Below are 225,905 nucleotides of genomic sequence, written 5' to 3' on the forward strand. Positions count from 1 at the left end.
TGACAGTGGTTAGCTTCGGATTTATTGCATTTATTTTATTAATTTTGTAGCCTTATAGTTCAGAGACTGGATGGTGTGTATTGATGAAGTAAAGAACTGGAAGGATAACTTAACAGTAATAAAATGTCATCTGTGTAGAGCATTAATTTAGCTCCCATCACCCCTTCATCGACCTCCATCGTGAAGTATGCAGACAACACGGCAGTGGTCGGGCTCATCTCAGGGGGGAGATGAATCTGCGTACAGGGATGACGTCAAAAAACTGTCATCATGGTGCAGCATCAACAACCTGGTCCTCAACACAACAAAGACTAAAGAAATAATAGTGGACTTCAAGAGAAACAGATCTGACCCTCAGCCCATACACATTAACGGGGACTGTGTGGAGAGGGTCTCGGACTTCATGTTCCTGGGCCTGCACCTGAATGATGACCTAACGTGGAAAACCAACACCACAGCGCTGATTAAAAAGGCACAGCAGCGACTCCACTTCCTGAGGGTCCTGAAGAGCAGCGCCCTAGCCAAGGAGCTGCTGGTGTCCTTGTACAGGTGCTCCATTGAAAGTGTACTAGCGTACTGCATCTCAGTGTGGTTCTCCAGCTGCACTGCTCAGGAGAAGACAGCTCTCCAGAGGGTCATCAACACAGCACAGAAAATCACAGGCTGTTCTCCTCTCCTTAGAGGAGCTGTTCACAGGGAGGCCCTGGGCATCCTGAAGGACTCATCGTACCCAGCACATCACCTGTTCCAACTGCTGCCCTCAGGAGGACGGTTCAGGACAATAAGAACCAAAACTAACAGACTGAAAAACAGCACATATCCCAGAGCAGTTTCAAAATTAAATAAGAAACTGCTCGACCACTAAATGGAACTGCAAAAAATTTTGTTGTACATTGTACAATGACGATAAAAAAAATAAAATGATTCTGACTGAATATATGAATCTTATCATGACTGCCAGTAATCTTGCAAAGCAGATGGATACGCCTGTTTCCAAGTTTCTCTCTGGCGAATCCATCTTGTAAAGCTCCTTTCTGAACTGTTTGGGCCCGGTTAGAAAGTGACAGGACCAATCAGTGTCGAGGGGTGGTACTTTCAGGCGCAGCAGAGTCCTGAAGCTCCTGAAGCTCGCAGCAACAGGTTGGTGCAACTGTACGGGAAGACACTAGCATGGATGCTGCTAAAGCACAAGTTTAACAAAACTTGACGACATTTCTTCGTTAAAAGAAGAACAAAGAACAGCAATGAGTTGTTTTCTTTTCATAAATGACAAAAGGCGTGTACCGACATGTCTACAGTTGCCATAGTTCATGGCATTATGTAGTTTATTACTGGTTTTCCAGATGCCAGTGGCTCCAGGAAATTTGCAAACCAGAATGGGGAGAGGGGCCAACCCTGGCAGGTGCCACAGGAGATGTTATCAAAGAAGGGGACATTATACCATTTGTAATGTCTGCAGCCCTGGGATTTTTATATATAGTACCAATCCATGATTTAAAAACCGATGACAGAGCAGTACTGAGGAACCCCCATTCCACCCCGTCAAAGGAGATGGCAGTGCTCGGTATATTGTTTGAGGAAATCAATCACATCAAGTGTAACAGTCTATTTAAATTATCAGCGGAGGACCTTCCTTTTATAAATCCCACTTGGTCGGCAGTAATAATTGATGGTAAGACTTTTTCCAATCACATAGCTAAAATTTTGTTAGTATTTTACAGTCAACATTGATTAGGCTAGTTGGCCTATAATTAGGGGGTCAATTAGTAGTTCTAATTTTTACTGTTTTGCTCAACATATGATGTAGTTTAGCTTGATCTGAACTTGAGATAATCACACAGGTGAGTAAAGGAGTGGAAATATTTCCTCTATGGTGTACCTCTGAGTTGCACCTTATATGCCCTCTCCCTCTTGGACAGCAGAGGAAAACGGTCTGTTTTACTCAGGCCAAGTCTCTACTTATGTATATTAAATCCAGATCAGTTGGTCTCTCCTGTTTATATAACCCTCACTACTTTAAGGAAACCACAGCTTTCTTGATAGATTATTCTTTAATTAAAGGCAGTTCCTGTTTAAAAACACTGTGGTCAGTTCTGATAAAGACATCACTTCATAATCAGCCTCTCATACTCTCTTGGTTCCTGTATGTCACAGTGAGGCAGGCTAACTAAAATAGCATATCCGCTCTGCTGTTAAATGTACACTGAAGAGCTTCCTGTGGAGGAGGAAGCAGACTGATGATCCTGCTGCTGAAGAACAAAGTCTACACGCTACTTCTTTCCCTCCTACTGCTGCTCACTGACTGTGGTTTCAGTTCAGGATCCAAAACCAGTAGGTGGATCTGAAAGCCATCCAGGAACCTTTATCTTACCCGCCTCTTTATTCCCTCAGTCCTCCAGTGTCTGAGAACAGAGCAGCAGAAGAGTTACTCACTCATACGCCATTCAGAAAACAGACTGACTAAAAGTAAATATCAAACAATTAAACTATACAATAAGATACACAAATTACTGACTTCACCACTTTAAAGAGAGCTACTAAATCCTGGTTCATTCAGCAAAAAAGTTGCACTCATATCTACATTTCTGTAACAGCGCTGGTGCTGAGTGTGATTTTGTTGTTTTATATTATTCCCAGTTCACCTTTTCTTTATTTTAACTTTTAGATTTAACCTTTGCATATTAACAATCACCACACTCACTGTGGAGTGCTTTACCAGCAGAGATCAAACTTGATCCAGACTGGGATCATTTTAAACTGAAGCCGTTTCTAAAGAGGACTCAGTCTTACAGTCATGGATGATTATGCACTTCCTTTCTAACTTTATGCCATTGTATGGTTATGTATTTTATGTGTCTATGTTTTGTCTGTGTAATATTGTGCTTGTTTCGTGTGAATTTGTTGTCGTTTTAATGTTGCGGCTGTTTGTGAGTATTTTTTACATATTTTATGTATTTTAAAAGCCCAGCTAAGGACGGGCGTTGCAAATTAGCTGAAGCTGTAGTGTGTGGCGATGGTTTACTCACTTCATACGTGTCCCTGTACAAATTAACATTAAATAAATAAATAAACTATAAACACTATGATGCTTGCATGGGATGTTGTCCCCATTTGGACTATGCTGCATCTCTCCCAACAAACAATATCTGAGTATATCTGATATCTAAAAGCCAGCAGATTAATAGGAAAAAAGCATTTAAAATACAACAAGAAGACATTACAATGAAACAACGAACAGAATTAAAATTTGAGTTCATTTAAAATTGCAAGAATCTGAAATCTGTCCATAATCTGTTATAGATGTGTCAGTCTGACTTTAAGAAATTAGATTTTAATAGGATATTATTCAGACAAGCACAGGGTGACCATATGTCCTGATTTACCCTGGACAATCTTGCTGTCAGGCTTTGTGTCCCCTGTCCTGACAAAAAATCAATAAAGCGCCAAAATGTCCCATTTTTCAGCAACGCTTGCTCTGATTTTAGCCAACGGAATACCAAAACATTACAACATGCACCATGCCTGCAACACTTTCTCTGTATTTGTCTGTATCAGTCAGTTTCGTTGCCAAGACAGATGCTATTTGACCAATAAAAACATGACTAATGTAGTCCACGTTAAAGCTCACCCCTGATTTGTCAGTGCCTGTGTCAATCAGTCTCACAGAACTGACTGGAGCTGCTGCAAGACATCAGATAGACTAGCTGTCATGAGCTCCAGGAGAGTAAAACATTCTTTGGTAATGAATATGCTACATTTTGTACACATTTCAAGTGTATATTTTTAATATATTCCAACATACGTCATATTAACTAGCAGACACAAACAATGGATACAAGCTGGAAAAAGCACTGTTACAGCGATTTTTGTGTTAGTGTTTTAGTCTACAATGACCAGTGTAATTTTAGATCCATCTTGATTTTTTAATCCAACAACACTAATGATTATAGTATTTATTCTTATTATCATGTATGATAGTAATACTAATAATTTAGTAATAGTAATGGTAATATTTTTTTAAAGGCTGATCGGCCTGAGGAATGTGTCACAGGGTCTCCAAACTCTCCAACACAACCTTTTTTATTGCATACTGGGGTCAAAATTACATTTTCAGATGTTTTTAGTTTTAGTTTCAGTTTTAGTTGATCTTAGATGATGCTATCTCCTGAGACAATTTCTGTTGTGTCAAAAAGTCTGCAAAAAAAAAAATTGTATACCGTGAGCTCATGCATGGGTGTTTGCCATTAATTTGGTTGATTTTCAGTCCCCAAAGGAGAGGAAAGGTGATTTAAGTGACTTGAACATTGTTTATGGTGTTGTTTTGCTGTTTTCAACGCCAGATTCTGACCATCTTCACCAGTTCCACATGCCTAAATGCAGTGGTTGCAGCCACGTGATTGGCTGATTAGATATTTGGGTTTATGAACAGTTGAACAGGTATAGATAATGAGGTTGTCTGTGAGTAAGTCTGTGCATACAGGGAGAGAGAAAAGGGATACACATTCTAGGGTTCAGGGGCCCATGGAGGTTATGAAAAATGTTCTATCTTTTGATATAATACTCACCACTGCCTGTTAAAATAAGAAAAATACACATTTATTCAGGGCTGCCCCTGGCCAAAGTGAGGCCCTAAGCAGACTTTAATATGAGGGCCCCGCTATGGGCTATGCATCAGTGTTAATTTTGATAGCACTTTTTAATTTAGTTTTAGTTATAGTCTTTTGCCAAAAATATCTTTCAGTTTTAGTCATAATTTAGCCATCTAAAGTGTTTTAGTTTTAGTTGATGAAACTTCCCAACATTTTAGTCGACGAAATTTACAGTAAATTTAGTCGACTGATTGGATCTCTCCCCAGCTTACCCCGCCACCACGCAGCAAAAGCAGTTGTGATTGGATCTCCCCCGTATCTCATCCCACATTTCCACACAGCCAAAGTATCTGTGATTGGATATATGCCCAACTTGCCCCTACGTTCTACATGATGAAATTAGGTCTGATTGGATAAAGTCTCTGTCAAACATTTTGGTCTCGTTTTTATTTGTTGACTAAAATGTCAATTAATTTAGTTTTAGTTTTTGTCCATGTGCACTTGTTTTTTTTTAGTTACTGTCTCGTTTTCGTCAGGGGAAAAAAGGCTGTGAACGAAAACTATAATGAACATAATTAGTCAACAAAATTAACACTGCCATGCGTAGTCTGTGTATAGGCAGGGGTTGGCCTACATGTATTTGTGGGTGCTAATATGTTGCTTGTTTCAAAATGTAAACCCCTATTTTCTTTGAATAATATCAGTTTTTTCACATTTTGACCTTAAATGTTAGACTGTGTTACTGCAATTCAGTACCTGAAGAAACACTGGGAGCGCAAAAAAGAAAGGAGACAAAACAGAGACAGTTTAAACATTATTAACGGCCTGTTAACAAACTCCAAATGCTGTTCAGAGCCAAGCCAAGGAGGCAAATGTTGTCTAGAGGCATCTGCTAGTGCTACTGATCCAGCACACATGGGTTTATATCATTAAATCACACTTGAGGAGGGCATTTTAGGGGTATTTTAGGGGCCTGGCCATTTCTGTTGATGGAAGTGAATGTTTTTCTTCATGTTTCACACTGTGATACAGCCAAATAAGTGTTGATTTGCCCCGCAACTAAAGGGCAGCAAAGATTTTTTTCAGTGCAGAGTTCATTTGTATTATTTCAAATTCATGCAGAGTGAAGCTTAGTCTGAGGTTGACAGTCCTACTCAAGGACTACACAAAAATCCATTAAGGGGACTGCATAAAAGATCAAATAAAAAGTTTTTTATGCATTGAAAGACAAGTCCTCCACATTCAGGAGCTCACTACTCACTGTGTCTCATGAAAATCACCCCAGATACCTTCTGAAGGAGGATGAGTAATCCCCAAATAAAAGATTGCATTCAAAGATTTCTGAACACTGCGTTTGGAAAACAAACCTCTCTGTCTTTAATTATTCAGTTTGGAGGTTGTATTTTCTTTCCCTTTGTGCAGACAGCAGATGGTACAAGCATGAGCCAGCATGAACATGACATTGAGATCCCAGCAGTGTATTCAAATGAGATGAGAGAAGACTGAAACGTCACACATTACACCACAGCATGCTATGTGTGATGGAAACTTCTGCAGACTTCATTTGACAGGTGTCCGTTTGTTTTACTATCAGCTCCTCACCTGTCAGTTTCTCTCTCTCTTCCAGGTTTTGCAGCTAAAACACCAAAACCCAGAGTCATTTTTGGCACAATTTGACTTTTTTTTCTACATTCTGATGCATCAGTCAGTAAAACAGCTGGATCCAGAAGCAAAATATGCATCCATGCCAGCTCTAAAATTAATGTAGCTGTGAGCCTCCTGCTGCAGCTCCTCTCCTCTTCTGCTGCACTGAGCAAACATGCTGTGTGCAGAGGGTCTGGATTGTTATTTCTTTCATATAAAGCACAGACAATCGTTGCAAATGTGAATGAAAAAAATGCAGTATCCCTCTATATGATTTAAAATACTGCTTCCCTGCAGGAATTTTTATCTGCGTCAAGGTATTAATATCTTTGCCCTCTTAGATTGAGATTATTAGCAGGAGAAAGAAGAGAACAGGCACATATAGCACGTCTCTTTCTTGCGTTTTTAAGGTTATAAATGTAACCGAATCAAAGCAATAAGAAGCTTTTAAGTTTAAAGTCCTTATATCATTGCAATAATGCAGTGTCATCGGTACTTACATGATATTCTTTGCATTACCTCATGCAGAAGAGATACCACAGGATTTACTGTATGCAAATGTGAGCACACATGGCTCCACTCACTGCACTGCACTGCCCTGTGCTTATTTTAGACATTGCATAATAATGTTTCATAACCAAAATGCTGAAAGCAGACAGGATGCTCATTTGTGTGATAAAAATCACTTTTAATTTGGATTTCAAATATATGAAATTAGATATTGGTTATTTCATGCATGCAGCTTTTTTGCCTTATGTCGTTTTTTCACTTTAGTTATCTTTAAGTATCTACTCTGTTATTTATGTCATTTTCAGGCCTGAAATTGTACTGTTCATAGTTTCCATGGAAGTAGGGATGGGCATTGGAAGAAAGAGGAGGAAAATATTTGTGTTCATAAGATTCAAAATAAGGCCCAAATGTCAATTTTCAATTTGCAATGTTAAAAAGTCAAGTTGCAATGAAAGTAAAAATATGAATTTGTGTATGTTCTTCATCAGTTGTGACATGGAAAACATAATAGTACAAGAAATATATGGCCACACTATTGTGACTGACACCTTGTAGCTGGTTGTAGTATTGGCAGAAAGGACTGATCTCACTGGTCAAGCAAAAAAAAAAAGAAAATATGTAATTAGACCAGTTCATTTGAAAATCTGCCCCCAAAGCTGGGCCCATGCACAAATGGTGGCACAGGGTTAAAAATGCCAGCTTAAGTGAATAATTCTTGTGTTTGCAATGTAAAAACACAAAAATGTCTTATTTTTCATGCACTACATGCACATTGGATTTTCTTGAAGGGGGTTGTCACGCGTAGTGAGAAAAAAGTCATGAGCAGAACAAATCAAGATTTTAGTTTGATCCCTTAAATGTGCATAACTTTATTAACCCCATTAAAAATGGAGAATGTCCCCATGGGATGCCAATAGATTTTCTGTAGATCTCATCCAGCTCTATGTGACAACCAGATTTAAAAACAATAATAATTAATACATTTTATTTGTGGGCACCTTTCTGACACTCAAGGTCACCTTACAGACAACAATCGGCAAAACAGTAAAATAATAATATAAAAATTGCAAAAGAGTCTAAAAGCAACAACTAGACATGATATAAAAAAGAAACATTAAAGACATGGTTCAGGTGGGGTAGGCAAGGCTGACAAGGTGAGTTTTGAGCCGGGTTTTGAATATGGAGAGGGTCTTGGTGGAGCGGAGGTCAGGAGGGAGTGAGTTCCAGAGGTGGGGGGCAGAGCGACTGAAAGCTCTAGCCCCCATGGAGGACAGGCGGGCAGGGGGAGTTGACAGGAGGTTGGCAGATGAAGAACGCAGTGATCCGGAGGGTGTGTACGGTTGAAGGAGGTCGGAGAGGTATGGGGCTGCCAGGTTATGGAGGGCTTTGAATGTGAGGAGGAGGATCTTGTAGTTAATGCGGAAAGGGACCGGTAGCCAGTGGAGCTGTCTGAGGATGGGGGTGATGTGGTCAGCAGAGGGGGTTCTGGTGAGGATACGGGCAGCTGAGTTCTGGACCAGTTGGAGTTTATGGATGGATTTTTGAGGAAGGCCGAACAGAGAGGAATTGCGGTAGTCTAACCAAGATGTAACAAGGGCATGGATAAGGGTAGCTGTGCTCTGAGGAGTGAGTGAAGGGTGGAGACGGTTAATATACGGTTGATAGACGGTTAACTGTTTTAAGTCAGAAGTTCGTACTTATTTTTGTCCCTGCAGCTCATGTGGTGGAGTGAGAGAGTGATATATGAAGGTTAGTAAGGCAGAAAAATGGTCATTGAATGTTCAAATAAGTGATCTAGTACAGAGGTTTTCAAACTTTTTTCCCCAAAGCACACCTAAAATCAGACAAAATTTCAAGGCACACCACATCCATATCTACATAAAACTGCCATTAAAAATATGTTACAGTAGAATGAACCTCTAGTGCTAGTTCAGGCAGGCCATGAAATCCAGCTGATCTCACGCAAGTCCTCATCAGCTGACTTCTTTTCAGTGTCCTACAAAAAGTTTGATCAGAAGCATTAGATATCCTCACCCTGTAGCGGACTGTTCCTTTTCCACCTTGTTATTTTTATGTCATGTCTTACCTCAGGAGACCCCCCCCACCCCACCCCCACCCCGTCCGTCCAACAGTGAAAGTGTCCTGCTGAACGGTGTAAGTGTGAACAACCAGATCTGGAGGATATCAGGGTCTGCCTGGAATTCTCCACATTTTAAGGAGTGCACGTGCTTGTATCTGCATACTCTGCAGTTTAGGGATCAGGACAGTACTAATATCTCTGCATGAAAACATAAACCGTTTCCTCATCTCCTAGACTATTAAGGTCAAAAATGTTCACTTACTTTCTTCATCCTCAGTGACTTGGAGCTGCATGAGAGACAGAGTTAAAAGATAGAAATAACACAAAAATTGGTTAGTGAGGCAGTATGTTTTTAAATAAGAGCTGTAACATATTTAAAGTTGTATACCAACCTTTTTTCTTGAGGTTATTTTTTGTTTTACCTGTATTTGACACAACCGTTGAAGAGAATCAGGAACATACCAGGATGGGGAGTTGAACCAGCAACCAGTGCATTTAGGACTGTTTCCTTATGTGGCTGACTTGCCTCTATTAATATGGCGGCTACACACGGAGAAAACAATGAAGAAGAAGACGTTCAGGTCAAGTGATTTCCGGTATTAGAGGACAAGTTATGGCGGTGATTTTCTGACTTCCGGTGTGAAGTGTAGGTCCTCGGCTGCATCCAGGTACTCTTGCAAGGATGAGCTACAAGGAAAGGATGAACAGCGACACGAGCAACTGGATATACAGGAGCTGCAGCAAGCTCAGCAGGAGCTACAGGAGGAGAAGAAGCAGAGGAGGCAGAGGGAGGAGCTTCAGGAGCTGCAGCAGGAGCACCAAGTTGAAAGGCATCATCTGGAGGAGACAGTACATCTGAAAGTTAAGATTTGCACGTCCATAAAATAGACTGAAACAAGAGCCTTACAGATATAATAAACTATTTCTGAAAAAGTTTCTACATTCAAATATCTGCAACAATTGCACCAGATGTTTTAAATTCATCACTGATTTTATGAGGCATTAACACTCCCTTATCAGTTTCCATATTAGCAGCTCTGTACATAAAAGCAGAGTTTGGATCCAAAATGTGCCAAAACACGAGTGACTTTAATAAATCTAGTTCAGTAAATAAAAGCTTAACAAGTGTGAGCTTCTTGATAGGAAAAACAATCTCTTGTTAAGCTACTAAATGTGATGTTAATGGGTTTCAATGGAGCATTTCTGGTCACAAAAACCCTGAGTGTATACAAAAAGTGTATAGAGCTTGTTATTAACCTGTTACAGGTTCTGGTATTAACATTTCTTCATGAGGAAGTTCTTCTTGAAGGTTCTTTAAACACTGTAAGAGCCATGAAACTTGGCACAAAAACTTCCCAGTGAAAAACTTAAATGATTGATATTGATTTTGTAGTTGGGCCCAGCTTATTGGCTCTCGCCCTACAAGATTTTGAAAAATTAAGCCCCCTTAGCAGATTGAACCTAAGAATTTGAAAATATGTGGGCATGTGTGTCATGTCAGGGTCTACAAAGCCTGTTGGACCCATAGTGTAAAATAAAAGGGAAGACCACCATTTTGATTTTTGTTGTAAAAAAGAAAACATCAAATATTTTTGGACAGTAGAGGTCCTATTTGAACAAACTCTGCCTCTGGAATTCAACCAAACAGCTTCATTTTAGGTGTATAATAGGGAAACATGTCATAGGTGAAAAGTTCTTTGTTGTTTCTTAAAGGGTGGCCATGGCAGCTCTTCTAGATACAAACTGGAACCCCTTGCCCTGTCATTAAAAGGTTGATCTGCTGAAAAAACAACTTGGTTTCAAGGTTGACCAAATTGCCCTCAGAGTTTCCTGGCATCATCTCATGCTGACAAACTCAAGGGTCTGCAACTGCAGCAGTTACCATTGTGGCACATTAGTCGCCATGAAACAGGAAGTTTTTTTTTTTTTGAAACGCTTATAACATTTAAAGATCTTTGCAGACATGATTTTTAGGAATAAGGGTTGTCAGAGAGAGGCAGAGCAGCTTAGTGGCACCACCTACAATAAATGGTGACAAATCTCACCTAAAAATGTTCAATTTGGCAAGCAGGCTCAAATTAGTCATTTTGAAGTTCCCTCTAGTATTTTCTCTTCCAGAGCCTGGTGTTCATATTTACTAGGATTTGGTGGTATCCACTTTTTAATACTGTTAACCCTTCCCACAGTTTTCCTGTGTAATATGCCAGATGTGTATTCCTACTGTATTATTTTATTTAGAAAACACGTCAAAAACATTAATTGGTTTAGCTGAGAATAAAACTCAAACTGCCTTCTTGTCATGCTTCTCAAACAGAAAACCCAGATGATTTTCTGCAATATTTAAGGGGGTTCTTATTCTTATCAAACCTTATGAGGGAGTTCACTTGAACCAAATATAAGTAATCTTTAAGTAGAAGTAAAATTACCGTTCCATAAACCTACTGAGGTAGAAGTAAAAATTAAATTTTAAGGTCATTTTAAGTACAGTGTAGTTACAAGGGCTAACCGATTTGGGAAAATAATCTTATTGCATTTTTATCCAGTATTGCATTTGGGATTTGGCATGTGGTTATTTTTCTAAGTTTCTCATCTTGTGTATTTTTTCAACAATCAGGAGCAATAAATGATTCTATATTGTTACCAACACAATACTAGATTAAACATAAACTCTTCTTCCCTTTAGGCCACATTAGGATTACATAACATGATGCATGAATTACACAACTTCATTTATCTCCTCTGATCACAGAAGTTAATTTAATGATGTTAAATTCAAAGTCATCATCGTGAAAACTAGGGCTGAACAAGTTAGAAAAAATAAACTCTCACTGCAATTACTTTGACTCTTACAGATAGGCTACAATGTGAATTGTATTGTAGGAAATATCATTTCATGTTATTCTTATTTTCAATTAATAAAACATTTCCAAAAAAATAAAAGTTAAAAAAGTAAAATAAAATTTTACAGTAATTCTAAAGAAAATTGATGCTACAATGTTTGATGTGTAGAGAGTAACATCTCTGCTGCAAAATAATGTATGAAACTGTTTTTGACACACATTTCATGTCAAATAAATATTGAAACTTCTGTGATTTGAAAATTGCAGGAGGACATATTGCAATCTGATCTGGAATACAGTGTATTGCACCGTCTTAGTATCTTCTGAAGAGTTATAGAGTAAAATATGAGCTTTCGTATCGGCAATAACAACATGAGAATAAGACTCTCCAACCAGGTTTATTTATTATTATTTAAGTCTGATTAATAAAGTAAAATACAAAAGCTGTTGTTTTTCCCTTTTAATAAATTAATAATAAATTGACTCTGACTAAAACTTACGCAAAGGTAAAATAAGTACCCAAATAAAACTACGCAATCACGGTAAGTAAATGGAAGTTACTTTCATCCTCTACTAAAATGTAATGAACTCATAAAAGTCTAAGGCCAAACTCAGTAAATGTTTGGTCAACAATAACAATACCTTACCTAACCTTACCTAATGCCTTACCTTGCCTAACAATACCTTATCCGTAAGGTTAAGTGTGTGTTTTTAATGTTTCAACGAAAATTTCGCCACGTGGGACAACACAATGCGTCTGACATCGATGAGAAAAAAGTGTAAACTATCCCTTTTCGCTTTTTTTTTCTTTCCATTCGTTTCCTCTTTTAACGTGCATTCTGATTGGCTCCCCCCGATGCTTGTAGCCAATCAGCTTCCGCCTGCTATGGAGGAAGGAATAAATGCAAGATGGCTCCTCATATAAAAACAGTCTTCAGGGTTCCCCTCAACGTGCAACAAAATAACTCTTTACACCGAATCAGATTAAAATATTTATCCACGAAGAGTTCTGAAGGGTAACTCGGGCTTCAGACTGATATGCGTACGGTACTCGGCGATATTCCGTGGGAGAAGATACCGAAGAGACAAGAGGGAGAACTTTGAAGCCATGAATCGGTGGTAACGTCTCTCTCCTCGGTAGACGGAGCTGGGTTGGACACAAGCAGAGCACTGGGCCTCGGCTAACGAGCTAACGGTAGCTGCTAACAAGCTAACAACTTCACCTGCTGATATCTGGAAACGTTGAACAGCAGGGAGGGAGAGTTTTACATCACTGGCTGCCCGTTGAATGTGGAAAGTGAAGGGCTGCTCATTATTCGACCATGGCTGTATCAAGGTAAGACTGACTGATGGTTCTGCCTGTTCGGCTTGTCTTTTCAATTAGCCTGTAATCTGCTAATACCCGCTTTTGGTTTGGCAAAGAATGGCATGGCGATGGCCCACTACTGTTAGCCAGCAGGCTAACACAGTGTACCGTTTGGCGTAACTTTTACCAATTTGTTGTAAAATTGTTATGATACTAGACTTTCGAACTTCAGCATGATACTAGTCATACTGAAACCACATTACTACCTGTTTCGATGCCACGGCAACTATAAATAGAAAATCTGGACATACAGTGTTTGAAAATCATTTGGTTGCAATTATTTAAAAAAAAAAAAAAAAACAAGCACACTCCTTCACACTGTGTGGCACTGCGCACTGTCTATACGTTGGTAACGTTTTAATACCGAAACCTTACCAACATGTTGGTGAAATTAAGACGGTGTACAGCATTTACTTAATTTTTAAGTATTTCCTCGTCTGCTATGCATTTGCTTTTAAAACGGCGTAGTTTTGTGAAGGCTTCCCTGCTTTGATCAAATAAGGGAGATAACATCATTGTTGAATACGTGGTTTCACAAAGTATCAAACGTTTTGACAACCTTAGTGAACCCAGATTTAAAGTTTACTGAAGAAAGGGGCTGTTCCTGTATGATAGAAAACACAATCAAGATGAAGATTATACCACTTTAAACTGAAATTTCAAATGATTAAATTCAATCTCCATGTTTCCTTGAGGGGCAGTGGCAGCTGTGTTACAGTCTTTGCAAGTTATTTTGCACTGATTAGGTGTAACTCTTTAAAACCAGAATGGTAGTACATGATTGTGGGCATTTTAACTTTATCATAAACCACAGCTTAACTATTCCTTCCTGGCCGCTGTCACCTTCTTTAACTTGCTTAACAGGGATGCACCATGTTACTGGCATGGTACAACATGTACGACTGTACCATCAAGTATAGGGGGCTGCCATGGGTGCCACACTCAAGAAGACCCATCATGAGCCCTAAACATTTTGAATGAAGTCTCAGATGTAAAACAACTACTGGGTGTTACTTCCCCTCTCCTCTCTCAGCTCTGCTTAACTCAGCGTCTCTTTGTTGGAGACACTTGGTGTTCATATCAGTATTGACAAGGGATGCATGATAGAGAATATTTGCTGATATCCAATATGCACATATTTACAAATTGTACACTGATATTAAATGTATTTCAAGCTTAAATATCAGTCCTTAAAACACACAATTTAAAGTTTGAGGATGAACAAATTAACACATTTCATTCCTTTAAAACACATTGTAAAGAATGATGATAAAGTGAAAGACTGAAGCTTCACAAACTTGCATGTTGCACAGCCAATATTAACAGCTGATAAAGGCAGATCTTTTACAACCAAAATATTGGTTGTAAGTATGGGCAGACATTTTCATATCCGCTGAAACTGATTTCACTTTTTAAACTAACATCTAATACAGATATGCTGATATTATCGTGTGTCCTTAGTATTGGTTAAAATGTGTTTGGAAACATCAAATATGTGCAAAAAATCCAATATCATGCATCCTTAGTTTAAAACTGATAGTTGTTTGGAGTTGTAGGCTCTATCTGCTCCTCACTTAAAATGACATGAGAGCTGTTTTGGTAGGAGAGACGGAGTTCCTCTGTGTTGCATGGGAAGAGAGCATGTGCTCCATTCACCACACATTACATAACCTGTGGACAAAATAATAGGGATGAAAATCACCTGTTTCATCATGATACAATAAAGATATTTTGGACCACAATTCACATAGTTACAGAAAAAAGCTGTTTCTGCAATTCAATTATGGACAGGTTTATTTATTTATTATTTTATTTATTTGCACACATGAAATGTACAGTTTTTGTGACATTGATGTATGTTTCACAGGGAAAGAGCAAAGTGAAAATAAAATATGCCAGTGAGGCAGGAAACCTAAGGGGCTTATAATTAAACCTCAGAGGTCTCTGTATTCAATTAAACAATCTCTTAAAAAAGGATTAAAACCTGCATTTTACCACAGTAATATATTTAATGTTGTAAGTGTTGTTTTTGATTACTTAAAATTGAGAACCCTTAATTACCTTTTAATTAGAATGCAATATGGACATTTGTATTTATGAAATTTAATTGCCTGAAGTATCAATGTAGATCAGTGTTTTGACTTACTGTCTATCCGATTGGATTATTACTCAACCAATCACTGTATCAATGCACCTTTACAAAACAAGAACAACATAGTATGCACTGGTGTGCTGTCTTGGCCCCATCTCTCACAAAAGATTTGTCAATCTCTTGGGACTACCTGGTTAAATAAAAATAAGTTGTACTGTTATTGTATTTTGATAATCTTGTGTTTGCAATCTGATAGATCAGCCATCACTAGTAGGACATGGAAATGGCTTATTTTCAAAGTAGTTACGAGTTAATATACTTAATAATGTTTCACACTCTGTTATGAAATAAATGCATGTTAAATTTTAGAGAGAAGGGTCTGCACACTTCTGAAGAAACCAGGGACTGCCTGTGCAACTGATTTTGCATGCACAATAGGGTCAGTTGCCCCATACAATCCTTAAATACAATTGTTCCCCTCTGTCAGTCCCCCACTGGCCTGTACTTGCATTGCTCTAGACTTAAGCAGGCCAATTATGGATATGCAATAACTTCATACTGTGATGCACAAACATTGTGACAGTAACTTTGCTCATTTATTTAGGTTATGTATGGCCCTCTAATACGCAATTGTTTAAAATGATTGTTGAAACAGCCGATTATACATTATGTCCATGTGTTGTGCATGTGCATGAGCAACTGAACTGAACCGACTTTACTAAGCACACCTCTTTTATCTGTGCTAGGGCTATGGAAGTGTACTGTGCTTGAGTAGGACAGAGCACTCACACTAGTCAAACTAACTGGACTTTGGGGGTCAAACATGACTGACATGGTATGGATTGCCCTAAGTTCTAGAAATTGCCTTTTATGCCTGTAAAATTTTATACTTTGGACATTTTACATTTATATTTTTATTTCACCTCTTTTGCTATAAGCACTTCAGAACGAAGCATGGTGGATACATGTATAAATGAATCTCTTTTTCATCAATTAACAATAATGAAAAATTGATAAGCGCATGAAGTCAGTTAGTCTCAAAAGCATTTTTTTACTAGGTTACAAATGTTGACTTCAGCTTCACTTGACAGGTTTTTACTGTTTTAAATGGCTCTGTTGGTTTAATACTTTAATTATGTGACGAAACTTCCAGTTAACCCTCATGTCATAAATGCTACCTCAAGGAGATGGGAAGTATTGATGTGGGCTCATAATTGATAGGGAAATCTGTGCAGAGCACCATATTCTTTGTTAGAATATGAATATTTAGGGCCATTATATCAACTGTGATAATTTGATCACACAACTTAGGACAATGACATAGAAACTTATTGATGTTTTTCCCTACCCCTTATTTCAACTGAAAACACTGTGAGCACAGCAACAAAAATATTTGATGCAATGGGCATTTTTGCACTCAGGACGCTGTACATAAAACACAGACACAGGTCCTTAAACCCACAGTATGTAAATTTTGCCCCTGGGGACTCTCAATCGAAACAACAATAAAGGGTAAGAATTAGAGATGCATTGCAAGTGTAGCCCTCTCCCACTGGTTACTTCTGGTTTTGATTTGAGGAAGCTGTTCAGTTAAAAAAAGACTATTTACTTAACCAGTGGTTTTCATAGTGTGAGGTAGACCTCACTAACAGAGGACTAAAGGTAAGGTGTGTAAGCATAAATCTGAAAAAGGAGATTTGCTAACCTAATGTCTGACATGAATGCAGTTTTAAATTTTCTCTGAACTGGTTCTGATGACACTCCATTGTCGCAGTGTGTAATTTGCAAAGATGTGCTGGCCAATAACTGCATGAGGATGTCTTGACTCGGCTGTCATATTGAGACTAGGCACACAAGTTTGGTGACTAAGCCACAGGATTGTTTTTTTTTTCTTTGAGAGGAAACTAAAGGGTTGGTGGTTACAGAAAAAAGTAACTGAAATATTTGGCATTGTTATTACCAGGCAACCTGCATGAGTGTGGTTTTAAGCATTGGCAGTTATCAAAATCAGACAAAGCCTATGCAGAATATAGAGGGGCTCACTCTCCCACACTTGGATAACACCTGTACTTCACAGTAAGCAGATACTTGTATCCTCAAAAATCTAGTAATTTTCTAAAAAATCAGTAGCCTATATAATCCTGTAATGTATCAAACCTGAGTGACAAACCCAGATGCAAGATGTAAATACATAAGCTTGTCAGAATGAAACTTGCAGCCTTTTCTTGATGCAGTGTATGAAAAATAACATTTTGCAAGCACTGTTTATGTGTTTAAGTGTTCAGAAGTGATAGTTCCTCATATTGTGAGTGGTCCTCTCTGTTGCTTGTACAGTAGTCTCCTCTTTAGTTGAGCTTAAGTATTAGTGGTACCCAGGCTCAAGCCTTTGCTGTCTCTAATCCAGTCACCACTTGTATTAATAGCTTGCTAATGACATCAGTGAAAGACCAAGATCATTAGACACCTAGCCTTTGTGCAAACCTAAACAATTCATAATGCATAATGACTTTATATGTTTGAATGCATCTGCAGATGAGATTTTTATTGTAGGTTTTATTCTGAGATGGCATTTCTAAACCTAAGGATTTTGCCTTATCTGATTTATCATCAGATTTCAAGGCTTATAAGCGCTTTATATCCTGTAAAACTCCAACGTTTAAAAAGAGGAACCAGTGTGTTTGTTCTGTGCTGTGCATTGCCTGTAATGTCTCTGTTGACCTTTTGTGTGGCCTGTTTGTAGACTTGATCGTCTGTTCATCCTACTTGACACCGGAACGACACCAGTAACTAGGAAAGCAGCAGCCCAGCAGCTTGGAGAAGTAGTCAAACTCCACCCACATGAACTGACTAACCTCCTATCAAAGGTATGTGTTATGGTGCTCAGTGTAGGACAATGTCCCTCTGAGAATTCATTGGTTAACCCTGCTGATAATTTTGATAATGTATTATGGTTTAGCTCTTGCTGGAAGATCAGTTGTTTGACATTCATTTTTCCTTCCCTTTATAGAACAGGCTGTCTTTACACTGTGCATTTGTATAATGAGTCATTTTTTCTGTCAATTTCAAGGTCCTGACCTACCTAAGGAGTCCCAACTGGGACACCCGTATAGCAGCAGGCCAAGCTGTAGAGGCCATAGTGAAAAATGTTCCAGAGTGGGACCCGGCCCCCAGGCCTAAAGAAGGTTAGCTTGTGAAGTCTTGTTAGGTTGTCTGTCATATTTAACTTAATGTTCAGCTGAGGCAGATTTTCCTGTTCAACCTTTTAATTCAGTTTAATGATCTCATTTGCCCATTTTAATTTCAGCATCATTGTTAATGAAAGGTTCACAGCTCCAGTATTTGAGTTTACTTTTGTTCTTGTCTTCCATGTTATAATTTTAACCTTAGTAAAGATCTTGGGTCAATTCTCAGTCGTGTATCAGTACTAGTGATGTTCCTGGGTGTATAATTTCCCATCCAATTAAATACAAAATATAAATGTGTTTAGCCGACAAGAGGTTTAGAGGTTAATGTCCATATTCCTGTGCTGAATGTTGTCACTCAGTGCTTTGATTATATTTAAGTATAAACTAACTCATCCTCTGGACAATTGTATCCCCATTTTCTAGATCAAATATAATGCTATCAATGCTAAAGCCGTTAGCGGTTGTTTATAGGGATTAAAGAGCATTGTGGCAGCAAGGCAGTAGTTATTAAGGATGACTACGGTGGCTATGAGCAGTAGGCGGCTGCATTACAGTTAAAACGACCTTGGTACAGACAACAAAGGGATCTGATTTTAACTGTTTATCTGGCTATTTGTGTGCATCCCCTCTCACAACCTGATTTCGTATTGCTTCTACAATGCACAAATGCAGTGATGCACCTTTAAAAAGCATAAATCCAGAGATTTAAATTAAAAATGAATTGGACTCTGGCACTACTAAGTATACTGATGAATCAAATCATGAGCTGTATTTCTCTCAAGCAGTCTAATTCAGTTTGGTTCAATATGGTACGCAGTGATTTAAGTTTCCACTGTCAAAGTTGGGAAATACTCGAGAATAAATGATCTTTTTTGGCACCCTTCTGTTGGGATACCAAACAAACTTATCCAACCTTAAAGGGTAGAGCTAGACCCTAGAATCTTCACTTTCTGATTTTCTCCCTTATTTTGTCAAAAACTTGCTTTTAAAAGAAACTGATATACTTCTTTGCAAAGAAACCTAGTGGGGTACTAAGAGTTTGATTTGTCATTATTATGGGCAAGGCTGGACTGACATTGGCTGCTGAAATGCAAACAAAATCAGGATTTTTTTGTGCAAAACTGTGCCATACTTAACCAAACTGGAAATGCCCCAGTAGTTAGATGGTAGATTAAATCAAAACTCAGGTTGAACTTTGGCTTTTAGCTTTATCAAGGGCTGGTTTATTTTTTGTCACAGCATAAATTCTGTCAAAAAATCTGATTATGAATCAGCCCAGTATGGCGGGATCAGCTGTGCTGTTGCACAGTATGATTCATACAGAGAGAGTGCAGTTCTACAGCTTATCTACCAACATCTGTAAAGAAGACTTTTATGTGGACTGTTTTGACAGAGTGGAAAATGTCATCATGCTCTTGATTAAAAGCATCGGTGTAGACACGATCCAATTGATTTAAGTGGTTAAAGAGACAGATGTGGATTTACAAGCCTGTTTTTTTCTTCCCTGTAGAGTCTTGTGAAGATTTATCTCCAGAGGATTCCTCCTGTGATCGTCTGACTTTCTACCACTTCGACATCTCCCGGCTCCTCAAACATGGAGCATCTCTGCTGGGATCTGCCGGGGTTGAATTTGAGCTACAGGATGACAAAACTGGTTTGTAGTTATTCTTTTAGTACTTTCTGTTACACACCCATTCATAGGAGATCAAACTGATGTGTCATTACGTTGTGGGAGTGCTGTGCATAGAGTGTAACTGAAAGGGGAAATGGAAATGAATTCGGCCAGTATTAATAAGGGGGATGGTCCCTATCGGACACTCCTCCCTGGACAGTTTGTGTTTTGATCTTCACAGTCTTTTAGTTGATTTGGTGTCTGTTTTAACTTCAAGCAACAGATTCTGTCATAAGTTGATTGCCAAATAACTTTGTACTCAGAATTACTCCTTGACCTCAAAGTCACTGATATGTTGTGAAAGTGGTTTCTTACTGGGGAAAAAAACAGGGCCATTAAGCAATCTAGAGGCAGCAACATTATCTAAAAGCCATGCATTAAGGGGATTTTTAGATTCTGGTTAGATGCAACTTCCTCAAAAAGCTGCTATATCAAAGTAAGCATCTCAACCTGTGATCCTCAACTCTCTTTGACAGACTTAAAATATTTCCAAATTGCATCTTGCTGTGAAAGCCACGTATATATAGTTCTGAATTATAAAAAAATTATGAATTTATTTTGTCTTGTATATTAGTGAGTGAAGCTGAGCTAAATAAGCAGCAGTTGATCTTGCAGATTTTGAAGCTTTGAAACAATGTAGGAAACGCCATTTGTTTATTCACCTTATCCTGCTTATTGTATGTTTTAACTAAAACTACTGTCAACGGTCAATATAAAGGAGCAGCGCCACTATGGATACATAACGGAAATAAATAATTGAATAATTCATACCAGCCCCAGAGTGCGTCGGCCCACTGGGAAATGCCCGGTGGGCCAGCTTGCAGAGTTGTCTGAGTGTCTCTGTCACATAGAACGCACATGCATTAATCTTGCGACAAAAAAAATTAGGGGATTTAAAAGTTATATTAACATATTAACTTTGACAGCCCTAATAAATACTGAAGTGTTTTAAAATGTATCTATCAGATCTAAAACACCTGATTATTCTTATTTTGGTTCATGTAGATGTGGTACAGACCTTTTAATATTTGCATGCACAGGTTTTCAATTAGATCAAAGAAAGCTGTTATGTCATTCGGTCGAACAAAGAAGCGTAACTATGCGCTTTATTTAGTCTATTTTTTGTAATAACTTCAGAACAATTCTGGGCCAACTTCACAAATTCAATTTGCCTGGTAATGAGGCACCCATCTACTGCTCATTTATCTTAAACTAAGGAGCCTTTTCAGTAGAAACTTCACTCCATACAATGTATTTTCTAATATTAAATCACTACTTTAAAAACGTCTATTTAATAATGAGGGAGAAAAGTGTCACTATCGGCCTGATCAGCTTAGTGAGCACACAGTGACATACTGCAGTGGGGGTCACATAAATGAAGGTACAAGGAGCAAAAATTTCAGTCTGCTAATGAAGTGATTGAACAACACCGCAGTTTGCAGTCTGTTAACAGACGTGTTTAAAGCTTTTAAAAAGTTCAAGCACGACTTGTGTGCTTAGGTCTGCATGTCTGCTCTTCGATCTGATTTCTTTTTCAATAATAAACAATAAACCTTTCATAAAGGCCATGCCAATTACATTTTCAGTGTAACTTGTGTTTTCTATTAAATGTTGAAATCTTCTTCTCCAGTAATAATAACCATAAACATCCAGTTTGATTGATAGAACAATGTTTTCTACACAGCACAGATTATAATGTCCTCTCATAAAGACATTTCCCTCATCAACAGCTGAACTGTTTTCCAGCATCCCCGGTCTAAAGTGCCACATCAACAGTTGTGTGGTGGTTGCTTCTGTCACTAACACCACGTAACCAACGTGGTTAGTTCACTATAAATTTGAGTACAATTTGAATAGGGAAAGCTGCTCTTTATGATGGCCATTTGAATTTTAACTTCCTTCATAACTATGTGTCCCTTCCTTACATTTTTACACCAGTTATGTGTTATTAGTTACCTCTCTAAATTTAGAATGATCTCTTGTAGTTTTTAAAAGTTACATATGAACTCTTTCTGTTTTTTATGTGTGGCATCAGCTCTTTTTGTCATCCAAATGACTCTGTTGTTCACGTACACATGTTCAGCTGCAGATATAATTTTCTCCTGATTTTCTGTTCTCCATTTTTAGCTGAAATGGACCCAAAGGAACGCCTGGCCCGTCAGAGAAAACTTCTGCAGAAGAAGTTGGGTCTAGATATGGGTGCTGCTATTGGCATGGACACAGAGGATCTGTTCAACGACGAAGACCTTGACTACACCTGCCAATCCAGTGGACTGAGAGCACATGGAAGCAAAGCTACAGCTGGATCCAGCGCCAGAAACCATGTGGTGGGTAATTTTTTAGCCTCTGAACCTTGACTCAACACACCGTTGAGCTTGAATTAATCTGGTCTAAAGTGACCCTAAAATAAATAATAGAAAAGGGTATTCAGAGGTCTGTGTGACGGGATGAGATTTACTGTGTTTACTGCATCCTAAAGTGGTTGAGTGTTGTTCTGTAATGAGATTCAGCAGCTTAAATTAAAGGATTAACTTACCTGACTAAATTGAATTAATTAAAACAACTGTGGGGTGTTTTTAACCACATATGACACTGTCTTAATCTAACATTGACACTTATTTATGACCTGAAGATGCTAATCATGAATAAAGAAACTGTGTCTACAGCTCTGGAAAAAAATCTTGTTTGAAGGTTCTATAAGTTAAAGGAATGTTGCTGAGTAAAAATTAAAACAAATCTTTATTTTATTTAACAATGCCAAAATAAATTTTCCAATTTAGGTCTTAATTGACCCCAGTGTTTGGTACAAAATGAGACTGTACATGGATGGTAGGGGTGGCAGAGGGCCCCTTCAGTTTTTATGCTAATTTTTTGAGCTTGCTCTTTTGACAGAGTCATAACAGTACATTGAATAAAGACTCTTAGATAAAATCACTCTTTGAATAGCTTCACTTGATATTCCATAATCATAGCAGGTGAGCCGCGTATATGAAGGCTTAGTGATGATGAGGTAGCATATTGAAACAATTACCCTAGAGTTCAGTAGGAAAGGATATTGGCACCAAGCAATGGCAGGAAAAGACTGTGAAATTCATAAGTTGAATTTTTAACATTAAATGTCACTCCTCAAGTAGTGCTTTTATGTATAAATGGACACATCTCTTGTGCATTGATGGTGATTATATACAGTTCCTTTGTTTTTTAAGAACGAAAGAAGAAAAAGTGATCAGAAAATATACTGGGGTGGTCATGAATGTACCGGAGTGGCTTACTTGAGTAAGTCTGATCGTTGATATTCATCCATTTTCTCCCACTTATCTGGGGTCGGGTCCTGGTAACAGCAACATTTTCCTGGCCCCAAAGCCAAACAGGAAATGTAACCTATCCTAGAGATTAGAAGACCTTGAAAAAGGAGGTGTCTAGGAGGCATCCTGGTCAGATGTTCAAAAACAAGTAATGCAGAAAAAACTATCCATTAACATCAGAATGCTAACTTTGTTAGCTCAGGAAGATTTCAGAAAGATCGTCTGTATGGCGGTTAGGATTGGGTGGTATCCATTTTTTTATACAGTTAAACCTTCCCCACATTTTACTGGGGTACACAGCATAATCTTCAGGTGTTTAAAACCCACATTATGCAAGCATGTTAAGTCACAATTCTACTTAGCTTTGAAATTCTCATTCATAACTTTTATCATTTGGTATCTAAGAATGTGAGGTAATGTTCTGTGTGCTTTGAAAAAGATAAAGATCTGCCTTGATTATCATTCAGTTCCATGTTTCACAGCCTGGTGAGCTCCATCCTGGTGTGAGTTCTCTTTACATGAAACTTCTAAAAAATTGCAGACTTCTTTAGGGCCTAAAATAACCAACAAGCACTGATTAACCTCATCTGCTTTTCACATAATAAGTGGTTGAGATAAGTTTAAATGTTTTTAAAAGCTGTTGATGGTTTAATTATGCTTGACTTTACTGGTTCAGCAGCACCCGCAGTTATTATTCTACAATGAATGAGTTGTACCTGCACTGAAATTCAGCAGATAGTGGAATAAAATGGATTACACGCATGCAGAGAAGCTGATTTACAATCTTCAGAGTGGTTTCATAAATTTGTCCAGAGCTGTTTATAGTTAAAGTTATTCTTAATGCTTGGAACCTCAGTCATCGGGTCAGATTACAGCCTAGTGATTAACTGCCTTTCGATGGGGGGAAATCCTTTTTTTTTTTTTTTTTTTTTACATTTCCAGAGAAACATTTAGAGGTGGGCACTGGACTATTGTAGGGAAGCGGGAAGGGAATTTCTATGGAAAATTCTTGCACACTGGATCATCAGCCACTGATGTACCACTTTATCCACAGAGGCAGAATAGGGTGGTTGCTCATAGCTGCTTGAGGCTTTTTTTTTTCTTTCCTTTTTCTCTTTGCTTCCGTGTCATTAAGGAACTTTCTTCTTAAAGCTGGATGGAGAAAGCACCTTTTGTACAGAGGCTGCAGTCCTTGCCCCACTGGTTGCATATTTTACTCCAGATCTCATTAGGTGCATCTCATTCATCAATCTCTCCTCACATTTCTGTCGTTGCCTCTCCTGTCAAAACGGAGGATAAAGCAAAAAAACTGAACTTAAAAAGCCATTTCCAGAGCTCTTAAATAAACACTGGATTTAACTTAAACCCATATCTTTATTCTCCTGACCAAGAAATCATTTCACACATGCACAGCCAACATTTTCTAGATAATTTCACTCTTTAATATATACGGGAACTTGCCTTTTACACATACAGCATGAGATCAACTGTGTCAGACTTGATTTTACTACTCAAAACCTCTGTTTGGCTTTGGTGGGATCACCCAAGGTAAACGTTCCAGACTGTAACCTACCACAGTCACTCATACTCCACTTTACACAAACATTTTACGAAGATGATATCAGGAAAAAGTCCAGGAGGTAAAGAGCTGTTTGTGTTCACACTTCCTCCCATTGTGGATATACTGGGAGTGCAGTTCATTTTTTTTAAGGGGCTGTAGTAAATGTTTGGCTGTTGCCAGGCTCTAAATGTACATCTTGTGACACATTAAGAGTTTGCTGGCCTTTTCGGCATGTTAGGCAATCTTAACAAAGAGCATTTGCTGTCATGTGTATTCATGGTACTCTGAGCTTCTGCAGGACTGTGATATTCTACTTTTCTTAGTGCTCATCACATTGTTTCACCAGTAATTTTATATTAAGAAATATAAAGCATTAAATAGTATATGAATCTTGGATGAAATTTTTTTTTTTTTTTTTTTTAAGAATAATGTTTTTTTTCCCCCCCCAAATACGAGTGAAAAAACAAGCTTAAAAAAATGCTTATACCTTTTCAGTGCCACAGCTACAATAATGGGAGTCAGTTACACCAAATATTTGATATTTTTTGTGTTTGCAAACTGCCCAAAGCGTCATTAAATGTAGACCATATGCAGTAGTGATGCACAGTATTATTGGCATGATACTGGTATTTGCAGATATTAGCTAAAAAAGTTGATTATCAGTATCAGCAGCAGATGTGAAAATTAGGGGTGCACCGATCGATCGGCCAAAATTGGTATTGGTGCCGATTTCCTTAATTTTAGGAGATAGGCGATCGGCCGATCCTTGTAAATAAGATCGGTGGATAAGATCGGTTTCATATGCCTCTACCTACTAAAATGTGAAAAATGAAACACTAAAGGAACTGATATCATTTAGTAGTTTGGACAGCAATGCTTTAAACTTTTCATTTATATTTGAGAGAACTACCTCATGTGCAGTTAAAACAACAAGTTTGTATTGTTTAATGTTATTCAATAAAATAAGGTTGAAACATTGAAGGTGTATGCTGTCAGTTACAAAAAAATCGGTATCGGCCAAAATCAGAATCGGCAGGTCTGGCTTTTTAAAGATAGGTGATCGGTGATGGGCCAGAAAATTGCAATCGGTGCACCCCTAGTGAAAATTTCTACTGATACATAGGCAGTTGGTATTTTCCTGTAATGGCTGTAAATATTGACCATATGTAAACATTTGTGGAGTTGTGGGTAGAACCAGCAGACCTGTGTCAGTTTAAGTCTTTTTCAGCCTCATTCTTTAAGATTGTATAAATGGGGAAAAAAGAGATAAATAAGTTTTGATACAGATTATCCTATCAGTGAGTATTTTTGATACAGATTAAAATATAATTCTGTTTTGCGGTATAATTTGTATACTGTTGTGACACATATCTTATTTGTATTTTGTAAAATATGTTAGAATAATGTTTGAAACTTACTACATGGAATGATATTGATATGGAATCATAATAATGAGCTGTTGTAATTCATTAAAAAGGGTTAGGATGAAATAATTGGTACTTCCGTCTGCTCCTTTTTCTTTTAAATAAGTATTTCTCAAGTTTTATTGTTTTTCTTCTCTCTCTTGTTCAACACTGTTTATTCTGTATGTGTCTTCTGAAGGTTTTTAATCATCTTACTTGTTTTTTTTTCTTTTTCTACTTGGTCGATATAAACTAAACTAAATATTGAGAGCAAAGCTACACTTTAAAGTGTGGTTCCAAGGACTGAAATTTGTTTCCTTGATCATCCTTAAACTTTAAAGTCTGTTTTAAGGACTGAAGTTTTAGGTCTGAAGTGCATTTGCGTATCAGTATCAGTATTGGTTAAAATTAATTTTAATATCAGAATAGCTGATATCAGCAATATCCAATATCGGGTATCCCTAGTATGCAGGTGTTTGCTTGTAATTTTTTACAAGTTCATTCTACTCCTCTGCAGCTGACCTACAAGATGCATTTTTTTTACCTTTGGATGTAGACATTGAAATTACAGAGATTGGGCTTTGGTTTAGCTTCGTTGAAAGAGCAGCTGCTCATATACAGAAGCTATAGTCCTCGAATAACGAGCCTCAAGTTTGAGACCACAAGGATTTGTTTCTGTTGCAAGTTTCACTGAGGTTCATGAAAAACTGAGCAAAGCAATTGATCCACCAAGTTTATAGAAGTGGCACGAGCGAGCGACGTTCGGTTAGTTACCTAGCAGCTTTTAGTGTCCTCGTGAAACAGGCTGATAATGAGACTCAAACTGAGCTGTCGTCTGTCACATATCACAGTGTTGCAAAAATCCATTTTGTACACAGGTTTAGTATGCCAGTGTTGATACTGGTTTACTGCCAACTACTACTTTGGTGCTGATCACTGATGACACTGTTGGCTCCTTTCCAACATCTCTAAATAAAGCTGTACTTTACACATGTTACGGCCGTTCCTGTGGACTGCCTTACCTTACAGCTATATACAGCCTTGCAGTTTGATTAAAGAAAATGTGATTCAGGTGGTTGGTTTCCTCTTGAGCTTGAGTTGTCAGACTAATTCTTACCATGTTCGGTCTTATACACCTTTTGTGTATTTTAACAGAAAGAAAAGCTTGTCCTGACAGAATTCTGTTTCTTGTATTCATCCTGACTCAGTTGTTGTCCATTTGTCCTGTCAGTCTTTATATGTGACTCATTCTGCTCCCTATCTAGCCTTTTGTTAAACAAACCTATTTTTTCTGTTGCCAGTTTTGGTCTTAAATTATGCTTAATGTTTCAGGCCTGTGTGCTTTTTATTTAGTATTGTGCAGCATTAATTTTTCCACTTAAAATAAGGCAATGTATATCATTATTGTCAGCATTGTAAAGCACCAGAATAAATACCTTTTTGTGCTTCTCTCTGATTAGTTTTCAGGATTCAAAACATGTCACATTTAATCATCTCAACGTGTACATCACTAGTAGTCACAGTTGAATTTGCTTTCTGAAATATAGAATAATTTTCTGCCAGAAATGCCATCAGCAAACAAAGCCCACATTTTAAAACCATGAATATTACTCATGGATGAACAGGCAGCAGATTTTAGTAAGGCTGAAAAAACCACCCAGCTTTGGAGAAGGTTAGATTTATTTGAAGCTGAACGCACCACTCACAGATTCATACGATTTCAGGGCAGTGAGTGTGTTTATGAAATGAGTCACTGAATAATCTGCTCTACACTGAATTGTTAGAAGCCCCAAGGCAGCCCAGGGGGGCGGTTCGGCATGCCACAGCCAGTTATATGACCCAGTCTGACCTCTGACATTATGTTACATAAAGTTCACAAAGCTCTGCACTGCTCTACTTAACTACTTAATTTTGACCTCATCCTTTAGCATGCTCTTGAACTTGACTCTTGACCTGTAACATTTCAGCGAAACATTTGTTATATGAATAGTTCAATCTTTCCAGTGCTACTGGCAGATTTAGCTTGTGTAATTCCAGCTCAGTCAATTCAATTTTAAATTCATCATTGTCCTAGCTATATGTATTTGTATGTACCCAGGCTGTTAGTTAGCTATGATTTTCTCAAAGCATAGATGTATGCTAGGTTTAACCATCACACATTGCACAAAATCAATTAGGGATGCAACTAACTGTTATTTTTTTGTGCAGACTAGTGACCAACTATTAAAGCGGATTGTCAACTATTCAGATGACTTTTTCCCCACGTTTACTTAATAGCTGTTGAGTAATATGCAATGAAGAATCTGAATTCAAGCAATATTTTTGCATTGGCTTTACAGATAACCAGTGACAAATGTATGTTGACTGATTTTCTTTAACACTAACTCTGTCAACATGAGAAACTGTATAGAGCAACACAGTAGCAGCAGGAAACAAGAATGATGCGGTACACTCCCTTTGCCAGTACCACTCAGGCCTTGAGCTGGTAGTTGTGTGGCATCAAGACAGATAGTGTTGTGGGCAGGACATTAGGTGAGAAAAGCCAGGGGGACGCACCTTTCAGTGGAGCAGCAAACCTTTCAGTTTATTAATTGTGTAGGTGAGCTGTAAAATAAAATGCAGATACCGATATCTGCTAAATGCCAAATATTGGCATCAATAATCGGCCAGGCTCTACAAATCATGAGTTTATACGTTTTGGGACACTGCTGTGTGTCTGTACCTCACAATATTCACCACAACTTAAAAGCTCAGCTACTGTGTCAGAACTTCCTGGTAAAACTTTCTATTTCAAAAAACAGATAATCCTAAAAGAGCTTAACATATGCAAAGAAACTACATTAGGTTGACTTGATGACCACAATCGTAAAGCACCAAACTGGAAAACCATTTTAAAAGTTTTTTCTCTCTGGAAGAGACCCTGAAAAAGACTGACTTAAATACCAGGGACTTTTAATACAGATTTTACAGTACAGCTATGAGCATCAGGGACACAGATCAAGTTTATATTTATTTAATATTTTGATGTTATGCAGTGTTCAAAATCTGTTTATCAACCAAGTTCTAATGATGCAGTATAGCCTACCTTAACTTGGATAAGGAAAATTGTCACGTTTCATCTGATTACATAAGTAGTGTAGCTGAAATAATAAATGACAATCTATCCACCTTTTTTCCAGCCTATTCAAGCTGCTGAGTTGATCGACTCTGAGTTCAGACAAGGCATGAGCAGTCGACAGAAGAACAAGGCGAAGAGGATGGCCAAGCTGGTAGCAAAACAAAGATCCAGAGATGTGGACTCAAATGAAAAGAGGTCAGTTTGTACAGTCTTTGTGCCCAGAACATGACTCGTGTGACTTTGATAGTCTTTAGACATAGAAGAACCGGCATCAGCATACTTTCTGTTTCTTAGACTCTGGCCCATTCATTCAACAGATCTGGACCTTTTTCAGTTGTACGTAAATTCTGTTGATTTAAATTAAAACTTTTGTCTTTGTTTTCCCTCTACTTTCAAGCAATGACAGTTTTGAGGGGGAGCCAGAAGAGAAAAGAAGAAAAACCACAAATGTAGTTATTGACCAACCAGCAACAGAGAATAAAGTCTTAATAGATAACATCCCAGATAACTCCAGTCTTTCAGAGGAGGTAAGTCATCAAAAATGTTCAATAACTCATTTGTGGCAAGCCCTGTACAGTTCAGTCTCTATCTTTATGGTGTAAATAATGTGTTGTTGTTATTCTCAGACAAATGAGTGGCCTCTTGAGAGCTTCTGTGAAGAGCTCTGCAATGACCTCTTCAACCCTTCATGGGAGGTAAGAACATAGCTAAGACCATATGAACTTTAGCTAATAATGCAGAATTAACTCTGTAGGAGCTAAACACTTGGAGAAAATATATTTGAATATCCAATAAAGGGTTGTACTTTGTTTACAGGTTCGTCATGGTGCAGGTACAGGTCTTAGAGAAATTCTGAAGTCTCATGGTGCAGGGGGCGGGAAACTGGTTGGAAGCACTTCAGAACAGGTACTTCTCATAAGGCTTTATTTGCTTGATTTTTTTTCCAGTTTCGGTAAGGCACAGACACAACATAAATGGTTCCATGTCTTGGTTTAGATGCTTCGGCAGCATCAGGAGTGGATAGAGGATCTTGTCATACGGCTGCTTTGTGTCTTCGCTTTGGACCGCTTTGGAGATTTTGTGTCTGATGAGGTGAGTTTTAAAATGAGACTAGCAGTGTAGAAATGGGACTTGTAACTGTCTTCAGATGTCTAAAATATTTTGAATCTTAAGTTTGCAGTGATATTTTTTCTAAATAGATATGATTTCTGCCATTTAGGGATGTTCCGATACCATTTTTTCCTTCCCAATACGATTCCGATACCAAGGTGTTGGGCATCAGCCAATACCGAGTAACGATCAGATAACAGTGTGAACTTTTTGGACTGATTGTGCAGAGTAGCAAATCATTAGACCTGTATTTGACTCAGAACATGACTCAACAAATAGAATCATAATGTACAGCATCTCTGTGACTCTAAAGTTGTTTTTTTCTGCTGATTGAGTTTTACCCCTAAATATTAAAATGACAATAATACAGGGGGCTACATCACAGGTGCTATCTATCTCCCTCTCAATTCAAAACCATCAATAGCATTTAACAGTAGCAGCTTAAGGTCTGTTGGGTTCAACATGACACTAAAACCTAGAGGTGACTGCCAACTTAATTTCTTTGGGAGACTTAAAATTGATGAAACAGCAAAACCATGCATGGACATATCTCAAAGGCCGGTAGTCACCATCTGATATGAGCGTCATGTTTAGCTTCATCTGGCACAGGTTTATTTGTAGTTTTGGTGCAAAGCTATCCTTGCCAAGCAGATGGATTGGCCAGAGTCTGTCTGTCATCAGGCAAATCCATCTTGCAAAGCTCCAACTTATGTCTGTGCCAGGTCTGAAAACTGACCTGACCAATCAGAGTCATTGGAGGAGAATGAGGTGGTAGCTATGGGTGGGGTTTAGTTGTACTGGAATCTCATAGTTACAGCTGCCGCAGTAGCAATTAGCTTGGATGTTTTTACATGTTTTGAACCTCACACCTCTGGTGAGATTCAAAGCAAGCTGAGCCATTATTAAAATGTGATATGAAGACACTGCCGACCATTGATAGTCAAATAGTTTTGCTAATAGGAGTATGTGAGTAGGATGTCCAACATGGGAATCAAATACCTCTCATTGTTGGCTTTGTACTGCCATATACCTTCCCAAACTGTCCTGTATTATTAAGCTAAAATTTTCCCACCGCTTGCAACAGTCTCCACTAGAACAAAACTTTACTGGACACACTATTGCCTCACAGTCCTATTGGACATCATGGCAGTTATTCATAGCGGTACCATGACCCTGCCTACACTGAGGAGGTACTATTAAAGTATAAACTGTAATGGAAAAGGAAATGCCCAGCACCAAAACTCGGTTGAGTCAAGATTTGCCCGTAACATCTAAAATATGGCCATATCATAGGGATCAGGTACAACTGTTGGGGCCCGCATTTCTGTATTTTGTGTCTGCATTTTTTAAGTGCTGAACATCAGGCTGAGGTGTAAACTTAAGGTAGAAGTTTAAATGAAGTTTAGTCATGGCGAGAACCATCTTTTCATGTAATGTAGAAAAATCATGCTTCCTACAGCATAAAAACATGACAGAAAGGAATGTTGCGCATGTTAGATTCAAGGGCATGTGAATGCATTTGATGGCATTGAATATCTATGTGGGCTTGTTTTTCCTTGTTGTGGTTCCAGTATACCTGTTAGCTATTCCACAGGTGTTTTTATAAACCACAGAAAAGAGATAAATGCCATTTTCCCCCACTTAGAGTTCACATGCTGACTCAGTGGCTTACCGTCAGTGCAGATAAACTGCCAAGTGATACCAGTTAAGAGGCTTAATGTATGCTGACTCTTCATTTTTACTGATACTGTGTCTCTTTATCCAGGTGGTGGCTCCTGTCAGAGAGACGTGTGCACAAACCCTCGGTGTGGCCCTCCGTCACATGAATGAAACTGGTGTTTCAATGACAGTAGACGTCTTGCTTAAGCTGCTTAAAGAAGACCAATGGGAGGTCCGTCATGGTGGCCTGCTGGGGATCAAGTATGCCCTCGCTGTCAGACAGGTACCACCTGTTCTATTTGTGTTTAAGATAAGCTGTCAAATAAGTAATGCAAGATCTCATATGTTCAGTCTGAGAGCCATATGGTGAGGAATAGAACAAGTGAGAGGAGAGGCGAGAGAGATGCATGAAAGCATATGTGAGGAGGTGTGATGGTAAATACTGTAAATCTGTATGGATCATCATCCATCTGTTCCTCTGTCTTAGGACCTGATCTCTGTCTTGCTGCCTCGGGTGCTCCCAGCAATCACTGTGGGTCTACAAGACCTCGATGATGATGTCAGGGCTGTGGCAGCCTCTGCCCTCATCCCTGTGGTAGAAGGTTTAGTACAGCTGCTACCTAACAAGGTCAGAGAGGGAACAGAGGTACCCTTTTAACAGAATATTTTCATCAAAATTCAGGTTATATTAAAGAGATTCTGTTGTTGTTATTCAGGTGCCCTTCATTGTAAACACACTGTGGGATGCTCTTTTGGACCTGGACGACCTCACAGCTTCCACTAACAGCATCATGACACTGCTGTCATCTCTGCTCACCTACCCACAAGTCCGACAGTGCAGGTGAGTCTTAGTCAAGGTCACACAATAAATAGATGCCACTGCTTACAATACACAGTGTGTACAAAACAGAAGGCAAAGCGAAAGATAAACAGATGAGGATGAAATCATTACCCCTTTTTAAAGTATTTTTCAAGTGCTGTTAAACAGAGCAAGGAATTTTTAACATGCCTTTTCCATACATCCTAGTTTTAATTTGGATGTTTATATTATTTTACTTTGCACACTTTATTTTACTTTTTTTTTTTTTTTACCTAAAAGCTGGCAGGGTCAAAATGCAGCCTTTACAACAAACCTTTCTGTTGAGCCATAGCACAAACCACCGTCATGCAATGATGTGCTTCATCTTCGTGATGCTCAAAACTTGTAAACTCAACTTATAACTGAGGGTTATCTTCCAATTAACACACAGTATAAATACTTCAGTATTGGTTTGAGCTGTTAGTTGACAAAGCATCACGACAAAAACAAAAGAAATCAGCTTTGACAAAAATTGGTGATGCTCACAAAGCAGGGATTAACAAAGTTATCACAGTGTTTCCAAGTGTGAAGAACTGAAGTGAGAAGTATCATTTAGAAATTGAAAGAGCCACACAGTACAGAACAAGCCTGGCTGAGGTAGGAAACTGTTTACTTGACTTCTACCTCCGTTTGCTTTCAATGCACGATTATAGAGAAAAGATGGTAACAAGAGGTTCTATCAGCCTGGTCCCCATTACATATCCCAGCACACTTTGTGCAAAAAAGTGTCTGCTTTCAATACACGATGAATGGGAACACAATGTTTATGCATCAGGTTGCATGCAGTCACTAACAGCAGCAGACACTCATACAGTCACGACAGCAAATGTCCCAGAATTCAGTTCTCATTTGTTGGTTGTGCTGGTATGTAGGATTCAGCCAACTTTCCTGGAAGAAAAAAAGGTTTTAAACATAGACCTAATGTATCAGTCCTTACAGATCCACAATAGGACAAGTGAGTGAAGCTGTAGAGAAAGTTAGTTAAGCTATAGGTCATTGGCAAAGAAGACATTACTGGTTGGCTCACTGGAAATGAACAAGCTACACTAGCAGGCAGCAAATATTACCATATGATTATAATGATATAGTTTATCACTTGTCGAACAGGATCTCAGACTTCTAGGAGGCGCTCTCAGACAACTGGTGTGGTTTGCTTTGTTGTTAAACGTGGAAGTTATTGCATGCTGAAAGTCACCACATGGATGACTGAAATGTCACGTTCAGCTTGCAACTACAACCTGTCAAACAAAGCAGCCACACCCTGGTTTTTCATGACTTGACATGAGAGTATTCCCCAAGGAAATGCAGTATGTGCTTCTTTGCTCAGGCTGTATTTTTTAAGCTAAGAGTATAATAGCTGTTTTTATGTGGTATACTACATGTGATTTTATTATCAGGATTCATGTCCTTAAACATAAGGTGTGCTTAAAGTGACTCAGCTCATCTGTTATCATTTAGCTGAAGGTCCCTCCTCCTGTATTTGGAGTTTCCGTGCTGAGTGTCAGCTCTGTGCCAAGAGGCTGGCTGAACTTCATTTGAACCTGATTTACATGAAGAAAAAACACTGAAGCAGACAATGTAAAACCACTTCTTAGTTATCAGGTTGAACACACTTTTGCATAATATCATGGCTGACTTTTTAAGTCTGGGCTTAGTTCTATGCCTTTCTAATGAGACTATCCTTAACACAGTTTTGTCTCTTTTTTAAAGGTGACCTTCCAGGGCCATTGTTGACTCTGTTTTCATATCAGCATATTTCATTGTCCTCTCCAGCATGCAGCAGTCGTTAACAGTCCTGGTTCCTCGGGTTTGGCCGTTTTTGAGACACACAATATCATCAGTGAGAAAGGCAGCATTGGAGACACTTTTCACACTGCTGTCTAAAGCTGAGCAGGTAAATTTGGCCAGGAACAGCTTCATACTGATGCACTTTATGGCATCTTTGTATGCACAGGATTAAAAAGGGTAGAAGAAGGAAATTGCCAGTAATACTACTACAATATATTTTATTGTTTCTAGCTTGAAAGTTTAAACATTTTTTTTTGTTTTTTGTTCTTCAGAGTTGTGCCATGTGGATCAACCCCATCCTGCAGGACATGCTCCGTCACATATTCCAGTCCTGCATACTGGAGAGCAACGAGGAAATCCTTGAACTTGTCCAAAAGGTTTGTTGCATTACCCACTTACACCATAGGTCGACTGACTAAAGACAACCCTGATTTATTGGAAACAGATTATTTTTGTTGGACTGACATCAGAAGAATTTCGTCTGCCTGTTTTCAGGTGTGGATGGAGCTGCTGTCTCAGGCTCCTCAGCAGTATGTGGTAGCAGCAAGCTGTCCGTGGATGGGTGCATGGCTCTGTCTCATGATGCAGGCCTCACATATTCCCATCGACCTGAACATGCTGCTGGAAGTGAAGGCTCGCTCCAAGGTAGGTCACTTTTATTCAACCCACACAAAACCTTTCATATGTGGTTTAAGTCTGTGTGGTGATTATGACCTCGAATACAAAGTGATACTTCAATTAAACCAAAATAACTGCTCTTAGGTTTAAAATGTTCATAATGTTAATCATTGAAGAATCAGGAAATTAATCTAAAGGGTTTTTTCAAATGTATAAACACACGTACATTTTATTAACCATGCAATGCAGCTGATATGACCTAGAATATCAAGATGACTAAATTAAATCTGTCCTTAAAAGTAGTAAATGGCTTTTGAAAGACCACAGAGATTTTATATTGCAAAGTTCATGCAAATAGTGGCGTCTGTAGGACACCAGTCCTTGCATGTACAAGCGCGGCCGAGGTTGTTAGGCAGTAAACAAGCAGACAGTGCGAAGGCCACCAGAGAATCTCACAAGCCTGTTTGAGTGTTTTGTTTGCTTGAGTCAGCGAAGCATTTAGTTTGGAGGAGGAAATAAAAATACAAGTGAGGATTAACATTCATCCCAACAAGCCACTGGAAATATTTCTCTGTATGAAATATTGCTGATCGTTGAAAGAGAAGTAGGAAAGAGAACAGTTTTATTTTGAGAATTGATATGATGCAGACAGAGAGTAAATCAAATATACTTTTTGTTGGCCAGCTCATGATGAATCATGAGCTGCCAAAAGTCCCATTTAACACCCCAAGTTTTTTTCTGTTAAAGCAAGTTATGGCCTTTTAAGCAGATCCTGTGATTACCTGTTCCTTGTCTTATTTTTTAAACTCCTAGAAACGTAATTTGAGTGAAATTAGCAGCTCATATTGAATTGGCATAAATGACAGCAGAACAGAGCAGACACCTATAAAAACTGGCACCCATAGTGCAGTCAAAAGTTCTGAATGAGTACAGCTTGCAAGCCAAACTAAGTACTGCTTGACAGATGAAAAATAAGCAACGCCCACACGGGTTAAAATAATGTCCAATCATTAGTGAACTTGTAGAAACAGTTTAAAAGCAATTATAAAACTGTTAAACAAGTCATGAATAATGTTTGGACACTGGTACTGCTGTTGCTTATAGGATATCTCATTTGGATTTTTAATGTTTTAAACTTAAGGCTCATGTAAGCTTAGATGTAGCATGCAAAGAAATAGCAGTACATATATTATAAAGGGGCCAGAGATCTGATCTGCTGTTGTCATGTTGTCTTCACCTAATACCATAACAGTCAAACATTTTTCACAATACTGGTTGAAATAAAGCTAAAACATGCTTTACCAAAAATGATTCCATATCTCATGTATCCCAGGATCTTTCCAGCTTTTGACAAATAGATAAATATTTTACAGTACATGTACATATAAGATCAGTGGTTCTCAACTGGTTGGACATCAGGACCTCCTTGTAAGAAACTGTGGCCCAATTTAAAAGAAAAAAAAAAAAGAGGTAACTTCTCAATTGAATTAAATATAAAGTTTTGCAGTTTGGACCTTGGAACACAACATGATTTACCAAAGAGACAGAACAAAATAAATATGTTAAGCTCATAGTTAAAGAAAGGTATGCATGCATACATTTTGTGGCATGCATGCATTTTTCCAGGCACTCATTCCCGGCTCACTGGAAAGAGCACTTTTTGGTTCCAACCCACTTCTGGAAAACCACTGTATTAGATGATACGCTTGCTGATACCCCATACATACAATACATTTTTACACATTCACTCTTGAAGACTTCAGAAAGATTTCTGCCCCTGACATTTGACAACATTGTTCGTACATTCCCCTCACAACAGTAGACATTCCCTGTTGGACAGGAGGGTGTCTGATATGACCATCACCCATGCTTACTCACCTGTGGAGAATTTTCTAGAGAAATCCTAGCCGCATTCTCACCACTTAGAAAATTTGCAAGGGAACTGGCAGGAAAAACTCCTGGTGAAAAGGGTGTCTATTGTGTTCACATGCAGCTCTCCCACCAAAAATTAAGAAGATTTTCAGGAGATTCATGTTCATGTTTAAGCGCTATATGTTTAACTTATTTTTGTGGATAATTATTTAAATGTAACTCTTCACATTGTCTTGTTGTGACAGGATAAAGCTGGGTCAAAGGCTCGTCAAGGGACCAACCAGGTGAAGGAAACGGTTCAGGAGTATATAGCAGGTGCAGAGACGGTGACAGATGACCCGGTGACACGAGACTACGTAGTGATGCGTGCTCGTCTCATGGCTGCTAGGTAAGTTCTTACTCTTGAGTTGGAAATCTAAAAGCTTTCAGTCTTGATCTTTGACTGGACCTGTGATTTTCTGTTCAGTAAATATAGAGAAGCAGAATTGCCAGACAAGCGACGAGATAACAGCTTTAACAGTTTCTGCTGCTCTCTATCTATGATGCAGATTGCTTGGAGCTCTGTGTAGGTGTATCTGTGACCCTCAGCTCAACGCTGCATCTCAGGAGATCCGACCAGCTGAGTCTTTGGGCCAGCTGTTGCTATTTCACCTCAACTCCAAGTCCGCCCTGCAGCGCATAGCTGTGTCCCTGGTGCTTTGTGAGTGGGCTGCACTGCAGAAGGTGAATAGCTCTGGAGTACAGTTTGTTCTTTATTGAATCATTTCAGATTTATCTCCTTTTGGGTGTTTTTTTTTTTTTAACATAAAATAACAAATGTGTTTCTTTGTCAGGATTGTCAGCTGGTGTCATCCATGGTGCAGCCTCGTCTTCTGGCCGTTCTGTCAGAGCAGTTGTACTACGATGAAATCGCCATCCCCTTCACACGGATGCAGAATGAATGCAAGCAGCTCATTGCCCTGCTGGCTGACTCTAATATAGACATCCAGCACCGCATTAATTGTAGTGTTTTCACTATAGATCAAGCTAATGAGCTGGTAGGTTCACAACCTCACACATACTAGTCCATGTTAAAACTCTTAGGCCGGCCACACACTACAGGATTTTAAGCCCAATTTTCGGCACACTGTCCTTAAGTTTAACTTGAACAGAGGTCTAACATAGGAATTTGTAGTCTTTCTTTCCATCTTTGTCCTAAACTGACAGCTTTTTTGCCTTTTTCATTTGTTTCTTAGGTAACCACCATCTTCACAGATTCGACGGGAACCCTGAACGACAAATCCAAACAGTGGCAGGCCCTGGACAGTAAACGCCAGCAGGCTCAGGCCACAGTTCTGGAGACGAGCACAGAATGGCAGCAGCTACACCTGCGTGTCCACATGTTCACAGCCTGTGCAGTCATTAACCTTCAGGTTCTTCCCGACAAACTCAACCCGCTGGTCAGGCCTCTGATGGAGTCCATCAAGCGGGAGGAGAACACCCTGATTCAGGGATATGCTGCTTCTTTTATAGCCAAGCTGCTGCAGCAGTGCGCTGGACGCTCGCCATGCCCCAACCCTAAGATCATCAAAAACCTCTGTGCCTCGGCCTGCGTCGACTCTGCAGCCACACCCTCATCTGCCTGCCCCGTCCCCCCAACACAGGAAAATTCCAAAGGTAAGAACTGTTGAAAACTGCCCAATTTCCTCATTTTCACTAAAATTGGCCTCTACTAACATGCATACTTAACTTCCAAATCTGATTCAGCTGAAAGAATTCTTAAGTTGAGTATTGCCCTAGAGAAATGGTTTAAAAAAGTCTGTTCATACCTTTTATAAATTCTCATTTCTGCAATTCCTTCTGTTGTCACAAAAGCAATAAAGCAACCCTACCTTTATTGCCACCAGTCTGTCATTGGCTCATCCTGAAACCACCCAAAAATAGTATCTAGTTATTGAGAAGTGAAAAGTAATATTTCCACCTGGTCTGCTTTTCTGCACCAAACTCTAAAACAATATCTTCAGCACTTTACATGTATTTACCACAAAATGTGTTTCTTGTTTTGAATATGTGATTGATAAATACACTACAGCAACCTTTCATGGCTTTAATAGATCTACTTTTTTAAAGGTAGTGTTGTAATGTGTGACAGAACTATTAAAGATGATCCACATTATGACACAATTGACAGATAATGGCCAAAAAAATTTAATCATCAGTATCAGCTCAAATTAAAATTTACACTGATCACTTCTCACTGAAATAAGAAGTGATCAATAACATACAGCTCAATTTTCTAACACCATGCAGGGCTACGTGTGTGTCAAAAACACACTACATTAATCTGATGTAGTTTTGTTTTGATTTTCATATTTTTGTACTATTTATTATTAGAAATATTATTAGAAAAGATAGCATAGTCTCAGCCTTTCCAATATCAGGCTGCCCTAATTTTAACACAGGAAACTGTTTGACAGGTCAGGCCCTTTTAGTTTTTATTTTATGTCCTAATTCTTCGTGTCATTAGGCTGCGGTTTGGAGAAAGATGGCATGCATCATATGGTCAACAAAACCAGAGGAATCATCACCCTGTACCGTCACCAAAAGGCTGCTTTCGCCATCACCAGTAAGAGAGGGCCAGCCCCTAAAGCCCCAAAGACCCCCACCACAGAGCTTCCCCCTGGCAGCACCATCAGCACAGACAATGACGAGGTAAAGAAAGCTACTAAAGTACATTTTGCTCATATTAGTCTCATGCCAGATCTTGAGTTGATCCTTTTGTATTATTTGTTCCATTTTAGAGCAAGAGGCCGTTTCTTATTCAGAGACGAGGGGCAGAATACTCCCTGACAACTGTAGCTCGACATTTTGGTGGAGACCTCACCAAGTCTCTGCCATACCTGTGGGAGAACACAGTGGGACCCCTGAGAACTGTGGTGACTGAAGGTTATACTATAGGTATGTTGATTTTTTAATCCAACACCATCTCAAATGTTTTGGGAAGGTCTCTATGTACAGATTCCTCTTAAGATTTGGCTGCTTCAGGCCCATGCAGTTTTTATTTTTATTTTTAATGGATCAGAGTGTCGCAAAAATGTAAGCAAGCACTTAAGTTACTAGCTAGTGCTTGCATCATCAGCAAGGTGCTGTAATTTATGATAACACATTTATTGGATGCCAATTTTGAGCAGGTAAACATTCTCAAAAAAATGTACTGACTAACAATAAAAAGAAGCTAAGGATTGCTATTGAATCTACGGAGATGGCACACTTTAGGTTGGGAATTACTCTTTGAAGTCCTGTGCTTAGGTTTTTTTGCAGTCATCTTGGTTTTGTAAGCAAGCTGAACTTATTAGTAATCGAGATATTCTTTAAAATGCTTAACAGAGATTTGTTAATAACAATCACCTCCCCAGCCTTAAGCATTAAGTACTTAGTTGTTAAATTGTTACTCTAATGGGATCATACTTACAACAAAAAAAAAAAAATGCTTTGTTGTTGAAGATTTGTACAGAGCCCCTTAAGGGACATAGGAGAAAAAAAATTTAAGGGAGAAAAAAAAAATGTTAAGGGACATGGGAAAAAAAGGGAGATATGTTTTTTTTTTAAACAGTTTGCGAAATCTCGCAAAAGTAGATTGAAATCATACCATAATATGTACGGTGATTGAGGGTTTTTGTAAATGTGATGATCCTCTGCTGGGTTATTATGGCAGAAAGGCCGAATCTGTGAATATCTTTATAACTTTACTGAAGTTCGAAATTGGCCTAAAATTTAAAGAAATTCAATCCATGCTTAGTCTCAGGCATGTTTTTCGTCTCAAAGAAAGGCATACGAAGGCATTTTGGGTGAAAGGGGACTCTCATCGTAACACTCGGATCTGGTGGACCTGGTCGAATTCATCAGCAACCAGTTGTAATCCTCCGGACAGCTGCACAGGTATAGATGAGCGTGTGCCAAATGTTGTGTAGGCATTAAGCCATTTGACCTTTCTTAAAAAGCCAACAATGCCCCCATTGATATATATTCCATATGGCTTCAGTTTATTGTATGAATCCAAGTGCCAGACAAAGTGAGCACGTAGTATTATTACACGTAGTATTAGCTATCTGCATTTAGCACATACCCATCTGTACTGTGCAGCTGTCCAGAGGATTGCAACTGGTTACTGATGAATTCGACCAGGTATGCCAGATCCTAGTAAGTTTTACGATGAAAGAGTCCCCTTTCACCCAAAATGCCTTCAAATGCCTTTCTCTGAGACGAAAAGCTTGCCTGTGACTAACAAGGATTGAATTTCTTTAAATTTTAGGCCAATTTTGAAGTAAAACTCAATGAATCTCCCCCACAGATGCTAGCCCTTCGTTGTTTTGGTTGGTTTGACCCGGAAGTAGTTACTGTTACGTAATTTAAATCTACTTTTGCAAGATCTCGCAAACTGTTGAAAAAAAAAAATCGCGCTTTCTCCCTTAATTTTATTTTCTCCTATGTCCCTTAAACTGTTTACTGAGCACTGGAGTCAGATTCAGCGTTATGTATGTGATCAATGCCATTTTACAGCCAGTGGTGTCCCTGCAGCTTGAAATTTATGAATAGTTCAAAGTCTGTCTCTTTCTGCTTTCTGTTTTCAGGCCTGATTGCTAATTCAACCTCTTCTAAGCAATGTAGACTTTGGTATTATCCAGTAAACCCCTTTCTGGAACTCAAACCAATACTTTGTCTCTGGTGTGTTGTAGATCGGCAGATTCAGCTGGAGAGGGGAGACGCTGCAGCTCAGGAACTGGTCAACTCTCTGCAAGTGCTGGAAGTGATGGCTGGAGCCATGGCTGCTGAACTCAAACCTGTGGTGAGACTGTTGCTTCAAGTCTGATCATCATCATTTACAGTGTCTTTACACTGATTCAGATTCAACTTTAGAAACACTACTGGTAGAGATAATCTGGAGTTTTCAGACAGTCATTCTTATCAGTAGTGGGATTCCATACACCAGTTTTTATGCCTATGTTCATTTTGTGTGTAAAAATGCCTGTCTGAAAAAACTGCCAATTCAAAAAAACCAAAGTCATAAAATATTACAAAAAAGTTTCGGTACTTGGTGGAGTTGGAACAGTGGACATTAAAAAGGGAGTGTAACTTTTCGCATTGGAAACAACTTTTATTAATTAGTACTACTTGTAGCATTACAGTAGCATAGTGAAACTTGCATAAATTTGTATTTTCTTTGCTAAATTTCTAAAAAAACAAAAATAGTGGTTATGTGAATTTTGGGTCAGCGCCCTGTTTCTTATATTTTGAGACATTTGGCAGAAATAAGTTAACTGGAAACTGACTTTAACACAGATTTACATCTGCAAGGTTTCCCATTTAAACAGTCATTATGTCATCTACCTTTCATTTATGCCAAATCATCTTTTTTTTTTTTTTGCTAAAATCAACACTCTATGAGATAATTATGTAAGAGAGTGAAGTAAATTGGCAGACTGTCCAGCTAACATGTAGAACTACTTTACATGACATTAGAACATTTTTAAAGGTTTAGTTCTTAATTTTTTTTTTTAATTTAGTCCTAAAAAAAGTACATCTCCAAGACTAATGAACACAATTTTTGACCTCAGAGAAAAGAAATCATCACGTCTTTAGAATGTTATAATTTCGTCACTAACCTCTTAGAAAATTAATTGTATTATACTGTTTTTTTCTCTAGTTGCTGGAGCATCTGCCCCACCTGTTCACCTGCCTACAGCACCCATATACAGCAGTGCGTCACATGACTGCTCGCTGTGTGGGTGTGCTCAGTAAGATCGCAATGCTGGAGACCATGAACAGTTTCCTGGAGTGTGTTCTTCCCTGGTTAGCAGCAATTGGTGACTGCACCAAACAGGAGGGAGCCATCGAGGCTCTAGCCTGTATCCTTGCTCAGCCAATTGACTTTAGTTATGATTTCACCATAAATATTTGTTATTTTTAACCAACAAAAGAGTTTGGCCATCAAAATAGCTGTTAATTTAGATGTACTACTCACACCAAAACAGCACGTCAAAAAAAAGTTTAACATTCAGTCCACTCTTATGTCCTATGTCACCATTCATACAATTGTCCACAATAGCTTTGGAAACTTGATGAAAACACATGCCAAAAAACGTCCTGCCATTCATCCTAATTAGCATAGGCCTTGTAGTTGCTGTTGTCTTATTTCTGCAGTTTTGTCCTTGACTAACTCCTCTCCAGGTGTTATGGAGCAGCTGGATGTGGACATTGTGCCCTACATTGTTCTGCTAGTTGTGCCAGTCCTGGGCCGAATGAGTGACCCCAGTGACAGCATCCGTTTCATGGCCACACAGTGCTTTGCTACACTCATCCGCCTGCTGCCTCTGGAGGTAGGAGCACACAAACAGAGCGGGACAATGCAGTTTTTTTATGCAACATAGAGCAAAGATGGAAGCTTCAGAATAACTGAGACAATTCTGAGTTTACTACCTGAAGAGGCAACGCAAATGGATCTCACAGATCCATGAATAAAATCTATTGTGGAGGAGGCTAAGAGGGGATATAAACTGTTGATAAAAATAAGGTGTATTTCAAGAAATCCCAGGTCTCAAATGTTGAAGGTTTTTAGAATTTAAAGTGTGTTTAAAGGGCTAAAGCTTCAGATCTGAGCCTCATTTATATATCAGTATCACATTAAATGAATTTGTAATATCTGCATATCAGATATCTGCAAAACTCCAATATCGTGCATCCCGTCATAGGAGTTTAACCTCTACTTCCAGACTCTAAAATGACAGTGCTGAGACATGCAGCTGTTTAACTGTTGTGCTCTGCATGTATTCTACTTTGCACAGGACTGTCGCTAGCTAACAAAACGGCAATCTTTTTATTCTTTGCCAGTTACTTTCTTGCTTTAATGTTTGCAAAACATTTCTATCTTATACTTCAAGTGTTTTGCTTCTAAATGTTTTTCTCTCTTTCCAACAGGCAGGTATACCTGACCCTCCAGCCATGTCTGCTGACCTGATCCGCCAGAAAGCCAGAGAACGTCACTTCCTTGAACAACTACTAGATGGGAGAAAACTGGAGAACTACAAAATCCCTGTTCCCATCAAGGCTGAACTCAGGAAGTACCAACAGGTAATTTTCAGGGTCCTGTTTTGCCTTTAAACTTCATTAAGCTAGGCACTGGCACCCCGTGTACAGAGACTTTCCCCAAAGCAGGTCTTGTCCACTGTTTTGTCTTAAAACAGGCATAAAAAAAGCCTGAAAATGAATTTTAAAGGAAAGGAAGAAAAACTCCCTTATGCTCATTCATGCTATATATTTATTACTTAAATATATAGAGAGTTTTCTATACTTTGGATTCATTTTGTCCTATGACTTCATCGTCTCTGGAAGCTTAAGAAGATATGAAACAAATGTTTGGATACCACTAGGAATCATGGGGCAGTGAAGCCATTGGTTAAAGACAGATCAGCAAAACACATCAAAGACAAGTACTTTGGAAAATGGTGAACTTTTTTGAGTAGATATAGTGCAAGTTTTCTTGGAACAGTCAGGAAGCAGTCAAACAGGAATTAAATATCAGTTGGACAGTGGCTTAAGGAGAGAAAGTCAGTGTAAGGTCATGCCCTCTAAGATTATTTTTGCCTTTATTGTGATAAGACAGCCGAAGAGAGACAGGAAATATGGGGAGGGAGTGGAAGGGCATGTACCAAACATGCCAGGATCAGGATTTGATCACCCTGCAGCCAGTGTGATGAGGACTGTAGCCTCGGTGCTAAACTGGTGCCCATGGATGACTTTGTTTTTTACCAGCGACCCCAGCATAATGGGCATACAGTGTAAGAGGACAGAGACTGTTCTAGTATTTAAAAGTTACAGCTTTATTTTTAGGGGAGCATAAATTTGCCCTTAAGCTGCAAAAGATGTTCAGCCTGAATATTTCACATTTAAACAACATGTCAAGGTTTTATGGCCAACATGGCTCTTCAACCTTGAGTCTAGCCACCTTGAGTTTCCTTTAAATTCTGCTGGGACGATTTAATACTCAGAGCAATGAAACTGATGAGTTGAGAGTGTGTCTGCTGTAACCTCCATCCCTGTGTCTAATGTAGCAGTGCAGAACTTTAGTAAAATGCTGTCCTGTGTCACCACAATCATCAAAAATTCAACTTTATCGGACAGTAGAAAGCTGATTTTATCTGTCAATGAGCAAGCTTTAGTGTTGCTATCTGCAGTGGTCTAAGTTTGTGCTTTCCTGCAGGATGGAGTTAACTGGCTGTCCTTCCTGAACAAATACAAGCTGCATGGGATCCTGTGTGATGACATGGGCCTCGGCAAGACACTGCAGTCCATCTGCATCCTGGCAGGAGATCACTACCTCAGGTGTGCAGTCCAAATAACACTCTGAGTGGTGTTGTTTTGTCATTGAGTTCTCCACTAAGGTCACTTCAGACTCAAAATATGTGGAAAACTGTAAATGTTTAATGTCTACAGGTTACACATTAAAGCGAAACAGAGCTGTTACACCATTCTGAGCAGAAATGTGATTTTATGGGTTTTACTTCAGTTATTTTTGCAAACAAAAACAATTGAAACTCTAATCTAGACAATGATAAGTATTGGATCGGGACTCTGTATTGGTAGATATTCAACACTGAAAAATCAGATCGGCATCGGAGGCCAAAATTGCTTATTGGGACAGCCGTAGTATTTGTTTATGATTTAACCAAATAATACACAAAGCAAGGTTGGGAAGTTTCCACATCAAAACTGTATTTAAATTTGAGTTATTTATTCTTTACAAAAACTCCTTCATGATTGAGCTCCTGTGTGAAATTGTTTATTTATCAGGGCTCCTCATTAGCTGTACTTTACATAAGAGCATGAATTTTAAATACACATCAACTGTCATGATTATTTCTGTCAAACTTAATTATGTCAGTTTGAGCGGACTTGACTCAGCTGTTTGTTTTATTTCTGTTCAGGGCTCAGGAATACGCCAAGACTAAGGCGGCAGACTGCAGCCCCATGCCCTCTCTGGTGGTTTGTCCTCCCACACTGACCGGACACTGGGTGGACGAAGTGGGCAAGTTCTGCTCTAAAGAGTACCTCAATCCTCTGCACTACACCGGACCTCCTACAGAACGAATGCGGTAAACATTTCTGACTTTCTAGTTGGGTAAAAATCCTGTCCAGTGAATGGCTTCACACTTTCTAAGCAAAGAAAGCATTGTTTAATTATTGTTTGGATCAATAATAATACAATAAAAGCATGCTAAATGTGGTTGTTATCATTAAAATGCTCATTTACTAATCTTACTGAACATAAACATGCATACTTTGCAGGTTACAACATCAAGTGAAGAAACACAATCTTATAGTCGCCTCCTACGATGTTGTTCGAAATGACATCGACTTTTTTAGGTGAGTATCACTCCTGTGTCTCCTGTGACTGAGTTTTGGTGGAAAGTGTTTAGTGTTCTACATGAACTTCTTTTTGTCTGTGCTGCAGAAATATCAAATTTAACTACTGTATCCTTGACGAGGGTCATGTTATAAAAAACGGGAAAACTAAACTCTCCAAAGCTATCAAACAGTTGGCTGCCAACTTCCGAGTCATCTTGTCCGGAACGCCCATTCAGGTAAGGTGCCGTTCTGGCCAACAGATAAGTTTGTGGAATGAAAAAGATGCATCCTTATTTCTTTGGTTAGTAGTGTAAGTAGTCGATATTTTTTAATCGATATTTTTCACTGTGTGATCCCAGAACAATGTCCTTGAGCTGTGGTCGTTGTTTGACTTCCTCATGCCGGGCTTCCTGGGAACAGAACGCCAGTTTGCTGCTCGCTATGGTAAACCCATCCTGGCCAGTCGGGACGCTAAAAGTTCGTCAAGGGAACAGGAAGCAGGTACATCAGCTCTCTGCCTCTGACAATATGTCAGTGAAGTTAACTTGTCGTTCAGAAATAAAATTGATTTTAAAGACAAAAACAAAAGCTTTTATGTCATCCACAGCGATTATTATAACAGTCTTTTGACCTGCCTGAGCCAAAAAGAAATATTCACCGCCTGAACTTGGTTCAAAACTCAGTGGCCAGGCTTTTATCTAAAAATAAGAGATCTGAGCATGTCACTTCAGTTTTATCCTCTTTACACTTGTTTCCAGTATGTTTTGAAATTGATTTTGAGATTTTACTGATAACATTTAAAGCCCTTAATGGCCTGGCTCCCACCTATATTTAACCCCTTATGAAGTAGCAATTACTGAGATCTGAGATCCTGGGGCAGGAGTCACTTTGCTGTCACAGGGGCCTGGCTGAACACTAAAACTATTTCCTATTACCTTTCTCTTTGAAAACAGGAAAACAGTTCATCTTAATTATCTCCTTTAACATAGGACATAGTGGGACATTTATGAAGAGAGAAGAGAATGTGGCTCCCAATTCCTTGTGTCAGCTTCATTTAAAGTGATGCACCTCCCAGCTTTTGCATGAAAATAAGAAATAAACATGATTGAAGTAGATTTGAACGTCATCTTCACTGTATTAAACATTTTCATTCATGTTACTAAATTTAACTTATAATTCATGATTCAACCAATGTGGCCAAAAATTACATTAAATCTTAAAAAAAGTGAAAACTAGGCCTAAAAGAACGATTTTTCTTTTCATTATGGCATTTTTGATCATCAAAGAAAAGTGGATAGAGGGGGGCTTAGAGGTAATATTTTGGACTTTGCAAATGGACCCTTGGCCATTTTAGTTTCTAACTGATCTCAGACTCTTCTAATATCCTGTTTTTACAAAGGTCAAACTTTAGTTGAACTGCTTTCTCCATCCAGGTGTCCTCGCAATGGAGGCCCTTCATCGACAGGTGCTGCCCTTCCTCCTGAGGAGGATGAAGGAGGATGTCCTTCAGGACCTTCCTCCCAAAATAATCCAGGACTATTACTGCAACCTGAGTCCTCTGCAGGTATTCACAGATGTTTCCTGAGCTAAAATTAGCTACTTTCTTTGTTCTACTTTCTCCCTCTGAATTTTCTTTTCTTTTCTCTGATTGTCCTCTTCTTTAATTACTTCTTTTTCCGTCATCCCTTTTTTGATCGTTTTTACCCTTTTTTTCTCTCCTTCTTTTTCTTTCACTACTCTTGCATCCTCTTTAATCTTGTAGGAAAACACTGTGTCCTAAGTGCATGCACACACCTGATATTGCTTATAGAATGCTGCATCTGTTAATTATTTACTTCTCTACCCTGAAAATTTCTGTTTGCATTTAAAACAAAGGTGCAAGACAACATGCTGGTTAAATTAAAAAGAAATAGAAATGTGGTGTGTTGTATTGACAGAACTTTAACAGCAATGAGCTGTTTAGTTTTGCCTTAATGTCAACACAAGCCTGAGTATAAAATTCAAGCATGGATATATCACAGATGCACCACTAGCTTCGGCTTGTAAAACAACTTCAGTTGATTGAGAAAAGTGAGAGAAAATCAGGATAATGCTGATTTAGTACACTCCAGCACCTTTTCAATCTCTATTGCTCCTTGTTCCGCATCAATGTCAACATGAGTGACAGAAAGGGAAAAATGGGTAAAAAAGGAACATTACATCATACTGCATCATCACAAGGACACTCTGGTTGAATTAAGCTGATTTTGTTGCAGCACTTGCTCACATTGCATGCTGATTTGGACTCACTGTAGTAGTTTTTATCAGCCAGCTTTAGGCTTTGAAGTTTGCTGGTTAAAGTAGCATTTTTCTATCACAACTCCAAATCAGATCCATGGTTCTCAAATGGTGGGTTGGGACCCAAAAGTGGGTCGTAAAGCTGTATCTCTGGGTTGTCTGGAAAAACGGTCAGAAAGTCTGCTTTTAGTTTGAAGGGCATATCTCCATTCATTTGTTCCAGCACATCATTTGTCCCATCTCACTTCCAAACAGCCCCATTTTTCATTAAAACCATCTGGTTATGATAAAAAATTAAGAGGACTGGGTTGCAATTTGTCAGTAAGGAAGTGTGGTGGGCCCTGACGCTAGACCAGTTGAGAACCGCTGAATAAGGTGATCAATATTAAAATGACAAAGTACGTTATTTGACTGTCTGCAGGTTCAGTTATATGAAGACTTTGCAAAGTCTCGAGCCAAGGCCAGTGTGGAGGACAGCATCTCTACAGCCTCAGCAGAGGAGGAGGAGAAGCCAAAACTGAAGGCCACAGGACATGTCTTCCAGGTATGGGCTTCTTTTTTCCTAAAGTGTCAATCTGCTCTCTAAATACAGTCAAGGATGCTCGATAGAGCTTTAGTCAATATTGTTGTTTTTTTATGCCTTTTGTGATGCAGATGCTCTAAATTCCACCATAATTTCTCCATTCTTTCAGGCACTGCAGTACTTGAGGAAACTGTGCAACCACCCGAGCCTGGTCCTGACCCCGCAGCATCCAGAGTACAAACGTATCACAGAGCAGCTGGCAGGTCAGAACTCGAGCCTTCGGGACATTCAGCATGCACCCAAACTCTCTGCTCTCAAACAGGTAATGTACTTTAGATCAGCTTTACTGTTTTACTGCTTAATTTGAAAATCATTTTGACAAGGTGTTTCCTGTTCTCCAGCTGCTGTTGGACTGTGGGCTGGGTGGTGGTGGAGGATCAGAGGGGGGCACAGAGGCTGTGGTGGCCCAGCATCGTGTGCTCATCTTCTGTCAGTTGAAGAGTATGCTGGATATTGTCGAGCATGACTTATTGAAGCCTAAGCTGCCCTCCGTGACCTACCTGAGGCTGGATGGAAGCGTGCAGGCCGGCCTGCGTCACTCCATTGTTTCCAGGTTAGAGCAGTAAATCATTTAGTCACTTTCGATCCTCAGATTGTGAACTAAAGTTTTCATTTCTAAGTGATAAGAGAGACTTTGTAACTTAAATTCACTTTTTTCCCCCCTCTGATGCTTAGGTTTAACAATGACCCGTCCATTGATGTGCTGCTGTTGACCACTCATGTTGGCGGTCTAGGTCTAAACCTGACTGGTGCAGACACTGTGGTGTTTGTTGAACACGACTGGAACCCCATGAGAGACCTGCAGGCCATGGACCGAGCCCACAGGATAGGACAGGTACTGTGATATAGAAACCATTAAAGGTGTTGAGAATTTGTTTCAAATACTTTGAAAAAAAAAAAAAAATACAAGTGATAAGGGTTTCATTGATCGCTCTTTGATTTGGATGTTTCTGTCTAACTCGCCTATTAGAGCATGTCTTAAGGAGGAAAAAATACAATCTCTTAACTATGTAGCTTAACGTTAGCCTGCAGCTACTTTTGATCACATTATGGACGCCACCAAAGTCAGAGATATCAGCTGAAACAAAAAGTTCAAGCTTGGACTTCTTTCCAAAAATCTTCCCTTTTAAGCTGTTTAGCTGGCTTTTGCCTAGGCCTGGGCGACATGGCCTAAATATCATATCACAGTATTTTTCTTACCTTTGACAGTAACCATATTGCGGTATTACAAAATTAAAAGACATAATGCTTTCCAATTCAAATTCAGTGGTTACAAACCCCCTTCTCTGCTTAAAACAAGCCTTTGGTTGAATACTCAGTGATGTCTAAGCATAGGACACAGAAAAAACACAAAAATTTAAGCCATTCTATGTTGACTTCTTTCTAACTGCGCTCCAAGTTTCACATTTCATCTCTATACTGCTGAGGTGTGTGAAGCTGCTAATGACTTGAGAACATTTCTTGATGAGGGCGTTCACAATTAAAGCGTTTTAGAAAAATATCATCTGCAGACTATTTGTGATGAGCTTGACCGCTAGTTTACAGCTGCTTCTCTGACCTCATGTAACGTCGCAGCTGAATCTTTGCTAACCGAGGACTTGGAAAAGAAGATCATAAGTTAAAAACACACCTTAAATGGTTGTTTAAGCTGTGTTAAGATGAACTGCTGCAGCACTGGGCTTAAGACAAACTAAAACCAGCCTAAGTCAGCACACATCTTGTGTTAAACCCCAGGCAGGCTGACAGAGACGGCACACTGACTCCGTTGCAGTACAGCGATCAAACTTGGAAAGGAAAGAACACATGTCACTGTTGTCACTGCTTTTGTCATTGTAGTTACAACGGTTAATTCCCTGACTACATGTAATGGTAGAGCAAAGCGTGCTAATGACTGGACTCAGCGTGAGCTGTCTGTCACAAATCACTCTGCTCCACCAGCTGTAGGAGCGGATATGCCTCACACGCTCATCATAGCACAATGTAGGCATTTAAACCAGTGATGTCAAGTGTTGCAAAAATCCATTCCGCGGTTGAAATGTTACCGGTGATGGTATTGATACCGATTTACCACCCACCATTACTTTTGCCTGATTCATGCCTCTGTGGCAAATCTATGCCGATCAGGTCTGCAAACAAGTGAACCCTACGTTGAGGCCTACATAAGTAGCAGACATGCACCTCCTTAAGAAAAAGGAACAATGCATCGAAACAATGCAGGCTGCCATGTCTGGGATTGGTTCACTGCTTAGAACAGCATAGTACAATATAATACAGTCATACAACCATGATATTAAACATCTTGACCGCTTGTATACAATATGACAAATGAAACATGGTGAATCTCAGCCCAACTTCAACAATCAATCATATGCCTCAAATTGGGTCAGAAATGGCCTGAAATCACAAAAGTCTCCATAGCTTTATGAACATGATTGCAAATATAGTTTTCTTAACTTCAGTTCTTCAAATCAACCTAGGGCACTCACTCTTTTGAACAGCATGAATTGTGTCCACTAGGGGTGCACAATATTATGGGTATGATATTAATCTAAGCAGATATTGGTGTAAGAATTAATGAATTATCATACTGAAGTTTTCTTCTTTGTTCGTTCTCATTTCTAAAACGTTTAAGTGTGATTTAAGACTTGAAGAGTAAGGTCTGAACTATATTTAACATCTGTATCAATATGAGTAGCAGTTATAATGAATTTACTAATATCAGCAATGATCTAATATCTTGCACTGCTGGTTTACAGTAACATTGTAATTCGAATGTAAGATATATGATGACTTACAGTGATCCTGTTGCCTACAGTGGGATGTTTGTCAGTGTTTCCCCTTATGAATTATTAAATACAGCCTTGGATTGTGTGACACCACTGTTTTTGTCTGAAACCAGTGAAGCAAAAACAACCAAGTGAAATTAACTTGGCATGGAGGCCCTGTCTCCTTCTCGTCTGGTATGCTCTGTAAACTTTGTCTTTGTGTCTGTACAGAAACGGGTGGTGAACGTGTACAGGCTGATCACTCGAGGAACGTTAGAGGAGAAGATCATGGGTCTGCAGAAGTTCAAGATGAGTATTGCCAACACAGTCATCAGCCAGGATAACTCCAGCCTGCAGAGCATGGGCACAGACCAGCTTCTCAACCTGTTCTCCCTGGATAAGGTGAGACCCCCAGGAAGTTCTCCCATAGATACAGAGCTGAGGGTGGGGCTGAAGGGTATCACAGACCACCCAGAAAGGCAAATACACGTTTACATTTTACAGCTGGTGATTCTATTACCCCACAAGTTCAGTTTGATCTCATTTTCTCTGGTTTACAGAGTAAAATAATATGCACAGAGCTGAACACATTGAAACTGTGAGAACATAAGTAAAATGCATCATTAAAGGGGTCTCCATACTTAGTAGTAAGATGAGCCAGTTGATTTCACACCCAAAATGCTGTCAAAATCGTTTTTCCATGTTTCACACACAGCCTCCATTATTCTCTATTAGAAAAGATATTTAAAAACCACCTCCTTAACACACTCCAAGTTGCTGAGTTGTCAGTGAGTAACACCTGAATTACTGATTATTTTTATTTACAGACATTGCCCATCAATTCACACAGGCTTTAAAACAGACATCCTACACAACTATTTTATATATCCTTTATTTAAGCAGAGAAACAACTGAGACCAAGGTTTCTCTCCCAGGGGTGTTCTGCAACAAAACAATACAATGCAGGATTAGAAAAACATGTACATCATGGTTAAATTAGTTACAAATACATTCATAAACACATACACTTAATTGTAAACTCATGCCCTGGTTAATAAAAAAAATAATTTAAAGCAGCTGCAATCACCAGCTCTTTAAAATGCTGTATGATAACAAAGAGGGCAATCTAGCTGTCAGTTGAAAATTATTCCACATATTATTCGGTGCAGATTTCACCTGGGTCCCCCCTTTGAATAGAGGTAAAATGTGCTGCTTTCCAAATATCAGGTTCAATCCCAGTTCTGCCCTATGCTGTTTGAAAGCTTGGCGTTTTTAAAGTGATCCAGCTCTGAGATCTGATTGTCAAGGTTGAGATGTTTATAGATAGGAGAGAAGTCAAGTAAGGAGGGAGTTTACCAATGAATGCTCTGTAAAAAAACAGAATACTGTGCTGCTTTATACACTGCCTTAACAAGACCAGTAATATATGGCGTCCAATGGCTTCAAAACAGAAGCAGCTGCATGTGTATAGAGGATGTCTTCACAGTCTAAAACTGGCAGTGTTGTTGTCTGGACAATCTTTTTTCTGTTTCTCACTGACCGGCAGGATTTATCCCTGTACAGAAAACCAAGTTGCGGTTTTGGTTTCCTAATTAAATTTGAGCTATGAGACCTAAAAGACTCTTGATCTAGCCATACCCAAATACTTGAATTGATGAACACATCAATTTTTTAACGTAATGTGTACAAGATGACATCAAGATGGTCAATGGTCCGCCTTGAGAAAATCATATAACTGGTCTTAGCGGGGTTTAGCATTAGTTTAAGATCAATTAGCGCTTGTTGGAATACATTAAAATCAGACTGTAACTGGGTCAAAGCTTGACTGTGTGCAGGTGCTGAGGAATACAGTATTGTATCATCTGCATAAAGATGAACCTTACAGTACTTTCTTTTTTTCTCCAATGTTATTAATGCATAATGTAAATAGAAGCGGACCAAAAGATGTATCCCTGGGGGGACTCCTTTGCTTATCACTTTGAAGGTAGATCTTACACTGTCTGCAACAATTGCTTGAATCCTATTTATTAAATAATTTTGAAACCAGATACATACAGTCTTAACACCAACTTTAGAAAGCTCGCATAACAGAATTGCTCAACTGTGTCAAAGGCTTTTGACAGATCAATAAACATGGCAACACATTTCTGACCATTATTAATTGGGGTGATATTGTCGTTAATGACATGAGTTGTTGCTGAAACTGTACCGTCATCGGAACCCTGACTGATGGGGAGAGAGAATATTATTTGAAGCTAGGTAGGTACGCAGTTGATGGTTAACCAGTGATTCTAACATTTTTGCAAGACAGCAAAGTTAGGAGATGGATCGGTAGTTGTTGATTTCACCTGGGTCACCCCCTTTGAAGAAAGGTAAAACATGTGCTGCTTTCTAAATATCAAGTATAATCCCAGTCAGAAGAGCCAGATTAAAAACATGAGTGATGGGTTTGACAATTAATGGGGCAGTCAGCCTATTAGAAACCATCAGATGTTTTTGAGAAAACACTTAAATGCTGATTTGAATAAGCCTTAAAATGCTAAAAAAAAAAATTAAGAGGGCACATTTCAGTGAGGTGCAAGTTAAAAAAGAATAAATCTGCCGTGTGATTGAGAGGATGTGAAGATATTTACAGGCTGAAGTCTTCAGAGTTTCACTTACCCCTGCTATTCATCACAAACTGAGATGTGATCACAACCAAAATGGGATCAGTTTTTAACTTTACAGATTTTGCTGCCTCACAGTGTTTTCACAGAGATTAATCAGAATCTGAAATATCCTGCTGTCTGCAGTTTTTTTGACCATATTTTGCAAGCCTGCAAAAAGAAACGCAAGTGATTCCAGCAGCGTAATTCAAACTACAAATAGTACATACTCACAAAGCCTGGGGCTACAGATGAAGAATTACAAACTTGCTGAAAGTAAAAAAAAAATTAAAGAAAGACATTGGGTTTATTAATAGTTCAAGTAAAAAGAGTGTAAAAAAACATCAAAATTAAATTATGCAGAACAGGCACAAATGTGCATCAAAATTCCCCAGATGTAAGATAAAAGTGCTTTATACTCAAAATACAATAGGCAGGAAAATGAGAGGCACCAAGTGTATAAACCCAGGTAGCTCTCGCTTTTCAGTCCAGCACACCTGACACATATACACTTAAAATGGTCCCATGTGTGCATGCATGGTGTGCTGCTCTACCTGCTTAACATGCATTATATTTCGCTGATTTTCCTGCGGTATCTTTGTGTTTCAGGGTGAGAAGACGGAGCAGACACCGTCAACCTCAGGGAAGGCTTCCATGAAGTCTGTGCTGGACGGACTGGGAGAGTTATGGGACCAGCAGCAGTACGACACAGAGTACAACCTTGATACCTTCATGCACTCCCTAAAGTAACACTGCAAGACCTCTCCCAACCCCACCCACACAGCCTTCATCTGCTGACCGAGCTGGACCTGGTCAGAGCCGAAGGAGACCTAAACTGCTGCTGACAATTGTCTGAGTCCACCCTCACCTAACACAGGATAGAGGAGTTGTGCATTAAGTCCCAAGGCAATAAGTCAAACACAGCCAAAATAAATCTCAACCTTTATTTTAATTCTTTCAAGTTGAACGGTACGCTGCTACAACATGTCTTAACATTATTTAGGAATCCCATAATTCCTTAAGTTGTCAGAATTGCCCTTTAGAGGAGGTACAGCGTTGTACCGTCTGTACTGTCCAACATCTCCAGTGTTACTTTACATCATCTGCATTTGTTACCAGTGAGGATGCATCATAGTTATTGTTCCAGCACCAGGAGCTGATTCTACAGCCTGCTGCTTTTTCTCCCATGATGCATTGCCCAAGTATACAGTGTTAACTGATTTAGACACCGTTACCCTTATGTCTCCCTCGTCTCATGGTCTTAAAGTACTGCGGCCCTGCCGAGCCCGTCAGTGGCTCTCTGACTGACTCAGACATGTTTCTGTGCTACAAAAGGGAAACGGGGTGAGAGTGGCGAGCTCACTGGAGGATCCACAGGACGTCTTCACAGGCTTTAATGGCTGACTGGTGAGCAGATTGTCCTCCAGATGGCGCTGTAGTTTCCACTCTCCCCAGGAGAGTCTGTTCACATGACCTGTTTGTGTGAGAAATTAATGAGTGCGTCCAGCTCTTCCACATGTGGTGTCAGAATGAGCACTTGAAGCAGCGTTACAAAGACTGAACATGGGGCCAAGGTGAAACTGGTACCTGAAAGACACCACAAGTATTTTAAAGAGACAAAAATAGACTTGTACATATTTCTGTAACTGCTGCTTTTTGTTTATGATTGTGGAGTTGTAATAAATTCTACAGACCTTTGAACTACGTCTGTTTTTATTTCACCGTGTGAGGACAAAGATGGCCACTAGATGGTGTGGTAGAATATTAGGAAAATGATACAGGAAAAAATACTTCCACTGACCCATGAATTATGCACGTGCAAAGACAATTTATATTGTTTGACATTAACTTTAAGCAAATGCTAATTGATCAAAGAAGAACAGAGGCAGATACTGCCACAAATGTGGTTGTGAAAAACTGGTCAATTTATCCTGAAACTAAAACTTCTAGGCCAATAAAATCTTAAAGGAATAAAATAGTGTTCTAATATGTAATGTTCTACTTGGATATAAAATTTTTATTTTATTTTATTTTGGCTCAAAGTCCCAGACTTTGGGACAAAATAAGATGGTACAGTTACGGACGGAAGTATTGGCACCCCTGGAATTTTTCCAGAAAATACACCATTTCTCCCAGAAATTGTTGCAACTACAAATGTTTTTGGTATACATGTGTTTATTGCCTTTATGTGCATTGGAACAACACAAAAAAACCAGAAGAAAAAAGACAAAATTGACATAATTTTACACAAAACTCAAAAAATGGGCCAGACAAAATTATTGGCACCCTCAACTTAATATTTGGTTGCACAGCCTTGGAAAAAAAATAACTGAAACCAATCTCTTCCCATGACCATCAACAAGCTTCTTACACCTCTCAACTGGAATTTTGGACCACTCTTCTTTTGCAAACTGCTCCAGGTCTCTCAGATTTGAAGGGTGCTTCTTGCAACAGCAGCTTTGAGATCTCTTCATAGGTGTTCAGTGGGATTTAGATCTGGACTCATTGCTGGCCACTTTAGAACTCTACAGCGCTTTGTCTCCAACCATTTCTTGGTGCTCTTTGATGTATGTTTGGGGTCATTGTCCTGCTGGAACACCCATGACCTCTGACACAGACCCAGCAGCCCAAAATTTTTTGATAGTCTCCAGATTTCATAATTCCTTGCACACAGTCAAGGCACCCAGTGCCAGAGGCAGCAAAATAACCCCAAAACATTCTGAAGCTCCACCATGTTTGACTGTAGGTACTGTGTTCTTTTCTTTGTAGGCCTCATTCTGTTTTCTGTAAACAGTAGAATGACGTGCTTTTCCAAAAAGCTCTACCTTAGTCTCGTCTGTCCACAAAATTTTCTCCCAGAAGAACTGAGGCTTACTCAGGTACATTTTTGCAAACTCCAGTCTGGCTTTTTTATGTCTCTTTGTCAGCAGTGGGGTTCTCCTCAGTCTCCTGCCATAGCGCTTCATCTCATTCAGATGATGATGTATGGTCCGAGCTGACACTTTTGCACCCTGAGACTGCAGGACAGCCTGAATTTGTGTGAAAGTTGACTGAGGATGTTTATCCACCATTCCAACTATCCTGTGTTGCATTCTTTTGGCAATTTTTTCTCTTCCATCCACGTCCAAGGAGATTAGCCACAGTTCCATAGGTTATAACCTTCTTGATTATATTACGCACAGTGGAAAATGACTTTCAAGATCTCTGGAGATGGTCTTGTAACCTTGAGATTATTCATATTTTTCAACAATTATGCTTCTTAAGTCCTCAGACACTTCTCGGCTCTTCTTTCTCTTCTCCATGCTTGGTGTGACACACACAGGCACACAACACAAAGGTTGAGTCAACTTTTATACATTCTAACTGGCTTTGGGTGTGATTTTTATATTGCCGGCACCTGTTACTGCCACAGGTGAGTTTAAATGAGCATCACATGCTTGAAATAAAATGATTTACCCACAGTTTTAAAAGGGTACCAATAATTTTGTCCGGCCCATTTTTTGGGTTTTGTGTAAAATTATGTAAATTTTGTCTTTTTTCTTCTGATTTTTTGTGTTGTTCCAATGCACATAAAGGCAATAAGCGTGTGTACCAAAACATTTGTAATTGCAACAATTTCTGGGGGAAATGGTGTATTTTCTGAAAAATTCCAGGGGTGCCAATACTTCCGTCCATGACTGTATATGTGAGCTTTTTGATATGGTCTAGTGATGGAGAGGATACCATATCAAAGACCACAAAGTTTCAGTGTCATACAACATTTTATAAGATTCATTAGCACAGGGAAAGGAAAAAATAAAGTGGTATGATGAACTGTAGCAGCTCTGAGTATAAGCAGCATTGAACTCCATGTGTTCAAATCACATGTATACTGAAAAGGACATTCAAACCAAGTCATCAGTCTTGAACCTTGCTGGAACAGGATCAGTGTTCAAGTCAGAAAATAAAATCACAAGTTTACAGTTTGAAAACACTGGCATATTTGAGGAAAAAGCACTCAACCTGTGATCTTTTTCATCTATTTAGAGATCACAGCACAGCAAGACCTACAGTGTTTACCTACCCAGAGAAGAGGTGAATGTACAGTTTGATATCCAGTCTAGGACATTAAACAGGTAGGAATTTCTAGAAAGTTTTAAAATATTTTTGTTTGCAAGACATTTTATGGTTCAGCCAGGCAAAACCAGACCCTTTGTGTGTTCTCTGAGTGGTCCTCTTACATACCAGTCAGATAGCCCCTTTTTATAGCAACTATTGCCGAGCAAACGTTTCTCAGGCCAAAGCTGTGTCCAAGTTTTTCAGTACTTTTCATAACCATAAAATTGTGACCTCAGTTTCTTTACTTCAACCTGGTTAATGTGTGCATGTGGTGTCTAGAGACACTGGAAATCAGAGGTCAACCGATTACCACTCTGGCTGATTATTGGGACCAGTATTTGGCATTTGGCTGATTATCTTTATCAGCATTATATTTTACTGATAATCAATAAAATTAATCAACCAAAAAGTGCTCTACTTTTGCTCCACTGCATGGTGTGTCTTCCACTCTGGCTTTATTTTTATTCTCCACAGTCTCAACAAATATCCTGCATACAACACAATCTGATTGGCTGGACATCACATGAGTATGAGCCAATCAACAATTAAGCCTGGGGGCCACTGACACAGTGAGTGTACGGCATCACTTCCTGTTTGCCTGTTGCTACTGTGCTACTCTATGCTATTTCTCTTGCTGATAAAGCTAGGGCTAAATTACTTTTTTTTTCATGCAATTTTACTTTTGCCACATTAAGTACATTTTGTAGATTATACATATTGGTTACCATTATTGGTTATCGGTCTCATGAGCTACTAATAACTGGGATCTGTATTGGCTGTGAAAAAATCTTTACCGGTGGACCCCTACTCAGAATATCCACAATGTGACCTAGGAGCAGGTTTCATCCTGTTTTCTAAACCTAAGATTAATTAGGAAAACCACCTTCTTTGGATTTGACTTTGGACAACAGTCACAAAAATACTGGCAACTGCTTAAAGGTAAGAAACAATATATCTAATACTAATCACATGATGTAATGTAAAGACGCTATGGCATAACTTTAAAGCACACCTACTAACAGTTTTTGATGTTGCTATTGTGTAATGTTAGCTAGTAAGTACCCAGATCAGAATGCATAACATGTCTTATTCTCAAAACAGGCACTATGTTGATGTTCAGTGGAAGGACAGTAGTTAGTAGACATCGGCTGCATCAGGTATCTATGTTTTAGGCAATTTTACAAGTCTATAGAGATTTTGAGTTGACCTCATAAATCATACTGTAACTTTACTGGCTCAGCTTAGTAACCAAAGTGTGCAGAGCTCGCCAAAGGGTCAGTTATTGTGTCAATTAAAAAAAATCTGTAAGTGAGGCAATACTTCCTGTTCTGAGTCCTTGAAGACGGCAGAAAAGGCAGGAGTAGTTTAAAGGCAGAGGAAGGAGGTTGTCATTGACATTAGCTGTACATTGATCTGGTGATTTTTTTCTTTTTAAAGACAGAAAAATTCAAAACAGAGCCTTCACTTTAAAATTGTCTGCCATTTAATTAAAATGGCTGTTTCAGCATGTCTCATGTCTGTACACTTAACATGAATTTAAACCTTAAAGCTTGTTAGTTTAGCATAACGCTGTAGGAAGTAACTGCCCTGACCAAATGACTAGCATAGCTAGCATAAAGACTACAACAACTAGCCTGGCTTGGCTGAAAAAGAGCATACCAAAAAGTCGATGTGGCTTCTAGAAAGCTAAGTGCTAACTAATTAAACTACAATATTCCGTGTGAAAAATGTTGTGCAAATGTTCAAACAATATTTTTTAGACAGGATAAATTTCTTGCAAGGCTTTTCTAATGGTAACCAAGCTTTAGCTTAATACAAAATATAGCATAAAGGCAAGAAAGTGGTGTTTAATCCAGTTACTACCAAGAATTTCAAAGACAGAGCTCGTTAAAAGTGTCTTGAACTTCAAGCAGCACTGCCAGTGACCATTTTTCTTGGCAATCATAAAAACAAAAGGCAGAGTTAAATCAGTTAACTTCTGTCTCGTTTAATAAATCTTCTCTCTACACAAACCAAACTTTTCTATACCAAATTTGCCAAAAAAAATCAATAGTAATAATAATTCGTCTCTTGTTGTTAACGGTAGGTTAGATAGTTGTCTGGCAGTTTATCTCTGCATGTACGCTTTATACAGTGGTGTCAATATTGTCTAAAAATAACACAAAAAATCGATGTATCATTCATTCAATTAATATTTGATTAATACTGAATAAAAATAAATGCAAGTTTTTCTTGTATTCGTTTCTGAAAGACATCAAATATACAAGAAACAGTTTGTTTTTTATGATTTTTAAAAATCTATGTAAGGATCATAAGCTTTGCTAAATCAAACTGGACCACTTTGTGGAAACAGACCACGCGTGAGTGACTCATCTAGGGTTTAAATGGAGGCTTTTTAAAGGTCACATATTATGCAAAATACACCTTTTCAGGTTTTTCTAGCAAAAATATGTGCCCCTGGCCTGTCCACAATCCCCCCAAGAATCAGAAGAATTCATTCCCTCCCCCACTCTCTCCACCTTTCAGAAGATGTGTGCTGAAACAAGCCGTTCTCAGATTTTCCCCTCATGATGTCAAGTGGGGAGTTAGCCCCGCCCCCAGATTCAGTTGGCCCTTTCTACTTGGAAGAAAGTTCCGCCCCCAGGATCAGGAGAGCCACATCAATTAAGTCACATTCATTTCCTGAGAGGGGCGGAGTCAGAAAGCTCATTAAGATTTAAAGCCACAGACACAGAAACAGCTCGTTCTGAGCAGGCGTGTTTTGGGGACCTCTGAGATCAATATAAATTTGTCTTAAAGGGGTATAGTATATGACCTTCAAATTCCTACCTGCTGCCATTTCTCTCTGACTTTAAATTTTTGCCTGAACATTTCACTACTTTCGGCACACAAAAGTATCTTAAGAACTAAGAATGTTTATATTTTCACAAGTTGAACACCTGGCACAGTCTTGAACAGTTCAAAACGGCCTTTTTGGTAACGTTGTTCTGTAGAGATTTCATCTTTTTCCTTAAGGGGTGTTCTCTTGTATGCTTCATCTGCAAAGAACCTATTGTGTTTTCAAACTGCATTTCGTTTGCTGTGTTCATGAGAAGAGACCATATGAACGCCTTTCTTTGTTGCTCAGATTTTTCTGAAATCTTGAAGTTTAGACCTTTTCAACCGCATTGAAAATGAGTTCCATTTAAAGAAAACACTAGTTAGCAATCTCCTTTAGTATAACGCTGACTCCATACAGGTTCAAGGACTCAATGCTGCAGCGCTCCAACCGTGTTCCCCATGTTTCACAATTACATCACAACAGCATGTATGCTCCATTCTGCAATTTTTTATTTTATTGCCCATTCATTTGTTTACATTGCGAATCACTTAAACATCACCAACCACCAATCTGCTGTGTGTGAGTATTTTTTTCCACACTAATGTAAGCAACATCAGCGAGTTAACACATAAAGCTTAGCAGTTCAAGAATCGAGACACTTTAGTAACAATATAACAAACTTTTTTTCAGCTTCAAAAAAATGAAAAAGTGAACAAACCAAAAAAATAAAACTTTAAAGGATTAGCATCATAAAATTAATTTATTCCAAGTAAAAATACAAAATAATATTAATGACATTGACCAGATATGAAAGTTTCCCCAGAAACAACTATCAATGGTTGAGAAATAAGTCGGTAAAGAAAAACACAAAATAAAAATGAAAATATGTAAATATGTTTAAATTCTTTTCTTTTTTAGCAAAACTTTCTAAAAATAATGAAAATTTTTCTCAGTACAAAGGCTACATTACTACTGGAAGGTACTAGCAGGTAGGTAAATACACAGTAGAAAATGATTTTAGTGAATCACAATGCTTGCAATGAAAATAATTCTGCAATAAAGATTTATGCCTCTTTTTCTTGTTTTCTTCTTTTCTACAAACAGTACAAACAGTATTGCACATTACAACAAAGAATCAAGGTTCTCAGCCTTAAAAAATGGGACTAATTCAAGTCTTGCGTGAATAGAAGGCCACCAGTCAATTGATGCACCTTGGGGGCTTCTGATCAAGTTACAGGTGAAAACATTTGTTGTGTGTATTTTTGTGTTAAAAACAACATTCTCGCCTCTCCGACTCCTGCGGTTCTGTGACGCTCACAAGTCTCCGCTTAGCTACGGGGGTCATGTTTTTCAAAACAAAAGGGAGCACAAACTTTAAGGAAACATTAAAAAAACTTCTCTTAAAAAAATAATGAACAGAAGATCTCTTTCACACTTATCTGGTCAGCGTAGTAAATGATTGATTATAAATATAGAAAAAACGTGGGAAACGTTCTGATTCTTCCATGAGCACCTGATATTTTGTTTAATTTTTTTTAAGAGCTCTTCTCATTTGTATGGACCAAGAGGCAATCTTCATGGCTGACGGATGAAGCCAAAGTGGAAGTGCAAAAACTGCAGTTCCTCAAGTGTCCACTAGAGGCTGAGTGCAGAAGCACCAAAAGTCACATGTACACCCATGTTAAAATGCTGAGTATTACAGCAGAAATGAACATGTTTACAGCCTGGTTTAAAAAAACATTCTGGTTGGAATAGCTCATGTCTTTATGGGCACACACTGTGTTGGTGTGAGTTCTTTCATAACTCATGTGTTTTTGGTTTTAAAAAGGGTACGAGTTATGCATAAGTAGCGGCATGGCTGATATGGACGTAAGCCAGCATGTTGTAGCCATGTGTCTGGAAGCTTCACCCTTTGTTTCCACTTTAGTATGGTTACAGAAGCAAGGCAACAGGAAATCCATTCTGATATCTAATGTGCCTTTGAAACTCCAACAACCCTTAAAATTTCAGTACTGCTATGTCAAAAAATTGAATTTGTGCAGTGCATACCCGAGGCCATGCTTACACACCACATTAATCCCCCCACTCTGCCCTAAAGGTGTTGGCTTTGTTAATTTTTTGATAGATTATTTTCCCACGCCCTGCATAATATGCAGGGACATCTAGTGCACTACCAGGGTTGTGTCAGTTCTCTTTCCTGTGCTGCCTTAAACCTCCCTTCGGCCTTAATTTTTTGCCCAAACATTTCTAAAAGTTCTGCACAGTACTGTACATCTTTAAATTGAATATTTCACTTAAAGCTACTGCAAGACAACTTCTTGCTTTATTTTTTAGCATTATTAGCCCTGTACTTATCTTGATAATTCTCTGAGCACATATTACAAGCCATTGAATGGCGGAAAACTGCAATTATCCACCACCCATGGCTACAGGTAGTTTCTATTAGATTTCCATCCATCTGTAAGAAACTGCACTTCCTAGGAAGTATCATCTGCATATTGATTAAAGCAGTCCACTTTCTGCTTTCCTGATTGGGTGAAAACAAGCCTTAAGACTGAATGGCAGTGGATTAGAAAACAGCAGCAGCAGTAGTACTGTGTTGCATTTCATGCTTCAAACAATTAAAAAGCCACAATTAATAAACTGTTTTTTAACTTAACTTAAAAGTGAACGAAAAGCTCTGTGGCCCTCGGCTCAAACAAATGAAGAGTAAAGTGGCCAAATGTGGGACAAGTGTTGTGCTCCTACTGATTTTAAGACAGTGATCCTCTGTGATAGCAGGAGCTGTGGTCTGCCTGGATGTTGCCAGAGTCATCTGTAATTCACTAATTATTAACGGAAGTTAGGCTCCAACTCATCGAATGTAGCTGAAATACACACATGATGTCAGTTCATGACATCTTAACTTTATTTTACAATGCTACAATGCCAGTCAGTATTTAGAACCTTGGTTCTCAACTGGTGGGCTGGAACCCAATAGTGGGTCGCAAAGCCATTTTCAGTGGGCCTAGAAAAATATGTCACAGAAAGTCTATGATATGCTTTTATTTTGAAGGAAATGTCTTCTTCATCGTTTAGTTCTGGTACATCTTTTGTGCCATCTCAAGTCCAATTTTAATTTAAAATTTGGATTATGATTGGAAACTTTAAGAACGCTGGGTCATGATTTGTCATTGAGTAGGTGATGGCTGGTCCTGAAGCTAAACCAGTTGAGGACCACTGATTTAGAAGTCATCATTTTCATGTTTTACCCATTGATCATTGGTTTTGGGCACCTATTAGCCTCTAAACTGTCCACTTTTTGTATTTCAAGCCTTTAAATCCCTAAAGACACTTCTTTCCCATTTCTTGCCATTCATTTTGATGGAATGTTTTCACCCAGATATGGTGGAATCAGCCTCATTTCAGGCAAAGTACCCGGATGGATTGCTCCAATCAATACAGATATCAGTTACATACTTCAGTGGAAACAAGGGGTAAGGCCGGCCTCAGCTACGCCTCCCGGTCAGTTTCAAGACTCACTGAGAGCTTGAAACAGTCTGAATTTCAGCATGGCAGCCGCTACGGAGTGGCTTCAAACGCCCCCATCAGTCACCAGATGGCTGGCGTCACTGATGCTTCATCCAATATTTTCAACACTATGATTTCAACCAATTTGACCAGTGGGACCCTCACCCATTCTCAATGGTGATAAAGTAGACTCTCACTAACTACGTCATTATATTAGTTATAAAGCTCCTTCAGTTGTCTTTTTTAAAAAATAAATTCTTAAAATAAAAGCAATAAAGCATGATAAAAATAAAAAAAAACAAAAAATCATCCATCTGTTAAATCATTTCTCTTAAAGAATTAAATTAATATATAGTTTTTCATCTGAATAAACTTACTTAGAAAATATCAGTTTCTCTCCTAGTATATTTCAAAATTGAGGTATTGCAAAAGATCTTGTCAGTCAGAAAGCACGCTTTATCTTTTTTTTTTTTTCTTTTTTTGTCTTTTAACAAAAAGAACCGCTGACCGTCGAAAACTGTTCAGATACAAAGAGTAGTGCATAACAATATCGATCATAGAGGAGGAACAAACATAGAAAACCTGTCCGGGTGGGGGAAAGAAATGTCACAAAAACACCCAGAATTCACTTTCAGAGATATACGTATTATTACTCATGGTTAGCCTCTTTTTTTTTCTATTCATAAAAAAGCATCTTTTGCTTTGATTTCTTGGACAACAGAAACACCAATCCTCAAGCACAAAACAGTTTGCGACTAAAATAAGAGAGAGGAGGTGCCGGCATTTGACGCTCACACCTTACAGACAAAAAAAAGGGAACAGGACACACGTGAACTTGCAATGTTGCAGGATCCCGCTCAGATTGTCCACATAACTGCTAAAACCAGTGTAACTCGCCACTCAAATCAAGAGACGCCCCATCTTCAGCATCCAATTCCTTCCCTCTCCCAAGAATCCTGTTGAACTGTCGAACCCTTTGATAAAAACTGAAAGGTAAAGATGTCCACCTTTTGAGCAGGTCCTTAATTTCAAGCTTTGCAGGAAAAAAACATCTGGATAAATATGGTAACCCCAGCTTGCACTTCAGCATGTTCTGGTGTTGTTAGTCAAACCCCAAACCCACCCACCATCCCACCCCTCTCCAGCCATTTAGTGAGAACGTATGCAGAGCTCAACCTCAAGGCTCCCGTAGCTTCACTATAGCCGTGTCTGAAACCACATCCATTCACACTATCCAGTACAAAGTAGTTACAAGTTAAGAACAACTAATGTCCTGATGGCTGGTACAAAATAAAAGCTCTTCTGCCACAAATAAAGTGAGCCCATTTTTTTAAAGAAACATGTTCATGTTTATCACTAAATTAACCCAGCCACAGCTGAATTCTTTTAACTACAGTAAAATATAGGGATGTACGACATTGGATTTTTGCAGATATGCGGATACATACAGGTTCACTCTAGCCGATACCGATATTGAAATGTGTTTCTCAGACCTAAAAATTCTTTCCTTTGAACACTTCAAGGTTTGAGGATGAACAAAGAAACAAAGCTTAGTCCTTAAACAAACCTTAAAGTTTAAAGATGAGGATAAATAAAGAACAAGACCTCAGCTGACACAAGTCTGTAGGTCCACCTTAAACTCCACTAAATCATGAGTATAAATTTGCAGTCGATATATATGCAAAAAAACATCGGATGTAAATAGCAGCAGAAATTTTGATACCTGCTGATACTGATATTTGCCTTTTTAAGCTAATGTATCGATATCAGGCACACAATATTGTGCATCCCTAGTGAAATTCCAAATATAAGTTGCCCTGAAACTGTTTATAAATCAAAATATAAATAAGTAAAGTGAAAGCAAGTCAAACAATTCCAGGACATAGCCTGCTGTTAACACTCCCGCGAGAAGGTGGGGCCCTGAAGCTAGAGAACTTAAGACCACCGGACTCGGTCATAAACTTGAACAAGCAGACACAAGGTCTACATTGTTTCCATCATAAATCACTCTCTTATGTTAGTTTTATTTACCTGCAAAAACACCCACATTTGATGAATGGTGGGTGCTAATTTCCAACCCTGTCTGAGACTATCTAATACTGCAAGGGTTCCCAAGCTTTTCAGCTTGTGACCCCCCCCAAATAACAGTGCCAGAGACCAGGGACCCCCACTGTCCTTGGAGGTGGTTAAAGATTACAATGTTGCACAAGTATCATGTAGAAATTTACGTTTTAAGGGTATTTTGTACAAATCTCAATTAAATGCTATGGTTTTATTATAAATGTAACTATTTTTAAGGATATTTTTTACAATAGTTGGTTAAAAATACCACTTTAAATCATTTTTAATTTCTGCGTACTTTGGCAAGCAACCCCTCTTTAGTGCCTCACAACCCCCCCAGGAGTCTCCCACTTTGGGAGCCACTGCAGTGGTGGAGCTAACCAGCCCAACAAGGGTAAATCTTTAAGTGACTATACTCTGATACATTTCATGTTTACCGTTCAAATAACTATGCAGCTGTATTGATGCTGAATGTGCTTATTTTATTTACATACTTACAGTTATGCTAGCTTGTTGCTAATTAGCCAGCAGAGCTTGGACTGGAAATATATCAACAATAAAGTGATTTAACACAGAAATGATGGGTTTTAATACAGGCTGGGGCAGCTTACTAACCATTAGCTTAGTGTGCTGTATGCTTGAGCATGTAGTTAGAGTAGTATGTGGTTTCAGACACAGCTTTTGTTTTATTTTACCCCTCCCAAACCCCCTACCCACAATCCTCCACACCTCTACTCCCCCCCTCCTCTTCTCCTCCTGTTGTGTGGAGGTTTTTCTGTTAAAGGTCGAACATGTGAGCTCTTTGGTTGCATCCTGGGACGTAAACGTGCGCTTCTGTCAACGAATAAACAAACCGAAAAGACCTCAGTTGTCAGTTTAAGCTCACATTGTTTTGTCTTCTGTGTGTGCGTTAGAAAGACAGCCGTCCTTTTTGTGTGTTTGTTGTGTGTTTTCATGTGTGTCCAGAGGCTTGTGTGTATTCTGGTGCAAGTTTGTGTTTACAAGAGAACATATACACGTGTGCATACACTAGTTATGAAGTTTCACAGGACTTCTATGTCGGACATTAACGACAGTTAAAGCGAATCACAGTTCTAGGCATACACACCTAACTACATACGGTATAAAAAATTGCACAATTATATCAACAATCACTGCAAAAAAGTACTTCACCTATCAGAGACAGTTTGAATGGTAATCCTACATTTAGTTTGTGATTATTTATTTTCTCCCCTGTCATCTGCGGCGAGGTCCGCCGTGATTCCTCTGACCAGTCGTCTCCGTTTCCGTCCAGTTTCGTGCGAGTCGAACGTTCGTGTGTTGTGCAAACTTGGGCAGAATCGAATAGTAGACATGATACTGAAAAAGTCTTTGCATGCAGCAACCTGATTGAAATAAACATGCAGTTAGGGACAACCCACCCCTACCCCCCACATAGGTAGCCATCATTGTCTGGGGGCGCCCCCTCCCCCGTGGATAGCTAGTTGATGCCAGGTGCTTCTCTGGGTCTGTTATTGATTATTCTACACCCAGAAAGTACGGATGGTATCTGGTTATACCATGGATTTAGCAGCAAAGCTATTGCAGCATTACATTTACATAACACTAGAAAATAATGTTATTATAAAAATAAAGACCTAGAAATTGAAAGCAAACTAATCCATGTATGAGGTATTAATATTTTCAGAGTGAATTGAGAGTGAATATAGCCATGTTGTTATTTGTACTCACACTATGGATAGTTGTTGCTACATCATATGCCTCCCGTTTATCTTTTCAGTTTATTTTAATTACCTTTGGTAGGATAGGGCCAATAGAACTACAGCTTTTCAAAAGAAGTGCATGCTCCTTTACATAAAATTTAAATTATCTATATAGGAATAGATAGGTAGAAAACAAAAAATATATACTTTTTTAAATATTTAAATGGTCCCACCTCTGTCTCAGTAAGGGTGGGTGGAGGATGGGGGTCAGGGGGGTCCAACAGGACGTACCACAGCACCCAGTCCACAGCAGACAGGTGTCTAACAGACCATCCTGTGTTTGTGTTTAGTGAGATTTGTGCCAAAGTGCAAATTTAGCGCTGATAGACATTTGTGTCCCCACAGTGCTTCATCAGAGGGGACACGCTGAGTTCAGAATGGGGGGGTGAGGACCGTCCTGTGTGATTGACCGCATCTTTTTCATGAGGTGTTTGAGGGGAGGTGGGCAAGGTGGGGGTATGTGGGCTGTTGCAGCGCTGACCCGGCCTGTAAGGTAGGAGGGGTGCAGGAGGTTGTTTTTTTGGGGGGAGGGGGTCGGGTGTGGGTTCACCGGGGCAGAGCTGGACTAGTGACCCCCCCTCAGCTCCAGCGGAAGGACACGTGTCTCGGGCGGTCGCCCCCCTCCTTCACCAGCGGCTTGTGAAACTCTCGGCCAGCCCTCGAGTGGATGCTGGCCCAGCAGTACTCGCAGTAATACTGCAGGCAGGTGACGTTGGCACAGAAGAAGGGGGCAAACTTCCCCCCACAGCGAGCCCCCTGACACTCATCGCACATCTGGTCGTCCAGGACATACGGCTTCACCTCAACCTGGAAAAAAAAAAAAAGACAGAACATGAAAGACCTACAGTATTTACTTTATTCTCAGCAACAGATATTCAGGAGGCGGCCAGATTTTTTCCAACTGGGGTGGGCCCGCTGGGGTGCAGACTTATTTATTTTTTGGTTTGGTTTGGTTTTGGTCTTTATCTGAGGGACAGGACTGAGGTTATGTTGTGTTCACACCAGTGAAATTATTTCCTCATGTTAATTACATATAAAGCCAATATAAAGATACGAGAAGCCACTTGTGCAAACGCCGCATATGTGCAGCCTGAATCGTGCCAATTGAGCATACGTCACCAGAGGAACTCTAAAGGACCAGCCTGTGGGGGGGTGGGGTTTCATTCAGTCAGAAAATGGATTGCCTGGTAATTGTGCTAACATTTGTCTCCCACTTGATTTCAGTCAAAGCTGAAAAATAGTGCTGGAAGCACTGGTCACCCACACGGAGCTCCTGGAGAACGTGGTAGAATTCTCCAAGCCGTGTGCACCTCTGAAGTATCCACTGAACCCAGACACACCAGCATCTCTGTCCGGTTTGGATTTACAGCAGGAGACACAAAGCAGCAATCCTCTCAATGTTGTGAAGTCAACCATGTTTGTAGACAACCAACTGAAATGCCAGATGTGGGAGAGGGAAGCCCCTCCCTCTTTCGTCTCTTTGGTACTCCCTATATTTTAACATGTTCAGTTACACGGGAATATTCATGACTGGTGTGAACACAACACTATATATACACTAAATCTCACTTCATTACTTTATATCATTTAAAATTCTATTTGTCTTTTTTTGAAGCATCCTACAACTCAGAGGATGTCAGAGCCTCTGTACAGGGATCACACAGACATATCTGCATGGTTGTCACTGTTCCTAGTAATGCAGTTCCAATAAGATACAAAACATCTGCAATTACCTCCTGCTTTATTACCTCTCTATTAATGTTCAATCCTGTTCAACCAACATAAACTGTATGAAAATGTATAAAATCAGCAATGGTGATCCAGGTGTGTTTCCTTCTCCCAGCCTTTTTCATGCAGGCTAATCTCTGTGCAACCTTCTGCAGTCTAACAGGGTCCAGAGTCAGGCAGGTATCCTGTGAAATGACTTTGACCACTAAACAGGGAGACATGAAATGAGAGCTCAGTCGCCATGGAGATGCAGGGGGCGGATGCTAGTCTTGTTACAACGTGGCCACAAAATGAAAGGTTATTGAATCCCTCAGCTGGAGGAGGACTGTCCCGTTTGTTAACTCTGTAACAACTGCAGAACAAAATCCACAAGATGCTGCTGTGCTGAGAAATATGAAGTCAGTGACATGACGATGACCAGGATAATGAGCTTTTGAGGGAAAAAGGAAAAAAACATAAAGCTTTATGGCAAGAACTGACATCTTTCTTTATTTAAAATTTATGTATGTGCTTGACTGACTTTCTGCAAAACTTACAGTTCTTAAAAAGCATTAATTTTTCAAAATATTAAAGATGAAAATAACCCATAAAATGACTAAGCTCATATCAAATAAAGAAGAAGAATTTTGAAAGGAATGCCATATTCCTCTGGCTTGTTTTGCACACAGTTTCTAGTCATAATAGACACTCTAACCCTCCCTTGTAGATAGATGATGAAGAGACGGATGGACTGCCACGCCCTGCAGAGGCCCGGCTTCCTGGCTGACACCCAGTCTCTCTCGGTCACGATCTGCCCTGCTGCAATTGGCCGGCGTGTCTAAAATAAGCAGGCTGCAGCAGAGCCAAAATGGATACACACGTATAGGGAAGTACTATAATTAAACCGACCCTGTGTGTCTGCAGCTTCAAACATCTGTCGGGACTCCGGCAGCCAAGGGCCGGAGTGATTGCACAGCCAGGCCTGTTCTTCCGTTATTGTAGGCTGCACTATAATGAGAGCTGTGATGGATGTGAGAGAGCTCAGGCAGAGTTCAGCTCTGCAGCGTGCCAGAGGAATGACTGTGAAAACCTCAGCTGTGGTGGGGACACAGAGGGAGGAAGATTGTGAATGAAGTGTGTGTGAACCCGCTCACCCTTTTGTCGATATCATTGTGCTGCAGCTGGACGAAGCGGGCGCTAATGGCGGCGATGTAGCTCTGCTGGTTGGAGAAGGCTACCCGGCCGGCTCCCTTTGGGTATTTGAGCTCTGGGTCAGTGTCGATGCCAGCGTAGCAAACACCTCCGTACAGCCGATCCATGATCATCGCCAGCTCCACTGCAGAGAGGGACAGATGATGAGTGCTAAAACCGTGAGAGGGCGATAAAATAATCTTCCTTAAAATTCAAGTCTAAGGAGCGCAGATGGCCTGGAATTTGCGTCCTGCACCATGTTTAGAGGCCACCCAGGTTTGGATCTGACCTGTGGCTCCTTTAATGCATGTCATGCAGGGAATTTTTATGCACCTTTGACATTTTTGGGTGTCTGCAAGTAGATGAAGTAAACTGGTTTGTCATTTGCAGCCATTCATCTCACACTAGAGAGCACACAATACAGCTGTTGACATTTATGACTGACCCATCAGATAAATCACAGGCCCTGTAGTCTGCATCATTTCAATGTGTAGTTAGGATTTTAGGAGGTGCGCTTCAGGCAACATGCACAGGCTTCTGGCCCTACTGTGTCCGCATAGATTCTACAAAGAGGTGTTTTCAGGATTAACTCCTCTCAAACATGAGTTCAGGTGGTGACAAGACTGCAAAAAGACTATTTCTAACAGGGAAATCCTTGCTCGAGGCCAGTTTTATACCGGGGCACTCAGCGTGGCAAAGCTTGGAAACCCCTGGCCTTTGTTACACAGAGGAGATATAAAAGACAGCAGTCAGTAAGTCTGCTGCTTTTTATGTGTATACGAGAAAGATAGCCTTGGACCATGTTCCTACTCTTTTAGGTCATTTCACCATCTCTATTTAGATTTCATTTGTTTTTTTATAATGCAGTTTAATCAGCAGAAGAATTTCCTCACCATGATGTAAGTTTTGAAGTCATAAGGGAAAAAAAGCTGAGTTAAGTGTGATGCAGCTCAGCTTGCAGCCCCTGAAGCAGGCATGGGCAGCTGACTACCTGGAGGCAACATACGACCCTCTCCCCTCTCAGTGCAGCCCCAAGTCAATTTTTAATATCACTCCATTGTAAACATGAAGAAAGCATGAGCAAATCTGCCATAAAGCATTTCAATGCAAGCTGCTACAACAGCACCATAGCTCTACAAATGCATGTAAACCTGATAGCACCCTATCCCAGTGTCCAAGTTGTACCTCTGCCGGTAAAGCAACCTGGCTCTCAATATTATGTTTAAATGCCTCTCAGTCATAATGGTTCCTTGCAATGCCAGTCTTTCCAGAATGTCTTTGTAGCTCATTCCCAGCCTAAAATGAAATTAAAGGTAGAATATCTAACATTTTACACTTAAATATAATAAAAATCAAACATATGCTATGTAAATGTTTTTCTGAGTACAGTATCAACACACTGAATTAAAACTTCGGTACCCTGTAGTTTTGTTTATATGGGATGTTTATAACTCTGTCCGGACCAGATTGGGTCGGTAACCTTCTCCTCTAGCACACGCCCCTCTCCTCCTAGAAGTGTCCCCAGGGGTAATAATTCGCAGTGCTGTTGCAGGGAAATGTTTCACCCAAACAGCTGAGAGGAGTGTGAATGGCAGACTCCAGTCCCAAGTGTCCGACCGAAGGCCTGCCACTGACTACCCCTCCACCTAAAAAGCCTCGACATTTGTCGAGGAAACCCTCCGACAAAGCAAAAGGAAAAACTAGAGTTAATATCGGACTTGCTTTTCCTCAGTGGCGAGCCCTAGGCGACACTAAAAAGCTCTCACATGACTCAGAACTGGCTTTGCTTCTCCTGGATGCGTAGGTACATCTTTCATTCATTGTGTGCATTGTCTCAACATTTGTCCAGAGTTGATTTATTGACACAGCACTATTCTTATGGTTGGACATTAAAGCTGAGTGTGATAGCGCGGCTGTAATAAATGCTGGGTAAAAATGAATGGAAGCTAGGCGTGCTAATGTTAGCCTGCTGCTAATAAATGGAGGCTGCAGACGGAGGTAGCTCGACTCAAATCAGGTAGTGTCTCAAAATATGTTTATCTCAATCACCCAAGTCTTGTTTGAAGCTAATGTTTTCATGTTTAATTGATGCTATAACATAACCGGCCAGGATAAGAAGAGCTTGTGAAATGGTTTACTGCAGCTGAAAAAGATACCAGCAGTAAAGGTCGCCTTGAACGTTACATATAAACTTGTACATGATCGGTGTTTAGGATCAACAGAAGCTAAAGTGGCTAAAGGGGGAGGCTTCAAAATGGCGGAGGTGTGTCAAAAACTCTTTGTTTACATTTTCAAGGCTGTGCTCTCCTACGACACCTAGTGGAATAAACATCGAATAGTCTACCTTTAATCATACTATTCCTGTCTATCATGTAGCTTTAGCCCCCTCTACTGCCTCTACCTTAGCGTTTAAAGAAGGTGTGCTCAATTTGCTTACCCAGCTGTCCAGGAATGATATTAATATTATTAATTAGTATTTCATGCGCACATTGCACCTACTTCGTGGCCACAAATAAGTATTACTTGTGCACGTATTTTGTGGCCACAATTTAGTATTTCGTGGCCATGAATTGGTAAAATTTAGTATTTTGGGGCCATGAATTAATATTTCATGTGTATGTTATAGTTATGTTATGTGTATGTTATTATCATGTCTGGGGCTCTGTATGATTCAGTATGTTTTCTTCTTCGCAAGAAATTAGTAGATGTATCTGGCTGTAATTGATTAAGAAAAATCCTTTCTATGAATCATTAGTGAATGCATTTCTGCAGAACTATAACTGAGATATCTATATCCAGTCAATACTTAATTTAAATCAAAAAGCATTTCCCAAAAAGCACAATTGATCTTCTTATTCTTTATGTCAAATTCTACTGCTGGGTTTATAGTACTCTACAAGTTTAGCCCTCTGACAATGACAGAAAAAGTAAAGAAGCACTGGTTTTTAACCTGACACTGCTTTTATTCTGTATTTCATTGGCTTTTACAACTTTGATGGTTTGTTTCAAAGAGGGTGGGGCCTTCACAGATATTTTTGCTATTAAAATGGAATAGTTATTTTAATAATTTCACTTTTTATATAGCTAATGGCTGTTTTATGGTTGCTTTTATTGTATCAATTGTTTAACTTTTTAGTTGTTGTTGTTTCAAAGGGCATGTTATGTACTGATTTGCTCTCCAGTTGGTACACTAGTCCAGAGTAAGTTTGATTCCACTGTATTTATGTTGCATGTACAGTACATTCAGAAAGTATTCAGAACCCCTTCACTTTTATCAGTTTTCTCATGTTGCAGCCCATTGCTACAGTCATTTGGATGATTTTTCATTCTCTTTAATCTCCACTCAGCACTCCATTATGACAAATTGGAAACAGAATTTAAGAAATGTTTGCAAATGTATAGCAAATAAGAATCTGAAATATCACATTGACATAAGTATTCAGACCCTGTGCAAAAACACTTGAAATTTAGCTAAGTTGCCTCCCATCTCTCTGGATCTTTGCTGAGATGTTTCTACACCTTGTTTGGAGTCCACCTGTGCTAAATTAAACTGATTGGACATGATTTGGAAAGGCAAACACCTCTCTATAGAAGGCCTCACAGCTGACAATGCACAAGAGAGCAAAAACCAAGCCATGAAGTCAAAGGAACTTTGTGCAGAGTTCACAGACAGGATTGTTGCAAGGTTCCAGTCTGGGGAAGGCTACAAAAAGAATTCTGCTACACTGAAGGTTCTCAAGAGCGCAGTGGCCTCTATAATCCTCACATGGAAGAAATTTGGCACAACCAGGTCTCTTCCGAGAGCTGGCCCCCTTGCCAAACCAAGTCATCGGGGAAAAAGGGCCTTAGTAAGAGAGGTGACCAAGAACCTGATGGTCACTGAGATCCTATGTGGAGATGGGGCAAAGTTCCAGATGGACAACCATCACTGCAGCCCTCCACTGATCTGGGCTTTATGGCAGAGTAGCTAGAAGGAAGCCTCTCATCAGTGCAAAATGCATGAAAGCCCATTTGGAGATTTTTGCAAAAGAACACCTCAGAGACTCTTAGACTGTGAGAAACAACATTCTCTGGTCTGATGAAACTAAGATTGAACTGTTTGCCCTCAAAAAAAACCCACATAAAAGCCAAGTGCACTTTCATGTGCTTTGTACTGATGAGAGGCTTCTGTCTAGCTTCTCTGCCAAAAGCCTGGATCAGTAGAGGGCTGCAGAGATGGTTATCCTTCTGGAGCTTTGTCCCATCTCCACACAGGATCTCTTGGTCACCTCTCTTACTAAGGCCCTTCTCCCCTGATTGCTCAGTTTGGCTGGACGACCATCTCTTTGAAGAGTCCTGGTTGTGCCAAACTTTGAGAGTTACAGGGGGGCAATGTGCTCCTGGGAACCTTCAGTGTAGCAGAATTCTTTTTGTAGCCTTCCCCAGACTGGAACCTTGCAACAATCCTGTCTGTGAACTCTGCACAAAGTTCCTTTGACTTCATGGCTTGGTTTTTGCTCTCTTGTGCATTGTCAGCTGTGAGGCCTTCTATAGAGAGGTGTTTGCCTTTCCAAATCATGTCTAATCAGTTTAATTTAACACAGGTGGACTCCAAACAAGGTGTAGAAACATCTCAGCAAAGATCCAGAGAAATGGGAGGCAACTTAGCTAAATTTCAAGTGTATTTGCAAAGGGTCTGAATACTTATGCCAAGTTTTTTATATACAATAAATCTACAAAAAACAAAACAAAACAGTTTTTGCTTTGTCATTGTGGGACACTGATTGTATGAAGGATAAATGAATGTAAAAGATGCAGCATCAGCCTGCAACATAACACATTTTAAAAAAGCGAAGGGGGTCTGAATCCTTTGCATATGATTTGGATGCGAGTGAGATAAACTTGAACTGATGAGCTGTTTGAGTTTTTAATCAGCCATTGTAAGGACAACCTTTGATATAGATAGATCACTAAACTAAGCTGTGATTAATTTGACAAATATTGAACAGCACAGAACTAGAGGGGTAAAATGTAAATCAATATTGCTCAGCCCTGGGCACATCAAATGTTTTAATGAGTTCAATATTTCCTGAGATGAAAATCCTTCTGCCTCTCTTTAAAAAGCGTACAGGTTTAACCTGGACTTTGGTGATTGACTCTGTTATTACCTGATAAAAAGCCTCCCCTCCTCTCTTTCATCTGAGCAGCAGTCTCAAACTGCCGGTATAATTAGTCGGTGTCACATTGCAGACGAGCAGGCGATGTTTACCCCAGAACAGAAGGACTGAGCCTTCCATTACAGCATGAATTCTTAACATGACGACCGCTTGGCCGGCGTCCTGGAAACCTGAGCACAGGATTGCTTTCTCACAGGGAGAACTTTCATTATAGCCTCCGGCCACAGCGCTTCATGCCAGCCAGCACTATGAAGCCAATTTAGAGGCTTTAGGGGGGATCACAAGTAAGTTATTCCACTATATTAGTTATTTACCTGCACGCAGGGGCCGTGGCACACCTCCCACAAAGATGGTCTTGCGGGGGTCCAGAGGCTGAGAGCCGTCCATGACAAAGTCACTGTCGCTCAGGTTCCAGGGACGGATCTGGACCTGAGGAAGAGAAGAAAAGTGGTGTCATGTATAGGGAAACATGTGGTGTACTTTATGTACATTTTCAACCCACTAGAAGCTATAGGACATTTAATGGTAACCAATTTGCTGATATTTTCCAGTCCATTTTGACAAATCGCTGACGCCAATGTACAAAAATCCTTTGCCATGGAGTATAAGAGACTCCAGACCTCTTCACTAACAGAATTACAAGATTGTTTATGCTTACACCTGTTCCAGTGGACCAATGGCAGAAGCTTTCAGTGTCAGGAATAGGATTTCTGACCATTTCTGGTGTTTTTGTTCTAAGTTCTTGTTTAAAGATAAACTTTGATAGTGTTCTCACACATGCACAAAAGTTTTCAGGAGAGCTGCACATGTGAATTTGAACAGCCTAATTTTTACCACATTACACATGTGGACAAAGCCACTGGTACCCTTCAGTTACAGAAAGAAAAACCCACAGTGGTCACTGAAATAACTTGTAACTGCCATAAGTAATAACTAATAAAAAATTACTGAAAATTAACTAATGAAAATCAGACATTGCATTTGAATTGTGGTTCAACAGAATCGATTAAAAAAACAAACTAATGAAACTGGCCAGGACAAAAATGATGGTACCCTTAACTTATTATGCTGTTTCATTATCTTTTGCTGCAATCATCGCAATCAAGCCATTTCTGTAACTCCAATGAGACTTCTGCACCTGTCCGCAGGTATTTTGGCCCACTCCTCGTGAGCAAACTGCCCCAGCTGTCTCAGGTTTGAAGGATGTCTTCCCCAGACTGCATGTTTCAGCTCCTTCCACAGATGTTCAATAGGATTTAGATCAGGGCTCAGAGAAGGCCACTTCAGAGTAGTTCAATGTTTTGTTCTTAGCCAGTCTTGGCTGTTTTTAGCTGTGTGTTTTGGGTCATTATCCTGTTGCTTTCTGACAATGGGCAGCACATTTTGCTCCCGAATGGCTTGATAGTCTTGAGATTTCATTGTCCCCTGCACAGATTCAAGACACCCCGTGCCAGATGCAGCAAAACATCTTCAGAACATAACCTAGCCTCCTCCATGTTTTACAGTAGCTACAGTGTTCTTTTCTTTGTACGCTTCATTTTTGCATCAGTGAACATAGAGACAAAAAGCTCCAGTTTTGTCTCATCTATCCAAAGGACACTCTCTTAGAAGTTTTGTGGCTTGTAAATATGCATTTTTGGCAAATTCCAGTCTCACTTTGTTTTGATTTGCTTTCAACAGTGGAGTCTTCCTTGGTCATCTTCCATTAAGTCCACTTTGACTCAAGCAGTGATGGATGGTACGTTTTGACACTGATGAACCTTGACCTTGGAGTTCACCTCTGATCTGTTTGGAAGTTGTTCTGTGCTCTTCTGGTCATCATTCTTTTATCTGTCTCTATTGTCCTCTTAAGGCCATGTCCATGGAGGTTAGCTACAGTCCTGTGGACCTTAAACTTCTGAATAATATGTGCAGCTGTAGTCACAGGAACATCAAGCTGCTTGGAAATGGTTTTACATCCTTTACCTTTAACATGCTTGTCTATTCTTTACTTTCTAATCTCCTGGGACAACTGTATCCTTAGCTTTCTGTGCTCCATGCTCAGCGTGGTACACACGATGATACCAAACAGCACAGTGACACTTTTCACCCTTTAAATAGGCAGACTGACTGATTATAAGTTTGAAGACACCTGTGATGACAATTACAGGTCACACCTTAGTTTAACATGTCCCTATGGTCAAATTATGTTACATCTCTTTTAGGGGTAACATCAATTTTGTCTAGGCCAATTAATACTTTGTACATTTTATTTATCATTAATTTTATCAGTCACACGTTATTTCAGTGACCAATGTGGGTTTTTCTTTCTTTGATGGAAGAGTACCAACAATTTTGTCTACATGCTATTAGCCTCATAGAACAATTTCTATGTGAGGCTGGGGTGATCTGTTGTGAGAATGCAGCAGGCAATATTCAGGAAACTTCACCACTAGTGACCGGCAGGATGGGGATTTTTATATCCTGTGACCATGCAACTAGTTTTCATTCACATAATGAGAATACCTCCTGAACTTTTCTGACTGCCAGAAAGGTCTAAACTGTCCCATTATTTTATTGATACTGTGAATATGTGCAGTTATATGTAGCATTGATAAAAAGGCAAACACTGTCATTATGGTGTCACTGTGACTTGAGCATCCTTTTTCATGCAAGGGGGCATGTGTAAAAAAGTAGTGTATTGAGATTTAGGGACAGGCTGCCCTGAAATTAGCATGTGTAAAAGGGCTCTGGAGGGAGCTGCTGTTTACCGGTTTGTCTTTGATGGTGGGACTGGACACACACAGGTAGAGTTTTCCATCCTCCTCGATACAAGCGTCGATCAAGGCCTGGACAGATGTTTCCTCCTGGAACAGCAGGAAGGCATAACCTGCAACCAAAAGCAGAGAGAGATTTATGAAAAAAAGATGAAAAATTTCATCTGTGAGGTTCATTAGTCAGACTGCTTCCACATCTATTTAGGTCACAGTCCCATGACAGAGCTTCACACTTTTCCTCTGTAATTATTCAGTTTCAGACAGCTGTTTGTGACCTTGTGGCCTCTTCTCCTGTCCTCATTTGACTTCTCAGTCTCCATAAGACGCTCTGCACTCAGCACCTCTCTGCCTGAGCTGCTTCAGATTAAATGGCTAAGCAAAGTGCTGCACTCGGAAAGGAACCATGCAAAATTGATCAGGCCGACACACTGCAGATCCTCCCTGAGAAGCAGTTCAGGTGGAGAGAGTTTGTTGATGTCTTGTCAAGGCAGGAAGAAAGACTTATTCAGACAGTTACTCTGTACTATTGAATTATTTAGCACCAAGAGCAAAGACCTTATCCAAGGTCGGAGCTGTTAAGTCGTTACGGGAGCGACAGAACGCCAAACAAGGAGGGTGCAACCATCACACCGTGCTACTGAGAGGACAAAGAAACAAAAGCCCTGGGCAAAAAGCAACTTTTCAACAGCCAAATAATGAAAATGCAATGCATAGCACCCAAAGAGAAACATGAATATATTTGCTGCCAGAATGCATATGCTCATGCATGCTGCTCCCTGAATGGGCTGTAAGTTATTAGTACAGCAATTAATCTTCTATTATTTATTTTTTTGAATGTAATTTTATCAGTAAAACATAATTGGGATAAAAACTCTGTCCTTGTTGGGTGTCTTGGACAAGACAAGTAGTGGCAGAGTTATCAGAGTTTTTGAAAAACGATCAGCAGGCATACATTCAAACATAAGAAACATCACTACATTAAAAGACAAAAAATTACATAAATGAACACATTATTGTGAAAATCGCTCCCAATTGAAAATTTCAAGCAGAACATCAGTCTTCATGCCACCGTTAAAATGCCACATATCCATGGTGAAGCAGCATTGTGATTTTGCTGTTTTCATTCAACTGGATCAGTTAAGGTGGAGGGAATTGTGACCAGCTCCTAATATCAGTCAGTTTTGGCCCCAAACCTTACAATTTCTTCAAGAAAGCTGGGGATACCCAGAAATTCCACCTTTTAGTGTGAAAATGACCTAAAGCATACATCCAAGTCCAAACCAGAGCCCAGAGCTTAATGTAGTGATCTCTAGAACGCTGTGCACAGGAAGTCTATGTGCTATCGGAAAGACTTTGAATGCTTTTGCCATAAAGAATGGTCAAATTTTGTCAAGTTGAGATAGATTACGCTGATAGACACCTAACCAGAGACTGAGTGTTGTAATGATATCAAAGATGCTTCACTTTAGTATTAGTTCAATTAAGTGTAATTTATTTCACTTTAAACAATATTTTTGCTCAAGGTAACCTGACATGCCAGACTGCCATTAGATAGGATAGATTTCACATTTATCTGGGAAACCTCTCATATAAAGTGCTTGGGAAAAGCAGGAATTCTCAGAGGGTGATTGGACGAACATTCTGTCACATTCAATATGGGCCAATTGGGCGAGATGAAGGTGGTAGATGTGTGCAGCTCTAGAGCTAACCAGAACTATACAGACTAGCCCTGCAGTAGTGTCTGAATGCTGAAGCCTATCTGGAGAAGTGCAAAAACGTCCTCTCTGCTAAGAGAAGCTTTTAGTGTGGCTCTTTGCTCTTGTTTCAATAGAGAAATGTAGTCGAGGTCTGATTAAACTGCTGCTTTTCTACAGCTACATCCAAGCCAGTCACCACCCTAGCGGGAGCCATCATGCACTCCTGCTTAAAGCACAACTCAACCCCATCTGCAAGGATTGCAAACTAAGGCAGGTCAGAGGAACAGCAAAAACATCTTTTCCATCATGAAAGTGCACTCAAAGTGCTGTTCTTTGCTCTGGTATCAATAAAGATTTATCTGCCCAGTGTAGTTCCGCTACACTATAGCTATATCCAAGCTAACTGCTACACTGACAGCAGTCATTGTTATCGGCTTCAAGTACAGCCAAACCCCACCCAAAGCTACTCCATTATTCTCCTCAAACGCTGATAGCCTGAACTGTTTCCAGTTAGGAACAATCATTTAGAGGGGAGCTTTGCAGGATGGATCCGCCTGATGACAGACACGGAGTCTGGCCAGTTCATCTGCTATGCACGGTCACACTCAAGGAGCATTTGGTTTTGTTTTTGTTGCTCAGAAAAACAGAGATAAAAACACAGATGGCAACAATATGTGTTAGCTAAATAATACAAAACAAGACCTATAACAAACACTTATATAAAGTAGACCAACAAACACAAAATCTAAGGAGCATTTAGTAATCTGATTGAAAAGGGAGTGAATGATTTTGAATGGCATTTTATATATATATATATATATATATATATATATATATATATATATATATATATATATACATACAGGGAAAACATAACAAAGTCCTGATGGTAACAGAGAAACTCAGACTTAGAAAGGCTCTGCTGGTTACAAAATAATTAAAATCTCTCTGTTTCTCAACAATAATCTTAAAAACTGATTTCAACAATACTGTTCTGTTTATTTCTGTCCTTCACTGAGAGGCTGTGTGCATATTCATGCAACCAGTTTGTTTTACTTTCTATCAGTTCCTCTTAAAAGATTTAGTTTGTTTTACAATTGAACTGTTAATGTAATACATTACATTAAAGGTGGATAAAGTAAATATCTAGGCCTCATTTTTTTATACCCCCAAAACTGTTTTTGTTTTGTAGCTGGTGTTCTGACTTTTAAGAGGCAAATCTTTCTGCTTTGATGTAACTTAAAATCTTTTCAAATCCATCCAGAGCAGCTCATGAGGTTTCGGCCTTTATATAATTTGTTCCAAGTAAGGAGAGCAGGAAGCTCCTCCTTCTCCCAGTTCACGTCTGACCTTTGGAAAGGCAATGAGTAAAGATCTTGTGACTGAAGATGATGAGTACAATTCTGTTTGATGAAGGTCAGAAGGTATGAAGGAAGTAGACCTAAAAGCAGAGACCAGACAGCAGACAGTTGTCGTTCTGTACGGCAGTTGTGGGGTTTCTGATCTCGTTGGCCCTGAAAATCAATTGTTTTATATCATGTAACATGTTATAATGAATGACAATCAAGGCTTCCTGACGGAAAGTCTACAAGCAGGTCAAAATGGCGACACATGCTTTCAAGTTAAATTCTATTCATGTCTGATTCCTACGTTCAAGTCAGTGAAGTTGGCCAATGAGCGCACAGTGTGCCCTGCATGTGCAAAATTTACAAGCATAAACAACCAAATGATGACGCCAAATAAGAATTAAGTTAATGCTTCAAGATGGAACTTCTGCCTTTATCATGCCTTAATCAGGTGACTATGGCTCAGTAGGTAGTGGGTCATCCTGCATTTAGAAGGGCATGTGACTGCTCCTGCAGTCAATTATAACTACAATAATAGCTTGGACATTTTGAGGTAGGGTGTTCCAGAGGTTGGGGGCTGTAGTCCTCAAGGCTCTGTTTCCATAGGAACCAAGTTTGGTGGTGGGAACAGTGTCTGAGGACAGGAGGCTCCAGGTCAGTGTGTATGGGTCAAGAAGGTCAGAGAGGTACTGAGGGCCAAGGGCATGGAGGCATTGACATCCAGGTTTAAATTTCTTGCAGACAGTTGACCATAGAGTAGGGGGAAGGCTAAGCGGATGGTGTGGTGTGTAGATAGAGCTGTGTGTAGGGATGGAAGCTGAGACCATGTTTGCGGGAGATGTGTCCAAGAGGGAGCATATAAACCATGAAAAGAAGAGGTCCAAGGACACAGCCTTGAGGCATACCTTGGTTTACAGGGGTTGGGTGAGAGCAGGACTTGCCAATGCTGACAAAATGTTTTCTGTCAGAGAAGTAGGACTGAAACCAGGAGAGGGCTGCCCCAGTAATGCCTGGGTGGATGGATAAGGAGGATAGTGTGGGAGATTGTGTCAAAGGCTGCAGAGAGGTCCAGGAGAATGAGTAGCAAATGTCAATGTGACCTTGGGAAAGACATTTGACCCCAGTTTGCTCCCACTGCCTCATCAATGGTGTGTAAATGGGTATGGATGTGTATGAATGGGATTAAGTAATACTGATGGCCAGTTCTCCATCCTCTGCCATCAGGGTGTGAATGGGTAGGTGTGACATGAGGTTTAAAAGCACTTTGAGAGTTAGATGACTAGAAAGGCGCTATACAAGCTCAAGTCCATTTACTAAGTGCAAGTCTACATGTAAACAAAGATAGCCATCACACATGTGCATACAGCATAATGTGATAAGTAGGCTCTTTAAACCACAGTCCAAACAACCCGTCTCTTTCAGGGTTAAAAAAAAAGCCATGGTTTGATTCTGAAACAAAAACTAGTTTCATCTTTACACCTGCTGCTGAATGTGAGGAGTGAAAGAGAGAGATGCAACTATCAAAATACCAGTATATCAGTAGTTTCTGTTAGCAGAGGCCCAGCACCACCTGTGCACCCATGAGTCAGGGGAATATGAGCTGCCATCTGAGTGGGCTGGGTAGATATGCACAAGTGCACACAATCACCCTCACATCCAGAGACTCACTTCTTTAAAAGTACACCCAGTCCCCAACTCTCTATCAGCTGGTTTCTAGAGTCTGCTGCAGAAGGCATGTCTCAAGTGTCTTTCTTTTATTGCACACACTCACTGATGCAAACAAATGCTTGCGTATAAAAAGGCGAAGAAGGGGAATGTGCAACTGTCATGTTTCACTTGAACATTCCTGAGCAGAGCTGCTGCAGATGAGGTGAGCTGAGAGGAGGAATAAAGCCTGACTCGGCAGTCGGCTGTGGTATGTGGGTAGGTCCGAGCCAGAGTGTGTGTTTAGGGCTGGGAGAGAGGAGGGAGGGAGGAGGGCGTGAGCTGGAATAAAACAAAAGATTGAAAAGGTGGCGAGCAGAGAAGGTGAGATGGAAAAAAGCATTCAAGTGTGCCGTCATGAGGTCTGAAACCACTGCTGCTGCAGCGTGTGATGATGTTTGTGTGACAGTGAGTGTTTGGCTGCACTTAAATGACTGTATGTGTCTAAGAGAGATGTCCGCTGTCACAGTGATGTGCTTCTGTCCTGCCCCTTGCGGTGATGGCCGCTGTGTCTCACAGATGTCTGTCTCTATCAGCAGACAGTTCTACAGGTTAATGAGAGGTGGAAACTGCTTCAGTGGAACGGACAGATGACTCCGACATTTAAGATCATCATAAACATTAGAAATAGATTTATAAGTACAAAGGCCACTTTATTAGGTACATTTTGCTAGCCTGCAACAATACTCAAGAAAAATATGCTTTTAAAGTACACTACATGGACTAAAGTATTCGGCCACCTGGCCGATCTTCCTCCTGGAAAACAGGTAGTTGACTAACATTTTTGGTTGCAGTTCAGTTTGATAAAATTAACACTGCCCTACACCACTACACCACCACCAGCAGCCTGAAGTGCTAACACAAGGCAGGATACATTCATGCTCTTGCGATGTTTACACCAAATTCTGGCTCTACCATCTTCGACCAACAGGATTCAGTTACATTGTTTCTGTTTTCTTAGTAATATCTCGTTTTAAAAGGAGATGGAGGTGTTTAAAAAATAATGTCCTGATTCTACTGAGGAAAGTGGGAGTCAACTTTTGCAATCTAGCAGCAATCGACACTCTGAAAGTTAGGTTTCTATAAGTGCTGACTGTGGCACTAAATCTTCACACAACTTTTCTAAACCAAGACTTGAATAAATAAAAAGGGACATTAACAGAATGAAAATTATTCAGGCCTGTACCCTTGAAGAACGGAAGGTTCTTTTTTTCCTTAAGTGAACCTTTTTTGCAGTTTCTCCTCTCATTTTAAAACTTATTCTGAGCTCTAAATTGGAGTGCTGCATTGGGAGAAGAATAAAAATCTTGTTGGTGCGAGTGGTTGTTCCGTTTGGTCCCAGATAGCTAGTACTTATTAAGATGGAATTATTCATGAAATAAAAGAAAAGATTAGACTTGGTTTTAACAACACAATGACATAGCTGGTTAGGCCAAAGATGGATGAATTATTTTCCATGTTGCAACAAACTGATATAAAAATGGGCTCAAATCTGGCATGAGACAAAACACATGCTTTATCATCCCGATAAAAGCAAGCTGTCCTTCAATAAAGCACTTCTACCTGTACATGTTAAACAGCACGTTACAAGGATATGTGTCCTACTTTGCTGTTAGACATTCACTCATTAAATGTTCTTGCACATGTGCATAAATATTTCGAGTATGGTTTACAAAAGGGTTGTGTGGCTTTGAACCTTCTAAAATGGTGCAAACGAGTCAAAAAGATACAATCTCATTGACAAACCATACTCATTAAAAGGTTAAATGCACTCCTAACTATGCTGCAGAGCAGGTAGCATCTCATGGACTCGACATTTATCATGCAAAAGTACAAAAAGTGGCTCCAAGACAAATGTAGGAAAATGTAGGTTTGCAAGTTGGAGAGTGTGCAGGGGTTTATTTGAAGGCTTGCAAGGACACAGTACTCTCTTATGCCCCTTTCTCATGAAATAAATGTGTGAAATATTAAATCAAACAACAAATTGTTAAGATATTGGATACGATGTGTAGGCAGCAAAGATGGGGGGAAGGGATAAAAACATTACTTTGTGTCTCTTTGGATCACTATCAGAGTTTTCTTTCTCTAATACAACAGTAGAAGATTGTTTTTGTCTTCTTTTATGCAAAGCAACCTCTGATTCTTGCACTAATTAACAGTTTGTTGCCATTCTTATTTTAAGCACTTTAGAAATAAAGTATTCGACTCGTATTCTCAGTAGGGAAATGATGTTTCCTCCAATGACAAGCTGTGACTAAATGTTCATAATGGAAAAACTAAAGTACAATCAGCTGCTTTAATTGAAGCTAATCTCTGTCTCTGTAACACAGAGCTGACGCTCTCTGCAGCTGCCTCCACTTTAAGAGGATTTTGTGCATCGTCATCTTCCTCCACACGCCTCATCATCACCCGACATAAGTCCCCCATCTCTCTCTATTCTGCTATGTTACATAAAGAGGGTTTGTCACTGGGTGAAATCATGTGGTTTAGCACTGACATGCCCCCTCCAAGGAAAAAACAACTGCAGTCTGGCACATAAAAAAACAGCATGAAAAGGCAGAGTTAGCCAGCAGCTCGTACAGTCTGAGGCCGGGAACAACGTGTTCCATGACCCAGGGCAGGAGAGACGGAGAGAGGAAGGGAGGGAGAGAGGGATGGAAAGAGAGAGGGGAAAAAAGTGAGAAAAGGTGGGAAAGCAGCATGAATGAGTGCCATACACAGAGTTATAGAGAGGATATACGATATGTTGAGGCAGACATAAAGCTGCAGTTGTTTGAACTCTGACAGAAAGTTAAAAACCATGCAAAAAGTCAGACAGAGTTAACAGATAGTGATGAATTTTTGACCCATGTATGACACAGATGAACCCATCTATGGCCCACATTTAGCCTGAAATCTTTACACTGAACCAGGATGACTAAACTCATGTTGAACCTTGATCTTGATGTGTGTCTTTCACATGCATGAGTCAGTATATTGACATGCAATTCGAAAAAAATCAAATTATTTTCTGTCTGACTTAGACTGGACTTTTTACAATACGTTGATGAAAATTAAAATGTACTAAATAAATCTTTGAAGTCGAGGTAACACTCTTTGAAAATGCAGCTGGAAACTGATTTACTCTTGCATGTATGAACCTCAATCAAACCTTTATTAAACAAAAAGGTTCTGCATTTATTCTGCCATTTCCACAACAGACTTTGAACTTGGAATCTATGAGAATAATATGCAGGATAGCTGCCTGCCTTCGATTTCATCAACTACTTAGAAATGTACCCTGCATGTTAAGATATGTTGGCTTTATCAAATTGTTGTCTTCTATATGTTCACTAGATTTCAAAATGTTAAAGAACATTTTCAATAAACTTAGCAGAAAAAAGTTAGGAAAATTGCATTTGGTAGATTTGTTTTTTGTAACAATGATTTTTGGCAATAAATCTAATACCTTTTATTTCCTGTTATTTCCTTTTAAGTGGTGCCACATCTGTAAGGAGCATGCGCTGTGGGATGAGCAGCAGAGTTGAGTATGTGGAGTATGTGGGCTGTACCCATGCAAAATCTTCTCTGACATAGCCAAGCAGCTTATTTTGCTGTAGCTATTGACTGTTGTTTTTAGCTTCTGGTTACCCCAAGTGCCAAAAATCTTCATTTTTGCTGTAGACTGAAAACATTTTGGTTTGACACAAAAAGATGACATGGGACAAGAGATCAACATTTCAGCTTTCATTTCCAGGTGTTTACATCTGGATTGGACAACTAAGGAGATAGCTTTATTTGTAACGGAACACCAAATTTCTAGGTGAGCAAAAGTATTGGAACAGAGAGACTTTAAATAGATTAAAGTGAGAAAGACTTGACATTTAGTTAGGTGATGCTTTTCCAGGCTTTCACTGCAGCCTCTTTCAGTTGTTGTTTGTTTTGGGGGGTTTCTCCCTTCAGTCTCCTCTTTAGCAGGTTAAGTGCTCTACAGGGTTTAAGCCTGGAGACTGACTTGACCAGTCTAAAACCTTCCACTTCTTGCCCCTGATGAACTCCTTTGTTATTTTGGTAGAGTTTTTTGGGTCTTTATCTTGCTGCATGATGAAGGATCTCCCACTCAGTTTGATTGCATCTTTCCTTAAATTGGCAAACAAAATGTTTCTGTAGACTTCTGACTTCATTTCTGCTACCATCATGTGTTACATCATTAATGTAGATTAATAATCCCCTCTGAGAAGAAGACATGCAAGCCCAAGCCATGGCATTACCTCCACTGTGTTTCACAGATGAGCTTGTATGTTTGGGATCATGAGCAGATCCTTTCTTTCTCCAAACTTTAGCTTTTCCATCACTTTGGTAAAGGTTCATCTTTGTCTCATCGGTCCAAAAAACTTTGTTCAGAAGGTTGGAGGGTGGTCTCTGTACTTTTTGGCAAGTTCCAGCCTGGCCTTCCTGTTCTTCTTGCTAAAGAGTGGTTTGTATCTTCTGGTGTAGCCTCTGTACTTTAGTTCATGAAGTTTTCTGTGAACAGTAGATGGTGATACCTTCACTCCTGTCCTCTAGAGGTTGTTGCTGATGTCACTAACAGTTGTTTTAGGGCCTCTCTTCACAGCTCTCACAATGTTTCTGTCATCAGCTGATGCTGTTTTCCTTGGTCTACCCATTCAAAATCTGTTACTTAATACACTAGTGGTTTCTTCCTTCTTTAGCACATTCCAAATGGTTGTAGTGGCTATAACCAATGTTTGTGCAATGGCTCTGATGGATTTCCCATCTTCTCTCAGCTTCACAATTGCTTGTTTTTGACTCATAGACAGCTCTCTGGTTGGTTACACCACTAACTATAAATGCAGTCTCCAAAGGCAAAACTCAAATCTGAAACTTAGCGCGAAAATACAGTGCTATTTACTGTTTGAATAATCAATGTCATTGGACTCACCTGGGCAGCACAACACACCTGTCAGTCATATGTTCCAATACTTTTGCTCACATGAAAAATGGGTGGGTTTAAAAAAGAGTGCTATCTTCAAAGTGAGTCATTGGATCCAGATGTAAATACCTGGAAATAAAAACTGAAATGTTAAACTCTTGTCTCATATTCATTTTCTGACGTCAAATCAGAATGTTTTTAGTCTACAGCAAAAATAAAGGACTTGGGCCCGCCGTCCCAATACTTTTGGAGGGGACTGTATGTCTGCTCGAAGAATCAACATGACGCATTTGACTGATCAGGATAGGGCCTGTGAGATAGGGAAACTTCAAGCTGGTATTCTGCAATACCAAGTTGCTGAATTATCTAAACTGAGCCCTAGTACCATCTCCAAACTGAAAGCCAAGTTCCATATAACATAGGATGGCAGAGACTGGCCATGAAGTGGCCGTCCAAGAAGACAATACCCGAAGAAGACTGTATCCTCACCTTGTAAGCAGTTAGGAACTGTAGGGTCACCTTTAAGGATTTGCACTCAAGGGTTACAGGATGATGTAACTGGCAGCTCTCTGCCCAGAGTATCCAGAACCAGTCATGAACCATCAGGCGCATTTGGGCTTGTGTCAGAAAGATGTGCACTGAAAAAAGCAAGCAGGTGTGGAGATGACGCGGAGAACCTTATGCTGATTGCTGCACAGATGGAGTAACATCTTTTGGTGGAGGCAGTGTGATGGAGTGGGGCGTCATTTCCCTAACTGGAAAAACAAGGCTTGTCATCATAAGAGGCAATCCCAATGCAGAGATGCAGATGAGACTTCTTCAACCTGTGGCAATCCCATATCTACACAGTCTGGGACTGAACTCTATCCTCCAAGATGAAAACACACGCCACTGAGGCTCCTGTTTATTAAATAAAAATATTGTTAAATTGCCAATATGTCTTGTTTCTTCAAACTTCAATCATCCAATCCACCAAACATCAAACAAGAGTCAATGGCAGAATAAGCTCTTTGGCATTGGCAGAGAAGATTTGGCAAATTTTTTATGGGTGAAACCAACATACTAAGCTCTGCTGCCCATCCCATGAATGCACGTTTCTTACAAATGTGGCTCTGTTTAAAGGGTAATAAGTATTTCCTCTATAATCTTTAATTACTGGTATACATTCATTTTTTTGTACAAAAATACAAACATCATTTGTTATTGTTTCTGTTAAACTTTAAAGCATCTACAGCATTTCTAAATGCAAACTGAAAATTTAGTGAAATATACCTGAACAGCTTATACATATTCAGTTCATTACTGGAAAAAAGTAGCTCATATTGCTTTTATTCTTTGTTCAGCTAATTAAATGAAGCATTTATATTCCATTTTAGCGTAACTATCTAAATCTTGGGGGGCAGAAGGCTTGTTGATTGAGCTACGCCCCATACGCACAGGCATCCTGGTTTTGGGTCTGGCCTGTACCTCCTTTTTTGCAGGTCTTTCCCTGCTGTCTCATCCCTGTTTCTGACTATTCACTATCGTCATCTGTCTAAAGAGGCATAGAAAAGCCCCCAAAAAGATCTTGAAAAATGGGAACTTTAATAGATATGTTATAAGTATTGCTTTACCTCTGCCCTTTGGCAGTGAGAATAACTTCAAACCCTCTTGATGGTCAGAGTCCCTGGTATAAAGTGTGTACGAAATTTAAAGAGGTGCAAAAATTTCCTAGTTTTCACAGTTTGGTATTCAACCTATTAGCTGCTGGTTCAATGGGTCAGCTGAAAAGGGGCATATCGCCATCTACTGTAGCGGAGGTTAAACTTGATTTCAGCATGCAAATGCACTGACTCTGGTTGGGGGTTGATTTACTCGTGCACAACTTAATCAGACCCAAACGTGCCAAGGCATTCTGAGCATGCTCCAGATTTTCTGTGCCCAGCTTTGACATGGAAATCTAACAGTAGAAATGTGCAGAGGTAGGCAAGGAAGAAATCAAGATGAATAAACCCTATGGTGAGTGCTAGAGCCATTTTGGACTGTGCTGTATCTGATGCAAGCAGAAACTTTTCATCACTGACATATCACAGTTGTGTCTTTGGATCTGATCCTGTCCACTCTGTCACTAATTCGTACACAAACATGTTTCCACTGCTGTATCAGAGTCCCACATCGCTCTCCTGTTCTCTCCATGACCTCATCAGCTCAAAGTTGTGTTCACTTCGCTGAAATCCAACCCGAGACAAGCCGATACACTCAGCTAGCACAGTTGGAGAGAGTGTGTGCGTTTCTCTCTGGCTTTAATAGTGACATTTAAATCCAGGCTTATCTTTTCAGACATGTGTCCACAGATTTATTCCACGCAGACGAGGGCACGGAGAGAAAATGACCGAGAAATGAAGTGGCCAAACACTGTCATAGAAACACGAGAGATGGAGGAAGGAAAGGAAACGATGCTCGCTCCAAATGTCTGAAGAAAATTTTATGTGAAAGCATGTATGAAGCAGACGCTCTGTGTTTAATATGTGTCCCACGAGAAGAAGGAGAGGGAGAACTAAATCTACAGAACGCTGTAACTCTGTCACATAACATAAACACACAGACAGCTCACTGTGGCTTATCCTGGGAGGGGAGAGAAAACAGAGAAAAGGAGAGGGACAAATAAAAGATGAAACTAAGAGTAGGGCCTAAAAAAGACAATGAAAACAAAAAAGATGATGTTGACCAAAAAGGCAAGTTAAGGTTGAGGACAAAAGAGATTAAGCGCCCTTTCACACAATGACCAAGCAAATTAGAATGCTGTATATCCAACACTGCTAGTGACAACTGCTTTAACAGAGTAATAGCAATAAATGGCTAAATGCTTCATAATTCCTCATGTTTTATTACAGAGGCAGGACTAATCACATGATGAAAACAGTCTAATCTTAACCCGAGCTTCTAAATCTTTTACTGTAAATACATGACAACTTTTGCACACTTAACCTGATGTGATAGCATTCTAAACTCTAATCATATAATCGTAAAAGAAAATTCGAGTCTCTCTGTGTTCATGTCTTTAACTTTACATGTAGTTTTAAGTTTTATTTCTCTACTTCTGGGTTGTGACAAGCTGCTACTGAGAACACCACTTCTCCTGTGAGTGAGCGTGGACACTCACAATAAAAGCACTAGAGAACAACTTTGACTTTATTGTGAAGAACTTGGTATTAGTAGTGTGTTTAGCATTGACTTTCTGTAACTTAGTTTTAGCAGAGGTACCAGTGAGTGTATGGAGCAACCGCGTTGATACCAAGGATGCCACACTCTCTTGCTTAGTGATCAGTTTAAACACATCTATGAACAGTCATTTAATATGCTATTATACAAATCACTGCAGCGCTGGACTTGACAAACTGAGTTGATCCATTGCAGCACACAGCTTGTTTTAAAGCTCTCTCCAGAACACACATCTTACTTTATTACTCTACTTTACCTCAACACAACAGACACAAGCTGTTGATGATTGGCTTGTTACCTGGCTGCTCTTTAATGTTGGGGGAAACGTGCTGATAAGTGAACTCAGACTGAGCTGTTGTCTGTCACATATCACTCTGCTATGCTAACTATTAGTTGCCTATACTTCATATGCTCCATCAAAACACAGAACATGCATTTACAGTAATATAGTGATGACAGTGCTGCAAAAATCTATTCTGTGGCAGAATTTTACCAGTGGCAATACTGATACTGATTTACTGCCCACCATGGCAACCAGAGGAAGGACAAGAGCAACAGGTAAAACATTACACTAGGAAAAGAAACATTCAGAAGACAAAGAAGTTGTAAAAACTGATGATAAAAAGAAAGAAGAAGCCAAATACAAAAGAGATAACATGAAAATGTTGAATTAAGAAGAGGAAGTGAATGCTACTTTATTCTTTACTAATGTATACCACTATCAAACAGATGATGAGGAAGAGGACGAAGAACAGAAATGAAGATGAGAAGTGGAAAGGAGAAGAGGAGGGAGATGCTCTGCAGGACGGATGCAGGGGGACACAAACATCTGCTCTCCTAAAACTAACACAGGCCTCGAGGCTTTGGAGCATTTTGGAGAGAAGTCAGTGATCGGGCAGAGGACGAGGAAATCAGGCAGAACTAATGATCCCAATTAGAAGAAGTCACTCACTGGATGTAATCCCAACACAGGAGGAGGGAGAGAGGACAGAAAATGAGGTCTGATGATAATCACACTGCGACTCCTGCAGAGCCTGCTATTCACAGTAAAGACTGTTTGCATGTAAGTTTTGGTACACTGTGTTTTATTAGAGCGGATAATGACTGGCTGCCACGTGAAGAAAATTTTTACTTTTAACCTTTTAAAGCCTTCAAACATGTCTGACATGCTGTTGCTGCAGTGTGACGTGAGCATTAACATTTGTACGATTTATAGCTCCCAGCAGTCAAACTGCAGCGTCATCTCCTCCTCCTCCTCCTCCTCCTCCTCCTCCTTTCCACAATCACGGGCAGAAATAGCTCACAACATTTCAGGCTTTTTGCCCACAGTGGTGTCTGATGCTCGGAGAGTGTCTGTGCAGCTGTGACCAAAGTTTGTCTGTCACCATTTTATGAGTGAGGAGTGAGACTATCATGAAGGCTGTGTTAGAGATGTATGGAGTTTTTGTTCAGGACAACCCTAGTCTCATTTTAAGGCAGCACAAACAAACTTTACTCTGTTATTTTGTGTGCCCAGCTGGGAAAGAATATTCAGTTCAAATTAAACCTTTATTTATTCTCAAAAGAACACTGAGGTTCCCTTAATTTCCAATGTTGTCAAGGTTGCAAGCACATTAGAACAAGCAGGGAAAAACTACAGTCAAATATAATCAGTTAAAACCCGTAGAAAACAGTCAAAACAATAACAATTGGAAACAAAGTGACTAGAAACCAAGGTCCTAAACTCTGCAGGAGAGGGTAGGACTTCAATGTTTAGAGTTCGTTGGAGGGTGTTTCATGAGCTTGGGGCATCAAAGGAAAATGAAGTTTTACCCAGCTCAGTGCAAGCTCGAGGACCTTTAAGAACTAACCAATCAATATTCATTCACACTTAAGAAATCAAATTGGATGATATTGTGACTTCCTCTTGGTTAAAAATCCACACTAAAAGTCTTTCCCTGTCCTTACACTGGCTATTCACGAGGCAGTTTTATATCTGAACTGATATATGTAGCCGGGTAAACTAGAGACCGTTTAAAATACTGTTTCAATAACCTAAATGTTAGATTCTAATCATTATCACTCTAAGAGCTGCTGCTCCTCATTGAGGTAGCACTGTCCCTTTAAGAGCCAAGCAGGGCTAGACCCGCGAGAGCACGGAGTTCTCATGAGACTTTAGATGCACGCAGGAGACGTAAACAGAATGACCGTGAAAAGTTGGACTTCTGAGGTGTGTATATTGTCCATGTAGAAGAGAAATATAGCTGTAAACATTAATGTAATCCAAAGATATGCGTCATTATCGGTAGATGAAGTATTGCTAACGTTTGCACAGCAAGGCTGATGAGTGATGATTCTGTTATCCTGACGATTTTTGTAGATTGAGAAAGTGTGTGTGTCATGGCTGCCGCACTAAGGGAAAAGACTGAGCAGCAGGGCAGCGTGAGTGGTCAGTTCTAACTTTTTTTGGTAGAAGTCAAAGAAAACTGAGTTATATACTAACTTTGCCACAATATGTGCATTTTTGCGTACTTTTGCCTGATTTAGAGGGGAGATATGTCGAGTTGTTCCAGAGGTGTGTGTCTTTGAGTGCAGACTACACATTGCGGTGAAAGCGAGTTCTTTTTTCTGTTAAATGTATTTTCTCCTCATGTAAAATTGTTCGTACTGTTAAAGGAGTATTTGCACAATTTTGTTCATTAATGCACTGTGAAGTTACATTAAAATAATGCACTTTTGTGAGGTTACTGAGAAAACTGTGAGTTTGGTGGCTCAGGAAATGTATTAATGCAAATTATATTTTTGCTTTCTTTGTCTAGAAGTGAGCCACTACTGTTGTCTATTTACAGTTACTGTCTATTAATTACTGTTCACAGTTACTGTCTATTTAGCGTTGTCTATTCATTAGTGTTGTCTATCAACTACTGTTGTCAGTCAAGATTCAGATTAAAAGCTTTAAGAATTTATTTTGAAAGAGAAATGCAAGATAACTGTGCCATACAGTGACTACTGTGAAATCCTACAGTTCTCAATTCAAAAATTTAACGCTGTTCTTATGTAAGTACAGTCGGGAATAAAGACCCACATAAAAATGTATTTAGTGTGTTCCTGTCTCTTATTGACCCGGTCACATATAAAAAAATGAAAGAGCCCAGACATTTTAATCCACCAAAAGACCACATGATGATCCGGCCAGACTAAAAGACCACACATCTTCTTTTAGTAGAAAGGACTTGAGATTCCACAGGCATGAGATTTCAGAGAAATGCACATTATCAAACATGACTTCATGACTTTTACATGAGCTGTAAAAGTATGCTGCATCGGGCTACTTCATCAACCAGATTACCTATAACTTTTAGTTCCAGGGACTTCTCTTGAAGCAATTAAATAGTTCTTGGGGCCCATTTTTTTGTCTGCATTTCCAGTGGGGCTTAAATTCCTGGGAAGGTTATGCATATCAGGCATCCTGACACGGCCAGGTCTAAGGAAGTCATGGTAAATCCCTACCATGACTCTGACCTGTATGAACCTTCACTTAAAATGGTTTAGAAGTCGAGGATCTACTGTTCAATAGATCGAATGGAGTTGTCGGATTCATAGCAGAAGCTGTATTTATAGTGTTAATGATAGTTAGATTTTTGAGATTTACACTTTTTTGTTTCTACTTGAATGTATTGTGAATTCAAGTTTGGCTTGGTTGGTGTAGCAGGCGCCCATGTACAAGGACTAAAGTCCTTATTGCACTAGTTGTAGGACTGATTCCTGATCCCAGCCCTGGTACTTGTCTTCCCTCACTCTCTCTTCCCAGGTTTCCTGTCTCTCTTCAGCCGTCCAATCAAGAAAAGGAAAATAATCTCATAAAGGATGTATTGTAATGAACAGTCTGAGTAAGGACTGACACAGTCTCTATGATCTATTATGTCTTACCTTATTAAATGTCTTGTGTAAATTTACTGTCTTCAAGGTTATCTAAAACTAGAACCAAACACAGCTGGACTTAACTAATGTTGATGGAGATGTTTCATCACTCTGAAAAGCTTTAGCTCTAAAAACTGGTTAGAGCCAAAAATAAATGTTTGTCAGCTATTAAAATGCAAATGAGCTGGGTGAAAATGAGATGTGAAACCATTCAGCAATACAGCCTCCGCCCCCATACTTGAGCTTTTGGAAAGTACTGCCCCCCAAGCAGGGACTCTTCAGTGCCGCTTCTACCACAGAACTCAATTTAGAACCTGATTCCTACAGACTTCCTCAAAAGGCCTCTAGTTCCCGGGGAAAGTTCCTGCAGTCAAAAAGCCACTTTGGACTGTTTTAGGTTTTCCATCAGAGGCAGTCCAAAATGTAAATGTCAAATATGTTTGACAAAGATCTCTCAGGCATCGGTGCCCAACCTGGGGTCTGAGATCCCCTTAGGGGGTGCCAAAGATCTCAGGGGGCTTTGTCTGCTCTGAGATTGTCCAAGTTACATTTGACCATAATAACTAAAATTGTGGTAAACACTAAATAGTTGACACCTTTGGTGAGAAAATGTGGAAGGACCTGTTTTTATGTGGGTTTTTTTAATAAAAAAAAAAAAATTATGTTAATTTTAGACACCAATGCATCCCTTTTTTGTATGGGTGCTTGGGAGGTCTTGGCTTTTCTCAGATACAAGTGAGAGGCCGGGGAGAGAGGGCTCCAAGTAAAAAAGCTGCTCTAGGGTTTAAAGAGAATGGTCCAAAAAAGAGAAAATACCCAGTTGAGGCTTTTCAGCTATGACTTTTGGCTGCGCTGATCCAAACCAAGCCGTGCTGATTTACTTTTCCACCAACAGTTTGGCTGTGCTGAGCCGTGCTTAGAATGGTTCTGCTGTGGAGCAGGGCCCAAGCGAGCTAGCCCAACCTCCAAGTGTGCTGTGGTTACCTTAAAGCAGTTTGCTGGTTGCAACTTGCATCCTACTCTTTAACAGTGGTGGTCTAATGTCAGCATTCACAGTGCAGCTAAAACATGTCAAACCAAGTAGAGCCAAGTCACTCGATGTAATGGAAAAGCCCAAAGTGAGTGTCAGTTCTCTGGGCCAAAATGTCTTGTTGAAGGTAGACAAGAATAACCAGACTGGTTTGAGCTGATAGAAGAGCAACAATAACCTAGATAACCAAACGATAAAACCAAAGTATGCAGAGGATCATCTTACAAAGCACATGACGTTAAACCTTGAAACAGATGGGCTACAGCAGCAGCAGGCCACACATGGTGCCACTCCTGTCAGCTAAGAACAGGAAACTGAGGCTACAATTCAAACAGGCTCACTAAAACATAATGCCTGGTCTGATGAGTCTGGATTTCTGCTGTGACATTCAAATGGTAGGGTTAGAATTTGGTGGAAACAACATGAAGACATGGATCCATCATTGTATCAGTGGTTCAGGCTAGTTGTGGTGATTCAAGGGTGTAGGGGATATTATCCTGGTACATACTGGGCCCCTTAGTGTAAGTTGAACATCATTTGAACACCACAGCCAAAAAAACTGAATACTGTTTCTGACTAGCTAGGTGTTCCTAATAAAGTGGCCAATGCATGTAAACACAAACCGTTTTTATGGCTTTGGCTTAAACAATATAAAAGCTACCAGTAACCTTGAGATTTTCAGAAAGACTTAATCACCTTTCTGTCTATTCAGATGCTCAGTTTGCCCTCTAGCATATCATTTTTTCCATGTCTGTATGCCTGTATGTATTGGTTGCTGCCATGTGATTGGCTGATTAGATGTTTGCCTTAATGGGAACTTGAGCAGGTGTCCCTAATGAAGAGGCAAATAAGAGTGGTATGTCAACATAATCTTTAAAGGCAAAAGGTTTCCAGGTGGATCATCCATGATCAGATTCTTCAGAGAAATATGAAACAGAAAATGTAGGTAAAATGATTTAAGCTGTAAACACATAGGAGCACAGAGAACAGTTAGGTAATCCCTGTTCCTACTTCCACTCCAAGAACAAAATAAGTTTGTTCCCTCTGAGCCACAAAATGAGTCACCGCTGAATTAAAAACACTTTAAGAACTGTACGGACAAATTTTAATATGAAGCAGGGCGGAAAGTGACGACTAACTTCCATTCAGTCAGGTTTGGACGGGCGTTTAACGCGACGAGAGGACGGTGACCTTCTGATGCTAATCCAACATCTGTAACTCACACAGTCACAGATGTGCACTTGCTCTCAACCCTGAAGCCATTAGAGCTCCGTGAGCGGGCATCTGCCCAAAGCTTGCATGTCAGTTAATATGGAGAGTGTGTCATAAACAGAATATTTTAGAGCAGAGGACAGGAGGATGAATTTTACGTAGATCTCTCCTCCTTCATGTCTCCTCCCCTTACATGGCCGCCATAAGCTCATTCATTCCCCTAAAAGGACGCTGCATTTTTCCTCCCGGTGCTGGATATTAGAGCCGAGCCTGTTCAAAATAATCCGTCCGAAAAAATGAGAGTGGGGGAGAAACTGGCAGAGATTTTCACAGGTCCTCCAGACGCAGCGTATTACCATCTGCCTGTGGAATGATAGTTATTTCCAGAGCGTCTTTAATAGCTCTCCTAATATGACACACAGCAGCTCCCAGTCCAGAGCAGCGAGGTGGAGGCTCTCTGATCACCTGCCTGAAGGAGACAAACATTCACACTCCTCAGAACCTCACAGGAACAAACAGCTCTGGGGTCATAACTCCTGCTGGGCAGTTATGGAGTCGTATATCCCGAGTGTGTCTTTCTGAGAGATGACCACAGGGGGCAGCGCAGATAAACAGACTCCATCATGCTCGCCCTGCGTGAGCCATGAGTTCTAGGTAACCTGATTCTTTAGCCAGCTCTGAAATAACAATGCCCCTGAGGTGTTTTTTATTGGTGCATGATGGGAAAGTGAAGATGATGCTCTGAGAAAGTGTTGTTACCTTTAGGGGGGAAGTAGGACTTGCTCTCAGCTTTGTGGGGCCAGTCGACCACCAGGTGTCCATAACGTCGGAAACTGTTGGTGATCTCATCTAAAAACAAGAAAAAGACACACACACGTCACTTAATGACTTTAAAAGTACCAATGCACAAACTGTGAAAATCAGGACAGATATGGATGGTTAAATAACTATTTTGCAGTATTTTATTGTCACTTCAGTGTCTGTTTCTCAAATGAAGCATGGAATTTGATACATTTCATTTGTTTCTAATTGTCCAGCCTCTTCACATGTCTTGCACACTGCTTGTCTCAGATAGGCTGTAAAATTCTAACCTTGCCACCAGTTTCCTTTTCCTTTTCTTTCTTTGTTGTTTAGCCATCCAGCTGTCAGTTTAGGCCAATATTGTGACTGTAATATCCCAGAAGCGCTTGGAGAGATTCCCTTTTAAACTTTACATGAATGTCCACTCTGACTCAACATAAACTGTTTTGGAGGTCAGGCCAAAGGTCAAGAATATTTGGCCTTATATGGTTGTTTTCACTGACTGGTCTGGATCACTTTGGTATGACACCATACACGTTTATTTGCATTTCCATTATCAAAATTTGGAAAGGGTCCCAAATAACTGACCTACACCTTCTGATTATTTTGGCACCCTTCCATCGGTGTGTTAAGCTTACCTATCCATCCCAAAAGGGGAGGAGCCACAAACACAACAGAGGGTTTGCACTGACGTCACTTTCAGCATATGACACGACTGCTCAGCTGGGCTACAAAACACAGCTGTCTGCTCTATGAGGAGAGGGTGAAAACAGAAGAAGACCAGACTGATATCTTCTTAAATTAGGAATATCTGGACTTGACAGAGATCAATGCTGTTTCCTGGACTGTGGACATTGATATGTGGCCAAAAATTGGTTTTCCTGGCATTTATTTGGACCTGATTTCATGTATACAAAGCAGAGCCTGAAGGCACATATTAGCCTGGTTCATCAGTGATGGATGTGAAACTGAATCAGTGATGAAGTTTTGTTATCATGAAGCTTTAGATTGTGTTTCTACATAATGTAGAGATTCATCTACTTCTTTTTACTTTAAGTAATTTGTAAAAAGATTACTATGTGTTGTTAAATCTGCTTGCAAAACTCCAAGCTGTAGCCTATTTACATCCTACTTTAGTCCATTGTTAATGTGAAAAATTATCATGGCATCAGATGTGTTCACTCCATGAAACATTCACTGAAATAACGTCAGTATTTAACCAAAAAGAAATCATGTTAATTAACAAAGGCTATTTTATTTAATCTGGGATAAATATTGATGGATTTGAAAGCTTTTATAGTCCTTCCCTATAATACCAGCCATGTTAATCAGAGATTGTGGAACTATTACAGCTATAAAACATAATCCATTGTCATTAAGTGCCTTGTCCCCTTTGATACAATTCAATCGTAAGTTTGATCAGCTGAAATTTAAGGTCTTCATTTTCCTTCAAGGTAAGAGGAAGGAGTATAGAGTTGAGTTCAGATTATATTCATCCTTAACCAAATGCTTGTGCTTTATCTTTTGTCTTTGTCAACGTATGGTTTCATGTATGACTATCCATCAGCTGAGGGTCTGTACTGACCGGGGTGAACATCCTTAAGATGTAGTTATTAAAATGATGGCACTTTACAGCTGAAAGTAAGCTGTTTCCTGTTTACTCCCAGATTTCTGTCACCACTTCATCCTGTCTGCCACTCATGGTGCTTTCAGGCAGACATGGTTCTGGTTCTGGCAAGTGGCTCTGGCTCCGTTCTGGAGTCTCAGAACCTTGGTGCTTTCTGGTGTACCACAACCAAACATTCTGTATCCTCATCAGACCACTTTTTCTCCATTTTCCACTCATCTTCATAACCTAGAATATTGCATGCCCCCTGATGATGTCATGGTTTGCAAGGAAAAATCAACTATTTTTCGGTTCCGCTGGCCGGTTAAAAATTAGGTTCTGAAACCAAAACCGGCACGAGGCCTTGCTGGTCTGAAAAGCCAATCAGTGGCGAGAACAGTGGAGATTTGCCACCCTGTGACATCACATGCATAGCCCCTACAGTCCACCCACCAAGTGAGGGTACGGGTGTCTGTAGAAACGCAAACTATTTGAAGTTTACTGTACCGAGCCATACCAAACCATATTCAATCAAACTGAACCACCTGGTGGAAACACGGCTATCTTGATCCCTTGCCAGTGAACATTATACTTCAAAAATGCTCCAAGGGGCATTCTTCTGTCTTTGCACCAATGTCCACTCTGGTCACATACAGTTGGCCTCATGTTCAACCCTTACTTGTGAACACTACTTGTTTTGAAGGTTTTTCTTCAAACTGCAAAAACGTCCACTCTGACACAAAAATGTTCTGATTAGGTCTGAAAGGCAAAAGGTCAAGGGCATTTTGCCTCATGTTTATAGTAGACTTTGAACATAATATCTCAAAACACCTTAAAGAATTTCCTCCAAACTTTGCACCAATGTTCACTTCAACTCAAGGATTAAAAGGTTAGATTTTGAATGTCAAAGATTAAGGTCATTTGGCCTCATGTTAATTCCCTGCTTTGTGCAAGGATACCTGACAAATTCTTTGAGGGATATTTTTCAGACTTTGCAAAAAATGTCATCTCTGACTCAGAGATGACCTGATTAGATTTTGGAGGCTGTCGGTCAAAGTTCATTTCATTTATCATCATGATCTTTCCTTTCTTGTGAAAGTGATATCTCAATAATGCATTGATGGATTTTAATTTTAATAAGAATTCCCTTCAGGTTTAGACGCATTTAAGTCATTTTTAACCATAAAATTTTTGTCTAGTCTTAGATGAGGAAAACTCAAAAACTCTACTTTAACTGATAAAAAATATACTAATGAAAATACTGACACACTAAACATCCAACTGTCCAATTTTTTTAGTCATTGATTAGCACATTAAATTAACACTGAATGGACTTTGTGATGCTGCTGTTGTTTCTTCCTGTCTAGAGCTTGTCTAGTGCTTGTGTTGTACTTACTCTCAGATGTACGTTGCTTTAACTAAAGCGTAGGTTGCAGGCATTAAATCTATGCAGCAACGTCAGTCTATTTAACAGATACACTGACATTGCGGCATACACATTATTTGTCTTTAGGTCCATTTGTCAGCCAGGCTGATATCCTTAATTTGAAGAACAATGCGTGGTTGGTCCTGTAACATGCATTAGCAAGGATTTATGCAGAGTCACAGTCTGGGCTCTGACAGGCACTGCTTCTATTTTCTGCCATGTTTCTGCTGCAGTTTGTAGACCCTGCATTAAACAGGAACACATCCAAAGTGCACTGAGAAGAGTGGAGCAGTGGAAACTCATTTATTTTCAGCAGGGGCACATGTGATTCAGCTCAGCAGTACATCCGAGACTGGGGTGATCTGTAAAAGTCATGTTTTTCATTAGCATGATGTACACTTGGACATTTTATTTACCCTTGATTTTCCTTTATATTTTTTGTTTGACATATTTCTTATAAAATGGAAGCAGTGCAACATTTGGTCCGTATCTGATAAAATGGACACACAGAAAGAGTAAAGACAGAGAGCCCGATATCTGTTTCAAGCGTCGAGCATTAAAGGAGCCTTTAAAAAGTTGGGTGTGTACTGACTCATGTTCAAATCTTGAGTTACTGTCTTGCTGGAAAATAAATCTTCTCTCAAGCCACACTTCTCTTGCAAGCTGAATAAGAATGTACTTTTGAATAGGATTTTCCTAGATTCATTTTGCCCTCTACCTTCACAAGCCTTCCAGGGCGGCTTCCGAGAAGCACCCCAACAGCTTGATGCTGCCACCATCACGCTTCACAGTGGGGATGGTGTGTTTGTGGTGTTTATTGCTTTGTCTGATGGCCAAAAAGCACCAAAGAACTTTTTTCCACTTGACCATGAAGTCTCCCTCATGCCTTTCGGTGAATTTTAGCTGAGAATTAATCTGAGCTTTCTTCAGCAGTGGCTTTGCCACTCTCCCTCTGACTGGTGAAGCTTGTAACTCCTTCAGAGTAGTCATAGGTGTCTTCGTGGCCTTCCTCACTAATCTTCTTGCATGCTCACTCAGTCTGTGAGGACAGTCTAATCTAGGCAGATTTACACATGTGCAATATTCCTTCAATTCCTTGATAATGGATTTAACTGAACTCTGGGGGATTTTCAGTGCCTTGGAATGTTTTTTGTATCTATCCCCTGACTTATACTTTTTAATAACCTTTTCTCTGAGTTGCTCTCTGGAGTGTTCTTTTGTCCTTGTGGTGTAATGGTAGCCAGGGATACTGATTAACCAGCGACCAGACCTTTCAGACACAGGTGTATTTATACTACAATCACTTGAAACACGTTCACTGCAATCAGATGATCCCCATTTCACTGATTGTGAGACTACTAGAAGTAGTTGGCTGGCCCTCTGTTGAATTAGGTCAGTCACTTTAAAGGGAATGAATAATTATGCAGTATTATTCAACATTACGTATTTTTAATTGACGTCACTTTGACTTTAAAGACATGTTTTGTTTGTTTGTTTTGTCAAAAAAAGCCAAATTATACTGATCATGATTGACTTATGAAATCAATAACATCCAAGGGGATGAATAATTTTTATAGGCATTGTTTATAGAGATGATAGACAACGAAAGGCAGTCAGCATTTTTAATTCTAAAGCTAAAAACTGAAAAATAACCCCGTTAGTCAAGCCTAGTTCAGCACAAAGACTGTTAACATGCATCAGTCTAAGTTTTAGTCCCAATCAAAGACAAAAAGGTCACACTGGAAGATTCTAGTTGTTGGTTATCTACATAAAAAATGCCAACTTTGAGTGAACTTCTCTTTTCCCAATGTTACCTTCATCTATGTCAGGGGGGAGGCCTCCCACAAACACTTTCCTGGAGTAGCGCTCCATCCTCTCTCCGTTCTGGCAGCGGGTCGGCGAGTTCAGGCCCGGAGTCAGGGAGGGGTCACCGTGGCCGTCGTCGAGGAAACCATCTTCAAATGGAAACAGACAGGAACGACCTGTGAGGAGAGGAAGAGAATATGAGGAGGGACAGACAAGAGGAGGGGAGGACGGGGAAAAGTAAACAAAGAGGAAAGAAAAAAAAATGAATCATCTGGAAACACCGACAGTAGTAGAATTAGTTTGCATACTGAAATCACTGCCCTGACCTTAAAGACGACATGATACATGACCTTTTCCCCCGAACACATAACCATGTTTAGTAAAAACAACAGACACAGGAACTACAATTGAATGCATTGCAACTACAATAGTTACTTAAATACTTGAAGGGAAAAAAGAACAACAATGTGGCAAGAAGTAGGTGGATTCCCATGAACAAAAAGGATTTCCAGAGCACAAATTTCTAAGTTTAATCTTGATCATAAGCATCTAGATGTTGAAATTTTAATACTTCGCTATCCAGGATCAGCTGATCCTTCTTACGTTTGTGTTGGATTTTCTAAGCAACATTTGAATGGATCATAGTGATCCAGATATGATGTAAATCTCTCAAAATGATCAAATACCAGATTACTATAGCTCATAAAGGCCAGGGACAACCTTTCACAATTGAGTTTATTTCCTACGTCAAGAACAAGAATTAAAGTAGTGGGCACAATTAAACTTCTGCTTTACATTATAAAGAAAAGTTAGTCAGACTTCATTTGTACCTAGATTTGTATCATGTCACAATACCAAATATCTCGTGGTAGTACAAATTTAAAATGGATTGTACCTTTAAAATGCATGTTTAAGGAATACAACTTCCTTCTCCCCATAAAATAAGCTTGTAGTACTATACTCAATTCACATTTGTGCATGAAATGAGAGAAAAATGCTTCAGTAAGTCTCATTTCTCAATAAGTCTCATTTCTCAATAAGTCTCATTTCTCGTTTCATTCTCAATATGTTGTTACAGCATCTGTGGGTTTAGGTTTCGTCTCTCTCCTGCTGTGTTGTATCAAGCTGCTACTGAAAACCTTTCCTGATACAGCTCCCTCACAATAAAAACACTCAAACAACATAACAAGTGGGGACTTTTATTTTGAAAAAAAAAAACAAAACAAAACACGTTTCTCACTGAATTAATTAAGCCTTAACAGAGACAATTACTGGCATGTGTGCGGAGTGTTTACAGCCTGCTTCACTGAGTAAGCAGTCGTAATGGAGTCAGTCAGCGAGTGTGGGGGTCCACCTCGCTCTGCTCTGTAAGTGTCAGATTGAAACTTGCCAAAGACTGTGACTCAATCTGAGTGTTTGTCTAACAAAAAGCACTACACTACTATTACTTGCCTACCATTGTGGCTGAAAGGCTGAGCCACTACTGTGCACTGCCATCAAACAATTGTGTTAAAACCAGTGATGACAGTAGTGCAAAAATCAATTTCAAGGCTTAAGTAATACTTATGACGGTACTGATACTGGTTTACCACCCAACGCTAATACTAGTGATAATCAGATTTACTGGATGACTGGTTCAATACCACAGCAACAAAAAATAATTCCTAGACCCAACGCTGGGTAATTTCTTGTTTCAAAAATTGAATGTAAACCCAGGTGACTTGGCTTGGTGTAAGGTGGTCATAAGACTCGATTTTAGCAGTTTTAAGGCGATCTTTCTTCAGTGTTATGATGATATCAAACATGTTTCATATTGGCATAAGTCTTCAGTCTAGTCGTATGCAAACTGTCTTTCTCAGTGATGTGACAGTCGCCCACGGCCAGTGGGAGCAGTTGTTATGCGTGAGCACATTAAATCACTGCATTCTTCGAAACATGAACGTGAGCGTAGATCAATCTAGAGCTGCTGAACTCAAGGGACTTAAAATTTTTTCTACTCAGAGCTACTGTCACATCTCTGCAGCAGTGTTAATTTTGTTGACTAATTATTTTCGTTATAGTTTTCGTTAATAGCATTTTTCCCCCTGACGAAAACGAGACAGTAACTAATAAAAACAAGTGCACATACACAAAAACAAAAACTAAATTAACTGGCTTTTTATTCGACAAATAAAATGAGATGAAAAAGTTTGACAGAGACTTTTTCCAATCAGACCTAATTTCGTCATGTAGAACGTAGGGGCAAGTTAGGCATATATCCAATCACAGATACTTTGGCTGTGTGGAAATGTGGGATGAGATACGAGGGAGATCCAATCACAACTGCCTTAGCTGCATGGTGGCGGGATAAGTTGGGGAGAGATCCAATCAGTTGACTAAATTTATTGTAAATTTCGTCGACTAAAATGTTGGGAAGTTTCGTCAACTAAAACTAGACTAAAACTAAAACAATTTAGATGACTAAATTATGACTAAAACTAAAAGATATTTTTGGCAACAGACTATAACTAAAACTAAATTAAAAAGTGCTATCAAAATTAACACTGCTCTGCACCTATGTGTTTATGTGCCCTGTCTGTCAGTTCATTCCAGGCTGACATGACAGGTACGGTGAACTGCCACTGGGATTTTCAAAGTCAACGCTCAATCAGTTTGTTTCCGTGGTAAGACGACTCTCGTTTTCACATGGTACTTTTATTCTTAAGTGTTTTCGGGATAGTCCCTCGGTTGTTGCAGTGATTGAAAAACGTGATAATAAGAGATATTAACTTAAATGCAATCTCTATCTACATCTTGTTCTCTGCTCAAAAATTGTTGTTGTGAATTTCCACCAGATGCTGGGAAATAATCTCAAAAGGAATCGTATTCTAGTCTTGTATTTAGTGACCACCAGTCTTTGCAAAATCTCAGCAAAAAACTCAATAGCTTGTCGACGAATTGTCTTTAAATGTGAAAGGGACTCAGGTGTCAGTCTTTTTAGGGCCTTTTAAGAGTTTTGCAAAGTCCTATGGTGTAAGGCTGGCATTAGTCACACAAATACAATACCAGGGTATCCATCTAATAAAGACAATACTCTCTCTTTCATCCCCCATCCTATTTTGGTTACAATTATGTCTAAAGAACTTTCTTTTTATTAAAGCTTCAGTACTTTTGAACATAAATGGTTGTAAAAAACAAAGATTGTATCAATTTGGTCTGTGGTATTGACACGTTTTGAAGTACTGAACATTTTTTCAACCTGACAACCAACCTCAATAATCCCACTGAAATAAAAAAGGTCAGAAAACCATGGAACCTTCATGTTTAGCGCTGATGAACTGAGTTAGAGAATAAGAAGAAGCCTAAATTTTAGACTATTAAGAGATTTAACTATCAAAACAAATCAAGTGCTAGGAATAATAAACTGTGTTCGTATATTCTACACGTTACAAATGTTGTTAAAAAGGTTCGAAGAGTTTTAATACACTTTGGTAAAGCCTAAAATCATCCTTCTGCTAAATAATCTAGATTTTTAATAATCAAGATGTAATAAAGCCTTAGACTCCCTTTGGTCCTCTGAGCAATTTTTCAATAATTGATAATATTTGATATCACCCACATACTTTTAGCCTCAGTCTGTAGATCAAATTAAAGTAATGATATAGCTTTATCTTCTTGATGAGCTCCTACTCTTAATCAGTCATTAACCTTCCTTATCTGCTATAAACATGCTACAACGATAGGCATCATGCCTGTAGACCTCTAAGCTAAATATGAGCAGAAGGGTTTCAATGGTGCTGCAATGTCTCAGTAAAAATTTTGTGTCATGTCACTTTTTTGTAATATCTGACTGTAATACACTTTTTCTATTTAGTACAATCACTTGTCTTTCACTGTACGTTCTTAAATTTGACTTGATACGTAATATACTATAGAATTCAAATTATAAGTTGCACCAGGACATAACACTCTGTCTGTTTCGGAGATGTACCAGAGGGACAAAGGTTTAAACTGTCATCCTGCATGGTGAATTTGATTGCATTCATCAAAGTCCACAATATGCAGTTTCTGTAGCTCTTGTAGTACCATCTGTTTTTCTACCTCTGACAGTTTGCACCCCTAGTAGGTATAATACGGTAATGGAGTTCTAAGCCTGCAGTGAGGTGCAGACTCACAGCCTGTCAGTTGCTCTGCCCACTTCTGCAGGCCACTTTAATTGAAGGTTCATCCCAATTAAATTATCACTCCACAAGGTTTATTTCTGTAACAGTTCACTCCTGTTATCTTAAATGCAGGAATCTTGACCAAATTAGGAAAAAAAAAACCCTTGCTGGCCTAATCAGTACTGTATTCTTGCACACTGTGAGCCGTGAAGCAGCAGTTTGCAATACATGATGAATGGAGGTGAACTTTCAACAGTGTCAGGTCAATGTGTAATGTGTTGTTGTTGGCAGCCCCACTTTCAGTCATGGCAGCGCATGCCTCAGCGCTTTATACTGGTACACCAGCATGTAGGACACAGTCAACCTCTGAGATAATAGGCATTAAAATGCACCAAATTTTACGTCACACAAAGAAGAAATAATTGTCCTTCTGGTCTCATTTCATGTGTTTTCATGTCCGCCCTTTATCAGCATCTCTCACTAAAAGCAGTTTGATTCAGACATTTGTTGTCCTTTGCCAGCTCCATCATGCTAAAACCACAACAAACAGCCCATACTAATGCTGCAGTGGCCTTAAAAATGTCACAGCAACTCTCCCTCTCACTGCAGAAAGAGAGAATTAGTCAACAAAGCACATCAAATCAGAGCTGAGCCGTCTTTGCCATTCAGATGATGAGTCACTTCTGAGTCAGCATTCACTCTCATCAGACCCCAGAGATTCATTTTGAAAGGACTCCAACCAATCAGAGCTCTGCAAAGCTTCAGATGAATTACAGAATGATGCAAACAGACCATTGGATCTTTTTTCCCTCTCTAATTTTCAGCCCTGATAGAGCCCAATGGTACCAATGTTTGGAGAATGATAAGATTTCAGATCGTTAAACTTGTCTGATTATCTGTCGGAAGGCTGATACAGGAAATGTTGAGCTGTAATGAAATACGGATTTTGTGCTCATTTTGCTCTGGTATCTGCTATGCCAAACAAATAACTTCCCAGCAATATTTTTGTGTTAAATCATAGCCATTAACTCAACCAAAAAAATATTTGGTCTTTTGTGGTGTTTCAACCAAGCAGTCTGGCTTGGCACAGTTTGGTATGATGAACCCTCATGTTGCTTGCATTTCCACAGGCAATGTCCATCCAGTCTCACTCTGAGTTATGGGATTTATAAGTTGTTAGAGCTGGTAGTTGGTAATTTGGGTTTCAAACATGCTTTATTTGTTACAATTTTTGCTTTTTTGTCTGTTAAACAAAAAAAAAAAAAAAAAAGGAAAGTGGCTCTCACACAAAAGCCGGCTCCTGTTATTCATATAAACAAAAAGTAAGGAAATATGTGTTTGGTACATTATTTCTTTGTTGTGACAATGCTTCTTGGCAATAAATTTTATACAGCTGGAAAGCCTGTTTATTACCCTTTTAAATGCCACATTTGTAAGGATCATGCATTTGTGGGATGAGCAGCAGAGCTGAGTATGTGGATTGCGCCCATGAAAAATGTGCCAGATCTTCTCTGCCAATGCCAAACAGCTGACTCTGCCAACGACTCTTGTTTGGTGTTTGGTGGATTGGATGATTGAAGTTTAAAGAAACAAGACATATTAACAATTTAACAATTTATTCATTTAACAAACAGCAGCCTCAGTTGTGTGTGGAAGAACCATACACAGCCACAACAGCCTGGCTCCTCCTCCTCATGCTGGTCACCAGCCTGGTCACACACTGCTGTGGGATGGCATCCCATTCTTCAACCAGCATTTGTCAGCCAACGTGGTTGTGTTGGTCACTCTGGCACGAACAGCACACCCAAGCTGATCCCACAAGTGTTTAATGGGGTTAAAGGTCAGGACTGCTGGCAGGCCATTCCATCCTCTCCACTCCCAAATTCTGGAGGTAGTCTCTGATAAACCCCGCTCTGTGGGGGCGAGTGTTGTCATCTTGGAGGATAGAGTTCTTGCTGACAGGGTGAAAGAACAGTATTCTTGGGGTGTTGTCTTCTTGGGACGTTCCCCGTTATATGGAATTTGGCCTTCAGTTCAGAGATGGTACTAGGGTTCACTTCAAACAATGCTGCAACTTGGTTTTGCGGAACACCAGCTTGAAGTTGCCCAACCGACAGGTCCTATACAGATCAGTCAAACATGGCATGCCGATTCTTGAAGCAGACATCTACTGACCACTGTAGCAGGGCCCATGCTCACAGGTGCTGCCAATCAGGGACCTGATTGGCAGCACCAGGGGGTACCAGAAGCTCAAAACAAGAGTCAATAGCAACAGCAGAATCAGCTGTTTGGCATTGGCAGAGAAGATTTGGCACATTTTTCATGGGCGCAACCCACATACTCAGCTCTGCTGCTCATCCCACAAATGCATGATCCCTACAAATATGGCATCATTTAAAAGGGTAATAAACAGACTTTCCAGCGGTATAAGATTTATTACCAAGAAGCATTGTTACAACAAAGAAATAATGTACTAAACACAAATTTCCTTACATTTTGTTTTAAGTTAAGAGCTGGCTCTTAGAACTGTCTCGTTAACCAACAACAAATCAAAACAGCTTGTAATTAAAAAAAAAAAAAAACATCATCAGACTGCATACAGGCTAGCTCTATACTTCAGACAGCTTTGGTGCCTGACAGAGGGCTGCCAAAACAGTACAATAGTACAGCTATGGGTTGCATCAGCTGTGCGTTAGTTCAAACGTAGCCTAGCTTGAACGTAAGTTTTTACATATGATGTAGTTTACTCTCTCCTAACATTTAAGGTGTTGCACCAACTTTGATAGTTTCAATGTAGGCATAAGCTCTAACTTAAATCTTGCACCTGCCTCCTACTAAGTGTAAAATCCTCCATAGAACATGGCTGTCATAGTGAGAGTGCTAAGAGATGGGATAACCCACCAGAGGATGACGAGGAGTGATTTTACAGGCAATTTGGTGTAAGCACTGCATGTCTATGATCAATAACTGTTGTTTTCCATGATCATTTCACCATCTACGGTTAAACTATCTTTTGTTATTAGTGATTTCACCACTCGATGTCAGTGTTGTTATTTCATACTGGCTCTAGGTTTAGGCTGTAGGCTTCAAAATACTCACATGTGCAAAATGCCTTGTCATATTTTTCATCCACACTGGACGATGTGTGAGGATTAAATGCAGTTAGCATATGTTATTTTTTAGCCGTTAGCATCCGTGGCAAACACTGGTTTAGAAAATGCTTTTCAATGATTGGTTAAAGTCAGAGAAAACATCATATCTGCGACAGTATTTTGGGAAGTTTGGACGTAAATCTCCACTAGTCAAGATCAACCTTACATCTCTGTGATGCGACTGAACAATAACACAACTCAGAACTTAACTAGTTTCAACGCCGGTTTAGTGTGGACTTTACGCCATAACTTAAGGCAGAACTTACACATAGCTGGTACAGATCAGTTTCGAGACTGTTCCCAAACGGCAAAAACAGAATTTAAGACATTTTTGCAAGTTTAATAAAATGATTCAGACCCTTCGCAGATCACTCGAAATTAGCCTCAGGTTCCTCTTAACCTCCAGATCGGTGGAGGGTTAATGTGATGGTTGTCCTTCTGGAACTTTGTCCCATCTCCACACAGGATCTCTGGAGCTCAGTCAGAGTGACCACCAGGTTCTTGGTCACCTCTCTTACCAAGGCCACTCTCCCCTGATTGCTCACTTTGGCCCGATGACTGGCAGAGTCCTGGTCATGCCAAACCTTTTCCATTTAGAATTATAGAGGCCATTGTGCTCTTAGGAACCTTCAATGCAGACTGAGCATGCTCTACAACAAAGACATTTTGTTGACCACTTTAATAATTCACCTCAAGCATTCTTTTCTGAATCATATATTCTATAAATCAGTTTTCATATTTGTAAAAATCCATAAAACATGCACTGGCATAAACATGGGATAGACAGATACAAGCAGAGCATCAACAAGCAGAATTTTAGCAGGCTCTTATCCCTCATTAGGGCAGTGTTGTATTATAATGACCCATCATAATTATAGGTAAACACTGACTCAGAACAGACAGAAGAGAAAATGGGCAGACATTTTTTTTCCTCTTGTCATCATCAAGCAAAACAAGATTCACAGAGACGGATTTTTGAGACCTTTTGCCACCAAACTGATTAAACGACAACATGGAAAACAAGGTGTCAAAATTAATATGATTTCATTCAATCACAGCACAGATGAAGAGCAGAGTGTGACACCACAAGACGACCCCGCATTAGCCTCAGAGACACAGCCGACATGACAAACAACTCCCCCCCATAGAAAATGCCACACGTTACCTCTTCTGCGGCCATAGCTCCGGGCTGCTTGTGAACACGAGGGAGGGGGGAAGAAGGGAGATACACAAGGAGAGACGGGGGGGTCGGGGAAGGAACAGGGGGAGGAAAGAGACAGAGACATGGGTTTGTGGAAATACACCAAAACCAGGAAAATCTCTAAGGCAACAGTGGAACTACAGATGGCCACACCTGAGGCTCGGAAACAGGAGAAGTATGTGTGTGAATGTGTGTGTGTTTGTGTGTGTGTGGGGGGGTTATTAAAGCTTGGCAGCGGCCCACTGTAAACCTGCTGCACCTGCCCTGGTAACACATGCATGCAGATGCTGCCAGGGTAGCAGAGGGAGGGAGGGGGGGCTGACAGGTGAAGTTTATACACGGAAATGTGACCAGATTTAGCAACGTAATGTGACGCCCCATAGCCGGAGATCTCGGCTTAATGAACCCTCTCTGGCTCGTGTTCGTGCTAATCTGCCGTGAATATTCACAAATGAGGCCATAAAGCAGAGTGCATGCCAGACTGAAGGCAGAGCAGGTTAGTCATTATCATGGCCTCGGTGAAATATTAAAAGTCGGTCACGTATGGCAGGCCAGGTGTGAGTGGAAACTTCCCACAGGATAAGGACCAGGTACGGAGGTGTTTGTCAGCCTCGGAGCTCAGAGGGGAGAGGAGAGCGTGCAGAATGGAGGAGAGGAGCAGGACGTGATGTCAAGGCTGAATTAATCTGAAACAATGACGAGGTAAAAGGAAACAGTTTAATCAGCTGGTCATGCATTGCTTCAAACACCCTTTAAATGAAAGGCTTGTCTGTGTAAAATATAAACAGAATAATTTCCCTGTGATCATTTTTTCATTTGGATGAAAGCTTTAACAAAACTAGCTGTGCTTGAAGCAACACCACCAAGAAAATAGTTACTGCAAGGTTAGGATTATGCATTATTAAATGCATGTATTGTTGGGAGTTTTCCTATAAAAGTACTACGTAGATTTTTTTAATTGGTGAGGAAATCAACTCCACAGACATGCTTTGACCTGGAAGTTGGCATGGTGTCATCTCTCTTAAAATATCCTCCAAGGTTAGAGGAATCCGGTACCACAGGTAAAGATTCTGGATGAAATGTGCAGATCTGAATGCTACAGGGCAATAATGAACACTTTTCTGAGCAGATAAGGCAGAGATGGTTTGGCATCTTTGGCTAGACATTTAGTCAGTGCTACCTGAATAAATACCTAAATCAGAGTTGTGATTTGGTTCAGTATCAGATGTGTTGGTATCGGTTTCATAACAGTGTTAGAATTTGGTACCCATCCCTAAATGCATGTAAATTGAAATCTGCTCCACCACAACATTGGACAAAAGATTTTAACTACCAGGACTTGCTACAAAGTTTTGGAGCACTTTTCAGCGCTGATCTGAGCAGATGGGGAAGAAAATTGTCCTGCAGCAGCTGAACTAGATATTATGATTGCATGTTACAGCCAGAGTTTTATTTTTTAAGCCAAGAGTTGAAGGTACCACATTTTGGTTTAATTTGATTCGCAACACTGATGTGCTGTCAGCATGTGTCCCCCCCTGCAAGGACAGATGACTGTTTTTGCACCAATGATTAGATAAAACAATGTTATACCACCAAGCCTGTGGGACTGGATAGCAGTATCAGTGAGCTAACACATCTTTGATTCTCAGGTTTGGAAAATACAGAACCATGTTTTTATAAACTAGGGTTTTGATCTCCAGCCCATCTGAGAAAGATTTTGGAAATTGTCTAAGCTTTCACACTCAATGCATGCAAGTTTAACAGCAAAACATAAGAAAAAAACCCAAATGCACATTAAGATTGAGCTGGAGTGTTTCTAGTTTTTAGACAAATCTCAGATGAAGCAGAATATATCTTAGGACAGTGTAACGAGCGGCAGCAGGGATTATACACCACTAAACATATCCTCCTGCTCCTCTGAAAGCATCAGACACAAAGCAAGCAGTCAAAAACCAATATGGGCCTTTGCATTGTGAGAGCCTCATTGTGCGACTCGCCCTTCTGGCTTCTCTCAGGGAATATATTGTGTCTGAAGCCTCTTCTCCTTTTGCTATCTTTTCATTAAAAAGATTGGGCTCCCCAATCCCCCTGTAAAAAAAAAAACCCTGGGCAGCCTCTCTGCAGCTTTACCCTCGCCGTCTGGCTTTGGCAGACAAAAAAAAGGCACCTAGCAACCTGGTGAAATGAAGACAACTAAGCGCTGGGAAACCGGCGGAGGGAGAGGGAAAGGTTAGGGTTAAAAGTAAGTACCAACTTTAAATTGTGTGGTGTCTGGGAAAGAGGAAAAATGTCTGAAATGAAACCAGTGATTCCTCTGGGCCTGATGAGTTTGATGTCTCCCTCTTTGCTCTGCTTCAAAGCTTCAGACACTTCTACTAAGCTGTCAAAGGAACAAGAGCAATAAATCTGGATTGAAGACCTATGCTCACTACTCGCCACACTTTCCTCTTCACATCAAGTGCTGTAACGCCATCCGGAGAAAGTGTAGCCCTCTCAGCATGAAGCCTCAAAGCTAATGGGACGAAATGAAGTAGAAACACGGAGTAAAACTCTTTAAAGTTGAAACCAAAGCTTCCCCTGTCTGCACACATCATAGACTACAGCGCGGAGAGAGAGCCACTTCTGACAGACTCAGAAGATCCGGGCAGATCTGTGCTTGCCTGAGCGTAATCCCATGACACAACAGTTTAACATCAATCCAGGACACGTTCTCCGAGGAAACAGCTGATGAAAGGAACAAAATGAGAAAGGAGCACCGGCATTGTCAAGATGTGATGGTAGACAGAACTATACCGAGAAAGTCTTTCTGCTTTTACCGGTTTCTATACCCTGCAGGCCAACTGAACACGTCCAGAGAGAAAAACAGAGCTCTCTCTACTTCCTTTTTGATCACAAGTCGAACCAGATGGGCTTGATAGTTTTGCTGAGGTTTGTACAAAATGATGGGAAACAATATAACTCTTTAAAGAACTACAAAGAAACTGCCAAAGGTAGACAAGCAATGCCCTCACAAAGAAAAGTCAATCTAAAATACTTGAAAAACTGCAGATCTGATTCACTAAGAGCATGACACATTGTCTTGAAGCTCAGTTCATAAAGCATCCGCCTCCTTCAAAAACATTTCAATCCACATAGAGCAGGTAGTCCCAAACAGGAATGAGAACGCTCAAGGCTCCAGTCAACGTCAAAATACAACACAATGCATAAACTCCTGTTCTCATCTCTCTCCCACTATTACATCCCAGCCAGTGGCACAAGTCATAGGTCATCAGTCAGCCAGAGGGTCACAGAGGTAACAACACTATGGACAAGAGAAGCTGGTTTCTGAGGTGGAAAATCCCAGTATTTTCACACCACATATCCTAGACTTACACTAGAGGATTTTGATAAAACTTTTAAAGACTAACATCTGACATCCTCTCACATCTAAAGACAATTTGTCAGAAAGCTGCTGAGATTTTAGTTACAGACTCTGCTTTTGCAAAGACTGGGGATCTTACAGGGTCATTAATTGCAAGAATTTGATTCTTTCTGAGATTATTTCCCATCATGCACCTGGTTGATATTTACATTTTTTGGTGCAGAGAACAATAGAGCAGAAACAGAAGCAGCTTTTGGCCACAGCAAGTAACTGCAACAACCGAAGAACTGTCCTGAAAACATTTCAGAATAAAATAACCAAATGAAAATCATGGTAGTCTCACAACAGAAAGAAAACGATTGGGCTTTTACTTTGAAAACCCAGTGGAGGTTTACCTGTCATGCCAGCCTGTAATGGATTGATAGACAGGATTCACACACAGGGGTGCAGAGAGAGCTCTTAGCGCTGTCAACATTCTGCATCTCATCCTGCAGACATCCAGCAGCTTCAGATTGAACTATTCTCAGATTTATGTTTTGAAAAATGATCTTATTTAATGTGCTGAGGCACAACACTGCCCACCACTGGTTGTGATGATGGTCACATCATTGAAAACACAATTTGCTAGGGCCAGACTAACGATTACGAGAATATCAAACACGTTTGATTTTGTCTTAATGCCAAGACTGAAAAAGGGTGCCTTAAAACTGCATGGCTCGACTTTTCTGAACACTTCGCACCAAATGACCAAGATCACTGGGGTGCACAGCACTTTAAGCAAGACTCCCAGTCCCATGAATTTATTCCAACTCTGAAAATTTTGTCTGTTACTTTGAAATCTCTAGATAAGTCACCTGGTGTAAGGACAGCATAAGTTTCAACTAGGGATGTTCCTAGGAAAATATTTTCCCATCTGATTAAATACAAGAGAATACATTCTGTAAACCAAACTCACATTGCAACGATAAAAATGTCAAAGTTGTGTCAATTCTTTGCAGGTTTGCATCCACATTGGTTTTATCTTGTAGTGTAAGATGACAGAAGCAATTTTTCATCACAACAGATGGAGTTTTTCAAATCTGAATGCTGGTTGCAGTATTCAGGTGCAAGAGGCCCCTCCAAAGGTGATGCCCCCTGTTTTCATTTTCCATTTTTTAATTCACCTATCTTACAAAAAAGACAAAAAATATTGTGGATGATCAAACTAATTTTTATCGACTTTGCATCTTAAATGCAGTTTGTAAAAAAGCCACTTTAACAGCTTTAGTCACATGACTGGAGCAGAGGCCTAGAGGGCAAAAAGAGCATAGAAAAGAGCAACTACCATTGACCATTATGTGGAGCCCCAGCACCCGACTATTGCTCCAAAATGATTGGAGGTTGACGTCCCCCGGACTGAGATATTCATTTAGACTGCAAGTTTGGTCAATTTAGAGCCCGACATACTATTCAGGACTCTATCTAAATTACTAAAACCAAAAGTCCTCAGCAGAACTTCAGTTTGGTGGTTTTCATGTGGCACACAGCCATGGGTGTGAGTCTGGGCAATTTGATGTATTTATTATGCATTTTGGACAATCATTCTATCATCTGGGCAATGAAATGAATGGAGCGAACTTCTGCTAGTGCCAGTGATTCTGAATCAGATACTTTTTGTATTAAGGAAAATTTGATTATAAAGGGCCAGTTTTTCCCCTAAATGACACAAACTGCACATGCACACAATACACATGATATAACTATGTGTTATGTGAAATAGATTGTGTCTTTCTGACTCGTTTTCACAGATTTAGCTGACACAAAAGCCCTCTGGCCCTCTGTGGTATCCCTGTCGCAGCATGTGTTGAAGTCCTGATTTCACTCTTGTCACCGTTGGTCATCTGCCGGCTGGGGGACACTTTGAGGGGGGTGTCTGCTGGTCTTACATGTTGGGGTATTTTTGGAAGTGCTATTCTCAGGTCAACTGTGCTTCCCCCAGTACTGAGAAGTCTGTCTGAGGTGTATGATGTCAGGGAATCCAGACCTTTGCAAAGGGTAGGCAGGTGTTCCCGGTGCATACCAACACTGGACATTTTGGTTGGTGGCGTTTGTTTTTCACAGGAACAAAGCAACCCAATACTTAGAATGAAGGATTCCTGGAGTTCAGGGACTGCTCCAGGAGATTATTGCAGCCATCAGCTGTGAACAGGTTCTAAAGGCTGCACTGTAATCTTAACGAGAAAAGTGCCCAATCAAAGTGCATCGTCTGACAGTTCTTGGTTTTGTCACTGAAAGGCTCAGATTGTTTCATTTTGTATCTGACAGCGTTACAAAAAGTGTGTTCCTATTATGTTGCAACCTGATGCTACAATCATTTAAACTTATTTTTCTGTCATTACTCTACACTCAGTACCCCATCATGACAAAATGAAAACAGATTTTTAGAAATTTTGCAACTTTAGGGAAAATAAAAAAACTGAAATGTCACACTGACATGAGTATTTGCAACAACACTTAAATCCAGCTCAAGTTCCTCCCATTTCTCTGAATCTTTGCTGAGATGTTCCTTCTTTTTGACTGGAGTCCACCTGTGGTAAATTACATCAATTGGACATGATTTGGGAAGGCACACACCTCTCTGCTGACAATGCACATCAGAGCAAAAACCAAGCCATGAGGTCAAAGGAACTGTCTGCAGAGCTAAAAAAGGATTGTTGCAAAGCACGGATCTGAGGAAAGCTACCAAAAGAATTCTGTTGCACTCTAAGTTCCCAAGAGCAGTGCAAAACCAAGCAGCAACCCTGGTACTGAAAAATATAGCTAGTGCGGAAGTGCAAAAAATTGCAATACAGCGAATGTCCACTCAAGACTGGCTGCAGGAACACTGGAAGTCCTGCCTGAACATCTGTTAAAAAGCCAGTTTTTACACCAGAAATAAACTGGTTTACAGCCTGGTTCAAAAAAACAAAACAAACGAGTCTCATTAACTAATGTCTTCACGTCCTCTCACTGTACGGGGGATGATTTTTTTGTACCACAATCGGCTTTGTGGGCATGCCGTTAGGTTGATCCAAAGTTCAGTTCAGACTGCGGACCGGCTTCAAAAGCAGTTTGCGTCCACCTTTTGTAAGCAGATGGCTGACGTCACACAGAGTTTGTCCAATTCTTTCTTCAGTCTATGTGCAAAACACATGAAAGCCTGCTTGGCTGCAGAGAGGCTTCAATTCAGCCACTCTTCCAAAAGCCCAGATCAGTGGAGGGTAGAGCTGGGCAATATGGCCTAAAATTGATATCCCGATATATTTTTGCTATATCCCAACACACGATATATATCACGATATTTTGAAATATCCTCTAAGTGGCTGTATAAAGTTTAATTCAGCCCCAAATGACACAAGTTTAGTGATTAAAATAGACTGTTCTATTGGTTTTTTAATAAAGTTATATGCAGAAAGGGTAAAAATCAATATAAAGTCAAATAAACGCACTGTTTATTTTGAAAAGGACTTCATTCAATCTTTTACTAATAAATCAAACACACATAATCATGAAATACTCCATCTTTTACAGTGTATGGAAAGTCCTGAAATGTTTTCTGTGTCATGTTTACTATTGCTGATTATAAAATGAGTATTTTGTCATTAAGGGTGAAGCAAACCTACACAAAACTCACCAATCCTGCATGCTGCCGACAGCCAAAACCCTGCAGTCTAGTCCACCATTCAGGCCAAAACCCTGCAGTCTAGTCCACCATTCAGGCTCACAGCTGTGATTACATTAGTCAGTTATCTGTGCTGATGAACGTTGGACCAGTTTCTGACCAGCGGACATGTGAGTGTCTTTAGACCTTATTCATTCTCTCCTGTGTGATCATCGGGGACAAAAACTTGTTTGGACGCAGGAACTTTTTAACTCCTCGTTGTCTGTGTTTTGAACTGTTAGATTGATATAAGGCTCCATAGTTGTGGAGAAGTGGATCACATTTGTCTGCTGAATGACCGTCTTCTCTCTGACATGTACGACTCTGGTAGGGAGTTTTCAGCAAAATGTTCACACCCTTTTTACAACACTAGGGTCATGTCTTTTGTGAAGTTTTGTTACTGCCGCCGTTATCTGAGTCATCTTACAGCATATTTTAATGATTACCTTGTTTAGTTTGACCTCTTCCTTTTTAAAGCTGAACTACTGCAAGATGACAGACCCAGCGCTGTTCCTTTGTTGTCCATCTCTGACTGCGGCTAACTCTCTGCTAACTAGCCACGCTGCTCCGCTTACCTGCTTCTCTCTCCTATGCTTTCTCCTCCACTGATAAAAAACCGTGCATGTCCGGAGGAGTTTTCTGGATGGGCGGGGGAGAGACAGAGCTCTTTGCTGTGAGAGATGCGTTCCAGGTCAATGGGAGGAGCAAAACTCCAGCGAGAAATGCACACTGAAGGCTCAAAACTTCCACATAATTTATACTCGATGTCGGCAATATACTCATTCTACACATCGTGCGTAGCAAAAGCTGCAATACATCGAGTATACTCAATATATCGCCCAGCCCTAGAGGAGGGATGCAGTGATGGTTGCGAGGCCTTCTATAGAGAGGTGTGTGTCTTTCCAAATCATGTCCAACTGATGTAATTCACCACAAGTGGACTCCAATCAAGGTGTATAAACATCTCAGAAATGATCAAGAGAAATGGAAGGAACCAGAGCTAAATGTACAGTGTTGTTGCAAAGGGTCTGAATACTTACGACAGTGTGATTTTTATTTCTAACAAATCTGCCAACATTTCTAAAATCTGTTTCATTTTGTCATGATGAGATAGTGAGGGCAGATAAATGAGAATGTATCTATGTATTTATTTTTACTGTAGCATCAGGCTGCAACATAATAAAATTGGGAAAAAAATTATTGGGTCCTAATACTTTGTAAATGCACTGTATAGTTTGTGGGTATTTTGCTGGGATTATCATTGAAACTGCTGACTGTTTTATCTCTAGTTGCAGCCAATTCAGTCTGTTTCTTCGGCAACTGGCTGATGCAATCTGCTGGAGCAAAAATACTTCTTTGTAAGTTTGGGTGATTTAGAAACAAAAATGTGCCAAAGTATGGTTTTACAGATTTGTGGATTTTCTTGCAGGCTGAACGGCGGTGCAGGGGTTAGTGCTGTTGCCTCACAGCAAGAAGGTTCCTGGTTTGCTTCCTGGCCAGGCTCTTTCTGTGCATGTGTAGGTTCTCTCAAGGCACTCCGGCTTCCTCCCACCACCAAAGACATGCTCGATAGGTTAACTGGTGACTTCATTGGCCGTAGGTGTGAGTGCGAGTGTGTATGGTTGTTTGTCTCTATAGGTCAGCCCTGCGATTGACTGGCGACCAGTCCAGTGTGTACCCAGCCTCTCGCCCAATGACAGCTAGGATAGGCTCCTGCCCCCCCCCCCCAACAGAAGGATAAGCGGTATAGAAAATGGATGGATGGAATATTATTGTAGTTTTACAGTAAAGGAGACAAAATAGTAACAGTAGCAACATTTTTATCTTTAAAACAGAGAGAGGTCAAATAAATTCACAATAAAATGTAACTTACTGTTTAATGGCATTATGTGGTCTGCTCCAGGATGGTGGAAGTTGAGGCCCATACGTCCTGTTGAAGAAGCAAAAGAAGAATATTTCAACACATGGAAAACAAGATAAAAAATCCAGCATTGTGTTGACAGATTTTTTTCTCAATCTTCTATCCTACAGTGGAAAATGTGACAGCAATGATGCAACATTTTCTATGAAATGACTAAAAACAGAGAAGACGACCATCGAGAACAGATGTGAAGAAGAGGTGGCATTCCTTTGTTGCCCTATATCTCATACAAACACACAAAGGCAGCTCTAAGAATTCATCACAGTGTGAGTTGTGTTATAGTGATGATGTGTGCAGACTACACAGGCCCATCTGTCAGTGTTTTCATGAACACAAGGCCGATGTGGGGCAGCTAAATGAAGTCTTCCTGATTTTCTGACTCCGTCATCCTATTCGTCCTCACCAAAACAAGACACTGAGGCAGAAATAGCTCACCTGCTTTAGCACAAAATATTGCTGTCTCACTGTCAACATCATTTGAAGCCACAGAGGCACACCCTTTATCCCTAACCACTTTAAATTAGGGCCCTGTGTCAAAATCCGCCTACACCAGCTTTTTACTCAACCTACAGCGAACACAGAGACTAACTAGAGTCAATTCAGAAAAGCAGAAGGTAAAGCAACATTTAACCTGGCATACACATTAGTATTTGGAAAATAACCTCTGAATTCAAAGAAACATATCTTTTGTAAGTAATGCTGAGTGTCACCTCAACTACTACATCAGAGATCATGCTTCTCTGCATGTTTCCTGACATGTAACACAGACGTTGAGTTGCTGAACGTCTCTGTGCTGTAAGCTGCTCTGGAGCAAACAATGTGACATGTCAGAAGTTTCATATGTGACCACAGAGGACAGAGAGCAAAGACAGCCAGGGGGCCTCTCTCTTCCTGCCTCACAAACAGAAGTCGAGTTAGCAGTTAGACCAGTGCTGCCAGATTAAGTGGAAGATATAAGCAACCAGGTCTTTGGGAAAAACATACACAAAAAGCAACAAATAAACAAAAAAACAATCAAAATGTTAGCAAAATCAGTAAAACCCATATTCCATAGGAGAAAGAAAAAGAAAAAAAATCTAGATATACAAAACAAACCCCAGAATGCATTGTTCTACACTGAGAGTTTATGAGAGTCAACTATTTTCATCTAAAACTGAGATTTGTTTATGCAGAATATACATATCCGTAAATAATCGATAAAAATGCCAAGAAATTACAAAAGTAAATCAACTTGACCTTTGCAACTCACTTTACCGGACTGCCAAAAACAGGTAAATATAGAAATTTAGATAAAAAGAGTTGCACATTTCCTGCTGGTTGTTTTCATTACAAAGAGATCCAAATGAGAAATACAATTAACATACAGTTGTGTTTAAATAATAAAACTTTACAAAGCTATATGATGCAAAATAATACAGTTTGGTAAGCCTTGCCATTCAGTGTGATACACTATGATATGCTCTGATTAGATCCAGTAGGAATCACCAGGATAAGACATGAAAAAATATGTCAAGATATAAATTACTACAAAGCATTATGATACAATTAGATGGGATAGGATACAATACATACAGTATGATACAATAAGAAACATTAGATCCAATACAAAACAGTGGATACGATACAATATGATCCATTAGATGAAATGCAATAGATGCAGTGCAAGATGATGCCATACAATAAGATTTGATACAATGCGATGCCATACGATATGATACAATATGATACAATATGACAAAATATGAAAAGATATAAAATGCTATAACATAATACGATACATGCAAAAATAGGATAGGATTGGATACAAAACAATGCAATACGATGTCATACAATGCAATATGATACGATATGATACATGATACAATACAACACAACGTGATGGGATACCACAAAAGATGATACGATCCAGCTGGATCCAATCTAAAGCTGAATAATACGATATGACAAAATATTACAAGATACAAAGTGCTTTAATAAAATATGGGACAGCAAAAATAGGATGCAATATATATGATACTATCCAAAATGATCAAATATGACAAATTTCAAAGTGCTATAATACAATATCATACAATGGGATGGTATAGGATAGGACAGGATACTAAACTCAACTACAACTCCAGGCTAGCTTCAAAGCTAACAACAGCTGCCAGTAACTGCCTGATCAACAGGAGACTACTGACTGCTACCTTTTGAGGAGAGTTTACATATTTCCTGACGGAGATTATCTGGAGAACGGGGCACCTTGAGACTGAGACGAGGGGGACGTGGAGCAGCATGACACCTACAGCCAGGGGGAGGTGGCAGAGACGGCGGAAGCGGGGCAAACAAGCCGGGCTGCAGGCTTGGCTAAGAGCAGCCCCACCAAACCAGACGTACCGAGCATCTGTCTGTCTGTCTGTCTGTCTGTCTGTCTATCTATCTATCTATCTATCTATCTATCTATCTATCTATCACAATAAGATATGATACAATACAACCAGATGCGATGTGATACAACGTGGAGTAATGCAACTAGATGCCATATACGATACAACACGACGATACAGTGTGATTCCAAATATGATACAAAACAATAGGATACGGTAAGGTATGACACAATGTGATGCGATTCAATACCATGGGATACAATATGACAGGATATTAAATGATCTGATCTGATCCAAAACTATATGGTAGGACATAATACGACACAATGACATTCCTTACGATACAACACATCACGACACGTACGCTACATTGCAATGCCACACCAAACAATTTTTTGCTTGTGCTGCAAGATAAGACGTAATTTTGATATAGTGATGATTTACAATCAGGAGTCAGTGCATGGTGTTGCATGTTGAAGTTGACTGGATACTTTGCTGTTAGCTGTTTATGTGGATTGATGCAGTTTGGAAGCGGCCAGCACCAAAAATAGACCTGCAGCATATCTCCGACAAAGCAAAGCAAAGTGGCACTTCTGGGGCATGCCATAGCCGGACTGGAGGGCAGGCAGTGGAACTCCTCCGATTGACTAGAGAGAGAGCTATTTGGTCTGCAGTGCATTTCGCCAAGGCATCGTGGTGCAGCCGTTGTACGTAGAAACTGGAGGTAAGATACAAACTGCTTACATACAATATGATAGGATAGGATTGGAAACGATACTGCAGGATAGGATACGACAAAATACAGCATGGGATGATATGACACAATGTGATGCCATACAATGTGATACAATATATACGACATGATATGATAGAATACGCCACAATGCAATTGGAAATGATACGATTGGATACAACATGATATGATATGATGCAGTGCAATGCAATGCAATGAGATACAACACAATATGAAATAATACATTACGATGCAATATGGTACGATATGATAAAATACAGTGCCATAGGATATGGTGATATGGCATATGATATATGATATGATATGATACAATATGACACTAAATGGAATGCAAATGGAAATTGACCATGGTATGATTAAATATGATTTGAAAGGAGTTGGCCTATGCAAGCTTAAAGAAATCAAAATGAGTTTGAGATTTTCAACAGTTAAGTGTTAAGCATGTATCTAAAGTAGTGTAGTGGAAGACATGAGACAAACTCTCATGTATACAATACAATACCATACAGTGATACCACAAAGTACAGTACAGTAAGATACCATTCATTACAGTACCATACAATATAATACTATACCATATGCAATGCAGTATGATATGATGGGATACAATACTGTCCAACAATGACACAACCAAAGAGGATTAGGTGCAGTACGATATAACAGTCTACCATAGAGAAAATTGTCTTGGACCCTTGGTCCACACTTGGTCAACACTGAGTGAAAAAAAAGAAGAAACCAAAATGTCAACATTCAAGAACACAGGCAACACTTTCAAAATTAACACAAACTTAAAAATGCCAATATTTGGAAGTAATTTGACAAAAACAAGCCTTCAGTAATGGGGGTGGGCGGGGAGGAGGTGGTCCCTGCCTGCAGCTGAACAGATGTGGATTTCCACAGTTTTCCCATTCAGTCAGAATCCTCCGGGGGCAAATAAGTGTGAGAATCCTGTACATTCACACACATTTGTTTGAACATGTAGACATGGCTGAGTGACACATTATCTTTACTCTTTTAAACATTTTGTTGACAGAGACTCCTGAAAAGGAGGAACATCCTGAGTCATGTCATGAAACAAGGGGTTTATAACTCTGCTGTAGTCTCAGCAGTCGTCGTCCTGATCCTACGCTTGGTTTTGTCTGAGTTCATTAGCTCTGTGAGGCAGCAGAACAGACTTGTGTGTATCTATCGGTAAACGTGTGGGTGGTCTATTTGTAGTCCTTAAATCAAATAACAGGGTTTAAGGCCAAATGTTTGACTGACTAGGTGTTCTTGACAGAGAGTTCCTAATTCAGAGCAAAAGTAAAGCAAATTTACACCATAAATGTTGATCATCTGTATTTATTTTTGTATTCCACTTTTTATGCTCTTCTGGAAACACAAGGACATGAAACACTGGCCGTTTTCAATCAAGCCAGCCCCTAGAAATCTTCCTGAGATGCTTGTTCACATGTCCCTCACGTGGGGTAAGTTTTCACTGTCAAATAGGAGGGGGTGGACTCATGATGCAAAAAACAATGCCTCAGAAATGGGGGACTAAGCAACAGCCTGGTGCTATGATGACAGTTTATGCCTTTCAAAGAACAGATAGGAGGCAGTCATGTGATCTTGATGATGCAAGGAGGTCGGATTGGAGGTATGAAGTGAAGAGAACCAGTAAAGATTTATTGGCAATAGAGGAAAGCTGACATATTAAAGCTCTAGGTGAACCTGCACACTGCTGTTATCAGAAAATTTCTACATAGATCAAGTGTGATCTCTACACTTTATGAAAAGAGATTTTTTTCCATGTACATGGAGGTAAATAACTGGTCCTGTTTTGGTTTGGCCATTCTTGATAAAATGTAAGGATATCAGAAGAATCTCAAAGGTAAAAATGCTTTGCTACATAGAATCACATTTATCCCCATCGCTGCTTTGACTTGTAGTGTAATCAAGCTCTGCAGGGAGTTCATGCTGCTTCATCACATCTGTTTATCTCCATATCAGAACATTCTGGCGTGCCTGTATTTTTGATTGCACATATTGGGGAAATCTCAACATTGCTTAAAGGATAAATAAAGGTTTTAACTCTTAAAGTTAGTTCTCTGCCTTTGTTTTGGTGAAAAGGACCATAAAAGAGCATGGTGCACACAATTCAGTCCTTAAGCTTGTTTAAAAGAGCTGCTAATTGTTTAGATAAGGGCAAAAGTTGCCATGAACACTGTAGTCCATGCTTGCCTTCACAGTTACTCGAGTCATCCTGGGTAAATGAGGGGGACAGTTGCCCTCCAAAAGACTTTAAATAGATCTGAACCTGTGCCATCTGCTTCCCCCAGGAGTCGAGTGGCAGGACCTGAGGGGCCCCTGAGTTTCTGTCACTGCTCTGCTGGTGGCATTTCCTCACCGAGAGTCCACATGAGCTATTCTAAACCCCCCCATGATGAGGCACAGCAGCTCAGACACTTAGGGAATACAGACTGCTACCTTAGACACAGATCCAACCATACCTCTTACTCACGCAGATGACAATCATCAGAGGGAGCAGTAATCCAGATTGACCCAACCCCTTAAGGAGAGAGGCAGGGACTGATAATCAGACATAGAAAGGGTCTATTTAGGTCCAGTATCTTCATAGTGAGGAAGAATAGGTTACCTCACTCAGTTTTATCATGCTATTTTCTCTGACACTGATGATCAACCAGCGTGGGATTATAACATACAAAGATTTTAAATCTCGACACTATACTAGAAACAAATGATATCAATACCAGCTCTGATACCACAGCAATACTAATAGAAGTCCTAGTCACTAAAATAATATAGATAGTCAGTTTGAAATGTGTCATCCAAAAGTACCCTGATATCAGAAAGTCTTAAAACAATGTTCACTATTTTTATTTTTTTTTCAGAAAAGATTGATTTTATGTGAAAGAATTTAAGCTGCTACAAAAACAGACTGATGACGTCTCACTTGAGTAGAAGTTCAGAGTCAAATATCAGCCTTTGAGCTTGTGCAGATGCACTGTCATGACCCGACTTTAAAAGCTGGTCTCAGTTTCAGTTCATGAACTTTAGAGTATTTCTGGTCCTGGTCTTTGCTGAAAACTGTACAAAAAATGTAACTTTATTCATTAAATGTGGTGAATTTGGATCATAGATTCAAATAAATTACCTTGTTTTGCTCTCCATCAACCGCTAAGGTTTTTTGTCTCAACTCTCCTGTCTGGTGGAGCATCCACTTGAAAAGATAATAGACTTTTTTTAGGTTGTTATCTTTTTAAGTCAAACATAATTTTTAATATCTTATATCTTATATCTGATCTTCAGATCAGAAGGACATTTAATGCAGAATGAGAGGCATGGTGTATGTCCGTTTTTACTCCAATTGGATCTGAGATCTCAGAGGATTTACTCTGGTCCGGGCAAGAGTACCCAGGATGCAAGGACCCTAGTCATAGCTTTCAGTCATGTGACCAACACAGAGAACTGGAGGGCAAAAGGAGCCTAAGACAGTCAAAGCTACTGATGACTGCAAAACTGGGCATTTTAATCCTCCATTTCCTCAAAATATGTTTACATCACTAATGTATGTTGTTAATCTAAACTGTAAGATTTTGTCTTGTTTTATATATCCACTGCATGGATTCATTTTACATTCATCTAGCAAACCTCCCATACAAAGGGTTTGGGAAGGGCAGGGCTTTTCAAAAAATTCCTGGACACCGATTTGGCGAATGTTTTGTCTGTCACATTTGTTACATTTATTAAGCTTTCATTATCAGAGCAACAAGACAAAATGATGTAGTAGACGTGCAGCTCCAGTAATAGCCTGAGCGCGGCAGAAGACCACTGTCAAGCTTTCTAATTTGGGGCCTGAAGGTGGATAAAACTCATGGGATGGTCGGGAGAAGTGTAAAAACATATGTTTTGTTGTAAACAGCTTTCAGTGTGGCTCTTTGCTCTTGTTTTAATAAAGAAATATGGCCCAGTTCTGACAAACTGCCGCTGTGACTACATCCAGACTAACCATGCCACCAGTAGCCATAGAGTGGTGGAGGAATGGGTCCTAAAACGCAGAAATGAGCTAGCATTTTAGCACTTCCAGTTCCCTCGTCTGAAAGTTCATGTTTTTTTTTTTAACTGAGTTGTATTTTAAATGTCTGAAATAAGGTCTGTGGTGAACACAAGCTCAAGATGGTTTAACTTTTTATTCAACAACATAAAATTCCTCTGAGAAGTGCCCCACCTTTGAATTATATATCTTCTCACGTTTTAATAAAGGCGGTCGCTAAAGGACAGCTAACAAGGACTAGAGTGTTTGTCTAGACCATATACGTCATCCCCCCCAATCGTCGCAACTAAAACTAGTACTCACTGCTTGCTTGTATCCACGGATGTTAAATTCTGTTGACCGTGTTATAGTACAATATAGCATGACATTAGCTACTTAGTTTTGTCAGTTAGATTTGCAAACCAAATATGATGCTTATATTATTAATCTATGAGAATTGTCTTTATGGACAAAACGTGTAAGTTTCATAAAGTTTTATTGGACACAGATCTTATTTTCAGCAAGGATTCATTGAAAAATGCCACAAGCTCACCACCAAGGCAACCCAGGCTCAGGCTCTATTAACTGTTGCTATACTAAAGCTACATCTGAGCTTATCACTACACCTGCAGCCTCTACCTCTATCTGCTTCCAGTATAACTAAACCCCGCCCACAGCTACCGCCTCATTCTCCTCAATTGGTGCTGATTGGTTAGGTCCGTTTTCAGATGTAGCACAAATGTTTCAGACTGGAGCTTTGCAAGTTGGATTTGCTTGATGACAGACATGGATTGTGGCAATTCCATCTGCTTTGCAAGGCGGGATGAAAGTCTACAAAAGTATTCACAATCTAATGTAATTATGATGTGTTTGGGGTCAATAATGTTGCTGTTTGCTGGTGTTTAGTTCCATGAGTTTATGAAGTCACTTAGAGGTTACGAATAGAAATAAATATTCTTTTTTTGATCCGAAAGAATTGTATTTCAGAGGCCTGAATATGCCTGGAAATGTAGAAAAGTTGGCATCAGCAGGCCCGGTGAAAAAACGTCATAATTTGGTGGTATCATGGAGGATGTTTTGTTAAATGCCTCAGTAGCGCGCCCCATGAAATTTTCTAAATGTGGTCCCCAAATAGGTTACTTTCAGCTACATGTGGCATGAGAAAAAAAAGAGTCTCCTGGCCCCATGCCTGGTAAGTTACTGGTACCAATAAACAACAATGTTGTCATCACTTCACTGCTGAGAGAACTTTGACCGACATGAATTAACTGGGCACTATGCTTCAAGGTCCTGACTGGGTAAACACAGCAGATCACCAATGATTTTGTCCATGTTTTAGCACTTATTTAAACCCCCAGTAACACCTTGGGTAGAAAGCCCCAGCGTGAGTTATAAGAGGAGGGGGTGCGTGCCAACAGTGAGGTGTGGAAGTGTTAGCACTGATGAAAAAACACACCTCAAGCAGCAGGGAGCCTCAAAGCTCTGCACTTCTTCATGCTGACTACTGCCAAAGAAACCTTCAATTACCAACACTAGACTGGCAAAAAAGAATGAAAACAAGATAAGAATACCCGCTGAGGCCAAGTGTTTGGCATACCGCCAATACATGACTGGAAATCTAGCAGGATGGATGCTTCTTCAGGAAAACCTGATGAGTTATTGAGCCTCTCTGCCAGTCTTCATACCAGCTCAGGTGAACTCTGTGACCCCTGACAACAGAGTGAAAAGTTCCCTCAGATTTTTCTCTGTAACATTTCTTAAATAAAGTGAATTCTGCACACCATAAACAAAGATCGTTTCAGCATATTTCTGTAAGTTAATCCCTGTTAGTGCCAGCCGCCCACTGTTGCTTATTATTTCATAATCATAAAACTATTAAATGCCTTTCATATTATAATACAGGATTTCCACAATCCAGTTAAGCTTGATGCACAGCTTGGCAGTGATATTAATGCTCTGCTCTCAATAATATTCCATGGCTTCTAAGACCTGAAAAAGCCAGGATTTTAATAAGACAAAAACAAGCCCAGACTTGTTTTGTTGCCTGGACTGGATTAGCTCAGTCATGCTTACACGAGTCATGAATTTTCCACCATAACAAAACCCTCTGACAGTGCTGTTTATTGGAAGCAAGGTGCTAAAAGTCAACCTTTAACACATCGTCTTATCTCTGTACACTCATTACTTGCTGTTTAAAGTGCAGGGCTTCCCTCTGAGATCAGCTCAAGAGGTTTGAACTACTAAAGTTAAGAGGTCGACTCCAGCTTGTCGGCCAAACTTCAGCACAAGTGAAGCGTTTGAAACACTGACCTCTCACCTCAGGTTAAGCTCGGTGAGCGCTCTCTTGAACCTGAACAAAGAGAAAGGTTCACAAGTTCAAGTTCGCTTCTCCAAACAACCCGATCGTTCAAGGCAGAGACACAGAGCTAAAACTTTAACTCATAAACATTTGGGCTTGTCCCTGGTACACCCCTTGCCCCCAACCACAGAGGCCTACATTCTCAGTATTCACATGTAGAGGTAGGAGTGCTCTGATTCTTGTTGGAGTGGTGGGGAAAGGCAGGGTGCTGTTCATGGTACAATAAAGTGTGTGAATGTCAGTAGTTTCTCTACTTATGTGATTTGAAAATGACTAAAAATATAATTTATTTTAATTTTATGTTGTTTTAATGTCTTGTTGCCATTTTTATTTTTAACACAACATTGGAAAGTCCAGCAGAGTAGTTGCTAGTGATATTCCCAGGCATATAATTTCCCAACCAGTCAAATATAACTGTGTTTAACCTACTAAATCAACTTCACACTGCAAAAAAATATAAAAACGTCACACTGGAACAACACAAAATTGGATTGGAGGATGTGGCTAACCTTAGCAGTGGTAGCACCGCAGGCCCTAGATCATCTTTAGCTAACATCCAGATTCCTGACCTGAATGTTGTCACTCAGTGCTCCTAGCATATGTGAGTACAACCAATAGACTGGGAAAAGAACTGGACAAAGCCTGTGTGATATTCGTCGTTTGATTACTACAGGCAGACTCAAACAGCTTTTGAAGTCAATCCATGGCTGCTTCCATACTGATATCACTGTCTTAACTGAACTGTGGATCAACCTAACTGCAGACAAGAGCCTGCCCACTGAGCAGGACTTCCTGTCAGCTAAGCTATCACTAAAGCTATCCCTCTGGTTGACAGATAGATAGTGTCTGCCTGTCAATGAGATGTGCCAATCAGTGTGCAGTGAGTTTTAAAAAATATATACAGTGCTGTGCAGAAGTTTAAGGCATGTTTGGGTTGAAATTTGAGGCTGAAGTAAGGCGTGTAATGGCGAGTACGCCCACCTGAGGGCTCCATCGGGCGGGAAGGAGGATTGACATAACCCAGGTCAAGCTCTGGATGTCTTTGTATATTAACAAGGCATGGGAAAATAATCTGCTGAAACCAAAACGGAGTTATGGGCAGATGTGGCGCTTAAACACAGCCTAGGGTACTGTTAGGGCGGGTAGGAGGGTTGCCACAACCCCCTGGTTGTCGTGTGCTTGCAAAGCACCTGAAATCTCTTGGTGGTTGCTGGGTGTATTTCCAGGGTTGCAAAGGCCCGGTCAAAAGAAATGTTGTTAAGCTAGACCTCGTCTGCTGAGCGACACACGTATATGTCAAATGTGTCAACACTGACTCTGGCCGCCCTCCCTCCTCTCTTCAGCTCAGGGTTGTGGAACATCAGAACCCATGAAGAACCGTTAGCGCTCTACATGCCTAAAACTTCACAGTACTGTATATAATCCAAACGTTTGTGGTACAAAAAAATGTCCTCCCCGTACAGTATGAGGACATGAAGACAGTAGCTAATGAGACACATTTCGTTTTATGAACCAGGCTGTAAACCAGTTTATTTCTAGTGTAAAAAACAGCTTTTTAGATAACATAACCAATGGCTTAACACTACATAGGCTATTGTTTCTTGCTTTTTATTATTTTTATTTATTTTATTTTTAAAATATTTCATTTATTTATTTTCTTTCATCAATTTTTATTATCATTACTATTTTTAATTTTGAATTAATTAATTTTTTTTAATGTACTTATTATTATATGAGATAAGACATGAGATAAGAGAGTTGGGGATGGAGGGTAACAAAAGATGAGAGCATCAGGGAGAGGAGGAGGAGGGGTGTGTGCCGGGGGTGTGTGTGCTGTGTTTTGTTCTGTGTTGTACTTTAACTGTATGTTCACACAAAGTACTATTCATCAAGTAATCAATCAAGAAAATTCTAATAAAATATATTTTAAAAAATGACTTTTTAACATGTGTTGTGTATGTGGCTTCCAGTGTTTCTGCAGCCAGCCTCAAGTGGCAGTAAAACTTAGAAATAGAATTTAGCCATATACCTTTACTGTGTAACATGTTGAAGATTTAACCCAACACTTACCCAGTGCAAGGATAGAGATAGTTCTGTGTTGGCTACCGCAGCGGTTTAAAGAGAAGTAATATCACCGAGCACCTTGCCCTCTCACACTATAACTCACCTGACCTGTACTTCACTTGTAACTCTTGTTTTCCTGCTGATAAAAGCTCCTGTATGTTGTGTGTGTTAGCTCTTATCCACTGACCGATGCTCCTGTCAACAAGCACAAAGACAAACAGCTCAGTGTTTACTGCCCTCGACTACTAGCTTCATTTAGAGCTGACACCTTCTGTTATACCAACCGTAGCTCATGCATAAACACAAAACTGTCCCATGAAAGTTAAGCCGGCAAGCACTTTAAAGAACAATGCCAGCTGGTGTTTCTTTATTTTGATGGTCAGTCCAAAGAAATATCAAAAGAGAACAGTTTCAGTAAACTGATAAAAGTCAACAAATCTCTATCAACAATATCTTAATCATCCGACAACAAGTCGACTCTGAACAAATGGTGCATCAATTCCACTGATGGGGCTTTTAGTCAAAATAGTAACAAATTTGACGTCAAGAGGAATTATAGTGTTGAGCCTGAATGCACTCATATTTATGGTGAACATTTATTTGGATGGATCGGGTCTAAAGTAACGCTTGCATTCACTCTGACATAAACAGCATAGCAAAATCATCATTATTGATTCAGCTCCCAAAGTGTTAAACTTAATACTTAATGAAATTTTGACAGGTTCTTAGTTAAATTTACATGTTGGAAAGTGTTAATATTTCAGCTCTCAAGTACAGTGTTATTTTTACACTTAATAGAGTGGTTTTAATACAATACTAAGTTTTTTTCTTTCACTATAGGTGTAAATTTGTAAGTATTTTATATTTTACTACAGTGCAATGCACTCTGTATTAATAAGGTCTGCCACCTCACTCTAAACACCTGTGGCAAGGTCAGATGTCTTATGGTAAGAGTGGAGACAGATGGGCAAAGTATGCACTGACTTGAAAGTCAGCACACCCCCCTCTATCATATACCATCCCTTGCCACAAGCAGGGCCTGACCAGCTTAGTGGATAACTTCACTCATGGTGCAGAAGCGCTGAACATCAAAAACACAACAATCCACCAGTAACATGAGCAAAATAATCCCAGCAGTGATCACTGTACAACATCTAAACACTTAGAAAAAATCTCAAAAATCCAAACACTCTGCCCAAGGGCATGGTGGGAAAACTGATTCACCACTTCTAGTTTCACCAGGACATGCACTGGATGATTTTAAGGTGATGTTAAACAACCTGTAGACAAAATACTTTGGAACTAGATGATCTGTCCAAAAGTTTTATAATTGAAGATGATTTTCCTGATTTTCCATGATCTTCCTGTTTAAAATTACCATTGTGTCTCCTCATGCCTTATTGTGCTGTCTCATATATTTAATTTATACTGTAAGGCATAGCAGCTGCAGAACTTCTCTTGGTGAGTTGGCAAAGGTAATATTGTGTCCAGCACACTGCTGGTGCCATCATAAGGAAGCGCCAACCTTAATATGAACATCATGCAAGTTGGACACCAGCTGTCGGTCTTCAAGAGGTGAAAAAAAAAAAACCCTCCATACTGACGCTAATAAAAAGGGAGGAATTTATTATAAAGTAAATATATACAGCTGGGGTGAAAGCAGTATAATCTCATCCAGTTTGTATGTATCAAGCAGCACAATACAAGGAAAGCTTGGGTGGAAGGTTTCTGGGTTGCAGCTGGACTGGTACGTGAATTTGTTCATGTATGTAAGGGTTTTATGTTTTTGATGAAGTTGAAACTTGATTATTGTTTCTGTCCTTGCTGTTGTACAACTGAAAAATCACAGAGAAACAGAGTAGAGAGAAAACCTATGCCACTGTTTCAAGTATTGTGAGCGTATATGTGTGTATTCATGAAGTCATCATCAAAAACAGCACGAGCTGATTTATGAATGACAAACAAAACTCTGGGTTCATGAGTATCGATACAAATGTACAATACGACGATACGATATGGTACAATACAAAGGGATGTGATAAGATACGATATGATACAATATAACAAGACACATACAGTACAACACAGTGCAATATGATAGGATATGATACAATGTGATATGATATGACACAGTACAATATGATGAAATACCATACCATGCAGTATCTTGCCAAATGATGCAACGCAATAGGATACCATACTTGGGGATGTAAAGGTACATGTATTCTTACAGGTTCAGTACAGGCCTCTTGGAACGGTACAGACGTGTACCAAACGGATACATGTTGAACGAAGCTCATACACAGATGGAAAACCAGAGAACAACTCACTGTCACACTGTCCTGGCAACCACACAACCACAGCAAACCACAGCAGCAGCCTGAATATTCCCAGATAAAAGTGTCCTGTTTAGGAATACTTTGTTTCCCAGTAAAATACAACAGTGGACAAAAACAACAACAGTAGCCCTGACATTATTCAGCAGGTGTGTTGCTGACAGCACGTCGTCCAACAGATCAATCAAAGCATTTGAAAATGCACCACTCAAACAAGAACGTCACTGTAAAGAGGAGGAACAACAAAAAGTCTCCCCAGCCGGGCTATGAATTTCCCATGATTTAAGATCTTTTTATCAGAACAATGCTGCTCTGGTTTTGTGAATCAAATTAGTTCTGAGTGGGGTACCTTCAACCGTCAGCCTCGGTGGAGAAGGAGAGGGGACTCCATCATGTCTGCAGCCAAGATGGGCTGTGAAAAGTTCTCCCAAACTTTGTAGTAGGTCCCATTGGTTAAAAAAGTAATCCAGTGCTGAAGTCAGTGTTGAAGCAAGATAGACACTGATTAGCATACTTAACAAGCTAACTTACAGTTGTATGATGATGTGTTCAAGTTGGCTGGGAAATTTTTGGTGTTTAAAGAATGGGTATAAATATGTCCATTTATCAATTAACATAACCTAGTAATTAAAAAATGTATTTATTCATTAATATCTAAATTAATCGAAGATCTTTTGAAAAGAGGTTGCAGCAATATTAATAATTTAAATTTAATTTAGCCAGCATATCTATTTTAATACAATTTAATAAAAAAAAAAAAAAATCTGTTAGATATTCGCTTTTTTTACTGAAAACGTACCGAACCGCAACTTCAAGACTGAGGTACATACCGAAACGAAATTTTTCCGTATCATTACACCCCTACATACCATATCATGTCTTACCATATGATACAAAATGATATATGGTCAGTGCAATACAATACAATACATTACAATACACGATCACACAATACAATCAGTGAGATGCAACATGACACAATAATTTGATATGACATAATATGATAAAATATAATGAGATATGATCAGTACTTTTATGAGACAACATGATATGTTTATGATGCAATTTGAGATAATTTGATACAATATGATCAGCACAATATAATTCTATACAATCAGTACGGCATGATACAACATGATGTGGTCTGATATGAGATTATATGATACAACACAATCAATACAATGATATGGAACGATGAGGTACAACACAATCAGTACAATGCAATACCATCAGCATCAAATGATACAATTAGTGCAATAAGATCAATACGATACAATCAATTCTAATATGATTCGATATGACAGGATAGGATATGATACACTTCATTGTCCCCTTTGGGAATTTCACCCTGGACTCAAAGTCTTGCAACAACAACAATCCACATGTAAACACAAATCCACAAGGACATGGATTTGCACAGAAACATGGATGAGGAACACAGGGCGTATTGCACAATATTTGCCTATAAATAATATTAAATCATAATGAGGAAAGATGAATATGATCAGATGAAATATAAAAAGGTAATCTTGACTGTGCTGCATCATTCGCTGTGGTGGTGGTGACTGAAATGTGGTATGTATGGATGTTAATTGATTGTCTGAAACTTAGTTAACTGTACTGCTGCCAATCTTGGCCAATTAATAAAACAGAGATAAATTATAAAATATGTTTGTAATCAGCTCTTAATGGAGAAACACTTTGCCCTAACTTTGTATAAAGCACGAGCATCTTTCACACATCAAGTCCTGACATCTTGGAGGAGTTTTTAGGTCAGGTAAGGACATTCATGTCCAGATATTTTTAGAAAATTACACATGTTCCTTACAGCTGGAAACTAAACACAATCAGCTAAAATGCTGCAGTTACAGGGGCTGGTTTTTAAGAGTTGTTCTTAGTGAGCCGGTCAGACGCTACAACAATTGTACCCCCATGCTGATGAAAAAGCCATGCTTTCTCCCTTAGAATGCGCACATTTATACTGCAGGATTGTGGCCTGAATTTAATGGTCATGCTTAACGCTGTATTTTTAAATAAAGCTTGAGATAAATTTCATTGATTTTGTTCATTCAGGGAAAAAAAATATTCAATTTGGATTCAGAAGGGCAAAGTCAGTCATGTATTAAACCTGAAGACCAGCAAATAGACAAGCTGGCTTTGAATTATAGCCAAAAGCTTTTGTCTTTCATACTTTGCATCATTATCACAGTTTTGAACAATGTTATTGCACATTGCATTATCTCGTATTGTCAGACCTCATATGCAAACAAAGGGAGTGGTGTCAGTATGGTGGTTTTAAATATAGTCACACAATAACAAGCTACACAAACGTTTCCAAAAATGTGAAAATATTCTTTTAACAAAGAGTTTAAAATGTAGCATAAATACAGACTGACTCCAAATTTCAGCTGTCCTCTCTGATTAAATCTGCAGCAGAGTACCCAGTAGAGTACACATGGACAATGGAAATCAGGACAAAAGCCTGAGTGTGATCACGTGAGTCAAAGCCGAGCAGACACTGTGGGCGGGTTTGGTTCACGCTCAGCTTCCACGAGGACTTCAGGGACTTATTTACACTCTGGATGATCTCAAATGGATTATGACAACATGAACAGTGTGTCTGTGTGCTGTGGGAGTGGTGCATACTGCAGACAGTTTCAAGTCTGTTAAGTCGTCTCTTTAGAGTCGGTCATGACAGCCTGAGAGAGTGTGAGGTGAGGCTGCTTTGCATGAAACGTCACTGTTGATTTACATGTCACGAACGTCTGGATGTGTACGTCCTGAGTGTGTCAGCCTCAAACTGGCAGTGTTTTTCCAGGCCAAAGGGGAGAATATCTGATGTGTTTGTTCTTCTTTTTTTTGGTGAGGTTCCTGGCTCTCCTCTCGTGAGCTCAGCTGACCCATTTCAGAAAGAACATGCAGACATGAGAGAGCCTGATTACTCCAACAGGAGTTAAAACTTTCAAAAAGATCTTAAAAAACAATAAATCGAACACTTCGGCGCAGACTTTTGTGTATGGTGGCCCTGAGGGTCAACTACGAGACATACAGACTTAGGCCGGCCACACACCAGACGATTTTTTAATCTGAAACTATTTAAAATCATGAGAGACCGCAGACTTCAGGACAATTTCCAAAGATTTTTCGTCTTTAATCCTCTGAGCGCACACACCAGACGATTCAGCCAGACTGTCAGATCACTGGAGACCACACACCTGCCGAACTGCCTACGACCTTGCGTGATCACGTGACTTCAGAAAAAAAAAAAAAAAACACGGATGTCTGTCGATGCCGTCTCGCCGTCTCTCTACAACAGGCTGTCCTGGCATGCGTTACAGATGCAGCAAAAATCATAAAACAAGGGAAAGACTCAGGACAAAATCCTGGCTGGAATTATGGTACAGTTGTGTTTATGGTTGTGAGCTGTGAAAATATGATTCATCTGGTGACACTACCCGATGTGCTCGCTCTCATTGGTTATTGTGGGTACTCTGTCAGCGGCACTACGACCTAGAATCATAATTTTCAAACATGTTTGATATTTACAATTCAGGGTTTGGGAGGCTATGACGCGATTTGGAGCAGTAAATTAACCGTGTTGACACCACACACATGCAGACTACTCAGACAAATAATCGTTTGCGACAAGGCTCCAGTCGGTATACGCTCCCACGATCCTCAGAGGAGGCAAGTCTTGCCCCAAATCGGGCTTAAAATCCTGTAGTGTGTGGCCGGCCTTAGAAGCAGAAAAAAACATTTCACTTTACTTTTACAATATTTAATGAAATACACAAAATTTCTATTAATCACAAAAAATTGAAGAAAATACAAAAATTGTTCTGAAAATGCAAAAAAAAAAACCATTTAACAAAATGCAAAAATCAATAAAAAGTAAAAAAAAAAATAATTTTGAAACACACACACATTGTGTTATTCAAAGTTTTGGTGTTACATGACAGGGTTTTTTGTGGTTTCAGTAAGAGTTTCTTTGTTTTGCATTTCAATAAATAATTTAGTATTTTACAAAATGTCTTAGGATCTCACAATACTACGGCATTGCATTCAATCTTGTTCCCCCATTATTAAACATCATCATTCTCCTGGTTGAAATGTTGATTTTTAAAGCATAGTCAAAATATATCAAGGAATCTATCCCTTGTTGAAATATAATGTACAATGCCATTACTTTTGGTAAGAATAATTTCATTCAGGAACACTCTCATTTATTTATGTTTATTTCAATCAATAAAACTAAACAATTCATATCCAACATAAAAACTTTCACTTTACAGTTTACTATTCTATTGCAGAATAGATATATAGTTTTACTCGGTGGAGAAGGCTGTGTACAAAAGATGCTGTCTGGGTTAGTCAAGCAGCATGCTTTGACCTTCCAGGGAGTGCATGGATAGAAACTACCGTAACGATGGATACATTGATGACTATGAGTTCTAAATACAATAAAATTAGTTCAAAACCAATTAACACATAGTAGCGTGAATCTCAATATGAGGGTGCAACAAGCTTTATGCTATATAGGAGGAGGCTGGGGTGGAGGAGGTTGAGCTTTGTAAGCAGCAGCGTGGTGCGTCAGCATTAAGCAAGCAGGGATTAGTGAAAGGTGCGTCATGTTCAAATGGACCCCTGTGTTGAGAGAAAAAGCTACAATTGGCTGTGGGAGCTGGGAGGCGATGATTGGGTTCAGTTGGCCGTCAGCTGATCCTGGCTGGGCGTATGACTACCGTGTCCTACATGAACTAATGTTAAGCTTCATTGCTACAACCACAAATAAAGCAGCACCAGATGATATTAAATGGAAAGATTCTGTTTCTATGAGGAAGTGAGATCAAATACAACCCTCCATATACTCATTTGTTTCAATATTTTAAAAAGCAGGCAGTCGGGGACAACATGGCCTAGTGGTTAGGTCGCCTCCATGTATGCAGGTGTTCAGGCTCAAGTCCAGCCTGTGGCTCCTTTCCTGCATGTCTTTCCTCCATTCTCCCATCCCTGTTTCTGAGTCTGTCCACTGTCCTCCTCTAACAATACAGGCATAAAAGGCCAAAAATATATCATTGAAAAGAAGTAGGCTGTTGCTGTATTAAATTTTTAGTGTACTTAATGTCAGAATTGCTGCAGAAAAACATGTTTAGTCTCCCATTGTACTCATATTTTGAAATTCTACTATTTAATAATACTACAAAGGGTAACTGACTGCCTGTTTGGATACAGACCTGCGTTTATTTTGAAAAAAGTATTGAACATTTTTTGGGTAGATGCACGATAATGACATCAACTTAACCACAAAACAGGAACGAGTAAAAAGGAAATAAGGAAACAAAAAGAGGTGTATTTTTGATAAAACAAGGTGCCGATGACTTTTGACCTGTCCACTGAGCTGTCTGTGAGTTTTTAGAGTGAAATTAAGGAACAGTGGTGATCTCATTTTACTTCACTTTGGCTGCAGGGAGACGATGCAATTAATCATGACTAAAAATGTGTAAATGCACTTTTAATGATGTTCACTTAATTAACTGTGTTAATGCATTAATGCTGACAGCCCTTAAAAATGGATTTTACCTTCCAATATCCACGCCAGAGTAATGGGTGGATACTGGATCTACTCAGGTGATTTGATTTTTTTTTTTAATTTTCTTGTCTTGATTCAAATTTTGTTTCGTGTTGTTGATAAATTTTTTGTTTGCTGTTTATGATCTCATGACATTTATGATACAACGTTCTGAATGTTTTGCCTGCACTTTGTAAAAAATGTTTTTGAGTTTCATTCATTTTTTTTTTTTGTTTCACGAAATACATATTTTTTTGTGAAATATTTGTTGCATTAAATAGCAAGTTTTTGAATTCAGTTAAATGGTTTTGCAATTGACCTTGAAGGCCACTGTACTTGTGGTTTCACATACAAAAACTGATTGCCTTAAATTTCCAGCCATTTGTATAGACTTTCCAGCTAACCCCTTGTAAAAGATTCTCAAGAAGTTTGGGTAAACTGAAGAGTAAAAGGAGGTAATATTAATGAAAATGTAAGCGAGACAATGTCTTTGGTATCCTGCAATCACTGCCTGGGCTTTGGTTTATCGCCTAATTATGATGGTCATACTCTTTTCTGCCCACAAGTATGTTCATCAATTCTTTTTGCCTGTCCAATTTTTGAAATGTTTCTTGCATTAGGTGACAAAATGTTTTCTGCACTTATAGGAGGAGGCTGGGGTTGAGGGAAGATCTAGAAAAGGCAGCTCTGAAAGATATCAAAGGTAGGTTGAAGTAAAATTTTCTCCAAATATATGGCACTCGTGTGAGAAAGGGCTGTGTTCTGCTGGTTGAATGACAACATCTCTGTCCTTCAAAGCGAGTTAAACTATATCACACTTGCACAAAAACTGCTGAAATCTTTCTGGGTAATATTTAGGAAATTCACTACAAACTGCTGGGAGGAGGCGAAGGTGTACAGTACATACGTTTGAGGCTTGTGGGGCATAAAAGATTTATCAAAGACCCTGATGTGAGACAACCTTGGGCTGGGGGGAGGGGACAGAGTCCAGCTCAACCCATGTCAACACACATATGTCACTTGTCAGCCAAGGTCAAGCTAAACTGCATCTCTTTTGTCTGCTCCTTTTCTCCCCGAGTTATATGGGGCTTGGTACAAGCTTACTACCCATCCAGATGGTACCCTATGTGTATTTGCCACATCCACCCCTTACTCCACCCTAAAGGTGTAGATGTTATTTTTTCAAATGATTATTTTCCCATGCCCCTGGTAGTAGTCCAAGGACATCCAGAGCACAACTGGAGTTGTGTCAATCCTTCTCAAACACGCCTAAAAGTTCTGCACAGTACTATATAGATCATGTGACCTGCATGCAACTGTAGAGTGTAGTGACTAATCAGTGTGATAGCTATGCATAGAAAACAAAATTCTGCATTATGTTTTCTTTCTGCCAGTCCATGACAGTCAGGCCCTTTACTGATACTGCAAAATTTATTTAAAGGATCAAAAATGGTCATATCTTCAGTCTCTGCTGCTTTGTTCACCACCTCTATGATTAAATTTTAAATCATGTACTGCCTTAGGAGAGCCCTGTCTCCTTTTCTTTTAAGTTTTATGCGTAAACAAGCGACTGAGGAGGATTAAAAGGGTGGACTGCCTGAAAGTTTCCAGAAATATTCCAGAGTGCATGTGTGAATACTGCTAAGACTGGCTTATACAGACGATCCTCTGTGTCAGAGTACATAGTGATTCCAATTTGTACCACTTAAAACATTTTTTCTGCTTCTTTAAAAACTTCACACATTCAGACAAGGCATCATAAAACAGCTATTCCAGTTACAATGAGAAGTATGTCAGACATGTCTGTGATGGCTGGATGTGGGCGGGACACGCTCAGCTGGGAATGTAAAACTGGGCCGACTGTGTTAATTAGTTTTGACTGGTGGTCCGTAGATGGTGCTTTGTTTCTGTCTTTCATCAAAGTCACTTAATACGCAGCTCGTCTCTCAGATGCTCAAATAAAACAAACATGTTTGTTCTCATTATTATCATGTCTTATTAAAGTAGGCAGCACATAAACTGACCTAGATCTGTTCAAATCAGCAGCCAACAACGAAGAAAGGTAAGAGGGAAGTTTGCTTGACACCAACATGTCAGCCAGATCTCTGATTAGACAAATTCTGATTTGTGCTGTGGTTCAAAATATAATTCTATCAAAACATCTTCATTTTAAAAAGACCTCAAACATCTTAAGTGCCAACATCTGCAGATACTTTGTAACAAAACTCTTCTTGCAGGAGCAGCCTTTACAACACAGTTCAATATGGCCTCCCCTTAGAAGTCAATGTTGAGTTAGCAGTAGGGAAGACCGTGTAGTTGAGTAGCAGTCATTCATTCATTTCTGATGCATTCATTAGACAGAGAAAAACAAACGGAAGTAATGTCCTTAGCTGGAAACTTTAAAAACTGACTATGAAAGTGCCCATTCAGTCTTCAGTCTTCCAGTGTTATTTCATTCTTTATAAAGATACAAGCTGTGTCCCAATTCAGGGGCTGCATCCTTCAAAGGGCACGACTGAAGTCCAATTATACCTAAACAGCTTGTGAGGGCTGTTCCTTACACAAGTCTACTTCAAAAGCAGCCAACCAGGGGGAGAGAAAAGTAAGGACTTCTCTAAGGGCCCTAAAATATATCAATTCTTTAATATTACATTATTTACTTGTCGCCATAAAAGATGTCTTTCTTCATTCTTCACCTATTTAAAAAAATGGCCCTTCCTTGTAATAAGTTCCACTCAGGTAGGGCTGGGAAAAATGGACTAAAAATTAGGGGTGCACCGATTGATCAGCCAGCGCCAATTTCCTTAATTTTGGGGGACTGGCAATTAGCCGATGTTTACATGTGAAACCGATGTTCTCCATCAACCTTTTCTACCTCTACCTACTAAAATGTGAAAAAGGAAAGACTAAAAGAACTGATGTAATTTAGTAGTTTGGACAGAAATGCTCTAAACTTTTCATTTATATTTGAGAGAACTACCTCATGTGCAGCTAAAACAACAAGTCTGTATTGTTTCACTGGTATTGTTCAATGTTTTTCAATAAAATAAGAGTGGAACATTGAAGGTATATGCTGTCAGTTAAAAAAAAAAAAAAAAAAAATCGGTAGGTCAGGCTTTTTAAAGATCGGTGATCAGTGATCGGCCAGAAAATTGCAATCAGTGCACTACTAATAAAAATCATATCTTCATATTTTGTAACTGAATGGCAATACACAATATAAATCTGGATAGGTTTTTTTGTACAGAAATGTCAAATAGTTGCCAAATTAGGGGTAGACTGATTATCGTCCTGGTTGATAACTGATGCTGATGATTGGCACTTGGCCAATCATCAGCATCAGCCCTTTATTTGACCAATAACTGCTAAAATTATCTACCAAAAAGTGTGCTACTTTGGTTCTACTGCAAGGTGTGTCTTCCCCTATGGATTTATTTTCACTTTTCACAGTCTCATCAAATTTACTGTAAACAACACAATCTGATTGGCTAGATGTCACAAGAATACCAGCCAATTAACACTTAATCCTGAGTGCCACTGACACAGAAGAGTAGGGCAGCACTTGTTTTCCTCTTTCTACAGTGTTGCTCTGCAATGCAATTTTCCATGCAGGTAGACCTTTAGTTTTTTTATTTTTATGTCTTAATTCTACCACATTAAGTACACTTAACACATTGAAACAAATGCATATCAGTTTCAAATATTGGTAATCGGTCACATGAACTACTTATAATCTGTATCCGTATCGGCCCTGAAAAAACAATCTCAGTCAACCTCACGCCACAATACCAGAATCATAAACTTAAATATGATTTTGCTTTAAAAAAAATGTTGAAACCTGTTCGATATCAAAGCAACAAAAAAGATATCCTAGCCACTCAATACTGGGAAAATTTAATTTTCATTTATCTACAATCGCAGATAAACTCTTCCACACTGTCTAAATTGTACAAAAAAGCCCTAAAGCCAGGGTGCAGATGGCCTAGACATAAAGCTGCGCCCCATGTACGCAGACGACCCACGTTCAAGTCTGGCTTTTGGCTCTTTACCCACATAACATTCCCCTCCCTCTCTCTCCTCTCAATGGCTCTACCTACTATTATATCACTTTAATAGAGGCAAAAAGCCCAAAAAAATCTTAAAATAAAGACAAAAAAGTCCTTTGCTCTTTTAATATCTCTAACCTCTCCCTTAAAGGGGACATATTATGCAAAAATCACTTTTTCAGGCTTTTCTAACACAAATATGTGCCCCTGGCCTGTCCACAATCCCCCAAGAATCAGAAGTCATTCTCAGATTTTCCCCTCATGATGTCACGTGGAGAGTTAGCACCGCCCTCAGGTTCTGTTGACCACTAAGCCACAACCATTTCCTGAGTGGGGTGTACTAAGGGGCGGAGTCAAGGGTAGAGTCAGACAGCTCAGTAACACTTAAAGCCACAGACACAGAACCAACTCATTCTGAGCAGGGCTGAAACAGAGGGGGTTTTAGACGTACAAAAATCCAGTACTGGAGGGTTTTTTCAGCAACAGACTTCACAGGCATGTTTTGGTGACCTCTGAGACCAATGTGGACATGTCTTAAAAGGGTAAAATATATCCCCTTGCTCTTTTATCTGTAGTGTTTGTCCTTGTTATTATATTTATTACTGAATTAACATTCACCACAGTTTTTCATCAGTTTTTTAAAATATTATCTTTTGCAGGAGCATAACTTTGTTATGGGTGTGGATTCCTTGGCACTTATCATCAACATGGGGTTTGAGCTTGACTATCTAGGGGGGTTCACTTTTCAACAAATAGACCTGCTGTTTCTAACACATAAAAACCACTAAATTAAACATTTTTATGCCTTTGCCTCATGCTCATTGACAGCTGGGCATGAGGCATTAGTCATCTGTCCACCCAGGACATTGTACAATATATCAAGAATGCTTTGAAAGATTTTCTTCAAACTGCACAAATGTCTACTCTGACTTGAAGGTCAAAGATCAACTTCTCTGTGACCTCAAATCTTGTGAGCACAATATCTCATGAATGCATCGTAAGAATTTTTCAAATTTGGACGGTTCTTCATATACAATAAAGAAATAAGATGTCTACCACCCTGCTCCTCTTTCTCGACCCACGACTGTACTTTCACTCTCCAGTAATACCATGCAGGGGCACGTAACCCCAAGGTTGCAGTTCTAGTTATGATAGAAACCCATTTTTTCCCTTTTCACCACAGTAGTGAGATTGGAGGCTGCAAGGTGAGCTACTTGCTTCAACATGCAAGCTGACTAAAATCCATTACCTGGTGATATTTAACAGCTAATAATGATAGAGTACCACTTAGAATATTATAACTTATACAACTTAAATTGTTTAAACATCAAGTTGATGCTTTTAAAACAGTCAAAAGTCAACAAATACCAAGTAGAACTTTTGTTATGCAGGCCGGATTCAGAGTTTGGTGTGAGGCTGAAATAAAAAAGGAAACTGTCTGATTTAACAGTGAAATTCTGTTTGGGTACTGCTTTTAAATTCAATACTGAGTCAATATTGTCAAGAGAATCTATATGTAAGGTATCCGAGGGACATCGTGTTCCCTGTTGGGTTTGTTATGTGAAATGTTGGAGCTGAAGAAACAGTTTAGATCCAAGTCCTGAGATGTAAAAGCACCCAGAGCCATGTGCTTTTTCAATATATCATTACAGTAAAGACAGCCTGTTTCAGACAGCAAGAAAGTGAACAAGCAGAGTGGGGCTGCTCTGGTTTGCATGGTCGCTTACTGCAGCCGCAAACTGTCTACAGGAGGATGAGGGGGTAAACAGGAGGAAAGAAGCCAGAGCACACTTTCTGTGTTTCTCTCTGCTGCAGTACTTTAAAAAACAATCAGCACTAAGGCCCTGCAGGAATTCACCACACCTTCCCAGTGAAGCTACATCAGGCCAGCCAATGCCGTAGCACGGCTCTCCCAGCACACTTCTGTGAAAACAGACTCCACGCATGAGAAAGCAACATGCTCTACTCATTACAGACCCCTCCCACTCATCTTTCCATTGTAAAGATGGGAGGACAGGAGGGGAGAATATAAAACCTACACCCAACATGACAGGGCCCCAAGGGGGAGACCAGATCCAAAGTTTTTACAACACACACGTGACCCGAGCTACAAAAATATTAGCTTAGAAAGCCTGACATACATTGGATGGCCTTAAAAGGGTGTGAAGAGATGTCTTCACATTGTTTTCATGGTTTCATAAACGCTGTATTCTCTCCGGGGGATAAAACAATGTCATGTTCATTTATTTTACAGTAAATCATCATTTCACATGGCTACGAGCCACTGTTAGGCTATGCTGAGTCCTGGCATGTAAAAGCCCACCAGGTAACAGTACAAAATAGATCATGCCGCACAGGGAGACAGACCTAAAGAAACACAGTTCATTAGTTTACATTCTGCTCTGTGTAATACAGTTTACTAAGATGAAGTAAAGATCTCAATCATTTATTTTATGCAGTATTTTTCAATTGCATTAGTAAAGATAATGCATTAGATTCATTTTAAAAATCTATATTTCTTAAAGTTGCAGGGGGCTACAAGCAGAGCTGCAGCTAAATTTATCTCAGTTTGTTTCTAGGAACGAACTTATATTTAGGCCAGGATTCCTAGAGTGTTAGTGGTTTAGGTTTTTTAATGGGAGCTAAATTACTCACAGATGTTTCCTCTTCTTTAAACCTACAGAAGCAGTATTTAAAACCAGTACAAACACTTACTAAAGCAGTGTTTTTCCTGCATTCTACAGCAGATCCAGGCTAAGTCGTGGCGGCTGCTGGCCGACCTGCTACTCATATCCCTCTTTAAAGACTCATTCAAATGTCTGTTTCCAGCATAGGCAGTTTGACCATTATTTACATTATATATACTGTCCCAACATTTTTGGAAATAGAGATTAAAAAAAAATAGGCTTATGTTCTTCCATATTTGGGAAATAACAGCATATCCCCGTCACTGTCACTTCCAAGATGTTCAATATCATTAATTCTTGTTATATTTTTAAAAAGATGTAATGGCAGCTCAATCAATCACCATGATCTTAGCATGGGATAAAATTATCCTTATCTCCTCTAGGTGACTGGCTGTTAAATCTGTCCTTGCAATTTAAAATCAAATTACTTTTATCATATCATCCTGTGGAGACAGTTCCTCATTGAGGCAAAGTCTAAGTGGTTTTATTCTGCTTTTGTGGAGCAGAAACATAAAAATATCCACTCAACATTAATGCTTGAGACATAATCAGAGAATAAATAAACATCATGAGGCACTAACACGTGATCCACAGTCCAACCAGAGGAATGAAAAGGCAAAGATTTAAAAGAGAAAATGCAATTTGCAAGTAAAAAATGAACATTTGCACACTGCTGCACATCCGGCCAAGCACACACACACAAACAACAGTCATGTGAGATTTTGCAGGTAAGGCTCATTATGTTCATAAATCATTTGAATCGAATTAAAGACAATGATGATCCACACCAGATTGGTTCAGAGATTGCTGAACAGAAAAAAAAAATATGTAAACATTGATGATGAATGCCCATGAAGCAAAATAAAGAAATAAATTAATACTGTAAGCATGGACGTATGAATATTCCTAACCTGCAAAATGATTCCTCCATATAATATCAGCGATAGTCATTGGTGGGCCACCGGCTGGGTGTGGTTTACCTTTGTCGTGGTCAGTCCTTATCATATCCATTAAGGAATTCTCCAAAGAGTGCAAGCTAAACGCATCGAAGGGCCGATTCCGGTCCTGAAAACACAGCAGAAACAGGAGAAAGAAGAGGGTTAGGGCCATAAAATAAACACTCATCATTTCATAGATATGCTTCTCTATCAGAGGAGGGGGGCATATTTGTATGAAGGACATGATCTCCAACCTAAGAACGTCACACGCTGTTAAAATTCTGCTTGGCTGCTCGCCTTGCTCAAGGGCAGATCACTCACAAACACTTTCATGCACCAACAGCTCCCATTTATGCAAGAGAAGCAAGAAAAGCTGTGGTGCAATCTAAACTAATCGAGATTAATATAAATCAGCCAGATCAAAGCAGACCTCCAGTAAGCAGCCCAAGGAAGTCATTGTTTCAATAATCCTGTTGAAATATTAAAAAATACAGAAGAGGAACAGTTTGAGCCTGAATTATTTTGCAAGATTTTGGTCTTTTTTACCATTTCATGTTTTCAGTCATGAAATTATGCTGTGAAAATCCGTGCATTACACTATATTTGAATTTTAACCATTATTTGTAAAGGTTTCATTTGCATTATCAGAGGCTGTCACTTGATGCTCTGTGAATAGACGTTTCTGGCCAAAATTATGTTGCCTTTAATTTTTCCATCCAGCCTGCATGAACAGTGTTTTTTCAAAGTGGGGACCCTGACACCAAGAGGGTCGCCGAGTGAAGAGGAGGGAAATTAAAGGAAAAATTAAACCAGCTACCGTAATAACTATAGGTATGCATCAATGCATCAGTTTATTATCCATCAACAGATAAAAGTTCTGCTGACAGACACAGGCCATCAGCAAATAATGGGGCATTAACAGATGTCAGTGTTTATCGGTGTGTCAAATCAATTCAATGCTGGCATAGTTCACCTAACTGCTAAATCAAATAAGAAGGAGAAAGACCTGTGAGATCGGTTGTTCGCAATCACACAATCTGGAAAGTGGATGAACAGCCATTAGGAATGAAAGGTAGCAGAGAAAAGTTAGCACCTTAAAGCTCTTAATAGAGCAACGATCATCAGAAAATTTTTACATTCACTGCATATGAACCCTACACTTAATAAAAAAGTGATATTAACCACATTTCAATAGATTTACCTTGCATGGAGGCAAACAATATCACTAATACTCAGTCTTGCAGACCTTGTCTAGTCTGCTGAAGGGAAACGAGAGTCTTGGCTTTAGCTAAGCGGCTCAAAGAATCCTCTTTTTGTCACAAACATGCTTTTAATTGAAACGGGGATGTACCGTTTACAGAACAAATCTTGTGGGGCAAGCTTCCGAGTAATGATACACCGTTAATGAACAAGCCTGTTCTACAAAACGGCTCTTTAATGTTAGCCGCAGTAGCTGTTTGAGTGCCAGTTTCCTTTCCTCCATCCTTTGTCGTTATTTAATCCACATTTTAAAGGCCAGGCTGCCAACCAGCTCTACTGAGCTGAGCCGAATGATCTGGATCTCTAAAAAGAGCCAGATTTCCTGTCACAATGATCAGGGCAGGAGGTCAGACTGGACCACTTTGTGGAAAGTTTTTAAACTAAATAAATAATATTTTTGCCTGTATATTTACTTTCCTTTGGGACACAAAAGTAGTTAAAAAAATGAAAATACTTAAATTTTCACACTTTAAACACTTGGCATAGTCGTAAAAAGCTCAAAACATGGATTTTTCTCTATGCAGAAATCACTGCACATGTGTGACGTCATCTATAAAGGGCCTATAGGCATCTTAGTAATACACAAGTTTTACTTTTTAAATTGTTCGTGTTAACCCCCTCCATTTAACTGTCACTGCACCCAAAAATGCTGATATGCACTTCTACTACATACTCAAAAATACAGTAGACATGTCCTGCATATAGTATTACAAGCTAATAGTTAGTATGCTGTCCTGCCAAACTTAAAAGCCTTTCATCTTCATATTGTATAACTTCATCATTGAGGGATAGCAAGAACATTGCCCCACAAGTAAGCTAGAATGATGTCATGTCGGTTGCATGTTCGTTCATCAATTGTCAGTTGAAATGTTCTTCAAATTTTGCACAAACATCCACTATGAGCCAAGGATGAGCTGATTAGATTTTTGAAGGTCAAAGGTCAAGGCCATTGGACATCGTATTTATTTCTTGCATCACACCACCACAGAAACAACCCAAGTCCTTCTTCATAACCTATCACTGTACGATTATTGTAAACCTCATACAGAGACATAACTATCACTCTGTAGTTCTAGTTTTCAGTCCAGAATTTTGAGGTCGAGTTGCTCTGGATCTTGATGTTACAAGTGAAAAACAGAAAAAAAGCAGGTATGTGTGTGTCAGCCCTGCAGCCTGACGTTGAACATAGCTGAAATTGAAAAGAAGATAAGAATCTGAGTCAGAGACTCTGTGAATCTTTTTCATATCAAAAAGCTGCAGTGAAGTCTGCCTCAGGATCTGTCTGGATTTATTATTTAGTACAAAATATTCTGAAATGTCAGGTAAGCGGGCGAAGAGATAACAGAGGGGCAAACTCAATCTATGAGAGCAACTGTTACCCCCCGGGGCTTTCAGCTTATTCATCAAGTCTCCTCCTCCTTTTTCTCATGACCTCACAGAGGCTCTGAACAACTGTCAATCTATAGAAAATAAATCGCAATAATTATATACAGTCTGTGCTTGTTTAAACAAGATGCTCAAGAGTGTCACAGTTCAGCTTTTCAAATGTGAACAACAGCTAATGTTCAGTCTGAAATAACTAAATATATTCTTGACCAAACTGAAACAGATCTACAGAATATTTTAAAAGTGTATTCATTACTAAAAATAACAGTTAAAGCCCTGAATCCAAGAGAGGTAACCCTTTATTAGTAGATGATTTCAAATCTGCCATGTTTTTCACAAGTGTAAATCTGAGTTATTCTGGAAGGCCTGGTGGTCCATAAAACCTAAGGAGACTTACAATGATCCACATGTTAATTGTTGGCAATATTTTATGGTGAAACATCCTTATACTTTAAGTATTTTTGTGTAACGCCATGTAAAACTGCTTAATTGTGGCAGAGAGGATAACCACAATGAATTAAATTACGCTGAGATCCCAATTATTGAACACGATTATTCACTGATTTTTCAACGTCTGCAATAAATACATTTTTTAGTCATTCAGGACAAACTGAAAAATGAGAAATACATGAAAATAAACCAGGAACTATATAATTATTGATATAGAAATGATGATTATTAATAATCTGAAACATTAACTATGTTTTAAAGTATCTGGGGTTGCAGTGATTACTATCATTGCAAAATTACAAAAAGAAACACAGAAACATTTACTAAACCTGACAAAACCCATGAACAAAACAGGAACACAGCTCAATATACATTTAATCACAGTTACCTTGTTCGGATTATCATCGTCATCTGAAATTGTAATTGAAATTTAAAAAAATCAACCAAGTGCCCATCATGCTACCTTAAAAAAGTAACAAAAAGAGTTGAATATCAATGTGTTTGGATCAGCTGAACACCCATAACGTTCCATCATTAAAGTCAAAAGTTAAACAAAAAGCCTGAAATTATCAGGTTCATATTTTAGGTGATATGTGAAGTGTTTTTTTTTAATATTCCTCTTTGATAATTTATAACACAATGAAAAGAAAAATATTAGACTATTAAACTGTAATAAAATAATTTGGATTGGGTCTTGGAAAAATCAAGCAATTCCACGAAATATCCTACAATAAGATATTATTTTGGTATATTTTGTATAGCCCTAAGCTTGGATGTAGCGTATAGCAGCAGTTTATCAGAACTGGACCACATTTCTTTATAAAATAAAGAGCAAAGAACAGCACTGAAGGCGTTTCATGAACGAAAAGGTGTTTTTGCTCTTCTGCTAATCTGCTTCGGCATGACTTTGTAATCATTGCGGGTGGGGTTGAGTTGTACTGTAAGCTGGTATACAATGGCTGCCACAAGGTGAGCAACTAGCTTGGATGTAGTTGTAGAAAAGTGGCAGTTTAACCAGACCACAACCACATTTCTTTATTAAAACAAGAGCAAAAGCCACACAGAGTTCTTCTTAACAGAGATGTTTTTGTCTCCAGTGCATTAGTTTTAGCCATCCATAAGCCCTGCCATTCAAACACTTCAGCAGGGCTAGCCTGTGAAGCTCAGGTTAGCACTGGAGCTGTGCATGTCTATTGGCCAATCATGAATATGACAGACAGAAAGTTTGTCTAGTCACTTTCCAAGTATTTTCTGAAAAATGTCTTTCCCAAACGCTTTGTATGGGAGGTTTCCCAGATGAATGTGAGATATATCCCTGTGGTGGATATATGAAACAGTCTATCTGGGGTGTCAGGTTACAACTGCCCAGACTAAAGATTACTAAAGATGAAGTAACTTGTGTTATAAAAGCAGCTTGATACAATCAAGACATTTCTTATCAAATCCATCTGACTGAAACTCTGTTCCACCTGATCCTACTGCTTTAAGATTTTTATCCTGCAGCAGGTACACCGGGTGCCTCCATGAAGACAACAGCCAAGGCTGAAGGCAGTATGTTTTTAGGTTGTTTATAACTAGATATGTCTGTGCACTGAATACACTGAATGGACAAAAGTATTTGGATGCTTGACCAATACACCAACACTGACTGTAATGACATTAAATTTAAAAACATGCACTTTAATATGAATCTATAACAGCCTCCACTTTTCTTGGAAGGCTTTCCACAAGATTTTGGAGTGTTTTTGTGGGAATTTGTGCCCATTCATTCTGTAGAGCATTTATGAGGTCAGGCACTGATGTTGGATAAGAAGGTCTGACTCACAATTTCTGTTCCCAAAGGTGCTGAATGGGGCTGAGGTCAGGGATCTGTGCTGGCCAGCCACGTTGTTTGACACTGAACTCATCAAACCATGTCTTTATAGTGCTTGCTTTGTGCAATGAGGCACAGTCATGTTGGAATAGAAAAGGGTCTTCTTCAAACTGTTGCCAGAAAGTTGGAAGCATTGCATTGTCCAAAAGGTCTTGGCATGCTGAAGCACTATGCTACAATGTGATCAGACAGGTATATAGCTTACATTTACCTGAGCATATGGCACAAACAACCTGGGTCTGTCTACTTAAGGGAATGACACTGATCAACACTCATGTGTTGAAAAAAGTTACCATTGAGACCCACTTTGAAAATACCAAACTACCCCTTTAATGTACATTTGTCAGTTGTGTATTTATTTATTTTTTTAACAAGTAAAACATATATTCATAAATTCAGCATCTCCTCTTTAGCCCTGCATCCTTGTCGAGCAGACTTTGTTGTGATTGGAATAGGTGAACCGGTCCAGATCAGTCCTACATCTAAGAGTCAATTCATCAATCAGTGCTCATAAAACTTTAGACGCCCACTCTTTTTGTGTGTATGTTTGTGTGTGATCAGGACAGTGGTCAGACAGCTGTGTCCTGTGTGCGTCCGGGAGTCGGGGTCTCTTTGTTTGAACTCACAGCTTTTGTTGCTCATTCGGCTGATCATTCAAAAGTGTTATTCCCCGTTCTCTGCACCCGACAGCGCAGCTCAGATAAAAATCTGCCCACTTGGTACAAACGGTAAACACTTAAAACGCTGAGCTGTGGGTTTCCTCCCCCTCCTCCCCCCTCCTCTCTGACACATGTGGATGAGGGGGGTCACAGAGCTCAGTGTGGTCAAATTAACCATGGAAATCAGAAATACATGTACGAGTTTAAAAAGACCTCAGATATGAACCCAGCATGTGCAGGGCAGGTTTATGTTCACCTGCTGACTACACTGCAGCTCATCTTTCCTTTGGACATGATTTAAAGGAGCTCATGATAAGAAACAGGCCGAGCAGTTGAGACAAATACCTGATTTAAATCTATAAAGTCTGCTCAGGCAGGCTGCAAGACTCAGGAGCAGATCATGGATATGAACACTAGGAATTGATCTAATTCTCATCATTGTTTTGGCTTCCCACAACCATGACAACAAGATCATTTAAATGAAACAACAACTCTGCCTCATACTGGTTTGGTCATGTGTGGTAAATTGAATGCATCCTCCCTTCTTTTACAACAAAGCCTGTGCCCCTCCCACCAAAACAGCTCTCACCTTGATTTAAGTGAGGAGCAGAGGGAGCCATGGCATGCCCACCAGTTCACAAAGGGAGAAAGCTAAACTAGATGACACAAAGGCAGATACTGGTTAACAAAAAAGCTACAGTACCTCAGTCACATGGACCTGCTTTGCTTTTGAGTTGTCAGACCTGGAAGTATGCAAAATATCTAGCAGAATTTGTCACCCACACTGAGTTTCCATTACCCTTAGAAATGATCAAAATCTAAATAGCGCGATAAAAAAACTGGTGATGGAAACACCTGAATTTAAAAAAACCTTGCAAATATCACTAAAAAGTTTTTACATTTTAATGAGGAGGTATTTCAGACGCTTTGATATAGAAATATATCACAAAAGTGCAATGGAAAGACTTTTTCCACATTTATAATTCACAGGACGTAACATATTGTGTCACATGACCAGTTCCCTCTGAGACAACATGGCGCGGTACATGTGCACAGAGGAGAAGACTTTTTTTGACATCATACTTACACCCTTATACGTGGCTTTCGCTGTACATACGGACTTTGCCTCTGAACCATCATCTGTTGCCTTCGTCTTTTGTACAAGATTGTAAAGGCAACGGCTGTAGATGCAATCATAACTGTACCAGCACACAATGGATTTTGAGCGTCCAACTTCCTTGCAGCAAAGTCTCGCGAGATTAGATTCTACGAGAATGTGCAAAACTCCCTTCAATGGAAACACATTCAAAGCATATTTGTACTTAGTCAAAATTTAAGAAATATCACTTTTATTTTGGGAAAAACCATCATGGAAACCCTGCTACTGTTGTGGCTGCCCTTAAGGCAACATGATGAGGGATTTATTCAGTGATTTGAGATTAAAAATGTTGCAGATATCTGAAGAATCAAAGAGAAATATCTATATCATCTGTACTCTCCTTGCCGTGTTAGTTGTTGTTGCTCTTTTGTTGCTAAGTGATTTATACATATTCCTTGGTTTTATTTTGAAAGCTTAGATTAACTGATGTTTTTTTTGTCTCTGTCTGTGTCTAAAAATCAAACCACTAACTATGTTGAGCACTACATAATAATAATGTTCCTATAGGCAAATAATTCCAAATCCTGACATTTGACTGGGGTTGCAGGCCTCAAATGAATAAAGTATTAAGAATTAATCTATCTGACCAGCAGTTCTGCTGGTGCTGACTTCCAAGAGGTCATGTATAATTGTTAAGCCAGTGCACTTATTGTATCTCACAATGCACAGTCAAAAGCAATAAACAACCGATGGTCCAAAGCCAATTTTATTTGTTGTCGTTTCCTGTAATTTTTATGGATCCTACATACATCTCAGATATGATTATAGTCAAGTGGTCTAGTGTCAGCACTTCTACTTCTACTGCCCACTGTAGAGCATTATGTCACAGTAGTCACATGTCTGCTAAAGGTCTATAGACATCTTCCTATGTAAGAAAAGGGAAGTAGGGAACTTTAGACACAAACTTTACATTTGATTTTTTTATGTTTAAGAATTTGAAAATAACTATTCTACTATTTTTATTGATTGATTTGAGAATTAATCAGTACAAATGTGGTGATAGCCAACATGCCCTCTTTGCCCTCTCAGTCCTGGCCTTTACAACACTACACTTATTTAAGATACATACCAGGTTAAAGCTGTGTCATCTGACCATTGGAAAAATATGACGTTCAGGCAGAATGTAAAGTATAAGGTACAAGCTCACAGACATTTGTGTATACCTAGTAGTGATTTTGCATCAGACAGCCCCTGACTGCTGAAAAACTCTGAGCTTGTTGATCTGATCTGATGTGATTGTGATCACAGATCAGCTCATAATAAAGGCCACTAACAGCACTTTAAATCAGAAAATCTCCTCAGACCATCATGTGAGTTTGTGTCTGAAGCTTCACGCTGACATGTTAAGTTAAATTCCTGACATTCCTCGGCCTTGAAGCGTCAGCCGGCAGCAGGCGAGTATGAGCACATATCGAAGCACGCAGGGACTCCATGTTTTATCTTACAATACCACCGAGGCAGATCTACAGGATGACAACATGTACACCTGTCACCAGCTGTCCACATGACAGTGCGGGACTGCCGTGTGTAACCCAGCCTGCTGCTCAGATCAGCAGTTTGACTGAGTTTCACTTCAGTAAACAGCACACTTGACATGTGGCACCCTGACCTTGCATCCTGGTGATAACTTCCCTCCAATTATGGCTGTAATTGCTAAACAGCTAAGTGTGAGCGACAGCCAAGGGTTGCATCACCGAGACACACATAAGCTCTTGAAAACATCACTTCACTGTCAAACTTGAATAACCCTGAAGCAGATACCCTGTCAATTATCTGAAAATGTACAAGTACTGATGCAAATGCTGATATGAACTCTGTGATCTTGAAGGAGCTTTTCAATTTAAAACTAAAATGTCAGTTTTTCAGACAGGAGAGCACAAAACAAGCTATGGTTAATAAATGAACAAGCTGTTCCTCTATAAAAAAGTGGATACAGCCACCTGAGTTGTTTTGGGGATGGAATATTTCAGATACTAAAAGCAGTGGTTCTAAACTTGTCAAGCCTCAAGACCCACTGCTTCTTTTATGATGACAAAGAGAGAACCACAGACCTAAAGTGTCATATTCAGTAAGCTTACATGCAGTTAGAAAGAGTTATATCAGACTGGAGCAGGAAAGATTGCTCTTAACACTCCACAGGAAAACCTGGGAGGATAATCTTCATAACCATCCAATTATCTGGCCTTTGCTGACCTGGGTCGGATAGGAATCAGGAAGGACATCAGTATGATTATCTGCCAGGCTTCCTAGATAATGCAGATGATTATCAGTTTACTCTTGCATGTATACATCATAATCTGACCTAAACTGGTTGAAGCATTACACACTAGGCTTTGACACAGTAGTAAAACAGCAAACAGTGCCCATAAAAAAATTCTTCCACTTAGATGTTTTAGTAAATGTGTCTCAAGTGATTGTAGTAAAAAAGCACCTGTGTCCGGAAGGTTATTTAGTATTCCTGGCTACCATTACACCATGAAGACAAAAGAACACTCCAAGCAACTCAGAGAAATGGTTACTGAAATGCATGTCAGGGAATGGATACAAAAAAATTTTAATGCTCTGAACATCCCCTGGAGTTTAGTAACATCATCATCAAGAAATAGAAAGAACTTAGTACACGTGTAAATCTGCCGTGATCAGGCTGCCCTAACAAACTGAGTGACCATGCAAGAAGGAGGCTAGTGTGGGGGTTCACCAAGACACTTATGACTACCCTGAAGGAGTTACAAGCTTCAGCAGCTGAGATGGGAGAGACTCTGCATACGACTGTTGCCCAGGTTCTTCACCAGTCATAGCTTTATGGGAGAGTGGCATGTTGAAGAAAACTCCTATCAAATCTCAACAAGATTTCACTAAAAGACATGTGGGAGACTCCATGGTCAAGTGGAAGAAAGTTCTTTGGTCTGATGAGACCATAATTGAGTTTTTCAGCCATCAGACAAGGTGCTATGTTCGGCAGACATCAAAAACTGCACATCACAACAAACACACCATCCCCACTGTGAAGTGCAGTGTTGGCAGCATCATGCTGTGGGGAAGCCTATCAGCAGCAAGCCATGGAAGGCTTGTAAAGCAACCTGAGAGTTTGAGCAATAAATAGACTTTCCCCTGATGCCTGTATATTGGGACATAGTCCATTTAAATATCATTAACAAGCTACAGCCATAGCTTGACTTTACTATGAATGTAGCATAATCAGTATTTTAACTCTCACTACTAAAGGGGGAAAACTTACAAACTGCAGTACACTCTCAAAGAACTCTCACCAGAACGCATTGTACCAACACTTAAATTTTAAAACTGAAATTCAAATATTATTTCATAGATTAGTGAGTGAAGAAATGCAATTTATGCAACTTCTCATTCAATAAACAATTTATTTACAAATTATTTACTTATACTTGATTCATGTTGAGGTTTTTCAAATGCATGAAGTAATCTTTCACAAGAGTTTACAGAAACAATTAAAGCCAATTTTGTGTGCCATTATTTACTGCAAAGGAGAAAACGTGCTTAAATAATCAAAGATTATTATAGATATATTTCTGTTTTTCATATGGCACGCATTCATGCATGGTGTTTCATTGCAAACTCAAGTTTTGAGAGTTGAATCCAACTCACAGGTCGTATTGAGTGAGGACAGGGGTTACATGTGGTCCCCAGACTGCCAGTTGCCCACCTCTGCTTTACAGACAAGCGTTTAAATCCTTCGGTTTGGCATTTTGGCATTTATCTACCAAATTTTTGGAGCAAGCGCTACTCTATTTGGATAAGAGGGTGAAGCTACAGAGGAGTGGGGGTCTTTCAAATGTTAAGATGAGCCCGAGGGTAAGTCATTAGCAGGCTAATTAACTGGTTAACGACAGTGTTTCCCTTAGTCAGTCAATTAAAAGAATCAGTCATCAACTCAGAATTACTGCTACAGCCTGCTGACTTCTCTGCAGGGAAAAATCAGACTGCTATCCTCCCTTTAATATGTAGTTGATAGTAATGTCATACACTTGGCTTATGATGTTTTATGTATGTATTAAGATATGGCATAATGCACAATAAAAATTTTATCATCTCTATCTCTTCAAAAAGAGCTTAAAACAATAAATGCTACCAAATAATGTTCAAACCTACTGATTGATTAGTGTCTTGCTTTTTATAAAGAAACAAACTGATGTCTTTTTATGAACAAATAACTCTTTTTTTTTCTATTCTCTGAGAGTATAAAAGGGTTAACCAAACAAAAACTTTCCATCAGATGCTCCGCTCATGTTATCCTTAGGGTTACTACTAGAATCTATTTATAATATGAACCAGCATTTTTTCTTTATTCAAAGAAATAATACATTTTAGCAATAGTATACTGTTTTAACAGATGACGTTTTTGTGCTATCTGTGGATCCCCTAAGGGACACTGGCAGACAAATATCAATTCTGGTAACTACAAGATAGTTTCTAGTGACCACAACACAGTTTTTGGCGCAAACAAGATAGTGTCTGGCGAACACAAGATCGTTTTTTGGTGGCCATAAGAAAGTTTGGGGTGATCAAAAGATGATTTTTGGCGTGAACAACATAGTTGCTGGTCCACACTAACAAGATAGTTTCTGGTGATCATGGCATACTTTTTTGGTGTGCACAAGATAGTTTATAGTGTGCACAGGATAGTTTCTAGTGACCACAAGATGGTTTTTGGTACAAACAAGATGTTTTCTGTTGACCACAACATACTTTTTGGTATGCATGAGACAGTTTCTAGTGCGCGCAAAAAATAGTTTCTGGTGACCACAAGATGGTTTTTGGTACAATGAAATTGTATCCGGTGACCACCACATACTTTGTAGTATGTGCAAGATAGTTTCTGGTGTATGCAAGATAGCTTCTGGTGACAACAAGACAGTTATGGGTATGAATAAGATTGTTTCTAGTGACCCTGATTTACTTTTTGGTGTGCACAAGATAGTTTCTGGTGACAACAAAATAGTTTTTGGTCCAAACAAGATGGTTTCTGTTGACCACAACATACTTTTTGGTGTGCACAAGACAGTTTCTATTGTGCGCAAGATAGTTTCTGGTGTGCACAAGATAGTTTCTAGTGACCACAAGATAGTTTTTGTATGAACAAGATAGTTTCTGGTGACCCTGACATACTTTTTGGTGCAAACAAGATAGTTTCTGGTGATCATGGCATAGTTTTTTGGTGTGCACAAGATGGTTTCTGGTGACCACAAAATGGTTTTTGGTGTGCACAAGATAGTTTATAGTGTGCACAATATAGTTTATAGTGCGCACAAGATAGTTTCTAGTGACCACAAGATGGTTTTTGGTAAAAACAAGATGCCTTCTGTTGACCACAACATACTTTTTGGTATAAACGAGACAGTTTCTAGTGTGCGCAAGATAGTTTCTGGTGAACACAAGATGGTTTTTGGTGCAACAAGATGGTATCCGGTGACCACCACATACTTTTTGGTGTGCACAAGATAGTTTCTGGTGTATGCAAGATAGTTTCTGGTGACCACAAGATAGTTTTAGGTATGAATAAGATCGTTTCTAGTGACCCTGATTTACTTTTTGGTGTGCACAAGATAGTTTATAGTGCGCACAAGATAGTTTCTGGTGACAACAAGATAGTTTTTGGTACAAACAAGGTGGTTTCTGTTGACCACGACATACTTTTTGGTGTGCACAAGACAGTTTCTATTGTGTGCAAGATAGTTTCTGGTTTGCACAAGATGGTTTCTGGTCACCACCTGAAAGTTTTTGTATGGACAAGATAGTTTCTGGTGACCCCGACATACTTTTTGGTGCTAAGAAGATCGTTTCTGGTGTGCGCAAGACAGTTTCTGGCGACCCTGAAATAATTTTTGATGCGCACAAGATAGTTTCTAGTGACCCCGACATACTTTTTGGTGTGCACAAGACAGTTTCTAGTGCGCAAGACAGTCATGGTCACCAGAAATGATTTTGTGCACACCAAAAAGTATGCTGTGGCACAATGAGATAGCTTCTGTTGACCACAAGATAGTTTTTGTTTACCATGCGATAGTTCTGGTGAACAAGACAATTTTGTTTTTGATGTGCATAAGATGGTGTTTCATACTTCACAAAAACACAAAACTTCTTAAAATTATCCTGAAATTTGGGGTGAGCTGCAAATTCACCAATCTGTCATCCCAGCTGTACCTGGAATTTTCCTACCAGCCCCCTAGTAAATTTTCCAGGAGGTCAAAGTGAACCAATGTGAAAAGCCACAGAAAATATTCAGGAAATTTCCTCACAAGTAAACAAAAAGGTATGATGATGATGTCTATATCCTGTGAGCAGTACTACCAGTTTAATCCCTCTGTGAGTAATGAAATCCCTTTATCATGTTTTCTGCTCACATGTAGCTCTTCTCAAAATACAAGTGCATACAAGACTGTGTATTGACATAAAGGCAAGAAATGTCCTGATATCATGTGTTGCTTTGTCTTCTAGTCCTGGGTTGTTCTTTTCACCTCATGTTCTGTCTCCTGAGACCCCACTCCTGTTCAACAAGGAAGTACCTATCTGTGCAATGAACATGTGAACGGACAACTCACGAAGTTTTCAGGAGCAGCTGGAATTTTCTGGAAAATTTCAGGACTGCATGCATGAAAACAGCGTTTATTTCCCTAGTGAGTTAACTGCAGTAATATGTCAGTATAATCCTCATGGTTCATCAGGCAGCTCTGGAGCACATGAGAATCCATGACAGTACTTCAGTAAACAGTCACCATTCTGCACAGAGTGACCTGTGGCATTTTGACCTGCTGTCCTGGTGATAAGTGGAGTGAAAGAAGCACTCAGCAGAGGGGAAAACTGTGACAGCAGGTCTGACTGACACACACAATCATTATCTCCTGAAAAAGCTGGATGTTTCAAGCTGGCTGGAATTTCACCCTGCACCGGGCCATGTTTCACCTCTATGGTAACAGGTTCAAATGTGGCTGGTGATCCATTCTGCCTGGATCTTACTCTTATTGAATTAACAAGAAGTTATTTTAAAAGTAGTCAGAGTATGTTTACACGTCGTTAGAAAAGTGGAATTATCCCATTGATCAGCTAAGATTGGACCTTTAAAATGCATGTAAACACGCTGGTCTAAAATCATGCTACACTAAATTTCTCAAGGTCGGACTAACACAGCTATGGTTGGAGATCCATTTACTCTTGCACTGATTCACCTCAGTCGGGCCTAAGCTGTCATTCTGCACGAGCTCCACAGTTTAAATGCTGGGCTTTGACCCACAACTTGAACAGCATGCAAAGAATAGCATAAAATCAACCTAACCCACCATCACTGAGCTGTCAGCTGGGTTATTTAGACATAAAACTTAGGGCATTTTTGATCTGAAATAAAGTCTCCAGTCAGAAAACAAATCTAAATCAATGCCAGCACTTTAAGAAAATAAAGTACGTTAGAAACCCACTGATCGGCCTGTTTTTCAGTAAACTGTTGTTTTGAATGAGTCAAAGGAATTCTCTTCTCTCCATCCATTGGCCTTACACTGCATTTCAGGTTCACACCCTACCCATTACCTGAACAGGAGCCAATCAAAATGTGCTACAAAGGTTGGGTCCACACACCTATTATGCATCTTAAAATACTGAATCTTAGCCAAATAGTCTCTGCCATTAGCAGAGTTAATCTTCTATATTTTTTCCTTTGTTTTTCTTTATAATGAGATCAACTCTTCCCCTTAGCATTAAGGCTAAGCTGTAATGTATTCTAATTTAGTTTAGACTGATTTTTCTGTTTTAAGAAGCTTTCAGGCTCGTGCATGATTCCTCCTGTTTACAGTGAAACATGTTCTCTGCAGCCCACAGTTTTTTTAAACCAACATGAAAATAAAATTGTAAAAACAACAAATATTTCCTGATCATTAGAGCGAGACGTAATACTGATCATGTTGGTCTGGATTCAAAAGCTTACGGCAACAAGGAGCTCCTGAATGAGTCATGTGCCCTTTAAACCTCGCAGAGTGAGCTGGCAGAGGAAATTTAACCATTTAGTGTAAACTGTGCACACTGTGAGACTATTTCAAGGGCTGTTTGTTTGTCTACGTGCTTAAAAATAGAGATAACCAGTTTTTAATACTTGAAGAACTCACTGATTCAGTTTTTTAACTTGCATGACCTGCGAGACATGTTGATCATTCTTCACTTTAAGTACAGCTTCTCTTATTGCCTTATAAAGATATTCTAATGACTAATCAGCATTTAACATCCATGCTTCTGGAACTCTGCTTTTCTATCCTATTATGGGAAATAGAATATAAGGAGAAAGACTGAACATACATGATTAGTGTGCTAAAATAAATCCTAAAAGCAAATATTTCAGGGCGTAGATGGCCTAGCAGTTAAGCCGTGTCCCATATATGTGGGTAGCCCAGGCTTTAGGCAGGCCTTGGGCTCCTTTCCTGCATGTCTCTCCCCTAGCTCTTTCATCCCTGTATCTGACTCTAGGCTCCACTTTGAATGAAGGCATAGAAAGCCCCAACATATATATTTTAAAAAATAAAATGAGTCCAATGGTTTTTAAATATCTATCTTAACTGAAAATCCAGGGTGTCCTTATCCTATAGGCTTGTTGGCTACTTACATTAGAACAATACGATGAATACATTTCTATTTTTGTGTCCTTATTTTTTGCTGAATGTTATATTTTTGTTTTTTTAAAAGATGAAATTCTAATTCACCTTCTTTTCATCGTTTTATTACTCAATGTGAGATATATTTTGTGCTGCTGTGAATGTTCATTTAACACTGTAAAGCATTGGCTCTGTGTATGAATTGTGCTAATGGACTGTTTTAAGTATTGCACAAAGTCTGGGTGACGCCAGCCATTTGATCACTAAAGGTGGCCTGTGAAGCCAATCTGTGCTGTCGTCATATTGAAAAGGCTGTCTCAAACTTTCTTTAAATGGACCGACACCAGACAAAGAGATGCTGGACCTTAAGCCTCCTTACAAACAGTGACATCTTGCTGATTTGCTGTCATATCGGCTATCGTCCTAATTATGCGTAGCTCATGTCCTTCTTCAACCAAGCTAGTTAAATTATAAGAAGATTTACCTCCTGAACTGCATGCTCCTATGAAGTTGTGTACTATACCAACTTAATTTGTTTTTTTAAACCAGGCTGTAAACATCGGCATTTGACATGAGTGTGGTAATGTGGTAACCTTGCACAGTCAGTGGATTCACAAGAATCCATGTCTGTCAACAGGCAAATCCATCTTGCAAAGCTCCAATCTGCACCATTTGTCCTTGACCCTGAAATGGGTCTGGCCAGTCAGCGTTGTTGCTGGAGAATGAGGCAGTAGCTACATGCAGGGTTTAGTTGTAGAAGTCAATAACAATGGCTGCCACCAGTCAGCACTTAAGCTCAGATGTAGCTGTAGTATAGCAGCAGTGTCATCAGAATTGGACCATATTTCTTTCTAGGGCCACACTTTAAGCTTTCCATGACAGAAAAGATGTTTTTCGCTCTGGCATTGCTTTTGCAATCATTTTGGGCGGAGTTAGGTTGTAATGTAAGCTGGGGAATATAATGGCTGCAATCACATGCTATGTCAGAAACCAATGTTTATCTATTGTGTCAAATTAAATCAAATCAATTCTGACATCCAGTTCACCTAACTGCTTAGTGAAATACAGGATTTTAACTGAGCAGAATTAGTCTGTGGGACAAACCATGGGTGTTGGAGCTGTTTAATATGGGTGAGCCAAGCCCCACACATCCATTTTTTAATACAATCCATGAATGACCCTCCCTTTAACTGTAACTGTGTTAAAAAACACAAACTATTTATACATTTATACTGCATACAAATGGTTTGTATGCCATTTTGTGGATGGATTTCCAGCCTTGTTGGCTAGGCTGGCAAAAAGCAAGAACAATCAGTAGACTAGAATAATGTCAAGCCTGTTACATGTTGGTCTAATGATTGTCAATAAAGACTCCCAAAGGAACATGAAAAGGTAGCAAACTTTTAAATAAAACTCAAAGAACATTTTTAATGTAATGTAATATCTGATCAAAACCATACACCCAGTTACCAAAAGATACATGAATCAGGCAACCTCCGGTCCTGAAAAATGAAGTAAAAAAACTGCAATACAGCGAGTGTCCACCTGAGGCTGGCTGCAGGAACACTGGAAGTCCTGCCTGAACACACGTAAAAAGATGTTTTTTACACAAGAAATAAGCTGGTTTACAGCCTGGTTCAAAAAAACCAAATGTGTCTCATTAGCTCCTCATGTCCTCTCACTGTATGGGGTGAATTTTTTGTACCACAGTTGTTTTGATTATAGTGAGGAAAAACCTCACTGAGCACTGATTGGTGGGTCTCATTTGACTGACAGAGAGTTTGACGGGCGGAAGCTACCTACTCTGTCAACCAGAATGCTAGCTAGCTGACAGGAAGTTGAGCTTAGTGGGCGGGCCGTTAGGTTGATCCAAAGTTCGGTTGAGACGGTGATTTCAGTATGGAAGCCACTGCAGATAAGCCTCAAAGCAGTTTGAGTCTGCCTATTGTGAGCAGACAGCTGACGTCACACAGGGTTTGTCCAGTTATTTCTACAGTCTATGCTTTATTCTCTGTCGTAAATGTTCAAGGGAAAGACCCCTAGCCCTTCATTCAACTGTCGAAACCTTTTTTTTTTACAGTTCTAATGCCCATGACACAAACATTTGTTTTCTTGGCCAAACATGAGAGAATTGTTGGCATGGGAGCGTTATATTAAATTAAGTCATGAAAAAAAAAAAACACATCAATGCTGGCTCTAATTTTGACAATCAGTGCATCTCCAGTTAAAACAGTGTTTGTGACAACAACAGTTAAACAAGACATTATTAATCATGGCACATTGAAATCTACATGGTTTTACATACTGTGTGTCTATAGTTCAGTTAACATCAATGTCTAATCAACTTCCATTAACTCTTCATTTTGTTATGGAATAATTACATTTTATCACAAAGACTGTTTATGAAAGACTCTGGATGTGATAAATGAATAATAAAAGATAAAATGTCTAAAAATTAGGTTATCGTTAATTACTTTTTTAAAAAACAAAAATGAACACAAATGAACAAACAGAGTGGCTAAATACAAAAAAACATCGACTATTAATGAAACAAGAACAGGGGATGCAAGTGGTAAGGTTGTACTGCATGTACAGAAGCTCATCTTCATATGGACAGTTTGAAACTGTGGATCCTTTCCCTGCATGCCATTCCCCACTGGCTTTCCCTGACTTCCTACTTCCAATATTAGCTGCCCTGTCCTCTTGGAATAAATGCAAAATCCCAAAGGATATGTTTTTTTTTTTCTTTTTCTATATTTAGCATTGTAATGTATGAGAAATTGAAGGCATTTTGAATGATGGGGGTCCCTGCAGAGGCTGATGCTGTACAGCATTGGTTCCTATCCTGGAGTCTAGGCAGCAAAATTGATGTGGACTTTTTATACCAGGGTATCAGTTTGGGTCCTGGTTGGGGGGGGGGGGGGGGGGCCCTAAGTGCTGCCAGTAATCAAGTTTAAATTGTAATTACATATCTGGCTCTCCAATAATAAAAATGAGATAACTGAGACTAATCGACTGTTCTCCATGTTGTTTTGCAAATGTTTAGTGTTGACATGTGTATGACATGAATGTTTCTGTGTTTGTTATCTTATTTTGGGCACAAGCGTACATAACCACGCCTTACTAAAGCTGATTATTTCTTATCATTTTCATACATTTTTTCAATCTGTTGATTTGTCTTCAAAGATCTGGTGGTGTTAAGGGTGTTTAAGGTCCATAGAGTTTTATGATGCAGGTGTTAAAACTTCAAAGATGAATTGTTTTAACAATCCTGATCTCAGTATCAATCAGAATAATCATAAATGTGTTTTTGCCCTACTGGAGCAGCTCTGGTTCTCGGTATGGTACAGATGGTACAGTTTGGGAGCTTTGTGAAATAAACTACCATGCAGGGTTGATTTCAGAGGGTAAAAGAATCATGCCACATTACCTTGAATCAGAAAAGACCAGAAGTCTGCTGAGAGGGAACTCACCTGGAAAGGCAGTATGTTGTTGCTGTTGTCAGTCCTGAAGGCGCTGTCCTCCATCCAGGGTTTTGGGGTGAGAGGACCCGGTCTGGGAAATTTAGGGGGTGCTATAACATTGCTGGAATAGGGCTTTTTCATTGGAGAGATGGGGTTCAGGGGTGACGGCACCCCGACACCGACTCCTACTCCGACCCCTACCCCGACACCCACCGGTCTGCGCGGGTCCCTGCCCGCCTGCAGCCCGCTCCAGGGGTTGGAGGCTGTGCTCCACGCGGCGTTCTGGTGATTATTCCAAGCGGAGGAAGGGGCCGAAGAGGACGACGAGCCTTTACTGTTGTTCATGATGGTCTGATAAGCGTTTCTCTGGGGGAAGGGGCCTTGGCTGGGGCTGACCGGGGACCTCCTCTGCTGGGACTGCTGCTGCTGCTGCTGCTGCTGTTGATGCTGCTGGCTCTGCGGGGCCACGCCGATCTGCGGGGAGAAATTCCCCCCGAAGACCGGGTTGACGTGGTGGGGAAAGTTCTGGAAAAGCATGGTCCCGTTCACAGAGGGTATTCCCTGGAAAAAGCTATCGTCCACGGCGTTCGTGGTTCCCGTGGACCAAGTGCTCCCAAAAGAGGAGGAAGGAGAAGACAGGGGTCCGCCGGTCTCCTGGTGGAAGCTCAGCCCGGGCAGGATCGGCGACTCCATCGGCACTTTGTCCTTACTGCTGCCGAGCGCTGAAGCCGCGGGGTTGCTCCCGGCTGACGGGCTCTCCGACTCCGATGAAGAAGAAGTGGGCTCCGATGACGGTGTCGGTGTGGAGGGAGGAGGGTCTACTTGATCTTGCTGATGGTGAGGCTGAGCTTTGTTTTTGTCCATCAGTAAATCATCCTGCATGGTTTGCTGAGCTGCAATAAGGGGAAACAGAGACGAGCAGTTATTCTTATGATCGCTGTAAAGCAGGAGATCGCTGCTGTAGTATCTGATGAAGTGGGACAGCTCGGACACGGAGAGGATGTTAGAGGGAGCAGGCAGCTGCAAAGCGAATGCGTGATCACCCATTTAGCCGAGCAGAAGAAGAGGAAAACACACTTCCCAAGACTACGAGAATGATTCATAAATCCCACAAATAACACACGGGGGAGCATATGGCTGTAGATATTCACCAGATTTCGCCACGTCTCGTTTTTTCCTTCCACGCAGGAACTCCGAGGCTGCAATGTGAAACTGATTCAGAGTGTGTTTTCAGCCCAAGGACCTCCCCTATATTCATTTACATACGTCAGTAAATACAGCTGTCCTTCAGCAAGGTTAAAGGCAGATCTACCTTGACACAAGCACGCCGACTCACGAGAGCAGAGCTTTTATTTTTAAAGAACCGAATCACGCCAGAAAGACGCGCCACAGCCTCTTTACGCACAGGAAGCTGGTGCACAACACTTCCTCACACCAAGGATCCAAACCTAACCCTGCAACTTTTTCCTGTGTTAGCACAAAAATTAAGATAATTTACTGAGTAGGTTAAGTTTTAGCCAGAATAGGGTGAAGTCAGCTAAAATGGGCCATCAGATAAAAATGGCATCAGATTGGAGGAAGTACATTTTGTCCTGCCATCACAACGACTGATCTTTAGTCGTTGCTATAACTGTTTTTTTTTTTTTTAAATGAATCATGATTTTTATTGGCCCATACAGGAAGCGAGCATGTTAAAGCAAAATAGACTCAAACTTGGATAAATGGGAGGAAAATAATATTTAGAAAAGTGTACAAAGCAAATTAATTATGATTAATTATTTGCTCTGTTTTTTTTTTTTTTTTTTAAATCAAAGAAAAAAAAATTTTTTTTTAGGAAAATAGTCTTTTAATGCACTGGCCTGTTTTTGTTAAGCAAATTTGGCTACATATATTTTTTTAATTGGCCACATAAATATTCACTCCTACAAAGTTTGAACCAAAAAATCAGGGTAAAAAGAAGTTTATACATCCAGAGTGTGAAAGCGAACTCATAATGTTCTGTAATAAACTTGTGATGTAGATGTAGTAGGAGGACAGGCAGATGATGAAGATGAGATGAGAGAAGCAGAGGGAGAGGAAGATTACAGCAGCTATATTAGCTGGCAAAATGACAGCGTTAAGAGTTATTTTAATGAGTGCCATGAAATTATAAGGAACTGGCAAACATCACAGGTTTATTTTCTTAGCAAAAAAGCAGCTGTCTTCGATCATTTTAGTGTTTTGAATTTTCAGGAACATTTTTTATTTTTCCATGTACAATGTGACTGGTTCATATCAAACCTTATTCCTACCTTTTAGCAAAGTGTCCAGTGAAACAGTCTAAATGAAACATCTGTACTGCACTTTAGTCAAAATATAACATAGATCAAGCACCAGAGGAGCTTTCTGACCCTGTATAAACCAGTTAATAAAGGCCTTTCTCAGAGTTCTGGTTTTTGTGTGTCTCTTTAGATGCAAATGAGCTAAGAGTTCCTGGATGCAGACGACAGACCTCAACTTTATACCAGAAGTTAGACAGGCGCCGCCATACCTCATCCTCTCATACTGGAATTTGCTTGAACTGAAGAGCCAAAGTTTGTCTTTTTTGTTGTTTTCTTCATGTGTTGGCACCATACTAATGGAGGCAGGTCTGCCATATAAGGAAATACAAGTGGACAAAGAATACGCACTAAATCTGGACTAAAAAGCACAACGATTACATGAAATTGATTTTAATGAATCCATTTATGATCCATATTCACATATCACTGAGCATGGACATAATATGTGACGCCAGATTGACTGGCTGGCCGTACATTAACACTGCTGCCATATTGCCAGAGGCAAGTCCACTGTGTAAGGCGATCCATGTAGATGAGTCAGTGAGTTTCTGGGAGTAAAAAGCACAAATGTTATGTTGAATTGATTTTGATGAATCGTTTTAAAATTAATGATCCTGCCTCCATTCATATGGTGGCGACACATGAAGAAAACAACAAAGAAGACAAACTTCCATTCAGTTCAAGTGACTTCCGATCTGAGAAGATAAGTTATGGCGGAGCCCATCTGACTCCCAGTATGAAATTGAGGTCATCCATCTGCATCCAGGTCACTCTCGAATGAGCCACTTCAAAGCTCGGCCCTTCATCCTTTGAGTGCAGCTGTTTGCTTCCTTGGCTGTAGATGAAGATCTATGAGTGGAGATACCAGGTGGAAGGCTGTTGTTGTTATAATGACTAGGGATACACAGACCAAGTAAAAGCACCTTTATTAGCTTAATCACCAATACGAAGTGCAAATATGAAAACAAAATACAATCTTTACAGTTCTTGCGATGATTTTGAAAGTTCATTTTCTTTTCTTTTTTTTAAAGATATGTTTATGGGCTCTTTATGGCTTTACTTAGAGAGGAGGAGTGGATAGTGTCAGAAACAGGGATGAAAGAGTAGGGGAGAGACATGCTGGAAAGGAGATGCAGGTCAGACTTGAACCTGGGATGCCAACATGTATGGGGCGCGACCTAACAATCTATGCCCTCAGTTTAACACATTTTCATTGGCTCTGCCTTACCCCTCTACTTGACAATTTATCAGTGAATAGTCTACAGTATACGCTACTTCTGGTATCCTAATTTATGTTAAAATATCACAAAACATCAGACATGTCTTCAGCTTTTCCTACCTATTTAAATAATGAGAGGCTAAAACCATGTTGTAAAACAATACAGGGTACACTATGTTTTATGAGTACTTAGGCTTGGTATTGCCACTGGTATAAAATACAGGTATAAGTATCTGTGTATTCCAAATAATAATAGCTACTGTGATGTCATAATTGATAAAAATCCTGAAGATTGAATCATTTAAGACTTTGGCAGACCACAAACAAAGGACTGAGTTGGCTTATTCACATTTTTGTGGTTTGGTTGATGCTCAATATTAGCAAATATACGTGCAAAAATACTTACTATATTTGATGTGTAAATGTCCCGTCTGAAATATATTTTCCAGAACTTATGGTTGCATGACATGTATTTCAAGACAATAGTTTAATTCACTTTGCTGACTGGTCGCCCATTTTAACTGAAAAATGTGGAGTATAGCTGAAAAGTGGACATCTTAATACTCTATTGCTGTTAATTCAAAAAACAAATTTATTTCTTCCACATTTTAACAAATATTTAATCAAGAGGCTTGTGAATTTGTAATCAGACGCTGTGCATAGCTTAGGCTTTTTAATGGTCACTGAACTGATGCCATAAACTGGCCGATTTAACCGTACTTCAACCTAATTATAGCTTAAAGGGGGGCCTGTGATTGGTCCCCTGGGTATCATTGCGTGACTGCCGGTCCAAACGTCTAGAGGCATAGGGGATGTACTCTAGAGTGAGATTAACGGCAGCAGATGAGAAACCAATTTGTCAAATCTGATTGCCAAAATCGATGTCTCTCAGTGGCCAAACAAGCACAAAAATTCCCCCATCCTCTGCATCACTTAATTCAGCTGCCATACTCCTTCTCCACGGTGCAGTAATTGCAGTATAAACAACTGCTGCTCAATATTTATCACCTTCAATTCAAACATAATATGCTTGGTTTCAGTTGTCATTGTTCCTGGTACAAACAGGCAGAGAATGTGACAGTACTGGTGGCACAAATGGCTTGAAATGTAGATTTTCACCTTTAAAATGTTTTATCTTACTTGGATCACCAAGACTATCAACATGAGGAATAACAGTAAGATTTGAAGAGATTAACTTTAGAAAAATCTAACATTTGTTATATGATGGCGTTTTTTTTTTTTTTTTCTGTTTTTTTTTTTTTCTTTTACAATTTTAAAGTCAATTTTAAATGCATGGAAGCATATTGCAATTGCTTGAGAAAACTAAAGTTGGTACTTTTTCTGGATTAATCAGATAATAATCTCTGGATTACAAAACAACTTTATTTAAAATGCTGATAATAATGTCAAAAATATTATCTTACAATTATTGACACATAATGTTTGTCCTTGTTTTAGGCTATTGATCACATCATATTATAATGATTCTGTATTTCTTTAATTCTAATGCTTCTGTTTTAATCTGAAAGCAGGGTCAGGAGTCTAAAATTAACAATGGCTACAAACATATATGCATGGCATCTACTTTACTTTACATGTTGCTGGTGTTGGACAAAAACCTCATATCTCCATTTTTCCTGATTTAATTTGTTTTTTACGAATCGGTTCTTTTGGTCACCCCTTACATGTGTCAGTGGGGTTTTAACTGATTTCAAAGCCATATAAAGGGTAAAAAAGAAACTGACTATAGCCAATAATTGTTAAATTATTGGGAAAAAATGTTTTTTAAATTCCCTAAAAGATGGGGATTTTGGAGATATGAGGTGTTGGCCCAACGACAGTGATAGAAAGCAGCATTAATTGTATGCATGCATGGTAAATAAAGTAAAATAAAGAGGGCTACATCAACTGCTGTGAAAATTGAGTGAGATGTTTCAAAATGCGAGGTGTGTTATCAATGTGACTTTATAAAATTAACAGCTAAAGAATATTTACATTAGACCAAGCACAGGTAAAGAGAAGCAGTGGAAAGCAGGGTGGGTCAAGCAGTGAGTGCACAAAGAGAGGAGGGATGCAGGTGAATGACAGCAGAACTGACAGGAAGTAAGCTACGGAAATTCAGGCAATATCTGATCAAACACTGAAATAAGTTAGAGCTAAGACACAATTATCAGAAGAGCATAGGTGCTGAAATATGACGCTTAATACGCCCTGGAAGTTATTGCAATCTAAAGATATGTTCAGTTACTTAGGATTAACATAGGTGTCATCTACATTTTTTTAGAATTATCAGAGGTCCCCATAATACTAACCTTAGGACACTAACGCTACTTTGTTAGATTTTTAAAAGCCCATGAAGGCTACAAGCACACCCTGAGAATATTAAGATAACAGTTTCACTTTCAGAAAGAGCCATAAAGTTGCCACATCACACTCAGCTGCAGGGAGGTCAATCTGAAATGTAAATAAGACTAAGATATGGCACATCATTCCAAGGCAACACTGGAGCACAAAGAGCAAAATCACACTACATTACATGGCACAGTGTCAAATCATGCAGGTCTAAAACTGTGCAAAACTATAATCTATCATATTATAAATAAAGCTTTTCTTGACTACAGGAGAGCTAACATAAAACCTACATTAAGGCCTGTCAATAACATGACTGCAAAAGAGTTTGAAAATAACTCTGAAGATGACATATGCAGGATTATTTCTGCAGCATGATGCCACTGAGCCCTTAAATTGGGCTTTGAAGGTAGTCGCAATAGCCTGCATTGCACACACACACACACACAGCACCGGTTAATCCGTGTTTTCTCCTCCAGAAGCTGCACCTCCAAGGTCATCAAAGCAGCAGAACCAGCAGCTCACCTACCCGGCCTTTCAACACCTCAAACTCTGCCCAAAGCTCCACATACACATGCCTGGTTACCACGAAGATCGAGGCATCTGAAACGTTTAAAGAAGCCTTGAAAGCCCCCTTTAATCCATATGTGTCCCTGCACACAAGCGGCCAAACAGCACGCGCATACACATATACGCACACACGCACGCGCGCACACAGCTGGGTCGCTCCTCTGTCTCACGTCCAGTCTGAATTACCTTTATCGTTCACCTTTAGGGACCCAGTAAATAAAGGTTTTTCTGTTTGCTTCGGCTGACTTCAGGTATGACAAACGAGCTACCCTTGTACCGAGATAGTCAGCAGTTGCCTCAACAGCTGATTGACTGCGGCGCATGGATGATGCCGAAGTGGATGCTGGGAGTTGTAGTTTCTCGCGACTGCAGTGGCTGATGGGGCAAATTTGGTCCCTGTTGAAGACAGAAGTGAAAAAACAAACACCTAGCCCGTTGTTGATGATGAGCCAGCAGTAAAACCGGTTTTACTTTATGGAGTCTTTTTGTGAACAATAATGTTTAAATAAAACCAACTGACATTAGTTCTGAAGGCTATGTAGCCTATAGTTAACTTTCAGAATCAAGTCTATTGTCTAAAGAAGACTAACCCACTGCACAATTTCCAAATAAATTTGAAATTGAATACCTAGTTGACTTCAGTAGCCTAGCAATAAAGCCCAATAAACACATGAAAGTCTAAAGGGGTTAGAAAACCCTAGATCCAAGATGTTGCAGGATTAGTCCTTCATAAAATACAAATTTTATAAACTCTGCTTTAGCCTACATTTAGGCTATGGGCTTATTATTCGACGTAACTGACTATACATGTATTTCTGTCATGACATTTATTGTGGTTAATATGGTTACTGTAAATGCCTTTAGACATTTTTGCTTTGATTATTGCTCACTAAATACATTATTATTGATTTCACGGTCTTTAAATTTTAAGACACAGCATTTAAAAGGACAGTGTGAAAAACTGGTCATATCACAGACAGGTTCCACACAGCAATTCTCTCTTGTGATACCTGTGGCAAGCAGTGGAATTTACAGAGATGCAAATCTGTTATAAGGTCCCCTCTGTGGTAATGTCGAAACATGCAAGATGCAAATATCAAAGATTGTGGAGTCCATAGGGACCACTGCTATGTACGACTGAAAGGCTTAATGCCAGTTTTAAAAATAAATAAATAAATAAAACAATTTTATATATTTAGGTGACTAAACACTAATTTAGAAAGGCCTACTTAGAGATAACACTACAAGGCTTAATAGCCTGGTTTAAAGTTAATGCTATTAGGTGTGTTTCGCTTCCACAACAACAGTTTAAGCACTGCTCAATCTAAAGTAGTGAGTTATCACTCTGTTAACACCTAGTTTTACCTCATTTGGAGCTTTAATTTGATGAATTTTATCCACAAGAGACATGAAAGCACAGAAAAACTACATTTCCCTATGGGGGAATTTTGTGGGCGCCGTCTTTGTTTTGATGACGCAATTACGCACATGCGTGGCATGCTCCTCTGCGTTACCTCAGAGACAGCTAGTCAATGGAGTCAAGCGGTCACGTCAAACCATTAATATTGGCGACAAACGTTGCCGTCGCTGCTCAACAGAGGATTAATAGTTGAGATAGTGCATCGCTTACTTATATGTGTTATTCAGACGACAATGACATCGAAAGAATAGGTTTATTCGGACTAATTGGCCTGTTTGCAGCTGAGGCGCCCTGTCAACACAAAGGCCTATGTAGGTAGCAAGTTAGCGTTAGCACGTCTGCTAGCTAGGAACTGATACAACATCAGCTGCCGCAAATCTACGGACGTGCAATTTAATGTTTCACCTGTAACGACGTTTATCTTACCTACCGACAAGACAGCGAGTGTTCGTCTCATCGAGTATGGCGGAACCGGGTGCTGTGGTCATGCCGAATTTAGACAGGTGAGTTCAAGTTTATGGCTAGCATGCTAAATGCTGCTACGTAGCTTTCTGTTAGATAAGAATGATGGCCTTAAGGGAGATGTAAACTTTGCAGTCTGTCGGAGACATTCATAAACTAGTAGTTTTAACTTGTGGTTATTTATTTTTTCTCTCTTCTGACACTTTAACTCCACTTTAAATAACACTCATATAGTGTTTATACAGGGCGTCCTCCACGTCAACTGTCATTACATGAGTACAGATTCAAACTATGATGATATATGCATTTTTCCATGTTTATATTTACTTTGATGCCATCCTTGTTGTCCTTCACCTCTGTATCATTTGATTAATTAAGGATTTTATTATATTCCGCACGTTCTATCCGCATAAACGTCCACGCGATCATGTTTACTCTGGTGTTGACAGAGCTGTTTGGTTCGGTTCCTACCTCGGTTTTAGGGTCATAGTTCGGTTAGATTTTGGTTGATCTGGAAAACAAACGATATAAAATGTCATGGATTTACAATTTGAGTTTTCCCTTAAACATAAATATGGAGCTATATAACTGTTCTTGATTACAATGTAGCCTATAAGATAACACACTAAAACATAGGAACCAGTTAAATATGCGCCTGTAGGAGCAATATCTCACACTTTTGATTCATGAAGCTTGCAGCAACATAGTTACTAGTGAGCAACAGGTGCAGTGGTTACTTGTGCTCAATCACTGCTTCTGTATACAAGTAAAGGGTAAAGAAGAGAGTTGTCATGATACAAGGATTTGACTTTGGACATAGATCTAGAAAGAAAAATCAAACTATTGATACCTGTTCCCAGTGGCAGCTGGTCAATATGGGGGCTAGGGCGCTGCTCTTCCCATCACTCTTTCCAAAAAGAGAGGAAAGGTCTTAAGTTCATTGAATACATTTTATAAGCATTAGCTTTGAATATCAATAGATTTATACGAATATAGATAAATTCTATCAAACATTGTAGGAATATGATTTATGAAGAGATTCAGTGCTCCCTGTCTTTCCCAAACAGACACTAAAGTAAACATGTGCATCTTCGTAAGATGATAATGGCACTTTCCAAAATGTACTGTAGATGGTGAATAATACAGCTGCAGGTGTAGTCTGTTACTAAAGCTGGAGGAGAGAGACAGAACAGGCGAGAAGGTGCAAGACTGCCACATCAATAAAACGAAATCCTGCACCCTCGGTGTGTCTCTAAGTTCTTAAGAGTGTAACTGCTGTGAAACAATCTGAAAATAGCAGCGTATTTCTCTGAATCAACGCTTAATTTCTTACCAGCAACACTCTGACTTTCTGCTTTGTCTCGATATTAAGTGCCCACCCCTGGGCTCTGTATATTTCTCTCTCCGCTTGTGGTAGCTTTGGGTTAAAAGTATGACTTCATAGCAAGTTTACTTTCATAACTTTTATACTTGTTGTGCCATCAAACCTAAAATAACACATGACAAAACTGAATGCATGTAAAGGTTAAAAAAGCTGAGTGTTGAAGAATCTGACAACCTTGGTGTCGATTATGAACTGACTTATGTGTGCAAGGGAAGGGGCATTGCCATGCTGGTATCTTCTTCTGCCTTCATAGCTGTGAAAATGCATTTGTTTGGGTAATGTCTGGGTTCCTCTCTGCTTTCACATCCAAGGGATTTAAAAGAAGTTGCAGTTAAGTTTTTAGACACCTATTTTCTTTTTCTAGCTGCGATATTGAGTCTTCTGGATGACATGACTCCTCATTATATTTAACTGTCCCTAAAGCCAAAGTTTCCCCACAACTGTTTTAAAGGAGCATGCAGGTCTTGCCACCGTTTGTTATCCGTTTTCCTCGTGGGTTTTGTTGTGTCTGCTTGCTCTTCTTAGTATGTTGTTTAATAGCATTAGCTTACAGTTAAGAGCATTACCTCCACCTGGATTGGGGTGTGAATACTGCCGTGCTTGATTACTTTTACTGTCCCCTCAAATGATTTTGTTTTTTAACTGCATTCACTGAACATGAACTTTGAATTGTTATAGTTCTGGATGAATACAAAAACCATACAGACCTACTCTTTACTGTTAAGCATTAGAGAGGAGAAGAGTTCTGAATTTGTCACACTCTGAGGTAATTTTTGTAGTGGCACTGAAAGAGAAAACAGTCAACTTATCATCTCTAGTTTACTCCAGGGCCAGTTTTCCCTCCTTCCCCTAGATGTGTAATTTATATAAAACACAAGCAATGAGTTTGTGGCACCACTGATTTAAATCACCAAGAAGCTTTTAGTTCAAGAGAGAAAGCCTAGGAAAGTACTAGAGGATGGGCTGTGAGTGGTTTAAGAACAAAATCAGCTCAAAAACTTTAACACCAACTACCTGTTAGAAATGAAACAGGAAATGTATTTAGTTGTTCAGCTGTTCTTTTAGACCTTTATCCAACCAGGAGAAAACCTACTAAGATGAAAAATCTCTTTTCTCAGTGTCCTGTGCAAATTGGGAAGTAGCACAATTAACAAAGTTTTTGTCAACCCATACAAATGAACAGCCACAAACAAATGTAATGTGCTAATTATCACTATAGTGCACTAAACAACTTTATACAACAAGTTAAACAGAAAATACTTGTTAAAATCAACCTCAGTCAATTGTTTTATACTGAATAGGGTGTCATGGTGAGCAACAATAACAGCCTCATCTGGCTTGCCTCATTACCTCTAAACTGAAAGATTAGCATATTTGAATTTTCTTTGTGCTCTCTGTAATTTGCTCCATCACATCAGTGAAGTGGACCAATAAGGTCATATATGGCTCTTCATGTACAAAAGTCACAAATGTAAACAAACCAGATGACAAAGTGAAAGAAGACTGCCAGATAGAACTATGAGGAAGAGGAAAGTTTATGGAGCACTGGCAACAACATCAGTGCCTATGTGACAGGCTGTCCAGACAGCATTTACTGTGTTATTAAAGCATGGTTATTGCAAACTGTTTAATGATGCCTAAAATTTGAATGATACTTTAACTGTAGAGAAATTTTAACATAGTTATTGTTAAAACCAGTAACAATTGTATCCCCGTTTGGAAGTAATGTAAAAGACTTATGATATTGGATTTTTGCCGATATCTGATATGCCGATATTTTAAAACTCATTTTGGCCAATACTGTTATTTAATTACATTTCTTCCACTGTAAAAACACCAATTCCATCCTGTACTACAAATATTTTTTTCTAATCATTGTTTTCAAATACAGCCATACACTAATGAAATACTTACAGCAGTGCCTTTGGGTTACATGTGCATTACATGCTTCATGTATTGTTTTTCATGTATGCACGTTCTTCATCTCTATTTTCCATGTCCAAAACATGTTATCAAAAGCAGCTGCAACTGCAGCTGCTGAGTGAGCACTCCTGTGAGGGTAGGACAGGCTTTTTAAGAGTGGAGTCTAAGGCTGTAGTCAACCAAAGAAAAACTTGGTCGACCAAAATCGCACCCAGGCACCAACCAATCAATTGGCCATTCAGGTAAAAAATAAACAAATAAATAAATTTAAAACCAACCAACCCGGGGGATCTTGGTCGAACAAAAGCTTTTCAACCAAACAATCGGCCAAGCGAATGAAAGCTGCCAGCCCAAGTGAAGTCCTCATATATCCACCACACTGAAAGGCTGATTATCAAGAGCTATAAATTCAGTGATTTTCCTGTTCAGCTCCTTACCTTTGGGTGGTTGCTGCTGTACTTTTTAGCTTTGTCGAATTACTTAAGTAGAGGCTGTTGACGAGTTTTCCCTGGCACGAAGTTTTGTCATTTTTTATCTTAAGAAAATCCTTGTAGTCATCAGGGTGACAGTTTTTTAGATGCAGAATTAAAAGGCATGTTGTTGTGCTCCTCCTCGCATCACATGTACTTTACAAGTGATTCAAACAGCTACTTTGCTGTCTTGTTCCCACACCTCAAACTTCTCCCACACAGCCGACATGTTGAGTTTGTTGTTGGCGCATGTCCGATGATGACGTCACATTATCGGCTGTACAGATCAGCGTAAATTTTTTTATCGACCGATACCGATAATTAACTTTATAAGCTATTTTCGGCCGATACCGATATACTGCCGATAATATCGAGCATCCCTGTAAAAGAGTACTATAATCTTAGCATCAGCAAAGCACAGCATCAATAGCAGAACAAAAAAAGCTTAATGACTGTGTTTTGTGTTACTTAACACATTTAGCTTTGTGTCATGCCCTTAAAACGTCAGAACTGCCCAGTGTCTGCTCACACAAGTTAGCAGATTCCTTTTGAAGCCCTAGCAAAGTGTTGCAGTGACGGGTTTTACAGTTGACAAGTTTCACTGTGTCTTCTGACCTTGAGAAGAGTGACAGTTTAAGTTTTACTCAGCAGATTGCAGCAGCCCTGATGAGCAGTTTTGTGGACTCATGGAGAGGGCTTCAATAGTGACAGGTGAGATAAAAACACATTCTGTCCTATCCTCTGTGTGTTTCAGCAGGGATGTAAAGCTCACAGTTGGCAGTTCTGCAGATCTCTTTCCAGGCCTGAACCTTGCTCAAAAACCTGTCGCCTGTTACTTCTGTCACTGTGGATGTAAAATCCAGACATTGATGCAACACTCTCATCTGAAAAGGGTGCTTCATTTCTTATTTTATAGTGAATACTATAAGCAAACTTCTCAGAGCAAGTTTATCCACATTCAGTACATTTTCAAGCCGCCCAAGTTTAGTTTCCAAGGTTTGTTGTTGGCTCGAGCCTTCACTTCTGTTCCTCATTGTTGTTGCAGCATAGTATAACCGAGCGTTAGGAAGTAGTGATGCACAAGGTTGGCATTTAAGTTTGACAAAGTGATAGACCCGGGAAACAGGGTTTGTTATTCACTTTTTTGCTCACCAGCCACTGTGGCTGGGAATATTCAGACTAGTGCTGTATTTTCCTGTGGTTATGTGGTTGCCAGGATGGTATGAGTTGCGCTCTCCTTTACCTGTCCATGTAGGAGCTTCACATATACGTGTTTGGTTCTCGTCTGTACCGTACCGAGAGGCCGATACCGGTACAGATGCATGTACCTTTACACCCCTAATGTTTAAGATTGGATATGATGAAATTACCTTCCTTCCACCAAGTAAGCCGGCTCCTGGTTTTTAATGTGACAATAGATAAATCCCTAACTTTCATCCCAAGAGACCAGGTTGATATCTACTTGATTTCATTCTTTATGTGTCATCTGTATGTTTGGGTTGGCAATTTAGAGGTGAACAAACCCATGGTGGATGATCATGTTGTGATATTTGCTTTGAAGATTTTTTGGTTTTCTGTGGAAAGATACTGCAGCTTAAAGAACAATTGTTTCCCTTAAGATTGTCCTTGATATCTGATGACCTGTGCAGTACTAAAAAAAGACCTTACCAAGCATTAGACGCAGCACTTTCTGTCAATATTGAACTTCAGACCCACAAACCATTTCCCAAGCACATGGTACAGTTGCAGGGAAAAAGGAAAGGCGAGTGAACTTTGTGAAATGTGCTCGAGCAGTGTGTGGCAGAGGCAATAACCCTGGCCCTGTTTGAGAAGCAGATAGCAGGAAGATGTATGTCATGTCCCCTTGCTTCCAGACGGTTGTGTACCCAGCCTCTATCACTGACAAACATAAGGCTCCACAGGCTCTTATCTGGGCCTGCCACCCGCAGCCAGCTGCCCCTGCAATGCAGTGTTTCACTCAGAGATGTGGGGGACACGTTTCAATTTAGCTGACCTTTTTATTGGCTAACACAAAACCTTCCTGTTTTACTTCTCTATTCTGCTTTTGTTGAAAATATCTCTGACCCTGATGCTGTCTGCAGTTATGTGTGTGTACATAGAGGCTAACAATGATCAAACCTGTAGCTATGATTTTATGCTGTTTTTCTGTTATCCCTGGAAAGTGATTTTATTTTGCCACTAAGACTTTAATTTCTTTCAATATCTGTTAGCCAGGTCAAAATTAACCTTGTAAACTGAACCTTTTCTAATGAAACAATCAGTAGTGAAGTTTTCTAACAGAAATCAATTCCCTTAAATGCAGTTGTGTTTTTACAAGCTGACTTCAGCAATCTCATGGGACAAATTAAACATTATGAATAAAAGGTGTGCTGCATGACTTTAAGAGACTCCTGCAACAATGTTGTTTGTGCATCCTGTTTAAAGATTGGCTTTGCACTAAACTCCAGCATCAGTTAACAGTCTCGTATTTCAGCTGAAGATGCGCAGTTTCAGTGCGTTACTGGTGAAAGAACATCAGATTTCTCCTGATTCTCCTGCCATAGATGTTTGGAGCAGAGTGCTTCTTGGCAGCCCAAAGACTCTATTAAATTTTGGTGCTCTCAGAAGCAATTTCACACATGCACTCCAGAAAATTTCACTTTGGATTTAGACCATTAGAAAGTTTTTCACCTCTTTGCTGGCTGGGTTTAATTTGGGGAGGGCAAATATGTGGACTGGTGATGTCACGAGGCCACAGTGTGGAATGACCCCTCCTCTCTAACACTACAATATAAAATCACCGCGCAGTTAATCTCAGTACAGTCTGTTGTTAGCTGATGTCACTGCCTTTATTGAAAGTAAGCAGTTAAGTGCTGTTGTTTTGTTTATTTGAAGTTAATTTGCCAAATCTATCAGGCACAATGGTTTATGGATCATTAAAGTATCATAACAGAGATTTGAGCCAGAAAACTGACCTTGTCTCTTCTATGGCACAGAGCCAGGCAGCTGTGCTCTGTTCATAAAGTCAATGTATGGTCAAGGGGAGGGATAATGGTGTGTGAGCTGAGCTTTCCTCCATTCAGATTGTAACATTTTTTAAATTTGAGAGGATTTATCCTGAGTAGGTGTGGCTTCAGCTCATTCAACAGACATTCCCACACAATCCTTCAGCAGATTTTACTGTCTCACTTTTCAAGATTTTAAAGCTTAATTTTATAAACTTGGAGATGTTTTGACTAAAATTTGAACTAGGGGTTCATAACACAGCAACCTGTCATACATCAAACCTAAATACAGATTTATTTTCACTTTACTGGGTGTTTAATTCTGTTGCACAGAGGTTGCACAAGTTGGGGGAATGCGATCTATGGTTGTAAATGGATCGCAGGTTATGAACATCACCACCCCCGTTCACTTGCTCAAAGTTTCCTGAATATTTTCTGCTCTTGTTCCACATCAGCTCACCCTGATAACATACATGGAATATTTACTAGGGTATGGGAGGAAAAAGTCTGGAAAAAGTCATGGTGAAAAATTGGGCTGTTTGTTTTTTAACATGTTGCTCAGCCTGGAATTTTGTGCAGTTGTGTTTATCAACTGGATAGAAAGTTGTATTTAGTTTTCGTAACCTCTAGTTTGTTTTCCTACATATCCCCTTAGTTTTATTACATAAAGCTGTGCGAAATATTTTCTCCCTTTTGTTTAATGTTTTTGGCACCAGAATATTATCATTGTTCTGGGGACTGATAGATATCATTCAGTGTGGAATCAAAGCATAAACAAAACCTAATCCTGGACTTCTGTACATGTGTTCATGTAGTGCAAAGGTCACAGTGCCTAGTACTGCTCAGAAGTGAAAGTACACGTTTGTTGAGGAGTAGCTTGAGCTGTTTGAGGCTTCTGTGTGAGTTGGCTCAATGGACAGACTTTTTTACTTGTCACAAACATATCACTTCTCTACCTGTGTTCTGTTAACAGATCAATAAGTGTAACTTTTAAAAGATCACAAACCCCTGAGCAATTAAATAAGATATACATGCAGTAACTTAAGTATGAACATGCTGCAGTCATTACTATCAGGCTTGATAACTAGAACAGCTGGGGTGTTATGCACCTGTAGTTGATTGCACAACATTCAGAGCTTTTACGAAACACCCTACTTACTACTGCTACATGCTGCAGAAAAGTTACTGGTCTCAGGTGCTGCCTGTGCTCTAACGAGTTATTTATGTGTTCATTTATCTAAAATAAACTACAGTTGAAACCAGAAGTTTACATACACTATATAAAAAAGCACACAAACTTTTTCTTTTCTCACCGTCTAACATTAAATCAGATTAAACTTTTCCTGTTTTTGGTCAATTAGGATTACCAAAATTATTTCTATTTGCTAAATGCCAGAATAATGAGAGAGATCATTTTTTAGACAATTTTTTATTATTTTCTTGAGAGTCAGAAGTTTACATGCATTTCATTAGTATTTGGTAGCATTGCCTTTAAACTGTATGACTTGGGTCAAACGTTTTAGATATGCTTCCACAAGCTTCTCACAATAGTTTGCAGGAATTTTGGCCCATTCCTCCTGGCAGAACTGGTGTAACTGAGCCAAGTTTGTAGGCCACCTTGCTCGCACATGCCTTTTCAGCTCTGCCCATAAATTTTCAATGGGATTGAGATCAGGGCTTTGTGATGGCCACTCCAAAACATTGACTTTGTTATCCTTAAGCCACTTTGTAACCAGTTTGGCAGTATGCTTAGGGTCATTGTCCATTTGGAAAACCCATTTGCGCCCAAGCTTTAACTTCCTGGCTGATGTCTTGAGATGTTGCTTCAGTATTTCCACATAATGTTCTTTCCTCATGATGCCATCTATTTTGTGAAGTGCACCAGTCCCTCCTGCAGCAAAACAACCCCACAACATGATGCTGCCACCCCCATATTTCACAGTTGGGATGGTGTTCTCAGGCTTGCAAGCTTCCCCCTTTTTTCTCCAAATGTAACGATGGTCATTATGGCCATAAAGTTCAATTTTAGTTTCGTCAGACCACAGAACATGTCTCCAAAAATTAAGGTCTTTGTCCCTGTGTGCATTTGCAAACTGTAATCTGGCTTTTTTATGTTTCTTTTGGAGTAATGGCTTCTTCCTGGGAGAGTGGTCTTTCAGCCCATGTGGGTACAGGACTCGTTTGACTGTTGATAATGACACACTCTTACCAGCTTCAGCCAGCATCTTCACAAGGTCTTTTGCTTTTGTTCTTGGGTTGAGATGCACCTTTCGGACCAAAGCACGTTCATCTCTGGGACACAGAACCCGTCTCCTTCCTGAGCGGTATAATGGCTGGACATTCCCATGGTGTTTATACTTGCGTATAATTGTTTGAACAGATGAACGTGGCACCTTCAGGCATCTGGAAATTGCACCCAAGGATGAACCAGACTTGTGCAAGTCCACAATTCTCTTCCTGATATCTTGGCTGATTTCTTTGATTTTCCCATGATGTTACACAAAGAAGCAGTGTGTTTCAGGTGTGCCTTAGAATACATCCACAGGTGTGCCTCTGATTAACTCAGATGTTGTCAATAAACCTATCAGAGGCTTCCAAAGACATGACATCATCATCTGGGCTTTCCCAAATTGTTTAAAGGCATAGTAATCTTAGTGTATGTAAACTTCTGACTTTGAAGAACGTAATAAAAATTGTCTAAAAAAAATCCTTTTCTCATTATTCTGGCATTTAGCAAATAGAAATAATTTTGGTAATCCTAACTGACCAAAAACAGGAAAACTTTCATCTGATTTAATGTTAGACGGTGAGGAAAAATAGTTCATGTGCCTTTTTATATAGTGTATGTAAACTTCTGGTTTCAACTGTACATTTGTTTGGGGCTTTAACAGCTTGTCAGTTAAGTAAAATAGATTCAGCAAATTTTAGCTGACACCAGTCACAATCTTCCACTGCTGGGACAGTATACCAGGATGACTTGTTGTTTGATGTTGTTGTTGTTGTTATTGTTGTTAAACTGACATGGACTAGACTAGAAGCAGTTGGATGTGAAGAAGCCCTCCCTGGATCTTAATCTCCCTTAAAGATCTTTTTGGACATGGATCTGGGAGTCCTGGACCCCTCCTTTGTGTGAGGAACCCCAGCTTTCCCACTGTCATGTGACCCCCACTGAGAGAAAGAGGCTTTTGTAGTTGGGGGATTGTGTGTTTCTTGAAGAGTGGAGGCCTGATTTGTGAGATGGTGAGAGGGCGGGTTTGTTGTTTTGCTCGTATTTGTACACAGCGTCAAACACAATGTGGCTTCTTTTATGAACACTTCTGGGATTTTGTAGATTGGAAATATCTAGATTATTTTGACCAAAATGTGTGTGTTTCAGTTGTGTACAAAGTCGTTGCAAAGAACCAAAACTGCATCAGCAAATGTAAATTTATCCACCCACCACACCTGTACATGATTTTGCATTAGCGTGATTACAGATCAGGATATAAGGGTATTAAATTGAGCAGTGCTGGGATAGATATTTACAGGATATTTTGACCCCTTTCAGTGGCATCTTGATTAAAAATAGTACTTCTAATTTTTAATTACTGCTGCTGTCATCTGATCTTGAAGTTTCAAAGCAGTCATCAGGCAATAAATGGATTAAAGCTTATTGATGAAATAACAAAACCCCACTAATATAATTCTAAATTAACATGTTAGAGAGGGGTTGGCAAGTTGCCATCTTCAGATCTAATCTTTTTGAAAACCTTCCAGACCTTGTGGAGTAGTTTAGTTGCATCTGTAAACATTATGTGCTTCTTTCTTGTCATGTGTAAATATGTAAATATGTGGTGTAAACACATTGTAGAATCAGGAGTAAACAGTGTTCACTCAGCCAACATTAATTAACTCTGTGAATGACTGAAAAGGACTTTATCTGAATGTATCTATATTCATATGAATCTTAATGCATGATAAGGTGATAATTTATAGTCACTCGTTTTAATTCAGAGCCGCTGTAGTCCTCAGTGTCAGCTGTTTTGTTGTTGCTGTGCTTACAGCACTTTCAGTTGAGAACAGTTAAGCTTTTGGAAAAGCACCACACTTTCACTCTGGGTTAAAATAGTTAAATAAGACTCAGAATGACATAAAATGTCCCCACGGAATAAAAAAGAATGTCTTCGAAACGGAGCAGGAAGAAGACAATGTTTTTTTGTTTTGCCCCTGTTTTAAGTATACATGAATCATCTTCATAAGTCAAACATTTACATTCATATTTCTGTCATCATAAATACACATATTCCCAACCATATTCATCTTCATAAGTCAAAAATGTACTTTTATGATTCTACTCATGGGCTGTTTACCACCAATATTCATGTTTTATCTCTTCCTTTGTAACCTTCATATCCTGCATAGATAATGCATAACTGGATTGTGTGTGCAATTTCCTTCTTTTCATACCTTTCAAAGACTACTCTCACTGGGCAATAAAAATCAAGACGAGGTGGGACTTGTGACAGTGTTCACCGTTAACTCCTTCACAGACAAATCATGCTACTCAGAGAGAAAATAGCTAACAGTGACATCTGAGTCCATGGAGAGATCAGTCTGCGAGTTTTTCGTACCTGGCACTGCTCTTTCCTCATGCATCTGCTCCAGTCTTGTAGCTGTTGATAGCCATGATGGTGGTGGAAGTCCCCTCCTTCCACAAAACCTAATGTGAGCATGTCTACTGTCACTAGTTTTGTTATTATCAGGCCAGACATCAGTGCTCTGATATCATTACAAATGGCCTATGCTAACTGCCACTAATGGCGTATGTTTTTGTTTTTACCTTTTGACTCCCATGTCCCTTGAGAGTTATTGTAGCTGCTGTAAAGTAGTTGTTGATGCTATAAATTGGATCGATGTTCTAATAAAGCCAGAGCAATGGCTGGAAAGGGTTTAGCTCTACGCATTGTTTAATATTTTCTTACTTACTATTTCTTGCGGAATATATTTATCAGTTAGACGAACCTGGAGGGTTCTGGCACAAATGTAACACCAAATCAGGTCAAATATTGCTGCTTAAAATAGCATGTTTACAGTGTGCAATGTTAAAACATTTCTTGAATAATGACTGCCATTGTGAGTACTTTAGTACTCGTCCCATCACTAGTACCTAAGCAACTTTGTCAACATCAGTTAAGCACATATTCAAGTTAAGATAAACAGACTTGTTTAAGGGTAAGAAAATTCAGAAAACAGTAAGAATTAAATTCCTTTTCTTCAAATTTGTCTGTGGGTAAGCAAAGTGATTTGGTTTGCTGAGTGTGGCTAATGCTGGCAGTGCTTTCACCACCAACCTTCAGTTCTCCCTGAAGGTTATTTCAGGGCTTTCTCTAGTCTGCTATGCATTAAGAAGCTGAAGCCCCCATTAAGCTACAGCTCGGGTATAATAGTCGACCCACACTGAGGCCCGACATATAGTGTTTCTGGTCATGCATTTAACTGAGTGACAATTTCAGTGTCAACCAGTCAGTGAAAATATTAAGTTGTTCAGTTGTCTAAACATGCACATCTGGAGTTGACAAAATATGACTTCATGTTTTGTTTCCATTTGACAACATATTTCCTCATCCTTGGACATTAACTGTTTTCTTGCACTCAGTTTTTTCTCTTTTAAATGAGACATCCACTCTTCCAGTATTGTTAAATGTTGGTGTTATTGTGTGTAATGTTATCCTCTACCCAGTCCTGAGTCTAAGTTTGGTTATTGTAAGTTCTCTCTCTAAATTAAAACTATTAAGTGTATAATTCCTGTGAACTACTGCCTATTATGTGGTCAAACAGCAGAAGCTTATCTGTTAGGCAGGACTGAGGTGACAGAGAGGCAGAGATTAGGGTTTCGGTCATAGGATAGCATTTCAGTACAGTTGTATCACATCCTGTCATTCTTTAGGGCTTGGTTACAGAAATAAGAGACTGTGCTGAGTTTTGTTCTTCACAGTCGTCCTGCTGTGGAGACATCTGTCCACTGTTTGACACAACCTCTCATCCTCATGTTACAGCTTCCCAGGGTTCACTATCTGTACTCTTAAATAGATAGCCACAACCCAAATACTTGTGCTTTTTCTCCTATATTTTTTTTTTCAGAAGAAACATGATATGTCCTAAGCTTTTGTGCTCAAATTTGAATCAGATATTCATATTTCAGTCAGATTACCTGTATGTCCACACTGTGCCCCTTAACCTGTCCATGTCACATGAGCACCTCGACCCTAACGCCTCCTCTCCTGCATGGTCATAATTTATTCAGCATCAGTGGAGCACTGTAAAATCAGTCACTGCAGGCAGACAGAAACCCAAGCAAATTATGCAAGTTGGTCTCCTGTAGTCTGTCACAGATGAGCCCCCCCTATGTCCATGTCACAGGAAGACCTCACAGTGACGATGAGAGGAGGCCAGAGATGTGGCATCCATTATTTAACCGTGGAAGTCACGGCATTGAAAGATGGTATACAGTGTCCTTTTGCTGATTCAACTAGTGAATAAATGTTGTAGCGTGTGAGGAAGTTCTGATAAAGATTACTGTCTAAATCAATAGTTTTACACTGTGTAGTGGTAGAAAAAAAAACTCTGGTCCCGTGTTTTACTCTTCTCTCCTCTCTTATGAAATGAGGGAATAGGAGGAGGCAGAGCAACAGCCCCATCCAGTGGGAGTGAGTGCGAGCCCCTATCAGGGCATCTCTGACTATTTCTTTCTAAGCTTTGTCTTAAGACTTTCCTCTCTCTATTTTCTTTTATTTCCCCTTGCTATTCTACTTTGTGTGTAATGTTGGCACCAGGAATTAGGCCTGTGATCAGAAGATCAATCATCAGAAAGTCAGGAATCAGACATGAATTATGCAAGCTGTGCAGTAAACAAGGTAAAACACTACAGCAACACCAGTCTTCATGAACACGTGACACTAGCCTAATTAGCAGTTAGCAACAACACGAAGGTTCAGAGCACTAAACCGTGTCATCCCAACCAGCATTGAATGACGCAGGAAAATCAAATTTCCCTTCACTTCTAATGGGATCAGATAGGGGTGTAAAGGTACGTGTATTCGTACTGTACCGATTCGGTACGGCCCCTCGGTACGGTACAGACGTGTACTGAATGAATACGTGGAGCCAAGCTCACATACAGATGGAAAAGCAGAGAACAACTCACTGTCACACTGTCCTGGCAACAACACAACCACAGCAAATGACATCAACAGCCTGAATATTCCCAGATAAAGTGTCCTGTTGTCCTAAAATAAAGAATGGATATAAATACGTCAATATATCAATGAAAATAACCTAGTAATTAAAAAAGGTATTCATTTAGTAATATTTTCAATCATCGAAGATCTTTTTGAAGGAGGTCACAGCATTATTTAAAATTTAAATGTAATTTATTCAGCCTCTTTATTTTAATACAATTTTAAAAAATTAAATTAAAATTAAATTTTATTTATATGCTTCAATCACCGTACCGAAAACGTACCGAACCGTGGCTTCAAAACCGAGGTACGTACCAGACCAAAATTTTTCTGTACCATTACACCCCTAGGATCAGATGATCTGAAGCAGCACCTTATGCTTTATTTCGAAAGAACAGTGATGCTGATAATGAAGGCTTCAGCCAGTGTGAGTGACCTCCAAATTCTGCATACTTACCTGCTTTTGGGGTTTTTGGGTTGGAAATCCACAGAATTTAAGTAAAATCAACTCATCCTTTGCAGCAACCATAAACATTTTAACTACCTCATGTGCTCACCTGTGACAAAAACCAATAAAAAACATGGAATAATTTCTTAAGAATGGCTGTGTGAACTCTTGGTTCTGATCTTGTGATTTTGTGTCTTCAGCTGCTCAGGGCTGGGCTGTGCAGTGCTTCAGGAACTTTCCAGTAGACTCACCATCAGTCAGCGAAAGGCGCTTATTATCTCAAATCAATGTGTATTGCAATCCATATTGTATTGTGATCTCTGTACTCTGATAGGTATTGTAATGGAGGCTGTGGGAAATACCAAGCACCGGAAATAATTGTTTTCATCTGTGAAGGCAATCAGGGTCCAAGGGCAAGGGTAGGTAGTATCAGCATCGTCACTGGAGCTCGCATGGAATGCATTCGGGTCTTGAAGGTGGTGATGCTGTTTGATTGTGATGGCCATGTGGTAGGCTCGATATGATTTTTGTATGGGTATGGTGGGTGGTGAGAGCAAGCATGGAGGTGTTATAGAAATAGTCTAACAAAATCTGAAAGGAGGTTCCCACTTGATAACACCAGTGATGCCCTGGCTCTGGCTGCCCACTAGTCTACATATTTAGGTTTGAACAACATGGAAATAACTCAAAGATAATTACAGTCACAGGCAATGGGAACCGATGGAGTTCACAGTGTTTTTCAATAAACTCATAAGACCTTTTCCATACCTATAAAGGCATTCAAGGTTTATGGAACTTCCTGCTTTCTGGGACCAAGTTTTAACAATTAGCTATTTACTTCAAACCACAATGGGATACTTCTAATGTTCCTGGTGTGGTTAGAAACATTTCCTACTTCTGAGTGAGAGCAAACAAACAGTAGGTTTCCTCCATTCCAGGCATACCTGTTCTTAAAGACAGGAAATGGAACAGTAAACTCTTGATACGTGTTATCAGGTCACATACAGGCAGCCGGTGTCAGCCTTGTCCAAGAGGAGATACTGTCCTGTCTGGTAGCTCTCAGCCTGCACCAGACATTTAAAAAAAAAAAAATTGTCAAAAGTTTTGATTTTTTTCATATCAAGTATTTTAAAAGGAGACTGTCTTCATTTCTTAAAATTTTTATGGTATCAAAAGTGTAAGGCTTTAAAAAAATGCAGTTGTTGAGTCATAGTATTAATCAAAAGCTGCCACAATGACAAGAGACAGCAGCGGTAGTCCTTTCAAATTCACAGTTTGCAGCGTTGTTTGGCTTTTATGTTAATTTAATGTCTCAAAGACATAGAGATCAGAGGCAGTAACACTTCACAAATACCAAAATGCTGCAAATGTATTTGTGCAGTTTTGACTATATACATTAGTGGTGTGAGAAAATGGTCAGAATCCCAGTCATTAATTTCTAAGATTTATGCCGTACTCATATAGGATAAGTATTACCCAGGGACCTCTGGTGATTTGGGAATTACCCCCTGACATCAGTCTTTGGTGCAGTGTGTTTGCACAGGACAAGCAAAGTCTGTAATGTTCTCAAATGTACAGACATTTCTGAAAGAAAACATAAGGGTGCTGCATATCTGTAGCACTGAAAATGCACAATTAATTTTTGTTACCAAAATTTATACAAAAAAATGCAATGTTCTTTGGACTTTTTTGTCCTATCCATACTGTTATCCTCATACTAAATATGAACCTCTCCTGTTAATTTTAAGTTTTTATGCAGTTGATGCTGTGAATATTATTCAGTGCTCTATTCATTTTCAATCATTATGTATCCACAACAACCCTTCTTGTGGTGATCAGCTTTTGCAGCCCAACCACTGAATGTTGACACATTTCAAATCATAATTTAAGTTATGCATGTAATGCATAGTTAAATGGTACTGATCTCAGACCAGGTACTTGTAAGAGGAAGAGCAGAAGAGCTGTGCGTAGGAACAGAGCAGCGGTGTGTGCGTTCACATTTGGATACTAGAGTTTAAGTAAATAAGTTTGGTAAAATAAAGCCATTTTTACACATATGATAAGATTAACTGAGAGCAAATAACTATTCATAACCTTTATTTTTCAAAATTTAACTAACAATGTCCTGCGAAGCCTCTATTATTTTTTTGATCAGAAAAAGGGGCAGAAAAAGCTGCACAGGATGTAAAAAAAGAAACATTATTTCCACCCTACGTTACAAAGATGCCTATTTGTATAGATTAGAATCACCCGTGGACTTCTGTGCAAAAATATGGTAGGTAATTTTACCTGAAAATTTTACACCACAAATTACAGACATGGTTGATTCATATGGGATTAAAATCACAAGACATGAGATTATTACAAATTACCAGAGGTCCCTAGCAGAGGTTGAACTGGACATTTTTTGTTGTCCGTCATTTTGACAGAAAGGGTCATAAAAATTCCATCACATCATTTAACAATCTGTCATTATAATTTTCTCTTAAATATCTGTAATATAGCTAATATTATTCAATATGATTTTATTAGTAGAGTTTAATTAATGAAGCACCCTTTCCCAACTTATTTTTAAAGAATAATCTTTGAGGTTCTGCATTTTTAATGGCATTGAGAGAAAGATGAACACAGCAGCTCAGTGTTTACTCCTCATCATTTTTTACGCAGTGATGGTCTGTCTACAAGCAAGCAACTATGAACTGCGCCATTTAAGATATCACATACAGTTTTAAGGATATGTTTTATGCCAAAATGTTGTAGTTTGACAACCATAACTGATAAGAAGTTGTTAAAAGGCTGCACTGTAGAGCCGTGCGCATTTTTGTCTGCCCCACAGGAGTCGTAATCCGAAGAAGATCACACACTCGGATTTTGCACACTGAGTCAGGTGCATTTGTATTTGCCTTGACTGCGAAAATTTGTAGAATGTGGCAAATTGTTTCGTACTGTGAGCCTGTGTCTTTGTCACTTATTTAAAATCCCGCTGGACCCATCCTGATAGAGAGCTTCATACAGCACAAGGCCATGCGTCATGGCGCTGAGACAAGTTGGAGAGATGTAGAACAACTTTTATTCTGTTTCTGTTATGACCTGTGAGTAGGCCTCAAACATATGCCTTTATCTGTTATATTTACACGGTTGATATCCACATAATACACCAGCAAACTACAGTGTTTAAAGTCAGGTTTCGGTGTGAGAGAGAGAGTGGGGAGGGTCGGGCGGGTGTTAGTGAGCGGGAGAGAATAATGCAACAGACCCTGATGTGAATCATCGTTCACCCATTTCTCTGTTATATTTCCATAGTTGATATCCACATAATGAATCAGCAATCTTTGGTATTTAAAGTTTTTACAGCTAAGATTGATAAGATCCACCAGAACCTGACTCACAATTCCCCCCATAGTTCTTCCCTCTCTGGCACATTCAGTCCCTGTCTTTAGTTCATTGTCCTGTTTTTATCTTCCCTCTATTGCAGAAATTTCAGATCTCATCCTGAAAGCTAAGCCATCTACTTGCCAGTTAGACCCTCTCCCAACCGTCCTTGTTAAAGCCTGTTTTCCCTCTTTGGTCACCCTGATAACTGACATCATTCACTCATCACTCACCTCTGGTGTTGTTCCTTCATCTTTCAGATCAGCTGCAATAATGCCCATACTCAAGAAACCTGGCTCAGACCCCCAAAATTTTGATAACTTTCATCCAATTTCTAACCTTCAATTTCTGTCCAAAATCCTTGAAAAAACAGTTGCATCTCAGCTCCACACTCACCTATCTGAAAATCACCTCTATGAACAACTCCAGTCTGCAGTCCGCCCACTCTATAGCACAGAAACAGCCCTGGTTAAAATCACTAACGATCTCCTTATGGCAGCTGACTCCGGACTCCTAACCATCCTCATCCTCCTTGATCTGAGTGCAGCCTTTGACACCATTTCTCATCTCATCCTCCTCAATAGACTGGCTTCAATCGGGATCACTACACACCTCTGCACTGGTTTTAATCATACCTCTCTGGCTGGACTCAGTTCATCCAACTTAAATCATTCAAATCCCACTCCTTTCCTGTCTCTTACGATGTTCCCCAGGGTTCTGTTCTGGGCCCCCTTCTGTTCATTATCTACATACTCCCTCTTGGCCATATCTTCTGTAAATTCAACATTAATTTCCACTGCTATGCGGATGACACCCAGCTCTGCCTTTCCACCAAACCCAACTCCGCCCTCCCTCCCTCCTCCCTCTGTGAATGCCTACAGGAAATCAAATCCTGGTTCTCCCACAACTTTATAAAACTCAACAGTGATAGAACTGAAGTTCTTCTTATTGGCACTAAATCTGCTTTAACCAAATCTGACAGCTTTTCCCTAACAATTGATCATTCCTCAGTTTCTCCCTCCCCTCAGGTAGAGTCTGGGTGTCATCCAGACTCTTTACCTGAGGGGAGGGAGAAACTGAGGTAAAGGGTCTGGGTGTCATCCTCGACAGCACACTATCTTTCCAATCTCACATCAGTAACATTACCAGGTCAGCTTACTTCCAGCTACGCAATATTAATCGCCTTCGTCCATCCCTCACTCCAACCTCTGCTATTTTAGTTCACGCACTGGTCACTTCCCGCATCACTTCCCAGCTCCCGCATCAACTTTAAGATTCTACTCCTGACCTTCAAGGCCATCCATAACCTAGCCCCTCCGTACCTTTCTGACCTCCTTCACATCAGCACCCCCTCTCGCACTCTCAGATCTTCCTCCTCCCTCCACCTCACTGTTCCACCTGCCCGCTTGATCACCATGGGCTCCAGAGCCTTCAGTCGCTCTGCTCCTAGACTTTGGAACTCCCTCCCTCCAGACATCCGTAATATTAACTCTCTCCATTTTTAAATCCCGTCTCAAAACCCATCTTTTTAAACTGGCATATTCTGACTGATTTCTTTTAAGCCAACCTATACTGTTTCATTCATTGTTTTAACGTAATACTAACTTGTGTAACGTGTATATTTTGTAGACTCATTTATTTTCTTGTTTTAACCTTGTCTTGTAAGGTGATCTTGAGTGCTTTGAAAGGCGCCTATAAATAAAATGCATTATTGTTATTATTATTATTGAAGTGAGGTTTCAGTGTGAGAGAGAGAGAGAGGGGAGGGTCAGGCAGTGGTGAGCAAGCGAGGTAGAAGCAGCGGCCGCTGATCTGAATCATCAATCACCCATTTAAATGACTTGGACTGATAGGAAATTTCACATAAAATTGAACCTGTTCCGAAAAAACATAACGACAAACCACGGCAATTTCAGCATCAGTGTGTAGACATGATTAGAGCAACATGAAATGGACTCATTGTGCAAAGGCCTTAACACTCTGCATGCTGACCTGTATCCCTCTGTGACCTACTGAGACACCTGCAGCAGCCTCTCAGTGTGTCAGCACGGAGACCAATGCACTTTCACTAATACGGTGTCGAGGTCAGTGAGAGAGTCCACTGGCAACAAGATTTTTTGATAGGTTAAATAACCTCCTTGATTGTCCATGTTTGCAAACTGGTAAAGGTCTATGCATCTGTCTCTGTCCGTGCGCTGAATTGCAGACTCATGGTCATCATTTCAGTCTGTCAAACTGACGGGTCCCAAGGTCTGGTCCCAAGGTATTACTAGTCCTGTGTGAATATTGCATTTGAGTGGATTCAAATGTCCAAAAATGGATTAACATACCTTCATTCTACTGTGCAGACCTTTACTAAAAATCAGGCAACAAACCTTCTGTTTGATGTGTTTTTTGTGCACTGTCTCCACCTTCCTAGGTACAATGCAGCTGCAAGCTGTGTGATGATCCTGGTTTGCTAGCTGCACTGCTAACATGAGCTAGCTCTCAGTGTCAGTAATGTCCAGTCCACCTGTATCCAACATACTAATATACTGCCTGTACTGTCGGTGGAGCAGCAACATGCTCAGCAGATCAAATGTTCACTGAAGATAGGTCAAAGAATGCGCTTTGAAATATATGATCTCCTGGATAAGGGGAAGCTGGACCTGAAAAACTTGAGGATGCATGTTTTGCATGTTGAAAGTGAAGTACTTCAGGAATGATTCAAATGCCCAAGCTCAATTACACTCAGCTAAGTGGAATTATAAAACAAGTAAAACAGCAGTCAACATCTGCTGATCAGTGTATACAGAATCACTGATGCATTCAAAAAATCAATTTGGAAATGACAGTAAAAAAACATGATCCATTATTTGCACAATTTCAAAAGACCTGCTTTCCTACTGCATTGTCAATGAAGTTTTGGCATCATTTTTTTGACATGTTTCTGTGAAATGCGCTTAAGCCACAATTTGTATTCAATACCAACTTTTTTTGCAAGGCATGCATAGATTAATGTAATTTTTGTTGCAGGTTTTTCCTGTGGATTTACATTGTTGCAATCAGCTGTGAAAAACAGTACAAATATAACTGCTGCATTATATTTTTAATGTAAAACAATAATTTGCAGCCTCTTAATGCACAGTAAAATTGAGTTAATCCTGAAATGAGAACCAAATTGTAACAATAGGGAATTAGTGAGTAATTGGGAATTGGTTTGACTCAGAATTCAATATTGAATCGATTCAAAGTAAACACAAGATACTTGCACCCTAGTGAAAGGTTAAACACTTAGTGAAGAAATCCCTAAACCCAGTTAAGCCCTTAATATTGGCTTCCACAAATCAGCTGTGCAGATCGATGGGCAGCCAAAAGCCAGCCCTTTGCCAAGGTTGTCAAGGGGGAATCCCTGCTGCCAGTTTTTCCATCAGTTAGTCCCACAACACCTCCAGAGAGCTGAACAGTGATCTCTAGTGTCTCAGAGCCCCCCCCCCCCCCATGCCAGCTCTCACTGTCAAACATGCCAACAGGGACTTATCTTGCCTTTCTTACCACATGGCCATCACAGCTGAAACAGCATTGCCACCTTCAGCAGATCCAGTATCCACATATGCAAACTCCAGGTAGTGACAGTGCTGATACTACCTACTGTGGCTCATGATTTATAACTGCTACTACAGAAAAAGAACTATTCCAGGCACTTACATTATACATGAAAGTACAAAGAGAACACAAAGAACAAAGAAAGTTGGAGGAAAGTGTGAAGAGAGAGCCTTGAAAGAAGACAAGGAAAGAAGAGCTAGGGTGGTGCCCTGAGTTGCTCTACCTCCCCCTACTAACTCATTTTTAGGACAGAAAAGAGAAGAACAGAATGGATCAAGTTAAGAAATTGAAATTAAGTCAAAACCTGAGACACTGAAAGAATTACTCCCCTTCATTGTAAGAGTGGTTTAGGTTGTACCTGGGAGGCCCAGGGCTGAAGACCTTGCAAGCTCAGGTATTAAGGCATCTCTTGGTGAAGGTGATGATGTATCCTGACATTCTCCTGAATGTTATTATTAGAATAAACCTGTCAGTGTTTAGTTTCCAGATTAATGGAACACATTTCCCAATGCGAATGATCCCGAGAATTTCCATCAACACGGCCTGAGAAAAAAAGGCGAACATCTTTATTACAGTTCGTCCTTATTGAATGTGTGTGGAGGTGGAGGTGTGTGCAGACTAATCATTGTTTCGTTCATCCTGTGAAATGCCACCTGTTCAGGGCTCAGTGTAATTATGAAAATGAAAGCGTAAATGTCACAATGGGATGATCAGACTGTAAATTGGTCCCTGAACAAAAGGGTTTCCAGGCAACAAGATTGTTCAAGGCCAAACCGAATGCGAATGTGATTTAAAAATAAATCAACAAGTGTATTTCATTAGTTGTCATCCTTTCAGTAAATATCAGACTGCTAGAAAGACATTTGTCTCTAGGTATTGGAAGTATCTAATAGAATTACACAGTCAAAGTTTTGGAGCCCAGCTGTGATAGTCCTACCCTGGTGTTCCTTTTATTCTTCAATTAGGTCCAGCCAAGCAGTTTTAATTGGTGCACTGAAGCTAAAATAAGACTTGCTGGTCTGCATTGTTGATTTTGGTCCCATACAGGGAGACACTTGTTGGAACCTCAGAGGCAGTTGCATGCTGCTGATTAATTACGGAAAAATTTTATAATGTCACAGCTGGGGATGTCCAGTGATAAGGTCAGGAAGCTTCAGTTTCAAATTGTCCCACAGATGTGGGACATATAAGAAGCAGAAGGGGACTAAGGGGCACCGTTCACACAAGGAGTCCAATTAATTTGGAGATGGAGCAGGAGCAACAAAAATACTACAAGGGGATATTTCCTCTTAAGTGGAGAGGCAGTGGAAGAGTCAGCAGTCTCTGAACTGTGATAAGGCAGGTCGATCCCAACCCCTGCAGTCATAATGTTGTAGTGGTCATACTAAGGATGATAAATATTAGCAGGTTATCTAATTAGTTGGCCTTTGGTAGTTGGTACCAGGATTATTTGTAGGTTGAACTAATTATTCAAGTCAGGCCTACATTCTCAGCCAGACGCTCTGTCTACAATGTAACAGCTGTCTGCCACTAGTAGCCACTGTAGCTACAGTTAATGGTGACTGTCCTTCTGCCATTTTGATCTACCACTTGGATGTAAACAGAACACACTGAGTTGATAGTATCAATGGAATCAATGGGCTCTGCAGGGTTTGGTAGTATGTGATTTAGAAATTGGGGATAAAGTAGGTAGTCCGGTTATATTTGCATTTATGCATATAGAAATCAACCTGCATGGATAGCCACATATCATTTGTTCCTTCATTAGACAAATAGTGCTTATTTGGACCTTTGTGGAATGATGGAGGTCTGTGCTCTCCGAGGCTTTTCTAGTTTTTATATATATTGTGTGCGTGTGTTTTTTTTTTTTTTTTTTTTTTTTAATATTAATTAGTAGGGATGATCTTTTGTCCTCTACCAGAGGCACACCATGCATTAAGGGTTATTGTTTGAAGGTTTACAATTTATGTTTTATTTCAGGTGTGTCATACAGCCAAGCAGATTTCATCTGACCTGCAAGGTGTTTTGGGGTGACACAGTACATTTTGAAAAGTAGTTACATGGTATTTTCATTAATTTTAAAAATTGAGCATAGTTGGAGTAAAATATCTGCCCAAATATTAGTCATATGTTGCTGACATTGCTAAAATTGGCATGTCAAATTAAGCCAAACTGGTACCCAAAGAACCGGCTTCTTTTGCTGAGCCGAGGCAAATGAACCAGATTACTTAAAAGAGCCGGAATTGCCATCACTAGAAATCGGTAGCCCGTGCATGACATGCTTTCCGGCAGCGAAGAAGAACTAATTTCCGGTTTATAGTGCTAACTTTTAGCATTGCTAAACAACGCAAAATGTAAAGCTAAACTAAACAGTATCAGATCGGTGCATAAAGTTGTTTACTCGCCAATACCAATACCAAGCAGTATTGTACGTATCTCCCATACTGGTGTTGGAATCTGAAATATTCTATCAGTGAAAATTTGTCAATACAGGTTTTCATAATTTCTTAACTAGATTGTTTCATTGTCCAGACTTTGTTGTACCTGCTTTAGTCTTCCCCTCTTTCCTTTTTAGAGGAAGGCAGTTAACTCAGAAGGATTTTGCTTATGTGGGAGGAGAGGAAAGAGGATATGTTGAGATACTTTTGTGCAGGATGGAGGATGTTAAAATATGGTTTGGCCTGAAGCCAGAACAAGGCATTTGTCTGGATGTCACACACAAGGGAGACAGCGTCTCCTCTGCAGCCCAGCCTCTGCACATCCTCGCTGCGGTTTATCAGAACATTGTGTTCACTTGCACAGGGATGCCCTGCTGAATTTGGGTCTGAGTCTCAGTGTGATAAATCCTACAGGCAATGTCAGAAGTATGTAGCTCAAACTAGAGACAGTAGAAAAAAAAGTAAAAGAGATACAGCACACAATAAGGTGAATGTTAGCCTCATGTTGAAGGTTTTCTTAGAAAATAATTGATTTTAACAAGAAATTATATCTGCATGCCATGAACTATAACCTGTAATTTCTTTGCCTCGTATCTATATGGCTGATGAAGCGTGAGTTTGCATGAACGAGTGTCTGAACATTTCCTGCTGTACTGTCAGCAAAACAGCCTGTTTGCCTGTAGACTTGATGTATTGATCTTGGCTTATATCATGCAGAGTCACTGGCCCCCCTTGCGTGATGTATATGTGTGTACGTGTCAGTTCCACCTCAGCTTTCAGCCTACGGGTATTTTTACAGACTTCTATTTGACCCTGCTAAGCCCTCTTTTTGTTCACCAACACTTTCCCTCATTTAAACAGAAAAATGTCTTCAACATTTGACTTGTGTTAGAAGTAACTGTGTTTGCTGAGTAACAAATCTTCACTAAGAGGTGATAAAAAAATGGCTTTGACACTGCTCTGCCCATCACAAATAGAAATACATAAACACACAGGCTTTAATGGGAAGAATAACACAACAAATGTAAAATGACCACATACATTTCTACTGAACAATTTCTAGAGAAAAAGACAAAGAGAGTGTAGAAATCAAGGCGTTTTGTAGTTTGTTGCCTGATTTATTCAGGATTGGCTGTAAATCTTGACTGCATCATGATACTCAGAGACTTAAGCCCATTTTACAAAAGATGTTAGAGGTGGGAAGGTTGTGTTTTCATTCTATCCCTGTGGCACTCTGGAGTTAATCTATTGCATTACACAAAATCACTAAAAGTTGGCAAATGATGGTACAGTTCATTTTAGCAACTAACTATAGGAGCGTAATGATTCCTTGCAATGCAGTTAGAAATGACTACAAATACGGATGAGTTCAATCATGGACAGAAATACATTTTACAGTGTCTTTTTCTATCTAGCATGTAACAGCCAGTTGTAACAGTAACCAAATGTTACAAAGGAATTTATTAGATCTTATATTAGGTGGCAAAAAGTTCAGAGCATCCAGTAAGTTTTATCTGCCTCACCCCAAAAACAGCCTGCAACTGTGTTTATTTAAAGATAATTTACCTATTTGTGCTTTACTGTACATGCATTTATTGGATTTAGGTTTGCATTTATCATATTTGTTTTAAAAATCATGTTTTATTTTAAACAGAAGTTTCAAAAAGGTCTTTTTTTAAGGCATTATTGTCATTTTTGTTATAAACAAAAACACTGTTGTATTAGTAACTAAACAGAGATGCACTTAAAAACCAGGGCAGATGGCCAATACTGATGTTTGAAATAACAATTTAACCAAAGGCAGCCTCTGATGCAGGTTTTTTTCCATTTCTTTTTTTGGTGTAAGACTCTCTCAATGCCTCATTTCCCCTCAATTTTCAATTACCTCAGTTTTCTCCCATGTTTGACTGTTGAAACAGGTCACCTTCTCAGCTCAGTAATAAATCTCTTCTCTAAATTTGCCTAGGTGTACAAAATGCCACCATCAATTTGATGCAGCACAACAGATAAACATCTGTTGCTTATATCAGTTCATGCCCACATTATTAGCCAATGGCCAATGTTTGTCAAAGGGCCAATATTGGCCGATACTGATGTTAAACTGATGCATCTGTGCATTCCCTGTCAGTAACTACACAACTTAAAACTGCAAAATATGTACTGTATTTATGAATGGAAATAAGGAGACCAAAAGATTAGGTTTGAAGTAAAACATTCATATACATTCATAAATTGATTTCAATTAAAAAAATGAGAACTTCCTGATTTAAAAAACCCCAATGAAATAATATTATGAACCTAGTATTGTGATACATATTGTGTGCAGAGTGTGTGTTGTTGCCTTGAAATCAGAACTTATAAAGATATTTTTAAAGATTTATGTGTAAGAGATGCTTAAATAAACAAATGTTGTCCTCTGTGGAGAAATTTGCTAAAGAAACGTATTACATTTGACTGAAAACAAAGTCAAGTTCCGAGAAATCTAAAGTCCTCTTTGCAGGTTAATATATTCTCTCTGTGTCATCTTGCCTTTATCTCATCCGTAGTTATTTGCGTGTTTGTTTTCAGGAGCTGTTGGGTGTGTTTTGCCACAGACGAGGACGATCGCACAGCCGAGTGGGTGCGTCCGTGTCGCTGCCGTGGCTCCACTAAGTGGGTCCATCAGGCCTGTCTTCAACGCTGGGTTGACGAGAAGCAGCGAGGCAACAGCACGGCACGCGTGGCCTGCCCACAATGCAATGCAGAGTACCTCATCGTCTTCCCCAAACTCGGTGGGTTTCATCAAACAAATGATAGAGTGATATATTTAAATCTACACCAACATTTACTAGCTCAGCATTAAGTTTTGTTTCAGTGCTGATATGCTTCATCACAGAGCAGTGTACAGAAATACCAAAGTGCTTGTACCCTCTATAGCTGACATATGGCTTACTGTGTTTGTATTTGAGCTGCAATTTAATTGCTGCTTTATTATACCATGATTCCGAATCAATCAATTTTTCAGGTCAGTCTGAAGACTGTACAAGCAGGGAAGATTTCAGATGCTTTTTTTGTCTGGCGTAGCCTTTTCTGTTGCATGTCATTGTGTTGAAAGAATGTCAATGAAGACAAGACTGAAAAAGTTCAGCTATGAGTATGACTACAAACTCCCTGGCAATTCATTATTGAATTGTAGGTGTTACTTGCTTTTATTCTACAGATTTTAACATAAAAATTAAAGTTGAAGTTCTTAAGATACTTAATTTCATCCTCAAATATCTCCTACAATGTTTATTAGTTCATTGAACAATGGGAAGATTGTACTCCTGTGTCATCAGTAGTAGGCGTCAGGATTTGACAACCAGGAAAAAATATAATGAACCAAATAAACACCCCCTATTTTTTTTCTGCATTCATCCTGACTGTGTCTTTGACTGGAATTTCTTACCTGACTCATTTGGGTCCTCTTTAAGCGTGTCATGAATACGAAAAACTTGTAAAAAAAAAAAAGAGATATGAATAAATAAATCCTGGCTTCTCTTGTACTATATATCACTAGAATCTAGGACTTGATGAAAGGTTCCAAGTAGGGGTGTGACGAGATCAAAATGCCTGATTTGACGGTCTGATTCGAGGAGCATTAAAAACATTTGTGTCAGAGTTAGACAAGACAAACTGTGTGTAAGCATTGATAGCATATTCAGTACAAGAGGAGTTAGTTTAAACATTTCTGAATGGACCTAAATGCTTTGCAAATATGACTTTCAGTTGTATAAGGGACATATTATCCACCCATGTATTTTTTTTCCAAAATGGAAAAAAAGTGTAAAATCTCATCTTGTCTCGTCTCATGAGATAAGAGTCTCATCACACCCCTTTTTTCCAATCCTTTACTCTTTATTAAATTTGCTGCACTGTAAAACTGACCTGACAGCAATCATTTCCCACCATTTGGTGATGCATAAGCAGCATCACAGGGAAAGTTTCCATGTCAGCAGGCTGTAGCCGCTCCTTTTTGATCATGCTGTAATAGCTGCTGCCTGTAACTGTACCCAAAGCTCTGAGAGCTGTTAAGTTAGTGCATGTTTATTTACCACGAAGCAGCAGAGGTTCTGAGGTGATCTGGGTAAACATTTCCTCTTAGCCTGACGAAGAACAGAAGGGGGCTCACTTGTTATTCGACCTGTTTAGAGACTGATTTACCAGCTGCAGGTTAGAGAAACAACTGCACAAATTATCCTGACACATCAGAGTGACAAGGACTTTACTGCTTCTTAAGCATCAGACACGCAAGTGCTCAGATATAAGTTTCAGCTCTGACTGTCTTTATGTCTGTCTATGAAATGATTCAAGGTTTGGCAAAAGCAGTCCGTGTTGACCAGTACATGTAAATGTCCAGCCTGGGGCCATAGAAGTTAAACTAGTTCACACCAGTTGTCTGGTTGCTCATCAGTCTTCAGGCTGCTGCTGGGTTGACCTCAAAGAAAGAAAAGTTGAAATTTGAGACAGTATCTGGCCCTAAGACAATGTCAGTGTGCATGAAGCCTGGCCCAGCTGGTAAACAGGTTCAGGTGTATTTATAGTATCTAGGGCTATGCTGAATACTTGCACTGTGTTGGTTGCTGGATGTGTGTCTGTCTGTTTGCCTCTCAGGCTCTTTTTTTGTATTTAAGTTCTTCATAAGCTGAACCTTGTACTTGCCTTTACCCACAAAACTTCTGCATTCTACTGCTACTAGTGAGTTCAATGGTTGTTCCAAACTACTGAGGAGACAATGATAGAGGGTGATGAAGAAGACATGTTACCAGTCTCATTTTAAGAAAGAGGTCATGGTTTATTTGTGATTCTTTACCCACAGTCCTACAGTATCAAAGCAACATCTCTGACTGATCGAGTCCACCTTTTCTACAAAACTTCATGTTCTCCTGCTACTAGGGAATAAAATGTTATTTTTTCAACAAAAGAAAATTAAAACAGTAAATGAAGATGTATTATGGTCATGTGCGAGACATAAGCTTTTTTGTTATTCACCTCGCTTTTAAAAAAACATGCTTTATCTGCGATATCGGGTAAAAGTACTGCTTCCATTCTTTGGGTAAAAGCGTCCAAAGAATGAACGCAACATTTCTGATTGATGGAGCCCACTGGAGCACCTGTGAATTTCGGCTATTGGCCCCAACTGGTGAATTTAACAGTCATGAAAAAAGTTTGCAGTATGTTGAGCTCTGTGATGATGAAAAGCAAAATTTGTCTTTTTATACTAATAATGTCAATACTGATTTATGACTGATTGTGAGGGTTTTGTCAGTTGAAACAGTGGTTGTTTAAATGTGCAGTTAATAGCAGTAGATTGTGTAACTTGATTAATTTTTCTTTTTCAAGTCCATCAAATATTGCATCAAAAACAGAGGACACAATGTCCAGGTGCTGTTGATGTCTGTTAACACCTGCTCAGCCTCTCGTACTGCTGGGGTGTTGGCTTTTCCCTTAGAGTAGCTTTAACAGGATGTTTTTGGAGCTGTGGCCATGTGTTTGTGAAGGATTGCAGCGTGAAGGCCTCCTTCTTGTGATATGTGGTCGTCAAAGAGTCCATTTTTGTAGACGCGGGCGGTGTATTTTCTTTCCCTTCATTACTAATAAATCATAACTGACTAAGATAAACAGTTGATGGGTTTCCAAAGGTGACAGAAAACATGCAAAGAGATATCTGTCAAATCAGTTCCTGCAAGTCCACAGAGTAAAAAGCTGAATTTAGAAATAGGGTTGTCAAAATAAAAGCTTAATTTAAATGCATTATTAACGACAAAAACCCACGTGAATTTACTTGAGGTTAATTGCACTTTGACATCATGTCTTATACGACTATTTTATGGGCGTTTTGTACCTATATTTAGACAAACAGCTGATGAGTGACAGAAAATACAGGGCGAGAGAACAGGCGGAAGACATGCACCAAACAGTGACCATGAAGTCAGTCCTGTTACTAGTTCATTGAGGACTACAGCTTCTGTTTATGGGCACCTGCTCTACCAACTGAGTTAAACCAGTGACACTCACATGGCATTTAAAGCTTAATGAAAAGACATGCCAAACCATCTGGGAGATCAGAAACCATTTGGGATTTATAAAAGACCGTCTTCCCTTGAATAATTATTAAAAACGTGGAGATGGACAACTCAAACACATGAGTTTGTCCAACTGATCACTTATTATGATGTATAAAAAAATCTCCTATGTGATTCAGCAGTAGAGTCTAGAAGATGGCAGCATTAAAGACCAAACAATTTATTTGTTTGTCACTTGTATCGGGGATTATGTATCATCCAGATGGTTCATCACCATCATTTATGTTTTAGCAGTTCTGAAAAGTTTGAGAAAAGTGTTTCCATATCATGTTTTTGCCTCTTTTGGTATGTAGTTAGGAAAAAATTCTCTGGATGTCCCATCCTTTGTATACATATGCTATGTGTTGTAGGTAAAGAATAACTTCCATACGCTACGTAACCATCCATGTGAAGAGAAGGCCAAACATGTGCAGTGGAAACAGAGGCAAAAACATACTTTACAAGTTACCAAGCAGCGTAAGATAATATTAACATAAGTACTTCACTATCTTATTTGATAATATTCCACGCTCATGTCCCAAATGAAGCCAAAAAGACAGCAAGTACTTTGTAGAATTTTTAACAAACACGTTTGTCAGCCAGCCTAAGCAGTCATATGCTCTGGCTTTGGGACAAGTTATGAATTGAGTCCTTGTGTGGCACAGTAACTTTAAAGTCACGATTAAAACACTTAACAACAGTGCTTTTTTCTCAGTCAGAGAGAGTGAAATGTGCTACCCTCCTGCTCATCAGCTCCTGTCACCCACTTCAGACTTCGTTCTTTTGACGTCATGCTTTAACGCTAAAGTGGTTAGGACATGAGCAGTGAGGTGTTGTGAAGCATGAGTCAGTGGTTTATTTTGAAAGGGAGCTTCCTCTCGTTGGTGGCAGATCTGTGGAAGGATGGTGCCCGCAGGGATTAGATGGTTTCAACAGGAAGAACTTCTTCATGGTTTTAAGAACAGTTCAACAGATGAGTTTTTCTCATGTTTACACTGTGAGAACTGGAAATAATTATAGTTCTTAGAACAACATCTGAAGGGATTTATATTCAAGTGTGACAGTTATGAGCTTTTCACTTTTATTATGGTAACTGACTGGGCATATTTGAGCTGAACTGAAAATGTATTTTTATTCTCATAGTGCGTAGTAAGTTGGCAAAATAACTTTTCAAAAGTACTTAGAAGGCTCCTGTCTTTTCTCTTTCAAGCCAAGGTAGTCACATATGTATTAAGAATAATACAATGTTAGGATATCATTTACAGACTTTTTTATCCTAAGTGACATACATCTGAAACATGTAAAGGTTTTTATGGTGTTAAGGACCTTGACCAAGGGTCCTAACTGGAAATGATTGTGCCCAGGCCAGATTTAACCCCCCAGCCTCCTGTACTACAGCCGCTGAGCTATCCAGCCCAAATATTCAAAGTTTTATTTTTTTTCTTTTTATGCCTTTATTCATAAAGACAGACGAGTTGATGGAGTTGGACACAGGGCTGAGAAAGTAGGGAATGACATGCAGCAAGGCTGCAGGATGGATGTGAACTCAGGCTACCTGCTTAAGTTTTGGGGCCAGACTTGACGCTTTGGTCATCTCTGCCCCAAAAATTAATTAAACATTAACCAATGGGGGAAGTATGGGTAACTCAAGTTTGCATAAATGACAAAAAATGATAGATTTGACAGTTTGTCTCTGTAGTTTGTTGAAAGCAGCAATATGACTAAAATAAACACTTACAGATTAATTTACCAACAGAATCCTGACTACGAAGGACTTGAAGCCACTAAATCTTTCACTGTCTAAACATTTCTTTAGAGTAAACAGTGCTGACGGGGGACAGAAGGAAGATTTTTTTTTAACTGAAATTTCAACAAAGAAGAAAAACAGGACTGAAGTCTTGAAGACAGCATGGGCAGAACATGCTGCAAAAAGAGTGAGAAAGAGGAGGAAGTAAAATTTAATTAGCTGTGGTTGTTGTGCCTCCCACTTAAGTCAACCCACCTCCTAATTGGCTGTCATTTTGTTAATGTGACAATCCACAGAATATGCTCGACTATCCTTGGGTTTCCCCCACACAACAGGATATTGGATTGCCAATACTGAATGATTTTAAGTCAGTGTAGCTCTGGCGTTCCTCCAAGCAGATTGAATCACTCTCAGCACACTTTGCACCACAGAAATAACTAAAAGAATAATCTTCAGAACCATCAAAAGTAAGGATTTGACCAAGTTTTGTCTTAAAGGGAGAATCTGGAGCAAAATCAGCCTGATTTTCTTGTATTTTTGTAATTTTTTGCAATGCTGCATTTTTGTAGTTGGTCTTTCTTTCTGCCCTTGTAGTCATTAGAAAACTGAATAAAGTTCAGCCATTTTTTCACTTTTTCCACCTTTGTTGTGTTCTCCTGCACTGTCCTGCTACATTTCTCAACACTGCCCCCATGATTACTGGTGGTACTGCAGTGTTTGGTCTGTATTTGTGACCTTTGAGACAAAGTGTAGAAATACAGACAAATGAATGCAGAGAACAGACAGAAAGGTCAGTGGCAAGTGGATATTTCTCTTAACTTGCAAGATTCAGTACAAAGACATAAGTTGTTTCCCAGTTTTTGTTTGTATCAAATAAAGGGAAATCAAAAAAGTAACATCAATTTCTTTTCTGTTTGTGTGACCCTGTACAGTTCTCGTGAAAAGGTGAATGTTACAGCACCAGTTATTCAATTATTATTTTCCTTTTTAATCCAAACACAAAAACTTGATTATAAGTAGTAAACAATTTTTTGTTTATCATCTCTTTTTGGAAAATGAGAAACGAAAGTGGGAAAACCAACAACAAAAGACATGAAATGTCCAACTGCCTTAAAGGACTAAGGACCCATTTCTTTGCTTTACTATTTTTAATGGCTTTTTTCCTAGATTTTGGATTATTCATTTAAAAATTAAAAAACCATCAACTGTGAATTAAACTGACCCAGTGAGCTCAGCCAGTATCCACGTTTTAAAATGTAAAGAAAAAATAAACCTTTAAGCTACAAATAAGTTTGACTTTTTTTACCTAACCTTTTACACCTGATTTCAATATCGCTATGTAAAACGAAATTCAGACAACTTGTGCTTTGTCAAGTTTCTTTGTTGATAATGACAATAATAATACTTTTTGTTGTACTTAGAAAAAGCTCATAGGTCAAATGATTTCTGCCCATCATGGTGTAAACACAGAAAGGACAGAACAAGCCCCCAAAGACAGATTAACCTGACTGGCTGGGGAGTAAAATCATGGCTGTGTTTTATGCAAAGACCTCGCCTAAGATGATCTTTATCCCCAGAGAAAAGTGTCTTCCTCGTAATCCCATTATCAAGTGTGAGACAGAGGTGATGAGGGAGCAGAGCAGAGAGGCTGGATGTGTCTGGGAGTGAAATTGGGTCACACTGGAGCAACTCATCAAACGAATGAGTGGAGTAACGCCGCCGCTCTGCTGATGAGTCCATGAAATCACAGCTGTCCCCCAGTGTTTCCCTCAGACTCAATCATCACATTCACACCTCGTCACAGCTCACGCCTGTGACGGTGACATTTCTATTGAACATGGCGTGAGTCAGACCGGATCCTGCAGAGCACCACATGCAAAAGATGATGTGGAGTTGCTCATTTTTGCATCTCTGGGGGTGCAAGATGTTTGACCTTGGTTAATGTGTGCAACTGAAAGTTAATAGGATTTATTACTTGGACTCCCCAGTTGTTCACATTGGGACTATTTTGTTCAGGTCAGATACAGAGCTCTATGACTTTGATGTAATTATTTGTTATATTTGACATAAATCCTTCAGTGAACTGCCTTAATATAAAACAGAACTGAAGTTTGAATCAAAGGCAGCATCCAACACTCACATTTATTATGTTTAATGTGTGATATGACAAAAATGAGGAGAAAAACCTGTCCTCGTTTCACCTGAGGTTATGTTTGTACTGTGTGAGGAGTTGAGTTCCTGGCTGCAGGATGTGCTGAGCGTCTGTGCACTTTAAAGTGAGCAGGAGGGGTGAAACACTTTGTTTTGTGCTGCATCACTGCTGCAGTCTCCTCCCTGTTTTTTATTATTGTTATAGATGATGAGATAAAAAACCTTCATGATTGGCCTTTTATACAGACAGCCAAGTTCTTCATGGGCATCGTGTTTAGTTTGAAACTTATCATCCTTATTAGTACACCAGCGGCTTGGCCCTCACTGTAATTAACATTAGTGGTCCCATTTTGTCATTATAACTGTTAAAGTTAATATTGAACTGATCAGTCTACTGTCATACTTTACTGGTTCATGCTTTTGCCATTATTGGAGCATTGTAGTCATAAATATGTTTTAACTGTTGTTCCTCTGTCTCTTTCCATCTCTCCTTTAGCGATAGTGTCTGCTCAGTCAGCAATACGGCTAAGCAGCCACCTTCACAAGCCAGCACCAGAAATACGTGATGGTTAACCTGCATACTAATATACACTTTATGGACAAAAGTATTTTGCCGTCTTACCATGACACCAACAGAGACTGTAATGACATCGTATTCAAATATATGTATTCTAATATAGAGTTGCCCCCCCCCTTGCAGCTATAATAGTTCCCTCTTCTTTGAAGGCCTTTAACAAGATTTTGGAGTGTTTCTGTGGGATTTTGTGCCAATTCATTCTGTAGAGCATTTATGAAGTCAGACACTGATGTTGGACAAGAAAGCACTCGATGAGGTTAAAGGGATTTTTCAGGATTTTTGAAGTTGGGTCGTATGAGTTACTTGGCTATAGTAGTGGCATTAACCTCCAGTGATTTCTGTGAAAGTTGCTCCTGTGGTTATTACGAGCTCAGAGAGATAATAGTGGCATAGTGGCTGTAAATGGGAACATTTTTATCTGTGTAGTTTAACAAGCTTTATGTAAAAATGGGACAAGAAAATATGTTGGCTCGCCTGTACGAGTTACCTGGTGGTGTAGGTGTGAAAAATGCGAACTCTCTCCTTCTCAAAACTTTCCAATGAAGTTTCTCTGGTCTCTCTTTCAGCCCGCTGACTCTCCATATGTATAAGTTGTTCTTCGGTGTACTCCAGTTCATACAAATATCTTCTCCTATCCACAGTAAGCTGCGCATCTCTCGAGTCGAAATTGCTCATCTTATCTTTGTTTAAGCTTGGTGTAGTGTTGGGCTATTTATCTCTGTGAGCAAAAGCAAAAGCTGCATCGTAAGTTAGTGCCTGACACAGAGGGTTTTTTTGTGGAGAAATGAATCGCTTTGCATGTTTGTGACACAGCGTACAGGCGCGCCAACATTTTTTCTTGGTCTCTTTTTATGTAAAACTTGTTAAACTAGGGTTTAAATTTATGATCAAGAAGACAATAAACATGCTTGCTTGGAATTAAAATAGGGGTGAAACCTGTTGGTTAAATTTCTGAGTTAAAGCAAAGTGTATGTAAATGAACAACTTTAACAAGTGACTTTAGTGCCAAGCTAGAACAAAAAGTAAAAAGATGACCCAATGTAAGCTGTGTTTCGATGTTTTATTAAGTCAGCCCTTCATTGTTTCAGTTCACATAAGACAGAGGGATACCAAAACAGACAACACTGCAGTCTACAGACATCAGAGTATCTATATGCTGGCTGTTTTCCCAGCAGCACCTGCTGCAGCCGCCCCGTCATGCTAATTTGGCCAGCAGTATAGCTGTGAGGACGCCGTGTCCTTGCTGATCCTTCTTCACTGACGCTCTGCCCACAGAGTAAACAAGCCAGCTGGAACTGTGAGCCAGCATGCATGCCCACTACTGACAAATTGCACTTTTCCCCTTTCTCCCTCACATCCCCCCTCCCCTCTTTTTAATTATCTTAATTATGGAATCTGCTGCCAGCGGCTGAAAGGGATTGCTCAGCTCTCTGTCCTGCCAGCGGCCATTAAGGGCAACCCAGTTCCCCCTGGCTGTGATGGCGTAATGCTTAGGCAGGGAGAAAGCGGAAGAGGTTCCAACCCTGTCATCAAAATATGCCAAATAAATGCACTCAGGCAGCTCAAGATCAATCTGTTCTGCTAACACAGGAGCAGTAAAAGTCCAGAGAGAGTTTCTGTGTTTACAGCTACTTTTGAAATAAAGTATTAAACCCTGCTTACTTTCTTCGGCTGTCTCTCTCCTGAAGGAGTTCAGAGAAAAGACCTTTAGCATGGACTGACCCCTGCTCTAAACTCACTGCCTTTATAGAGTCTGCTGCAGTAGTGGGTCTACAGCAAACAGTGGCTGAATTGTATACAAGTTGTGGAAAGTACGTCTGGGCTGCTTGTACAAACAGCGTAATAAAGTCTGACTTATGTCCTGACTGTAGAAACCTATAACCCAAATATAACTGAGTGAGTCTGAAAATGACTTATGAAAGCTTGCATGTTGATTGGCCAGGGACTAAGATGTCACAGGTTGCCTGATTAAAACACACCTACATTATACCTTGGGCTGGATAATAATAACTAGCTATCAAGATAGGATTGGCATTAAAATGCATGCCAGTGAAGGTGATATTCCTATAAAAAGAACTAGACCCGCAGGAAAAGCAATAACTTGCAGGTAGACTCCCTCATGCTGTTTAATTTTTAAACATGCATTTATTGACAACCAGTGATCATTAAGACATCAGCTCTGAATCAGGGAACAAACACAAAACATCAGCATCCTGACTGGGTACTCATAGCAAATGTTTGCTTTCCCTGTGTATTTTTAGACTAGTGCATTGTGGGTGGAGTTGTGGTAACTCATTTGTGATATGGATGTAAGAAACACAACTACTACTGCTCTATTTTGGACTTCTGATTTCATTGTAATTTTTCTTTTTTCGGTTTGGATTATGATTCAAATTTTGCGACCTTGATGCCTGGTTATACTTCTGCACTAAATCTGGACTGCCTACTGGTAATGCATGATCTGAATACTTACAGTTTTCACAAGATGAAGGTGACAAATATCCATGGAATTTCCTTTAAATGTCCCAACACAGGTTGGAGTCATATTTATCATCTTTAAATAGCTACAAACAGTGGCAAAATTGCTCTCACCGTCACTGTCACACATACTCATAAAATAAATAGCCAGCAAGCACATCTAGCCGCTAAATCAGCTGGAGGTCCATGGGTAGGCCTATTTCTTGGCTGTTTAATTCCTTTCTTATGAGGAAAACACACCAGAGATACATTCCAGTTGTTTTCACAGTGATTTAAGGCAGTGGTTCTCAAACCTTTTTTCTTAGGGCTGCCACTGCTTATATCAAAGAAAAACGAAGTCCCCCAGGACCCACTTGGAAAAGTACACATCAATTTGAACTGTTCTCATCAACAACATGACAACATAATAGACCTACATACACATGTTCGTGAAAATGATCTATGTATAAACTATCTATTACTATGATGCCATATTAGTACCACTCTTAAGAAATATAAAAAGTTCTGCTCATTTTCAAGAAAAAAAATCAAAATTGTAAAAACTAAGGAGAACAAATAAGGGGAAAAAATTAAATAAATGAGTCACTTTAGTTTCTTGTACATTTTTTGTCTTTAAAACATTGGAAATTTATGATTGTAAAACCCACAGTTTTTGAGTTTAAAATGTCAACATTAAGGACTTTATAAACTGGGATATTCCAATGTTATCTTGTAAATTTACAAATGTTCCAACTGTGAAATTCTGAGTTTGTTTTCTTTAAAATATAAGACTTCATAATTTTCATAATGTTTTAAAATCTTTTCATTGAAAATAAAATGACTTCTTGCCCGCCAGAGGGCACTTCAGAATGTGACGAGACATAAAAACTTTACTCTGCCTAAACTGCAGTTTTTATGCTAGTTCCTGGACCTGTTGCTACGTTTCCTTCTTGTTTATATCTGAGGAACCATGGCAACTTGCAAGACTTTTGTACTGAGGTTTGAGCAGATAAATACTGAGTAGCACTTGATTACTCTGCAAAGAAGAAAAGAGGAGAGACATCAGAAGAAAAGAGAGGAGACATCAGAGGATGGGGGAATTTTTTGCTCTTGTTCAACCATTGAGAGAGTGAAAGTCTGCAGTCATTCATCTTTCTCTAGAGTTCAAACAATCTGCCTTTAGACACCACTCAGAGACTGGCTGTCACCCGATACTACCTGATGGACCGTCACAGGGCATGTAGTCTGCATTAATTAAATGTTTACATATTTTATTGACGGACATGTCACCTTCCTACAAAGCTGCCTTACCAAATTTATGTCTGGAGACAGTTTTCCGTGATCATAAAGGGAATATTTCTTACAAGATGTCAACTTTATGGATGTCAGTGTGGACAGCTGAGCAAGTAGCCCCCTTTGTGGACATACATTTTCCACCTAAGGATATTGGACTGAATATCCTCTGACAATTCAGGTTTTTAAAAACATTTAAGAATATGAAATAAAAACAGATTGAGCTTCTTAAAAGAAAAGCTAATACTGGTTGAAGCTCAGCATCTGTTTCCATGGGAGAGAAACAGATTTTGAAGTAACACGTTCTGATAAATATATAGGTTTGTATTTTAAAAGCGTGTTGTGATCAGATTTCCTGCTGTATCCCCCTGCCTTTATTAAACATGCCCTTGCCCTAAATAGTGACTTAGAGATGTTTCTGCAGCTCTGCCAGCCTGTAACAAACTCCAGCACAGATGTCATGAATGTGAAGTGATGGGAGCTCTCTATGCTACAAGGTCGACCTGTTTTTATGGGCTGTGTGTCAGCCTTGTGGCGTAAATGAAAAGGATAATATATCCATCATTTTGCAACTGACACACCAGAGGGGAGCGCGTTCTTGAACCCAGCCCTGCTTTCAAAATGACCGATGACTCAGCACCGTTTTAACGCCACTTCACATATTTATTTCTCAACTAGATAAGACACGTGTCAAAATCACTGTTTTAAAAATAAGATTATAAATGTCAGGCTTCCCCAGAGATGAGCATGTTTCTTAGAAAGCTGTTCAAATGACCTTCAGCCACTTTATAAATACATGAGCCTGTGTTTCAGCTCTGATTAATAATCTGTCATCAGATGTACAGAGGGACAGGGTTGAAACAGTTTAAACAGACATGATCAGAGATTTTGTTGCTGTTTCTGGTGATTATGTTTACTTTTTAGAAGTAGTTTTAAAGACATTAATCATTTTAATATCTTTATAGTTTCATAGTCACCAGACTTTGTGAACTGATGAGGCTTCACAGATTATTTAAAACCTGACTGGATTGTAAAAAATCTTTTATATAGCAGAGATCAACAACAGCAGAAGTGGAATGAATGGATTAAGCACAATATTCATAGCATTTTAGTTAACTGGCTCAGCACTGCACCTGCAGAATACAACTACACTAAAACTAACACAGTACAGAAGAGTTTAAAAAAACAATGATTTCTCTGAAATGAGAAGTGATGCATGGCTACCAGTAAAGTAAGTTGTGGCCAGAGGGTAATGATGGAATAAGTCATGAAATAAATTCCTCGTGTTCATCATCAGAGACAGTTTGGCTGAAAACGTATTTATAGGGGTGTGATCAGATACTCAGCTCATGAGACAAGGCGAGATGTCGGGTTCACAAGAACAAGCAGAGGTGAGATTTTTACACCACACCAGAAGAGCAATTGTGTCTTGTACTAAATGCTAATTTATGGTCTATATATGCATGAAAATAGATCTGTGTGTTTTGAACGTTACAACTGTCATTGCTTTCATACTGATATGTGTCTATTATGTTGGAGTGGACATTGAAAAGCAAGTCCACTGGAGGTCATTGTCTCTCACCGAGCTACTTTGATGCTGCTTCATCCATCCCAGAGAGTGGAGTCAGAACGGCTGTACTCTGCTCAGCTGTGTTCTTGTATAGCTGTTGTGCCCAGAGCTGAGCTAACATCATTGATATGTTTGTATAATAATGGACTTATCATTTGTTTATATTTCCTCAGAAAACTTCATTAAGTACTTTCAAATGTTTCTGCTACTCTGGGTTGAACTGTTGGTCTTATTGCTGAACACTGCCCCATGATTGGCAGCAGTATTGCAACATTTAATCCGCGTCGGTAAGCTTCAAGAGAATTGATGAAAAACGGACGAAATGATTGCAGAGTATGGACAGAAAGGTTCGTCTGTTTCCGTATATGAGTGTTAAAAGTGACATCGGTGCACACCATCTACGTATATATTTTTATTCACATAAGATCGCTTTTTTCTAACAGTATTCTAGTTGACATCATCAGACTTCCTCCATACTCCTTGCGTACTTGCTGCAATATTAAACAGGAAAGAAAAAAGCTAAAACAATTTTATTATTAGGCATAATCACCCAGCCCTAACCTTTATGTATTTATTATAGACTGAATAGGCCTGTCTAGCAGCCCTGTCCATATGAGATGTGCTGTGTCAACCAGCTACACTGTGCCGAACTATCAATCAGCCAGGTCAGCCACATACCTAATTAAAAAAACTCTTGACTTGATAAAATCAAAACAAATAAGATATAAAAAATATTCACCTCTTGTATACTGTGAGAGGTCAGCTATTCAAACCAAATTTGTTTCTAATATTTTTAACTAATAGAACTTGAAACAGAATTTGTATTCACTGCTCCCCCATTGGCTATTCTAATCCTGTTTTTGCCTCTTTTACAGCTCTTAGGGTAGCACTGAGTAGGGTCACCTCATCCCCTCGTTGTGACTTTTCCACATTCATACTGAAGGCTGGGGCCGCATACTGGCATATTTAATTTGCATTGCTGATTTGCTACATACTTTGGCTTGTAATTTAACTGCATTCAATTGGATTTCAATCATATGTCTGGTGTTGTGATTTAGTATAACCTCACAATAGCCCTGATTGATTTCAATATCAATAACCTCAAATGATACTGAATTAGGGTTTTAAAGAAATGTGGAACTGGGTCCTTATGGAACTAGGTTTTGATCTCCATCTCTCCATCATGTAAGTACTGATCATGGCCAGAATAATTTAAAGATAGATTCTGTTGCTGCTTTGTGCTCTCATCTGTTTCTGCAGTTCATAGAGTCATTCTGCAGCACATGGACTCTCGGTGCCATGTGCTCTCCTCCCTGACTCCAGGACGGTTATTAATAGGATGAGGACGGGTCTGTCAGGTTGCCTTCCTGTAAATATTGCATGATTTCCCTGAGGTGGGTCCTGGGAGGAGGATGCAGCAGAGGTGATTTGAGACTGGGTGGTGCTCTGAGGGCTGGTTTGGACTTAAGGTTAATCCTTCCAGCATGCTTACTTGAGCACCAGTCTGGTTATTTTTGACCCAGGTGAGAGCCTCCTCCCTGTGTGTCAATAACCCCACAGCACAAGGTGTGCTCCAAACCTGACCTGCTTCTGTCTGACTCTCACATGACTGCATTGTTGTCATTTTTTCTTCCTGCTCAGCCTCATGTTTGTTTGGTTTGAGCTTCCTTGTGCCCTTAGTGTTTTTTTTTTTTTTTTTTTTTTTTTTTTTTTTTTTTTTTTTTTTTTAACTACATTTCTCTCTGAAACTTTGTGTTCAAAGGTCGCCCTACTGGTTTAACTTCTTCTCTTTAACTGGACTTTGACATTTATGTCAGCTGTCTATCTTCTGGGAAATGAATGAAAGTGTGAGAGGTAGTTTTACCAGGAGCAGTCTCATGACTGCTGTTTTATGATGTTGTAATGATGTTCTCTGCATTATCCCCACCATTCCTCACACTCCTGAGATTATTGTCACATAAATGACAGTGAGACAGTGTGACAGCCAGGTGTGGTTCAAGTGACAGATATTTATGGTAGGAAAATTGTAAGACTTATTAAAAAAAATGATCTGCACTGATGTATCTGTGTACTAGAGATGTGAATTTTTTATATCTCAAGACTGTTTGATTTTGATTCTTTGGGTCATGATTTGAGTGACGTCAGTGTTTCAGGGGTGAGACGATTCATGATTTTCAGTAATGCATGTGCGAGAACAGAATAAGAATGGCCCCAGGTTCCAAAGACTTCTTAATTTGTTGCAACTTTTAGTTTTTACCCAAATATCAAAGTTTAAATTTGACAGATAACTCTTCGACAAGATATCCTGAAACCAAGGTCCCACACCAGACTTCTGTTCTGAGAGTAGAGAGAGGCAAATTATCTGGCCAAAATACCTCTAATCTGACCCCAACTATTGGGACTTACTGGGGTAAAACTTTGATAAAAGAGTTGAATGTCAGTTGATCTTCTGAATGAAGATCAAATTAAATACAAATAAAAGCTTCATGAGGGTTTAACTCCTTGCTGTCCTCCCCCTTCAGGCCCTGTGGTCTATGTGCTGGACTTGGCTGACCGACTCATCTCTAAAGCTGGCCCCTTTGCTGCTGCCGGCATCATGGTGGGCTCCATCTACTGGACTGCTGTCACCTACGGAGCCGTCACTGTCATGCAGGTAAAAGCAGCAGCCCCTCATCTTATGTGCAAATCAACTGTATGTGATGAGGTTTCTCCAAGTCTGCCTGCTCTTTTAAAGTTTTATGATTTTTAAGTATGTGGACTTGTTTCTTTCCTCTGTCATGATTTCCCGCTCTGATCTCTGGTCTGCTCTTCAGGTGGTCGGTCATAAGGAAGGCCTGGATGTCATGGAGCGGGCAGACCCTCTGTTCCTGCTCATCGGCCTGCCCACCATCCCCGTCATGCTGATCCTGGGAAAGATGATCCGCTGGGAGGACTACGTGCTTCGTCTGTGGAGGAAATACTCCAACAAACTGCAGATTCTCAACAGCATCTTCCCAGGTCAGAGACTCAGCTGTGGTCATATGTTATTTCTGCTTCTTTTGTTTAGGGTGATGAAATACTAAATGAAGAAGATGATCTTTCTGCCACTCATTATCCTTTTAGTTTCATCTTTCTCCCTGCTTATCTCTGTAGGCATCGGCTGCCCAGTTCCTCGTATCCCAGCAGAGGCCAGCCCCTTGGCTGACCACGTATCTGCCACACGGATCCTGTGTGGTGCCCTGGTTTTTCCAACCATTGCCACCATCGTGGGGAAACTCATGTTCAGCAGTGTCAACTCCAACCTGCAGAGGACCATCCTGGTAGGTACAGTAGGAGACGCTCATTTCAATTTGGAGAAGACTATCCATGAAAGGAGTGTATTACCTGTAGCCTTTTTGTTGTCACCACTTTAACTACACATGAAGTGAAAACACCTATTATGTAGATTATTCAATTGAGATTTTACCAAATCTTTTTTTATAATAAATCAAAACTGTGGAATTTTAACGGAAGTGTTAGACTTTTTAAAGCCACTGTATCTGTAGTGTGGTCTCCTAATTTCCTACCTAATGTAATGATTGGTGAGTGTGTATATAAGTCAGTGACATGAAGTGCATATTGTTTGTGTCTGAATCTATTATTTCCTTTTTGAAAAAGAAAAAAAAGTCAATTGCATTTATCAGTTTGTTCTATGAAGCCTACTTTGTTTAAATACATTTTCATTATATTTGAATGATATAATTAATTTCATGTTCTGGCATCTCACACCCTTAAAATGTCAGGTGGCGTGACCATCCAAGTAAATGAACAGATTCCTGAGATATAAAGTATTTGACAATACTAGAAGCCACAAAATCTCTCTTGACAAGATTTGGGACACTGCAGAACTCTTTCTGTTGTCGAGTTATGACTTACTGTGTGGGTGAGTGATCTAAAGTTGTTCTGTAGGTGTGGAGCTATGTTCCTTTCTGCTGTCCTTGTTTCACCTCTTTAGATTTTAAGGGAGTGTACACACTGCTGGTGAAAATAATAATTATAAGAATGACTACAGAACAAAAGAAACTCCACCTCCTGCTCCTCTCTCAGCTGGAGGTGAGGACAGAGAGGTAACCAGAGGGGCCCGTGTGATCTGAGCTGCTACAACACAGCTGAACACTTTTTGTCCTTGTCCAGTGAACTCTGACAGACTGCTGACTGAACGCCATGTGAGAGGAAATAAAAAGAACATAGTCAAAACACTTCTCACAATAAATGTCATTAATCTTATATTATCACAATAATAAATAAGAACAGTAGAAACAACAGTGTTGGTGGAGTAGCCAATTTCAGTGAAAAATAGATGAAATAGTGGAACTTACCAGTCAGCCTGAGTAACTTCAACAAAAACTGCACTAAAGTCGAGTTCAGTTCAAATTCTTTGAGATTTCCTGAGGATCCTCCTTCTGTTTGTGTGTTTTGTGGATGTAAGGAGCTCTTAAACGTGTAAAGTCGGCGTGAAAATGAAAGAAGATCTCTCTGAGTGTGGAGAGGCTTTGATGTGTGCAGCTGAATCTCTCTTTCTCAAACGTTTTATTTCTGTTCTTGCAGGGAGGAATCGCCTTTGTGGCCATCAAAGGGGCGTTTAAGGTCTACTTCAAACAGCAGCAGTACCTGAGACAAGCCCACCGCAGGATCCTCAACTTCCCCGAGCAGGAGGAGGCCTGAAAAAGCTCTGAGGACGATCTGAGGGCAGATGGACGGATGGACTGCTGGCTAAGCTGGAGGAGGGGGAGGATAAAAACTGACAGACTCTGAACAGGAAGTGCTGCTGAAACACTAAGCATCAGTGTCACCCTTTATCTCCCAACACCTCCCCCCTCCTCCCCTCTCACCGACACGACACATTTTAAACATCCATGTGCTGAAGAGAGACTGGAGCATGTTCACACTCACGTTAACACTCACATCTCTGGTGGATGTGCTTCAACAATCACATGACTAACCCTCGTTGTAAACTTACTGTATTTTAAAGGAGGAGGTGAGGCATGTCTGTTTAGGTTTTATAATATTAATAACAATAAATAATTGTTTTATAATGTTTATTTTGCAGATGTGAAGCCCTGCCTTTGCCAATGTTTGGGTTTATAGGGAGCGACATTCGGTGTGAAGAATGTATTAAAGATAAAATAATCAAATGTGTTGTGATTCATGGCTGCAGTGCACAACAACAGCACACAGACTGAGCTGTTTAAGCTTTTAATTCAAATGTATCTGCAGTGTTCATGCTGAGTGTCTGCAGCTCTAACCCTACTTTATAAAAACACTTGTGTGACGTTCATCCATCATCACCTGAAGCTGTTGTACGGAGACTGACTGACATTGTGGATGGACTACATAGAGGCTTGATCAGCTCCCTGGTGATGTTGGATTCAGCACTTTCTCAGCAGGAAAAATGAACTTTTCATTGTGACGGTACAGTGTGACGTCTTTATGATGGCACAGACTACAGTGATACTCAGACACTGATCAGTACAAGTGACTCACTGGACATTTTGGAAAGCAGTCTGGAAAATTAAAGGGCCAGTTCAACCAAATAACCCCCGCTTCAATCACTTACTCTTAGAGATATTTAGCAAAGCAGATGGACTCGATCCATTTCCCTCTGGTGTCATGCTCAAGGTGTGAAGCTCAAATTCTCTTTGGTCATATCTTTGTGTTCCAAGTTTTAGAGACAGAAGTGATCGAACAAATCAGATAAATTTCAGCAGTTTTTGATTAATCAGCAGCAGCCTGCATCTGTGACCAGCTTTTCACAATACTTTCTGTATAGCTTGCTCAGAAAAGTATTCTTCTTTCTCCCCTCTGTTGTTTTCATTAGTTCTGTTTAAAATAGCTTTTTATGCTAAATATTTCTCTTCTTTCAATCAAACTTCACAAAGAAAACATGAAACAATGCAAAGAATTGTTTCATAACATTAGCAGCAACTCTACTTCTAAAAGTTGTACCCTTGAAAAGCCAAAGCCAAGCAACTGTGGTTTAAAAGATCTCAAAATCTCATTTCTTCTTTATTCTGATTTGCCAGCGGGAAAGAAGTGGAATTGATGAGCACAAAGTTGTTATAGAAGTTTCAGTATGATGGAAAAGGATGGGTCAAGGTGCACACATTTTGTTTCAAGTTATATGAAGGTAATTTAAGGCAGTGGGTCCCAATCAGGGGTCCATGACCCCCTACAGGGGATGCCAAAGAAATCAGGGAGATTTAAGATTTTCAATGTGTCCCAAATCATGTACTTCTGTACTAAATACTGTATATTTTGAGTACACAAAAGCACAAAGTATGTTCAAACTGACAAGTATACTCAAATGCAGTGTGCCATTTTGCTGACATAGTGGATGTACTGCTAGCTTGCAAGCTAAAGGTTGCATTCGCTAGCTTGCTTGTGTTGATGGCAATAACAGCAGATTTCAATCAAGAAAAACACATTTATGGTAGGGCAAAATAAGTTTGTTGTCTTAAAGCGAATTCTGTAAACACAATCTAAAACAGCAGTGAGTGAAAATAACTGTTAGTTTTTGGTTATAATCACCTTAAGTCCTTTAGGTGACTGCTGTTCAAAAGAAGTAGAAGAAGAAAACTGTGGCGGTGTAACCGTCGTCACTTCCTGTAAGTGCAAACCAGCTGTGTGGGATCTGAGACAATACTAACTAGTGATTAAGTGCCGTGCGTTAAATGTAAGTTTACTGTATTACAGTAAACCATCATTCTATGTGCCTAATATCTCTTTCTATGTTGGTAAATGGAGCAAAATCATCATGAAATAATGTACAGGATTTCTGTCCTGGATCAGCAGCTGTAAACCTGGAAATTGCTCCCTTGAACAGAAGATCAGATTAGTTTCTCCTCTGCCATTTCTGTTAAAATATGCTGAGAAGTACAGCCTACTCTTGATTTTGATTGGCCAGTCAAGTAGGATGGACATTGACAAGTGCAGGGCTTTTTCAAAAGTTGAACTTTTAGGACTAAAGATAATAAAAAGCAAATGTCTTATCATGTTATTTCTCACAGTGAAAAGTGTTATTCATAACTAAAGGTATTGTTAGGAGCTGGTTAAATTCTGACAGCTGTTGTCAGATGTGTTGTTTTAAAGTTTAGCCTTTAAATAAGCTACAGAGTAAAAGAGACCACCAGCACTACTCCGTTTCCATGTCTAAAGATGCTGATGTTGAGTAGGTATTAGACATTATTTATGATCTGCTGCCATTTCCTGCTGCAAATATTTGTGATTATTGAGAGAAGTAGAGCAGCAATAAGACATTTTCCTTAAGATTTGAGCCTCCTACCCTGAGCATGAAATCAGAGAAAAACACTCTGTGAGTATCTTTGTTCCATTTGCTCAGGTTTGTGATTTCTTCTAAGCATTAGTGAAGTGAATCTGGTGTCTTTTAGGACCATCTCTCCTGTAGAATTTTCTTTTCAGTCACAGTGAAAAGGGACGCCATTTTAAAAGAGGCTCTTAGATATTTCTCTGGTTGTTAGAAACATGTTGGTGCATCAGTGGGTACTCTGGGAAGAACAGCTGATGTTCTCATACTTTAAAAAGAGCAATGTGTGAGAAAAGGCTTTGTTAACCTTAGTGAACTGACTCCTTAATGTGATGGTTTCTTGTAAATGGTTGTGATCATGATGTGCTTTCTATAGTAACATCAGTAAGACTTCCTGGGATTATTTAATCTGCAGACTTCACATGTTGTTCACCTCCAGTCAGCCAAAAGACTCTAAGCTGAAATGTTACTGGTTTTGACTTTAGAGTTCCTGTGCTATCAGTTCTGTGAATAAATGTATTTTTCCAAACATTGAAGAGTATTTTTTGTTGCAAAGACGTTAAAATGAGATACTTTTTCTATAAAACAAATTTGAAAAGGAAATACTGTCATTTTAATGATCAGTAGTATTTAACAGTACGGAAACTTTAAAAAACGACTTCTATTTGTTAGGACAGGTGCATAGAAGAGGTAGGAATCCACCAGAAATTCCTGGCAAACTCCTTAGCTTTAGTAAAAGTCAAAAGTATCACTTTTAAATTTTACTGTTAGTACTGAGAAGCTACTGCAGAGCTGTTCAGTAAAATATGATTTTTCCTTATGGACAAGAACAACGAGAATAGATCTTAGATCAGGTGGCTCAGGCGAAATCCTACCTTTATAATAAAGTAAAATACACAGCAGTATTGGCAGTGTTAATTAAACTCATACAGAGTAAACATAACACTTTAAAAGTGTGTATATTACTCCACACTATATATATCTAAATGCTTTTTAATTGTTAAATATTTTACAATATGACAGAGCTGCAAAAAATCTGGGAAGATGGGTCTGCAATCTAATGCATCGTGTCCTGTAGGCATTTTGCTAGCAGCCTGTTTTACTAACAGCTTGGTGCTAAATTTGCCATCACTTTACTGTCTAAATGCAACAATGGCCTTTGTCTTTAGGGAGGGAAATAAAGGCTTTTAAAGACCACAGAACACATGCTGTCTTAGACCTTATCAAAGTAAAATGGACGCTAGCTTGCTCAAACTATGCTACATCTGGTTAGCACTAGCTAGCTAGCTATTTGGATAATATTACAACAGCAACGAATGCACTCACTCCCCTGGCCATTTTTTTAGTTTCCTTGACATCCCGCTATATATTGGTTAATGAATATACTATATGGAAAAACATATTTGGCTGTCTGACCAATACACCAACAGGGACTGTAATGATATTGTATTCAAATACATGGACTTTAACATGGAGTTGGGCCTTCTTTTGCAGCTTTAACAGCCTCCACTCTTCTTGGAATGCTTTCCACAAGATTTTGAAGTGTTTCTGTGGGAATTTGTGCCCATTCATACTATGAGGGCAGGCCCTGATCTTAGACAAAAAAAGCCTGGCTCACAATCTGTTCCAGTTCATCCCAACAATGCTCTATGGGGTTGAGGTCAGGGATTTGTGTGGGCCAGTCAAGTTGTTCCACACCAAATTCATCTTGACAATGAAACTTTCCCATTTTGCCAGTAGCACCTATTGCTAGGGCATGTTGTGTTCTGCTTAATGACTATTTTTCTTCTGTATATTGACGTAAAGGAATTACGATGTATACGCGTTAAGGCCTACAGTATTGGAATAATTAAAAAAACTGTTTCAGTAGGCAAACTTTCACCCTGACTGGAATATTCTGAAGTTTAAAATTCTGGTGTCGTGTCAGCCTTAGGATATGTGTGGAAGAAAAATACACACAGACTTATTCAGTTGTTTATTAATTAGAAACACAACAGAGACAAACTGAAAACCAGCCCATGAATACAAACCATCCCAACTTTTATGATCCAGAAAAACATCCAGAAATAAAAATAAACAGCTTCAGGTATTCTAAATGTAAACCAATCACTAAGAACCTCACAGGTAAACAGTGCGTGGCCCACCCAGTCTGATATGATATGTTGCTAGTTTCCTCTGAATAAAGTGTCTGTCAGCTACTGTCTGAGGGAGTGAATGTCTACCTAAGGCTGCTGCTGCTGCTGCTGCTGGTTGTCTTTGGGTCTGACCACAGGAAGGAAGGAACAGTGCCTTTAAAATATGAAGGTTTTGATTTGGTCGACATGAAGTAAAATGCTGGAAAACATTGAAGATGCTTTTGATTGAGCACAAGCATTCAGGTACTCTGGTCTGTGGAGGGTAAGAGCCACGTCTGGAGCATGTCTTTACATACTGTCCTCAAAATCATCATTATTCAGTCTAACATC

General features: G+C 39.5%; 3 protein-coding genes across 8 annotated transcripts; 2 read left to right on the plus strand and 1 right to left on the minus strand.

The window, feature by feature from the left end:
* The first annotated feature begins 12,585 nt into the window (after positions 1-12,585).
* On the plus strand, positions 12,586-56,623 carry btaf1 (BTAF1 RNA polymerase II, B-TFIID transcription factor-associated). The gene is made up of 38 exons (XM_041789243.1): positions 12,586-12,999; positions 17,862-17,985; positions 18,189-18,303; positions 19,817-19,960; positions 22,106-22,305; positions 29,427-29,560; positions 29,763-29,892; positions 29,992-30,060; positions 30,182-30,271; positions 30,362-30,457; positions 32,241-32,417; positions 32,622-32,762; positions 32,851-32,975; positions 34,767-34,887; positions 35,054-35,158; positions 35,277-35,426; positions 37,517-37,659; positions 37,820-37,994; positions 38,105-38,308; positions 38,507-38,927; positions 39,778-39,962; positions 40,052-40,208; positions 41,987-42,096; positions 42,955-43,156; positions 43,479-43,627; positions 44,226-44,378; positions 45,508-45,629; positions 46,232-46,399; positions 46,593-46,670; positions 46,759-46,888; positions 47,012-47,153; positions 48,086-48,216; positions 49,351-49,473; positions 49,622-49,774; positions 49,854-50,065; positions 50,188-50,347; positions 52,509-52,679; positions 55,532-56,623. Exons 1-38 carry the CDS (start codon positions 12,986-12,988, stop codon positions 55,670-55,672), a joined length of 5,565 nt encoding a protein of 1,854 aa, XP_041645177.1. The 5' UTR covers positions 12,586-12,985; the 3' UTR covers positions 55,673-56,623.
* Positions 56,624-68,888: 12,265 nt separating this feature from the next.
* cpeb3 (cytoplasmic polyadenylation element binding protein 3) lies at positions 68,889-174,863 on the minus strand. 6 transcript variants are annotated; one of them, XM_041790181.1, is made up of 11 exons: positions 174,743-174,863; positions 168,107-168,990; positions 149,280-149,364; positions 122,035-122,091; positions 113,086-113,109; positions 104,635-104,802; positions 99,747-99,836; positions 79,980-80,098; positions 77,544-77,658; positions 72,037-72,218; positions 68,889-69,982 (listed from the first exon to the last, which is right to left on the minus strand). In XM_041790181.1, exons 2-11 carry the CDS (start codon positions 168,977-168,979, stop codon positions 69,755-69,757), a joined length of 1,941 nt encoding a protein of 646 aa, XP_041646115.1. In that variant the 5' UTR covers positions 168,980-168,990; positions 174,743-174,863; the 3' UTR covers positions 68,889-69,754. The 6 variants fall into 6 exon arrangements, with proteins under 6 accessions (XP_041646115.1, XP_041646114.1, XP_041646111.1 ...); XM_041790180.1 differs by having other exon boundaries at positions 113,086-113,112; XM_041790177.1 differs by having other exon boundaries at positions 113,086-113,112; positions 149,211-149,364.
* Positions 174,864-176,065: 1,202 nt separating this feature from the next.
* march5 (membrane-associated ring finger (C3HC4) 5) lies at positions 176,066-223,971 on the plus strand. The gene is made up of 6 exons (XM_041789491.1): positions 176,066-176,479; positions 202,849-203,051; positions 218,681-218,811; positions 218,972-219,155; positions 219,291-219,457; positions 220,725-223,971. Exons 1-6 carry the CDS (start codon positions 176,439-176,441, stop codon positions 220,839-220,841), a joined length of 843 nt encoding a protein of 280 aa, XP_041645425.1. The 5' UTR covers positions 176,066-176,438; the 3' UTR covers positions 220,842-223,971.
* Positions 223,972-225,905: the final 1,934 nt, after the last annotated feature.

Source organism: Cheilinus undulatus, linkage group 6 (genome assembly GCF_018320785.1).
Source record: "Cheilinus undulatus linkage group 6, ASM1832078v1, whole genome shotgun sequence".
NCBI classification, from domain to species: Eukaryota; Metazoa; Chordata; class Actinopteri; order Labriformes; family Labridae; genus Cheilinus; species Cheilinus undulatus.

What these genes read in the sequence shown, in the direction of transcription:
- btaf1 (XM_041789243.1), top strand. An exon ending in GCAGGAGATCACTACCTCAG is followed by an intron (nt 45,630 to 46,231) that starts GTGTGCAGTCCA and finishes ATTTCTGTTCAG; the next exon opens with GGCTCAGGAATACGCCAAGA. An exon ending in CCACAGGACATGTCTTCCAG is followed by an intron (nt 49,474 to 49,621) that starts GTATGGGCTTCT and finishes CCATTCTTTCAG; the next exon opens with GCACTGCAGTACTTGAGGAA.
- march5 (XM_041789491.1), top strand. Translation starts at nt 176,439, where the DNA reads ATGGCGGAACCGGGTGCTGTGGTCATGCCGAATTTAGACAG. An exon ending in GAGCCGTCACTGTCATGCAG is followed by an intron (nt 218,812 to 218,971) that starts GTAAAAGCAGCA and finishes TCTGCTCTTCAG; the next exon opens with GTGGTCGGTCATAAGGAAGG. An exon ending in ACCTGCAGAGGACCATCCTG is followed by an intron (nt 219,458 to 220,724) that starts GTAGGTACAGTA and finishes CTGTTCTTGCAG; the next exon opens with GGAGGAATCGCCTTTGTGGC.
- cpeb3 (XM_041790177.1), bottom strand. Translation starts at nt 168,979, where the DNA reads ATGCAGGATGATTTACTGATGGACAAAAACAAAGCTCAGCCTCACCAT. An exon ending in CCACATAATGCCATTAAACA is followed by an intron (nt 113,113 to 122,034) that starts GTAAGTTACATT and finishes CGTGTTCACAAG; the next exon opens with CAGCCCGGAGCTATGGCCGC. An exon ending in GAGCTATGGCCGCAGAAGAG is followed by an intron (nt 104,803 to 113,085) that starts GTAACGTGTGGC and finishes CTCTCCTCACAG; the next exon opens with GTCGTTCCTGTCTGTTTCCA.